The sequence below is a fragment of the Dermacentor variabilis genome, chromosome 4, assembly GCF_050947875.1.
Source record: "Dermacentor variabilis isolate Ectoservices chromosome 4, ASM5094787v1, whole genome shotgun sequence".
Taxonomy (NCBI): domain Eukaryota; kingdom Metazoa; phylum Arthropoda; class Arachnida; order Ixodida; family Ixodidae; genus Dermacentor; species Dermacentor variabilis.
This window is the reverse complement of record NC_134571.1, coordinates 78,438,427-78,726,784: the sequence shown is the minus strand read 5'-3', so window position 1 is coordinate 78,726,784 and position 288,358 is coordinate 78,438,427. Positions and strand designations below refer to the sequence as shown.

The 288,358-nt window shown below is 45.3% G+C and overlaps 1 protein-coding gene and 1 pseudogene across 1 annotated transcript; one reads left to right on the top strand and one right to left on the bottom strand.

Moving 5' to 3' along the window:
- Window positions 1-47,468: 47,468 nt before the first annotated feature.
- Window positions 47,469-47,644, bottom strand: LOC142580598 (U2 spliceosomal RNA; annotated as a pseudogene).
- A 10,280-nt stretch (window positions 47,645-57,924) lies between these two features.
- LOC142578247 (cell adhesion molecule Dscam1-like) lies at window positions 57,925-234,891 on the top strand. The gene is made up of 29 exons (XM_075687647.1): window positions 57,925-57,931; window positions 61,976-62,386; window positions 154,442-154,603; window positions 161,437-161,583; window positions 168,233-168,350; window positions 170,952-171,127; window positions 173,975-174,268; window positions 180,969-181,400; window positions 183,583-183,744; window positions 186,253-186,552; window positions 187,430-187,549; window positions 187,927-188,106; window positions 188,545-188,692; window positions 189,642-189,790; window positions 194,330-194,461; window positions 200,548-200,706; window positions 204,054-204,124; window positions 206,243-206,564; window positions 213,721-213,819; window positions 214,475-214,663; window positions 216,117-216,437; window positions 217,070-217,240; window positions 220,037-220,275; window positions 221,972-222,035; window positions 222,814-222,898; window positions 230,365-230,504; window positions 232,037-232,172; window positions 233,785-234,022; window positions 234,540-234,891. The coding sequence occupies exons 1-27, from the start codon at window positions 57,925-57,927 to the stop codon at window positions 232,069-232,071; spliced, it is 4,833 nt and encodes a 1,610-aa protein (XP_075543762.1). The 3' UTR covers window positions 232,072-232,172; window positions 233,785-234,022; window positions 234,540-234,891.
- The last annotated feature ends 53,467 nt before the right edge of the window (window positions 234,892-288,358 follow it).

The window sequence follows — 288,358 nt, the reverse complement described above, 5'->3', positions numbered from 1 at the left end:
TAAATTACCTGGTAAGCATGTGGGCTGGATGTACTGCCGTAGTTCAGAAAAAAACAATTCTAAATTTTAACTCCGCACATTAAAGGTGGCGAAAAATGGGACTGCGTTCTCGGTCCCACTTTCCACACTTTCGAAATCTAAACCTTTCTAAACCAGACTTCTGACAGTTCTTCAATGCAACTGGGGCGTTCGAGAGCGGAAGGTTTTAAGGAGGGCGCTATCCGCGTGACTGTGCTTGTTAGGCGTGTAAAATAAGGAGCGCCCACAAGAAAGAAATTCAGAGCCTGCTGAAAAGAAGAAAGAAAGTTGTTGTAATTCAATGTGTATATAAACTATCGCACAACCTCAGGAATGTAGCAGGCAGGTTTGATGTTAAGGTTCTTTTTTCGGCCGCTAACTAGATGAGTCACATTTGCGGTAAGATTGATAGGAACTTGCTGCAGGCTGCTTCCACGTTTAATAAGAAAGGCCGCACTGCTAAGCACGCGTCCACATTTGTGCCTTGTAGAATGGGTGTTGTTTACAAGCTTCCTTTTTTCCTGCAGCCACACCTATATCGGCCAAAAAGGTCGATGCCTGAACATTAGATTGTCAGCGCATAGGCGCTCACCAGTAGGTAATGCGTACTCTCATGGAGCGCGGCATTGCTCAGAACATGCGTGTGCTCCAATCTTTAGAGATACCATAGTTCTTTCAGCACGTAGCAATCAGATTGTGAAATATATTATTGAGGCTTACCATATCCGGACAAAAGGAACGCGCTGTGTAAGCATGCCTTCATTAATTTTGCATGGCAGTGAATGTGCATTTTTCATTCGTTTCATAGTATAGAATCAGATTACATGGTTTTGCAGTTCTGCTTGGGCACTGATAATGACGCCATCTATAGTAGAGCACGTGGGTATAGGTGGTAGTACTTAAACATATGTGAGAACTTTCTGATAAAGTTAGTTGCGAGTTCAGCGTGCTGTCCTGTATCTTACCAACTTTTTGTCTATGTCGTATTGCGCTGTTCCGTCAAAATGTCGTACCAGTACAAACTCGCCCAAATGTTGATTCTTCTACGTTGCGTTCTTGACTGCGCCTGTCATTCGTATAATTTAGTAGTTATCACAATTATGGACTTATCAAACGCGAGCTTGATGCGTGAAGTTGCGAAAACGACTATCCGCGTCAGGTGTGCTCATATTGGCGTTGGCATGGCCGAAAGCAGCAGGCACGGTCGACATCAAAAGTTTACGGACTGCTGAACACGAGAGAGCGTTCAATATTTTGGCGGCTCGCGCACAGGACCTTAGATTTGGGTTGCCATACTATACTAGCATATGCAAATTATGTGGTGTTGTAAGGTTGAGATTGCTACGGCCATAACTTGCGGGGAAATTTCACTTTTTCTACTGAACCAGCACCTCGTGAAATTTTCACTACGTCTTTATCCCGTCATTAGCGCAACCTACAGCCGCATAGCATGACGGTAATAAATTTTTTTTCAAGCTCCGTACCATGAAAGATCAAATTTTTCCTTGCACTTGCAACGCGCCAAAAGCTAGCTCTGCGGAAAATCGACTTTCAAAGCACGCGCCACCACACTTGCCTAATATATAGGTACAGAAAAATAAAAATACAATAAAAGGCCTGCAACTGCGTCAAGAGAGCAGCCACCCTTGAACGATGTCGCCGCGGCTACCGATAGGTATGCGAGCCTCGCTCATGCATTATGCATATCGCTGTGGTCATGCCCCCGGCTGCTAAAGCGAAAATTGTCGCTGACTAAAGTGATGGCGCTCCCAAATGCGATCCGGCTGCCCTGGTTTTGTTGACATTCAGCCGGCCACCTCGCTCGCCAGGTAACGTTGAGTGTCGTAAAGGTAGAGAAACATGCGCACCAGAATAACCATGTGAAGCTTTAAGTGGTGCTCTCAATGCAAATCACCTTTGTCATAACCCTCTATGATTCTAGGCGCCGTCTATATATCTATAGTGGATGTGCGCTCTCTTTCGTTGTCGTAGTACTATTTTCTCGTGCGCGAAGGTCAACAGTTATTGCGTGTTTAAGTGGTTCAATATTGTAGACCAGCACTCCTGTGCTAGTAGAACTACCAGTTTTTGCGTCTGTATTGTGAAACTTAATAGGTGCATGGTCTCACTGCAATTTAAAGAATTATAGCCTCCATGTTTGCCTATTGAAGCGTCAGTGCGACTGCTTTTGATGAGCATGTACTTTGCACGCATTCATGTGACGTTTTTATTAAAAGCTCTGAAGTGGAAACAACAGCATGTAAAGAAATGAATTTGTCATGCATGGTGAAGTTTGTCACAATGAATGAGTGAGTTTTAATGATTTCAAATTCCTTGAAACGCTATCCTAACTGCACTTCTTGACTGAGGAAGTGTGTCCCTCACTCAGTGAGTGATGAGTGAGTGAGCGAGCGAGTGATTAGGTGCGCGAGTGAGTGATAGGGTGGGCTGCTGAGCGAGAAAGCATAAAAAGATTTCTTTAGTGGATATTTGTCCAGCAGGCCGAGGATGCCGCTAGAGCTCAAGGGCTTCTAGCCGCCATCTAGGCGGGGTTGGCCCCCCCACGAATCTGCCGGCTATATAAATAAAAGTTATTTCTCTCTCTCTCTTAGTGGATATACGAGATTATCCTTGTATCTCATACCAATTTTAATATTTTCATATGTCATTGTGATGCGAAAACTGGTCATTGCTTCACTGCCTAAACGCCTGCAATATTCTTTTTTCCCAGAAAAGATCGTGCTGACCCCTCTGTCGCTTGAATACGAGTCATCATCATGAACCTACTTTAAGTCCACTGCAGAACCTAATGCATTGCATGACCGGCCCAGCTCCATTTCTTTCTCTTAATGTCGGTTAGTGTACAGGTTATGCCTGTTTGCTCTCTTATCCACACCGCTATCTTTCTGTCGCTTAACGTTACGCGTATCATTCTTCGTTCCATCTCTCTTTGTGCGGTCCTTAACTTGTTTTCGGGCTTCTTTGTCAGTCTCCAAGTTTCTGCCCCATATGTTAGCACCGGTAGAATGCATTGATTGTGCACCTTCTTTTAATGATAATGGTAAGCTTCCATTCAGGATCTGAGATTGCCTGCTGTATACGCTCTGACCGAATTTTATTCTTCTGTAAATTTCCTTCTCATGATCAGAATCCCCTTTGAGTAATTGACCTAGGTAAACGTACTCCTTCCTAGACTCTAGAGGCTGACTGGCGATTCTGAACTCTTGTTCCCTTGCCCGGCTATTGATCCTTATCTTTGTCTTCTGCATATTAAGCTTCAACCCCACACTTATACATTCTCTGTTAAGGTCCTCAATGATTTTAACTCGTCGGCAGTGTTGCTGAATAGGACAATGTCATCTGCAAACGGAAGGTTGCTGAGATATTCGCCGTTGATCCTTACCCCAAAGCCGTAACAATTTAATCGCTTGAATGCTTCTTCCAAGCACGCAGTGAATAACAGGGAAGAGATTGTGTCTCCTTGTCTGACTCCTTTCTTTATAGGTATCTTCCTACTGTTCTTGTGGTGAATTAGTGTAGCTGTGGACTCTTTGTAGATATTTTCCAAGATGTTTACGTAAGCCTCATTTACTCCTTGACTACGCAATGTCATGTGACTGCCGGTACCTCTACTGAATCAAACGCCTTTTCGTAATCTATGAAAGCCATGTAGAGAGGTTGATTGTACCCTGCAGAATACGAGTATTGTATACATAATAGACTCTTCAAAACTTTTAAATACAAATATATTCAGTGAGGAATTTGTGGAAAATCAATTTCAAAATCCGGATTATTGGTACTTTTTGCCAAGTTCGCGGCGTCCTTTCAAAGAAATCTCGCTGCGTCATAGGCTGGTATGCAAACTGCGGCAATATTGCATGCTACGTATTCTGAAGATGGCGGATTAACAGAACTAGCAGCTTTAAACGAAGTAATTAAGAATTTATGACTTCCGTAAACATTCGCCATGTCCAACGAAGATGACTGGGTTGTACCGTGACGGGATGGTAATCTCTCATAGCCGAGCAGCCATGCTGCATAATTAAGGGTAGACGGGCGACTTTGAACGAACTGAGATTACAAGCCACATTGAAAAGTTTTGGGGAAATCTCGATTGCAGGAGTTAGAAGCAGCCCTCCGCATTCCGCCTCTGTAGGTATTAATCAGCAGGAGGTTTGTCGGAGTCCTTACCTGAGCTTTGGAAAGCAGTACAAAGGAAGTCTAATTCCTGACTACGCAACATTTATTGAACAGCATGGCAAAAGGTGGTTGTTGCGAAATTGATTAGTTCTCCACTTAGATTCGCAAGGGCCGAGTAATTCTCAGTTTATGAGGAATGCTCGCTTCCATGTAAACTTACAATGAGGACTGCTAAACTTAAGCATGCAGAAATGTTAGAGAAATCACTGTTTTCCTTCATAATATCCTTAATTTTCAAGTGAGAAAAAAATTGGCAGAACCCATCCTACGATGACTGTCGACGGTAACACCTTTAGCACTGAGTCAATATAGCGACATAACTTATTGCCATCGTCGAAACAAGTTATGTATGAGGCGTGCACCGCAACAGGACTCCTCGTTCGCGCTTCCCTAAGTGTATCGGCGTCACCTGTTACCGGTCCACTTGCCAACCCTACTTTCAAAAGTGGGGAATCAAAGTATTTCATTTGCCCTCTCACTTTTGAAAGCGGGCACTTTCGGCTGCACGCCGGATAGTCCAAAAAAAGTGCAGCTGAACCTAAATTTTCTTCATGGGGTGACCGCAGAAGTAATGTGTGTGTTCACTACGTATCCCCTGCTTGGACAGCGAGGATTGTCTTTTGTGCCTTCATCGAGACGCCCTGCAGCGGAAGATGCGTGGGATTCACCTTACATGCTCGCGTTGCGGAGTATGCTATGGCGCTGGGCAGTTCCCACCCTAACAAATGTGAGCTTGCGCAACTTGCATAATACTCAGTTCATTTTGTGGGACTGCTATATCCGTATTCGAAATCACAATCAGCTTGGTACATTTAGTTAACCTGCAGGTGAGGCGGAGTTCCGATTAAAGTATTGTAACCAGCCGAACCCAGCGACTGGTGTGCCTTACGGCATAAAATGGTTAAATTATCAAATGCCGGATCTATTTAATCTCTGTCCAGAGATAGCCTACATTGCGTTGCAGTGTCAGTGTCTAATGACCATAAAAAATCTAATCGAAGCTCTTACAGCTATAATTGTCAAATTTCATTGTGTACTCGCGATTAACAGTAGATATGCTCGTGAAAATGACATTGGTTGAAGGTGCAGAGCAATTTCAATAGCAATATAGAACACTCAATTCTTTTTTTTTTTTCTAAAGGCATGTCTCACTTCTGACTGGCGATTTCATCTTCAGGCTGTTTCTAAATAAGAGCTACACTATTATTTGTTTCCCGGCAGGAGAAAAAAACAGCAGATATTTCGTATTTTGAAAAAGATGAGGGCCACTTTTTGTTGACGTGTACCGACAATTTGCACTCTGTAGGTTGCTTACGTGCTCTGAAAACAGCTGCTGATTAGTCCCTTTCTCCCATTTTTTTACGTTATACACCGAATTTAGTTGTTTTCCCACGGATAGCCTCGGCAAACTATGGGGGCGCGGTGTTTATATTTATTCGAAGTACGACGCAATCTTCTGAGTGACGAGCGATGTATGTTTATTCTGCGTAGCTTCATTACACCTTTCGTAAAAGGTTACTAAATGAAGCGTTCCAGGGTGACATACTGCCGCTAATTGAAATGCTTCCCAGACTACTAAAACAACAGCACGAGAGACGATTGAAATGCCATGGCAATAGAGACAATTTTAAACGCAATGCGTTGCGAAACTTTCACTTTTCTGAGTTAAATGCAATTGTTGCAGATAATTACTAAACCCCGTTTTACCATGTTTTTTCAAGCATCATACGAGAATCGCAGTCTGTTTCTCATGTGTTCCCGGTGAGCTAAACAAGGCTTGATGTTTATATCTTGGGAAAATCATGAGCATGGTATGGCCAATATGTAGACAATGTTCGGGTGAGTTAAATGCGCATTTTCCAGTAGAATACGTAAGCAAGCGGCCCATAGCGTTATTTGTGTGTTTTACGAGCAGTTCAAAACTTACACGGCTGCCATGGAATAACTACAATTACAACGGAGTCCAAATTTTGCGAACATAAGGGTAACAATGTGCACAGTTTAGGTGCGATGGTAAATGTGCGTTCATCAAACGCTGCGTTAAAATAATTGTAAGCAAGTGTTCGAAAGCACGATGCTGCTGCTATTAGATAGGTTTCCCAATTTCCAAAGAAGAATTTGATATTTCAGATTTCATATTTTTATATCTTCAGATTTCAGAATCTGAATTTCAGATATTTGATACTTTCTAGCATTTTAAGTGCTATGTGTTGCGTAGTTTTAACGTTTCTGGCTTATTTAGGAGCGTTATGAATAATTATTAAACCCTCATCTATTTTCTTTCTACTTTTTCATCCGTGATATATTAGTTTCACTTGGGATCTCTACTGAACTAATTGAGCGAGCTTCATTATGTTTGGTGACTGTAACGACAAGCTAATGGGTGATATGTAGGTACACTCCAATATATATGGATAATTGGTGCTTTCTCAATAAATTACGCATACATGCACTCTAGAGTATTATGAGCGTGTCTAACGAGCGGGTTAGAATTGAGGACGCTGCCCTGGCAGAACTATAGAAGCCACGAAGATTAAACTTAGTGAACGTTTGCGGTACGTTATAAAAACTCTCAGTACGAAGTTGAATGCGGTTGGATCAAACACAGCCTTGGTAAAAAAAAATCCTTATTCAAGTGTTAGAGCGTGTAATATGGCCGCTATCAGCTATGCATGCTTCCCAGCGTCCCGACATAGCTGTAGGTCACAACATGTTTATACATTGTTGAAAGAGGAGGGAGAACATGGTAACTGCACTGTGCGACAAAATTTTTGCATTTGATGTGCAGTTAGAAGGGTTGCAAATAATTACTGAGCCATCGTATTTCTTTCCCTATTTTCAGGGGTTCTAACACGTTCCTACTTGGTTTCAGCCATGACCTCGGTGAACTGAACCAGAGATTTTGTTTATACTTGGCGAAAATAAAGGGTGCGTTATCGGCAATATGCAGGTAAACTTCAAAGACAGGGGACTAGTTATGACATTTGCAGTAAATTATCCATGCAAGCAATCCGAGCCTTATGAATGTGTTTTGCGGAAAAAAATATTCCGTTGCCTTGGGAGAACTGTGAACTCAAGCGATATTAAATCTAACGTAAATTGAGTGAGGGGCAGGCCAGGGAGAGAGAGAGGGAGGGAGGGAGGGAGGGAGGATACCAGTGTTATGGCGAAGTAACATGTGTTGTGATGGATTACTGTTTTTTTTTTAAATTCCCAACAAGAAGTGCTCCAAAGCATTGCATGCGGGCAAGCTTAAAACGGAACAGTCATACACAGGGTGTTTCACGTAACTTGTGCCGAACTTAAATATACGCAAATGCCACATAGCTGGACCGAAGCACATTAACCTTGTTTGTCTCCGCTTGGAGATACTCAGAGTAGATTTTGCATTTGCGTACTTACATATTTCTTCGTAATTAACTAATGAACTTCTCAAGCATTATAATTAGATGAAAAGTGTCAACGAGAAAATTGTATAGCGACCTGAAAAACTCCCGATACGGCTTTCTGTGGCTCAATATGTGCTACATAAAAGTGTTTTTCCAAGTGTGAAAGAAGGCCGCAAGTGCACGCCATATTGCCGCGCGACTGGTCGCTCGATATTGCTCATATTGTTCGCCATGTATGATTGATAAATAGGTCTATGCCTATGTTTGTTAAATATAACTGACAGAAGCATCTACAGGCTCATTCAATTATTGTAATAGTAATTCGCGATATAATATATATCAACAGGTGGGTTAACCGAGGGGCCCGATTTTTATTAGTCATATCATAAGAAGCCAACACACACTGACACCAAGGACCACATAGGGGAAATTACTGGTGCTTATTAATGAAATAAACAAACGATAAGTTAATGGAAATTAAAGTGGATGAAAAAACAACTTGCCGTAGGTGGGAACCGAACTCACAAGCTTCGCATATCGCGTGCGATGCTCTACCAATTGAGCTACCGCGGCGTCGTTTTCCCATCCACTTTCTTGGGTCTTTGTGTCCTAGTAGAACCCTGGGAGTGTTAGCCAGCGCCACCACTCACAGATCTTATGATATATATATATATATATATATATATATATATATATATATATATATATATATATATATATATATATATATATATATATATATATATATATATATTGCCGCCACAACTTGGTCACATTTAAGTTGCGCGCCCATCGTATTGAACACTGTGCATGCCGTACCGTGGTGTTGTTCAGCAACAGGCAGCGGTCTTCGTGGCACGGGTAGCCGGTTGGACCCGGCTCGCATGCGCCACGCACACGAGGTGTCACGCGAGAATAAAAGAGGAAGACGGTTCGAGCCCAGTTTCAGAACGCGACTTCCACAAATTTCAACAATTTCCGGATTTCCACAAATCTTCTGTAGTGTGCGCATAAACCCCAAAAAACGTCGTACCTACTTTTTGTCTGTGGGTGCCGGGAACCTCGCAACAGCTGCTGTCTTTTTCGGGATCTGGTCAAACGCTTTCAGCACTGATGACGTGTCCGAGAAACCGAAGTTCATCGAAGCCGAATTGACATTTTTCCGGCTTAATTGTCAAGTCTGCTGCGCGGATAGCTCCTAGTACTAGTCGCAGGTGCTCTAGATCTTGGTCAAATGTGGTGGAAAATACGACCGCATCATCCAAATACACTAAGCACGACTGCTATTTAAATCGTGCGAGCACAGTGTCCATCATTCGCTGGAACGTTGCAGGCGCGGAACAGAGGCCGAATGGAAGCGCTTTGAATTCGTAGAGGCCATCAGGGGTTACGAATGCTGCCTTTTTCCCAGTCGCGCTCATCCACCTCTATTTATCCACTCCTGAGATCCCCCTCTATTATCCACTATTGAGATCCAGGGAGGAGAAAAACTTTGCACATCGGAGCCGATCTACCGTATCGTCGATACGCTGAAGGGGGTATACATCCTGCTTAGTTACGCTGTTTAATTTACGGTAGTCGACGCAGAATCGAAGTGTGTTATCTTTTTTCTTAACGAGCAATAGGGGAGACGCCCATGGACTGCTGGAAGGCTGAATAACGTCAGGTGAAAGCATCTCCTCTACTTGCTTCTTGATGAGAACGCGACTGCCGCGGATTTCTTCACGACCACAGTGACTTTTACTAGTGGGCACAAGTTCCCCTTTAATAAATATCTCCGATAAATACTTTTCGAATTCTCTTCAATAACCTGCACACTCCGTCAGCGCGAAGTGCAAAGCAAGTGCTTGGGATGCTCTCAATTCAGTACTTGCAAGTCATGAGTAAGCATCATGACTCACCCGCAGCATTCTATTCGCACTGAAGTCAAAAAGGCTGAGGTTTACCTTACCAATATACTGCGGCGTACTGCAACGTACTGCACACGACCACCGGCTTCTTGGACTTCACGGTGACTTCAATGTGCTTTAGCAGCTATGAGGAAGCACCAAGCCTTAGACAGCAGAATGACGGCAAGCCTAACGTATCGGCGGAGCACTTGCTTGGGCCGGGTGTGAAATTAATCATTAGCCTCAGGCATGTTCCAAGACACTTAATAAGCTAAAGAGATTGCTCAAATAAAAAAAAGAAGAGGTTTCCTTGATTCGTTTCTACTATATCTGCTCCTTTTGATTTATGCTGACTGCACAGAGTTAACATTTTCTTTTTCTGTTACATTTTTTCTCCTTCATCGCCTGAAAAACTTATGCTCACTAAGCAACCGAGCATATTCCAGAAGATAGTTCAAGAATTTGCGCATGGTATGTAGCACGTAAACAGCGAAAAGAAAGGCGTATTGCCAAACCTACAGGAAAAGGTAGAAGAAGCGAATGAACACTTTAAAAATATATATAAGGAATGAATATAGCTAGTGTTACACGCTGTCTTTAACTCGGCGTGGTAGCTAGATTACGCAAGAACAGCTTAATAGCAGTTAAGGTTCCGTTGGGTTAGTTAACGTACCTGCGAAATCTCTGCGCACATAAAAGAAAGGTTTCCGGGTTAGTGACTAACTTAAACACAAGCAAATGCGCAAGATTGGTTCTGTCCCTCGGGATATTTCTCGCAAAACGAATCTCAAACCCCGCATTAGACGTGTGTGTATTCCTGTGGCCTTTAAGGCTTACTCTGCCGCATACCGAGTGGTTCTTGAGGTGGAGCACGCTTGCCACGATAAGTGATCCCGCTTGTGGACTTCCGAAGTAAAAGTCGAGAACTGTCGTAAACTACGAGACACTATGAGAAGCGAAAACCCGACTGCTTGACATAGCTCTTGCTATGTCACCTCTATTCAGAGCAACAGCTTCTGCAAGTTTTAGGTGAAACGTAAACTAATAGTGAATCGCTTTTAAATATAATCACATGCCTATCCTTAAACGGCCCCAGGTATTCAAGTCAGGGTAACCCAGTCGTGATGTAAACGCGCGAAGCGCAACTAAAGGAGCCTGAGGCATTTCACACGCTCACGTTTACACAGCAGCACAACAAATTTGTACATGACAGAAAACAAATAAAGCGAAAAAAAAAGAAAACGACGAGGTTGAGCTCTTACATTGATCTGACGAAATTTAGTGCAACGTTTATAGCTGTCGCATGCCACACACCACGCACGGTTCACTAAAACGGAATAAAAAGACGAGCACTCTGATACCTACTCGCAGCAGAAACGGAACGTCACTATCTATGTCGGTATGTCATGGTTGATTCACGTAATAAGTTTCAATATATCCAACAAAAATACCTACACAGTTTCTCTTTGCATCGAGTACCGACGTCGGTACGAATGTTGCAATTCATATTTAAGAAAAAAAGAAAGAAAAGAGGCACGTACGCGTTTAACATCAATGCGCCTCACACAGCGCAAGGCTAGCAATGCGCGTTCCAACTTCAATAGCTCAGAGGAAAATAAACAACAAATGCCATACTCAAGGTACAGAGACGTAACTTGAAAAATTATTGCGGAAAGGAGTTAAACGTATGCCTCGGACAAAGGAGCAAGAAAAAGAAGGACGACTGTAGATTGAAGACAACAAAAAAATTTGGAGCAAAACGTATTGATGAAACCAAAGAATCGTACTGCAGAAAGGTACAAGTAAACATAGGCTGATATCTCCATGTGGGCGAGACTTGCGCGTCATAGATGAATGCGGCGAAACACGGACGCCATCATCCTTGTACAACGTTTCATTTAATGCGCACACACAGACAAGAGAAAGCAGACGGTCCCTTTAAATGGTGCACGTATTGCCTCGGAAAAACACGATATCGCACGCGCGCGCGCATCCGCGCCACTGCCAGACAGGTAGAAAAAACACGCAAAGTCGCTCATATCATAGCGTTACACTCGAAGAACCGCGCTCCTGCAACGTTCTGAGGTTACGGGGGAAAACGCACCTGTACCAATAATGCGGAGCACGGCGAAAGCTCTTGGGGCTGCGCGTTCGCCCGTCCCAATCACCATACGCGGCTCCCGTTTCATTCATGTATTATTCAAGGAAACCATCGGCGTGTTGGATACGGTCGGAGCGTGTACCCGTGGAAGATAAAGTTAGAAATCCGCGCTGCTTAGGAGACGGAAAGAGAGGGAGAGAGAGGTAGACATAGTCAGCGACGCGTGAGGCAGCTAAAGAAAGGGCTGGAAGGGTTCGAAAGCTGTTGCAGCGTTTGCAGCAACGTGTGCTCCCCATAGGAAAGCGCAGAACTAAGGGGGTTGTCTGGCGAGGGGAGCGAAGGGGCAGAGCGGAGAAAAGGGCGCGCCGATAACAGGCGCGCACCGGTGTCGAGAAAGGCACGTGCGGGAAGTCCCTCCCCCTCCCCCCCCCCTTCCCTCCGCCGGTAAGCTGCACTCAACGCAACGCCGAGCACGCACCTCGAACAAGCCACACCGCGGAGCGAATTCGCGGCGCTGATAGCCGGTATACGGCTGATAGGATGTCCGGCGTGTGGCCGCATTATGATGGTCATGCGAGGCAAGCTCAGCTTTGGCGCGCTGGTGGGTGGAGGAGGCGGCTCTTCGCGTCGAGCTGACGCGTGCTTACATCCCATCTTTCGTGTAGCACCACTCGGGCTTTTTGACCGGTTTTAAGGCTTTTCGCTTTATATGTTATTTTTTTTATCCACTTCACGTTCCGTCGGCAAATGGCGCGTCTCATCCGCGCTACGAGAAGGGGGCAAAATAATGGAAGTCATCACTGCCTGATGGTACAGACGGGAGGCTGGGAGGTGATCAGAGTGTGCCGAGTGCTCTCCGTGCGTGTCGTGAAAAGCTTTTGCTCCTTCGACATTAGCAGCGACACGCAAGCATGACGCAAGTCTGTCTGCAAGTACCGGCGCTTGTTTGACGCAAACAGTTGTGATTTTCTTGAGTGGCCGCTTTCTTTTTTTTTTTTTCACGAATAGCGCTGTGCTCTTAGAGAAATATGATCGAATGTGCCTGTAATGGCGGAAGCTGCGGCTCATTCAGCTCAGTTCTCTGATGGGAGGTGTTGAACAATATTTAGGCAGAGATTGGAAGCGGAGCAATACATTTCAAGGTTAGTAGGCAATAAAAACAGTAAAATGGTGTTCAGAACAACGAGGTTTACAAACATAATTTTGTTTCCGTTCGTACTGTCGCGTCTTGTGTTTATCGCACTTGTGGGCATTTCTTGGAACTGCCTCTACAGTTTCAAAGTTTCAACGGACAGTTGATAAACATTATGGCCTTAGCTCTATTTAGTATCGTAAAATATTAATAAGAAACCTAGATAAAATATTTTGTACTTTGTGGCAATGCTACATGATTATTTTTGAGTGTCATTATTGGCGCCATACGTTGGAAAAAAGGTTGATGTGTTCGTAAGGACTCAACGAAATTGGTTCTCTCCGGGAAGCGCTGGCCGTACAATCCTGTACGGAGTTTCGTCCATGGACGAAGACCCAGCAGGGCAGTGTAATGTTATGGGAAAAGTGGTGGCAAAAGAAATCGAAGTAATTCGGGAGAGACGGAGAGAAAGAAAAAGAAAAGATACGGCGAGCTTCTGGCATTGGCTGGTGCTTCTGGATGACGGCTTGTGTGAAGCGGAGGGTCGATTTCGTACCGATGTTCATAAAAGGAGCGCAATCTTCTCGCGATGAGTTGGCGCTCCCAGCAGCGACAGCTTCCCGTTCGTTGCAGCTGCATGCACTGTCTTGCCACTGGGTTGATCACTTTACTTTCCGTTAAAAAAAAAAAAAAAGCTCTCTACATTGACGTAGGTGCGCTCGCACTAGCCAGAGCATTCTCACTGCTGAACCCGCTCTCAGCACGACGTGTTATTTCCCTCAACGCTCGGCTCACACCTATCTCTCCGTTTTTTTTTCCCTTTATACGCGAGAGAAAGCGGCCGCCTCTTTCATAAAGCGAAGCACTCATAGGTGACCGTCTATCTGCAGCGCCAATTCTGCCGTAATCGAAACAGAAAAAAAAAGAAAGAAAAAGGTGGGAGAGTTAAGCTCAGCTAAAGAAAGACCCTAGGCGAAGCGAAGTGTCATAAAACTTTCCCGAAAGGTAGACCCCGGGCAAGCAACCTCAGACAGCCGTTTAGCGCCGTGTTTCAATCAACAACTGGTTTCGTGCTTCTATCTTCGTTTTCGTATAAGGTAGCTAGCTACGCTTATGGAGCTGCAGGCCAAGCAACGTACACAAAACGAAGGCGGTGACGACATCAAGAGAAACCGAAAAGCAAACCTCCGCATTTCTTGCTCCGATGCCCATTTATTGTCCTCCATTGTGTCGCGACGAATGCGTAGAAAGCAAAAAAATAAATAGGAACAAGAAAGCGCTGCAGAAAGAAAGGGGAAAAAAGGTAATACGCCTGGTGGTCAAGTGTTTATTATTATTGCATTCTTTTGTCGCTCGCGGCTCTGCGACTGCGGGCAGTAGGAATGGTAGGCGACTGCTGCCACGGCCGCCGTCGAGATATGGGGCTCCGGCATAGCGCTCACCCCAGAATTCACGAGAGGACCGTAAAGTCGGCCGCTTAATGTATCCGCTGCTTTTCTTTATTTTTCCGTTTTGGATATGAAGTTGCAAGCAGCGCTTCGCGAGGTAGTTTGCCCAGTGTAAAGATACCAGAGAGAATTCACCGAGATTGAGTTTTCGATATGTTCTTTTTGTAAGGAATTATGCGTCCTAATAAACACATGTCTCCAACTGTTCAGATAGCAAGTCCGTGTATGTGCGCTGCTTATTAGAGTTAAAGTATATATTCGTTTTAAAATGAAAACGGAGGGTGAATACTTAGTTCAGTGACCTCCAGCGATGGTGGGGATGCAGTGAAACATCCACAAGCAGGAACCCTGCTTTAACGTGTTTATTCGCATCGGCACATTTACCTGCTTTATTTAACCTAATCTCTGATCCTCGAGGGAGGAAGAAGAAGACGTGTCTTTCAGGCAGAACGCCGGGTCTTCCAGCTCTACTTATTTTGTGAATTTCTTAGACTTTGCCAGTGAACTGCTATTTCCTCCTTAACTGCGATGCAGATGGAGTCTCACGCACGTCCGCCGGAGTCGGCAGTGCCCGCGGCGGCTGCCTCCAGGAAGCGCAACGGCACCGAGAGCGACACTGACAGCGATGACACCATGCAGTACTATGTCAGCAGTGAAGATTCTTGTGACGACGCCTTCGAGCTGGTGCGGAGTCTTAAAGCAAAGCGAAGATTGCTCAGCGCATCATTGAATTCGAGTGAGTCCACCATGAGATCTTCGCGGGATACCGAGGAGCTCACCATCCTGTTCTCGCCAGTTCTCGCCACTGACAACCTGAGACGTCACAACAGGCAAGCCGTGTCTTCACATCTGGAGGCGCTGGTTCCAAACGAAATCAAAGACATCAGAGTGAACACCCGTAAGAACGTGCTAGCGATTGACGTAGAACACGCGGCTGCGTTGGATTCTTTGCGCAAGGTCACGGAACTTGGCGGGATGAAAGACCGCCCTCATATTCCGCTGGGCAAACAAGTCCGTACTGGCGTAATTTACGATGTTGACGAGACCATTGTCGACTCCGATCTGTCAATCTTAATCAAGCCAGCTACCGAAAACACCATCATCACAAACGCGTTTCGCCTCGGCACGTCGCGGTGTGTGAAGACCATATTTAAGAGCGAATCCCTCCCATCGCATGTAAAAGTGGGCCACTTCCGACGCGCAGTTCGCTCCTTTATACCAAAACCGCTGCAGTGCTGGAAGTGCATGAAGCTTGGCCATGTGTATAGTGTGTGCAATAACACTACCGTCTGTTCTCGCTGCACTGGGCCCCACACCACAAACACGTGCGAGGCCAGTGTGCTGAAGTGCACAAACTGCAGCGGCCCTCACGATGCATCTTCTAAGGAATGCCCTTTGATTCGAAAGGAAATGCAAATATTGAAGAAAATGGTTAGAGACCACTCGTCTCACCGAGAAACAGCAACATCTATTAAGCGACGATGATCCCGTCGCCGACGTCGATCACTCCAAAGCCTCTGCAGAACGCCACGCACGTATATTACCACCTACTCTTCCGCCCAGGCCAAACGCAGTCAGCTCAAAAGACAAAGGTGCATCGAACAGCACGGCTGCTGACGCATGGCCTGCACTCCCGAGGTTACATGCCCCTACTGAGCGAAATACTTCTACAGCAGGGGACACTTCGTCTGTTCCTGATAAATTGGTGAACCAAGATCAACAAATTGTGTTTATGATCAGCTCTCTGGTGAGTGCTATTGGTGTTCTTCTGGACAAGCTACAGACACCAACAGCTCGAAGTGCACTGCAAGTGCTGGATGCCATCCGTCCGGTGCTAGCCAGCCTTCAGAAGTCCAGTGCTTGAGAACTTCTATAGCAGAACCATGGCTCATCGACAACAACGATTGTTCCGGGATGATGTCAGAAGTGCCTCTATATTCCAATGGAATGCGAGAGGCCTGAGGTCACGTATTTCAGATTTTCGGCAGTTCGTATTTGAAAACCATTTTCCTATACTGGTCATCTGTGAACCGAAATTATCAGCCTCCATAAAACTATCAGGATATGAATCTTTTGTTTCAAACACGGATGTCCGTAGTAGTAAGGTTCTGGTTTACATTCTCAGGGACCTTACGTATGTTTCCCAACACGTAGCGCCACACGACGGTAACCAATACGTCTGTGTTACTGTAAAAAAGGAGCTGTCTTTTACTCTTATTGGCGTCTACCTTTCCCCAACAAGTCAGTTTGATAGAAAAAGACTGGAAGATATTATGGCTGCTACTCCCGGTCCTTGGATAATAACAGGGGACTTCAACGCTCACCACCATATATGGGGAAGCTCCAGGATGAATTCGAGGGGCAGGTCACTAATATCCTTTGCATCAGGCCACAACCTGTGTCTTCTAAATGACGGAAGCCCGACATTTCTGCGAGGAACTACGTACAGCAGCTGCCTTGACTTGACTTTGGTGTCACGTTGCCTGACTTTGAGCGTGCAGTGGTTCACTGATATTGAAACCCATGGAAGTGATCATATTTCGACCTATGTGAGAATCGATGGGCTAGATGCCGCATTACCGATTGTCTCTCGCCAAATCGACTGGTCAGTCTTTCAAGATCGTGTAGAAGACACATGCAAGACACATATCGCACGCAGATTAGAAGACATAATTGCAGACGCTATGCAAGATTGTACACGCTGCTTCACACATTCATCAAAGCGTACAGAGAATGACATTGAATTGCGAAGGCTTCGTGCACTACGTCACCGAGCTGAAAGGAGGTACAGGCGCACGAAGTCAATTCTTGACCTCAGAGAAGCTCGGCGCATGCAAAAGAAGATCAAACGCCGAATGGATTAGCTAGCGGATCAAAGATAGAAATGCTTTTGCCACTCACTGCACCCCTGCAAGCCATTGTCCCGTGTGTGGCGTAACCTACGGGGCCTTTGCTCAAGTCCCCAGCAACGAAACCCTTTCAACGCCCTTGCTCTCTATCAAAACCGCCGTGAGATAGACGTCGCAGAGGAATTTTGTGCGAAAGTCGCCGGCGGCACAGTTTTGGTCCCTGACATGACTTTAGGCAACATCCCCGGCCCACGAGATCCAAGTATGGACGCTCCATTCTCTATGGAAGAGTTAGAAGCTGCTATGGAGCTCTGCAGGTGTTCGTCTTCACCAGAGCCCGATGGCACAGCATATAATGTTTTGCGCCACCTAGGTCGAGAAGCACGAAGAGAACTTCTCAGCCTTTTTAATAGTTCATGGCAGAATGGTGTCGTCCCACAGGAATGGAAACGCAGCCGCCTGGTACCGCTTCTGAAAGCAGGAAAGTCGCCACTCGCACTGGCATCGTATCGGCCTATAGCTCTTACCAGCTGCGTCGGGAAGCTCATAGAACGTATGATCCTCATGCGTCTCGAATGGTACCTTGAACACCACAAAATTTACCCTGACTCTATGGCGGGATTTCGACGCGGTCGTTCATCGATTGACAGTGTCATCGATCTAGTATCATCTGTAGAACAACAAAAATCTCGGAAGCGATTATCAGTAGCACGCTTTCTTGACGTGAAAGGCGCCTACGACAACGTTTCCCATCAAACCATTCTAGACGCACTTTTGGGAATTGAACTAGGAGGGTGAGTAAATCAATGGATCAGAAACTACTTGACACAAAGGTCCTTGTTCGTAAGTACGGAAGATGGTCCGACTACCGACCACTACTCATGCCGAGGCGTTCCCCAAGGCGGTGTTCTGAGCCCAATTCTTTTCAACCTCGCGCTTCTTCGGCTGGCCGAATCCCTATTGGAAACAGTGAGTGTCTCAATCTATGCCGACGACATCTGCATCTGGACATCATCGGTCACTCGCCTGCAGGCTCGCGCAGGGCTACAGAAAGCAGCAACACAGGCATCTGACTACCTTCACACACAAGGCCTTGCTTTCTCAACAGAACAATGTGCCTTAGTAGCTTTTACGCGAAAAGCGATGACTGGTTATCCAGTATGCATCAATGATCAGCCTATCTCCTACAAGAGAAATCACCGGTTTGTGGGCGTCATTGTAGACCGGGACCTCACTTGGAGCCCTCAGGTTGCCCACTTAAAGAAGAAGCTCACATCTATTGTTCACGTCTTCAAGTTCATCGCCGGCAAAACATGGGGATCGTCAGTGGGCTCCATGCTTGTTATATCGAGCACTTTTAATCGGATTCCTACTCTATAGCTCTCCCATGCTTGCTAAAACATGCAAGTCAAATCTTCGAGAACTTCAGAGCGTGCAGGCGCAGGCACTACGTGTTTGCCTAGGTCTTCCGCGGAGCACTTCAACAGCAGGAACCATTATAATGACTCAAGACCATCCGATCACGACTTACATTAGCACCGAAACGCTTAGAGCTCATATTCGCCATGTTTCACGGATGCAGTCAAGCTCTCTTGCGTGCCTGCCAGAACGACGATCACAGGCGTCCTTCTCCAACAAGGTCAGCATCCATCGTGCCTCCTTACCATCGGGCTTCACACCCTCAGCACGTTCAACCTCAGTTTTGTGGTGTTTAAAACAACCTCAAGTGCGTCTTACGGTTCCAGGGATAAGAAAGAAGACCGACCTGCCTACCTTGCCTTGAAGCAAGCAGCTCTGGATTGTTTGCACACTTTCTACTTTGATCGGGTCCACATATATACGGATGGTTCTTCCACTCAGACCAGCTCCACCAGCGCAGTGGTTATACCATCACGATCACTAAGCATCTAATACAAGATTTCTCACTTGACAACATCGACCGGTTCGGAGCTTGTTACCCTCCGAGGTGCCGTTGATTATATTAGTAACCAACCGGCTAATCGGCCGGCAATATTCTGCGATTCAAAGGCGGCCTTACAATGTCTTTTGTCATCTCTTCTTCGCGGGTCATGTGAACAACACGTGTCGGAGATACGAGAAATGCACCATCACATGATCACGAAAGTACACGACGTCGTGTTTCAGTGGCTGCCTGGTCATTGCGGTATCTCCGGCAACGACCTCGCTGACGAAGCTGCTAGGAAAGCACACGAAGGAACGACCCTTGTTTCTATGTCTTTATTGCGGACCGACGCAGCCCAACACTTAGGCAAGCTAGCGCACTCTTTGACATTGGAGAAGTGGCACACACCTGAATTCACTCAACATCGATTGCATTCCTTCGATCCCTCTATGCAACTGCGGCGGTGTCCAGGTCATCCGCGAAATGAGGAAACAGTGCTGTGCCGCTTACGTTTGGGCGTCGCATTTACCAATGCATATGCATTTTTGATCGGAATGGCTGATAGCGCCGAGTGCAATGCCTGCTTTGTCGAGGAAACCATAGAACACCTACTGTACTACTGCCCATCTTTTGAAAATGAAAGGCAAGACCTCTGCACAGCTCTCAATCAGCTAGATGGAAAGCCGTTCACCTTGAACAAGATCTTGGGACCATGGCCTCGCATATCGCAGCTACAAAAGGCCACAAAAGCGCTGCTGCGATATTTGAAAGATACCGGATTGAGTCAGCGTCTGTGATCCGGACTGAGTGACCGACTGATATCCCCAGTGGACTTTCTCTTCTTTTAATCTTTCCGTCCCCCTTTCCCTTTCCCCAGTGTAGGGTAGCCAACCGGGCTCAGTCCTGGTTAACCTCCCTACCTTTCATTTATCATTTTCTCTCTCTTTCTCTGATCCTCAGTAATTGAGTTTCCCCATCTGAATCGAACGGAAGCTAATGCCATCAGGCCATTAAAATGATTTGTTGACTGATTTATTTATTTTGAATTCCTTTGTTTGCTTACTCAAAGTTTGCAAACAATGGCTGCAGCCATTATGAGTACGAAAGAAAACACCTAGGTTAGAGTTCAAAACAAGAAGCTGTAGCTCTAGATCCATCACCACAATTTTCAACCTTAAGTAATAGCCCCGCCTGACGCACAACCATATTTTGCGTGCATGGACCCGTTATTTAACGTTTCCTTTTCATTTCACAAGTTCGATAACTTATTGGAATGATCTAACTCAAGAAGAGAATCCGAGCGGAAGGCAATATCACATTGTGTGTGAAGCGATGCCAGACGATACTGCGGCCGGTAAATGCTCTATCTTGCCGATGAGGCGTGAGCGGCTCACGCCTACGAAATTAAGCTGGCTGTATACCCTCCCTGGTTGGTTGATGTTAGCTGTAGTTCCAAGGATATCTCACAATTTTCGAGACGTTGCTGGCGGCATGCCTGTTGGATGCTTTCCAGTGCCTCTGGTCGCCTTTCTCTGCAATCTAATATTTATGAGAGGTTTACAGCGCTTGTTCCAGGAATCCCTTGGTGAATCGGCTAACGTTTTGTGAGTTTATTTTTACATTTTGTTACCCGTGAGCCCGGTTTCTTTCTAAGAAAATGTCTGTGAAGGGCAATCACTAGAAATGAGTACATCAAAAGAGTACATCAAAAGGGAAGCATTTGGAAGAAATAATATTCTCTCAAGTTCCAATTTTTTTCTGTTATTACAAAGGCAAAGGTAAACAGTTATCTGATAGTATTACGACGGATTCTTCAATAAGATGTTCCAATTAGGGACCAAGAATCTCCGAGTTATGCAATAAGTTAATTTTCAGTATTTGATATTGCACATTCTCTTAGGTTTTCGTTCAGTAGGAGAGAAAAACGTGTTTGCGCAGATGTCGAAATTCCGCATATTTTTGAATATATTTTCTGAAGTAGTTGAGCACGTTGCGTAAGGAAGCAGGAAATAAATAAGATCGCGTGAATACAAATTATAAAATATCTCGTTCAACTACTTCCGTGACATATTGTGGCCCGTGTGGCTTTGGTGTGTTTTACAAGAAGCCTCAACTTTCAGTAGCAAAGATTGAGAAAAAGCTCGCGAAAGCGAGAGCTTAAGGTAAGAGTACTCCACAGTAATATAACATAAGGTGCTTGTTTCAAGACATATCATCGATGCTACGCGAATACTTTTCCACGAAGCAACAACAGAGACGTACGAAACGTAACAAAACTAAAATGCCCGGAAGAAACGAAACATGCCCATAGTATGAACAACGGAGGTGTAGAGATGCTCCATTCCAGAGGAAACTGAAGCAATGGAAACGGATGAGTGTAAGGTGAACAGTTTCATTCATTAATAGTAGTACCACTGGCGTGAAGACACATAGTGGGCAGCCAAAGTAAGATGAATCTTACATGACGGCTGACGAGAGCGCAGAGCAAGGAGTGCGGTCTTTTGTTCTTTCCCTTTCAGATGCATTATTTCTGGCACCTCGGAAGGAACAAAAATGATCGATAGGAATAGCTCTCACATTAAATGTTGTTCTTCGGCAACACGAAAAATAGAAGACCAATACCATATGTATAGAGTACGCTGCCTTAAGATCTTGCGCTCTATCGCAATTTTAACGCGACAGCGTCAAGGTCCCCGTGTAGGAAAAAATCCCGTGTCGCCGTCGATATTTAGGCATTTGTATGTGCTACGCCTTGCTGTATATGACATTCGGTATATGCGGGTTACGTTGCCACAGCATTCTTAATAAAGTTGCTCACACCTTATCTTACATTCTTGACAAAGTATTCCTCGGAATTTATGAGAATGACAGCCCACACAAAAAAAAATACCGTGAAAGAAAACACCCGCAGCGCATGCCTTTTATGCTAAAGCTTCTCAGACAGAAATATGAAGTGTGCAAAACAATAACAGAAACCTGGAAATGATGTAATTTTTTGGCGTGGCTGTGAAATACCTCCGGGATGGGCCCACGCAAGAGGCCGCGTTTCTACTAGAAAGCTCGCCTTCGTGCATAGTGTTCGCCGTCATCGTTTCCCGGTAAACTGCAGTGTCCGGGAAGTATGAGAAGCAGTTAGGGATCCTTAAATGCTAGCGCGTTCCACTCTTAAAGGCGAAGCTTCAGCGTCCTTCGAGTTACTGTACCGAAAATATAATAGAAAAGACCATGATACCCCCCCCCCCCCCCCACTAAAAAAAGGAAAGACAGACTTTCACATACAACCAACATACCTTCTCTTCGTGCCTTCCACATCCCCACTGCAAGCGTAATTTGCTTACGACATCTATTACTCGCTAGTGTATCCCCTCTCATGGCGTGCACTGATAAGAAGTACAATACCAACGGACACTTTCCCTCAATTTCGCGTTTTGTTTTCCAGAGAAAGTGAGTATTTCCTTATCGCGTACTTTTTCGACTGGTTATTTTTTCCCTTTTATAACGTTATGCTACATTTCACTACGCTACGCAAAGCGCAGGTATATAAAATAAAAAATAAAAAAACGAAAAAAATGACATTCAGACATATGTGTCTAAACTGTGTGATTCCGAGCTAATTGGTCACTTTTTTTGCCGAGAGACGTCAACCCCCTTCTGCAACACACAGGCGCGACAAATGTTTTTATTGCCGCAAATACTAAAACAAAATTCAACGTATGTTTTAGCATGCTCAACATTTCTCAAAGAGCGTTCAGTTTATTCTTCGCTTGAATATTGGCGCTTATTTTGAATGTTCTAAAATGTATACCATTGAAGTGTGTACTTCTGTGAATAGATATGCGTGTAAACATTTTTTTACAAAAGCTGCCTATGGTTGAAAGTTGCGGCACGCCAAACGCTGATAACGGTAGAGTTCATCTTCAAAACATTCTTAGAATGTACACATATAATGGCCGCAAAATTATCAGTTCAAAAAAACGAATGACATCGTCCATTAGTGCGACGTTGTTTTTGTAAGCTATTTGTTGCGTTTCATTTCATACCTACTCGTATAGGAAATTACATAGGGGCGCCCATAAGGACACGCAGCGATTTTTTGGGGACTCCTGAATAACCATTCTTAACACGTGTAGATGGACGAATGCCATGAACCAGTAAATATTCGAAGATGTGCTCCTTTTTGCATGCTCTCTACAGTAACAATTTCGGAGCTCTGTTGACATCACATACACCATGAGATCTATAACGCAAAACTATTCAAATATGTTTTCATTGTATTCTCCTGACGTCAAATTTTGCGTAGCCGTCGACGCAAGCACTGGGTGGTGACCCGCAGCGTCATCTGAACAGCGCACTGAAACGCTCTCCTCTTCTATAGGAGGACACTTTTGTTTACTTTGGAGGCGAAGTATCCTTTAAATGACACTGCTTTTATTTGACCTGTTCGTGTTGAAAAAAAGAAAAACTTTATCACATCAATTGGTGTGGGATTATTCCGGTGCGTGGTATATTTGCCCATTACGGTGAAGACACGCTCAAAGCTCTAGTAATGCAAACGGCAATGCCTGATTACTGGCCGAAGAACAAATAAACCTCCTGCGCACCTTTCTGCTGGAAACCAGCCTGAAAACCAGCGCACTACATGTCATTAGGAATATAGGATCTTTGCTTCAATTGTTTGCGCAGATAAGCTGAACGTTATAATCACGTAACACATCAGAAGACGTAGTTCTTGCTCGTCCGAAATTAAATTAAATGCAGAGTGCGATGAAATGCACACGGTCGTTTCGCGAGGCGGCCTCTCCGCTTATTAAGGGCGCCCTGAATAGAAACAAAAGTTCAAACAGTCCTGACAAGCGTTTTAACCGAAAGTGGCACATCGCAAAAAGTTGCAGCGTTGCGGAATGTTGAACACCTGCAGGTGATGAGTGCTAAACGCGCCACAGGCGCGTAAAAGCGAAGGCAGCGTGCAGACATTCGCATTTTCGCCTGGATTGCTCGAGAGCCGCACTGCAACGCAAATAAAGAGTAATACGAAAACAGATGCGCTAGGCTTAGGATACCGTGCGGGAAACTGCGTGCATTACGCGGCCGAGGTGGCTGCCATTTCTCACGAGCATTCTCTTTCAAACCAAACGGCAACGGGAGAATGTCGTTTTCTGCGCCTCTCCGCGCGCCACTCGAGCGCTCTAGGTAGAAATTTGGACGTCTCAGTTGGGAAGTGTGGCTAAGCGGGAATACGGTATCAAAGGGATCGCCCTCTCTAAGAGCCCACGTAAGATGCTCTGGATGTCCAAGAAACGTCCTCAATCTAGAGGAATGTTTATTCGAGAAAACCTATTTAAAGCACGGCTCCCTTCATTCGCAGGCGCGATTGTCGCGTCCGATCATGATGCGCATTTTGAGGAGAACAACCGTCAAGAGCTGGTAGAAATTATTGATTGCAATGCGCTCTAAAACTTAACCATGACGGTTCCAAAATTTAGATTCTGTTTTTTTCTCTCCTGAAAGCCATTCAGCAAAAGGAATCTTCCATTAGGTGCCCCGGGGATATTTTGTCTCGCCTAAAAAACGCACCTAAATGAGCACATTTGCCAAATTCAGTATTCTTTGGGAACACAAAGCACCGGCCCAGTCTACGAAAAATAAAAGCTGTGAAATATATATATATATATATATATATATATATATATATATATATGCGAAGGAAAAGAGGTATGCAGGCAGCCTTATTCAGAAGGGAAAATTCACTTTGCTACCCTACATTGGGGAATGGGGAAGAGAGAGCTAACATACCGGAAAATTTTAAATTGTACAAACGAGTGATGCAAAAAAACGAACTCATGCCAACTTAGTCTAAGCGGAACTAGCCGTCTTCAACTAGCTCACAAGAAAGTGAGCGCAAGGTTGTCTTGAGTCAATACTATTAGGAGATAGAGAGGACTGAGGTACCTGAAGGGAACACATCAGGTGTATGTGAGAATACTTAAATATCTAGAAGGGAACTCCATCAGTAAATTCTGCATACAAAAAAAGGACGACAACAACAACGACAACAACAACAACAACAACAACAACAACAACAACAACAACAACAACAACAACAACAACAACAACAACAACAACAACAACAACAACAACAACAACAACAACAACAACAACAACAACAACAACAACAACAACAGCAACAACAACAACAAGAATGAACTGGCGTAAATCACATAGATGATAGACAACGTGCCTTGCGTTATACACCGAAATGCTGTGCAGGTGGGTACCCAAGCACAGGCTCAGGGGACTTGAGGTTCAGTTCTGCTGCGCCGACGTGTTCACTTTCGTCAGAACAACACGGCGAAGCTAATCAAGTTTACGTGTTCTCTGCGTTTTGGGCGCAGTGTCGCTGTTCTTGAACCACAGCATAGCCGGCCCTGTATTGATTATCTCGAGGCGCTGTCCAACTGGGACTCACTAAAAGGCCGTACAGCATGCGTCGCACATGTATGGCTCGTGTACGAGGACAGCAAGTGAGTGAGTGAGTAACAGAGGGGCAGAGTCCGTGCTGTTTTGCGTGTCTGTAAGCCCTTGCTTGTACGAGTGCGTGCGTTCCTGCATGCTTGCTTCCGCGTGCCTTTGTCGTACACACGACTATTTTAAGCCGCCTGTACGATTTCAGAAATTTCGTTTATTTTACTTATTGCACTCAATCTACGATTCAGTGCATCGTCAAAATATTGTATTAAGGAGAGGTACATTGAAGACCATATTTATTAGGAGGCGTTTGTTAAAACTTGTGCAGTTATGAGCGTACGTTTGTGAAGTTTATGCTACTTTCTTATTATACAATTGACGATATATGAAAATATACTATGATTACAGAAATACTCGACAATGTGGGTCAAGCCTGTGGCGGGAAGGCTGCTTACTGGCTGTTCTAATTGCACACTTTGCTAAGAAGACAAATGTTGACAGCTAGACGGGGGTACGGAGTGATCAATAGAGGTCGAACAGGGAATCTCGCTGTAACCACCGTTTCGATGCTAGTCACTCCTACTTACTGTGTGGAACAAATATACTGCACTAGGAGGGAAACATGGGATAGTTGGAGGACACTCATAATTAACAAAACAGCGCTGAAGCCAATGAAGATGAAGAAACAAAAGCTCTGGTCTCGTTCTTGAAAATAAAAAAAATACTGGTAGGAGTATCTCTTCCTCTTTTCGCTCGCTATTACAAATACCACGTCCCCTCACCCCCTATTATTCAATACTCCAACTTCCTTCACCGTACATCATGCGCCTGCTTATCGTCCTCCCCCATTGGGGTTAGGAAAGAGTGAGCTACACGTATACAGACGCTGCGAACGAAAGTGGTTGCTGCCCTAACGAAGACATGCGTCCACCTGATGAAGCGCTGGTTCCCGCGACATCCCCGTTCTGTTAACCTCGTTCTGCTCATCTCTTCAGGCCTTCCTAAGCTATGGTGCTATGTGCTTCCTAAGCACAGTGCATAGTGGCATTACAGAAAGGAGGGATTGGGGGGGGGGGGGTGAGAGGCAAGGGAATAACAAGAGAAAAAGTCGGCATCACTGGCTCTGAACTAATCTACTGAAAAAGCAGCTTCTCATAAACAACTTCTTTGCGAATCATTCTCATCCGCTGCAGTATTCCCTGCATGCTGTGTTCTCCGAAACACATGCGCTACAGCGCCGAAACACACAAACACTTCGAAACACAGCACTTGTGTTGTGATCCTCTCTTCTTCGTCCTCGTCTGCTGAGCGGTGTTCCTTGTCAAACCTGCGGCGCCCCTCTCAGGGCCTGCGTATGTGCCCGAAACTCCGCACAAATTGCCAAGCTGCAAAATTGTGCGCAGTTTCGTGCACATACGTAGACTCTGAGCTCAACAAAGGCGCCTGTTCAATTCCTTGGGGTTGCGGTGGACAAAGCTTTCCTTTTCTTTTCTGTTTTCACCACATGATAAAGTCAACACTGAGAATGAGATGGGTAGCCTGACGACGATGACGTAAGAAAAGCATGAACGGTCAGTACAAACCCAGTTTGAAACTTTTAATTGTTGTCGCAGTAAAAGAGCAATACTCCCTCACATTGTACAGAGTGGTCAGAATATAGAAGTAGAAAAAAAAACGTAATTAAAAGAAAGCACGCGTGTTCCTTAGCAAGCGAGGTAATACATGCTAAACTAAATTCAAAGGGCAGCCACATAAACGCCGGTGTTCCTTAGGGCTTTAGGGCAACAAATGAACCAGGTACAGCTGGTAACACTCCGACATACCTTTGAATACTGATAATGTCATGTCTTTATACGTAAAATGCAAATCATATTAAATCGACAAATTACTGCATGCTGTGACCTATGGTCTATCTTGCATCCAGGTTGCTAGTTAGGTGCTTCTCACTCATTTTATTCAGTTGTATTCAACCAAAATGCTAAAGCCGATCTGTCACGCAGTAGCCATTCGGATGTGCAAAACAGGACACACAGATGCTGCAAAAAATTGCATGCTTATTTTCGAGTAGCTGCGGATAGTTGATAATATAAAAATAATGTTAAATCACAGAAAATTGCACACACACAGTAAAGTCATCGACTAATGAAACCCAAACAAGAGGTTACAACGTACAATCAATTTCGCAAGTAATAACTACAGAGTACAATCGCGCAAGGTCCGGTCTCCAAAGATGGTTTAAGCCTCGCACTAAGTATGCAGGACAAAATAATGCTGATATGTTAGCAGCATTGGAGAAGGCAAAATGGAGGAAGACATTATAGAGTTAGGCGTAACTTGCTCATGTTATATTTTTTATCATGACTGCACATCAAGGGGGCCACACAGACGAGGGCATGCATTTACACAAGCATGTAGCAACGCACGGAGAAGTACATAACACCAGTTGAAATTTTATTGCTTTTTATAAAACATTGCGCATACGCTTAATAATTGTATACTCAAGTATAAGACACAAACTCTTCGTGGCGCTAACGGCCTTACCGATGGTTACACTCAAAACGCGAACCGTTTCCTTGCAATTTTCCCTCTTCGGGGAGCCGTGTCAGAATGTCTTCAGTAAGTACGACATCTGTCCTTACTCTATCTCTTTCCCTAATTTTTTTCCGCTCACGCAATAATATTTCGATTAAGGAAAATAATTTTTTTTTGCTTTTCTCCTTTCGTGCACATATGAGAGATAGAAAGAACCCTTTAATGAAAGGCAGACATTTTAGCCTGTGTATAGATATCGCTGAGATGCTACTCTGCGTGAGGAAGGGAATCGGGGAGTTAAAGAGAGAAGGAGAGAGGCGCAAAAAAGTAATAAGTTAAAAAAATGCGCACTGAGTTTTTTTTCTCTTGGGCAACGGCGTGCAATGGTAGAGTCCTTCAGTGAATGCACCGTCCTACAATGAGGTGACAGAATTCGCCGCGTGAAACGTGCATGAGGCTGATTGAGTACAGCTATAAGGTTTGCCGAGTTGAGCAATGTTTTCTAAGCGTGTAAATGAAAAGTTTATTGTGCGCCTCTGTTGCGTGAGGCAGGCCCTAAGACACAGACAAATGACAAAGGTCTCTGCGTAAGCGAATGCATGCAATGTTCATAGACCACACCCTCGTCGGCATACGCTCGACACTAAAGCAGGATATGCTACACGGTTTCAATTGAGCCACAGTTGTTGCAATGTGGACATGTGTCTTAACGGAAGTGGTACCGTAAGCCTTTTTCATAGGCGGTGTTCAGGCGAATACGAGGATATACAGCTTCCAAATGGCGACGAATGCTAGATGGGAGTCTGGATCTTAGATCTGGGTAGATTGAATAAAGGAAAGGATAATGTTGGGTCGGCAAGCTCCAGAGCCGATCCTTTCCTTCAGAAGCAAATCTTTTAGCTAGCTGGGAAGCATCAGATCTAGTGAAATAAATCCGTTTATAGTTATGGTGTTGAAGACCTCTGCGTACCGCTTCATCTGCTTTTTCGTTGGCCAGAATACCACAGTGAGCCGGTATCCACTGAAATGTGATACAATGGCCTGATGCAATGGCCAAGCGATGTAAGTATGCAATGTCGAAAGTAACAGGCTGGTGGTTGTTTAACAGACTGAACAATGCTTGTAGTGCTCCTTTCAAGTGAGTGAAAATCGCCCATTGTTCAGGCGCTCAGCGCAGTATATAGAGGACAGTTTTTTGATGCCGTGAAGCTCTGCTGTCGTTGAGGATGTCCTCCGCTGCAGCCGATGAGAAAGCGTTTGTCTTGTTGAGGGCACATAAAGGCCACAGGAGGAAATCTCCCGAGTGGTTGAGGCATCAGTGCAGATGCGGGTGTGCTGAGTATACTTCTCGGATAAGTAGAGGAGAATGATCTGCAACAGCGCGGTCTGTGGCATGCGACTCCTTCTCCCATTTACACCGGATACAAACTGGTTTATATCTAGAGGCGAAAGTGTCCAGGAAGGAAAGGTCGCAGGCAGTCATTTCTGTGGCTGAATAGGCAGAGGAAGGTGGAAGATTTGCCCAGCTTGGCCAAAGCTAAGCTGTGGGTTACGTGGGTTACATGAACGGGGTACATGGAGTGCTTCTTCCCTTGGAGCACATGCTGAAGGTGGGTACGCATTGGTTCTTTGGAAGCGATAACATCTAATGATAGACATCCTGCTTCCACTACTGTTCATGAGGCTGAAGAGCCCTTCGGGAGGCCCGGGCAAATCCGCAGGCAGTTGTTCCGCGCGGCTTCCAGAGCCCTCTTGTTTTCTGGTGATAGGCAATAGCGCAATGTGCCTTCAGTATAGGCTTTTTCAAGTAGTACCATAGAGTGGCAGTTGCAGCCCCATCGTTTTCCCGCCATGAATTTGAAAACTTGCGATGCTGCAGCAGTCCTCGGACGTAGATTCTTTTTTTTTTTACCTGAGGTGACCAAGAGAGATTTCTGTCCATCACAATTCCAAGGAATCGCTGAGACCGTACATATGGCAGCGGTCGTCCAGCGAGTAGGAGCGGATATTTGGTCATATTATTTCTTGTGAAAGCCACGGCTGTGCTTTTTTCTGGCGAGAGGCGAAGACCTCGCGGAGCCAAATACATGGATAGCTTCAGTAATGCTTTTTGAAGTCGTTGTTGGGTGATATAGCGCGAACTTGATGCACGCCATATGCAGATATCATCGGCATGAATTGTGATGTGTACTCCTCGCAGCAGGTTTCTTGTTATGTCTATCAGGGTAAGATTGAATAGGAGCGCGCTGAGTACGGCACCCTGGGGTACGCCCTTCTCCACTGCGTAAGACTGTGTGGGACCGTTCTGAGTACTTATAAATATTTTCCGCCTTGTTAAATAGTTTTCTATCCACTTGTATAGCTTTCCTTCGAGGTCGAGACTAGCCAAAGCTGCGAGAATGGCGTGGTGAAAAACACAGTGAAAAGCTGTCTTGACGTCAAGGAAAACGGCTGTCGGGAGGCGCCCAGCGTGAATATCCTTTTAAGTGAAGATACGAGGGCGATGACATTACCAATAGCAGACCGGCTTTGGCGGAAGCCGTTCATTTCTTGGGGAAACTTATTGTGGCTTTCAAGGAACCATGTAATACGTTTGTAGATCATCCGCTCCATAAGCTTGCCTACACAGGTCAGCAGGGCGATGGGCTGGAAAGGCGCGTAGCTTGTTGGCTGCTTGAAATGCTTGAAAATCGGTACGATTTTCACAAGTTTCCATTCCGTTGGGACCTCACCAGGCATCCACGAAGAATTATAATATTGCAGGAGTCGTAGACGGGGGGTGTGGGACAGCTTTGCGATGGCTTCATAGCTTATTTTGTCGTGGCCCGGAGATGTGTGCCTGTTTGATTTGGCGATAGCGGTGGTGAGCTCTTCACTTGTGAAAGGCAGATCCAACGCTGGCACTGCCGCCTGTGGGATGCCAGACTGACTATCTGTGGAGGAAATCAAAGGCCTTGTACCCATCTATAGTAGTCTGTAGTATTCATCTCAGACTTCTTCGAGGGAATTTCGTTCATGCAGAGAGAGTGCAGCAAAGGTGTGAAGCTGTTAGGGCGGCGTACGCATACCTCTAAGGATACGCCAAATTTTGGCTACATTTTGACGCACATCCAACGTGGAATAGAAGTCGCGCCATTTTTGCCAACTACGTTTATCCAGGTATCGCCTGAGATGACGTTGTGTCCGTCGGCAGGCACGAAGGTCTTCAAGGCATTTCGTGCGTAAAACTTTCCTTTCAGCTCACCTGCGAATGGCACGCAGTCTTTCAAATTTCTCGTCATTTGGCGGTATGCTGTCCTTTTTAGTTGAAATTCATGTGCATTTTCTCAGACAATGATCCATTGTCGTGAGCAATTCCTCATGCTGAGTTGCAGCAGTAATTCCCCTGCCTGCAGCATCCTTGTATGCACCACATTCTGCAGATTTCCTGAGGAATTTCCTTGTTGGTATCTACATACACACAGCTGATATAAGAATTGAGCAATGGTCCCTCCCGCGTGTTTCCAAGTCGGTACACCAGGCAAAGTTTCGGGCAACTGAACTGGTTACGAAGGTCAGGTCGATGCTGCTGGTAGTCGTCGGGCTTCTGAGGTAGATTATACTGCCGTCATTTAGAGGTTGAATTGAAAGGGTTGAGAGAAGCTCTGCGAGCTTGGCTCTTCGTGCACATGTGTTTGAGCTGCCCCATATTTCATTATGAGCATCAAAGTTTCCTCAAATATGCGGAGAAGGTGTCATTGCAACCAAGTTTTCAAGTATCGAAGAGTCGAATGGCCTGCCTGGCTCCGGGTATCCTCCAATGAGAGTGTATTCTTGTTGGCCTATTAATGTTGTGGCACACACATATTCATTGTCCCTGTGAGGCAGGATATGCGAAAGCAGACTTGCCAAAGCCTATGAGTAATCTGCTGATGTCATCAGGGTGCTGTGAATGATGAAAATAGTACCCTTGCATTCGGAAATGTTCCTCGACGCACGATTCAGAGATGACTATGAAAGGGAAGTGGTACGCCCGCAGCAGCTGCCGGAAATCTGAAAGATTCGAGCGAAGAGCGCGAGCGTTCCACTGGAATATGGTGCACGTGCGAGAAATAATGCGGATGGTCAGCTCAGGTGAGGCTGTCGTTGCAGAAGCCATGATTATAACTGTGAGGTAGCACGCCTCTGTGGAGCGTAAGATGCCGACACCAACGGCTCCATTGTAGGGACGGTTTCTACCTCTGGGAGACATCTTGACGAGGGGTTGGCGCGGACAAGAGCTTTGAGGGTTGTAAACAACATCGGAATCAGTAAGCGTGTAATGTCTTGTTCGGTGCGTCCGTGTTGCTGTCTTTCGCAGGTGATCCTGTCGTGTTCTGGCGCCTGAGGTTGATGGCGGCAGTGGTCGTTCAGTGGGTCTTGTGCGACACCTTGCGGTAGCTTCGAAGGGGGGGGGGGGGTGATGAGGCCGCGGGCTTCCCATGTTTCTTTATGACCGCATCAGCGTGTGTGTTGCCAGATGTCTTTTGACGGTGTGGTGATTGTTCCTGGGAGTGCTCTGTCGTATTGATGAAAACTACGTCGGGGTGAGGTGGTGGTTAATGACGCTTGGGCGGTTTCCCTTCTACTTGTTCCGCCGCGCGAGCAAGTCTAGGCGCCTTCTTTTTAACGCCCCCTCCATATGAAGCAGGGTGTGGGCCGCCGGAGTTGGCGCATTTCGGTTGCGCTCTCGAGGTGCATTCCTCGTGCGAATGGGGGCCAGCACACCCTTTGCAGCGAACTGGGTTGGTTCAATGTCTCGATATGTGGCCATGCTTCTGGCATTTGTAACGCTGCGTTGCTGCCCCGATGTATTTGGTGACAGGGTTAACTGCAGAATCCAAGAGTAACTCATTGAGGTAAAGGCAAATCCTTAGCGAATTCCAATATCACAGACCAACGACGTATCTCTTTGACCTTGCCGCCATCTTCAAGGGTGAAAGTGGTGAGCCTCCTTGCTGTAACGACGCCTTGGTCGCTTAGATACCTTTGTGGATCTTCATTTGGGTAGCTGAGAGGTACATCGTGCATATTGGCGTAGCTGGCTTTGTATAAATATGGGACATGGGCTTCTACAGTCACACCAGCTAACTCAGTTACCGCGAGCGAACGGTTGGCGGCGGGCAGTGTTGACACTGTAACGCTCAGGCTGCCGTGCTTGTTAAGGCAATGGCTGAGAACTTTCTCTTGAGCCGTCGTTACAACCACCGATGCCACGATGTTAGGGTTAACATTCTACAGGTTTTCTCCTTCTAGGGTAGGGCTGAACATAGCAGGGACACCAGCACCTCTTCTTTTCTTGTAGAATACGTTCGTGAAAGATGCTTGATTCCTCTCCTCTGCATTTTCGCCCGAATGCTCTTCTTCGCGCAGTCTCTTGTTCGCAGGGCCCCGGTCTGTAGTGCAGGGGCTGCAGGACTAGTAGTTGCCACCGCTGCCATGGATGTAGCGTGGAGTGCATCTGGCGGTGGTATTCCGTGTCGTGGAGGATACAGCGCAGCGCGCATAGAGGGTCGCTTGATGTGCTTCTCCGGGTGGGCGGGGACCTCCAGGTCGTCCCACGGCGAGTACAGAGCACAAAAAAAAAGTATTAAAGGCTATCGGACGGAGAGAAAGACTGAAAAATTAAAAACTGGTCTCAGACAGCCAATTCTCTCAGACATCTCCGTCGTCGTCCGTGTACATATGCGTGTACGTTTACCCGGCCTATATCTGTCATGTGCCGTAATTTTCACTTACACGCTACACGTACGCGCGACAAAGACCAACGGCTTTTTAAATGCTAGGCTCCCGAGTAGACTCGGTAATGCGAAACGAACGATGTCGGCCAAAATGAAGTCAACTGGTGCACAGTCTCAGCTGTATAACGACTTTCAGGTTTCCATCACTCCCCCCCCCCCCTCTCCCCCCCCTTCCAGCGCGCGGCCAGTGCGTGCGGACCTGCAAAGTCGGCTCCATCGACGAGACCAGCAACGTCGAAGTTAGACCATCAGCTCGCGCGAGACGACTTTTTCACGCGCACCATTTGCCGCCAAATTAAATGGCCCGGCCTCCAAAGGCAGCGACCACGCAATTAGGAGGCGGCGCAACCTACGTACGAGGGCCGAAGAATCACGTTCCGTTACTCCCTTCCGCCGCGCACTGAGGACCGGGAGCACCATTGTACCACAGTTATCCGCACATAAGCCGGTCCCAATACCAGCAAACTGCAGAGCTCTCGCTCTACGGGCACAGGAAGGAAAGGAACATTCCAAATTCAACGAACCAAAGCCAACGCTCAGATGCGTGAAGCCGTGAATACAAAATTGACATGCGTAAACAACGAAAAGGTGTCTCGCAGGGGAACCAGCAGAGACAAAATGACGAGAAAAGCAACGTGGAGTGACATGCCTAATGCCAGCTATCAAGTGAAATATGCGCGAGAACGTTCGCTTTTGGGTGCCGCTTATAATCACACAAGAAAAAAATAATAACAACACATGACATGACCTGTGTAACTAGTTTGTCGTTCGAGAAGAACAACGTCAGAACAGGATTCTGCTTCAAAAAGCTGCTTAAGCTGAGAAGCATTCTTTGCTAGTTTGATTGGTCGTTCTACATGATAAGCTGAGAAGCATTCTTTGCTAGTTTGATTGGTCGTTCTACATGAATGACACGCTTGTTGAAAACCTGATTATGCTTGAGGAGAGGCACTTTGTCGTTTGGACGCAATCCGTCCTCACATGTTTGATCCACTCACTGTTATCCACGTTTCAACGCTCGACACGAAAAAAAAAAAAAAGAAAGAAAGCGCAGATTCGATTTTCAAGAATGTTCGGGTAAGAAACTCGAAAGTCAGCAGCTTGTGGCAAAAATAAGAAATAAAGAATGAAAATAAAATAAATGAGCATAGCAATCTAATTCAGGCTGCAAACGGGAACGCCACTTGTAAGGTATTGCTATTCCTTTTTGTCTCCTCCGCCATCTCACTTTGTCACTGCTCTGTGCTTTTTTTTTTTGTATGAAGCCATTATTTCCCTCCGATTAGTTTGACTACCAGTTAACATCCCATTTTTAGATTTCTTGCTCCGAAAAATGGAATCGCACTTTGTAAAAAAAAAAGCAGCGCGAACAACAGAAGACGCAGGAAGAGAAAAATAGTCACAAATGGTAGCATGCTGTCGGTAGTGTGGATGTGCGCCATTATTAGAAATCTCTGATACTGTAGATTGATACTCAGACTAGACAACGCGTGAAATCCCGGAAGCCTATAACGCGGACAAAAAAATGGTGCTACCCCTTCCGCTATAGCCAAGTATGCATGTTGCTAACGATACACTGGTTCGAGACGAGCAGTTTTAGATTTCCTCTCTTCAGCCCTTTGGAGCATGAGGGTGCGCACGATTGTTCTTGGTTAGCGTGGACGCGTGCCTGCGTCTACCATATTTCGTGTCCTTGAAATAAACCTCCTGCTGAGACCCAGCGCTCGTCCTACACCTCTTTTTCCTCTTCTTGCGTTTTCTTTGGCTCCCGCCGTTTTACACCATCCGTACCACATGCAACAACTTGCCCAGTTTTTCGCTTTCGCTGAAATAGAACTGAGTTGTGTACCGGCAAACGCGGTAAATTTAGGCGTAACATTGGGCCCCACGCCGCTATATCGCCTTCGCCTCTCTCCCGCAAGCGTCACCGACTACCGAATCCATATCGAAACAGTCGCGCTCCGAATCGCTCTAAATCATTCCTCCTCTCGCGTCGCCCCGTCGCCCGGGACTCGCAATTAGGGGTGCGCCGAAAGCTCGTCGAAGCGATGCCGATTCAATCAGCGCACAGCCGCCCCGCGGCGTACACCCCCCTCTCGATTCCGTCGTGTTCGCCTTTCTAGCCGGCAGCCATTAATGCGGCTCGGGCGGCCCTTCGCAGCTTGGGCGTGACAAAAACTCAATGCCGTCGTTGCATGTATGCCGCGCCGAATGTCGCCGGGATCTATGCAGCGACAAACATTTACGGGAGGCGAATTTAGCCAAGATATGGTCGACATTTCATACCCATATACGCGAGAGAGTTTTGCCCCTGTCTGATGGGTGACCGCTCTCTGGGTACTGGGCTCTGAGTAGGTATACAGTGTGTGCTTGCGTTAGTGTGTAACGCACTTGTCGACGTTTTTTTTCTTTCTTCTTTGTTGTTGCTTGTGCAGTGAATTTGGGATCTCGAGATAGGCAGCTCTAACGCAGCCTGTCTTGCCATTTTTCCACATCTTAAATTTTTTAAAAATATCCTATCGCCTAAAGCCTACCATAAAGAGGTTAGGTGCTGTAAAACTTTCTTTTCTTTTCGCTTACAGTAGCATGTCCTATAGGGATACGCTTGCATAAATTACAGAGGTAACAACGGAACGTGAAGCAGCACGGCCTCGTGTTTTCCTTTTCTTTTAAATAGACGAGGTTTCACTGATGCTAGAAATTACAAACCTACACATATATCAATAAAAATCAGTAGAGTTCGAAGATTAAATGTTAATTTGTAAGTTACGTTCAATTCAATATGCAATTTTAAAAACTTGTTCTGCAAACCAATTTTGTATTGAAATCTGGGGTTTTACGTGCTAAAACCACGATTCGATTATGACGCACGCTGTAGTAGGGGCCCCTCGATTAATATTGATCACCAGGGTATCTTTAACGTGCTCCCAATGTGCGGGACACGGGCGTTTTTGCGTTTCGCCCCCATCAAAATGCCGCCGCCATGGCCCCGATTTGATCCCGCGACCTCGTGCTTAGCAGAGCAACACCATAGCCGCTAAGCTACCGCAGCGGGGGCTAATTTCGCTCTCTTTGCTTAAGAATCGTTTCAGTGTTGCATTTTTTACGGAGCGATTAGTTCGTGCTGAAACAATATATCAGGTTTACTCGTCAGAAAACCTGCGAGTTAATCACCCTCAGGCCATTTCCTTTTTGTCGCAAGCAGTGCGGTTAAAACCTATCAGTTACCTGCTACAAACTAGTTATAATGGCACAAATATTCCGTCACCTTAAGGCGCAAGTAATAAGTAATACGAACGCCCTTTCGGCGATAGACAAAACGCTCCATTAATTTCTTTACAGACATACGCGCAAATCCAGAAAAAAATATGGTACACGTTCGAGAATTCGGCGTTAAATTATTATACATTGTTTCTTAGTGTTTGCTCGCAAAACAAGAAGAAAACGTGGCCGTACGCTGACGACAAAGAAAAAAAAAACAAACACGGAAATTGGGGTCGTCTATACCGCATTGCTCCCAAAAAGAGCAACGTTCCACGCTTGCCTTCTTGTCGAGCTGGGGCTCCTAACGACTTGGAGATAATCTACATCGCAAATAGCGTCACCGCGCATATTTAGAAGGATAAGAATGAGACAGGCGAGGCGGATGCGTCGCCGTGTTCAGGAAGCGTGACTGATGACCGCCACATTATTAGTTTCACTTCAACGCCGGCGAAATGAGAAGCCGCCCCGCAGAAACTGTTCTCGCAGTCGCGAAGCTGATATCCCTCGCCTCCCATCTTCTTGCGCCCTCTTGGTTTATTACGCATCTATTTTCATTCTGCGTGGTGCACGCCTTTTGTTCTAACTCTGCATAGCTCACCCAAAGTTTTTTTTTTTCATTCGTCAGCTCAAACGTTTGTATTTCCCGTGCCCGGCACGCTTCTTTATTGTCTCTTTCGTAAGCTCATCCCTGAAGAGGTAATCGTGAAGCACTTCCCAAAAGTAGGAGATAAAGTTGAGTAGAGTAAGCGCATCGGCATCTCAACTAACTAGACGCCTGGGAGACGGCGGAAAAGCTCGACGGTAGGTACGTCATCCTATTTCTTCACAACTGCAACAACTGCCGAGAATTGCCCTGCAGCGCGCACCACTGTCTTTATTACGGAGGAATGTAGGCGTCCAGACGAACACTGCACCGTCCAGGCAGCCAAAACGCGCCATTGCATTGCAATTATTGTAGTTGGTCACCGGCACTACAATTTTAGCGCGAACTTCCCTCTTTTGAGTGCAGGTATGAACGTATATGAACAGATGTGGACATGGATACTGCTTAGCGCCAATTAAGAATGCTTTATTTATGCGAAATATACACATTTTACGTTTGTGCCCCGGATGATTCTGAACGAGCAGCACTCTCATGTTGATTTCACTATTATATTTAAACGCATTTAGTTCGTGTATCACGTTCTTCTGCAGAGAGCTGGCTTAACCATTACCCCAGAACAGATTGAGACCAAGATAGTAGCAGTCGCTGCAAACGTATAACTATAGCCTCCAAGAGGAAGAATAAACTTTTTTTTTTACTACTAGGTATTGTGAGTGCCTGTATCCTCTGTATCTCTGTAACCTTTGTATCTTTTCGCACACCTGATAACAATAGGACCTTCCACAAATTCTTCTTCTTTCATGTTTTTTTGGTACAATTATTCTACATATCAAACAGCGACCTTGTATGTGTATGAACAATCCCAAATAAATACTATATAGCGTAAATATTTCCAACCTATATTGAAGCGGTGACAACTGAAGAAGGAGGGCTATTTGCCACCGTCCCCAAAGTCGTACGGCATCAAGTCAATACCATAAGGACACCTAGCGAGTCCGATTATGGATGAGTGTAATGTTATGTTCTATGCCATGTGCTGCTAGTAAATGGTCTAGAAAAGCCAAGCTGAAGGCGGGGTGCAGAGGGCCTATATGTATGTCTCAATTGCACAGCTGTGGACAACAGTGAAAACAGCGATGGCGCTAATATCTGGGCTGCTTTTTCAAGCGAGGATCACATCAAAGTATCAAATATGTTTCCATTGTTCGCTGGCTCGAGACTTATGGATATTTTACGTTCTCAGCAGCGTCGGTTCAAAGTGAAATGTTCATGCTCTTTGCAGAGTCGTGCAACGTTCAGTGGCTGGTTGCTTCAAGAAAGAGTGGAATTATAAGGTTAACAAAAAAAAATGACCGTCTTGGCGGGAATTAGGCTCTAGGAAATCCTACGGAATATTTTTAGCTGTATTAGCATAATTTACAGCGGTAATGATCTCGAAAAATTTTCATAAAGAACATTGTCACCGCTTGTCACCCGTTCGCCATCGACGCGAAGTCGTCGACGGAGTGTGCAAGCCGCCTGGTCGTTCTGTACTGAAGCGAACCCAGTGAAACAGTCAGAGTCGGGAGAAAGAGAAAAATATTTATAGACTGACAACAATACACAATTTAAGCGAAACACACACACACACACACACACACACACACACACACACACACACACACACACACACACACACACACACACACACACACACACACACACACACACACACACACACACACACACACACACACACACACACACACACACACACACACACACACACACACACACACACACACACACACACACACACACACACACACACACACACACACACACACACACACACACACACACACACACACACACACACACACACACACACACACACACACACACACACACACACACACACACACACACACACACACACACACACACACACACACACACACACACACACACACACACACACACACACACACACACACACACACACACACACACACACACACACACACACACACACACACACACACACACACACACACACACACACACACACACACACACACACACACACACACACACACACACACACACACACACACACACACACACACACACACACACACACACACACACACACACACACACACACACACACACACACACACACACACACACACACACACACACACACACACACACACACACACACACACACACACACACACACACACACACACACACACACACACACACACACACACACACACACACACACACACACACACACACACACACACACACACACACACACACACACACACACACACACACACACACACACACACACACACACACACACACACACACACACACACACACACACACACACACACACACACACACACACACACACACACACACACACACACACACACACACACACACACACACACACACACACACACACACACACACACACACACACACACACACACACACACACACACACACACACACACACACACACACACACACACACACACACACACACACACACACACACACACACACACACACACACACACACACACACACACACACACACACACACACACACACACACACACACACACACACAAGAAAACAACAACACAAGAACACTAACACACATGCACTTAACCTAGATCGGCGATGAATGCAAAAGAAGTACAACGAACAGTTAACAGTAAATATAGAAACTAACCCTACACAAAACACCCTGAACGGTGGTCAACTAAGCAGAGTTCAATAGAAAAGAACTAAAGGCATACGCATGGACGGGCAGCAGCAGCAAGTCCATAAAGCGTGCAGTCCACGGCAGAGCTTTCCCGAAGAACTGGCAAGCCGATCTCGTTGCGGTGAATGTGATTGCTGGGCTGGTTTTCCCAGGAGTGTAGGTCTGACGTGTTCCCTCAAGCAGGTTGAGCTAACTTGAGGAGAACTACCGTGAGCTTCGTTGCAGACGTTGGTTTGTTGTCTTCTCTTACAGCATCATCATCATCAGCCTGGTTACGCCCACTGCAGGGCAAAGGCCTCTCCCATACTTCTCCAACAACCCCGACATGGCCACTAATTGTGGCCATGTCGTCCCTGCAAACTTCTTAATCTCATCCGCCCACCTAAATTTCTGCCACTCCCTGCTACGCTTCCCTACTCTCGGAAAATGACCATCGGTTATCTTCCCTTCTCATTACATGCCCTGCCCATGCCCCATTGCTTTTTCTTGATTTCAACTAAGATGTCATTAACCCGCGTTTGTTCCCTTACCCAATCTGCTCTTTTCCTATCGCTTAACGTTACACCCATCATTCTTCTTTCCATAGCTCGTTGCATCGTCGTCAATTTAAGTAGAACCCTTTTCGTAAGCCTCCAGGTTTCTGCCCCGTAGGTGAGTACTGGTAACACACAGCTATTATACACTTTTCTCTTGAGGGATAATGGCAACCTGCTGTTCATGATCTGAGAATGCCTGCCAAACGTACCCCAGCCCATTCTTATTCTTCTGATTATTTCCATCTCATGATCCGGATCCGCCGTCACTACCTGCCCTGAGTAGATGTAATTCCTAACCACTTCCAGTGCCTCGCTACGTATCGTAAAGTGCTTTTCTCTTCCGAGACTGCTTAACATTACTTTAGTTTTCTGCAGATTAATTTTTAGACCCACCCTTCTGTTTTTCCTGTCCACTTCAGTGAGCATGCATCGCAATTGGTCCCCCGAGTTACTAAGGAAGGCAATATCATTAGCTAATCACAAGTTACTAAGGTATTCTCCAATAACTCTTATCCCCAATTCTTCCCAATCCAGGTCTCTGAATACCTCCTGTTATAAACACGCTGCGAATAGCATTGGAAAGATCGTATCTCCCCTTTCTTTATTGGGATTTTGTTGCTTTCTTTATGGAGGACTTCGGTGGCTGTGGAGCCGCTATAGATATCTTTCAGTATTTTTACATACGGCTCGTCTACACCCTGATTCCGTGATGCCAGCATGACTGCTGATGTTTCGACTGAATCAAACGGTTTCTCGCAATTAATGAAAGCTGTATATGAGTGTTGTTTATGTTTCGCATATTCCTCTATAACCTGATTGATAGTGTGAATACAGTCTATTGTTGCGTAGCCTTTACGAAATCCTGCCTGGTCCCTTGGTTGAGAGAAGTCTAAGGTCCTCCTGATTCTATTTGCAATTACCTTAGTAAATACTTTGTAGGCAACGGACAGTAAGCTGATCCGTCTATAATTTTTCAAGTCTTTGGCTTGAAAAATTATAGACCGATCCGCTTGCTGTTCTTACGCCAACTAGTAACTCGCAGTTCAGACGACGATAGGCGGCCCAGGCAATACTGGATGGCACTAGTTCCTTGACGATTCTCAGCAGATTGTAGGCTCAGCTTCTAGTGTGCTTAGCTCGGTCTAAAACCTGCGTACAAATGCCTTCTTCTTTCCCTAGTTCCCTGTGTTGGGGAACGGCAGTTATTGGTAACGATCCAATGAAGTTCACCCAAATGTATCCCGGCTCCTCGCAAGGTCTTGACCGCACCACTTTTAATTAGGGTCGAGGAAACGGGTGATCCCCCCCTGCTGTGAGAGGTCACGCACTCGTATTGCGCCACACACGCACACCCTTTTGTCCGCAGCGGGCCTACGTTGTTCGTTCACAAACCCAGGAGAAACGACGGCAGTCAGCCATATATACGGCGCTGTCGGCACACATACACTGTCAGCACTTCGTGGACACAGGATTGCACAGAGACACCACATACGTCGGATTATTCGTATCCCCTACTTTCTTAGTAAGCTTCTCAATGCACGCGCGGCGCAGAGTCTACACAGGGGTTCGTACAAAAAGCCGTCGGGGCGTCGCAGTTGCGCCGACGACAAGAAGACAATAATCTCTAAACCTGCCTTCGACGTCTTTCGGCCGCTTGCCCGAGTGGCTCGCGTTGCTAACAGGGACCGTCTTGCTCGCCGGTCCCTATTTCCACGACCTTTTGGCGTCCGTTGATCGGTGCTTCGCCGAATCGAATAATGCCGCACTGTGACAAACATTCATAACATCAATAGCACGAATGCCTCCCGATGTAGTGGCTTGAGAAAATATATCAATCCGTGATGTTTTTTTGCTCTTCTCTATTTGAATATACTACTTCCAAATGGAATGCGTGCAAAGACATGTCATAATTGGTTTCATGATTGCGTGTGTTGCATTTTTTTAAAAGATAATTTGCTGTATGAAGTACGTATATATGCGGTTTCCACCATGGGTCTATAGTGTTCCAGCAACGTCCCGAAGGCCTTGTATTATGAGCAATGATTTTATAAATCTTTCAATGTTTCCTCAAACGTCGTTCCCTGTAGGTAAGCAAAGTGAAGGACGTGCAACACTACTTACCATGAAAATCAAACCAAGCGCGCTTGGATGTCTAGACTTGCTCTCGAGTTATTAATATATGGTCTTATCAGTACCAGTGAATGCTTGGACAAAGTGCTGCTGGTGTAGCAGTGTGAGCTGCTCATCAGATCAAGGAGTCCGAATTACTATGACCGACTCTGTGGTGACGACTCACTTGTTGCTAAACATTGGAGACGAAATAAATATTGTTGTTAAAGAAGAGAAAGCGGATACTCTAGATGTAGGAGGAAAGCCGATAATCGAGTTTCACTATATCACCACAGTGGCAATAAACTCTCTATGTCGACGCAGTGTTTAAAGGGGCATTTTATACTTACACTTAGTTCCGAGTGCCAATAGACTGATAGCTTTAGGAAAAAGAAATACTTACATCTACTCTTCCATTAAAGGTTTGCATCCATCCATCCATCTACTCTTCAATTTTGGAAAGATGTTCAATTTTAGGGAGTATTATTAAGTTACCATGTGCACAGTTTGATGTATATAATTGTAGCCCGCATAATACGCAACACTGCTTTCCTGAAAACACCCACTCACGCGGAAACAAACGATATGGCCATGCAGTGCTTTTCTTAACGCGGCAGCGTTAAGGACCCCATGTTGCAGAAAATCCTGTGTCGGTGTCAGCGTCGGCGGAGTTGGACGTGAGCGAAAGTTGCCTTATGTATTTAGGTATGTGTAAATGTCACGCCTTGCTATATGACATATGGTATATGCAGGCTATATAGCCACACGATTCTATCCCCAAAGTTACGCATACCTTGCCTTACATTCTCGACAAAGTTATTCCTCGGAATTCGGAGAATGTCATGAAACAAAACAGCGACAGCGCATGACTCTTATGTTAAGTCGTACAAAAAGTGATTCGTGCTCTAGTGTACTACTTGAAGTGCACCCGATTAATAAACCGCTTATAGTGTCCCTGAGTATCCTCCCACGTGCACTAAGTGTTCTCTCTCTCTCTCTTTCTATTACCTTTTCCCTCACCCCAGTGTAGGGTAGCAAACCGGGCGCTCGTCTCGTTGACCTTGCCTTTCCTGTCCTTGCTCTCTATTTGTCTCTTCTCAGACTTAAACTTCGAAACAATAGTAGAAACTTGAAGATTATGAATTTTTTTTTGAGCGGCTGTGGACAACTTCCGGGATCGGCCCACACAAGAGGCTGCCTTTATATTAGAAAGCTGCATTCATGCATAGCGTTCGCTACCAACATTTCACGGTAAACATTACAGTTACATAAGCTGCAGTTATCGGGAACCGCGAGAAGCAGTCTGAGATTCTTGAATGCTATCGCGTTCCGCTCTTAAAGGCGAAGCTTAAGCATCCTCCAACTTTTTTACTATCCTCTCCCACTATGCATGTGTCTAAGAAACGCAAAGGAACAAGTCAGAGAAGGCATGTCTGTGTGTGTAACTGCAGCACTGTGTAATGCTAACAGTGGTCTTTCCCGACACCAGCGCAGGCTTTTCTATATGCGATTGTTGCTGTTGTATCTTGAGATCCTTGTTCGAAAGCCGCAGTTATCTGTTTTCCTCACATCACCACCGCGGTGGCAGCCCGCTTTATTTTTTTTTACAAGGAGAAGAATAAGAAAGAAAAAAGAAGAAAGAAAGAGACATCGACCATGCTTCGTGGACTTACACAAGTACGAGTGGGCGTTCTGTTGTTGTGTAGAATTATAACTTGAACAAAATATAGCTTTATTTTAGTGTTTTATTAGTTGTGGTGTTATCTACTGTACCGGCTCTCCCTGTTGCGCATGTGATAAGCTGTGCACATTTAATTTTGAAACGATGTTAACGCCGTAATATTCTTTCTTGGTTGCGGTGCTTACATCAGCAGCTACACGCATGATACTGAAAGCACCGACGGCTGTTGAATTGGCTTATTTCATCTGCACAGTCAGCGCGTGCAAAACAGCCGGAACAGTTGTGTTGAGCTAAGAAGCACCCGGAACGAATAATGTGGTCATTTAAATTCTATTCATGTCGCAATGATTAGGCTAGAGCTAAGCACTCGCACAACTCTCACAGCTTTACCGGTAAAACGCAGGCTGCACAATTGCGTCAACAACCATCGGCATCCATTATCAAAATAAATAACAGAATAACAAAATAAATAAATAAATAAATGTTATTTCAGAGTAAGAAACAAATAGTATTAAGCAAAGAGCGAACTCCCAACTCCTACCGATGCCTAGAGGTAAAACAAAACTAATAAACGTTTTGCATCAGTGGTCAAAAACAAGGAACCGAACCAAACACTGGAACTCAAGACTTATGTTCTCATTACTGGAATAATCTTCCGTTGGTGGTCATAGAAGAGTAGGAGGAGAAGGATGTTGGCCGTAGACTAGCCTATAGCTTTGCCAGACATGTGGGCAATTGCTCTGTCCAAGCACCTGTTTTCACGATACAGCTAAAAAAAAGAAAGGTAAAGTCAGAGGTGTGTAGTTAAGGTCGTCATCATTCGGAAACGGAGCGCAAGAGAAGCAAGCAAGACGACGCACACAACGAGGCAGTGTAACAAAACAACAGAGTTCTGTTTCAGGACTAAGTAAGATAGCAGAACGACTTGGCGGGGGAGCACAAGAGGACTATAAAACAAAAAGAAGAAAAGACACAATACAGCGCTTTCTCGCTTTTTATATTAGTCGTCTTGCGCTGCCCCTTCGAGATGTTTGGCCAATGCCAACTTGGCCAAATGTGGATTCTTCTATAGTAGAACGACCTTTCGGCGCTGTTATCCCTTTGAAACCCGCGTATTCTTGCAGCACAGCTGACTCGCACGACTGTCTTAGTTTTGTCTGAGCGCTCAGAAACGTTCAACTTACGATGCCATGAAGATCGTTATCGACGCCGGCGCTTTGATTAAAGAGATATAATTGCTTACAAAATAAACGCACGTTTGAAGACGTTTCGGAAGCGTTCGAACGAGTGAAACGTACGTGCAGGGAGGCGCCACCATTACATTTTTAAGCATTGTAATCGCGCCGCCAAATACACAGCGAAATGGTCTGCAGATGTTTCGGAAATGCCTGCAAACGTTGAAAGAAGCCTTTCATAGAATAAATAATTTTTATAGAATAATGACAAGGACAGGTTACAATATTTCCAACAGAGGGACCACTTTTCCTGCTTAAGTACGCCAGCGTAACACGCGCGCATTCGACGTTGCTAGTCCTCTGGATTTCTGCACTGCTCGGTTTCGCTATTTACGGTGAAATTTTATCGAACCTTTGCGTCAGGGTCTTTCTTGGTTTCGACTGCTCGCGTTTCACCCGTAATGCAGCGCAGTGAAGTTTTTTGCATCACAAACCGCAAAACGACAAACCAAAATAATGATAATCAAATCTCTCTCTCTCTGTCAGTCCTTACACCTTGAATGGAGTTTGATCTCGTCGCTATCCCTACATTGCGATGGTCGGCGGGGGCCTCGATTCATTTCGCCACCCCCCTCCCCTGGAAAGTCCAAATCGCACCAGACGGCTTCGCTCGGCCTTCAGACGTCATCCCACTCTCTCGTCGCTTCTACCCGCAACGCGTCCACGCGGTACCCATTCCGTTCCTTTGAAACCGCGCACGCAGGCGGTCGTCACGAACATGCCGCGCAGAGGAACCGGTGGTAGTGACAGCTTGCATCCACGACGCGTTCCCTGGGACCGTCTCCTACTACGAAGCGTATTCCCGTTGCAGAAGGGATACCAATGGCGAGATGTAATGTGGGTCGTTGAAAAGAGTGAAAAGCAAAGTTGAAGAGCGGCTCACAGTTTCGTGAAAACGAACGCATTTCGAAAGCGTTACTCTGCGATACGATGGCGTGAGTGGATGAGGACGTCGAAAGCGAAGTGTTTGCCACTGGATCAACTAGACAAGCAAAGAATAAAGACGACACAGCGAAGAGCGGGGTGCCACTTTCTTGTTTATTTTTGTGCGTGTGTGTGGCCAGAACGCCCTCTATACACACTCGGTGTTTGGCCAAGTTTTCGAGACCGACGAAGTATAAGAGTAAAGCATACAAACTTGAGGGGGAAGATTGAAAGTGAAAGTGGTATGGCCAAGTTTCTAGAAGAACGCGGGAAAAAGGCCAATCGAAAGTGTAAACAAACTCCTCCTCGTACCTCCTCCCCCCCCCCCCCCCCTTATCCCCTTTATGTCACATGTATTGCTGCGAAAACTACGACAGCACCTGCGATGTGTTGAGCAGTGAGGTAATAATGAGGCAGTGAGGTTTATCAGCGGTTCTTATTAAAAAGCACACTTTTAAAGAGAAAGCTTTAGCTCATGGGATCCTCTCTAAATTCACGAAAGCAGAAAAATCGTTCTTTCTTGACAAACACTCTACCAAATTTTGCCAGGTTTGTTTCATTTAAAAGAAATTAAAAAAAAGTCATAATGTAGTCACTGCGGAAGCAAGTTTAAGAACTATATGGCTAGTTTCCAGCGGATCGATGTCCCTAGACCAAATACCGTCGGCCGATCCCGAAGATAGTGCAATACCAGGTCGACCCGTGGTGGAGGTCAAGCAGGCGTTTAACCACTCCGCCGATTTTCAAAAATAAGTTTAATATCCTAGGTCCAAATACAAACCGTATCAGTTATTAAGCTGATAAGAACAGACCAGCGCCGGCCATGTCTACATTCACGCCGCCCTCTCTTTGTGGGCGTTCCAAGCGCTTTCGTGTCTCCTTTCCATTTCTTCCGCTCTCCCGTGGTGGCGCTTCCGTCGAAACGTCACGCGTGTCTAGTTTACTCCAGCTCGTTGGAGCGGCGGTCGCGTTGTCCACGTCAACGTATATAAAGATCACGGTAAATGAGTTCGTACTTATGCTCAAAATTCTGTGTCACCTCTGCGTCGTATGCTAAACAGCTCCACTGCAGGTTATCCACCTTCACAAAGGGGAATCGTCCATAGTTTTTTTTTTTTTTAATTACGCTACCAATATTTTTACAAAAAGGTTCTGCAATATCGAAATTTTCAAGAAAGCTAACTTTTAAGCTTGTAGCTCTGCAGCCCAGCAATGGAAAAGAACACCTCAGTTTTGTAAGCTGCAGCTAATAACACAACTTAAAGCGAATAAAAATGACGTGAAGTACACCACTCTCAAACATATCACTGATTTATGAGTAGGAATTTTTCAAAACCTTTGTAAACATTCCAACTACAATGAATTCTTACTTGCGTGAACTGCAAGGGACCCAAGAAAATAGTTTACTTAAATGAAAGTTCCCAAAATTGAATATTCATTAGAATATGGAACAGCACAGGGCACAGCAGACATCGTGTCAAAAGTGTGAAATTCAATTTAGGGAGTTATGTAACTCAATATATACGAAGAGCGTAACAGTTACGTTGCTGCTTATCTCATTTTGAAAAGAGAAAATCTAATTTTCATTTGCACTGGTGTCCTTAAAGCACCGGAAGCAACAAATCTGTCCAGACAGTCTGCTTTTGTGCACCAATTTCCAAGGCATCCTAAAGCCTCGGCTAGAATTACACGATTCGAATCTGCCTCCGCCATTGCATTCGCCTCGTCGCACTCTTCTTCTCTGGGACGAACACTGGAAACAGTTTCCAGATCTGATAGTTCAGCACAGGTAACGAGCTCACTGTCACGCTGCACATAGTCTTCAAACCAAGTGTTGCTGTCAGCATCCAGCTGGTGACAGACCTTCGTCCACATCCCGGGGTCGATCACATAATTGCGTTGTTTCTCTTTATCACCTTCACCACACAGGGGAGAAAGGCAGGATTTATGCCAGCAGTTTTCTAATCGTAGCCGGTGTTAGTGTGGTGTTAGTGTGGTGTTTCCGCCCCTAAATCGCCGCTGCAGCGGCGATTTAGGGGCGGAAAGCATCGGCTAAGCCAGCGCGGCAGAGCACAAAACTTTGTTGAACTGATTTTAAAAAATGAGCCCAGGTCCAATGATGAAGTTCGTTCAACTGAAATATTCGCTATTCAAAAATGCGTTTAGCTGAAAGAGTTTTGCAGAAGATACATATGAAAACCACTGGAAATTTTCTAAAAGTTTGTTATTCTGAAATATTCAATTAAACCGACATTCGCACAACTAAGAGTTTACGGCATTTCACTCAAGCTGTATAAATTTACATATCACATTTGTCCCCTTGAGATTCTCTAGCAGATCCAGTTTTCAGAGTTGCAATGCCTGTTTTTGGCGCATAGTTATGGATTTGTAAACTTCGTGCTCCTTTTTCTTTTTAAGCTTGCCAATTTTGGCAAGCTTTGTAAAAAAATTGAAATCCAAAATCAAAATACCGCATCCTAAGTTGATGGAATTAAATTTTTTCCCCTCAAGTGGAAGAAATTTTATGCCAGTGTTTCAGGTGGTTGTCTCAAAAAAGCATTTCTGCGTTTTACATATACTTGACTGGGGATGCCAGGGTTGGCGCCGACCTAAAGCTTCCTCTTAGACGCAGTTATTGTCACTGGGCCTACGCAACTGAATAGTTTGTTTTTTCTAAGAAGGCTGGCATGAAGGTCTGACTTGGTTTCGTTCACCATAATGTTTGGCAACCTAAATACCAATAAGCGAACACATCCTGCCCCACCCTCCTTTTCCTGCAAGCCATTTTTCAGCACTCGAAGTGTTTTCAAGATGGATGCCGTCTATGATGCCCACTACGCAAGAAACATGTGCGTTATTCCCGCGCAAGCTCTGGGAAAAGAGGGCGTATAAGAAGGACTACGACGCAAGGTTTAGGAGTACACGCCACTTAGTGTGCCAGAAGATCCATTCTCTGCATCTCTTGCGATTTGACTGATTTAAGATTCAGTATTGAGCTTTGTTATCAGGCTCATCGCTGTGGCTACAATACGGGCACTGTCCCAGTCTGACATGCTTCACGAGGGCATCTGTCAGTTTGTCGCCTTTCCCGTGTGAGCAACGAACCCGCACAGACCTCAAAAAGCCATTTTGTTTGGGCTATGTTCAGAGAACTGCTTTATTCCTAAGAATAGTTCTGCTTGCCCAGAAGGAATTTCATTGAACTCTCTTCTACTGTACACAATTATACAGTCATCACTGCTGCAAGTGAAAGTGGCTGTCTATACGATCGTCGCTTAGGTAAAGAGACGTTTTCGAGAAAGGCAACCCCTCCGCCCTTCCCCACTAGTTAACCTCCAACCACGCACACAAAAAAAGAGAAGAAGAAGAAAGAGAGAGAGAGAGAGAATAATCAAGCTCACATTGCAACAGCCTTGCATCTGCTCCTCAGTGCCGATTTCGTATTACTTCTTTCATTTTGCCACGAGAGCACTAAACTGCTGCAAACCTAAACTCCATTTTCTACATTAGCAGATTTAGTGCTGTATTTGCTGGAAAAATATATTTCGCGACTGCAGAAACGGTAAACAAGACGGGCTCCTGGTACGTAGGATGAGCGTTACACAGCTTGTCAAAGTAACAGGCTTGTGACCCGCGTATTCTACAACAGCCTTCGACTCGCCAATCTTCCTTTGCTCGAATTAGTTGAGCACAGCGCCGTCCGTCGGCCGAAGAAGACGCTACGCTTCTGAAGAATTGCCGTGGGGCATCAATGAAAAGCAATGACCACTTCTGTCGAGGGGCGACACTGCCATTTACTAGTTCGAATCGAGGACGATCGAGAGTTGAGTGAAGGAGAATTATGGAATACTAGGATAAGCTTTATTACCTGTCAACTTCCAGAGGAAATATTTCATCCCGTGCTTGGCAATTGACCACAAGAAACAAGAAAAAGTTTCATGACGAGCTCAAGAAGAGGGAAGGTACAACAATGCAGTAACGACAACGCAATCAACGAAAACGTAACTTATATATGTCTATACTCTACAGGTTGTTACACTTAACTTGAGCCAAGACTCTAAAATGAAAGGCACTTCGGACGCGAATTAAACCGAGCGCTTAATGTTAGCAATAGCCTAGAGTAACTCCGGCATTTTCTTATGTTCGCCATAACTAACTATTTATTTACATTTAACTACGCTACTTACGTTAACTAATTACGTCAATTATTTAAGACCGCAGGTCTGATACGCCACGCTGTAGGGCGCGTTCAGAAATTTCCTAATAAGTTGTTTCCTACGCCATATGTCTCACGTAGTTCTTTTTTCCGCGTACTAAAGAAAGCCCGCGAAATACAGAAAAAGAAAACGTGATGGGGCTCTTGCGCACCGCTATTGTGCTGCAACGTTTTTATCAGCTTGGGATTTTGTTATAGCAAGCTATAACGTAACCCACACCTTTACAACAACAACAACAACAACAACAACAACAACAACAACAACGACGACGACGACGACGACGACGACGACGACGATGACGACTGAGACGTGCGTTGATATTTTCTATTCGGGTATGTGCTCGGAGTGGTTTCACGGTCAAGTCGCAACGTGCGGACGCAACAACTCGTACCTCATTAATTATATGCGCAAAACTTTGGGGACGGCGTCTCGACATTTCGTTTATGATTTTGTGCACCATCATGCGAAGATGGTGACAAACAGAGGCATCAGATACAGTGTTTTGTATGCTCGTTTCTCTTTCTCTCTACTTCCCTCTTCGACTCTCTTTCTCTCTTCATCCCCCTTAACCCTTCCCGATGCATCATTTCTCTCTCTCTCTCTCGCTCACTCTCTCGCTCACTCTCTACTGTGTTTTGTAAAGTAAAGGAAGCCTATTTGTTCCTTCCAGACGTGTACAGTGTTTGAGCAGCCCGTCGTATACAGGCGGCCGCGTGAGGCGCTTCTCCGTTTCTTTCGCCGCTTCCGATGTTGGCGAAAACACGTGGCTTATTTCTCGTTTCCTTTCTTACATAGCGCGATCCGCGGCAAGTCGTCACGTCGCTCTCGCGAAAACAAAAATAATTAAGGAAGAGAGAGAGAGAAAAAAAAGAAGAAAGCACGCGTGAACGTTTCCCGGAAGCGGCAGAGAAATAAACGTCGACCAATAGCACCAGCAGCAAAAGAGGGAGCTGATATAACCTTAATAATAAAAGGGAACAAGACGAAAGACAACAGTCGTGGTGGGCGTATAATACACGAAAGATTCTCGCTCGCGTCCCGCAGATCAGTGTTCCCTTGAAACCTTCGTTATCCTCCCGCTGCCCCAATCCTCCTTTCACTATTTTTCGCATCAGCTCCTTTCCCCTTCTACGCCATGGGGCGCTGCCGGCCTTCTCCTTCGCGTGGCGAGCGCGGAGATCGCCATGCTCGGCCGCTGTTTGCTTTCGGTATCGCCGCCGTTTCCGCAGGCCCGCATCACGCTCCGTCGAGTCGCATAGCGCTCGGTCTCGGCGATCCCGATGACGAGCTGCGGCTCCTCTTTCTTGCTAGGACTGAGCCGTGCAATCGGACGAGATGGGACGAAAGACCGACCGAGCGGGCCAGGGAGCGGAACCGAGGAAGCAGAAATCGTCGTGAATGAATCGCCCGGCAGCTCCGGTCCCGGCTCTGCCGCCCAGAGCTCGCCTGCAATGCGGGGAGGGGGGACGAGACGATGAGAACGACGCGAACTGCGGGCGCGCGCGTCCTCTCTCCTTGTCCCGGATTTCGTGCCGAAAGCCGCGGGGGCTTGTGGAGCTTAGATTGCGGAATTGTGGGCAGACATGCACAGTACGTGGGGCCCTGGAAATCGGTGCTGTAATTTTTCTGCCTTTTAAAAGCACGCGCGGAACAAATAGATGGAGGGAAATGGCGAGGAACTACTGGAACCACTCAAAAAGTGGAAAGGAAAATTGCTAGCTCTCCCGCAATCGAGAGTACACGTAAGCATGAAATGGCAACTGGCCAAGCAGATTGGTTGGAGATGATACGAGCCACAATCTTTAAGTGGGTGTAGTGCACGTTGGCAACGGCACACTGCACCGCACCACACGGCACCACACCATACTGTGCACTGGTCCATATAGACGCTACCCAGCTAGAAAAACGGCTGAAGGCCGCACAACAGGCAGCGAAAGACGCCAGGAAACAGAGCGCACTGCCCAGCTAAAGGAAGAATGAATTACGTACCAAAACCACGATTTGGTTTTGGTACGTAATTCCAGAGGCACACCGTAGCGAGAAAGTCTGGATTAATTTTGACCAACAGGGGATCTTTAACAGACCCCAAATGCACGGGATGCGGGGGTTTTTGCATTTCGCCTCCACCAAAATGCGGCCGCCACAGCCGGGCAGCACCATCGCCGCTAAGCTACCGCGCCGGGCAGAAGCGCCCGAAGGAGGCGCCACGCAGCGTGGCGCCATCTCTCGAGGCGACGTAAAAAACGCGCCATGAAACTCACGGACCACTGGCGTTCATCTCTGACTGCCAAAAGATGAAAATGAAGTGTATGGTGCCCTGTATCATCTTATTGAACGTCGCTATTAGAAATGACAAATAAAACTTCAGCGTACTAGAAATTACAGATTGAGTGATATTGTGAACCGCCATTAGGAAGAATCCAGAAGTAATATCTTTGGAACTTGTTTGGGCAGTAACTAGCGTATGTAATGCGTTCTTGTACAAAGTGTTGGGGTCAAAAACCGCATTTTTTAATGTTCTGACTGGTTGCCCGGATGATCTCGTTTTGTTTTTGCAACTTGCACGGATGTTCTCGTTTTAGTGCCCGGATAACGGCTCTGGCTTTTGGTTCAAGGTCACTTGAAGGTCGCCGACAACGGAAGCTAAAAGCATTTCATCCTTAAATAGAAAGAATAAATTAGAGCACGAGAACACCACTGTGAACTTCAATAGTCACGGTCGTCTGCGGCATACATTGGTCTTTTTAAGGGCCACAAAACGTTTAACCATTCTACGTAGCGACGGAATATCGTAATAAACGGTGGCTGCGATTCGAATTCGATAGTGGGATTTGAACACGCTCCCACACCATGAAAGCTCAATGTCCTACCCATTAGGTTACAAACGTATATTGTACGTATGCTCATGATGACGACGACGACGATCATGAATTTTATTGGTATGACATTTGAAAGGGGCAGCGACAAATTATAACCTAGCCTGCTAGTGCTAATAACGCTTTACTACGTCTATCTCAGCTTAACATTTTGCCATATCCGTTCCTGGTGTTTCCTTTCTTCCTAAAACTTGTGTTTCTATATTGTACAGTTGGCTGTTCTTGTAACGAATCCGGTTCTCTAGAATTCATCCTGCTTTCTTTTTCACCACCTCAAGCGTACTTATTATGGATTTTTCTCAAGTTAATGTTGCCATCCGCTTTGACTACCAGCGCTTCTGGAACGTGCGCGTTCTCTATGGTGAGCAAAACGAGAACGAGGTAAAAACATGAGCCAACGTTTCGACAAGTGGACTTGCCTTCTTCAAAGCGACATATGCTTTCCTCGGTAAGGTAGACATATGCTTTCCTCAGAACAGTTTAGATAGTGTACTGTACCGGGGAAAGTGTATGTCGCATTGAAAAAGACAACTCCACTTGTATAAACGTTGGCTCCTGCTTTTACCTTGTTCTCATTTTGCTCATCCTCTTGAATTGCCTTCTCCCGCCTACCGCTTACTTTTCCTACTTTCCTAATGAGTCTTACCAGGTCTTGGCTTAACCTTGGCATTCCATTACAATGTGCTGAGTCATTTCTGGACTCTGGCTGCAGCAGATGCGTGCCTCATCCTGTGGCCCATGTTTGTTCCGGTATATGTTTCTCCCCAAGAAGCCCGTAGTGGCTCTGTGAGACCTACTTATGCCTCGCTCGTGCCAGCATAAACTGCAAGTTTGTGACGTTTGGCGCGTGAATAACATAGCAGTGCTTTTAATTTGCTTAAAATAGCGAGAACATGGGCCCGCTCTCCAATTTCTGTGAGGCCACAGACGCGCAAATTGAACATGCGAATAATTCTGCACTTTACCCTTGGCTTGAACGTGTGTCACGCCGCGTAGCAACAATTCTTATAACATTGACAGCCTGCCAATTTGCTTGATCTCTAGCACTTTCAGACACTGTGATACTACACCTCCGCCTTCAGTATCAGCCCACTTTCACTAGTCCTCGTGTGGTGGCAGATTGCGCTTTGAGACACTATGCGCCATTGTACCACCTGTGGGATCAACCCATGGCATAATCGGAAGGTTGCCACATAGTTTGATTAACATAACCTATCACAAGATAAACCTATGATAATGCTATCGTCTGTCGCCGTCGCACTAGCGTCGTCGCCGTTGTCACCTTACTGATGTCGGCACTTACACAACTGTTCGCATTACACAGACATGCTTGTACAGCTGTTAACGCTTTGGAGATCTCCGAAGGTTGCTGGATACCCAGATAGCTGGAAAATTCCTCGGATAACATTGATTCTCACAATGCGTGCAGCCTGCCGAATTTTTTTTTTAGCATAGCGCACTGCGCATGCTGATACTATGTATTTCAGCCCAAGTAAAATCAGAAATACCTTATCGTGCAGGCATCGCTTTTGGAACACCATAATTTTTTTTGTAATTTTGATTACGTCGCGATGTCTTGAACTGTACAATTTTACACACAGCGTCTGGATCTCATTGTAACCTTTAGTGCTTTCTCGCAGGTGCCAAAGCAGTGGCCGTTTGTTAGCGATATAAAGACCGGTTAATGGCAGTGTTTGTTTACACATTGTTGTTTATTAACATGTCTAGACAGCCGCATACTTGCTTTTGTTGCTGTAGGCCTCAAGTGAGCTGTGTTCACGGAACTACAAAAAGATGGAAGAGAAAATGAGGTCAACGTGAATAAATCTAATGTAAGCTAAGCTCCATTTCGGGAAACTCTAATGGAAAAGTTTGTCGGGTCACGCTTTTGAAAACTAATAGCGAGCCTACTTGATCTAGGCCAGATCGTTAGGCTTACTTGACATGGTGCAGAGCGAATTATGATTGTGGACGAGAGCGGCAAAATAGGAAAACGAGGCAAAGGAAGGACGTACTCTGGTGAATGGCGTTGACCATGCGAATTGAATGGTTCAGATTGTTCCACTCAGTATTCAGAATAATTTGGTAAAGACCGGCTATAACTCGTAAAGACAGCCAAGTAGACTAAAACAAAATACCACTGTTCTGTGGTGCTATCACAACGTAGACGCGGGTTGAATGCGGCGAGATTACTACCAATAATTCATGATTATAAGCGCAGCGCTCACCGGGATATCGGGCGTGCAGATTGGAAACGGCTGGCTCCGGCTACACCTGTTGGACGAACAGCCTCTGACGGAAGAATTTCGGAACATCAACGCGACTTAGCGTCGCATAGAGCTGAACGTCGTGCTTGTTGAGATCGACCGGCCTGTGTGAACGCTTGAGATTGGAACGCCTGTTCAGTTACCTGTTTCTCTTTTTAACGCGATAGCGTTAAGGAGCTCGTGTCGCAGAAAAGCCGGTGTCGTCGGTGTCGGCGTCGGCGTCCACGGCGTTGGCCGTGAGCGATAAATCACGGCAGGCACTTCATTAATAAAAAGCAACTTCCAAGATGGGCTGGGTGGGAATCGAACCAGGGTCTCCGGAGTGTGTGACGGAGACGTTACCACTGAGCCACGAGTTCGATGCTTCAAAGCGGTACAAAAGCGCCTCTAGTGAATGCGGTGTTGCCTTAAAATGCACTGCGATGCCAACTATGGGTGACACATGTCAGAGCTGCGGAATACAAGCACTGATGCTATAAAATGATTAAAAGTGGTTAGAAGTAATAGAAAGTATGAAAAAATTAAAACCACACTATTTGTGCTCCAAGTATTGACCGTTACTTTAAGTATTGAGCGTTACTTTCACCAGCGCAAAGTAGCTGGCTAGAGATATGTACCTCAGGCCGACTTCACTGCATTTCCCCCGTATTGTTAAACTCTTCTCTCTCTTTACAGCGAAAAAGGAGAGTTCTTGAAGCTTCTTCGAGCGGTATACTCAGAATCGAATATCAATTACTGGACAGACGGCAATGCGAACTGTGTCGTACTCCCAAAATATTTAGCTTTGAAACACAGTTACCAGTGAATATGAAATAAAAGTTACCTTGCACATACGTCACTCGAATGGACGAACACTTTCGTGAGCGTTTCATTTTTTAACCAGTAATTTGTAACTTTTGTTTCTCCCGTCACGTCCTACGGTCTCCACGTTAGGTGTCCGCTGAGAGTTTGTACAGCTGCTGGTGTGAAATCGGACGGTGTGGAGCAGCAAAGCAACCTGCGTCGGAGACCCGAAGCGGCCGTATAACCTGGGTTTCGGATACGAATCATCACCAAGAACAGCCAGCAAACAGACCCTTAGTGCATTCGAGATAGCGTGTGAAAACGGGATTATTCAGCTTCGCAGCGCTTGATGTATGAGCTGCTCAGATTGGCATACATATGCGAAAAACTGATTTTCATATGGTAAGGCTACAACTAATTTGCCTAAGCTCTAGGACAACGGTACGGACGTAGTACAATGTATAAGGCAACACAGAGTGCTTACGTCCAACATCTTTTGGGAACTCATTGTGTTGTCTCATGTGCCTTAATTCTATGTCCTTGATTGATTTGATCGATTCATCGAGTTTATCGTCCGAACGTACGTCTGCAGCTATGAGAGATGTCTTAGTGGATGGTGTTGTGCTAATTTCGACCACCTGCACCTACTATCATGCATTCACGTCTAATTACGCGAGCGTTTTTTTTTTCCTTTTTCATTTCGCCCTCGGTGAAAAGCTGCCCTCACCGCCGGGAATCGAAGATTTGTGCTCGATCTGTGCCGCATAGCTCCATGCCCACTGCGGTGCATTTCTACGCGTGCGCCGTTGTGTCTACGCTACAACAAATTACATTATTACCTTTCAATAAGCGCATATAAAAGTATCTCATTGCCTACAGTGAAGTTCCCATAGTGGATGAATCCAATGGCGCTATTCAGTGCAAAAAAAAAAGAAAAAAGAACAGGAACAAACAAACAAACGCACGCGCGATGGCTGGTTAGTGCCTTTCACGGGGTTGTCGCAGATTTTCATCCTAGCTCTCGCGCGAGTGCTCCTCTTTGGCCACGTGAAAGTTCAATAATGAAAAGGCATCCATGTTGCCTTATCCGCTTTCCTTCTTTAGCCTGCCTCAACGAAATCTCAAGTGGATTAGTTAGGCCGCCGGCAAAGAAACAGGACAAACTTGAAATAAAGGCGGAAAGCTAGGCCTGCTCATAAACGCGCTTATATTTAAGCGTGGACTTAGGTGAAACGACGTATAAATCTCCTCTTGTTGTGGAGGTAAAATTCACGCTCTTTTACGACCGCCTAGGTCTTTTTTTAAACGTAGAGCAATTAAATTCTACCCTATCGATCAAACTAAACTGGAATGGACTTGCCAAGGTTCAGAGCAATTGCGAGCGCTGGAAAATCTATAAAAAAAGCACTATACACTCATTTGCAGGTGTCGGAAAAGTGCGCACCGGATGTTTTCAATTTTCTCGTGTGGCTTCACAGAAACAAATATATTTGTCAACTTGTCCGGTCGGTTCAGTGATAAATGAAATTGCAGGTGAACTTAGCCTCATGACACCCCACGAACCGAAACAGGAAGCAACAAGCAGTTGGAAGTGGGTTGGAGTAAAGCAAAACAAACTAAAAATGCAAGTCCCTGCGTGTTGGCTTCCGGCTGTTGGATGTGAGTTTCCTAACAAGTGCGTTCTGTAGGAAGTGTCAAAAACTCTCAAACGGATGCACGGAAGTTCCTGTAAACTTTGCTGTCGTCGTTGAACAAGAGCCTTTGTTAGAAACGAAGAGACATCTGCTGCTGGCACCTGACTATGTCACGAAAACTTCACGAAATCACAATTTTAGTGGAGAAGGCGCGAGATGTGGAGCTGAACTCCCAAAGTTTGTTGGTCAGAAGTTCTTTCATTTGCCGGCTACTATCTATCTATCTATCTATCTATCTATCTATCTATCTATCTATCTATCTATCTATCTATCTATCTATCTATCTATCTATCTATCTATCTATCTATCTATCTATCTATCTATCTATCTATCTATCTATCTATCTATCTATCTATCTATCTATCTATCTATCTATCTATCTATCTATCTATCTATCTATCTATCTATCTATCTATCTATCTATCTATCTATCTATCTATCTATCGATGCCATCATGATCTAGCCAACGTCGTCACGCCTTCTATGGTGACCGATCACGTCGTGGTTGTTACATTGTCGTTCCAGTTTTGTTGTTCGACTGTCCTCATCCCGTCATTGGCAAGCCATTATCGTCACCCACTCGTCAGGCATTCGTTGTGAAACCATCGTGGTAATGCCGTTGGGGTCGTTCCGTCACCGTCATTCCATCTTCGTCATCTCACTCATGTCGAGTCACCGTCATCACACAATCGTCGTCATACAGATTTCGCGATACAGTAGTCGCCACGTCATCTTGGACGTACACTTCTTGTCATCTAATTTTTCTCATACTGATGTCATGCCAGAATTGTCCTTTATACATTGTTATGCAATCATCGTCCATCCACTGTCATATCGCCGCCTTCATGATGTCGTCGGGGTCGTTGCAACTTCATCATTCTAACTTCCACTGTTGTCGTGGCATCGTAGTGCCGCAGTCGTTGTCAGCAGTGTTGCATGAGCGGTTATATATATATATATATATATATATATCTATAGACCGTTTTTTCGTAGGCGCCGCCATAGTGTGAACGCAGTGGCGCCGCCTATGAGCAGCGCCATACTGGCTTGGGTGAAAGCGGTCTCTTGCACGGCAGGTATACGCTCAGCGGTAGGTTCTGGCGTTTGTTTTCGCGGTCGTGCGGTCTGTTTAGTATGACGTGCGTCTTCTACGTGGTAAACGGTTCTGTGAGACGCGCTGAATTGGTTTAATACGTCATAGCCGGAATTTCTGCTGGCGTTGAGGTGGACGGAACACGCAGCGCGATGTGGGCACGCATATTTGAGCCTACAATCAGCCTCGGAGATCAATTGTGTATTTCTGAATGTTCCAATCCCTAATGTGACCTTATTGCAGTATTATCCTCTATTTTTAAGCTGCGGTTTAGGAGCCATGAAACACACGCGACGATCGTAACAGCGTGGGTACCGTTCTGCTACGATAGGAGCTGTGATGTTATGCTTTGACAAGTGTTCAAACTGTTCTCTGCAGGTTAAATTGCGCGACGACTTGGTTCGATGGATGAGGTTCCCGCCCCTGAATAAAATAGTTTTGGCAAGCAATAGTAGCATACCTTACAGTCTGAATTATGCTTGTCCAGCCAAGGGACTCTTTACGAACTGCGCGAGCGTCCTAAGCCGTGGTAGGTACTGGATTACATATATATTTGTTCTGTTACCGCACAGTCCAAGCATACGGCATCAGGGTTATATATTTATAAACGTTGTGCGGCGTGACTATGCGAGGTAGTATTGCGGCGTTAGCCCGTTTTCTCTTGCTTTTTCTAAAAAAGAGGATGATAACCGAATGTTTTTTTTTTTTCAGTTGTGTTCGTTCCGTTCTCTACGACGCACTCACACGTATTACTAAAATTTTGTCCTCAGAAATAGGCATCGCATTCTTTCTGTGCGATCCCTCTCATATATTATGGCTGCATACAGGCCAAAAAGGCAATGCCGAAGCGCACAGCTTACATATGTATCGTGCTAGTTCACCAACCGCAGTGATCGCTGTGTTTGGCCTCATGCAGGAAGGCTAGCGTAGACATATGGTAATTTGAAGCCTACTAGACTTGAAATGCGCGAGAAAGATGCCGGTGCATCACAAATATTTGATAACGCCTGCCGCTTAGATGTTTCGGGGTTGCCTTAGGTTGGCCGTGCACGAGCATGCGCTCTTATGGTTCATGTTTTACTCCGTACGCCAAGCGATCAGATAGTGAGCAGATTTACCATTTCATGCTGCTAATACAGAGACACCGGTTTTCTTTGTTGCATTAAAACCGATATAAGCAAAATATTATTATTATTTGTTTTGAACACATATACACATATATACAGTTAACAGGAAAGGGAAGGCGAGGAGCAGGCTGGCAACTGCCACCGGAAGGGGCACAACGCCTGCCTACTCTTCTGAAGGGAGGTGACAGCAACACAGAAATGGAAGATAGGAAGGAAGGGAGGAAAGAGGAAAGGAAGAGCAACAGGACAAATCTAAAGACTAAAGTAGCAAATTAGTTCACAACACATGCACACACCGCGACTGCTAATCATGTGCGCACACCGCGGCTATAAAGCGCGTCACATTTTTGCGCCCCCAAGAGATATTTCCGACTACTGCAGTTACCTATGCGCCGAAAGGCTTCCCTGACGACCTCGTATTAAACGAACATGGCGTAAAGTTAACAAAGTAAGATCTAAAACACCTCGAAATCGTTCCGCTGCACGCGACAGCAATACTTTCAAGCAGCGCCGCGCCGCGCCGGATTGCCCAAGCCAGAGATGAGGAAAGGCTCTCCGCGCGCCCTATCCTCCTCGCCCGATGAAACGGTCTATATATATAACCGCTCAAGCAAGCTTTCTTAAGTGGTTTTTAGTTCAGACGAATTTCTAGTTAACATCCCTGCCTTCTCTCTTTATTTCCTCGTCATCCCCAAATTGGTTCCTTTGTGTAAGCAACATCAATAGCGGTTTCCAAAGAGCGAACCATAACAGACACACAGAAAATTTTACGAAACAACTACTACTACTACGACTACTACTACTACTAACATTATCAGGTTTAATGAAATATATTAAAATTAATAATAAACAGAAAGAAATCAAGCCCAAATATTAGATGGGTCAAAGAGTGTCTATAACTCCTAGCTGAGTCGCCTAAGTAAAGCTGCAGGGCCTTTTTGGCTTAGTTTGTGCCCCGATTTCAAGGGGGGAAAGGGAAAAGAAAAAGGAAGAAAATAGAAACGTAAAGGAGAGAAAAAGAAAAACAAAGGCACTTCAGTTGAGCAACTAGTAACAGTCGTCATTTATGACATTTCTCTTTTCTCCCTCTCTCTCTCCCATACGCAGCGCTCCTACACACGCTGTACCCCCGTCAAGGAATCTACTTCGCCAAGGCCACGTCGACGCACGGCGTTGGCTTCGGCAGCATTAGCAGTAACGGAGGAGGCGGCAACGTGCAGGGCCCGCAGCTCACGAGCGAGCTGCCGTCGCGGCTGCTCTACTCGAACTCGTCCGGCGGCAGCCTGCCGTGCTCGGCCACGGGGCAGCCGGCGCCGACGATTCGCTGGCTCACCGAGGACGGAGACGAGGCGGCCGACGTGCCCCGGCTGAGGCACGTGCGCCAAGGCGACGGCTCCCTGGTGTTCCTGCCCTTCCGCGCCGACCAGTTCCGCCGGGACGTGCACGAGGCCCGCTACCGGTGTTCGGCCAGCAACGCCATCGGCACGGTGGTCAGCCCGCAGGTCCACGTCACCGCTGGTGAGTGGAAACTTTGGGGCTCGCGCCGAGTCGGTTGGTGAGCTGTGCGGCCGAATCGGTCTTTGCTATTCGTGTGCGTCCGTAGCTCTTTACGAAAGGCAATGGTATATGTTCTTACAAGCACAAGGTGATTCTACCAGAGTAGGCAGCGTTGAGAAGACGTGCCGAAGGATAGCGCAATTAGAGATCAGGCAGTTTTAGTATAGCGTTTGACGCCTCACGTACGTTATATGCAAACACCTTTGCGGGACGTTACGGTGCGTGACGATTCAAGGCCTTTAGTTTAACGTACGGAAGCGCGAACGTAAGGAAGACGTTAGAAGACAGGGCACTGTCGGCTGCCTCGTGCCAAACGTATCCAAGCGGAGACAATCCATTAGCAACCTTCCTGTCGTTTCTGAGCTGACGGGACTAGTTAGGCCTACGGACGCCAGAATCGCCGAATGATCGCAGAAATGGGACACGCCATGCGCTCATAAGTAATGTTTCATATCAGTTTATAGAAAACGAAATCTCAATTCAGCGGTTACTGGCGATCAACGAGAGCGAGAGCGTAGCCATGACAAGAATTCACGCTGAAGTAGAGGCGTGGTTGGGCGCTATGTTCGACAATGTTATTTCTTAGCGTGCGTTTAACTACGTATATATATATACGTTAAACTCACCAAATGCCCCACGTAAAAAAAAAAAGAATCCCAATATGAAGGTTGTTATTTTCATATGCAAAGTTAGGGGACCCAAATCACTGGCCTACAAAATAACGCAGATAAAGGTACACGAAATTTCCGCATTCTGTTCAAAAGAACGCTAGCGAGACTGACAAAGGTACCTTTTGTGTACGCAAAGCCATTTGCGTACACGAGATCTAGAACTTTGTATGAACGTGGGGAACATGGGCAGCGAGGAGATCGTTATTCGTTTAAGTACGTAATCCAATTACGCATGGCTGGAAATGCTATTCCAAATCTCTGTATACACATTAGAAAGTTGAGATTGCGTGAAAGTAATACGGCGGGGGGGGGGGGGGAGGGGGAGGGTCGTAGAATGGGCTTCCAGATTCAACTGTTATACTACTGGTTACTTTTACGGAGAGAGGTTTCGTTTTGCGGTCCGTACTGGCAGTCAACGATAGGAGTAATTCGAGAGCTTATCGCGACTTTAGCGTGGTCCGCCATCATCTGCGCTACGCGAAACTTCTACAAGGAAAAAAAAAGAGCTGAATTCACTTGCTGTTCGCACGCGGTGATACACATGTCACTGCTGGTGAGGGAAGCAGTACGGTGCTTCACCTGGCTGCTAGTTAACCACCAGCGTCAATTGGCTGCCGTAAAAAGTGACTCCTTATAGATGGGCTCAAAGTATGGTATGAATGGCAATGACGTACGGCGAAGAGGGAGTGCTCGCTAAGGCTCCTACGAGTAATCATGCACGTCTACAAGAATACATAACAATGTGGACGGGAGCGTGGCCAACCGCGTTATCCTAACTGGTGCAGCGCAGCACTCGTTTAATGTGAAAAATAACTCGGTTCGGCTCCCACTTGCGGCAGGTCATCTTTTGGCCCCTTTTGATTTGGATTTTCATTGCCATTTCTACGTTTCTGATAAAACATAAAAATTTATTTCCCCGTGTGATTTATCTGGCTTTATTGTTCGATTTATTTTCGTATAGTTGTAGCTAACAGAAAATCGTGCTCCTTCTTATTCCTCTCTCTCAATGACGTATCTGTCTGTTACATTTTTGTTTAGAATTGCCAATTCGTGTGACTAGTGTTACTGCACAGGAAGAGAGCCAGATCAATCAATCAATCAATCAATCAATCAATCAATCAATCAATCAATCAATCAATCAATCAATCAATCAATCAATCAATCAATCAATCAATCAATCAATCAATCAATCAAGTTTTATTTTCGCCGCAGACAATACATTGTTACTGCGAAAATAGGGGGCCAGAGAAAAAAGCTGCATCTGTGCAGCTTGACAAAGCTCTAGCCACCCGTACAACAGCAGTGACACGACGATTTATTATCTTGATTCAGTTATATAAACATATCAGCAAATAAACGATCAGATGTGAAAGCGGGCCGCGATTTCATGCGCCGGTGCTTCGTGCTGAAAAACAAAAAGGAAAAATGTGAGTCTGACTCTCTTTAACGACGTGTTTTCTTCAGTAAATTTAAGGCAACGGAGAGACGTCCGGCTTATCTGATCTTCTGAGAATAAATTGCATTAAAAAAATGTGCGAATCTCTCCAGCTATATGTTTTTTTTCAGCTGCACGAAAGTGAGTCGATAAGCCATCATACCGAACTTGAGAAGCATACTTGTAGAGATTTCTTAAGATGTTGCTCAATTCTTAGCTGGAGCGGCAATAACGCGAGAAAAACCTTGGGGTACATCAAACTGCGACACTACTGAACAACTGAACTGCTCATTCGCCGATATGCACTTGGTCTGCTTAAATAATGAACACTAAACGCATAAAATTATTCTTTTTGTTATTTTTTGTAGGCTGTAAAGCAGTTTAGTTGTCCAAGAAGCCGGCAGAATATTAGCGTATAATCAAAGAGTGTCCCATTGGGTAAATAGCACGATACTACTGTTAAGAGATATTCAGCAAAAACACAAAACACGTTTTCCTGGCATAAGCTGTGCAGTCAGTAAATTTGGACGTTGGTGTGTCCGCTTGGTGAACAATAAAATAGAAATACGAATGTTCACTGAATAAAGAAAAGAAAGTATTCAATAAGAGCGAGTTTTCAAGATTTGCACACCTCTTACCAAGACGTACCCCCACATCAGGAAACAATTTCTTGCACGATCCGTGCGAGGCTATATACGTTCTACCCGCTCCACCATTGCACGTTGTTGCCCGTGGTGTCTAAATATGATCATAAACGCTGTACTGCAAAAAAAAACACTTTTACCCTTTATTTGTAGTACATAATAATATTTTTTTTCCTGTTTGGTGGCAGCTTTTATTTTGTTTGGCCGCAGTTATATTTTATTCTCTTGTAATTTGAAGTTATCATCCCGACAAGACGAAGTGTCGTCCAGTTATTGACCTAAGTGTATTTATTCTAATTTCTAGGGTTTCCACTGGACAGGTTCTAACATTGCCGATGCCTAAACTGAACCACAACAATACATTGTTCCGCAGACATTTCTATACTGGAAGGTTCCCTTACCTTCGATTCAGGGATGGAGCCATTGCACCATGACAGTCAGTTGACCATACATTTCCTGCATCTAGCATGAGCTCAGTAAAAACACCTCCCATTCTTGCACGAACGCAGTGCCCACCTACGTCTTCACCGGCCGCTTCATAAAGATAAACTTTAGCAACCATCAGGTATCTGCTTCATAACCTCGGTTATCCTAATCCGATGGCACCACTACTGCGAAAATAGACGCAGCTTAAAAGATGCAATGCGACACCCGCATGGCACTTCTACGTGCTTTGGAGAGAATCAATGTGTTTGGCGTCTGTACTCGCAGGTAACCACTCTCATAACTCTATATTAAGTGCCTACCATTTCTTTCTTGTTAGGTGGAAATTTTACTAATCGTGATACTGAAGAAATGTAAATGGGCTGTCAGGACAAAGGGCGGAAATGAACAATTTTTTTTTTTTTGCACTCAGGGCATCTTGACTCCAGGACAGGCAAACAGCTTCAAAAAGGATCGCGACGCGTATTGGTCGACACTCGCATCCCCAGAAGAGAAAACAGGAAACAAAAACAAGAATAAACACGTTTTAAAGTATGTCTCCAAGTATAGAAAAATCTTTTGAACGTGTCTTATATAGGTTGAGAAAATTAACTGTGGCCACATAACTTTATTTGTCGAGTAGGGGCAAGAATATTTTTTCTAACTCGGTATTATCAGCCAGTGAAAAGGGCTACCTGTGGCCAGAAAATGGCGACAACAACTCTTTTGTTTATTTTTATCTAAAAAAAACGTGGTAATGTGTGTTTTCACTCCCAAAGAACCTCGAATGATCAGCCCTTCTCGATAAAGAGACTAGAAGAGGCAAATAGAGGACGAAAAAAAAACAACAACCAGAAATCCTCAAATGAGGTTGCCATAATGGCCTCTGAAAAAAGTCTTAATAGAACTTTGGAAAGCATCGCATTCCTGCCGTTATACCGCGTTACTCCATTGCCATTTCGCCAACGTAATTTGAGCTTCCCTTTCTTTGAGCGGGAATTCCGCTTTCTGAAACTGAGCAGGCGGAGATAATGGCTGAAAGGGTTCGTGGATGAGACTCATAAGAAGAAGACAAGACTCGAGTGGCTCCAGCTTTGACAAGAAATTCAATCTGATAAACTCTGAAAGCATTTCGTCTGTTCTCGTATTTCACGCAGAGCACATAACGCAAGGCTCATTGAAAGCTAGCCGCGTGTCTCTCAGTGTTTTCTTTCTTTTTGTTTTCTCTCTCTCTCTCTCTCTCTCTCTCTCTCTCTCTTAGATTAGCCATTCTAAGGACTCGCAAGTGTTTGAAAACTCGAGTGACAAACCGGGAAGAAATATTGGTTGAGACGTTATTTGTAAAGTAACAAGGCTGTGGCTCTTCCGAGCTCGTGCACACAAATGATCGTCGTGAAGTAAATTCGGCTGTTTCTCTTATATAATAATAGTTTCTAAGTAAAGATGAAAGACATCCCAATGACAGAAGGGCCCACGAAGCGAAGAACGGAGCCAATGCAGAAAAATAAAGAGAAGAGCAAACTTTGGGTAGATTGAGCGAATCATGCCCCATTAAGGTAGCAAAATGCAGTTGCAGGGGAAAGAGAGATAAAGAAGAAATAATAAAGCAGGTAAACAGTCATATACAGGGTGTTTCACGTAACTTGAGCCGAACTTTAAATATATGTAAATGCCACGTAGCTATACCGAACCAAGGTAATCTTGTTTGCCGTCGCTTGAGATACTCAGAGTAGTTTTTGCATTCCACACACTTACATAATTCGTCTAAATAATTAATCAACTTCTAAATTATTATAATTAGATGAAAAGTATCAATTAGAATATTGTACAGCAACACGAAAAGCTCCCGGTACAGCTTTCTGTTACTCAATACATGTTACATAAAAGTGTTTTTCCTAGCGTGAAAGACGTCTGCGAATACACGCAAAGTTGCCGCGCGACTGGCCGATCGAGGCACTTAGCGTGTATTCGCAGGTTTCTTTCACGGTTGGAAAAACACTATTGTGTAGCACGTATTCAGCAACAGAAAGCTGGATCGGGAGTTTTTCATGTTGCTCTACAATTTTCTCATTGAAACTTTTCATCTAGTTATAATAGTTGAGACGTTGATTAATTATTAAATACTAATTGTCTAATTGTCGCCTTATCCATGTGGATCTGGGAAAATTAAGTTTTCATAGTCACTTGAGTGAATAGTCTGATTGCAGGTTCCGAACCTGTCAAGTGGCTAAGGAGCTTTTGATAAAAACTGCACAGAGATGAAAGCCTCGTTTTGGTTCGACACCATGGCGCGCAAGGAAACCGGAGTCTTGTTAAATGCGCAGTGTAGTATAGGTGGCTTCTGCACGTGGTCCATGCCTTACTTCTTCAAATTTCTTCGCAGTAGTTTCTAGTATTAGAACGACAGAAAGCTGAGCTTGTTAGTAAGGATTCATTATGCAAAAAAGAGGTGAGGCGTGCAGACAGGACACAAGAGTAGAGAAGTGGACAACACGAACGCCGACTATCAACTGAAGGGAGTACTGAGGCGAAAAAAAGAAAGAAGACACAAAACTCATCAGCGCAAGCTGAGGAATGGTATCACCACATGTACCCGACTGACACGTGGTGATACCACTCCTGAGCTTGCGCAGATGAGTTTTGTGCCTTCTTTCTTTTTTCGCCTCAGTGCTCCCTTCAGTTGATAGTCGGCGTTCGTGTTGCCCACTTCTCTACTCTTGTGTCCTGTCTGCATGCCTCACCTCTTTCTAGTATGTTTTCTAGTGTAGAAGTTTTCTACTCTTTTTTTTACGTACGTGGCACGCGCAGTCGCTATTCAGCGATCGCCCTGGTTCAGCCGCCACTTTTCTTACGAAGTATATATGAAGATTCGATAGTTTCTCTAAAGAAACTTTGTTGAAGGGTTACAGGAACTCGACAGAAAATTAGCTGAACGTGAACAATAATTTTTGTAAAGCAATGCTTTATTAGAGTAGGAATTTTTCCTTCACTCAGTTTAGGTGCGTATTGACGCATGTAGATAGCGCCGACAACTTTTATACAGTTACCTATTAACCACGCAAAGAGTTGCACATCACATGACCAAATAAACAAGAAGTTTAAACAGCCATATCAACTTCGGTTACGTTCTTTACGCAGCTAGCTGCGCGTCATGTTCCCATGATAATGTGTCACGGCCTCAGAGATCAGTTGGTGTCTCTTGTGTTGCTGTGCTCCTTTCTCTGTTCACAGCGCACAACACACCGTAGACAAAGCCCAGGACAAATCAATTTTCTTTTTCCTTATGGTTCATTCATGACAAGGGGCAACGCTTCATCAGGAAAGTGAAGCACTCAAAGTTGTGTCTACGTTCGAAACACCGTTGGTACGTTAGAACGCTCCGTAAGAACAGGTGCCGGCCAATCATGATAGCTGACATGTTAATGGCAATGGCAATCCACTAATGATGAACGTGCTTCACAAACCGGAAGCTTTAGGAATTAGGCGCCAGATGTTGCAGGGAAAATATTTCCTAGCACACAAAAAAAAAAAGGTACTAATGGCAGTATTTCCTTTTTGTCTCGTTGACTTGGGAATATGCATTTCGGACCTCGGGTTGCTACAATGTAAGGCTATTTCAATGAATTGCCATTCCATTACTGTCACTAGCCGTCCACGATCTTGCACACACTAATTACGCAAGTTTAGGCAGGAAAGGTAAACAGAAAGAATTCTATGCTTTTTTCACATTTAGCCCTCCGCTATTAGTCGAAATATTTCTCCTACTTCGTCTGTCTGTCACGCAACGTCGAAAAGCGCGAAAAATCGCTACGACAAAGCGACGTGACGCATTAAAGATGGATTATTTTGACCGACAAAAACAGATATTCTTTTTCGCAGTAGCCGTAGGTCTGCCCCGTTCCTAAAGGACATGACGATAGCTGACAGCCGATCACTCTGGCACTGGCTACTCGAAGCTGCTGCTGAGAATTGACGTCTTTACGTATAATAAAAAAAAAATGCATGGCTGGATAACGTTGTAGCGCTCTTTCTGCACGTATTCGGCATCGCTCTGCCAATTCTTGGCTGAGGACCCGTTTTAGTGGCATTCTTGGCCTTCCGTTGCACGTCGGTGCGATTTGCCACCGCAACCTATACGCAAAGCGAAACGGAGCGATCCCAGACGCTCGCATCACTACTTTCACCCGGTTGTGTATTTTCGTTGCGCTAACCCGACTATATTTATACTCGCTCCATTTCTTCGCGCTTCTCGCTTCTTGTCAGTCAATTCGATAAGGAAAACCTGTAAAGGTAGGCAATACTATTCGCTTCGAAATCAAATAAAAATGACCTCCTGTAAACGAGGAGATCGTTTGATCGGCCTGTGCTGCACTGGGATCAACGCGGCTTTTCACTGCCCGATGCTTGCGTCGGCGGTTGCGGAAATCTGATGTCAGGAGCTAAGAATAAAATAAAAATGGAATACTTTTAGGTTATGTGGCCTTTAGCGCCTTTAGTTCATGAAACTTGCCTGCATATCACAACATGACTCGGTAGCTGTGCCACGACACGGCTTAACCCACTTCTGTTCACCATGCAGGTCAGTAACCAGTGTCGCCTTTTCGCTAAAAAATCTAGCAATAGATGCCTTATTCTGCTACCGAGCCCTCAGTGCTGTGTTTGTATTATGTCTGATTGTATTAACAGCGTTTGTTCTTTGCTACTTATGTTATCCGGAGATATTGAAACTAACCCAGGACCCCCCACCCTAAATGAAATACTAAATGAACTAAAAGGCTTGTCTTCTGGTCAATCCCAGCTCATTGGAGACGTGCAGAGCCTAAAGAGCCAGCTCTCAAGCACCGATAAAACCATTTGCGAACTAGGCAAAAGAATCGACAGTTTAGAATCTCACTACCACCAGCTTCAAACGCTCCGAACGGAATTAGACACCGTTGCAACCACCACCTCTCAGACTACTCGACAGGTCTCGATATTGGAGACTCGGCTTGACGACATGGAAAACCGCTCCCGACGAAACAACTTGTTGTTTTACGGCATAGCGGACGAAACGCCATCCGAGACCAACGCTCAGTCTGAGGAGCTAATCACGGCGTTTTGCAGGGACCATTTCAACGTAGCCATCGAATCTAAGGAAATCGAGCGTGCCCACCGTCTTGGTCGCCACTTGCAAGACCGGTGCCGCCCCATAATAGTAAAATTTACCTCATTTAAAACCAAGGAAACTGTTCTCGCTAATGGCTCTAAACTCAAAAATACACATTTTAGCATTGGGGAAGATTTCTCGCCTCTCGTTCGGAACGCACGGAAGCACCTTCTCGCTTTTGCTAAAGAAAAATCTGGTCCTTTTCTTTTACGATATAAAACATTATTTATGGGCTCCAAACGCTACGTATTCGACAATGCAACCGAAACTATCGAAGAAAAATCATAGCAACCCCCTCCCCGCCCCAAATCATTAAATGGTTCCGTTTCTGGTCACAAAGCTAATCTCTCTATTTCGATTATTTTCACAAACATTCGCAGCTTTCTTTCTAAACGCCACCACGTGTCAAGCCTTGTATCTTCATCCAGTAGCAACTTACTTATTCTAACTGAAACGTGGTTGACCTCTGACGTCACCGATGGCGAAGTTTTATCCGACTTGCCCAACTTTAATCTTTTTAGAAAGGATCGTCTCGGCACACGTGGCGGTGGCGTCCTCATTGCTGCAAACAAACAGCTTTCGTGTTCTGTTATCAAAATATCCTCCGACCTTGAAATATTATGGTTAATCTGTCGTTCCGCACCACAGTCTGTGCTCTTGGGAGTTTGCTACAGGCCTCCTAGACACACTCCAGATTTTTCACGCGAACTTAATAATATTTTAACCAAACTTTCGACTAAATACCCTAATGCTCGCGTCGTTCTCTTTGGAGACTTTAACTTTCCGAATATCGACTGGATGACCCTAACCTCGTCAGCACCCAATGCGAAAGAAGCTAACGAATTTCTTGACGTTTGCCTAAACTTTAATCTTACTCAGCTAGTATCACAACCTACACGAGTCACTTCCGATACCGCCAATATTCTTGACATAATCTTAACAACAGATCCAGGGAGCCTATCTTCTATAACATTTCTAAAAGAAATAAGTGACCACAAAGTAATTCATGCTAATTTTGCCTTTGTCCCCGAAATACGCCACGCTTGCAGGAAAACAATTCGACTATATGACAAGGGGAACTATGGGGCCATCATTAGTGAACTTAATGCCTTTTTTCCCTCGTTTCAAGATGGTTTTTGGGAACGACCTATTAACGAAAACTGGTCACTCTTCAAGAACAAAATGAACCGATTAGCTGATGACTTCATCCCTAAGGTAACTTTCCGTCCTACCCGCCAAAAACCTTGGTTTACTAAATCATTAAAATCGCTTGAAAACAAGAAGAAACGTCTTTTTCGTATCGCCAAGACTAGAAACAGTGTTTGCGCATGGGACAAATACAACATTGCAGAAAAAGCATACTTAACAGAAGTGCGCAACGCTAAATACTCATTCTTTCACACTGAGCTATCAAAAATCCTTGCTGATTCACCCAAACGTTTCTGGCAAATTCTAAACCCACATGACACCCCTCCCGTTATCCTTACTAATCAATCTGGTCAAGAAGCAAGTTGTTCAGAAAGTGCCAATATATTTAATACAGCCTTTTCGTCTGTCTTTACAAATGAACCTAACCCTACTGAAACAGAACCGTTTTCCGCTAGTTTACCAGAAATGCCACCCATAAGCATTAGTTTCGCTGGTATCCTGTCCTTAATTGAAAAAATGAAATTGTCATCTTCTACTGGTACGGACGAAATAAATTCCAAGCTCTTGAAAAACACTAAACACATATCTGCCGAATTTTTACTGTTACTGTTTTCCCAGTCACTTTCCTCAGGAATTCTCCCTTACGACTGGAAGTGTGGGAAGGTCATTCCAGTTCACAAAGCAGGCAACAGAGACTGTCCGTTAAATTACCGCCCCATATCTCTAACCAGTGTGTGCTGCAAACTCATGGAACATATCATATACTCTCAGGTCATGCATTTCCTTGATTCTAACAGCTTTTTTAATCCCTCTCAACACGGATTTCGAAAAGGCCTCTCATGCGAATCCCAACTAGCCCTTTTTCTTCACGACCTGAATGCTAACCTCGACACTAACCTACAAACAGATGCCATTTTTCTTGACTTCACCAAGGCTTTTGATAAAGTACCACACAAGCGTCTGCTAATGAAGCTCTCTCAACTAAATCTGCCACACGACGTTCTAAACTGGATCGCCCAATTTCTGACTAACCGCTCTCAGTTTGTTTCCCTTAACAATGTCAAGTCTGACTCGCTCCCTGTAACGTCCGGCGTGCCGCAGGGATCTGTCCTCGGCCCACTTTTATTTCTAATATATATCAACGACTTGCCTAATAATTTATCATGTAACATCCGCATGTTCGCTGACGACTGTGTTATCTACCGCAAAATAACTAACATATCTGACCAAACAGCCCTACAAAATGATCTTAATAAAGTGTTAGACTGGTGTAACCGCTGGCTAATGACCCTTAATCCTAACAAATGTAAATTAGTTTCCTTCCACCGCCGCAAAAACCCACTCCAATTTCCTTATAAAATCGCTAACATACCAGTTGGAACAAGTGAATCCTATAAATACCTTGGTGTAACATTAACCCCTGATCTTTCCTGGCGCACCCATGTCACGAATATCATTTCATCGGCTAACCGATCATTAGGATTTCTAAAACGTCATCTGCGTCACTCACCCTACCACGTAAGACTTTTGGCTTACCAATCGTTAATTCGACCCAAACTTGAATACGCATCACCAATCTGGAGCCCTCACCAAGTTTATTTGATTAACGCTATCGAAGCAGTGCAAAATCGTGCTGCTCGCTTCATTCATTCTTCTTATTCATATGATATCAGTGTGTCATCCCTTAAGAATGACTCTGGTCTGCCCACTCTTTCGTCTCGCCGCAGGATCGCCACACTATCACTTTACCACAAGTTTTATCATAGTTCTTTCAGCCATCCACCTTACATCGCTCCCGCCGCTCGCACATCCCCCCGCACGGGCCATCCACTTCAAGTCACCCGACCCCGTTCTGGCACCACTACTTTTTCTGCATCATTTTTTTGCCGCGCAGCTTCAGAATGGAATGGCCTTCCCCACGACATTGTTTCAATCACCTGTCCATCACGTTTTATTCAAAGTGTATCCATATACCTGTCTTGTTAAATACCTGTGGCATTTGTCACATCTCTGTACAACCCACCCCTTATGTAACACCCCCTTGTGGGGTCTTTAAGGAAATAAAGTGAAGTGAAGTGAAGTGAAGGCGAAAGCCCGTGCTTTTTTTTTCGTTGCAATAATTCTGCCAAAAACGAAAATACGTTGGCGATAGAAATAATAGAAAAAGAAATCAGTTGTTTCTAGACTGTGATCGGCTAATATGCTAATAAAAATAAAGCTAATAACTACCCATGACATTAGCAAATCATTAAGAGATTGTGCTGGTCCTCGCTTCATTTAGATCCGCATTTGTTGCTCTTAAATTTTGATCCAGTACCGTCAGAAATAACATAATTGGTGTCTTATCGGTTGCGCCTTCTTTCGTTTTCTGATCGTGTGCTTTAACGACACAGATCTCTAAAACTTTGCCGCCCTTAACGCAGACGTCCAACCTGACCAGTAAACGACACTGCATGTCTCCGCACCTCCGGTAATCGTGAAACAGACTGCCAGAAATGCTCACTCGCGCCCCTAATCCACCGAGACCGACGGCCGTCTCAGGTCTTAGCTGCGTCAGTAGTGTTGAGCTGTCCTCGAGAGTACGAGTACAAGACAGCCGGCTGGAAACACGATAGCCGCCGACGCGCAGCGTGTCCCTCGCTCGCTCGTCTTGCCCACCCACGCGAACGCGCCCTTCCTAACTCGCCTTTCTGTTAGTCACGTACGCGAATTGGGAGAACGGGGCGTGGGAGAGAAGGGAACGACTCGGGCATCTGGTTGGCAGTCGGCGCTGGCGAAACGTAATGGCTGAATGCTACGTGCAGGCGCGACCCGGAGTTAGCTGCCCGCAGTCGAGCTCACTCTTCCGTGCCCGCAGCTCTTGGGAGCCGACGAGAAAAGCGGCTTATCGCCGTGCTTCCTTCTTTCTCTCGCGCACCTCCTCTGCGACCTGTTTTCTGCGTCGTGTACGCGACTCGCCACCCTGATCATCGGTGACGCGAGCCAAATTAGGTTTCGTCCGCCATTTTGTTTTTCCCTTTCTGTTCTCTGGCCGACCCATTGCCACCAGATGCGCCTGTCCTATTCATCCCTCAGCGAAGTGACGTCATTCCTGGCGACTCCCTGTCTCAGCAGTGCGTGTGGCCCAGCGGTTCCATTTTCACCTGTTTGTGGCTCCTTCGGGGGCTTGCATAGGGTCATTTCAATCCCCTTTATGAGCTCCGCTCTAAGTAGGACAGCCGAATTGCCCTTCTTCTCTTCCTTTTCATTTTTTTTTAGACGTGCAAGTCGAATTCTGCGCGCTGCTTTCTGTCTGCTTGTTCTTACTAGCCACACAAAGAACTGTCCTGATTAACTGGATGGGGTGTTCGGAAATCCCCAAGGCGCAGGCACATTCGTAAATATAGCTGCTGTTGCCATCGCGATGGCGACAAGCATAATGACACAAAGACGAGCCGCTCGGATTACCCGGAAGGAAGCTACGAAGCGGGAGAAAACAATCCCGCCGGTCCAGGAAATTGGCGGAAGGCTTATATTTCATTTCTCGTTGCGGTCGACGTGGTCTTTGCTTACCTGCACAACAGCAAGCGTAAATTAGAAATCTTGATTACCTCCTGTACAAAGCTACGTGTCGTTGTGCGACTGTCTAGCGGAGCACGAGCATATGTGGCGCTCTGAATGCTGTTCTCTCGCGCCGGTACACAGCAAGGCCATAAAAGCGTGATCGGTTGGCTAGTTGTGCCTTATTTGGGCAGCGTCAGCATCTTCGTTTGCCGTTTGCCTCTTGTGTCCTCCTTTGCAACTAGATTGTTCATACAGACCATTCTCCCCCAACGTACGCGCTTCTCGATCGCGGAGCTCTAAACCTACGCAGCCAGCCAGTGGTTAGGAACGAACATACTGCGGATTGTCCCTGCGCTGTACACATATAAAGGCTATATTTCTGCATATTTGAGCTTGGATTCTACAGCGAAGCTCCTGTTAATTACTTTTATAAGGAAAGAAGAACATAAGTGATAGCAGTCAATTGACTATGTACGTGTACATCAGCCGCGATCCGCAGAAAAATTCCACAAATCGTAGGAATTAGGTCAAGAAGGCCACCATTTCGTCAAGAAAGCATTGTCGTCATTGGAAGACTCACGCTGAAAGACGAATCAAATTGATTATTTTTAAGCATTACGGCAAAACCATCATTTTTCGTAAATCTTTGCAATGCTCCTTGTGACTTAGCTATGATCCTCGAGCTCTCTGACTTCTTCGACCACGGCCACTCCTTTAAGATGAACAACAGTTTGATACCTACGTCTGCATTGTCGAGTTAGCAAGCAAACCAGAACTAAGCAAACATAAGCGCATTTTAGAATCATGGTGAGTTTGGCTCACTTAAATCATCCTAAGCATTCTCGAAATTCAGAAGCCGCTTATAGTCGTTGACGTGCAATCACAGCCTCATGCGTTTGAGAATCAACTGCTCGCTGTGGCACATGACATTTACAAAGATGCTAAAGACGATGCACGCAAAGTATTCAAGTAGAAGCAATTTTATGTATCTGAAAACATATCTGAAGAACACAAGCAAATTGTTGAGGTCCGGACGCAGATGCTTCTCCAACGTTTCCTTCCAGATTTCCATAGTGGGGCTTTGGCGGCTCTTCTGATTGCAGCGCGTGTTTGGGGAAAAGGAGTGGCAGATGTTGCTCGGCCACTCACTAACGCTGCTTTGGTCCCGGCGTCAAAGATTCCTGAAGAAGCCGCGAAATCTTCCAGGCGCGTCTATCCTGTTTCCGTATCTCGGGTTTCTGTGTTGTGTTTTTCGAGGCAACTCAAGCGTATACAAGACGCTATAGTATATATTGACAGTTGCTCGTAGAAACATTGAAAATCATCGTATATTTGAAGAACTTTCATACTTTGTTTTTCGATTACGTTTTTTTTTATTTCTCTCCTGAAATACACTTCTTTACTGTCCTGAATTCGCACGATCGCACTTTTTTTTGGTGTCCCCGTTTTCCAACTCATACGCAAGGTAGCTAACTAGCCACTTTTCTGGTTAATATGTCCGCCTTCTTTCTTTCTTGCTCGCTGCGTTCCACTGCAAATGAACACTACGTGAAACAAGGACATCTATAATTGCCACAGGGCATGTGTAATCTTATCCTCGTTTATGTCCTTATTATATATGTCCTGGGTCACTGAGAACGCGGTATAGAGAAGAGAGAAAGAGGGAGAGGAATAAAACAGAAAAGGCAAAGAGTTGAAGTATGGTCACTCCCGGTTGTCAGCAATGCACGTGAGTAGTATGTCTAAGGCATCTAAAGCGCTAATGCGCTTCTTGAAGGCACCATGACCATAGTGAATGTCGCTATACGTGAGTGAACATTCACCGGCCAGTGTGCGCACGCAGACTGTCCTTCTTCCTTCTTGTCTTAGTTTCCTCCCCTTTTTATCGTTCCCCTCTAGCGAGAAGAAAATATGACCTATGTATTATCTACGCACTTGGCAAGCAGTCTCCCTATGATACTCTTATCATACCAACGTAGAAGCAGACGAATCAGCATATTTTTAAACAGAGAAAGTGTGAAAATAAGAAAAGCGTAGAAAAGTGACGAGGTGAATGAAGAGGAAAAATTCATCAAGGCTGCTAGATTTTAGGTAAATGCTCCTAAAAGAAGAAAACACAAAGGATGTGCAGAAACGTTTTTATGCAATAATTTAACGCGTGACGAATAGCTGCCGCTCATTTTTTTTATACACAGCACAGATTTGGCAACAGTTGTTGTGCTACGTGACTCTCCGGGATTGTAATGATTCTATTATATTGTATTTTTAATGAATGGCTTGCAATTAGCCTTTTATCTGGTTCATTATTCTCACGAACATGAAACTTAAAGGGACACTAAAGAGAAAAATAATGTCGTTTGTATCAGTAAATTACGCATCTACTGTATCGAAAACACCACTCTTGTCACGATAAGACGATTGGTAAGCCATAAAAAGCGCCATAACAAAAGACGGGAGCCTTCCCGCACAAGATCGCTAGCTGTGACGTCAGGGATTTTGACAGCGTCTTCTAGGCCTAGTTAATTCTTTAGCGGTAGAGATAGACTGCATTATGTTCTAAAGGGCGCCAAAGATTGAACATGGCGAGTATCGGGAACTTTCGCTGGTACCCCCCCCCCCAACGTGGCCTTAAAAATTAAAAAAAAAAATGCTTTGAAATTCGTGTCATCACAATGACGTACTGGCATTTGGGATTCAGCGGGAAATACAAAAAACTGAAACTCACCTCCATTTCCTCTTTAATAATGAATCTATTATTTCGTAATTAACGACAGCAGAGTTCTGAAAGAAAGATTTACGCCTCTAAACTGATTTAGTCTTTTTGCTTTTGTGTCTCTTAAAACAAAACAGGGGCACGACGGGGCATCGTCGTTCGGGGGGCGCGTTTGGTTGCTCCTCGCGCGACTGACCCAGGCTGTGTCGACTTCGTTAGCCGCGCGAAGTCTGGCCTAGGTGGATCGCGCACGGCGCAACCGAACACGCCCTCCGAACGACGAGTCCCGATCGCGTCCCCGATCAGCGGCATTTTTATGTCGATAACAAGGTTTGCTACTTTGGGGCATCACACGCATAACAAGAACTATAGCGCGCCAAAACAACACGTTTCTAAAAACAAGCAAACAAAATAAAACGCAACAGAAGGCAGCCACTATGTAGTTGAGGCTTCACCTTCTAAAAATTGATGCAACCACTATGCAAAAAGAAAAAATGGCACAGAGAATGCAAAAATTTTGAAGACAGATCAGTATGAATCCAAGAGACATACGGAACGCAGCAGATACTGTCAGACATATAAAAAAAGAAAGAAGAACAGTAAGAGAAAGTAGCAGTTTCTTTAAAGGCGGCCTGTAGGTGGAAATTCCGCTCACGATAGCTTCTCAAAGGCGGGAACAGTGATCAACAAAGGAACACCGACGAGCTGCTTGCCAGCTTGTAAACAGGCAAAGCCTGTGCAGCGACAGTGGCCGAATTCGGACGAAACACCAAATCCGCACGCTCCCATCCGCAAGCGCATAAGCGCGTTTTGTTCTCGTCTTCGTCCGCGAGCACTGCGCTTCACCGCGTCTTTGCGTGTTTTGTCCCAGCTCCGAGCGAGGACAAAGCAGCCGAGAGAAACCCGACGCTCGCACTGCTCCATCGCCCGAAGGAACGCCGCGCAAAGCGAACGCACAGGAACGGGACGCGGCGACGTGCAACTGTCTGCCTCACCAATACCGTGCACTGTTCCGAAATTTGTAGCCCACGTCGGCTAATCAGGGAATGCAGCGACAGCGCTCATCGCATATGGGCAAGGTTTTGGGACGGGTAGTCGCTGTGCTTGTTCACTGGTTTGCCGTCGCAATTGACCAAGCGGTTCTTTTGTTCGCAGAGGTTTACAAGCTAATTAGGATGGTAACTTGCGCGCTAGCTTCGTAACTGGGCTCTAAGGGAGCGCGTTTGGTTGCGCTTCCAGAGAAGAGTTAGCAGAGTTGACTCCTCAGCATCCCACATCATCTCACGCATTAAACCCTTCCTCAGACGTTCCTCAGTTAGTCTCATACGCATATGTAGTACCTTGCGTGTATGTTACACGTCCTTTCTTTGTTATCATTATTTGTTGTCTAATCGTACAGGCTTTCGTGCCAAGACTGCCGCATCCTCATGTAAGCGGGAACGCGTAAGGAATCGCAGGATACGCAGCACTCACTCCAACACTCTTCAGAATTGGCCACACTGAATGTTACTGCGTTGGTCATCGCGTCTGGTTTGTGAAACGCGTCGCTTGGCCATTGACCGCATGGCGCGAATTTGACGCCAACCGGAACGACTCGGCATTCGAGCGCTACAAGGTGTGCAGTGTTTGACCGGCTGGCAGCATCGCGTAGCCTCCTCAGTGCTGCACAGTTATAGCAGGACGAAGTTCAGTGCCGCGCATCTCGTGTTGCAGGGCAAACTGCTGGCCCTGAGGCTGCGCAGAAAAACAACAAACAACAGCGAAGAAAAAACGCGTGGTGGCGGCCCTTGCTCATTCGCGCAAGTGCACGAGGAGGGGCCAAGATGCACGCGCGCCGGGTTTCTTTGATATGGAATGCGTCCCGAACGAAAATTGGAAATGAAAGACTGGGAGAGAGGGTAAGTTTAATAGGATGACGGTGGGGCGGACGCGCGCGGAACGAAGAAGAAAAAGCAAGGACAACAACGGTATACAAGGACGGGCGAAAGAATGCCGTCGAAAGGCGGCATTGGGACTCGGCGCTGAGCCGAAGTCGACGGAGCAGACCGTCGGCGTGTGAGTCGGAGGAAAGAGGCGGCGGTGAAAGAGGAATTCTAATTCATTTATGATTACTGAAAGAACATTAAACAAAGCGAATCAGTGCGCGCTCGATAGCGCGATATGCTTCCGCGTTCTTTCCCGCCGTGATGGCTGCAGAGTCTCTTCTGCGGAGCGTGAGAAAACACACAAAAGAGCTTGGATGACAAAGCAGAGGCTGAGAGGGTGAAAAGGGGGCCACGGGACGGCCGTATAAGACGGGTGCTGCGTTGGCGTTTGGCGTAAGAGATAAGGGAGAGTTCAGAGCAGGCGCGACTGATATATCGATCCAAAGTTGTGATGATTCTTTGTGCGTTAGGATGTGTAACCTTTTCTGATATACCGACGCCCCGAAGGCGAGGCCGTAAGAAAAATACATTGCCGGTTTTCTTTTTCTCTTTATGCGGAAGCAGACTAAGCGTAATGTCAACATGCAGCGTTAGGCGTAGATTTTCCCGCCCATGAACAGCCGCGCTCACCCGTTTGGCGCTGCACTCGTCAGTGTCATCGCTCCCGAAAGTTTTTTTGTTCTCACCCTGCGGAGTATGTGAAAAGATTATTTCGAGCGAGGACGACCGAAACTAACTCTAATGAGATTTTCGTGAAAACTGCTTTGTTTACTTGATGGCAGCGATGACAATGCATGCATGCCACTAGATCAAGCGTTAAGCCAAGCACTCCCGAAGAAGGACGTCATCTACTGAAATGGGCAATGGCGGGCGTTAGAGTCTTTCCACTTACAGTTTAGGAGTTTATTTCGGTTTTTGTAGAAGGTACAAGTTCAGTAAACACAAGCGCGAACCTTTAGACAGATTTCTTGTATGTATGTAGATTTCTTGTATAGACCGTTTATAGTCTCCCTGCGCATAGTGTCCCGCCCACACGCACTCAGTGCTCACTTTCTACCCTTTTCCTCTTTCTATTCCCCTTTCCCCCACCCCCAGTGTAGGGTAGCAAACCGGATGCACTTCCGGTTGACCTCCCTGCCTTTCCTATCCTTGTTTTTTGCTCTCTCTCTCTTGTATGTCTAGTTTTGAAGGGTTCTCGGCTTTCGTCTTGTGCCCACGTTTATGATCTATCATTTTGCTATAGGGCACAGAATGAAGAAAGAAACAAACAGGAAACACAAGGAGCAATAAATGCTGCTATTATTTCTGAAGAATTATTAAGCTAGCAAAATGACCGTTTCGTATACAGGGGCGCGGTTTCGCATTGTAGAAGTGCTGAAGCATTCAAATCCTTGTGAATGTGACATATCTTCGTCGCTTTTGCGTATTTGTTCCGTTAAGTTATAGCGGAAACCGACGCTAACACTATGCATAGCATACAAAATAACGCCTGGCAGAAGCAGCTAATCATTTATGCGAAACTAGCTTTTACGTTTGTAAAAGAGCACCCTGGTATGCTGGATTTCAGAAATCGGTGTTGCTGAATTTCGTACCGTAAGTATCCGATGACCTGCTCTGCACCAGGGCCCCGGGTGCAGTGTAACTCGATTTTACCGTAAGGCAATGGTGAAAGAGAGAATGACAAATAAAAAGAAAAGTTATATATATATATATAAATATATATATATATATATATATATATATATATATATATATATATATATATATATATATATATATATATATATCACCCACGTACAATTCCAGCTCGATCCAGATACGCATATTGTACTGCACCACAGGAAAAACAGTACAGATACCTAAACCTAATGCGGTTATTTGTGGATAACCAAACATGGAACAGTTAAAAATTACGTAAATTAAACAAACATTGAAAGTTTGGATTTGTCAAGAACATATTTATATGGATATTTATATGGTTGGTTAATGCAAATAAGGATATGGGTTCTTTAAAAGCTTTACGTCTACAATGGCACATAAATAAGGCCAACTACGTCTAATGTGTGGCCGTGCTTTTTTATACCCCATCACTCTAGATACATTACTATTAGTAAGATTATTGCATGAAAACATGAAAAAAAGCATGGCACGGGAAAGAAGCAAAAGCAGATTACCAAATGATTCCTGATATTTACACCAGGCCTACTTCCTTGAGGAGGAGAGAAAAAAACGAAAGCAAGGAGAAGGGAGGAATGCACAACACGACCCAGAGTACCCCATATGGGCCGATGAAGAGCGTTATACAGATGTATATCACGGCTGTAAGGAATTCCCCACCAGTGTTGTGAAACTCGCATTAACTTGATGCTCGAGTATTTGGAAATTAGCGAGCTAACAGCTTGAAAGACTATAGTTGCCGAAGCTTGCTTAGCAGTCTTCCGCGACGAGTCCATCACGCAGGGCATTGTCAAAGCAGTTCTCAAGTGTTGCCATGCTGTTTCCAAAAAGCCGTACAAGACGGGTTATGTGCGCGCCCACTTGCCCGAACAATCTGCCGCATAATGTGCCGGATGTGTAACTTCAGCAGAAGGTCAGCTTCCCGGTGGGCGCAACAACACTCATACTCATGATACTCATAACACTCATAACACTCACTCAGACAATCTCGGTTGGAGGCAAATGCATTGCAAGTGGACGCTACAGTAATACTTGACAGACCCGCAGATGTGAAAGACGCCGTGCACCACACCCTAGGCACTCGCGACTCTCCGGAAGATCGACTGCTTTTCGTGGCATCGAGCTAGCGCTCATGCAACTGTGCGAAGAAAACGCCGTGACGTCATTCTTTCAGGAAAATATTGTCTTTGTTCTGTTCAATACCTATAAAACCTCTTTGAAATAGGAGTTTGAGTCATTTGGAAGGGACTCTTGGCTCTGCCATGTTACGGAGCGATAGCGCCATGCTCCTGTTATATTACTAACCACTGCAATCTCTAATGAGCTAGCCGTCCGTAATGGTTGTTCGCTCACCATTTCCAGGAACGCAGACGCCGGTTCACTCATGCGCGACCCGGGTATGTAGAGTAGCCGCTGAGAGAGCTTCCTGCCATTGTGGGGCAGACGAAGTGAGAGAGGGAGGGTAAGAATAAATAAAGAAAACATTTATTGAAGTGAGGTCGCGCACAAGTCGACAAAACAGATGTATATGTCATAGTTACACGGGAAGCATATCGCGCGAAAGGAGATCGACAAAGACTAGACAGCACATCAATCGTCCTTCCCGCGCTATCCTTCCCGTCTAACTATGTATTACCAAACAGCCGAAGCCTATAGTGTTTTGTATATGTCATGCAATGTCCTCCAATTGGCTTGCAGCTTAAGCGGTAGCTGTGTAGTTGTCCCAATTAGAGAATTTAAGTGTGCGGCACATTAAAAGCCTAGTGCCGCTTGAATATCTGCTCAATATTCTTTAATCAACTGAGCCATTAGTAAATTAGTAATGTAAATTTACTCCAGCTACGTCGGGTCCTTAATTATAATGTTTCTAGCTCAACGGATTCTCGTAGAGACCACTATTCCTTCGCGCTGCAGTATTTTCGGCTTTTCCCCGTGTTTTACTGGGAGACGCCGCTCCCATTGCCACGGCAATGGAAGTGGAGTCGGCAGAATGCCGACGCGACGTGACTGCTTCGGCAGCTACCGGCCCAAGGAAGAGAAATTGCCCAACGAGTCAAGCTAACAGCGAGGACACTGTGTTGTACTCTTGCTCAAGCGATGACGCCTCAGATGACGAAGGCTTCGAAAGAGTGGTACACCGGAAGGCCAAGAGAAGAAACATCAGCGGACGGTCTTCGTCAAGTAAGTCTACCGTCGTTCTACAGCGAAGGCCATCGGCGGACACAATTCTTTTTGTGCCGGACACACCTGCCGACAACCTCAACCGCCTTAATCGACAAGCGATTTCCGTTTCTCTGGAGGCTCTTGTCCCAGGAGAAATAAAAAATATCAGAATTAATACTCGAAAGAACGTCCTGGCTATTGACGTCCACAACCGAAGCGCAATCAATGCTTTGGTGGCAGTAAAGCTACTGGGCAACATCACTGTCCGCTACCTCATTCCGCAAGACAACGAAACCACGGCTGGTGTTGTTTATGACTTTGACACATCCATTAACGACAGCGACCGGCCAATTTTAATCAAACCTGCGACAGATGGTGTTGCCTTACTACAAGCTCGGCGCCTTGGCAAGTCGACCTGTGTAAGGCTCGTGTTTAAAGGTGACTGCCTACCATCACATGTAAAGGTCGGCCACTTTCGGCATGTGGTACGACCTTTCGCACCCAAACCACTTCAGTGCAGAAGGTGTCAAAGAATCGGACATGTGAGTGCTGTCTGCCGAAATACGATTTCCCATCCTCGTAATTTGCGAACCGAACGTGCAGAATGTTATACGCATTTCTGGCTATGAGGTATTCACGTTCTCTACCTGTGGTGATGTGAGCAAGGTAATTGTATATATTAGATGTGATCTGACTTACGTGTCGCACCCAGTCCCGTCTCACGACGACAACCAGTACGCTTGTTTAATCGTGAAAACGAATAAGCTTACGTTCACACTCGTCGCTGTGTACATTGCTCCTTCAAGTGGCTTCGACTATAAACGACTGCACGACGTGCTATGAGCGACACCCGGCCCTACGATTCTCACAGGAGATTTTAATGTTCACCATCCGCTTTGGGGGAGCTTGAAGATGGACTACAGGGGAAGGCGACTAGCATCCTTTGCCACACAGCACGACCTTTACTGCCTCAACGATGGTAGTCCGACTATGGCAAAGAAGTCCGACACGGCTGTGGACGACACGAAGGACGCGGACAAGAAGACGCAACAGCGTAGGCTTAGCCAGTACAAAACCAGGAACAGCGTCTAGACCGAGCCCCACTTCAGTAGCGCTTGCGATCCGGCTGTGGAGCTCGGCACGGCGCACTTCTTCTTCCTTACAACTTCCCCCCTCGCTGAAGACGGAGCCGCACAGGAGGCCTAAGGCGTGGTGAGGACGAAGGGCTCGTGATACGGCTTGAGCCGATTTACGTGCACAATTTCGCGGCCTCGGCGGCGCAGGTCCGTAGGGGTCGTCAGAGGTTCGATAGCGTAGTTCACAGGAGAAGTTTGGCGTAGAACCCGGTAAGGTCCATGGTATCGGGATAAAAACTTGGAGGAGACACCTTGTGTCGAAGTAGGAGGCACCCACAACCAAACAAGAGCGTCAGGCGAAAACTGGTGGTGGGGGCGCCCGCCGTCATGACGAACTTTCTGTAGCGCTTGTTCTTGCGTTGTAAGGGAGCGAGCGAGTTGCCGACATTCTTCTGCATACCGGGCGGCTTCGGAAGCCGGTGTACCCTCTGAGAAGTCGGGACGGTAAGGGAGAATAGTGTCGATGGGAAATGATGGTTCGCGGCCATATAGAAGAAAGAAGGGAGAAAAGCCCGTCGTTGACTGGGGTGTCGTGTTGTAGGCGTACGTGACATAGGGAAGGATGAGGTCCCAGTTGGTGTGGTTGGAGGCGACATACATTGAAAGCATGTCGCCAAGAGTTCGGTTAAAGCGCTCTGTCAATCCGTTTGTTTGCGGGTGATATGCAGTGGTACAGCGACAAAGTGACATTTCTTTAGATTTAGTTGGAGGCCAGCGTCACTGAGACAGCGTAAAACCTGCTCCAAGCGATGAAGGTGAGTAGGAAAATCTGGTGCGAACACTACTACATCATCCAAATAACACAAGCACGTGTTCCACTTGAGACCTCGAAGAATAGTGTCCATCATCCGCTCAAAAGTCGCGGGCGCGTTGCAAAGTCCGAAAGGCATCACACGAAATTCGTATAAGCCATCTGGTGTGATGAAAGCAGTTTTAGGCTTATCTTCTGCAGCCATAGGCACCTGCCAATAACCAGAGCGTAGATCGAGGGAGGAAAAGAACTCTGCACCTTGTAAGCTGTCGAGGGCGTCGTCGATCCGCGGCAATGGATAAACATCCTTTCGGGTTATTTTGTTTAGGCGACGGTAATCCACGCAAAAGCGGATCGAGCCATCCTTCTTTTTAACTAAAACAACTGGCGATGCCCATGGGCTGTCGGACGGTTCAATGACACCACACTTTAGCATGTCACCTACTTGCTCATCAATGACGCGTCGTTCTGTCGATGAGACGCGGTAGGGTCGCTGCCGTAGCGGTGAGTGAGAACCGGTGTCAATACGGTGACATACAGTTGTCGTTCGGCCCAGAGAAGTGCTATGGCTGTCAAAAGCAGGGCGAAATTTCTCGAGGAGACGGAGAAGGTCATGGCGTTGCGTGGGGCTTAAAGCGTTGTCGATGACGTGGCTGAAAACGTCTTCAGGCGATGTGGCAGGTACGGGACTACAGGAGAGGGTGTTGACCCCTGACGATCTAACAGGAAGTTCCGTCGTGGTAATGGTGTCGTAAGGCTGCACGGAGCCGAGAGAGAGAAGGAGATTCTTGAATATGGGAAGGAAAGGTTGGGGTAAAGTGCAGCGCAGTAACTGTCTCTCAGCAGAGGACACCTCAACCGCGCTGCATTCACCGCGAAGCAACGCAATCGGGAATGGGAAGTGGTTGTGTATAGGAAGGTGAGTAGCACCAGCTTGAAGGCTAAGTAACGCAGTTGGGAGTGGTGAGAGGTGGCGGTGAACGAAAGCAGTGGAAGGCGTGAAGAGTACGGTAGAGTCGGAGGCAACGGAACAGGATACAGGTGCCAGAACGGATGCGTGCGGAGGTATATAGATGTCGTCAGTGAGGGACAACTTGGTGCAGGAAAGCGAAACGTCATCAGATACGGCATTGCCAAGCGAATAGAAGGCGACTTCTGCACGGGAGCAATCAATAACAGCTTGGTGACGGGAGAGAAAGTCCCAACCTAAAATAATATCGTGGGAACAGTGGGGAAGAACGACGAACTCGACTGTGTAGAGCACTCCTTGAATTTCAAGTCTGGCGGTGCACGCAGCCACCGGCTGGACGTGCTGTGCTGTGGCCGTGCGGAGTAAAGGACCGAAGAAAGGCGTCGTGACTTTTCGTATTGAGCGGCATAGGTTTTCGGCAATGACAGATATGGCGGCACCTGTGTCAATGAGGGCAAGCGCAGAGACTCCGTCAACAGCGACATCAATAACGTTGGGCGGCGAAAGAAGAGGGCTTGAGCGTTTGGACGATGACGCAGTTCTTGCCTCGGGAACTGCGCCACTTAGTTTTCCGTGTCAGCGGTAGAGGGACGTCGACGCATCGGGGAGAGCGAGCGACGACGAGGTGAAGGAGAACGGCGGTCAGAAACCGGGCGAAGGCTTGGGCGGGGAAGGGGTAAATCGCGGTCTGGAGCGCAAGACGACGGATGGGCGTACGCGGCGGTGCGTGGGTCGTCACGGGGATGAAGTGGACGGCGGCGGCACAGGCGTGCGACGTGTCCGGGAATACCGCACGAATAGCAGATGGGCCGATTGTCCGGTGTGCGCCAGGGATTAATCACTCGATGGGCTGGAGGTCGTGGCGGCGTGGGGGTAAAAACAGGGCTAGGCATCGGAGGCGAAGCCCGGAAGGTTGGTGGTCGTGGTCGTGCGACGGCGTCGGCGTAAGTCAATGGGGCGGTGAGTTGAGGCGCCCGTTCCAGAGGAAGGACCTCGGACACTTGTTCTTCTATAACGTGTCGTAGGGTTGGGCTAAGGGACGAACTTGACTCCGGTGGGTTGGAGATCAGGGAGAGCTGGCGAGCAACTTCTTCTCGGACGAAAGCCTTGATTTGCGAGAGGAGGGTGACATCTGGAAAAGGAGAGGTCAAGCCGGACAATGAGTCCTGATGGGGAACAGGACGGCGGGTGAGGAGGCGTTGACGGCGGAGCTCGTCATAGCTTTGGCACAGTTCAATAACTTGTGCAACAGTAGAGGGGCTCTTGGAAATGAGCATCTGAAACGCGTCCTCGTCGATACCCTTCATGATATTCTTGATTTTATTGCCCTCAGTCATGGATGCATCGACGCGTTTACAGAGATCGATGACATCTTCGATGTAGCTCGTAAAGTTCTCACCAGGCTGCTGAGAGCGCGACTGCAGACGCTGTTCGGCACGAAGCTTTTGCACAGCAGGGCGGCCGAAGACCTCGCTGAACTTTGTCTTGAACACCGTCCAGCTTGGAACTGTTACGTTTCGCCTACGACGCGCGGTATAGCCGGCGCGGATGCAACGGACGCTGGGGCTTCGTTCAAAGCGGCAGACATTTTGGCCCGTTCGGCGCCGCCGCTACGCCTCCCCGCCAAGCGCGTCCAGGCATGTTCCAATGCCACGTGTCTTCGGGTGCGTGTGTGTGTGTATGTGCATGTTGGTGCCCACGCTTGTCGAAGCGCGGCAGCCGGGGAGAGGAGCTCCCCCAACTGTGAAGCGAGGAGGTCTGACCGGCGCCGGCCCGGCGGATGCGTCACCTACTCATCCCAACGTGCCCGAGCGGCGCCGGCCCGGCGGCTGCGCCACCTTCTCATCCCAACGTACCCGAGCGGCGCCGGCCCGACGGCTGCGCCACCTTCTCATCCCAACGTGTCCGAGCGGCGCCGGCCCGGCGGCTGCGCCACCTTCTCATCCCAACGTGCCCGAGCGGCACAGTCACGTGCGTGTCTTTAGGGGCGTTCCTTCTTGCCCTCAACTGCGAGAGTATAAAAGCAGCTGCCCCCGGACGCCAAGAGAGGCTCCGATTTCTTCTGTTGAGTAACGTGCACTCCCGTCTCTCTACTTCGTTCGACCTGACGGCCCGCTATTATGCTATGCTTGAATAAACAAGTTGTTCTGTTACCAGTCGACTCATGCTTTGCCGGGACCTTCGGATGCTTCCAGTTGTGCCCCAGGCCGCCAGGCCAACGCTACCCTTGGGGCTTGCGACCCAGGTGCAACAACGGGCGTCAGCGCTGAGTTCCCAACAGAACTTCGCTTTCGTGGTTCCGAAACCACAAGTGGGCAATTCCGGTGAGGTAGAAAGGGACGGTGGTCAATTTTGTGATGTCATCCCAGTTGTTGTTCCGACTGACGCGTTCGTATGATGAGAGCCAGTCATCAACGTCGTGGTCGTCAGAGCCGCTAAAGATAGGAGGGTCCCGCTGGCGGAACGTGCCGGGGCATACGGTAGACTGGGGAGCAGGTGGTGGTAAGCTCGTGGCGCTTTCGGTTGTCATGATGGCAGGGAGAGTCCGGCTGCGCAATTCCAGGATTGCAGGAGACCCAGCAAACCTCCACCAATTATGGCAAACAAGTCCGACACGGCTGTGGACGACACGAAGGACGCGGACAAGAAGACGCAACAGCGTAGGCTTAGCCAGTACAAAACCAGGAACAGCGTCTAGACCGAGCCCCACTTCAGTAGCGCTTGCGATCCGGCTGCGGAGCTCGGCACGGCGCACTTCTTCTTCCTTACACAACATATTTACGCGGGCCTACGTACAGCAGCTGCCTAGACTTGACCCTGGTTTCTCGGCGTCTTGAAAAAAACGTGCAATGGTTTACAGACATCGAATCACATGGAAGCGACCATATTCCGACGTACCTGAAGATCAAGGGACTATCGAAATGCTCCTCCATGACCCTCCGGCGAATTGACTGGTCGACGTTTCGGTCGCACGTGGAGGGAGTATGTCAGCAAGGGAACCATTCAAGTCTGGAACACGAGATTCAAAAAGCAATGCAAGAGGTTACGCGTAGTTTCCAGCCTTTCCCGCAATATGAAGAATTTGAAGCAGAACTGCAGCGACTACGAGCAATTCGCCGGCGGGCTCAAAGAAGATACAGAACTAAATCTATTGATGATCTCCGAGAGGCAAGGCGGATGCAAAAGAAGATTCAACGTCGCATCGATGCACTACAATCTCAAAGATGGAAACGTTTCTGGGAGTCGTTGGATCCACGTCAGCGATTATCTCAGATATGGACAACCGTGCGTGCGCTTCGCGTATCACCACAACAGCGTGTTCCTTTCAAATCCCTCGCTTTGCACCAAGGTCGCAGCGAAATTGACATTGCTGAAGAATTTTGCTCAAGACTTTCCAGCTTGCAGTTCCAACGCGCAATTACACCATGTGCCACCCCTGTGCCACGGTATTGCCGCATGGATGTAATTTTTTCGCTGGAGGAGCTTGAAGCAGCACTGGTGACTTGCAGGCGCTCTTCGTCACCTGGCCCGGACGGGGTTACCTATGCAGCGCTCGCCAATCTTGGGCAGAAAGCACGAATCATGCTGCTAAACCATTAAAACGAGTCTTGGCGCAACGGTTTGGTTCCACGTGAATGGAAATGCAGCCGCTTGGTTCCACTTCTCAAACCTGGTAAATCACAGTTAAACTTGTCATCGTACCGCCCCATTGCTCTGGCCAGCTGCATAGGGAAAATAATAGAAAGAATGATTTTGACGCGCCTGGAATGGTACCTGGAAAATTACAACGTGTACCCAGATGCTATGTCTGACTTCCGGCGTGGGCGCTCATCCATCAATAATGTCATCGATTTGGTTACGTTTGTTCAGCACCAAAAGCGTCAGAAACGACTCACTGCTGCATTATTCCTAGACATAAAAGGCGCCTATGATAATATAACACATTATGCCATTATAGATGCTCTGATTGAAGCCGGAATCGGTGGCCGCACTTTTCAGTGGCTGTACAGTTATTTGGCCGACAGGCATTTCTTCGTGATGACCGAGGATGGCGCCACGACTCAACAACAAACGCGCTGTGGAGTAGCGCGAGGCTGAGTGTTGAGCCCGACGCTATTCAACCTAGTGCTCATTGGCCTAGTCCGATGCTTGCCCAACACAGTTCAGGTATCAATATATGCCGACGATATCTGCATTTGGGCGTCTGCTGTAACACGACTGCAGGTACGAGCACGGCTACAAAAGGCAGCTACGCTAACATCACTGTACTTGCGAAAACAAAACTTAGAGCTGTCTTCAGAGATATGCTGCCTTGTTACATTCACTCGGAAGGAAATGGAGCGTTACACTGTAAAGATCAATGGGCAAGCAGTAGCAAATGCACGGAAACACCGCTTTTCAGGGGTAATTATTGACCGCGACCTATCATGGAGCCCGCATGTTTCATACCGGAAGAAGAGATTAATGACAATAATACATCTCCTCAAATTTCTCGGCGGAAAGTCATGGGGCACTTCGGTGCGGTCAATGCTGCAGCTTTATAACGCCCTAATTGTTCCTCGGTTTCGCAAGATACAGCTTCCCTGTGCTTGGGTTGGGAGCACTTGCAAAACAAGCCTGCGTGTACTCCAGGGACTACAAGCTCAAGCCCTAAGGACGTGTCTCGGTCTTCCGAGGTGTGCGTCTACAGCGGAAACAATTGTCATAGCTCGAGATCACCCAGTATCAACGTACTTGGCAACCGACGCTCTCAGGGCGTATATTCGGCACGTTGCCCGATTACCTTCTCACCATCTAGCCGCTCTACCCGTAGAAAGGCCACACACAACTTTCAGTCGTATAATTGATGCCAATCGTTCCTCATTGCCATCGAACTACATGCCTGCAGCAAGACCATCCTCACCTTTATGGTGCCTGCACAGACCTGACATACGCCTCACCATCCCAGCAATCATGAAGAAAGCCAACATGCCGTCGTTTGCCCTTAAGCAGGCCACATTAGAACTTTTACATGAGGTGCACAGTGGCCGCGTACACGTTTACATCGATGGTTCAGTCACATCTGCAAGCGCAGCTGCCGCTGTGGTGATACCAAGAAGGTCCGTCAAAATACAGCTAAAGACATCACATGTATCAACGACAGCTGCTGAACTGGTAGCCCTGCGTGCGGCTCTTCATTTAATTAAGGAGGAACCATCCCACGCAAGGTCAGTCTTCTGTGATTCCAAGGCAGCCCTACAGAGTGTACTCTCAGCTGTGCGCCATGGATCACATGAGCAGCTCGTCGCAGAGATTAGATAAGTCCACCATCGACTAGTTGACGAAGGACACGATATAATATTTCAGTGGTTGCCTAGTCACTGTGGCATATATGGCAATGATCTAGCAGACACGGCTGCCCGATCTGCCCATGATGGCGTCAACTGCGTTGCCATTCCTCTTTCGAGAGCCGACGCAGCGAAAAAACTTTCTGCACTTGCGCGTGACCTGACATTAGCCCAATGGAATTCATCCGATTTCACAAGTGCACGCCTCCATACCCTGGACCCTAATTTACAGCTCCATATTCCGCCCGAGCTTCCACGATGTGACTGCACCTTTCTTTTCCGTCTATGGCTTGGAGTAGCATTTTCAAATGCCTACTCTTTCCTTATCGGAATAGCCAACCGCCCACTGTGTTACTTCTGCGGGTGCAACAAAACGATCGAGCATCTTCTTTGTCAGTGCTCTCGTTTTAACCCACAAAGAGCAGTCCTCTCAGCCACCTTAGACAAACTGGACAAGCGCCCAATGACAGAAAAGATCCTTGGAACCTGGCCTACGCGAACATCAGCGCGATCCATTATGAAGGCGCTGCTGCAATACTTGAAAGACACGGGACTTTCTGACAAATTGTGACTGTACACTGTGTGACGTAGGACTGTACGGTGACACTGCGTAAGACTAGGAACGCCTTTGCGGGCTGCGTGACAGTGCCCACAGAAATAGTTCGTGTGTACGTGCGTGTGTGAGCTTAGGTTTTCTTTTCCTTTTTATCCTTCTTTCTTTCTCACCTATTGCATCCACTTGCCCCTCCCCCAGTACAGGGTAGCCAACCGGAGATAATCTCTGGTTAACCTGCCTGTCTTTCCTTTGCCTTTCTCTCTCTCTTCTAGCTCAACTACTTTCGCCTCATTTCTGTGTATATCACAGGGGAGCCGCCATGGGTTGTGGCACGGGTGCAACTTGACGTCCCCACGCATCTGGTGAGGATTGCGACTTCAGTGGTGACTGCGTCTAGGAAGCGCACTGGCCTCCAGAGCGACACCGAGCGGTGGACTGTACACCAGTGTCTACTCGCTCAGCAGTGAGAACTTCTCCGATGACGACTTTCAGCTTGTGAGGAGCCGCAAAGCGAAACGAACAAACACCAGGGCTTACCTGTCTTCAAGCACGTCGACTGTAGGACCAACTCGAAATACTCCAGTCAGTACGATTCTATTTGTACCGGAACTCGCTACCGGCAACCTGAGGGGACTCAACAGACTCTGTCTCGGTGCTCCCTGAATTAGTGGGGCCAAATCAAATCAAAGACGTCAGAGTCAACACACGAAAAAGTGTCTTGGCTATTTACGTTGTACATGAGACTGCGCTGCCAACTTTGAGCAAACCTACGGAACTTGGCGGCATGAAGGTCCGCTCGTATATTCCTCACGACAGTGACACCACTACTGGTGTCATCTACGACGTGGATGTCTTCATTCAGCGTTGACTTGCCTTTACTAGTGAAGCCAGCCGTTGATGGGTTTGCCATAACTCAAGTGTCTCGACTCGAAGCATTCCGCTGTGTGAAGGTAATTTTGAAGGGCAAATCTCTTCCCTCACACGTCAAGGTGGTCCTGTTTAGATACCTCGTACAGCCATTTATCCAAACGCCACTGCAATGCCGCAAATGCATGAGACAGGTAAGCGAGAGCACGACAGTATGCTCCTGCTGCGCAGAGCCCCACGCTGCAGATTCCTGTGTAGCCCCGGTTCTCAAATGCTCCAGTTGCATTGCGTCCCATAATGTTACCTCAAATGACTGTCCCACAATGAAGAAGGAAAGGGAGGTCTTGAAGCAGATGGCGAGAGACCGTTCCTCTTGTCGGGAAGCTGTTGCGGCGCTAAGAAAGCGACGCTCCCGACGCCATCGGACTTCAAAGAGTTCAGATGCCTCCATGAAGAGCGCGCCGCATCCGACAATTTTCCTCCTCCTCTGCCTCCTAGGCCTGGCGGAGTCGAGTCTAGGGTAGTGCTGCACAACAACAATATTGAAGCTTGGCCCGCGCTACCAAAGCGATAGCCCCCACCATAGCTGAAGCCACAGCCGAAGCCACAGGCAGACCCACGGTCACATCAAAGGATACAGCGCCCCACGGTAGAGTCCACAGCGCCGACTCCCGATCAGTTGACCGAAGACCGAAGACCGAAGACCAGCCTCCTATTCGCGCAGCGACCACTGGCTCTTTGGTCGTCCCAGATGTCATCAACGCAGATCACCAGCTATGGAACTCCACTTTGGTGTCACGGTGCTTTACTGCACACACAGTCATCACTTCCGTCTTCTTTTCTTTTTTTTGTATTCTCCCTTTACCTCACCCCCAGTGTAGGGTAGCAAACCGGACGCTCGTCTGGTTGACCTTCCTGCCTTTCCTCTCTTCACTATCTCTCTCTCTCTCTCTCTCTCTCTCTCTCTCTCTCTCTCTCTCTCTCTCTCTCACACACCATTCGAATAGTTGCGGATGAAGATATGGTGCTGTAACCCTTATGGCTGAGACACTCGGCGACAAAATAACGTGCGGCCCATTGAAAAAAAAACAATAGGTTGACAAATAAGGTGTAAGGGTAGTTGTTTCACGAAGTGTTACCTGGTATAAGTTTGGTTGAACACGTACGCCTCGCGAACGATCGTTCGTTCGGCTCATGTATGATAACCAAGTATTCTTGACGTCGAATGCTTTCGACTTGGTTTTGAACCCGCCGTGGTGGTGTAGTGGTTCTGGCGTTGCGCTTCAAAGCCCGAGGGTGCCAGATCAAATCCCGGCCTTGGCGGCCGCATTCCAATGGTGGCACAGTGCAAAAGAAAGCCTGTTTGCCACGCATTGGGTAAGTGTTAAAGAACCTCGGGTGGTCTAAATTAAGCCGCAGTACGGCGAGCCTTATAATCACATCGTTGTTATGTGCCTCATGAAATGACATTCTGAAGTATAACGCGTCTAGTCAACACTTATACAATAAAGGTTATAGAAAACAGCAATTGGTGGCTTTCAAATATGTTTTTTTTTTGGAAAATATAAATACTTTAGGCTCGCACCAAATATTTATATCTGAACCCGCTGTTACCATTCCTTAGATATCACAGGTCGTAAATGTGTAGCGCAGGTTTGAGGTTGTTATATAAAAACATGTACTCTGTGCTTTACAGCGAAGCTGTTAGTCTCTCGGTGGTGGGCATTTTTCGCGCCCACGTCGGTTAGCAAAACTGTGGGCCGATCCTGGCGGCGCGAGCAGTGACTCGTACACGCGTATAAGGCATATACACTTCAAGCACTCCGCGAAATTAGGGGAAAATGCATACATCAATTAGAATCACACACACATAATGCAGAACAGCATTCGTTTCAATAATGAACAAGCACAAAACAATCATCCGAACCATATAATTGATGATAAGGCACTCCTGAAAACAATGCGAAGCCCGTAGCGCTCTCCGCATACGTTTTCCGATAAAGATTAGTCTTGCGCAAGCTGCCGCGGCGACGGCAGCTTGCGACCTGTGAAGTGACGTCCCTAGCCTTTCGTGTATAAAAGAACCAGCCTAGCAACTAATTTTATTGTTGTTGTAGTACCGCTATGGGAGCGCAAACCACAGTTATAGGAGTCCGAAGGAGCAGCGGGAATACGAGGAGCGGCAAAGGGAAACCGAAACGGCAATATGACCAGTGGCAGCGTGCTGCCAAAATTACTATTACTCCCATTACTCTAAGTTACCATTAGTACCATTACTGTAAAGCATTCAATGGGGGCGAAGTGCAAAAGCGCCCGTGTCTTGTACGGGTTACCTGGGATAAGAATCAAACAAACGAGAAAGTATATAGGCGCGCTAGAAAAAAAAAAGAACTGCTGGTTTCGCCACGCTAATTCCTGCAGCAAATGAGCATTCATATTATTTGCAGTTTCCTCTCGCGAGATTATACATATACGTATAGTTCGTAACGCAGGCGTCGGACATTGTGTACCCTGCCCAATGAATGCGCGCTCGAACTGGTGCTACGAACGTGTTTTTTTTTTTCATTGCTGGAACTTGCTCGCGTGCTTAGAGCATCTGAACATGTAACTCGCGCGGAACACACATTCAAGCATTACGGACAAGAAAAGCGAATCGAAGCTTGCACAAAGGTATTGTATGGCCACGCTATAGCATCGAGCCGGGAGAGCGCACATAAGGCAAGCGTGCGATGCCGTAAATGTACTCTATTATCGCACACAACTAAAGGGGGGAACACTAACGCATCGATGCCCGATTAGTCATTCCCCCATGTGCGCGTTTCCGAGTAAGGTCGATGCGATATTTGCCTTGTCTTTTGTGTGCACCGTGCCGAACGTTTACAACTCCCGCACTTTTCTTGTGGAATAAAAAACCGGACGCTTGCTAACGTAGTTAAGCGAGCGGAAGATAATCTCAAGACTGTGCAGCAATTTTTAGGGAGCAATTAATCCTGGGTGCGCGTTCGTTTTAATTTGAGCTGCCGCATAAACAACTCGCTGGAACCGGAAGATGGCGTTCTCTTGCCTGGTCTCTTACGCGTCGCACTGTTGTGACTCGTTAACGAAGTGGTTTCTTGCATTAATCGGCGAGGGAAGTGATTAAATATTTAAAATTGCCAAGCACATCCTGCTGTAACGGCGCACTCAAACGCTTCTGCGTGAGAATTTGGTATGACATATGTTTAAAAAAAATGAGGAAAACGAAATAGAGAAAGAAAAAAAAGGAAAGAAATAAAGGAAGAAAGAAAGAAAGGTAATAGGCACGTTTAAGCGCATATAGCATTGTGAAATGAATGCCAGCGTCAGCAATCCGCGAGCGCACCAGCTTCGTTAACAAACGTGGACTTTTGTGGCACGAATGTTCCTGGACGCGGCGTGAGGGCCTCCAATGAATCGTAAAATGTGACAGGGTAACGCGGAACGCGTAACTCAGAGCAAACAGCATCTGCAGACATTCGCATGCCTCGATAATTGCAGTATAGCAAAAACTCGAAGCCCGCTTCGCTCAATGGTCACGCATTATTGAGTTTGGGCTCCTCATTAAGTGCGCGCCTGGAGATATATATAAAAAGTATGAATGATAATTACTAGCTCGGAGCACGTCTGCTGAAACAAGAACGGAAATACTTGAGACAATCGAACAAAGGAGTCCCACTTAAGGTGAATCGGTTGGGCCTCGCTAAGGGTCGAATTCTATATATATATATATATATATATATATATATATATATATATATATATATATATATATATATATATATATATATATATATATTGGCTTCATTGCGCGACAAAGGAGTCCCACTTAAGGTGAATCGGTTGGGCCTCGCTAAGGGTCGAATTCTATATATATATATATATATATATATATATATATATATATATATATATATATATATATATATATATATATATATATATATATATATATATTGGCTTCATTGCGCGTAGTACGAACATATATGGCAAGTGCTTTCCCTAATGTTGTATATGCGTTGATGCTCCTGTATATGGCATCAGCCTAACTCAGGTTTACAACCGGGAAAGGGGAAATGAACTCTATTGTTCTATTTGCAACTGTATTTTATCCGATGATGCCGAACACTGTAAACATAGTGAGTGGAGCGCTATAATAAGGAAAAACGCCACTTTGAAGCCTCTTAGCAGCGCTACGCGGCAGAGTTCGCGTGTGCTGCAAAGCACCGAGTTTGCACACAAGTCAACAACTTCAGTTGCACAATCCGAAGATGGCATGGTATACGCAGAAGCTTATTCAGGTTTTACTCATTTAGGCATTCTACTGCAGTGTCCTTTTATAGTTCTTGTTACTGAATACATCTTTGAAATGTTGAAGAACCTCTTATATTTGTTACACGCTTTTGATATTTCCTTTCCATTCCAATTTTATACCGCTATGTTAACTAGAAACGGTGACACGCACATGCAGGCCACCCACAACATCGAGCTACGCTTACAAATGAACAGCAAACGGGTTGTGTGCATCGCACCGATGAAAAATGGAACGGTCGGATTAAAAGTGGAAGACTTATGGTTCCTGCAAAATGCGCTGCCGAATCTCTGTGTGACCGACTTCAATGCGTTCCTGGAGCCCAAAGATTAGAGCTCGTAAACAAACCCGCGCGAATGTAAGGCACCGACTGCGGCTTGCATAAACGCGAACGCGCATTCCTGCTTGTCTTAACTGGTTGACGCATTAGTCTGGCTCTGTAGTATACACATATGGCAAATCTGTCTCCTGCGGGATCCCGCAAGGTGGAGGAAGGGTCATGAAACTAAAAATTGGCATCCACCTGAAAAGCTACAAAGGAAACTCATACGGGTTTCGCAGAAAGAAAGCGTCGCAATTGAGGAAAATTTCGGTCCTGGTCCGGGATTTGACCTCGGGGCCGACGTCTTTCCAGGGTAGTCAATTTAACATGTGAGCTAACCAGGAGGCTAGTAGCTCGCAGCATGAGGGCGAATTAATCCACAACTCTAAACACAGGGAACACAATTTTTTTGTTTTTGTTTCGTAGTATGCATACTGCCGCTATACTTGAATATCCTGCTGGCGCAAAGTAATATGACGCGTAGGGTGGCTGTTAACGCAGAACTAGGCAGGACATACAACCGAGGGACGGTTAGCAGCGGAAAGCATTTATTATCGCAAGCATTCCTCGTGGGTGTAATTACAACGGCACCGCTATAAAGTGTACAATTGGGGAGAAGTGTGCGCAACAAATTTATTTGCACAAGGCACTCAGGCAGTGCTGAGGACCGTCCCACTTGACTAACACCGAATAAAGCACGAAAAGCCAGCCAACATGCAACAAGGCTTGGGCAACTCCATTCAACAGAGACGTGCGATAAATAGATGGTTTACTGTCCCGTCTGTATTCGTTCGCCGTTTCACGCAAGACGAGCACGCAGGAGCTGCCGTATCCATACCTTTCTGATCACCTGCCCGGCACGGCTATTTTGCAACTTACGTGTTGTTGACACAAAAAAGCATGCAGTCAGGCGCATCCGCGATATAAAAATCAGCTATTTAATTTTTTTTTGTCGTTACGTCCATGCCAAAACCACGATCTATTATAGGAGACACGCCGTAGTGGGATCCAGCGCATAAATTTTGACCACACGGGTTTTTTTAATGGGCCAGGACGTCGCAATTCTTTGCACTTTTTTTTTCTTTGAAGTGTGGCCACCACGGCCGGGACCGAACCCACGACCTCGAATTCCATGACCACTCAGCTACCATGACGGGCGGGAGATGCCAGAGCAACCTCCGAGGTTGGCGCCCCGGCACAAACAAAGGAGAGATTCAGCGTGGCTCTGAACGAAAGCACAGGATACCTCCGGAGCTAAATTGCGCCCCTGTCGGCTGGGCAAATCGGATTCACGGGAGACACCCGAGGATTTAATTTCCTCTCGGCGCGCGCTGTCAAGGCGTTGTATGCACAGGTTTCACGCATACGCAGTAATTTCCACTTTCGTTCCTTTCCTTTCGTTTCTGTCATTTATGTGTTTTATTTGATTTTGACACTCTGTAAGTGCTCTTGTTGCTAATATTTAGTGTTCTAGAAGAAGCAGTTTGTCTTTGTATACACAGTGCGACCACACCTTGCAATTGTGCACTCGAAGGAATTCCTAAGTTTCGTTTTGCGAGGCACGGTGTGGGCTCGCGCAAACAAGCTACGTTTACATGAATCCAATGAAATCGCATATTGAGACGGAATGTCACGACAAAGATCAGTCGTCAGGCTTTTCTGCAAGCTAGAAGATAGGGGAGCGACCTCCGAAACGAATTGGTCGGATCGGCACGTTTAAGGTTAGCTGGCTCGCCCAACCCGATTGGCAAGATTCGTTAAGCACAGTCCCGTCGGGCTGGGTCAGCTGGACCAGTTCTCATCAAGCACATTTAAACGCAGCGACAGTAAGGCCTCGGTTGCCTTTCTTTAATTTATTGATATTTAAGAAAAATTCACCGACGATTACGATACTGCATAATGCGAAATTTTAGCGCAGCTCTATAGTGTTTTCATTTCGCGTTCTATTGGCTGGCGCGTGGGTGACACGTGGACGCTATTCACAGAAGCCGCCGCCAACAGACCGAGACGACGCGCGTTACTCTGGCGCCATCTCGTAGCCATCGCCGCAAAGCCCCTTGTGCGCGGCAGCACGCTTTTATTCTCACGCTTTCCCAATACCCTCCTCCGCTCTCCGCCTCATGGTTCCACTGCACCCTCTTCTCCGCTTTTTTCTCGCGCCCCCCATTCTCTCTCGCCGCTTTTTTCAACCGACCGCTGCGTGGCCCGTTCGCTCTCATCTTTCGCTGTGCTCGTTAACTCGGCTACACCGGGAACGCCGACGCTCGCCTTAGGAACGGGCGCATAGGTGCTGCGCTCTAAAATGTCCCTTGTGGTATAGCAACCAGGTCTTATGTTGACTTATCTTTTTGCACGGAGTAGTCTTGTTGTTGGTAGGAAACCCTGTCGTTGTGAAAGAACGTTGGCTCATTTGTTATGATTCGGGCGGAGTGTATGATTAAGTTACTGACACTATGTCAATCGTAAGTTTTTTTTATCCACCTGACAAGATCAGTTGCTCTTTTGATGGAGCTGATCTTGAGGTGATACATTTGTTGACTTTGGTATAGACATGTAATTTTTAGATGCGAAGTCCGTTTTAACCACACGTAAAAGGCAAAGTTCTTGGGGTAAAATTGGGGGCCTGGCTGAAAATTTTGAAAAGGTACCTCTATTTCACACGCGCCGCATGCTTGAACATGATCACGACAAAAGTCTTACACTGACAAACTAGGCTCATCAACCTACGCATCAAAAAACTGCGATGTGTTCAGCCATAATATGTCAGCCTGGTTCCGAAAGAAAGAAAGAAAGAAAGAAAGAAAGAAAGAAAGAAAGAAAGAAAGAAAGAAAGAAAGAAAGAAAGAAAGTAAACGCCCTCAGGCCGGGGGTGTATTGAAATACATAAAACAAATAATAAAAGATGTGCAGCACAGTGCTTTCAGAGCTCTAGTTCCAACATCGCTATAATCCAGGCTTCCAGGGCCTATTATTACTACAATAACAACAATATTATTACCTCCCCATTTTATGTTCTTGACCGATAACCCACCATGATAGCTAAATGAGCTTTGGTGCTCTGCTTCCGAACACGAAGTTGAAGGTTCAATGTGTAGCCAATGGTGACCGTTTTCATGACTTCTTTTATACATCAAAATGGCCGTGCAGAATACCGCGGAGTATCACAAGGGCGACAACATTAAACTAGGATCAAGAAATGCCAGGAAATGTTCGCACTACAGCGCAAGATGGCGGTGTCCGTGTTAGTAAACAGGTATTGCTCATAAGAAAACGTTACAGAAAGCGAATAGCCTTTAAATAGCTTTCAGTAATTCTTGAGGGTCGAAAATAAACGGGCCAAAACTCGGCATGCTCGCCATCTCCTGAGCAGTGTTCTACACAAACTTCTACCTGAAACAAGAAAAAAAAAAGATGAAGGAGATGTTGTCGACTACGCTGCCTTTTAAGAGAGACGTTGCCAAAAGGGCCCATAATTTTTTTTTGAGCCACTCTTTAAATTGTGGGCAAGGTTCTGAACTCCGCAAGAGGCAAACCTCATGGTTACCAGTAAAGGTTCATGGCTGTGGGAGCAGACAGCTCAGGCGATAGACCTGCGGCTGCGCGTTCTCCACCCAGGAGAAGACGCTGAAAAAAAAAAAAACAAGAATTTAGAACCACGACGACAACAGCGGAGTAAAACGTCGACACCACTGTAGCAACTTATTTCTTCAGAGCAGAATGATTGATGGAACTAACCGCAGCGTCTGGGAAAGGCAGAAAGAAAGTATACTATAGGAACGCTACAAATGACGACAATAAAAAAAAAAAGAAAGGCGAGGATGTTCAATGGAAGGGTCGCGTGGAAACTAGGGGCACGAACAAATAGCCCATAAAGAGCCCGGCGCAGTAAAAACGGGCAGATAATGGAATGCGCACAAACATAGAACTCAAAAGATTGACTGCGCGAGGATGTTTTTAGGGTTTCTCGTTTTGCTTCCTGCCTATTTGTGAGGGAAAATGAACGACGTGCGAGTAGTTCCGCGGCGCACTGCGGGTGTACGCTTCTACGACCCGAAAAAAAAAAAGCCGCGAATCATCTCCGCGAGAAAATGTTGCCCACTTCTTTCTTTTTTTCACCGCTATCTTTTTCCTTCTTTCGTTCGCGTGATACGGTTCTATTTAGAAAGCTTGAGGTTGACCGCGAGATTGCGGATAGAAAAGAAAAACGCAGAAAGGAAATCGTTTAGCAGTTGTTATTTTTTTTTAATGCAAGACGGGGGGCCCAGCTCACGATGCTACAAACTGGCTGTTGTCACGATGCGTAGTCGAACGCACTTTGTTATGATTGCAGACGCGCACGCGTTTGTCACCCTTTACTGCTCTCCAACGATGCAGTCTAATGGTTCTAGTGGCCTGACTCTATAAGTGCGTAGGAAAAAAAATGTAATCGCCGATTTCTACAGTGTCGAAGTTCGGGGTTATACGAGAGAGCACTAACCAGACGACGCGCCTTTGCTCAGTAGAAAACTGCGTGACCGTGAAGGGTGCTAGCGGATGCAAAAAAGGAATCGCAGCAGCGCGCTCTGCAGGTTCGGTGCCCCATTATAGATGGTTCTGATCATATGCTGTTATGCATGTGTTGCTGAATATACACTGTGCTTTCGGGGAACGCGTTTACCATTGCAGGTTGGGAGTATGCGGTGCCGTGCCACAAAGGAAAGTTGAACTGCAGTCTCCTATTTTCCTTTTCGTGTTTCTGGCGGCCACGACCTGCTAGCGGAAACACAGTTTACGCTAGGGCGGCTTGCACGGGCGTTTAATAGCAAAAATAATAACCAATTTAAGAGCGCGTTCTTAAATGTTCCCTATAGGCAACTTCCAGTCCGCACTAGAACGCGTTCTTAAATTCGTTATTATTTTCGTTAATAGATGTTCGTGCAAGCCGTCCCTGGTGTTACTGGCTGGTTGCGGTGGGCGAAACTAACAACCTGTTCTTAGGTTATATAGAAAGTTAAAAGTTTGTTTCCCACTCTAATACAGGGAAGAGGCGCTCAGAGCGAAATGTCGTTTCCGTGGGGGCTATACTTCTAAGATATTTGGTGCGATCCAATGTTCCACACACTGTAATGTGCCGGAAACATTACGACACAGGTGTACCAATGGTACGCTTCTTGTCAGTGAGGTAATAGAAGAAGGCCGGTGGCGGCAAGCGTCACCTACGACTATCACTCAAACGTGTGGGCTGTCAGACCTTGTGCGCGTGCGCAGATAGCTCCCCTTCAGTTCTCTTGCGCACGTTTAAGTCTCCACCATGCACGTTAGACGGCCGCCTTATCCGTGGGTCGGTCCTTTTTTCTTCTCTTTTGACTTATAACCACCACCACTACGAACTTCTTCATTGCCATTTAATAATAAAGTTCCACACGCAATTGTTTCAACATATCTTATTTCGCACACGGATTCTCGGTTGCAACAGGGTCCTTCTATACCTTTATTGCAACAAGCGTTACTGCTGAAGAAGCACTGCCACGAATTCTTTTACCTGACCCGTAAATGCTATAGTTGTTCGCCACGTTAAACTTGCGTAAATGAAGTGGTATATTTTTCGTTAGCAGCATCTGGCATATAAGAATGTACAGAAGAGCGCAAGAACAATCGCGCGCTGATAAAATGACGAACCAACCAGACAATGTTTAAGTTAATTAGTTTGGTCAAAATTGTGCCCCCGCAATAACATGTACACTATTAAGCCCTCTGCATTAAAAAAAAAAAACATCTGCACGCTCCATCGTCTCTCTAAATCATGGCTCAATCACATTTGGTGTGCAGGACGAGCTGTCAACATTGGCAGTAAGCATAAACTTTCGAGTTCTCCATATACATACATATAGAGAAATAAAAAACAGGAGCTTAATATAGGGATAAAACACGGCACCCTCGTCGATCACAAGATTATGGTTCGTACGGACACAACACAAAGTTCTCTTATTTCTTTCAGTTTCTCAGTATAGACTATCGCAAAAAAAAAAAAACCCATCGGAACAGCAATCTAAACAGTGAGCGGAACGATAGGGCGCCTTCAATTGCCCGAGATCTGCATAAGAACCGATCTGCACCCAGCACGATAAATAAGCCCTGTTGTATAAAAATGTATTTATTGGCGATGCGCACATGCAAAGCCTAAGCAGACATGTTTTTTGTTTTCTTTGCGTGAACCATTTTTAAGGCGTTTTATAGCATCTTCTCGTGTGCATACGCACAACAGCGCGCGGAACGTCGGCAACCGCAATAACAGATGAGCCGGTTTTCCAAAAGCTCTTTTTTTACGTAACGCTTTGTTCAATTGCTTTGAACAAAGTTCTTCAGACAGATAACTAAATGACGCGGTACAGAACGAAGCAAATGAAACAAAGAGATGGCGAAAACCAGTGAGTGTTCTCGTATGGAGAAACGTACATTGCTTCAACTGGACGTGTCCTTGCATCAACTAGACTTGCGTTGAGAGCGGATATGGTTTCTATAGTTTCAAAACTGTGATAGCTATAAAGCTTGAACTCCTTTTGCGTATATAAAGCGCTTTTTTTGTTGATGTCACATAATGTAATGATCTGCACGTCCGGATGACAAATATGGCGAGCATGGCAAATTCGTGAGTTGAGGCCTGCGCAGGCAAGCAGTAAAAGGATTATGGGATGAAAGAAAAGCGTTCAGAAGAAAGCAAGGCTTTGAGTTTGCGCAGAACTCAAGGCAAGACGATTGAACAGCAAGCGCACAATCAATCAATCAATCAATCAATCAATCAATCAATCAATCAATCAATCAATCAATCAATCAATCAATCAATCAATCAATCAATCAATCCCATCAATGAATCAAATCAATTTCATTTATCAATGAATAATGTCTATCAAGGAATAAAATCAATTCTATCCATCAATCTATCAAATCAATCACATCACATCACATCACATCCATCCGTCCATTCATTCATTCATTCATTCATTCATTCATTCATTCATTCATCCATACATACATACATACATACATACATACATACATACATACATACATACACACATACATACATACATACATACATACATACATACATACATACATACATACATACATACATACATACATACATACATACACCATGCGCACACACATACACACGCGCAGGGACAACCCATATCTGATGAAATCCACTTTGTTCAAAACAACAACTACTGAATGCATGAACAACTGCGGATAAATTAGCATAAAATTCAGCAGAACGTAAATCCTTTCAAACTCCTACATTCCCGCTTTGTATCTTTACGCTCTTATATGCGAGTGGAGTTTTTAATAAAGGCGTTCCACCATGCATCCTTGAAGATCATCAGGTATTGAAATATAAACTGGGTCAGTTCGATAACGAAGAAATGCTACCCTGGTGGAATCTCCAAGTCTATTTATTCTTGCTCTGCACTCAGCCAACCCAGCTTTTCGTATAACTTCCCTGAAGAACAGAGATTAGTGGCTTAAAATTTAGGACGCACTGATAAAGAGAAGAACACTGCCGATGTGTGAAATTGATCAAGCGCGCTTCTTCGGCTCTCAAGCTGTTCTGTCTGTCGTACATCTTCTCGATCAGCAAACTTATGGGTACAGATGCTGAGTTCTTGCGAAGCGAGGTGTTGACGCGCTGCGAATAACGACAAGAATTCGTTCCCCGGCGAGTTGGCACACGAAATGGTTTAATCAGACGGATGGTGTAATCGGCGAAATGATGTAATTGGAATTATGCAGGATTAGTTAATATTTTCTTCTACATTTTACTAAAGGCACGGAAGACGCAGAAGGAGACGTCATACACACGATACTCTGTGACATCTTACGAATTTTTCTGTAAGTCTTGAGGCAAGTTAACACTGGCGCAACGACATGCTCTCGAATTTACCATCTAGGCGGTCAAATTAGCCTTGCGCATGCTGAAATTAAAGAGAAGCTTTCGTCAGGGCTACGAAAGCTGTTATCGTTGTTCTTGCTGTATTCTTGCGTTATAAAATGCCCTACATCGTATAAAATAAAGTAATAGGTTGCCCTTATGTTTACTAAATATAGAGAAACGCTGCGCAAAATGCACGCTATGACTTATATTGCAAATATTTATACATGGATAGATGGGCACGGTACCGAAAGTACAAACTGACGTCGCTAATGCCACAGTCACTGCATTCTTCAGCGCCGCTATTTTTAAACTATGAGACGAGATAATTATCCCGCAAGAGTGCGATGTCTTCTTCCACTGCACATGCTACCCGACTGCACTGTTTCTCTTTTCAAATTCGTAATTTCTGATTGTATTGCTGCCCAACCAATTTGACGCATGCGAACTCTGTGACAATTTGGTTAGCAATATGCATATAAGAATGTTGCGAAAGAAAGTGAAATAAATAATGAAGTTCGCTAGTATAAAGAAGTTCATCGGAATGTTGCATAAATCCAACAAGGTGCAGTAAAGGGTTAAGTTCGCACGGTCGTTGAAAGTCAGTGTTACCCCGTCAAGCAAAAATATTCAAGATTCCTCACAATATCAGACGCTACGTAAGAGAATAAAAAGTGCGACAAATTTTTGGAAGTCAGTTCGCCTTTGGGTATGCGTATACCATGCGTCTCAGTTAATGTTAGTCAAGCTTGCTAGCAAAAAAAAAATAATAAGAGATTAAAGAACCGCGGTGCAAGATACAATTATATATCCTAAGGTGTTCGGTCTTCAGATGCCAGACGACCGAACACCGTCGTATCTATAGTTGAGACAACCTATATGCGTGTAAGCATATGGATAAATAATTAACAATATCTGTGCGCACAGCTGTGCGTAGGTGGTAGGAATGTATGGATAAAATCTTCAATTACAGCAGCATGACTGACCTTACATCCCCGGATTTTATAATGACAGCTTAAGGGGGCCAGAAATTAGCGTACTTCGCAACATGTAAGTTAGACAAAACACCAGGATAGCATTTTTTACTAAGGAATATTAATAATGGATCAAGTAACAAAAGCCGCACGTTCAATAAAACATGTTCAACAGAGTTATAAGAAAATATGCGTAGTGCGGAACATATTGAGTGCTTTTGGCAAATAGGCTAAAATTTGAAATCCATAGTTTCTTCGCGGCTGCGGAATATACCAGTGTTACGAGTGTAGAGCAGACACAGAAGCAGAAATCTGTTTTACATTAGCTACACATACACATATAAGTGCCTTAGCGCAAGCTCTTGGGCCAGCTGGTGCATGATGAACTTGAAAAAGGAAGTGCCAGCGAAACACAAAGGACGCGCACACAAGGAAAAGGTGTTAGGCACGGACGGACGCTGGACTTTCAACTGTACTTGATTGAAATTTACATTGCCGCACATAACCTCCAATGCATGTGCATCTTCAACTCCTCCCAAGACGTGCACAGATAACACCTCGAAGATACATTACCATGTGAAAAACAGCCAACGCATGCGCAACTTCTACTCCTCCCAAGACCTGTGAATGAATGTCAGTTTTTTATTAATCACATTTTACCTATTCGATAGGTAAGCACGTTCCTTGTTTGTTAAACACAAAGGTGTATCTCTGACACAATTTTCTTTTTTATTTCCAAATGTGAAAGGCTTCTAAGATTTCGCGTTCGTATCTGGTCTTGCCCTTCCCTAAAATATTCACACAACCGAACAATGGCGCACTTTTTTTGCACTTATTGCAGCCGCGGTAATGAGAGAGAGAGAGAGAGAGAGAGAGAGAGAGAGAGAGAGAGAGAGAGAGAGAGAGAGAGAGAGAGAGAAAGGCAAAGGAAAGACAGGGAGGTTAACAAACCTACCTGTCTGACCTATGTAGACTTTACCGCAAGCCAACGGAATGCGGTGAACAACCCCAGTGTTGCACTTGATGAAGGGTGTCACATGTTTAACTCTACAGGCCCTTCTCTTGTTCCCCTCGTGTTTAATCCTCCCGCACAAGCTAGCCAATTTGCAAAGTGCAGAAAACACAACGCTTACACCTTGCCTTCCCGCCACCTTCTTAATGCTGTGGGAGATTTTATGAATGTATGGTATTACTTCGAGTCGCTTTTTTTCGCTCTGATGTCTTTTCCGATGTTTTTTCGCTCTGACACATATAAGTGTCGTTTTTCACAGTTTCAAAATTGAAAGGATAGCAACAGTTGGTCACATATATAGAAGGTTAAACTCTAATACTTTAACTTTTATGAACAATTGAGAGGTATGATATTTGTAGAGGCAACCTGCAATCTACCAACAGCTATTTTTTTGTTTTGTTTTGCAAAACGAGTAAATTACTTGTCGACTGCTTACCTTGATTACCCCAGATCAGGTAACGACAATGCAAATGTGAAGCAAAAAGAGTAAATTTGTATGCTTAGGCACATCTCTATAGCATCTACTTCAGTGTGTGAGAGAGAGATGCAAATGAGAGAAGGGCAGGGAAGTTAACCAGAGTTAAAGCCTCCGATTTGGTACCCTGCCTAGGGGAAACGAAAGAGGAATTAAAGACGGAAAGAAGGAAACGCCTTGTTACATGGCACTCCCTACGCCATAGCTCTTCGAGTTTCATCTTTCAATTTGCTGCGCGCTATTAAACCGCATAGTGTTAGAAAACATGGGTCAATTCTTGAGCCCATAGCTCCTTACGATGTATAGGTTTAATATACATCGTTGTGTACAAAACTATATGCATACTAACGTCTGCGCATGGGCTACTTTCTTATGGTCCACATGGTCCCAAGGACGTCAAACAGAACGCACAAGTGAACGAACAGCGACGTTGCTCGCAACTTAGTCTACGATCAAGCTGTAAGCAACTATCCCAACTTTCTGTTCTTTCTATTTAGGGTCCGCTCAATTCTTCGCGCGGTGTCCCCGCTGTGGTGACGTTCCGGCGCGTACGCTCGCTTGACTTCGTCGAAATCACTTCTCCTGGTAGCAACTCTTCGAGCATGGTGTGTGCTTTTTAGGGTGGTCAGTATATTTTATCGCCTGCGATGCCTCCTACATGAGTCACATCTTGTCGTGCTCCACTGCTTGGACCTTGATGTTGGGGGGGTGGGGGAGTGGCAGAGGCGTGTTTGTTGTGTGCTGTGAAAACGCCGGTAGACCTTGTTTTTTTTTAAGCTGTGAGCTAGACACCGCAGCGCTTCGGCCTTGCCTTTTAAATTATATTTTTGACGATGCTTCTATCCTAGGGGTTATGGACTACTTTGCATGAGATGCACAGATAGCTACGCATGCACGCGCACTTTAGCACTAGACGACGTTGTACTACCCTTTATTTAGGGTGATTCTTGATCGTAACACCCTTTTGGAATAATAAAAAAAAGAAAAACATTTGCGCATGCATGTAAAGTAATGTTGACAACAGTTGTCGAAGCGACTGAAAGTGTATGATTAGGTCTTTCTGTAAGGAGAGGCGAAACTAACACATAGACATTTGTTCGCTTGCGGGACTCGAATTGCGGCAATCTTACCGCTTTGCCCGAACAGAATGAAACAAGTTTAGAAGGTTTTGACTAAACTTTAGAGGTACATTAGTGTGTGTGCGTGTGTGTCAATGAGAGAGAGAGAGAGAGAGAGGGACAGAGAGAGTGAGAGAAATCATAAGGGAAAGGCAGGGAGGTTAACCAGGCTACCCTGCTCTAGGGAAGCGGAAAAGAGGATTGAAAGAGGAGAAGGAAGAAAGAAGCTCACAGCCTCCACTGTTACGCCCACAAAGCTTGAAATGAGAGCTGTGCGCAGGGATTACTGGACAGTCAACTTTTTTTTTTCAGAGGCTGTTTGGTGAATAATTTATATCTAGTGTAATACCACTGACTTAATAAGGATCTGTTATACTATATGACTTTGAAGAAAAAAAAGTTACATTCATGTCCCAGTATTTATGTAGTGGGGATACGTCGAAAATAGCGCACATTAATGCAACATCAGCACTGATACGAAGTCATTTGAGGCAAAGTCACGCATGGAGCGAGCCATTTCTACTCCCAAAAGCAACTCGCCAATGCTACAGATGTCTGGCCCATAAAACTTGCGCACGAGATTACTTTTCACTAAGATATGAATGTTAGTGAGAAAAACAAACGACCGTGGATGAAAAATGACTCGGGATAGGGAAGCCGCAAAACTTTACTTCCTCTTCCACGCCACACCCGCAAGCGTGGCCTACTGCAGTATACTTACGTTTCGTTTCCTAGCTCAAAGTTCTTACGAGAAGCGATACTGCAATCTATGCAGCACGCATAGAGCTCCCTGCCGACGGAGATGCTACGCGGATGAGTTATGGGGAGAACGCACATATATAGCCTTCGGTACTACTTCGTTGCCACCGTTCCAGCACAAATAGGACGCGGGTACAAGCTGTAAGCATGGTTCAAAGTCGGCCAAAAGGCCAGATTTTATTCTCTATAATTCACGCATACGTGTTATTCCTTTCGGTTTTCCAGCGTGTAATTTTGTTCGCTTGCGAAAGACGCGTGTATTTTACTTGTTTTTGAGCACAGTATCGCGCGTGCCAAACAAAGGGGGTGGGGGGGGGAGAAGGAAAAAGGACGCTTGGCCGGAACGACAACGTACGCTGTATCCGCAGGCATAGCTTCTAATTACGTTTTTTTTTGGCATGCTGAGGATAGAATTTGTAAAAAAATTATAGGGGACCCTAATCTTTGACTGAGGTATGTATCAGTGGCACTCGCACCTCGGCGTTGATGTTGTTGAGGCTAACTTTAGGCGAACGCAACGCGCGAATCAAACTCGGAGGTAACTGTTTTCTAATAATTGGCGGGTTAAATATCATACCACCTTCTTGTGCGTGATGTCATAAGTGGCGTCATTACTTCCGCTTTCTACTTCCAGGTTTCGAGGAATGTCGCTAAAGCGGTGCTCATGTGGCGGGTCTCAAAATTTACGATTCTCTGCTTTCGTGTCCGGTAATCGGTATTGTCTAATGAATTATAATTATTCCAGACATCTCAGTAACTCAACTTGTAGCTCAACTTATGCTTTGATATCATATATATATATATATATATATATATATATATATATATATATATATAAGATGAAACTCGGGAATTTTGTACTGTACTGTTTCTTTCTAATTAATTTTCGGATTTATTCTGAATTTCGTTCCCGGTTGTTTCCGTGATCTTTAATTCATTTTAAATGTTCCAGACAATTCAGTAACACAACTTGTAACTAACCTTATGCTCTGATATTATATCTATAATGAAACCCATAAGTTTTGTACTGTACTATTGTATTTCTATTTATTTCTGATTTCTTTTGAGTTTCGTCGCCGGTCATCTCACGAGGCGAACCGGAAGCGCTGCGCAAGAAATAAAAGTGTCACTTGATGCTCGTGACACCCAAAAAAAAAAAGGTATTGCGCTCTTCTATTGCGACTTCAACTTTAAACAAATATATTGTTGTCTCTATATTTCTCAGTGCGCAATATGCCTAGAAATCTTCGGGCGTCTACAGCAGCCTAGAAGCTGAGTATCCGGTAATAGATGCTTGCAACGAGTATGCGCTTATTTCATTATGCAAAAAAGGTGTGGCGCGCAGACAGGACACAAGAGAAGAGAAGTGGACAACACGAACGCCGGAGCTAGTTGGTAACTTCACTTCTCTTCTCTTGTGTCCTGTCTGCACGCCTCACCTTTTCTGCATAATGAATCCTTACCAACTAGCTCAGCTTTCTGTCGTTCTAATGCGCATATTTGTTGGCCATGACTGGTAGCAGGCAGAGCACGATTCAGTGTCAGTTGGTGACACTCGTGAGGCGGTCGGTTAATTACATATTACAAGCGGCTCCTTCAGCAAAAAAGAAGGCGTAAGCTTGCGCATGCACTCAAACAGCAAATCTAAAAAAAAACGTATATGCAAATCGCTTACTTTCTTTTTATCAGTAAACCTGTTTACTCGGTCGTCGTACTTAAAAAAATGTATGCCGGTCTGTGGCAAACTGCCGTAGAAATTATCAACTTTTAAAAGAAAGCCGAAGGTACCACGTTGTGGGTTGGGTGCAGGTCTTTCTGTCGCGGCGAACAATGTATTTAGCAAGATCTTTCTTGCAACCGCCTGTATACTACTACTAATAGCCAACCCTACCTGATTAAACGCCACATTATTGCAATCCTGAAGCTCTCCAATTGGGTGCCAGGACGCATGCCAACCATTCATCTTCCAACACGTCTTGGAAGACGAGGCAGCTTATTGGAGGCAATGTTGGCGCTAACAAAGCCGCAGTCAGCATCGAAGCACCTTAATTGTAAGGTTCATTTCCCAGCAAAAAGAAGTAGCGTAAAATATCAGTATATTCGCTTTCATCTGTCTACTGCCTGATTACTGGTAACTAATCTTATTTGGCGAGACCGACGACATTCCATGCGAAGTAGATCTTACGATTTCGGCAATACTTTTGAGAGTCTCCAGAAAACTTCTCCCTGGCGCATCGTATAATCTACATGGCAGAATTGACTTGTTTATTCTACGAGAACTTTGCAACATCCGTATGCTTTACGACACGTTAGATCCTCAACTACATCTTGCGAGTGCATCGCTAAGACATTGCTATGGCCACTTAGAGGCATTGAATGGTTGAAAAAACAAAACATTAGGCAGATATCTTTATGAATAACAATTCTTTAGACGACCTAGTGTAGAGCCAATAATCGCGAAACTTGTGGCATTGGCCGTGTGTGCAGGGACCGATGGCTGGCTCGAAGATTCCTAGCGTTTCAACTGGGTTGGCATTGGGATGTTATAGAGACTTGCGCTCTTAGTTGAATAGGTTTGGCGTGAGCAACGAACTGTGCTTTGCACAAGATATTGTGATGGTCGTAAACGCAAATTGACTAAATCACTTACTGGAGTATAGACGAAAGCGCCATTGTAGGTGTCAGTTAGGATTTCGAGTGATGTAAAAATTACGCTACCACTCTAAAATCCCGTATTTTTTAGCCCACTGGTGGTGTTTGTGAGTTCCTGTCGATCGAAGTTCAGGCTTTCATTTTTTTCTGCCCTTCTATATACGCATGCCTGATGGGCCTCTCCCTAAAGCTTTGTTTGAGCATTCTTTTGACTTCGGTTGCTGAGCTTACGTTTGTTTGAAAATGAACAAAGGCGACGAGGACCAGAAACTTAGCGCGGTTTCTACCCGGAAATAAATCTCTTCGTTTCAAGCTTTCTCCTTTTGCAAAATGGAAGCGACCATGAAGACAAAGTAAAATAACTGCGAATCCTCGGCCCAGCCGGCATGATTAAACGATTTCATTTTGCTGAAGCCGCATCGAAGAAGCTTAATCAGACGAAGACCGCGGCTGTGAGGAACTCATGAATCTTAATGAGTTTCCCTTTATCCAGTTCGCATCTGGCGACATCCTTTTCCTTTTTGTACTTATCTCTTTCCGTGTAAGCGAAGCCAAGATAAATGACGGCCAGGCTTTTATCTTGCCGTGAATCAATTTCGGCATGCAAAGCAAAAAAAAAAGATTGCGATGTTTAATGATCTGCGGCCGATCTCAGGCGAATCTGCTTGCCTTGGCTTTATCGCCAAAAGCGCGTGATTAATACGCTATATCTGGTGATTACAATGTGCTTTCCATGTTAGGTTTATGCTACCGCCTGAACGGAAGTGGTCATGTGCCTACTATGAGTGCGACACTCATTCCAGTATACGTATTTATTCTCACTATTTGTTTACAGAATTAACTGAAAGCAATACGGTAAATAACCTGGCAGGACCATTCACAAGGCGGTCGTTAGTTTACGCTGGAGGCAAGCATTTTAGTAGCTCTCGTTGTCTTCTTAAAACCTAACATAATGGCCAAGTTTCGTGTTTATTATCTTCTTTCTCACCGTTTTTCTTTGCTCACCATTAGTAACGGTAGGAGAATGATTACGGTGCTGGTGGCATTGTCATCAGTCGTTTCGATCAAACAAACATTTTACGTGCGATGTTTCTCTCTCGTTTCGGTTTTTCGCTGAAATAAACAGTGCATAAACGAAGACAGCACATAATTTGGTAGCAACGGATGTGCCTGTTTCGGATGAAGGCAAACGTTAGCGATCCTGCATTCGGACATATCCAGGCAGCGTCAAGATATCACAGTTATACTGTGCATGTAGCAGGTTTCCGTATACCGTTAGTTTTCTCGCAACTCGTGTTTTCTGCGCAGTCGGAGGTCTCCTGCTTGCCGGGCAGAAGAAAAGATAAAGAAGCCGAGCTAGAACGTTTAATGCTAGCTTGAGGCGTCAGCCTAGCTACAGGTTCTTTATGCCGCTCAACGCAGGAGTAATGTCATGGTGGAAAAAGTGTCCAAACATACTAATCAGGTGGTCCAGCTCTTCACAAACGCTGCAATTGGGGCACAAGGGCGTTCTGTATACAGCTGTTTTTTGAATAGATAGCCGTTGGTCAAAGAAATAGTCGAATGAGCACAATGTAGGTACGTAGAATAGACGTCTATCGATACGACGTGGCATGTGAAAGTTGCAGTTGGGGTAAAAACGCTTGTGAGACTCGTATTGTCGCTCCGCGTCACACGGCAGACTACACTCTGATCAGCAGGAAAAAGCTGAGACAAGAGGAACTGCGCCAGGATCAGTTCGAACGAATCACTGCTCAAATGATATGGTCACCTTTTAACTTACCGATTTTTCCACACTGGGCAGTCAAGTACTGTAGCCCAGCACTGTTGTTGAACCTATCATATGCCTGGTATGTGAATTATGCGCTATTTCTGCAGACGTGATGATTTCGAAAATATCGAAAGATGTCTGCATGCGCATCGTTCATGGTAATCTGATGGCGAGTTGGTTGTGAAAGATGGGACATGTGTCTGGGATTTGACGAGATTGTGGTCTTCGTTGAAGAGATTCAGATTCCTATGAGCGATGATTGATCAGTGTAAACACGACAATATTTATGAGTTGAGCTGTCAATACTTGGAAGAGAAAAGAAAGAGCTGTGGCAAACGCAAGCTCAGTACTTGGATTACTCGTCAGTGTTCCACTCTTTATTCCAAAATAGCGTACAGACTGGATTTCTTTCGTTTCTTTTTCTTGTACTCTGCTTAGGCCAGTGAGCCGTTCTTGTTATTAAATTTCATTCTTCTTTTCTTTTCCTTTCCGACAACACCTTTCAGACCGCAGCGGCTCCCACACGATTTTGGACACGGATGTCCGCATGAATACAACACCAATGATATTATAAGGAGAAAAATTAAAGGACCCATATTTTATACCTTGCGCATGAACAAATAAACTACGCGGAATCCACTCCTCACCAACGTATGTGAAGAGCGCAGTCTGCTTGCAGAAACATCACAATACGAATTGGGGAACGATGAGACTGCGTTGCCTTTTGCTGCTTCTGCGATTCAGGAACAACCGTCAGCAGGATTTAACAGCGCCGAACCTAAAGGCTTTACTGCAATGCAAGAAAGACACGTGACTGGCGACCACGCCTGCTTAACTTTAGCCCACGAAAACAAATGCGGCAGTAAACAGCATACCATATAAACAAGATGCATACTCTGCCCCAACTCTAGTGGTGCATCTGATTCTTTCTAAATGAGTTTTTCGCAGGATGCTGCAGAAACAGCAGCTGGGGACATGAGGTTCAGTGCATGTATTGGGAATGTAAAAAATACTTAGAAACTAAAAAAAGAAAGATTAATTATGTCTGAGGGCTGCACAAAAGAGAGTTAGCCCTCAGTTGGCTGGAGAAGCAAAAGCATGCTGCAGGAACTTTCCTGGTGTTGCAGGGAAACTTGGCGGTAATTGCGCGGAAACCAGTTGTATAATGTGACCCCTCCCCCCTTGTAATAAAACATCACCGTATTCTTAAGAATAACAAGGTGTAATCGCGACACAATGCAGCGGAATTTCGAAAATTTCATATAAAATATCGCAAGGTGGGAGGTGTCTATTGCTCACGCGACAGTAAACTAGCAGCAAAAAATGCGAAACAGTGGAATTTTTATGCAGATCTCTGTGATGAATAAGTGCGTTTAAAAATCGTTAAAGCTAAACGATGCTTTACCGTGGTAAGACCTGAGAGAGACGCGTATAATTGCGAGGAATTTGGAACGGGACATTGCGCCATCCTTCCGCCTACGCGTTGAAAAAATAATTTTTGCAATCCTTCCGTATATGAGGATGAGTTTAAAAAAATCTGATTATAACGTCAATATTCTCTAATGCATCCTTTTTTTTTTCGGCATTGTATCATATGATGCGAGGAGACTACATGCTGGGTACTCAGTATTTAGGCGAAGACAGAAAGGAGGAGTTCATGAAGAGATAAATGTTCTCATTAAGTTTGTCTTTCGTTGCTGAGCCCTGTAGTTCTACATTCTCAATGTAATTTTCTTAAAAGTTGAAACAGTATGCATTCGGAGGAGTAGAAGACATTTTTTTACCGTTGTTTCGTCTTAGCAATGAAAAAATTGCCACTTATTATTGAAGCTCCACAAGACAAAAAGGGGGGAAAACGTGCAGGTAAGATTGTTTAAATATGTGTGAGTAAAATGACAATATAAAGAAAAGTTCTGAGCGTCGGCGGATCTAAGACGGTCTCGGCCGTATATTGCACACAGCTGCCTCGGGTCACGAGAAGGGAGACGACATTAAACAAGAGCTCTGTTAGAGCTCTGTGAGGCGAGCGTAATGCAGCTCTGTGATTAAAACATTATTTAACTATGTCATGGCAAGTTGAACAAGACTTAAAGGATGTAAAACAGGGGCTAAGCGTATTTTCTATGGAATTCTTACACTACGGCCACGGTACAACGGTGAGTCTAGAGTAGAATTGCGCCTCCTGGCGCACAATTTCTTCTTGAGTATATTCCGTGTCTGCAGTAAGGCCAGTTAAGTTGCAGATATTTGAGAGGATGCCACTGGAAACCCTGGCATATAAAACGCTTATTCTGAAGATGAGACAGGGGGAAAACCGTAACGCTCATAAGAACTTAATCTGGCCCTTACGATTTTTTTTTTTTACCGAGAGTCAACGTTTAAAACCTTTGTTTCGAACTCGAGAGGTATTGCCACACTCGCCTGACATCGGGGGCGGTCGTGCGTCACTCAGAGAGCCGGGATTACGATGGACGTGCTCGCAGTACCCGGCAGGGTGCAGTTAAGCAAGCATGATCCGGTGGAAATCCGCCGAACAAAAAAAAAGAAAAAATTATTTACCTCGTGAAATCAGTACGCGCGCGTTCCTTTCTCCTTTCTTGTGACTACACGTATTCTTGAGTCACGCCTTCTTGGTTAGTTCAACTTTCATCACGCCACGTGTGTTATCAGTAACTGTCATCTCCTGAGGAGAGTCCTATATGAGAAAGCGGCTTAAATAATGACTTTGAGTTACCTAATCAATTCTAATATGTTGACTTGCGTTCCTTTTCCTTAAGGCCAAGGCGTAGGTGATATGGTGTCTCCTTTATTAACTTCTGCAATGCTGATTTGTATTTCTTCGCTGCTTTTACCTTAGTTGCTAATTGTACGTTCTACATTTTGTACATGTACTAATAGGAGGTGCCCCCCGACAGTTTTTACTTTGGAACCTGCTTCCGTATTACGTTTACTTCGTAATTCTATTAATGTCTAATAATAAATTATTGATAAATATTTACTTCGGCCCCTTACTTCCGCCCCGACACATCATCCTGTAGTGGGCCGTAACCTTTCTTTTTCAATGATTAAATTTTTTCTCTAAGCTTCTATTACTCGACACCACCCGGCTCCCGACGAACTGTAAACATGACGAAGAACGAAGAAACGAAAGTGTCGGCTAATTTCTATACCGGACTTTCCCTTCCTACAGGGAACAGTGACACTGTTCCTATAGAGGCATTGCTCCCTGTAGGAATTCCTGTTACTACTATAGGAATAGGAATTCCTATAGTAGGAATAAGAATTCCCATTCCTACTAGAATGCGCATATTCTACTACAGTAGAATGTGCGCCGCCGACATGCAAGCGATTATGCGGCATGTCTTCGAGGGTGCCTGTGCAAGGTGCGGAGATGTGTCATCATCGGCACGTAGCTTCATAGTTGCCCTACTTTATCCAAGTAAATAAATAAATAAATAAATAAATAAATAAATATCACAATCAATCAATCGTTGGATTGATTTACGAATCAAAAGCCAATTGATCAAAGGAGTAGTAACGGCAAATTAACCTATTCCCACCCCACAACACTCGCTGAATGTGTATTGCTGATGACACGAAAATGGAAGATACCGCCCTCCGTCCTACACTCCGGGGGAAATTCTTCAATTTTTTGCCAAGGCATCCAGTGCCAGAATGTATAATTAAGCCCGCGCTCATACGAAATTCCGCACGTCACCGTTCTCTCATGTGAGTTTGTGAAGAGAGATTGAAGCAATATACTCAGTGCGGCCGTCAGAGGCTCAGTGAAGCGAACAATTCGCCCACGGAGCACGAAGTGAGCGCAATAATACAATAAAATTGTTTTAAACCGAAGTCACGGGGCTTGTAATTTATTCTGCTTGGCTTTGAATAACAATCACTCGACGGGCCGCACCGCCAGCACCGAGTATAATCTACCCTACTCGATGCGTGTCTGGGGGCTGTACTGCGCCAAAGCTTTCTTCAATCTCTGCTTCTCAAACGGGAATAAATTTAATGTGCTTTACGGTCCGTAGCCTCATTCGTATGCGCAGACGCAGAACTCTGATTCGCAGAATGCGTACGGCACTGAAAGCCGCACACACATACACACAAAGTATTTGTACTCCTGAGAAACGAAGAAAAAAATATTCTGGTATTAGAAACGCCACCACGCGACAAGCGATATTATTTAATCCTCTCGCCTGCATGCTTGGTTGAAATGTTTTGTTCAAGCCAGAATCACGGTGATGTCGATCGCTTAGTTAAAAAGCGCCGTTAGCTTTCGGCGCTTTAAGTAAACGAGTCAACTATACGCCAGTAACGATTACTATGGCTGACTTGTTCTGAACTAGCAATACAAACAGCGATAATAGTAAAGCGTAAATCACTTTTCAACGTACACACTACAGTAAAAGGCTAAGCGCACGTGGTGCAGGTATTGCTCGGCATTTCAAGACACCGCGAAAAGCCCGTTAAACCGGACCTAACGTGTCAGATTTGATTTATTCAGGCAATAAATAGCCTTAGATGACTCGTGCGGGTCAAAAAATCCGACCACCGCGGCCGTCCTTAGGCCACCAAAATTCAGCAGAGCCACCAGTAAACCAACAATTTCTTTATTGAGATAAGAGTACCATTATCTTCGTTCACGATGAACGGTGCGGCTACAAAGGTGTCTGCGCGTGGTTTTTTCCGGTTTTGTTCACATTCGCCGAGCAATGCACACGTGTCTTATGACGTCTTGAGGAGCATAAGTACGCCTGCGAGGACTGTAAACAAACGCGTCGCTGAAATTTAGTGCCATGTCTTTGTCTAGTTTGCCTTTCCGTGTGCCTCTCATTCTGCCTGCGCTACGAAAAAGTTGACGCCACCCTATATGCAAGCCCATGTAGCTACGCCCGTCGAATAAAAGTGTTAAATAAAAAAAAAGTCGTTCACTTAACCTGCGTATGTGTATTAATGGTCTTCACGGACTTGCAGCGACCGTGTTAACCTGCCATTAACCACGCAGAACCAGCGGTGATGTCTAGACGACCAAAATAAAGAACAAGTAAAGGGAAAAACAAGTAAAGAGCAAACAAGTAATAGGAATGAACAACGCAGTCGAATGAGAATGTCAAAGTAATTCACAGAATGTCGCGTGAGCAGGTAGGCTCTCGCCTTCCTCCTGTTTAGAGTATGCTAAACAGGATGTAAACATTTTTTTATTCCCATTAAAATTACATTTCAGTTCTATCGACTTCCATTTAGGTGCAACGGGTGCAGAGAGGAAGCGGCCATGCGTGTAATGGAAATAGAAAAATCGAGCGCCGGACGTGCCTCATACAGCACGCGGTCGAACAGTTCGATTATTCCACGCGTGTGGAAATTCAACTTCTCAATCGGGCACTCAAAGGTCAGTTATTTTCCGAGTTTTAGATGCCAAAACTATGACCTGGTTATGAGGCAAACCGCTGCGGCGCAAATGCGTCCGTTCCGTGGCGTGATGGTTACACTATCGGCCTCCTGTGCTAGAGGTCCTCCGTTCGAATGCGACCGTTGGCCAATTTTATTGATATATATATATATATATATATATATATATATATATATATATATATTTATATATATATATATATATATATATATATATATATATATATATATATATATATATATATATATATATATATATGTGCCGGAAATATTATCTTTCCTTTGTATTGCCAATGGTGTGACATAGGCGGTGGCCAAAGCGACGTTAAAGTTTACGCACTTCGCTAGCGTTTCCCACACCACCAACAAACACTCTGTGCTGTCGGATGGCAGCGACTTCTCCGGGACAACTGCGAAATGCGTCGCGGGCTGGTTCCTATAAGTTGTCTCGCCAGAAAGCCTAGCTCACGCTTCCAGTGACACAGACGCTCTTAAAGTCGACCGCGTATCGGCATTCCACGATCTCGACATGGGGAGGCTGCCTGGTCCGTTCTGAGCATCACGTGAGCACCTTCCATTAAGTGTTTGAGCGCGATCGGGAAGTGGTTGAACGCGTGTCGCTTCGAACGTCGCAATTTACCTCCACACTGGGCTGATTGAATTCGCTTTGGTTTGGTTTCCGCTTATTTCACGTACTTTGTCTCTTCTCCGTTCCCGACTTGTCCACGTCTTGCCTCTGTTGTCACCCGGCTGCACCCGAAACGAGTAGTGGGCACTGCGGTAGAAAGAAACGGGCCTCTATCCGCTCTTTTGGACGGCAGCCCAGTGCCGCCAAAGTTGTGGAGAAAGGCAAAGAAAGCTCAGCTGTAAAAATAGGAAGCACCATCCCAGAGAGAAAGAGCGAATGAAATGAAATGCCGACACAGCGTATACAGCGCATACCGAATGTAGGTTGGCAGCCGCTAAGCTTGAGTGAATTTTAAGCAAATTAACGAGAAATTAAACATGTTACACAACATTTTCACGAAGCGGTCAGGAGAAAAGAGTTATACTTGCGTTCCCTGACGAGCGCGCCAGTACTGCCCGTCTTGCAAATGGTTGATAAATTGACATTGCGCAGTTTACGGCTCGCCTACTGATGCCAAGGAAATGGACGACCGTTATCCCACAGCCCGTGGGCCGTAGCACGGTTTGACCGAAGAACCTTTTCTTGGTACACCGACCATCCCTGGCGAACAGGCATGACGAAAAATGCAAAACATCACTTTTTACTGCTGCCGCTTTTCCACGGAAAAGGAAATTGGATCGTAGGGAACTCGCTTCGCCCACAACCGTCGCCTTCCAATCTCATTGCTTTCTTTATATGTTTCTTTTCTTTTTCTGTTCTGATTCGGAGGTCAGTGGTTGACTTCTCTTGCCTATGATATATTTTTGTTTGTCATGGTGCGTAGATGACTTACGTTAAGGACTCCATGCTACTTAATCCACAAACTAAAATTTGTTTCTGTTCTGACAACATATCAAATGTCTTTCAGCGGCGGTAGGCCGAGTCTCCTGCAAAATTGCTTGCGACTATATTCCGCGATTCTCTTTTGCCTGCAAAGTTGCCTGACGGCTGGAAGACAATCCGAGTGGTGCCACTATCAAAGAATGGTGAGTGAATCCTATTAGAAAAGTACAGCATGATTTCTCCAACGTCTAAGTCTTGCTATATGAGACATGAAGCCACAGTTAAATTAGCAACGCCCCACATAACGCTGTGCAGCGCAGTAAAAAATGTTCACGAAATGTCGAAAACTTACGGGCTATTTGTTTTCGTCCATTTAACTTTCTCTCTAACACTCTGGTTCATTTCGGTGTTTTCTCTCTCCGTCTGTTAAGCTGCTGCTGTTAGCTTTCGTAAATGATACCGTATTTGTAAGCTACTCTATGGGGATCAGTTGCCCTCGTTGGGAATAAAAGCCACCGGCATGGTAATTTTCAGGCAGCACTGTACAGACATCACTTTTATTTTCGTCGCTTCGCCGGCCGATAAATGTAGACGTGCATACAGCAAGAGAACTGCAGATGAAGCGTACTCCGCTTCTAATAAGCAGCCTTAATGCCCATGAATAAAGAAAACGGGCCACTACAAACAGCGGGTCCTAATGGATTAGGGCGGCTGCACAAACAGCTCGACCACTGAAGCACCTGCATTTGTGTTCCGTAGGTTATGACCGTCGTATTTCAGGGTATACATACGAGAGAGTCTCGTCTTCGCTTAAGCAGCCCACGCGGGTATACCTCACGACGATGCCTGCCAAAGAGTCCGTGTCTTCGCAAACAAGGCGGCGCCGGCGAGCCTGCTCGCAATACAGCGTGCACGACTTCAGCCAAGAGTCTACGGAAATGTGTGCGCGGAAGCATTCTGCACCGACCGGGGAAAATGAGAGAGCTCCCGAGGTCCGCGGCGCGTAGCATGACGCCCCGTTATGCCGCGCCTCATCTGAAGAATGTCGGGCGCAGGCGGCCAGCGGCAGTCATTCGCCGGATGCGAAGGCTACAAGCGCAACATACGTCTTAGATGGGGGGCATTAAGAAAAGGTGCCAGTGAAGGGGGCGGGAGAGAAGTAAGGGACTCGGAGGGGGCAGCTCGCGGGGCATACGGCATCGCCGCCGGGGCTATCGCGGGTCATTTGCTTTGGCAATCGACGTCAGACGGCATCGGCGTGGCTCGTAAAGAAACGTATACAGGGGCCCGGACACGCACGTCTGGCTAGAAGAGTCATGGGCACGGGAGCCATCTCATACGCAATTGCACGTACAGACATGGGCTGGCAACGTTTCGTTCGCGGCCATTTATTTGGTGGCGGTTACAGAAGACGTGCCTCGCTTTTTATTTCATTCGGGGGCGATCTCTGCATGCACTCCTAGAAAGTTCATCAGGGCGAGGCTGGGCTATCGCTATCGGGGGTCGTTGGCGTGACGCCGTCTACGCTATTGATCACCGGACAAAGGTGCCGTGGCTATGAGATTCGGCTGCTGCTGACTCCTGTCTACCGAGTTCTGCTTCAAGCCATTCTCGGATTTGTATGTTCTATTTTAAGACGCCTGTTGTACGTGCTTAGTGGGAAATAAATTCGATTCGCGTACAGCCCCAATCGTTGTCGACAGTAGCTTTTGAGCGGTGCGCTTTTGAGCGCGCTTGAGTTGCCTAACAGACTAATTATTCCAAGGCATCCACATTTTAGCGGGTGCTCCACCCCTTGACCATATCAGTTCCGCTGTCGTCTCACTGTACAACAGGGACCACTTGAGGGGTAGTCAACGACACACAAGATGCACATGGCAGGTTCATAAAACCATCAGAACACTTTATTAATTGATGCGAACGCAGAATAATTGATGTGAAGAGAGAAAGTTTAGGGAAAAAAAATCACCGACGATTACGATACTGGCTAATGCGAAATTTGAGTTCCGCTGTTTAGGTGATTTAAATTGGTGATATATTGAGAAAAAGAATTTGAATGTGAACGTCACGGTCCTCTCCGCGGCAGCGCTGAGCCTGTGCTCGGACAGCTCGTTTAGCAGTAGCGGCTGACGAAGCGCTTCCGCCGGCTTTCCCGCTCATTGTTCAGAAACAAAGCATGAGCACGGGAACGCGTGGCTCGCGCGGGGCGCATTCTCTAGTGGTAGCGGCGCCGGCAAAAATGCGCATGCGCAGTGGGTCGGTAGCGCACGCCAGCGCTTTGTTTCCATATATGGTATCCGTGTACGCGCTCACCGCATGCCTTAGTAATGACGTCACCGGCGACCGGGTGACGACGTGCGCTACTATGGCACCATATCGTTGAAGGTCGCCGCCGTGGGGCATGTGACGTGTGGCGCTCCGATTTCCTCCTCACCCTTTCGACATAATCTCCTCCTCCGCTTTCCCCCTCGAGCTCGCTTCACTATAGCCGTCTTTCATCCTTTGCGGTGCTCCGCGTTCGCTCTTTCTTTTTATCCTGCGATGGGTTCCTTCGTTCTGCCTGTTATGCCGACGCCGAGACCGACACGGAACGCAAGAACGGGAGCCTAAGACCTGCGCTTTAAAAAAAGCAAAAACGAACAATCACTTCAGTTACTGCTGAGGTGATGCACCTGCAGAACACAGTTATACTTTGCCACGATGTTCCGGTTTCTCATTCAAGATTATCAGCAACATTTCAACTTTATCCAGCAAAGGATGTGGTGGGGCATTTAATGCCCATAGCTCATTTAGTGCAAGGATCTCTCGCACCGGTTTCCGCGTGTACGTGCTACTGAATATGAGAAAATGGTTCATGTTTACCGGGCCTAGTTGCATCAGGTGGCGAGCAGGTGTGCTCTTTCGCATGGAACAATGTGCAACTGTTCAAACTACTTTGCAAAACACAGTGAAATTATTACGCAGAAATAAAATTCTCCCTTTCGTGCAGTTGGAAGTTAAAATGCAATACTTTACAGGTTTTTTTTTATTTGTGCTCACAGAAATTGCCGTGTCCTTATTTACAATCGTGACAAACATGCATTACGAAATGAGCAGTGCTTCTCGTGATGCGGTGTTCTTTGTAAACTTTCCATGCACATTTATTTTTTTAACAATAACGCGCTACTTATTCAAGAGGCTCCACAATTCTCTTTTCATTCACTGCGAAACGCATTGCGAAAACGTTCGGTTACATCCGCCTAAGAGCTTGCGACGCCCGGCTATGTATTCAGCCTGACATGCATACCCACGTGGCGAGCTTTTTTTTTTTTTTTTATTCTGTAAGCCAATCAACGACTATTGCTCAACTCATTGAAGAAACGTGCCACTGGGGATTTTCATACTTTCTGACAAAGCAAAGGCAGAGGCCGTTATAGACGACAAAGACTGCGAAATAGTGAACCACAGGAAATATGGTATGAAGTTGCCGCATAGCTCCTCTGTTCTATTCAGTTTTAAATAAGCTCATTCAGTGCTTCTCATACAAAGTCCAATAAAAAGATAACGGCTATGCACAGGCACTTTGGATATATTGAAACAAAACCAATAGTGCTGTACAATAGAATGACGAAGGAATGGAATGAATATTTGTACAAAATATTATTTAATATTTAAATGCGTAGCTAAAGCTATTTAGAAGTTCGCGGGTAAATAAACTTGGTCAGGAAGCGATAGCATGCCGTCACTAAAAGAAAGCGTTGGCAGAAATTTTATGTGTGTATTGATACTTCTGGTGCTCAAACATACGCATAAAATAAAACGCTATTCCCAGGAGAAAAACTCTCGCGCAAGCTAACTGCTATTTCCTTCCTGGAATAGACGAGACAGCGAAAGACTCGGGAAAATGAGCATTGCTCGAAGTTCAGCGAAGTGGAGAATTCCCGGTTAGAGAAATGCCGACCACTAACCAAGGTAAACGATCTCGTTTAACACGGCGATAATTTAATAGCGCCAGAGTATGTGCAAGTGAGCGTTCCCAAGATCTCAATGCATTATTCATACTGATCATTCCGAGTACTCCCGAGCGCTCTCGCTCGGTTTCCTTTTTTTTTTCTTCGTGTTCGCTGGGGAAGTCTGGAGTTAGCAGACCCCGTTTAACTCGCGTAGCCAAAGTAAGCTGTCTTGCCCATTGGTTTAAACACATACATAAATGTTTTATGATGCTCCACTTGCGGTTTCTCTAGACTCTCGGAACACTTCTCCGAACAAGCGCTTGAGGCAAAGCTTTTGCTTAGGTAATGAATGTTTGCAGAGAGGCTGTTTTGGTAGCTCCTGTGCACGAGTGTCGTATTTATCACCCGTACCTATACATACATGTATAAAACTAGCCTTGAGTACAAATGTTCGCTTTCACTGTAGAATACAGGGATGTCTGCAAATCGGGTTTTCTTGAAGCTTCCTATGGATGAGATTTTTACGAGCAGTATAATGAGCAGACTCTTTCCGAAAGCAGCGCGCATGAAGTGCATTAACATCAGTGGCTTCCTTGCGGCATTTTCACAGGCAATACACTAAGTACACGACAAGTTAAACAGCAATTCCGTGAACTTCTTCATCACATCAACGAAACGGTTGTTTTAGGCTTTTTCTGCGTGCCTCATGTCTGCACACGAGATCGTTGCATTTGTATGAAAACGAAGAACAACGAACTTCCTAAGAAAGAACAGCGCATCGAGGCAGACACGTACCGGACTTGCGCAGTCAGAGGAGATGATTCTTGGGATGTTAGTTTGTACGCTCGAACAGCCATGCACCTGATAGGTTATTGAACACCTCGAGTGCTTCTGTTCCCGTTTCTGCGCCCGTCATTGGCGCAGGTAGCAACGACGTCGTTGCTGTCTGCGCACGTTGTTGTCGTTGTTACAACGTCATTGGATGTCATTGTAGCGTCGTTGTTACAATACCTCAAGTAAACAGGACACTGTCACTGTTTATAGTCTTGCTGCGTTCTTCCTTTCCCCTGCTTTTTCTCTGTTTCTGTCATATCCCCTTCCCCCATTGCAGCTTAGCAAACCGGGCATGCGCATGCTTAACCTCCCTAGTTTACCTTGCATCTCTCACTTGCCTTGTGTGTGTGCGCTTTAACGGCATTTTTTTTTGCCTTTCTTCTTTGCCGTAAGCAAGCTATCGCCGCGCCTAAACCGTGAAATAACCTCATCCAGTGTGGCTCCTCTGTAATGCGGAAAACTGGTAGTTACTTCTTTTTCTCCCTCACTGACTCACTTGGCCAATAATACTTGATACTAATAATACTTGATCCCGTAAATGCATATTTGCAGAAAGGTGCAGCTTTTGTACGGTTTTTGAAGTGATGTGCTATGAAGGAAACTTGTGGACGTACAAGAGCGACGTACAACCACCTTCAAAGCGAAAAAGCAAACAACAATAAACGGCATCACTCACGTTATTAATTTTTCGAATATTCGAATTTCGACATTACGAATATTGTATTCGTAGTTATATCCGTTTCATAAATATTGCTCAAACATAGTTCATTTTCTATTGCTCTTCCAACTTGATGTTATGGTAGCGCATCTCTCTCACAGGGCTGTCAAGTGCAATTAGCAGTGGCATTCTGTAAGCTCTGTCGCCTAATATTATTCTGTCCAGTCTCCCCAGCGGACTACAAGGCTTTCATGTCACGCTGCACAGCGTCTCTATCTTCATCAGCCACCATCGACAAATGGGTCGGGGCACTTGGGTTGCAACGGGAGGGTGTGTGTGTGTGTGTCGGCAACGCCGAAACGCACCTTTCTTCGCGCCGGCGTGAACACATCGGTAATGAGGGTGCCAGGAGGGGGGCAGGGCGGCAGTATCCCTTCGGCTGCCACTTTGTGGGCCTAGCCGCGAGTGAGAGCCAGCAATTTACTCGTCAGCGCAGTTTCGCATGAGCGTACACCTTGCTCAGGTGTGCGCGTCGTGTCCCAGGAGATGGCGTCTGTCGCCAGAGCGCTACTATAGTGAGCTTTTCCCTTCTAGCGAGACTAGCTTACTCTGGATACTCGTGCAAAAACAACGGCTTACTCCGAACTTCTGTGACCTACTCGTATATTCAGGGCCTTGTCGTGCACCACACCATGGACGCGCAAAAGCAGCGCGTGAAATGCCGCGCAGCAGGCCGTCGCACTTAATTAAAACTTGCTTGCGAGCGTCACTCCTCTGCATTCGCTCGCGGCATGTGGACAAAGGCGCAGCACCCACTCGTCTTGTTGCGGGTTGAAGTTTTGAAGGCTCGACGTCGCCTCTGCAAACTCTGAGTTGGCAGCCGAAACGCACCGCAGCTTTTCTTTGCCACTTTTCTTCAACGTCCCGTCCTTCTCTTGGTACGCCGTGAGAGTCTCGGCGTTTCTTCTACACGCTCATCTTCTACTTTTTCCTACCCGCGATGCCAATTTCCTGCCGCCCGTATTTCCCGGCACTGCACCTGCGTCATCTAAACGGTGCGTGACGTGCTGCCGGAAGATGTGCGCCACACTCGCGGCGCTGACGCCTCCTTTGTGTCTCCACTCGTAGCGTATATAGTATGTGTTGCCTGTGGTGGTCTTAGCCGTCTGTGCTTTTTTTTTTTTACATTAGCGTTCTTCGACGTGGCGAGAGCGAGTGAAGCAAAACTGTCACCGTCGGTACCCAGGACTTGTCGAATCTATAACGAGCTCTAGCCTTTATAGTACTTTTGTTCGCGACGATGCAGCGTTCGATGTTTGGTTGCCGTATGTGGTGAGAAAGCTGTCACACACTGCGGGGCGTGTCTGAACAAAGCCTCGAAATCTTGCTGTCTCTTTTTTCGAACTGTGAAGGAGGAAACAAGAACACACTCAGCCCCACATAGACACACACACACGCACACATATGCACACAGACGCCCACATATACGCACTCGCATACACGCGTACACATCCGCGCTGAAGATTGCGCGAAAAGCTGCCACACAAATGACACTTGGAACGACGTAAATGCGAGGAAATACAGGCACGAAGCGCACTTAACAGTAGTCACTGTTTTAGTGCTCCAGTAACAACGTTGAGTACGAGACTGAACACTTGCTAGGTGGTTAACGGGATAAGCACATCTGAGATGCGCATCTATTTGAGTCACAGACACTCACAAGTTCCTTTCCAGGCATAAAGTGCCTTACATGTAGTTACCCTGCTTAAGAACGCGTCGGCTGCTGTAGGCGGCACTGACTACTCGTCTTCTCTGACGTTGGGAGGCATAAAATTACGGCGAACCCTACAAGCCAAACCTATAAAAAGTGAAGCAAGAAAATGGAAAAAATACAGATGTTCCTTAGCGGATGCCAATGGCGTCCCTCACGAGAACATCACGAACACAGCACTCGAGAACAGGGAAACGCAATTAGATCGCTGCATACATTAAAGCAAGTCATAGCGTGAATATCTTCTGCATGTGCATGCTTAGTATGAAAAAAAAAACAATTCACGTTTTACATATAAAGGTTGAAAATTTTTGTCGTTGTAAACGGTACACGATACAAAACACAAGCGTTATGAAGCTTGTCGAATAATAATGTGTAAGTACATGAGGAGGTTATTGCGTTTGTCAGGCCATAGCGTGCGTCGTCTAGATATTGACGAAATGTTTCGTCAGACCAAGAATTCTTTTTTTGCGAAATGTCAGCGTGTTTAGGGAGTACAATGACTGCATAAAAGACGTGTGCTCTTTTTCATTCGATACAGACAAATTACAATTGATAATGTCTTGGGGTGGCTAGCTTGCGCCAACGTTTAATGTTGAAAATAATAACAGTTTCTTAAACGCATTATTAAACAGACCCTAGATCACCACGGCTTCGCACCTAGCCAAATGTTTTAAAAAATGCCGGTCAGAAAATTTCACTTGAAAAGATTGCTTCTCAATGCACAATGCAATATAAATATAAACATGCAAATTGTGCACGTTCTGCTCGACGCTGCAGTAAACGGTCGCCTACAGGCAACTAATACACTCAACCGCGGTATTGAAACGTATTCACTACGAACTACTACTAAGTACTAACTACTACTACTAAGTACTAACGACGAATGCGAACGAGTCAGCGGTCAGCCAGAAGAGGCATGTATACCTCGCGTTCCCCCTGTATATTGATCGAGATGTGGCACCACTCGTCTATGAAATGGCCGCTGAGCTAGGGACAGCTGCGTAAAATTGTGGGCACACGGTCCCTGTATAGCCTAAATAGGAAACTGAAGCATTGTAGGGAACGTTTAGTAACACGTTATTAAATTCGTTTGTATTTTCGTTATTAAATGTTCGTGGAAGCCCTCCCCCACCCATGGAAAAACTAACATAAGTTTGAAGTGTGAAATTCTCCAGCACAACGATTTAACTGCCTCATCATGAAACTCAGTGTGAATTGTCTGTACTCTGCACTAAACGCGTATGGCGCATCTTGCGGTGCTAGCACTCCTTTATTTTTTATAACTTTCTTTTGGGGTGGGTGGGCGCAATGCGCATGCAAATAAGCAGCCGTCGTGGTGCACAAGCAGCTGCCGTATACGCCTGCTGCCTGCAATTAATGTTGCGAGCAACCTTCCGGCACCTCGATTTTGGTCCGGAAGTCCGGAATGCAGCACAAGAACAATGCCTAAATTGTTACTCCTACGTCATAACACACTCTTTCGTTACCGCACTGCGCACAAGTGAAGGCATGATGGTTGCCACTCACACCTGACCTATTGCCGGGCCGCATTAGCGACGCGTCGACCACTGTTTCTTTTTTCTTATCATCCTAATTGTCCAACTTCTACAGTCAGGTACGAAAGAAACGCGAACGCTGTTATTAGTGCCACTAATAAGCGCTGCACAATGTCGCGGGCTCGCCCGCTTAGTTGTTACGCTCGACGAGCACGTTCGATGTACTTTTTCGCCTCCCGATTCGTAACGCTAATGGCAAGGGGCCAACGCGACAAGAATTGGATTAATGCAGACATAAAGGCGACACTTTCCGCTAACGAGCGCCTGCCGGTCAGCGATCACTGGCGCGAGACGCTCGGGGCAACGCGACGCCGTCGCGACGCGTGGGAACGCGCCCTAGCGTCTCTAATCTGGATCGAGAGCTCGTTCATTAGGGCAAATGATGTCGTCGCTGCGGAATTTTCCGGCAGCGGCTTCGCAAGCACATACCGTGGGTTCGAGCCTTCTTTTCTCATCAGCGCTCAGAAACAACAGTTTCTTTCTGTGAGTGGAACGTACAGGCTTCACACCCGAAAAAACACGATCACTGTAAAAAAATGTACTCACAGACGGACGTACGAGTACCAACTGGCGCTTTTCAGAGGAGGAGAGAGAGAAAATCATAGATGAAAGGCAGGGACCTTAACCAGAGCTGAGCCCGGTTGGCTTTACCCTACACTGGGGGAAGTAACGCCGTGACCAGCCGTGGTGTCTCAGTGGCTACGACATTGCGCTGCTAAACGGGAGGTTTCGGGTTCGATATACAACAGCGCCGGCCGCATTTTGACGAGTGCGAAATACGAAAATGCGTGCGTACTTAAATTTAAGTGCACGTTAACGAGTCCCAGACGATCCAAGTTAATCCGGAGTTAGCAACTATGTACAGCGTGTCTCCTAAAAATATCGTGGCTCTGGCACGTAAAATCCGAGAATATGCCTAAAATTTTTAAGCAACGTAGTAATGAAATACATAATGCTTATACATCAGATGATTCAGTGTATTGCTATTATACATTATCACATTCTCACTGTGCTCATACATAGTAACGAATGGTGCTCGGCTGCAAGATGTCGGCTCATAAGCGCACTTTTGTTGCAGTGCGTCAACGTTATAGCTACTCCAACCTATCGATGACGACTGTAACAAATAATAGAGAGAGAAAGAGAAGGGAAGGCGGAAAGGCAGGGAGGTTAACCAGACTGAGTCCAGTTTGCTACCCTACACATGGGGAGGGCAATGGGGAGTGAAAGAGAGAGAGAGAACTTAGGTGTAGGATGTCTATAGTCGGGCACTCAAGTCTGTTGCCCTCAGGTAGCGAAAAAGCGCTCGAACTGCTTTCTGGGCTAATGAACTGTGAGGCCAGGCTCCCAAGATCTTCGCTTCCGTAAATGGCCTGTCATCCAGTCTATTTAAGGCACACTGGAGAGTCTCACGTTGATTATCGAAGCGAAAACAGTGGCACAGAAGTTGACTGATGGTCTCTTCACACTTGCACTTAGCGCACATTGGTGAATTCGTCATTCCAATACGATAGCTGTAGGGGTTGGTGAATGCTACTCCTACCCACAGCCGACACAGCAGTGTTGCGTCACGTCGTGGAAGATTCGCTGGTAATTTAAGTTTCAGTGATGGGTCGAGGCTGTATAACCGACACTTAGAGTTCTGTGGTGTATGCCAGCAACCTAACGTGATAGTACGACCGAGACTAAGAAGCTCTCTTGCAGCGTCGACTCTCGATAAAGGTATAAGGAGTGTCGGTGAGCCAGCCTGGGCACGTCGGGCAGCGTCATCGGCGAGGCGATTACCAACGATGCCACAATGTCCCGGCAGCCACTGAAATATGATATCATGTCCTCGTTCAGAAGCGCAATGACAGGTTTCGTTGATTTGTGACACCAGCTGTTCATAATTGCCACGTCGTAAACTTCGCAAGCACTGGAGGGCTGCTTTCCGGTCACAAAATATTGCGCATTTGTTGGGCGGTTCTTTTTCAATGTATTCGACAGCAGCGCGAAGAGCGGCCAGTTCGGAACCTGCAGATGTCGTTACGTGTGAAGTGTTAAACTTGATGACGACCGATTGAGATGGTAGAACAACGGCGCCCGTAGAATTTTCCGAGACGGAACCATCCGTGTAAACATGAATTCGCTTAGCGTATGAACAATGCAGAAGTTCCAATGTTCATGGTTATATTGCGCTCAGTTTTACAAACACGATATTAAGGAAGGACAGGACGTGGACGGATGCAGCGCAAACTACCAACTGTTTAATACTGTTAAAGAACGCGCTTATATACAAGGAGATATGGTGCGGGGGGGGGTGCTCCCCCTCCCCCCGCATAGGGGCGCGCTCATGCCACGCACGCAACCAATCAGATCCGATTTGCTTCCGCCGAGGAGGGAAAGGGAAGCAAAGTGTTTCGTGCAAGCTGCGCCGAGTTCATTTCCATTGAGTTCAGTCTCGGAAAACGGATGGGAGGGCCACGCATCGTGCGCTCCTCCGAGGAAGGGGCAGCCCTCGACGAGCGTTGGCAAGAACTCGCCCGTGAAAGGGCTCGCCGCCGGCGCGCCGATCTAGTCGTTACAGCCGCCCACAGCAACGAGAAGGAGATCTCGAGCTGAGGGAGCGGGAGGCCGAAGCAATTCGGCACTGTAACCTGTGGGTTACTTAACTGCGACGAAGGTCAGGTGAACGCAGGACAAGCTTCTCTTACCCCCATTTGACGGCAGGGGAAAGGTCGGTCATTTTTTTCTTTTTCTCTTTGCCCTCTTTCCAACCCCTATCCCCAGCTCCAGTGCAGGGTCGCAAACTGGAAACTCGCCTCTGGTTAATCTTCCTTCGTGTTCTCTCTCTCTCTCTCTCTCTCTCTCTCTCTCTTTGCTGCGCTGGTTGCTGTGTTGGAAACGCTGCACCAGATAGGAAGAAGATCGTGGAAGTTACACACGTGAGGCAGCCCGGCGATACCCAAAGCCCGTTGTGACTGTGTGGTCTGCGCAAACAAATGACACAGCGCAAAGCTCCAGGAAGAGAACGCGTACGGCTTTTTAGTTGTTTGAAACTTGAAGTGCCATAGCAACCTTAAACTCCGCAGCATATATTGTTTGCATATATTTAAATTTTAACACCAAGAAGTAATACGAAGGTTTTTGTTTGTGTTGGGCTATGTATAAGCGCCGCAGATGAGGCGACGATGCACCTCAAAAGAATACAGGTATATTGAAATGGACGGATGGACAGACGTCTATTGTTGTGATTGTTGTTTTGATGGACGGACGTTCATCACAACAACAATATTGACAACGACAGCAACGGACATGGCAAGGACACCGCATAGGCAAACGCGTAAGTCTTGTGGAACGTACTTTGACAATCTGCGCGTAAGAGGAAGCGTTAGTTCGGGCCCAACTCCAACGTGGCCTATTCAAATACATGTAAAAAGCAAAAACGCATTTTTCTGAGATAACTTCTGCACCGATTCTAATAAAATTTGATGCATTTGCGAGGGCATGTTAAATTATAGAGACTGTTGCAGTGCAATTTTGATTTATGGCCTGAATTTCGTTATAGAAGCTTTCAGAAATTCGAAAATTTGAAAAAAAGAATACAAGCACGAAGTTTGCAAATTAATAGCTGTGCGTAAAGAACATATATCGCGGTTCTCTAAAAGGCATCCACTATATTGTTGAATTCGTTACGTTGTGTACAAGGGATCTGAAGAGCTCTATTTCCATATTGTTAAGTTTTTGAGGTTCATGTGTAACATATCAATTTCGTCCCCTATAGATGCATTATTAGATGCAATTCACATAATTATGATATCGTTTTTCATTTCTGAGTTGCAGAGTTGCAAACATCATAGTTTCGTTTTCTGAAAGTATTTTATTTTTGCCACTTTTTAATGAAAAATTGACGACCTAAATAAGAAATTCGAAAGCAATAGTCACTAGATCTTACGTTCTTGTTTTAAATTCAACAAACCTTCCCAAATTTGATGCAGTGGTTGCCGAGAAAAACGAAATCGCCTATTACATGTTTTTAGATAGGAACACCCGAGCGAAATATTCCTCTTAATATAGCAAGGTATTAAAATAAATTAATTACGAATATCTAAAACATCTGTTAAACACTTGGCGCTTTATTTATTTGTTCTGTATTTGCGACGCGTTGGCCCTTATAAGAAGCCCGAGATGTGCTTAGAAAGAAACCTAGAATTCCACAAGAGACGATCAATATTTTCACACTACAGATCTGTGCACTTTGCGACAGGCATTTTCTGGTACTCCAAGGGCAGATAACGAAGGTGTGGTCCAAGATGAGATTCGTGCTTGAGAGGCACGCTCGGACGTTTGCAGTGAGCTCGTTAGTAGTTCCAGTTATTTCTGCACGCTCTTCCACTAATTAGTGCTGGACGACGGCTTTGTGCGGCTAAATTCGGAATAATGACACCTTGATTTCATTTGTCCGCCGCAGACTTTTCTCGCTCGCTGAAGTTAGAAGCAAGGACGCCATTTAGAAGCACCGACACAAGGAAGGAAGGAAAAAGTGGAGAAGGAAGGCAGGGAGGTTAACCAGTGTAGCCTAACCGGTTTGCTACCCTACACATGGGAGCGGGATGGGGGGGGATGAACGATGGGAGGAGAGAGAGAGAGAGCACATAACACAGCAAACGCATCTCAACAGACGTTGCCTGCTGAAAATAGGAACGGGGCTTGCTAGTATTCTTGAAGTACTTTACAGAGTATGCTCAACAACAGATTCTTGAAATTTCTTTACTTAAGGGAGAGAGATGATATATAAGCAATGGATGCCTATGAAGCTAGGAACTAAGCATAGAAACATAAAAAAAAGGGGGGGGGGTAGTGTTGTGAACAACTGTATAAATGTCACTCTGTGAAGCCTGTGCCTACAACTTCGTGCTTAGAGGCGCCAGTCTTGGACCGACTATTTAGTTTCCTTTTTTTTTTGGCAAACACTCATGAATGCTTACATTGCGAGACGTTGCAAATGAGTTCACATTGCGGGCAGTATTGGGCCAAAAAAGAAAATAAATTCCTATTTTATTCTGCTGAACCTATTCTTAGGTTCAGCAGTACAACGAAATAAGTGACACCTTGAGGTAACCTCTCCTAGCTTTTCTTGCACATCATAGACGCAGAATTTCAGCAACCATCCTCAAATAAGAAGTGTATGCTGAGCATTTTCGTAGAGAAGACCGAGTAGAGAATGAGGGCATGGTTAATGGAAATCTTTTAAAGACACCTTCAATAAGACAAAGGAGTTGACGATGACGATGATGGTGGCAGTGGTGGTGGTGCAGATGGTGATGATGATAAAACAGAAGGCTTCTCGAAATTTACCAGTGTAAGTATCCAGAATGACGCAGATAGGATAGCAAGAAAGCAATGAAGAATGCACGTGCTGTACGCAAGCTTTCTCAGAATACTGCTATTCATATAAGTTTTGTCTGCATGAGACCGTACAAAAATATAACTATGAGGCACACACACACACAAGAAAAAAACCATGCTGCTAAACTACGTTCGATGCCGATTACATTCGTTCAATTTAACCGAGCCTTTTCGCATCAGCTAAGCGTAACACTACATGAAATTTGTTTCTAGCACGCATTCTACATGCCTTTACAAAGTGCCTAATTAGGGCAGCAATTAAGCTGCCGAGTGCGCCTTTTCAATGGCATCTGCTTGGGACAGCGGAAGACTGCTCGGGACTTTCTGCCGCTAAAAAATGATTAAAGCGGAAAGCCTTCGTCGATTCCAGCCCGGCCCCACGCAGATGTTGTTTCCGCTTAACGACTGTCGTGGTTTGGTTCCGGCGCATTCAAGAACCTTGTTCGTGTCGCACCCACCTTCGAAAAAAAAAAAAAGGTTTCGTTATTTCTTTTCTTTATTGTGTGTGTGTGTTTTTTTTTCATCGCTCCCTACGCTACCACGCGCGCGGAGACGCACTCGAGTATCGCGAACTGCGGAAGCAAGAACAGCAGCCTTGTCGTTCCACTTGGCAAGTATTCCGCTTGCTCCCGTATAAAGACCAGTCCCATGGCAGCTGCGCCGATTTCTTCTTTCCGAGGGCGACCAGCGCGCGCAAGGTTCGCGCGATTCGAGGCAGGGCCTGCGGCGGGCGTCAGGTTGCGGAAAGCGGCCCTCTCTGAGGCAGGAACACGCGCGAGTTAGGCCCACTGGAGACCCGAAGGAAGGATCGATCGTCGGCCAAGGGGAACGATTTAATGCGACAGCCGGCGCTGTTTCCCGCTGGGGCGACGGCGAGCCGCCAACTCGGTGAATTTAGATGACCGTCCCAAATGGTTATAACACACACACACACACACATACACACGCGCGAACGCACACACATGCACGCACGCACAATACAAGGGCACCAACCATACTGGCGGCTTTATGAGTGCGCGCCCTGTATATGACGAGTGCCTCTAGCAGGGTACCCGTGATAGCCTTGCGTTATTTTGCAAGTGTTGTGTCCGTCTCTTTGCGAGTTTGTTGCGATAACGGTGACTGCGGGACAACCAGTGCTTTGACAGCGTATTTTACCTTGTTTTTATCCAGTAATGGACAGCATATATATGTTCACGAAGCTGCGCAAGCACAAGCAGGCGCTCGCGTATACTGACACACGTACATGCGTCCATGCATACAGGCATGATGACGTGCATTCTCTTGCTTCCCCTTTTCATGTTCACATGTACACCACTTCAGGTTGATGGTGTAACTATTGGGAAGGTTAAATTCCAGTAGGTATGCAACACCAAGCAAAGATACGAGAGTTCTCAGTCTCAATTATATATATTTTGAGCAGTGCTTAGTTCAAGTGTGTTTTTTGCAGGCCTATGCCGCAAGTTCTAACACATGTCAGTTGGAGTCAAAGGAAAAAAAAAAGAAAGCCGAAACTTTAAACCTGGTACCTCGAAAGTAGAAGAATGCACATTGTCTTCAAGGAGCCCGCCACGACGGAGAAACGCAAGAGCGAAAGCAGTGACTTCGTTCACTAAAGGTTAACGGCTTTATCAGCAAACGAGACGTAATTTTTCCGGGTTCCCATGACATCTTACGCTATGCCCCGTCTACAGGAAGCAGCATGCTTATTCCTTTAGATCGCTTGTCCTTTCTTTCTTTTAATCAATGTGTTCCTCCTCCTCCTCCGAATAACTTGTGCCATACTTTCCTGCCCCTTAACGTTTCTCCGCTACATACCTCGCCACCAATAAACAGAACGAAGCAAATTAACCCAGAGATGCAGTGATGACTAAGCTTATGTAAGAAAATTTTCCAAGGTAACCACCTACACCTCAGCCTAAGAAAGGTGCCGTTTTATACCTATGATGGTTCTCAATGTGCACAGGACCTCCTGAAACTAGGTAGTAACGTTATGACAGAGCAGAATAGGTATCCCCTTTACGCGAATAGGGCAGATGACCCGTTCCTTGGCTTAATTATGAATGCTGAGGCATAGGGAAGGATGATTCAGGAGTCTCGTATCAGCTTCATGCAGGATCGACATTCACTTTTCGCTTTCTGTAGCACGGCTCTTTGAGGTTTCTTTAATTTCTCACTACTGAGATACGAGTAGCCTTAGCAGCGAAAGAACGTTACCTCGGACTTACTCTCGTCATAGCACCATGATATCCCGCCTTTAAACCAGCTTTCCCATTACACGAATATAAATAACGCCACCAATTTGCGAGAGAAGCATGTGGCCGCAAATAAGAATAAAATACCGCGCAAAACCTTTTTCACTATAAGCTGTTTTCATGTTCGTTGCAATGACTGAACGCAATAGGCAAACATAGCCCAGCATTGAAAAGTCGCGCATTTCTATACGCGTATGCTGCTTCGTTTTGTTCTTATGGGGCAGATAGCTTAAATCACCGCTTCTTTCGAAATGTACAAATAGGCAACCAGTCATAATTTTTTCAAGAGAGTACGTAGAATCGCAATTACATTATGGTATTCTGTAAAGATTCTACATTAATCCACGAATGTACGAATGCGCTTCAAAAAGTCACGAAAGGTATTTAGCCCATGCGTATCCTTAGCATAGCAATACACAGGTATAAAATATTTTCAAAGCAGCTGCCCCGTAGGCGCACATTTTTCGCTATACAATTGGTAAAAGACATAAAAGTTTGATGATTATGGAGTCATTGTGCATAAAATCGGCACATAAAGAAACAATGTGGTTGCCCGCTCAGGCTGTTATAGGAATCCTGAGCTTTCCTCGACCGAGGGGCTGAATATTTCGCCGCAGAATTCAGGAAGCTGCGTGTTTTATCATTTTGTAATCATTCGTGTTTCGAGCGATCCTGAACACTGTCGTATCACTATGGACATTTGGGTATTTCACGGGAGTTTATCAGATGGTCGATCTACTTAGTCTGCTGCCCTCTTGCCCTTCAAATATTCATGACGGCTCAAAAAGTAACAAGCATTGTAGCAAATACGTTTCCGACGTTAGTGAATTGCCCACTATACGTGCTGGAGAAAGATTAATATGCCACTAATTTTAGGTTCCCGCATGTCGCCTGATAATGTTGCATCTGTGCCGAAAATATTTGTAAATATTAAAAAAAGACGCAGTGTGTTCATTACCGGTTGACAGCGCACTTGTATTCAAAGCAAATAAATGTCTCCGAGCAGTTCATCTTCTAAGCCAAACATCGTATTTCGGAACTTGCGGCAGAAGAAAAAAAATACTGTAAATGAGGGGCAAGAACCGGAAGGAGCCGAGAGTGTCAGTTTGAACGTCAGAAAAAGCTATCCGAAGACAGAGGACGGCGATCTCGACGAACAGGCCACGTATTTGTTTTCTCACTCGGTTCGCCGTTTGCACGCTCTGCCAGGATTTCTGCCCGTCGCCTTTACTTTCCAATCAATACATGTCAGAATTTGGGCGCCATCCATGGGCTCCCCCCCTCTTCACTATCTCATTCTTTTTTTTTTCTCTTCCTGTAACCTGAAGGAGTCATTCTGTGTTTGCATTTGTACCGCCCATATCCCATTCGTCTTTCCACGGCCGAACTGGAGCCTTGTAGTAGCAATACATTCAGCTTGATAACAAACAACACCTTAAGACAGGCGTCGCGGCGCCGAAACCCGTCTCAGCGCTGAGCCTAAGGCCGTATGCGGATGGTATTGAACGAAAACTCGCTGCATATGTTTGCGTATCTCTCAGTCCCGAAGCGCACTGGTCGTAGAACGATACTGGCTTCCTTCCCCAGCTTTCACACGGTTCCGTACGTTGTTACGCGAGAAGGCCGTACAGAAAACACCACTGCCGAACGGTATTTCTCCCTTCTGGGGAACTCGTAGGAACGGTGTCGTCCAAAAATAACGCCAGGAGACAGGCGACAAAAAGAAAGCAAAGGTGTATGAAGATGGAAGGAAGTTTTCGTTGCCGCTCCATAAAGTATAGCGATATAGAAACAGCGGCTAGCGTATTTCACGCAGAAGGAACAAAGGCATTACGCTGTGAGCGACAGAAGCAGCTAAGAAAGAGTGGCCGCGCCGCGCATAGAGCAATTGGGTGGTCTATTGAGACGGACATAACAAAGGAAATGCCAAATTATAAGTAAAAGACAAACAAGGAAGGATCAATTATGCAGAATGCAGGCAAAACAATCGTACATCGCGCATCCTTTAAACCAACAACGCACGTAAGTACGGGCCGTATAACGTAAAACTATTTCAATATGTTTTTATTCCAATCTTCTGACGTCAAATTTGCGTAACCACCGACGCAAGCACCGGGTGGTCATCGCAGGGTTGTCTGAACAGACTAATCAAACGCTCTCCTCATTCATAGGAGGTCACTTTTGTTTGCTTGAAAAACGAATGACATTGCCTGCACTGAGCGGCTTGTCTTATCTAATTGGCTCACAAGAGGCGAGGAGCACTCTCAAGTGGAGAGGGACTCGATGGGGCCGAGCCACTGCACTGAATATCGATAACCGGATGAAGAGGGTGGTGCCGGCTTCTGTGATTGGTCCGCTTTTTCTTGCTTAGCTTGCGGTGGCTCGTCGAAAATCGCGGCGGCATGCAACGGAAGCTTAAGAATGACGCTAAAACGGATCCTCAGCAAAGAAGAGTAGGCAGAACGAGGTCGTAAACGTGCCGAAAGTTCTTGAACATGTTACACGGCCACGCAAAAAGTTTTATTACACGCAAATAAACTCATGCTCTCCGGCAGTGGCTACTCGCCCCTGCCGGAGCGATCGGCGGCAAGCCATCTTTTATTCCTTTCGGAACAAGGCAACCTGCGGCTATTCAGAAGAAAATTCAATTTTGTTCGGCATATTAATGCATCTTTAATGCGTACGCATCACTTTGATGCGGTAAGTTTTTGCGGTTTTGTGACGTCGCGTGAGAGGCAGGCGAAGTGGGTGCAACTCGAAAACAATAGCCGAGGGCTAATGGCAAAAAGGTGTCGAATCAGAAATAACTATTTTTGTTTTCTTCGGTCAAATGATGCATAATCAGTGTGTACACGACATATCAGGTGGGGAGCTATCGCGGTTTTCGTGACGTCGCGTGACAGGTGAAGTGGGGGTGGTTCAAAAAATTTTTGACCAATCGCGGTTGGCTGATTGCAGAATTAGAATAGCAAAGTTTGGAATAGTTTTACGTTATAGCGCCCTACAATGGCAGTTTATCTTCAAAGCCGTCACAAACCTACGATGAGCCAAAAAAAAAAACAGTTCATATACGCAAAGCTTTTCTTTCCTAAGATGATTTCCTGATGGGGGCAGCGTTCGAGTTCCCCGCGCTAATAATGATGATGATCATTAAAATGATATAGTTATATCGCAGCGACTGCTATTTGTTAGTCCAACTTAGCGTAAGAGAAGTTTTGGGAAGACGGTGTCAATTCTGCCGAGATTAACGTTCTGTAGGTATAGTTTAACGCAAGATCAATTCCAGCTGGGAAAAAAAGGAAATGAGCCATTCCACTCTATGAAGGTGGATGAGCAGCGAAGCTGTTAAGTGCACGACACAGAGGTGACCCATAATTTTAACAAAGGTACAAACATATTTATTGTCCTAATCTGTGGTCATCGTGATGGTATTGGTACGCACGAACATTCATGTATCACCTCTGTTAAGCTGCCCGTCACGTAGGACAATGAATGGCTCTTACCGCCTTAAGCAATGACTCATACTTGAATACGTACTCATACAGAATTAGAATTCTACGCTGGAATAATGAGCGGAAACGGAGCCAGCTGCGGAAGAAGACGACGATGACGAACGCTTGAGCCGTGGCACGAGAACGTTCGTGCGGTTGCACCGGGGGGGGGGGGGGGGGAGGGAACTGATGAGCGAGTTGTGGAAGAAGACGACGATGCTCGAGCCATTGTTGACAATGATAGTTTTTGGCACAACGGAACTAGCTGTGTAAGAAGATGACGACGAGGAACCCGCGAGCAGTGGCACGAGCGAGATCGCGCTACTTGTACCGAGAATTTAGAAGAGTCCTTCTTGAAAAAGTTGCACAAAGCTTTTTTTTTTTCAAGAACATCTGTTCTTACCCTTGTGCCTGGGATCTCTTTGGGTCCCAGGTGTGACAAGGGTAGTATAAGGGCGCGCTACAGGTCTTTGAGCCAACAGGTGTTTGTGCCAGTGAGCTTAGGCCCCTTCTGAACGATCAGCAGGATCGGCCCACATGAAGATAGTTTCTGCGCACAAACGCCACGAAACCCCGGATCTGAGCCATATACATCTTCACTGTAAGAATACTTATGCAGGGTTTATTGGTGCAGAGAGCTAAGCCGTTCAAACATAGCGAACGCAACGTTCCAAGTCTGGCCTCAGCAGTCCGCCGGCCTCCAGCCTATCTTCACTTCGTCCTCCTCAATGCGCCACGCTAACCCGATTTCACACACTACCCACGTTACTAAGAGTGAGTGAGTGTGTGAGTGAGTGGGTGAGTGAGTGAGTGAGTGAGTGAGTGAGTGAGTGAGTGAGTGAGTGAGTGAGTGAGTGAGTGAGTGAGTGAGTGAGTGAGTGAGTGAGTGAGTGAGTGAGTGAGTGAGTGAGTGAGTGAGTGAGTGAGTGAGTGAGTGAGTGAGTAAACTTTTATTGGGTCCAGCAAAACGCGATGAATCGCGCACCCGGCTAATCCCACGACAGGACTGACAGGTCTAGCCTGCCGGCCCGATCGCGGGCGCGCTGGACGGCCAGGATTCGGTCTTCAACGACGGGACTTCTCAGGAGCGCGTCTTGGTGAACCTGGGGTCCAACAACCCGCACTCCCAGAGCATGTGAGACAAAGTAGCAGCTTCACCACAGGCCATGAAAGAACAATTCGGGTAAATGTCAGGATATATGCTTTTAAGGGATGCCGGATTTGGGTACGAATTAGTGTGCAAGAGTCTGAGCGGGACCGCCTGCGGTCTGCTTAGCTTGGAATGAGGCGGCGGGAGAACTCCTCTCTCTAAGTAAAAGAATTTAGTGATTTCGTTGTGCGTGATAGGAGCGTCTCTGTGTCCGGTGAGAGGGTCGCCCGATCCTAAGGCAGCGCGGTCGGTAAGGGCACGCGCAGTCCCGTGGGCAGACTCGTTGAGGTTCAGTGTAACCCCCTCAATCGCCCCGACATGGGCAGGGAACCAAAGGATGGAGTGTGTGTAGCTGTCGCCGTGTTTGGCGCCCATCAGAATTTGTTACTTAAATGATATTGCGCGACACTAAAAAACGACATGGACGTGAGAGAAGACGACACACCAAGCGCAATGTGTCGTCTTCTCTCACGTCCCTGTCGTTATTTAGTGTCGCGCAAAATCTAAGTAATGGTATACCAACTTGCACGGAATGCTGCTCTCATCAGAATTTGAACTGCCGGCCGGGTTGCCCGGCCTTTTTGGAATGCCCTGACGGCCGTTTTGGAATCGCTATACACCCTGTCTCTCCGACCGTCTTGCATGGCGAATGCAATGGCCACTTGCTCGGCCACCTCGAGGTCCGCCGTCTAGATTGAAGCACAGTTGCTGACTTTGCCCAGCGTGTCTACGACGGAAACCGCAAAAGCCTGCCCGTCTCGGTACGCGGCGGCGTCTGCGAAGCTTGCTTCGATCTTGACCTTGTATATTTGCTTCAGTATATTCGATGTTCTTGCTTTGCGACGGCTTGCGTTGTGAACGGGATGAACATTGCGGGGCAACGGGGAGACGGCGATCTTCTCCCCTATTTAGCACTATACCATTACGGGTTAAAATTGTCTCAATGTGAAGCAAACGTTGTAGTTACTTATCAGCAAATTCTGGAGTATAACGCCGTGCCCTTGCCTAACCGCGTAGTCGCCCTACGAACTGAGCCAACCAGGAAGCTGTGAGACGAATAATAACGCGAACCAATTTATCACCTGGACTAACGTTTGACAACAGCAACGTGCACATTTACCATCATCGTCTCCAGTTCGGCTTCCAAATGAGGACGAATGTTAGCTTGCCAATGATGGGGGCGTTCACTTCTTGATTACAGAATCGAACGAGGTACACGCTTCATGGTTAGACATTGGTTTTCCAGTAACCTCGTCACCAACCATGTTCTGAGCAGCGCATATTGCGTAATCTATTGCATACTGGCGTCTGAAGCTGTGAAGAGAAAAAGATTGTTGATGCACTTTTCCCAAATTTCTAAAGCACTGAGGTCCTCGGCAGGAACCTCTTCTGTTAGAGCTAAAATTTTCATTGATAGGGCGCAGAAAGTTCACTGATCTTGTGACAAGGGAGGTATTGATATACAGCTTAGTTCTTTCCAGCTGGCGGAGTTGCCTTGGCGCTTTCTGCTGATGGTTCTTGGTTGAAATACCCGTTTTCTGTTTGCAATCGCTACTGTTTTCAATGAAACGTTTCGGCGTCTTCCTTTGAAAGTTCTGTGAATGGGATCGTGGTCCTCTTTAAACGTTTTATGGCTTCTCTTGGTCACTTTCGATTTGTCTCTTTTCAAAGCTGTTCTGTTCTGCACATAAGTGCCGCGACGTGTTCTCAGGTGCAACTTGAGCTTGACTTTCGATTTCGAATTCGCCCAAATCTCAGCGAATATGCCTCCGGCAGACTGTTGTTTGTGGGAGGTAAAATTTATTCAGCGAGAAAACAAAACAGTTCTGTTGTTTTTGTACTATCATAAATCGTGAGCTCGAAAGTCTGCAAACACATTTTCTTTTTTACAGGATCCAGAGAAGCTTGCCTTTTTGTGTCGAAATTATTACACGTGCCAATGTTTCCAGGCTCGTAAAAAGCCGCATTGCGAGACATAAGGAAAGGAATATTGTAGGTCGGGAGGGGGGGGGGGGGAGCAGGGTTAATCAGAACATCGACGGTTGGCTAGCCTAGAGTTTTTCTAAGAAACCGGAAACGAGTGTTGTGCGCTTTCCTGTTTGTCCACCGTACACGACTTAACCAATTTAAAGGGGCCCTGGATCACTTTTCGAACACAGTAAGAAAACGTTTACGGTCTTTCTATAAACGCTACTGTCAACATCCGAGCCAAATATTACTGCACTGCATGCTGCTGGGAATTTACAGCTTCGCGTCTAACACAGCAAGGAATGACTTGACGTCGCGTCCACAAAGGCGTCACATCGAAAGCAGCTAGTCGACCAACAGCTATTGACTGATTTCCTGAACGCGAGGTCATTTTCAGTAGCACATGGTTGCTAATTTTTAGTTATTAAAATGAAAAATATATATGTCTGTAGTCTTCAAGAGACAGAAAAATCATTTCATCTTTGCATTGCGCGTAACTGCGTCTGCTGCGTGTGACTTCTAAGATGGCAGCAGTGCGCTGCATAGCCTAATTCAAAGCAGCCGCCACGGATTGCGGGGACGAACCCTTTCGCCGCCTTGACACTCAACTTTTGGCCGGGGCTTTGCTGTCTTTGCTTCTCCGCTAGCAGATACGAAAGGCAAGGAAAGCCGGGTACCAGTGAGATAACTCCACTTCTAGTTGAAGGATTCGAAAAATTTGTACGGCATGAAGCTTCTGGGGACGGCGGCGTGCGGCGTGAGGCCAGTCTACGATTAGTTATAAAAGTGTTTCACGGCTTCTTTAACGCAATAATTTGCCATTTTGGGCATATACGGCTTGCTCTCTTTGGAAATCGTTGCATGCGTGACTTCCTGAATTTTTTTTGTTCGTTTCATCTTACCCGTGCGATATTTGTGGATTTCTTGATTGTTTGCGCATGTCGAAATATTTAAAATATGTATATTTGAATGTTCACAATTCGCGACTGCTACTTGAGTGGAGTAGCAGTGAAGTATGGTTAACTCCAGCTGCATACACTTCTTATGTTACTGTTTTAACTCATCACTGCGCTTTTGCTTCTATGTCATGTGTTTGTTTATTGTCGTCCTTAGCCACGTTCATTATACTGTTTTCTAGATTTGAGCCTGCAGTCGTTTCCTCTTAGTTACATGAAAAAACAATAATTAAGACAGCGATATGTACGGCAGATATCTCCCCTATACTGCACGGTGAACTCGAGCACGCAGGTATCGGCGGAAAGTCCTTATTTTTTTGGAGGGAGGGAGGAGGGCCGGACCAGCTTTCCGAGCCCCCCCCCCCACACACACACACACACACGCACGCACACGCACGCACACGCACACACGCACGCACACGCACACACGCACACACGCACGCACACGCACACACACGCGCGCACGCACGCACGCACGCACACACACACACACACACACACACACACACACACACACACACACACACACACACACACACACACACACACACACACACACACACACACACACACACACACACACACACACGCGCACACACACACACACACACACACACGCACACACACACACACACACACACACACACACACACACACACACACACACACACACACACACACACACACACACACACACGTACATACATACATACATACATACATACTTGTGTCTGCGCATGATGTTCACAGTAGAAGTTTTTAAAAATTATGAAGTGAAAATACATATGAGGTAGCCGCCACTGGTGCTTCTAATTCGTTTGCCATCCTGTCGTCCGCTTTTGCAGAAATAAAGCGAAAGTATGAATTAAACTCCGTGCACGTCCACGCCGATGATGATGAAGTAAGCTTGTAGCCACAATAATACTTTAAGTGGAAAAGTAGGGGCAACACAAAAGAAACCTCAAATCATGAGGGTAATAGAATTCTAGTACTGACAGTTTGGGAGGGGGGGAAGAGGCAATGGGCGTAGCCAGAAATTTCGTTGGGGGGGGGGATCGCATTGCAGCTCGGCCTCCTTCTTAAGAAGCTTAAGCTCGGGTACTCATCTAAATACATGTAGATACGTTTTTCTCGGCAACCACTACACCAAATTTGACCAGGTTTGTGGCACTTAAAAATAAAAACTTAAATTCTACTCACTTTTCGTTTCAATTTTTTCAGTTAGGTTGTAAGTTCTTTATTAAGATGGGAAGAAATCACAAATTTTGAGAAAACGAAGCTATCAAGTTTAGCACTCTGTACCTCAACAATGAAAAATAGCATCGCGATTCTGTGAATTGCATCTAATAGTATATCTACAGCGGACAAAATTGATATGTTACACATGAATCTCAAAAAATTTAGTATTATGGCAATACGGCTTTTGTAGAACTCTTGTACACAACGTAATTAATTCGCGTAAGATACAAATTGACATATCAAATTTGTCCGCTTTGATTATAGATTTGACTATATGATTGAATAATAGATGCCGTTTACAGAACCGCGATATCTGTTCTTGATGCAGAGCTATTAGCTTTAAACGTAGTGCTGCTATTTTTTTTCGAACTTCTGAATTTTTCAGGATATTTAAACAAAATTCAGACGCCAAATCGTAATTCCGCTTCCAACAGACACTATAATTTACCTTTCTCTTTCAAATGCAACAAATTTCAAGAAAAGCGATCGAGGAGTTATCTCAGCAAAGCGTTTCTGCGTTTTACATGTTTATTTGAATAGGCTGCGTCGGAGTTAGGCCCGAGCTAAAGCTTCCTCTTAAACAATTTGTCGAGGTTTCGAATACATGAATAATAACTGCATTGTCATTGCCAAAGATGCTGCAAACGAATTCTTGAACGCTGCACTCTGTCAAAACAAGTAAACTATGTATTTTTTCATAAAAGAATGTACTGGTATATGCCAAAAATTGTGCCCAGGATACCTGATGTCAACGCTTCCATGTTCTTTTGCCTATCTAATAAGTAAAGAAAATATCACACGAACTTTAGAACGATATCAGTTCGAAACCAGCGAAGCAGTGCATGGCGCTGATATGAAAAATGCAAAGGCCATGAAATGAACAAGTTGATGACAAATGTGTTAATGAAGCTTTGTCATTCAATAACCTTGTTCACATTCTTGTACATACGCAACGGCCAGTGAAAAATCTCAATGACGCTGCCATTTGTTCGAACGTATTACGCAGGAGCAGTCGTGTGTCTGGTCGTGTGCGGTGAGAAATTGCATTGAAATTATAGTCGCAACAGAGTGCACGTATAAAAAGCGGGAGTTCTGCAAAATATACGAGGGCGAGTCAAATGAAAATGAGCCAGTGGGAATACATGACAAATGGGGTACATTATTTAAAAGTAGTCTTCATGAGCATTTAGACATTTCTCCCATTGACTAGCGAGTCACGTGATTCCAGTTTAATAAAGCTCCTTGGGTTGGTGCTTGAAAAAGCCTGCAACTGACTCTTTCACGTCATAGTCCGACACGAATCTGGTTCCCTTGAGCTGTTTTTTCAGCTGCCCCAACATGTGGAAGCCGCAAGGCGACATGTGTGAGCTGTGTGGGGGATGTTGCAGCGTTTCCCACTTGAACTTTGCCAGTTTTATATTAACCACATCAGCGACATGGGGACGGGCATTGTCGTGGAACAAGATGACCCCATTCGCCAATTTTCCACGTCGTTTGCTGTTGATTGAAACTCGAAGCCGATCCGTCGTTTCACAATATCGGAAATAATTGATACTCTCTCAAGATTTAGCAAATTCTATCAGTAATGGCCCCTGACGATCAAAAAAGAAACTCAACGACGCCTTTCCGGCGGTACTGACGGCCTTTGTGTTCTCTGGAGGTGGTGAATTCGAATGTTACCACTGTAAGCTTTGCCGTCGTGTTTCAGGCTCGTAGTAGTGGCACCATGGTTTGTCGCCGATCACAGTTACAGACAAGAAGTCGTCACCCTCATTATGATACCGGATCAGATGAGTCAAGGCAGCGCCGAACTTCTCCGTCTTCTGGCGGTGGTTCAAAATCTTGGGCATCCATTGCGCACACAAGAGCCGATAACCGAGGTGTTCATGAATTATGCGGTGAACCGAACCATGACTGATGTCCACACGCTCTGCCAGTTCTTCGATGCTTATCCTCCGCTCTTGTCTGATCAGATCATCAAGCTTTGGAATTTTGTTGGGGCTGATTGCACGATGGGCTTTGGCCCGGTCTTGGATCGTCTCTGCAACTTTCACGTCTTTCTTTGAAGCGTTTACTCCAACTCTTCACCGTGGCCAATGAAATGAAATGTTCAACGAACACGGCAGCCATACGGCGACTAATTTCTTTTTGGGAAACACCTTCAGCTGTCAAAAACCTCACGGCACCACGCTGCTCAACTTCTGGAGCGTCCATTACGTCACTCAACCATGTTCAACCCAGTGTATGAGAGTATTAAAGAACATTTATCCTCCCACCTGCGTGCCACTTTTGTAAATGAGAGATGACTGTGTGCTACGCGCATGCCTCGCAGATAATGAACCGAATCACTATTTCGCGGGGTGGGTAGGCTAACTTTCATTTCACTCGCCCTCGTACATTATAAATGCGAAGATACAATTGGATATATATACAAATGCTAAGATACAGCTTGATAAAGGGCAAAAGAAGTGTCACTAGAAACAAAGTTCACTGCACGTATACACAAAACCTGGCTACAAGATATTTAAGTATACGCATAAGTATCCAATAAATCTACCTAAGAAAAAGTCACTGTATGTAATGCGTCAGACAAGGCAAATGAACATGTTGCGCAATCCCAGGTTCACAGAATCCTAGATCCCGCCCCCATTCCATCCACTCACCTCGATGTATCGCGCGCGACGGAAGGCGGCGCGCTTGCTCCGCGCTTTTCTCTTTTGCGCCCACAAGACTAAGCCACCATCGTCGGCTCACCTATTCCAACGCTCCCCCCCCCCTCAAAGTCAACGTAGAAAAAATAAATAGGAACGTAGTTATCTCGGCTGGTTTTAGTGTCTTGACATGGACGCTTAAATTTGGCGTAGGTGAAAAAAAAATGTCGATATTTGTTTTATTTCACATGACGGCCCCAATGAACCACCACAACGCTTCGTCTCATCGGACCTCGCTGATTGATTGATTTCGGGGGGGGGGGGGGGGGGGTCTGAAGCCCCATAAGCCCCCCGCCCCCCTGGCTACGCCCCTGGGAAGAGGGCAGGCTTCGGCATTGCCGGGGGAAGGGGTTAGGGTGGGGGCTCTGTGCATTCTACAAAACTTCGGTGGGGGCTCGGGCAGCGGAGCCCTCTCGTAGTCGGCGCCTATGCACGAGGCGTAAGAGTGGCGGAATAAGAAAGAAAGAAGAAATGCAGAGACGCCGGTTAATATGATTGTGATAGCCGGGCCCTTGACAAGGTTACAGTAAACAAGGTTGGGCAGTAAACTGCCTCTGTGTCATGCATGAAGCATCTTTGGCCTGAAGGCGATTTTTGGATGTACATACCTGAAGAACACTCACTGAGCTAACGTAAATAGTGAGCTACGCGGGATACACGTGAAACATCATCGCGTACCCATTATGCCTTCAGCGAAGTATGTTAGGCCCCTAAAGGCCCATAATTTCCAACTATGCTAAGTTGGTCAGTTGGTAAACTATGCTATGCAAAACGAAACAAGCAGCACGGACGCTGGACATGGCAAGAGCGTCGTTTCGATGGTATTTTGTTTCCCCACTTAGCGCACCGACCCCATGCAAATCATCACCAAGGAACACGTTCTGTATACTCTATGAACCATAAAGGCACTTTTAAGGGCGTTTTCACAAATTCAAGGAAGCTTTAGGAGTCAAGTTCTAACTACTCTGCCTTAATTGCCCTTGGCGCAAGGCCCGATCGAGTCGTCAGTTTTGCGGCCAAGTCAACGCGTTTGATCGATTTACTTTTTTTGTCGTGTCACCGGGGTGTCGTGCACACCCTTTTAGCGGCAACTTACTCGTCAGGTAAGACGACTGTTGTTGAAGCACGTGTCGTGACGCAGTCCCCCTTTTACGCGGCCAGACAAATACTTCCATTTCACGTTGTCCACTCGCCTATAGGCGCGTTGAGCCGCGCCTCTATAGCCCGTCTCGCATGCATGGCTCACCGTCTCACACACGCGGCCGGCTGTTGCGTGTGCCGAGCTGACGAGGCAATTAGGCAAAGCCGCCAGCCAAAGCAACGCCGACGGGGCGACGGACGCGGTGTTGAAGCACGCTCTCTGTGCCCGGTCACAATGACCCTCCATTAGTCAAGCTAACTCGATTATCGCCCGCATCGCGCAAAGGACAAGCCCTTCACCTCTGTTGTCTTCCTCTCCTTCCTCCCGTTTGCCATCTCTCTCCCACGCTCGGCCTCGCTGTTTCCCGTCCGTCTTTTCAGGCAGAACAGATGCCAGTCAGAGCCCGTTCTCGTACATCTTCCTGCGTGATGGGGCAAATGTATACCCCTGACTGGACGGATTTGCGGATCATGTTGAAGCTATACGTGGGGAAGAAAGTTATACCTATTGTGTGTGGCATTTTCGTGATAACGTGGTCTCCTTAAGAGGCTTTATTCTTCTTGTTAATATTGCTAGTGCTGGTAGTAGTAGCTCACCTCTATACTCATCTTGTATTTTCTATTTTTTCAGCTTTTCGTGCATCTCGACTGCTGTTGCACATCCTTTTTCTCCCCAGCACTGGCCTTCTTGACATTGTTTGTATTGCCATTTATTCGTGGTTCGTTACGTGCACCATTACAAAGACGTTAAAAATGTTCCTGACAGAATATAGTGGGCGATTTGTTCGTTTATTCTTTGTATTCTACATACTATTATTAATACCTCAATTTTCGTTGCTGTAAGTATGCGCCAACATCAGACCTTAGGGTCGTTCTGGGCTACGCGAAGCTATACTTTGGCTAACTGATCGATTGATTGTTCCTAGTACTCGTAACGAAGAGTTTTATCAGTTTTTAATCGTGTCGGCTTAGGTACGGCTTTAAGCTACTATACTGAATATATATGAAAGATTACACTATATCATATCGTTGTCTCTGTTAAAACTGTTCTATAGTTACGAAGCGCTACGATATTAGAAAAAAAGAAAAAGAAAAAAGAAGACACTGAAGGAGAAGAAGGCTTAAGGAGATCTAAAAGCAAACAATTATATGGCGTGCATCAAGAAGAATGTTAGCCGAGAGAGAAAACTCTAAGGCGCGAAATAATTTTCTATGGAAATTTTAACTGACGCTGCAGTTGTAACAGAGACCACTGAGGCGCGCAGAAGCTTAGACAAATATTAAGTAAGTTGGCAAGGTTCCCTACTGGAACGCAATGTTCCACAGATTCTGAATGGTACAATGAACGCTTCGCGCCACCGATTCGTGAATCTGTACAAAAGAAAGGAGACGACAGACGAGACAACGACGTAACAAGAACTGACCAGCAGCTGTAGATTTTCGTCAATACATTTGTTCACATTCATTGAAATGACAGGACGCACATTTCAAGAAGTCCTTGCGTTGCAAGCATCACAGTATTGAGCACTCGCCGGCAAGCTAAAGCGCTAGGATTGTTGTAGTGTCTGACTTAGACAATGCCTCCCATTTCTGCTTTATAACAACCGGCAATATTTTTTTCGCTTGGTGACGGGTTGGAGTATCAGGACGACAGCGCGATCTGTCCACACAGCCCTTGTCCAAAACCTTTAGGTCGCCTCAGCCATGAGTAGTGTTTGGCCATAGAAAAAAAGAAAAGTATTGGTGTACACACTTTCGCGTAATGTGAGAAAAGGAAATTATAAAAACTATAGGTTTTCCCAGTTATTTACGTCTATATACGTGTCTTCGGAACTTCCCTGCGTGCATGCGGTGGCCACACTGATGTTAAAATGCAGCCATCGTTTTTGCAGGTTATAGAACGCAGATGTTTTATGCACAAAGAGAATTTCAGGGCACGTGTAAGTCAAATTTCAGTCGAACTCCTTGATATCGAAAAAGCGTGTTTAGAATTCAGGCGACGATAAAGCAATGGAAATCGCTTTGTTGCGTGCACTCTGCTTCACGCGTTGCCAAGTTACTGGAGAATGTGCGGTGGGCGCACGTATTTTTCATTTTTCATTTTAATGGTTTCTTTTTTCAGTCAGCGGGATTTTATTATTGACGTAATTTAGACAAATCTGCGGTAGCCCATCTTGTCTGAATTAATAAATTTTGCAAACAATATTATTCCATTCTCCTACCTTTTATCGTAAACGTAAAAAAAATGAAATCACGCTTCTAAAGAAATAAAAACGCGTGCGTTATTATATCAATGCCTTCGCTCCAGTGAATGCTACGTCTGACCGTTCGTATTCATTTTAGAAATGCTCTCAACCGTTTTTACTCTAGCGACCAAAGTAAGCCTTTCGGGCGAATCTTTCAGACGCGCATTACAGTAAAAAGTATGTTTCCTTGGGAAGGACATCGCGGCGCGTTGTGTGCATGAAACTCGTGTACTATGGTCTTAGCTAACGTCGTTGGTTATGTCGAAATAGATCTGGCGCATTCAAGCTGTTCAGTGCGTCCTTAAAAAGTTGCGCGTGAGAAACTTTCGCGCTGCATCTACAGGCACAAAATGCATGTCTCGGTAGGAACGGCACCCTTCGCTGTGGCTTAGTGCATTTTCTGAAGGCTGCCGGGCATAAACCGTTTGCTTTAGAGCGAGGAGTATCTTCCAAAAGGTTAGCAAGAAAGGTGGTGCTGCGGGTGATTTTTTTTTCTCTATTTATTTATTATTTATTTATTGCGCGGTGTATTGCGAAGAGGGGTATGACTTGTCCAGATGCCACAAGCAGCGATGAAGTGGGCGCCTTTGTTTCCCCATTTGGCAGTAGCTCGCCTGAGGTTAGTGTACAGTCGCTGATAAGACGGATGCACGCAAGTTTCTTCGTAGCTAAAAAGGTCCCCTGATCTTTACAGCGCTTGGTTGCGCCACGCGATCCTTAAGCGGCAGCTGCTGTAGAAGGAGGAAGCGAGCTGATATGCTAATCATTCGCGAACACTACGCAGCTGCACGTACAGGGCAACACTTCCAACATCTTTTTGCTAAACTGAAATTTATTTTACATAATTATTGTAATTTGCTAGTACTAACTACGGGGCAAGAACAAAGAGGGGAAAAAGTAAGCTTTAATGCGGCTAAGGGACCGCGCAATGAACAATGAAAGAAAAAAAAAACGGTACGAGTACGAGTAAAAGATAGGAAGGCGGCAGTATGGAGTACAGAAAAAAGGCGGTTAGCTGATATTATATTCAAGATTAGGAAGAAGGTGTAATCTTGGGCAGGACGACTAATTAGTAGAACAGATAACCGATTGTCTATTATTGTAGCAGAAAGAGTGTCAAGAGAAAGTAATTGCAGTGGAGGACGTAGGAGGACCTTGTCATGTGGTTAGGTTCATACTATATCTGTAAATATTATGATTTTTGCTGACGCAAAATAGAGGTTTTAGTCCTGCAATGAACGTAAACACTTTGATGACGGTAGTGATGTGGTGGTGGTTGTGATGGTGTTGATAGTGACGATGGCAACGAGGAATACGAAAATAATTAACTCACTATAGTTCTGGAAGCACAAGGGTATAGGAGTGGTTACCGTACCCCGCTGGTGCCATGCTGTGCATATTTTGATGACAAGTTCTGCCTCTCTTTTGGACGCAGTGCTGGACACCAACTATGAGATACGCTTTTCGGACCGGCACGTTCTCTCCGGCAACTCCGTACTCCTGCAGTGTCCAATTCCCAGTCACCTAGCCGACCACGTGTTCGTGACGTCGTGGCAGAGGGTCGACGGCTACGTCATCACTAAGAACACTCAAGGAGGTACGTAACATTCATCGGCATACGAGTCGTCATTACTATAATTGGCGTGAATTACCACCATTAGCATAAAAAAACAAGTGCGAGCATACCTCTGATCTATCCATACGCTTGCACATAATCATTTATACGAAGCCAGTACAGATGTCAATATTTCTGCTTAAATATCGAGAACTGTAGCGGGCCAATTATTACTAACCAATTATTTTTCACCCTTATTTTTCAACATGTTCACTCAGCGTTTGCTTCATATGCATTGCTAGCCTGTGAACGTTCCGCGAAAAATTCCTTGTCGTGCCTAAACAAAGGTGCCCGCGAATCGCAGTCATACCTGACGGTGCCGTGCGACAGGCGCTTCACCTCATTTCCAAGAACAATTGATGGTGCCCATGTGCTTGATGCTGTTGCCTTTCGCTGAAGCCATTGTAAAATAGCGACCAGCAATGCGGCAAGAGTGCATATACGTAGAAAGGTAAGAACTATGATTCCCTCACCATAACCTAATATGATGACGTAACACGGCAACATCTTCTGTCTTTTGCATCAAGCGTAAACTTTGAACTTATTGGGCGTCGATATTCTTTTCTTTTTTCGGGCGGTCGTGGTGAACTTGTGGTTGCTTTCTTCGAATCTCTTGTGAAATTCTTAAGCCACCTGCTGTGACTTCCCTGACCTTGCTTGTATTCTCGCTCTTTAAAACAGAGAAGAGAAAAGCAACGAGGGCCAGTATCCACGAAACAACCCTTTACATAGCAGCAACTATACTCATCGCCTGGCTTTCGGGTACCCGGCTCTTAGGATAGCGGCCAGGATGAGCACGGCACGACTGGAACGACCATGGTCGATCGTTGATGGCCCTGATGTCAGAGAAAATTCGCAAATACGTCTACAAAAGAGAAAAGTTAGATCTCTTACTCCCATAGCTCAGTGCAAGTTAGCATAGAGGATTGTAATCGATTATGGCGACAAGTTTGAAACGTCTAAACGCGTCATATTTAGCAACAAGAGCTAACGCATAGATGGAAAGCAAGAAGAGGAAAAGAATGGAAATAACACTAAGGAGATGTGTGAAACGTGATATCCCTTTAGTTTACTATGTTATCTTGATAAAATATTTATTTCATTTTCGAACACCAAGCTTGAGAAAGTAGCGTCGCTTATTTTGGCTTATATTGAGAGGCATAACGGATTGCTGTTCATTTTGTGTGACTCATCGGCAAGGTGGCCATGCCGAACTTGGTTACATTCTCTCAGCTACAGTATATGCACTATGAATTTCAGTCTTGGTAAGTTGATCTCCCACGATGTCACACATCGCAGCACGTAGTTATTAAACGTACCGACGGTTCACCTTGCGGTAGCGAAAATACCAGAACTTTGGTAGAAATATGGGCACAAACACAGATTGCACAGATAGCACAACTATATCACAGATTTCGAAATAAACCATACAGTAACAAGAATAATGTGACAGGTACATTATCTAGATATGTTTTCCATCTACGAAAAAACACACACAGATGAAACACGAATGCTATCTTGAGGTCATATGCGAGGTTGCGGTATCGCCAATACAACCTAAAGGTGAACTTAAAATTTTGATTCCGTATAGTAAGCCTAGTTTAGGATAATGCAGATATACAGGCGTCTGCGCAGAAAATTTAACATTTGAAGCATGAGCGGAAGCGCCGCAAGAAGTTCGGAAAGATAGCTGTCTTCGATACCTAAACTGAAAAGAAAAACGCCGGCGATACCGCTCACCGGAAGTGACGCATGACCTCAAACTCGTGGCTACTCGCCACGATCTTCCTGATAATACGGCGCCCGCGGCTGCCCGTGGTGCGCTGAAATATCGCAGACGCTACGAGCTGCGGTCTTATGTCATGACCACTAGCCACGGGGTGCACGCGTTGTCTGCTTAGTTGCTGTTTAAAGACTGATAACAAAAAAATTGAGAAGCTCTGAAAGATTGCCAAAATTGCTTCAGCGGTGCACACTTACAGCCAACTTAGCCAAAGTGAAATTGCGTTGCAGCTGGTCTTAGACCACGGTTGCCAGGAGAAGCTCACAGCCCGATATATGACCGTACTGCTGTGATGTTCACTATTGTTCAAAAAGTTATTTATTTATTTATTTATTTATTTATTGGTACCTCAAATACCCCATTTGGGGTTTTACATGAGGGGTGGGCATATTTACATAATATTTTCAATAAATGCCTTGAACGATGAATGACTGGAGTGGTGCACCGCTTCAGGAGGTAGATGATTCCAGTCTTTCGCTGTTTGAATGAAGAAAGAGTTAAGATGAGCGGAGGTGCGAGCTGGAGGGGGATAAACAGCCTTTGAATGGCCATGACGGGATGAAGTGCGATGCGCAGGCGTGATGTCGGTCTGATGAAGTAGTGAGTGATAAAATTTGTAAAAGAGGCACAGTCTTGCTGTTTTGCGGCGCTGCTCGAGGGTTGGAAGTTTCAGAGATGATTTAAGTTTAGTAACGCTAGTGTGGTAAGAGTAGTCAGAATGAATGAACCTTGCTGCACGATTCTGTATGGATTCTAGTGCTGTTGCCAGGTTAGATTGGTGTGGGTCCCATACTGAGCATGCGTATTCTAGTTTGGGTCGAACGATTGTTAAGTATGCGAGTAGTTTTACTGAGTGCGGGACAAGACGTAGATTACGGCGCAGGTAGCTTAGTACACGATTGGCATCATTGCTAATGTTGCAAATGTGTGAGGACCAACTGAGGTTATTGGACAAGTTAACGCCTAGGTATTTATATGAAGTCACAGCACATATTTCCGAACCGGCGATAGTGTAATTAGCTGACATAAATGATTGGCGACGATGGAAAGTAAGTAGTGATGTTTTTTTGACGTTGAGGGACATTAGCCAATTGTTACACCAAGTTTCAATGACGTTAAGGTCGGACTGGAGGGCGCGTGTATGAAAGAGAGAGAGAGAGAGAGAGAGAAAGAAAAAAAAAGACAAGAAGCGAGACACGTGAGGGCTAACTTGCTCGTATGCAATGAACGACTTCAAAAATTCACTTCCTCGTAGTTTCTTTGTGCTCACTGTTTACCAGCAGCAGGCGCACTGTGAATAATTGAATGAAAAGAGTTGCCTCCGCATATGAAGCCAGAAGCAAAAAAAAAAAAAAAAACGAGTCGTTGAACGTTCGCGACTTAGCCACCACCGATAGGAAGCCACATGTAGCTATCTCACTCTGGGAGCAAAACCGCTCGGGAATTATGAAATTTTAACGTTTCGCTTTCTCTGCCCGCCTTCAAACTTCAACCAGTTACATCGGCCCAGCCTGTCGTTGCCGGGGCGCGGCAAAATTTACTCGGAGCAAAGCCGCGGCTTCGTCAAATATTCATTTCGAAAACATTCGTCGTGCAACTCCCGCGCCGGGCGGCTCGCGCTGCTCGGCGTTCCGGTGGAGGTTCGTCCAATCTCGTGTTTGGTTCCTTTGTTGTCTTAGTCTTCCGCCCGACGCTCTTCAGAATGCATAGGCGCGCTCACCGCGGCGGGAATCTGCTGTCGCCATCTGTCACCGCGACTGAGTCTGTGTTTTTGTGCCCGGGTTATTATTTCTGCACGACGGGAAATGAAAGTGGACGGCACGAAGGAAAGGAGAGGCTCACGCGACGAAAGGACAAGCTTCGAGCGTGTGCCAACCTGTTCGCCGCGAAGTCTGCCATTGTCCAACGTGTCGAGGCTCGCTCTCATTGAAATCAAATGTCGCGCACTGTCGCGGAACTTGCCTTTGTCTTCATTACATTCCAAATGCCGAACGTTCGTTTCTCTCAAGCGATAAATTGAGGAACTGTGCACTGTAGTTCCATCTTTTCACTTCTCGCGTCAATAAAGAAAGAGTGTTTAGAAGCTTGCGAGAAAAATGGAGTAGGCGCAATAGGCGTACTTAGCAGGCACGCGCAGCACCGCTACTGGGCGCGTTTTCCCTGCAATTTGTAGATATGCACATTACGTAACTCATGGCCAACGATAATAAAAGAGCTCTACGTCTTCGCTTGAATACGGTTGCGGGCCAAACTGTGCAACATATTGGCTAAAAATCAGTACGGCCTTTGTACAGTTATGTAGTTTATGTCCTATGCGGCGTGTTGAAGTGTAGGAGAAATATGAAACGAAGGAAATAAAAAATAAGGAGAAATACGGAATTTGACCGAGGTTGCTTTTAGTTCAATTACTGTATACCGGAGGTATGAGTGAAGGGGTATTAAAAAGAAATAAGAGACGGTAATAATACAGGAAGTGAGTGCTTGATCCTTAGAGAAAGTGAACACATGAAAAAAGAAAGAAAGAAAAGAAAGATCGTACGCGCGTGAGTAAGGCCTGATAGATATACGTTCCATAAAAAAGCGTTCTCTCGCATCGCGTTTCCTCTCCCGGCTGAAGCGCCATAAAGATAAGGATAAAGTACCTTTCCCTTTCTCCTGCCCTCATATCTTCGCATATTTATTCGTGCTCAGGCATCCGAGCGAAAGTCACGAAATACATGCATGGCCTAGGGAGGAAAGGCTGCAGCAGGAGCTTGTCGGAGTAGAGAATGAGGCGTTAAAGGTTCAGGAAAGACAGAAAACAAGAAAAAGAGAACAAAACAGAAACGAACATCCTCGCTGCAAGGAAACGTCACGTATGGCCACAGCCGTATAACCAATTTGGAGGTCTTGGATACAGCGAAGATGTAGATCATGGTGCCGCAGGTTGGGGATAACGCCCCGTGCAGGCATAAAGGAGTTTGAACAGGCGGGTTATTATGGCTTCGAATGGCACGGGGCTCTCTCAGAGTAATGCGCACGTGAGCGCCAACAAATCTCTCGGGGCACACGCGTCGCGCTTGCACAGCAGCGAGTGGATTCTCGCAGGCGTCGTTGGGGCGATGATTCATCCGGAATAGCTACGCTGTTGGGCTTTGAGCTAACGTCCGCCATTTCTGTTTCTTTTCTTTTTTTTTTTCTTCTTATGGTTTCGCTCAGCAACGCAGGTAGCGTGATAGCGTGTCCAGCGTGTGCGTGGAAGCGGTTATGCGCTTAGGAATGTAGGCCCGGGACGTAGGCGCTCTGAGACCTGTTAGGCGGCGAGGTCAGCGGGCTCGAGATGTGTGCCCATTTTGGGCGCTTGATAAAGGCATCGGCGCAGAGTAGCCATTTTTGTTATGACTATGTAGGAGCAGAACGTCTCCTGCAGCTTCGCGCTGGCCTTGTGAGCAAAAGCGTTGCGGCATGGGCTGTATATAGCTCGAATATTGCCGTAAGGAAGTTGGCCAAGTACAGCACTGCTGTTCCGCAGTTGAATCTAAGAAATAAATACACAGGAAACAGGTGAGTGCGTAGGCGGGCCTGCTGGCCAGTCTCTAACTTTAGCGCTAGGAGGATTAAAAAACTCTAATGCTATCAACGTGAGCGGCTGCAACGTTGCTGTTGACCTGAGTAGGCGCTCTGATGCACAATTAGTTACAGTCACTGCTGAAATTTGTCTAAATGTGGCATTAAAAATCAAATACGCACACTGTCGCGCTATAACAGCGCAGTAGAAAACAGTCATACTCCTGCGTTCAATTGGCAGTGAGCGGTTACAGCGGATGGAAAGGCGAGTGCGAACGCGCTGCCACGAAATTTCTGCCGCCGTTTCTGCTGGAGCTCGAAACGTCTAAAACGCGTTAACCTTTTTCGGCAAGAACTGTATTTTGGCTTTCTTGTGGAGCTTTTCTCGGACAGCTTCGCCATAAGTTAGCTCTACCGAGGCCTTCAAGCTTTGCGAGTGCCCTCATACGATTGCAAACCAGCTTCTCTGCTTAGACCACGAAATCCGATTCACGAAATGCAACGACCGGCGACATACTCGGACCTTTGACTTTCTCCTTGCGCAGCTTATGGGATAGTTGCGGCGCGCCATCTGGTTTTATAGTGCAAATACACCTGTGAGGTTATCATCTACGCTAATTCTCTAAGCTCTTCTGCAGTGGAACTTGCGTTACGGCTTGTTTTACACATTCCGAGAGGGGAACGCCTATTTGCAGTCCCCACCCAAAGGACATGAAATCCGTGCCTGCTTTGGCAAACATTAAACGGGCGTGAACCGCTCGAACCCCCAGCCCGGCAAAGCTTCCTGTCCTCATGCTCGCACGGGGACCACTGCCTACAGAGCCGGCAGATCAAATCTTGGACGAGCACGTGCAAACAACTTTGTCGACGTGAAGTGCTTCATCGGTTATTCCAAAATTATTGATCGACCAACCGCGGTGGCTTAGTGCTTGCGGAGTCGTGCTGTCGCATAGATTTAAACATGGCGGATGTCATTCGTACTTCCGTCGAGTGCATTTAGTATACAGAAATTCAAAAAAATATGCAAGAGTTTGGACAGGGCAAGCAGGTATTTGCTCCTTATTCTGCATTGTGCACAAAAGACGGGTTTGACACTAACTCTCATAGCAGCTCGTGCTCATTGTCTCACACCGGGGCATAACAACCGCTGTGGTTGTTCGCAAGGCGTAATGGATTGATGCGTCTCGGTGATGCGTTCGTGCGGTATTCACGCTCACAGTGTTCGCCTTATACTGTCTACTTTTCTTTTTGCATAACTGAAACCCCTCCCTCTACTTTCGTTTTCATCCCTTAAGCCCCTCTCCCCTGCGTAGGGTAGCAAACCGGACGCGCTCCTGGTTGGCCTCCCCATTTTTTTCCGCTCTTCCTGCCTTCCACTTTTTTTGTGACCAGAATGGTTGTGACGCATCACTAAATTGTTATCTAGTCTTTTAGAGCTTGACCTTATCACTCCCATGACGCGGTGATTTGCTTTTTTATGACACAGACGACTACTTGGTTACTAGTGATGGGCAGTTGTACATCCGCGAGGCCCGGGATGCCGAGGAGCTCCTGCGATACCGATGCCACACCGAAAACACGCTCACCCGCAGGAAGAAGACCAGCTTGAACTTCGTACGCCTGCTTCTCAGAGGTGAGTGTGATGGTTGGTATAGCGGCAGTTCGAGCCCACAGTATCACCCTTCCGAAGTGCATATTCACGGCGCATTATGTAGCTGCAAGGGTTTATAGTATGCGTGTTTTAAACGCGGAGACTGTTCCTTAAAGGGACACTAAAGGTTACTATGAAGTCAAGTTAAAGTGATAAAGCAATGCTCTAGAACGTCTAAGGCGTCAATTTAATCACGAACAGAGCTTTAGTAACCGAGAAATTGAGGTAAATGCATGACACCCCCTGGTACACCCCCAGGGTGTGCATGACACCCCCCCCCCCACCCCCCCAGTGACATTCCGGTACTAGCCCGATGACGAAAGCACTCCTCATCATAATTTGTCACTAGTACTCATCTACTCCTATTAAAAAGATCATTTCATTAGGTTATAAGACGGAAGAAAATGCTACTTGTCTACTACTCTTCGATTCTAAGAAAAAATAACATTTTGACGTTACCCTTGTAGGTGGTCGAAAGGTTTCGTTTTCGCTCGACTCTGCGCCGCGCGCGCTTTGGAGTTTCAGTTGTTTCGTTATCGCGTCGTGCTGCGCTGGTTCTGCTGGCTCGTGAAACTTGCATTTGGAACAAGCAGCGAGAATGCCACGTCCATGTGATGTCGTGGGATGCGCGAAGGGTCCGCGGAACTTGGCCAAGGGCAGTGGCAGCGGCGAATCCAACCTTATTTATCACTGTGTGCCAACGAGTGAACCTCTCCGTTCGAAGTGGTTAAGTGCCGAACCTCTGCCACAGCGCGTTGTCAAAGAGCCGAAAAATCGCCTAGTGTGGTCGCTGCACTTTCGTCTAGAGGATTACGAGTTCAACGCCAACTTACTGAAGTCGTATGGAGTGCCTTTCAAAGCAATGCTTTCCCGTAGCGCTGTTCCGTCGGTCTTGCCTGCATTCTCCGCAGCGCAACTGCAGGTCGAAGACGGGGCGGTGAGTGCGGCATTTGGTTTTCACGAAGGAAAAGCTACAAGTGTGCGAATATGCAAAGCCATGACAGGCAGTTGCCATCGTAGTAGTACGCAACGACGACGGCAGCGCGAGCCCTCAGCAGCAGGTCACGTTCATCAGTGCTTAAATCACTGAAGTCGAGCCCAGCATCGCGAGCCAATGTGTCGTTGTCAGGGTCGTCCATTGCACCGAGCGTCAAAGTTGGCGTCATAAAATAGAGACCCAGGTTATCGTCGCGCGCTTTCCTTTCCGCTAGCCACTATAGTTCCGCTTTAGCAATGCTGTCGGCTCTGTCTTGGCTGTTTCTGGCCGCGCGCTTGCATTTTGCGCAGGAAAGCCGTAGCGCCGTCTGCGGGCGCCGTTTTAGTCACCGACGGCGCAACGTCACTATGAGATCATGACGTCACCACTCCTCGATCGGAGGGCGCGCAATTTGAACTGCGCTAGAGGTACGCGGACGCTTCAGAACGCATTGTCTCTTAAAATAAGTCTCTTCTTCGCATGAAACAAGCGTTTCGATATTTCTGGGATGGTATTTTAACAGTCCACGTTTACTTGATATTAACCTTTAGTGTCCCTTTAACACAATCTGAGATGCCAAAAAAAAACATTTATAAGAGGGGTACATAATTGTAGCGGACATAAACTAGCGAGAGCTGCCGGCATTAATCCTCCCAAACGGCCTTTCATGAGTGTAATGAGTAGATCATCAATGAACAGTAAGTGTAATGGAACCTCAGATCCTCCTCTGAGTGAACAGACAATACTAGAACACCGTCCCCAACGATCATCTGCTCAGAAACATCGAACGCACTTTTGCGCTTTCTAAGAACGTGTGGCTTGTGCGAGCGCCTTTGACTCTGCACACTCGCTCTCTCTCACTCGCCCCAGCACCGAGTCGAACCGTTGCATTTATTTCAGTAGATTTTTATGTAGCATTAGGTTAACGTTACTTTTGGCAGCAATTTCTGCCACTCTGCCAATTTTTGCCATTGTGCCGTCTTCAGTTCCCACTGCAGGCGTTTAAGGGGTCAAGTGTGAAACACGAGGAGAACCACTAGCGCCTAGTAGTACTGCCTACAAGAACTTTTTAAGCACGATTAAGAATAAATGCGTTCTGCTTGCTGTTTTAGAAGCTACTGTGGCTGCCGAATGACACTATCTCTCCCCTTTCTAAATCTTGACCACACATACTCGCGTCACAGATTCGCGAATTATCGCACGTCGACGTGATCACCCGCCAGTTTCGGCACCGCTCACCCGCAGAAGCAAAGGCGCACAAAGAAACGATACAGGCAACAGTCAAATAAGCACGCTTAGTGGCCCCTCTTTTTGCCACTAATATCCCCGCCCTGGGTGTCCAGTCTGCAGGTCAAGTCACGCAATGCTGAAGCCGACATCCACCACCTGCTGTGGGTTTGCCCTGCGTAGAAATCGACGAGGCTCCGGTACCTCGCAGCAGGGAAACTTCCGCCGCATAATCCTAGCTATTACACTGCTTGGACGCAGGGACCACATTATCGATCCCTCCTGGACTTTATTAGGTCCGCAAATCTTTTTTTAATTCATTTAATCATCCTTATTCACCCGCATCCCCATACCCCCTGTGTGAGCTGAGGCATTAAACCTAGCATTAAAAATAATAGTAATAATAAACACGCTTCTTGTAAGGATATAGAGATTGGAGAACGTCTTCTTATTGTTGCGATTTTTACACATTGAGCACCAGGAGCTTCACTTAGTGAAGAACTAGACATTAAAGTAAGAAGTAAATCACATTTCTAGAGTTCCCTAGGCTTTGATGACGAAGTAGGTTCGGTGAGCACATTTGGCTAAACTGTTACTGCGAGTCTAAGCAGCTGCATTTGATTTTATTTATTGGCTGTTGTAATATTATGAATTAAAGAAATACAATTGAAAGGAAGGGAGATTAAACAGGACTGTGCCCGGCTGGCTACCTTGCACTGGGGAAGGGAGAAAAAGAGGAAAAAGAACGAAGAGAAAAATGCAAAGTTAACAGTTAATCTCGGCGAGATAGTAAACATTACCAGCACTGTCCTTCGGAAATGGCAGCCACCTTGTTAACCACTTGACCAAAGCTCACTACACTGTATGAAAGGCAGACAGGACACGTTAACACTCTCTGAGGCCATTTACAAGGAATCGGGTGAAGAAAACAGATTACATTTGTACATCTCCAACTGTAACGTAATGAAGTGGCGTTTTGAAAACTCGAACTTTTCCATCAGGTTATAGTAACAAATTCGCCGAGCAATCAAATACAGCCCTATTCAACTGTATTGGAGAAACTAGGGTGCACTTCCATGTTCTTTCGCACAATGGCTCTGCACAAAAGATTGTTCGCGCCATCCTCGGAGCCATGCATATCTTCGAGTGCATCTTGCTGTTTCTCCAACTTCCTATCTTGTACACTTCGTTCGTGCTGCGCACTGGGCGCGAACGAAACAGAAAAAAACAACCCGGGATAAAGGAAACTTTTGTTCCGCAGTAAGTGCAGTTTGTTCCGAGTTAATTACGAAGACTGCTGCGTTTGGTTAATCCCGCCGGGAGTGAACCTCGATGCTGCTCCGTAAATTACTAGGGAGGTGCAGAAAAGAATCGTGCTGGCTTAAGTTGTACGCAGGCGAAGGAAGATGCGGAAGTGAAAGAGCCACGCTCGAATAGTCTTAGGCGCGCCAGTCCTTGGAACGAACGACAGCCTGCCGAGACGGGAAAGGAGAGATGGCAAAAAAAAAAAAAAAACTGAGTGTCGACAAAGGGAATCGGAAGTTCCCTTCGTTTTTGGCGCCTTCCGTTGGTGGCTCTAAGCCTTTTCCCTTTATATTGCCGTAAACCTCCTATCTGTACAAGCCGTAATCTCGAACGCCTGAAGCTTAAGGTTTTTTTTTTTTTCGTGAAACAAGACAGAGACATATCTTAAAGAAAAAAAAATTCTCACGAGGTAATTTCGAGTCTCGTAGTGCTGAACGGAAATAAGCTTCGTTAGAACAGCGGCTGGAATAAGAAAGAAGACAAGCTGTGTAAACAGCAGACAATGAAAGGCTCGAACGAAAACATTGCCCTAACTAATTAGATATTAGCAAAGATTACTGAGCAGTCATACGACAGCCATACAATTTATTATCACACTATTCTCTGAAAGCGCCGTAAGCATGTTGCTGTCCCACCATCACGAGCTTCTGTTTGCAATTTAATGCTCTTTTTAATATATTATGGGGGGCAAGGAATATATTGTATGGATAGGAAATAAACAAATCAGGAAACGCAATCAAAAAGATATTTTTATGACACTGCTGCGTTAAAATGCCATGGGGAACTCTTGCTGTTTGAAGTAAAAGCTCCACATTGTTCTGTCCATATCGGGAGTAATCTGAACATTGAGTTCACTGGCCATGCTTGTATTAACGTTGAGCGACAAATATTGGGCCGTTTAGAAGAATAAGAAACAGACAAAAGAGGGAGTCAGGTTACACGGGTAGATTATTGTGCCAGAATTTAATCACCATCTGTTACGCAGACAAACAAAAGAAGTAGAAGAGAATGACTAAACATGGTATTTTTCTTTAGGCGCTTGATGGTAAATTAAAAAGAAAGGAAATATACGCACACGCGCCTTTCCATTTGTCTGCTCCACCTAGCGCCCAAAAACCCTGTTTAGCAAACCCCAGAAGCGTGCCCAAGAAGACGTTCTATTGCGTAGAAGAGGACAACATCAAATTTGCAGTGCAAAGTTCGATTTACGAATTTCTCGACCTGCTCCGAAAGTTTTCCTAAACGAAGTCATAGCATATCAACACACGAAGATAGCATCAAATTAGTTAAAAACTTACAAAACAATCGATTATTTATACTTTCACCAGGCGGTATTAAATGTGACAGACGCATATGGTAAAGTGCACACACGCCAAAAACAAACAGAAATGGCAAGTGAAAGGCGCTATTATCTGAGCTTGTACTCTCGACAGACACGAGGCTCGCGCTATCGTGGCGCCGGTGGTTTCGTTTCACCGACGACGAGACGCAGCAGGCAGCGCTTGAAACCTGGCCCAAGTAGCGAGTCTGGGCAGTGACGTATGGCAGTTCGTGCAATACGAACCATGCCACAAAGTGAACGTGACGCGCATGATCATTCTTTTGTAGATGTATAGACTCCGAAGACGTACGAATCGCGTAAGGGGAACGCTTTATTTTTTTTTTCGGCCGGCTTTACAAGAGATGCTCGGACCGTTAGAGGCGAAAAATGAACTAGAAAATGTTCAGGCCGCCGGCTCCCCGAGAGCGAAACTGCAACAAAGATAGATGTCGCCTTCTGTTCTCAGAGGCCCCAGAGAGCTGTGTACAATGCCTATTTGGAAAACAGAAGAGATGTGGGGAAAAACAAGGAGGAAAACAAGAAAAGCAAAGAAAGCTGTATGCCGAAAGGTCTCTGGGTGTTTGCTATTCGCGCTGCAAGCGACTCGGAAATCGGCGATTGCGTACTGCACCAAGTCAACGTGTTCCGAAGCCTCCGTACATATTTCTTAACGGTAAGAAGGCGAACTGTTTGCCGGCAGTGATATTTCATTCCGGATTGACTCCATGCTTGGGTCTGTACAAAGTCATCGTTGGTCGGCCAGTTAATACATAACGGGTCGATTTCCTAGACAACAAGCGTGCTCAGTAAATCAGTAAATCTCAGTAAATGAGGTTCTTGTCCTTCGTACTTACTCTTATTGTGAAACCTGCAAGAACTTCGATACCGTAAGAAAGTATAGATAAGGTATAAACACGTGTGCTGCACAAATAAATAAATATATAGATAAATAAATAAACAAATAAGTATAAAGAAAGAAAGAAAGAAAGAAAGAAAGAAAGAAAGAAAGAAAGAAAGAAAGAAAGAAAGAAAGAAAGAAAGAAAGGAAGATGACCGGTGAAATGTGCCATAAGTGCTCGGGCAACCATGCTGAGATTTGGTTTTCAAATGAAACATTACCTGCTATTATGCTCGTAATCATTCGAGCGATCGTATTCTTGCGTGCTCTGAAGCACAAACTTTGCGTCTCCAATCCCGACGAAACCGTCTACGGGCGAATGAACGGAATCGTCTGCACACTGCAGATAGTAGCGGTTTTCTTGGCCGACGATTTCGTAAGCGCCACACGCCAGCCTTCTTTTAGAAAGCAGCGAAAGATTTTATAACTGCTGGTTGAGTAACAAACAGCAGTGACATATGCGCAGTCAAAAAGGTTAAATATGTATAGGTTTATAACAGAGAAATGAAGATGAACTGCTGGTATACTATACGGCAAGGAAACATCCCTGAGTCACTCACACAGGGACAGTAATAAAAAAAAAATACAGACGGTACCGCGCAATGCGAGGAAAAAAAAAAAGTTCCGGGGGAGAAACAAATAAAGATAAAAATATCAATATAAAGAAAGAATAAATTGTGGTTGCATGCTGAGCGCAACCACAAGGAAAGTATGCTCATGGGTAGCTTAATCTTAGATAAATAGCTCGAGAGAATGCTTTGGCCTAGCAATAACACACGTTGCAGAGTAGTTTCACAAAATGAACGCTTTTTGTGCGCTCCGTGCCGGCTGAACAATGCCTGTCTATTGCAGAAACCCCCCGCAGCGACTGACGCTTGCTGGCTTTCTTTTTGTGCCACTGCAGAGCCAGTGGCAATGCAAATGCCATCCATCGTCCACCGCAGTAGCCGGGTGCTCAGTGATCCGGACCTCCCGGCGGAGTTGGTGTGCGCAGCCGAGGGATTCCCCGTGCCATCTTATAGGTTAGCGTATACGTCTACAACGTTGCCTTCCTTTCCTATTTTCAGCTGAGATGTTTCTTGCCTGACTCACAAGTGCAGCCTTGAGAAGGAAAGAAAGGTTGAGACAGATCACATTTGAGTCCTTACTTTGACGGCGAACGTTCCTTTAAGAAGAAAACGTTCTTACATCGCGACTTTCCTTTATTGGCTTTGCCCTACGTATACTTCATGTAATCCGTTATATTTGTGTGTAATGTATACAGCCATTCCCTTTAGAATTTTTTTTCTTTGGTACAGCAAAAATGTGTACGTTTTGTACACCCTGCGATAAGGCGCATTTTGTCTTTTTTTGAGTTTTCAAGCTCGAGTGATCACATCCATATACCTTCTTCAAGTTTCACAGAGAACTCCAGATGAAGCCTTATTTGATAAAGCAACTCAAATCAAGCAATTTGCTTGGAACAATTGTCTAACGGGAATTGCTCAACCATGAGACAGAAGATGCCCGCCGTATTTTTATCTTGTGCTCCTGTAGGGTTTTTGCGAAATGGTGCTCCGGTTTAGGAAGCCCTAAATTTCGTTTCCTCTGAGTGCACGAAGCCGCTGCATGCGTAAGGCAAAATATGCAGCAGATCTTGCTCGCGGTGCAATATCGGAGGCTTGAGTGATAAACGGGGTTATTTTCATGAAAGATCCGAAGCCCTTCTAAGATTTAGCGCGTACAAATATTGTCGAAAGCTCACTCGAGCACAGAGTACATTGAACATTAAAATTCTTGTATTGCGGCGATACCACCTAACTACCAAAGAATTAAAAAAAAAATAAAACCTCCGTTTTTTTGTCATCCGTAAGGAGTGCACGAAGAAGAAAACGAGTATTAAATTACCTTTAGTTGTTTTTTGGTCGAGTATAAAGCAACTGTTTGCATTATAAGACCTCCAGCAACGCATCGTGGAGGTATGCTCATCCACGAAAGATGAAACATATAAGAAAAATTTTAGCCATATTTGATGTATGAATCAAGGCACCCTACCGCAGAAGTCGCAAGCTGCATTGAATTATATGCTGTCGATGCAGCGATTTCTTTTGACGGAGGCATACAGGGTTGCCGTACTCGTCGCAGAAACATAAAGCGGAGTTTAGCGACCAGAAGCTCACGCATGTAGGGTGCCTTAAGGAGGCATGAAATAGTTATAAAACCAATTTCACGCGCCCAAGCACTCGTGCACGAGTGAAAAAAGCACAACAGAAGAGATCAAACAGTCGAACCCACAGCGTAGCGAAACTTCCACTCGACACGACGAACCCACTCCTCAAGGTGGGACGCGTCGCGCGGGAAAGAAAGAAAGAAAGGAGAAAAGAAAGAAAGAAAGAAAGAAAGAAAGATGGAAAGAAAGGAAGAAAGACAGAAAGAAAGAAAGAAAGAAAGAAAGAAAGAAAGAAAGAAAGAAAGAAAGAAAGAAAGAAACCCAGTGCAGGAATGACTTCAGCATAAGACGGGACACCAACATGCTAATGTGTGGTGTCCCATTACAAATTAGTTCCTACATTTGTTACGTGCAAAACAGTGCATTTATTCGAAGAAAAAACGTACAAACCAAACGCGACATTCGCAATACCTTAATAGCGATAGAGTTAATATAAGCAACTAACTCTATGATAACCCCTAGGTGCTAGAAATTTCTGGGTTCTCCCATTATGGCGTGCCTCAAAATCACATTCTCGTTTTGGCACGTAAAACTCAAGAATTTCATTAATTTTAATTCTGTGCCATCGCTGCAACTGTAAGCGAAGCCTGCAAGCTGCAGGCCAACATGAACGATGCAAGAACAATACGCCCAAACTTACAGCTAGCAGGCCAGGAAAGTGGTTATATACAGCGAATAAAGGAGTCACTGTTCTCGTACAAGGACTATATCTGGGTAACTGACACCTGAATTATGAGGTTCACTCGCCCTGTTGAATATGGTGTGGCTGCTTGCTGGAGTGGGATGGATGATATTCCAGGTCAATCTCATTTCGTGATGTGATTTACAGCGTGCTCTACAGCGAACGCTGTTGCGCTACAGTCACTGTAACGCTACAGCTTCGCTGTTGCGCCAACAGCGAACGTTGTTGGCGCCCAGCGAAGCGTTGACGGAACACGCGGAAGGATAACTTTTCCTGACCGAACTTCGTACATAGATCCCACAGCGTTGACTGCTGTGTGTGAAACGGAGTATAGCTGCAGAGAAATCGGAATCTGTTGAGCAATGTTGCAACGAATGATACGAGCTTGCAACGACCTTGGATTGGCGCAGATTCTGGCAACGTAGGCCAGCATATTAGACAGGCTTAGTATAGCGTTTGCAAACAAATGTAAACGCATTACGTATGTAAAGAAATACTGTTGTCATCGCTGCCCATGTTCTTTCTTTCTTTCTTTCTTTCTTTCTTTCTTTCTTTCTTTCTTTCTTTCTTTCTTTCTTTCTTTCTTTCTTTCTTTTTTTCTTTCTTAAGCAGAACCATGCGTTTATTCGAAATGACCAAATGGCCCTAATGGCAGCTTTACTGGCTACCATGTTCTCCTTCCTGTACATGTTTCCTGCGAACACTTCCTTGTGGTGGGACTGCCTTCATCAGCTGGTACAAGCGCGACGGCCAACGGATGATGCCGCTGGAATCCGGGCCCCGCGTCCGTCAGGTGGCCGGCGTTCTGCAGTTTCGCGAGGTGGAGTTCAGTGACGGCGGCAATTATGTCTGCGTCGTGTCCAACAGCGTCGGCGACGCACAGGCTGACCTCGAGCTCGTCGTCACTCGTGAGTATTGGCCGATCTTTTTGCGCCGCTAACGGGTTAAACGCGCGCTGACACGGTATAGTGCTCGAAACGGCAACTGATGAAGAGAGCTGCAGCCGCGCTTACATCAGTGCGACCGTAGCAAGTCACGTCGCTTTCGAAGCGCTTCGCATCGGTGTAAACGACATTATGGCGGCTGGAGGGGGTAGGTTGAAACGGGTGAGTCGACTCGGTGCATGCAAGCGCTGGCGTGTCGCATCGACTAAGAGAGAGAAAGCAGAATCCCGCTGGCATGCCGCTCTCTCTCTCTCATTCTCCGACGAAACACACGCGCCAGGCCAGAAACAGGTTCCATGTAGGTTCCGGCTAGTTTCGGACGAAGAGTGTGCACCATGCGTAAAAGCGGTTCGTGCAAATATAACAGGGATTCATGTAAATGCGGCTTCTGTGTTTCTACAGCTCTATTTTTAGCCCTCAGCATGGTGCCAATAAATGTTAACCCCGTGTCACTAAAAGGCCCATTTGGTGTAATCGGAGAGTATTTGGTAACACTTGGTTACGAGCTTATTCATTGTCGGGACAGATCACTTGAATAAAAATATTTGTCTGCTGAAGACTTCCAAATAGGTCATAGGCATGCCACTTTGATGTGAGACATTACGTTGAATAAGAGTAATTAAAGGAGGAGAATTTAGCAGTTGCGCCTGAAGTAATTCGAAGTTAGAACCAAATGCAACGTGTGAATAGTTTTTTTTTCTAGAACTGCAGGAAAGATCGATCGCAGTCACGAGGTCTCACGAAACGTATACGAAATATTATACAGACAAGAACGAAAATAAATTGTCGATCTTGGATCAATTTTTTTTAACACTATGAAACTCCTTTCAAATGGTTGTCGCTATGGCATTCATCAACGTAAAGCAAGAAATAAAAATGCATTGATAGCAGGGGAACGTGACAGCTGTTATGCCGAGGGGTTCAACGGAAAACGGGCATTTGTACTAAGTGCACGCGAACCTGGGGTCGATATCGAATATCGAAATCGTAACAATGTGCCACACATACATCCGGAAGCAGAGTGTTTCTCATAATAGTAAATATTGATTGCAGGAAGTATACAGGCATATATGTATACTTTGTTATTTAACACGTAGACCCCAAACATATAAAATATATCAAATAAACGCGGCGCAGAACATGTGCTCCTCACATAAAAAGGGAAAGGCAAGGAAAGATTATGCAGACCCCCCCGCATTGTGGCCATAGATGCTACGAGAAACATTTTGCGGGTACATGTTTATCCGGCATAGTTCAGGTTTCGGCAAAGTAGTATCTATTTATTTATTTATTTATTTATTTATTTATTTATTTATTTATTTATCTGTACCTTAGACACCGCGTCGTGGGGTATTACCCTGAGAATGGGCGGCTACTTCAGTGAGAGGTGGATATTGTGCCAGCCTAGAAACGATGTGGCTTGAAGTGGTGAACGGTCTCGGCAGAAACGTCATTCCAATCACGGACCGCTTTCACACACACAAAAAAAGAAACGAAATATACAAGCGCCGTAGTCAGCGCAGGGTGGAGATTTTTTTTCGTCGCCTATACGACGGGATGGACGGTGTGCTGAAACAGCTACTGAAAAACCAGTTGAAGAATGACAAAATTTGTGATGAACAAGCCGCCTAAAACCATGACGCCTTATATCTAGGTTACAAATTTCTACTTTCGATTTTAGTTGAGAGACACTGCTGCGATATTTATTATCGAAATGAATAACGTGAGCTGCGCGATTCCTAACCGTTCTTAGAGTGTTTTAAAGAGCAGATTGGGTGTGGGCCCTAAACACAGCGCGACTCTTGTGGAGGAAAGAAAAGTGACCGGAGGTGTATGCGCAGAGGCGGACGATACATATTTTATATGTTCAGTCATATTGTACACCATGTGCCACAGTGGCACATGCCCAGGGATCAACTAAACCTGTAGCCCGAATATAATGGAAAATTATGGAAAATGGATATAATGGAAAATGGATATAATTATGGAAAATGAAGGAAGGCGTTGAATAATCATGCGTTATTTTTAGGATGTCAGTGTACCTTAGAAATACCTATATATACAAACTGACGTTATACGCAGACGTTCTACTTTTCGTTTTTCATTGCTTTATTACGCAGAACGGGAGCTCCGTTCGCTGGCATGACTTAGTCGGTCGCAATCGAACGATACCGCATGGATCACCGTATGCAGAAACTCGATGACTGAATACCAGTTTTTTTTTTTACTTCGGAGAAGTCAAACAGACGAACGTGCAGCTTGCTAAGCTGTACTGCGCGAAGGTCGCATGTGTGCGTCTTCATCGGAGCATCGTATCTCGCGATAACTCCCTGGTACGTGTGCCACCCCTTGTACCTGCCCTCTCCTTTCACTGCGCGCGGCGAAATGTATAGACCAGGACGGTATTGCATTAAGATTCTTTAAAAAATATCGAATTCACCTGACACTGGAAACGTGCTGTAGTGGACAGAGAGAGAGAGACAGATACAGATAGAGAGAGAGGGAGAGAGAGAGAGAGGATGCATAGAAATGCAGGGAGGTCAACCAGAGGCAGTTCCGGTTGGCTACCCTGGACGGGGGGAAACGGTGAAGGGGTATAAAAAGAGAAAGTAAGCGGAAGGGGGAGACAGTGAGAAATAAAATTTGATACGATCTAGTTAAGAGTGTATGAGCCAGGACATCTGGAACGGTGGTGCATACGAAGGCAACCGCTCCGCCTCGTAGTAGGCACGGTTGGCGGAAACCTTGATTTCACTAGCCGCACGTGCAAACCGGGCTTAATCTTTCCTTCGTCTCTCGCGTGCGCTGCAGCCAAGCCGTGGGTGACGGTGACCCCCGCGAACGTGCGGGCCGAGGTGGGCCACGCGGCCGCGTTTCGCTGCAACGCCTCCGGCCTGGACTGGGGCGCGCTGGACGAGACGAGCCTCGAGTGGCGCCACGACGGACGCCGCGTGACGCCCGCAGCGCAGCAGGCGGTGGCGGTGGGCCGCTCGCGTGCGCTGCACCTGGCTTCGATCCGGCGCCAGGACCAAGGGATGTACCAGTGCTTCGTGCGGCTCTCGCCGAGGCGAACCATACAGGCGGCGGCCGAGCTCATTGTTGGCGGTGAGTCGCGTCATTTGGTGCGCCAGAAACACCAATAGCGAACCGTCATGGCGGAGTACTCGACGGACGAGTTGGCAACGCAGAAAATCGAAACGTGGACCACCGTTTAAGAGAAAAGGTAGACAGTGGGGAAAAAAAAAGTAATGCGGTGAATTCAATCTTTGCACCGCGGAAGTTTCAAACATTGACGAGCGAAAAAATAAAACGCTGAATTGAAACTTGTCTGTGCGAGCGCGACAATTAAAACGCAGAAAACACTAACGACCTGTAAACGAAGCTCGCATTAGTCTACACTCCCTCCCGCACCAACGAGATTTAGCACACGCACTCTCGTTCGCCCACACTGAATATCACTTATTTTCTTTCAGACTCGGATCTTGGTTTTGAATAGAGTCTCTGTGACGGAACTTGCGATCGAGTCTGCTGTCTCATGTCAACGAATGCCACTGGTTAAGTGTGCAATGAAAGAATTAACTGTAAAAGATGTGCTCAGAGCTCTGGCCTGTTACAAACAGGCCACGTGAATGATAAGTTCATCTGTGTGAACTACCAGTGTTTTGCCCTGCCTTTCATGCTGTTTCTGTAAGTAAGGCTTAAGACCAACACTTTTACTTATCCATTCCTACGCAGTAATTTGTTAGCGCTTGCGAATGGGGACACACTTAGCGGAAAATACGGGAAAGCACTGTACGACACTTCCCTGTAGCCAGAGAGCAAAGCTTGCGGGGAATGAGACCGTGAAAGAACGTTGCAATGACACAATATACTTGTGGACTTTAGGTATTCTGGTGCTTATATTTATTCTACTTGAGGAAATTGGCGCCTATTCACAAGTTTTTACACAGGTAACGACCTACCTTTATGTACTTATTTTTTTAGTACTAAATTATTTAGGTGTTACAGAAAACGCGGATGAAGCAGAGGAGCTGCGGCTGAAGGCACGCGTAATCCGACACTTCGTTCCTACTGAAGAATAGATCGTAATCCGAGGCGTACAGTGACGTATCCTTCTTCATGTCACAAGCAAAAATTTGCCAACAATATCAGCTACCTACTTGACCCTCAATAGCGAAGGACACAAGCTATACTCACGTACAACTTTCTTTCGCGCTGAAAGGAAAGCTACGGAGGCAAAGCGCGCACAAGAGAGAGCACTTCTAAAAAAAAGTCTCACATTTTCACCCGTGTTAACTTGAGCTGAAAAAAGAGAAGTGCTTGTCATCGCGCATCAATTTCTTTATTTCACAATCACTTGCTTCTAACCACAATGACATACACATGCATCCAGTCCTCTAAGTTTCATGAACCACCAGACGCCTTTAATTGAATCTAATTACGTCATTCCTAAATAGCATACTGACAGTTGCGATGTACACGTCAATACATTTCTCTAGGACACGTTACCAAGTTAGAACACAACCTGCTTTTCGATAAATTACACATAAACACACATTCATTTGTTTAAGTACAATGAACCACCCCAACACTCACATTGACTTGAGTCTAATTAGCCCATGTTTAATTACAGCATTCATAATTACCCCGAACGCAACAGTACATTTCTCTAGGACATTTTACTACGTCAAAGACCGCAAAGCATTCACTATGACCCCAACTAACACGCTTGAACCAAGAAATCATCGTGGTCGTCTCGCATTCCGAAGGTATTGGGTTCGATTTCTACCTAAACCGCAATTTTTAGCTCAATTACTTTCCTTTAGTTAGAGGAACCTCCCTGAGGAAATTGGCGTCATTCTTTAACCTGTTAACGAATATCAATAATTCTTTACTTTCACGAGAGTTTTTGCTCACGTCCAACAAATGGACAACGCGCGATCAACGCACGAACAATGCTGACGACGCCGGATAGTCTGCGTAACGGGGCCCTTAAAGCTTTTGCTTTAAAACGGCAGCAATTTGTTTAGAACAGGTAAACAGAACAAAACACTCCCGAGTGTCTCAAGTTGCGGCTTTTGCCTTCCGCGCATGGGCAAACGTGAAACCGTCGCACGTGGAAGCGCTGCGTCTCTCTTGAGAAACCAAAAGCGCTGGGAAACGCTGCCGGACTACTAGGCGCGGTAACACATGTGTAGACGCTGCGGCCCCGTAGCTTTCCCTTAATTGGCACAGAAGGTTGTCCGTGAGTATAGGACCCGTGCTCGATGAAACAATTCTAGCTGCCCGAGGAATGTGCGCAAGAGGGTTTGAGCAGGACACACTGAAAACTCACTATCTTGCACACATGTGCATAAACCTCAGAATGATACTCATGCGCTCAACACTTCACAAATTTCCTAACAAGTGAATGGAAGAAACTTTCTCGTGACCTAGTGAAAATTGTAGTCACAATACTAAAGTCGCGCACTTAGAATAAAAACTTCGTGGTTTAACGTGCCGAAACTACATAGTAGGCGTTGATGGACGCCGTAGAAGAGGTTTCCGGAGAAACCCTTTTTCTTTCTGACTTTTTTATACAACTTTTAACTCTCCCGTACTTGGAGAACCGGGATGTTTTCGCTTTCCGTTCCCATATAAATGCGTCTGCTGTGGCTGGGTATCGAGCCCGCGACCTTATGCTCTACAGCAAAGCGATACAGCCTCTGAGCAGGTCGCGGTGGTTGGCGCACTGCGGAAAAGGATAGGAATACGTAGATCGCTGCCTGCGTATGAAGGCAGCCACAATAGTCTATTATAGAGCATCGCGCGCGTAATGCGAAGACGTGGGATCATTCCTCCACCTGCGGCAAGTTGTTTTTTCATCCACTTCCATTGCCATTATTTTATCATTTCTTTAATTCAATTAGTAAGTACAAGTAATTTCCCCTATGTTTTCCTTGGTGTCCTTGTTTGCTGGCTTCTCATGTTATGATTAATAGTCCTTTTTGTGTCGCAAGTCGTGGTCTGCGATGTATCGATCACAGAGCTGCGTTCTGTAGACAAATTCGTGATTCAGATTGTGAATGATGAACGGGAGCAGGCGGAACGCTAATGGAAGTGCTATGCACGCAACCTCCAAGCTTATTTATGAAGCTCTGTCGAACGAGGACTGGAGAAAGCCGAGACGGAATAGTGGCGCAAGGGATCTAATTACCGGCGGCGCTTTCGCTTGCGCTGCGCTTCTAGGGATATTGCATTAGCCGCTGCAAAACAAACACTATATGCGGCACTGAGAATATAGGATGCCAATTATCTCGCCGGATCGCACTCCCTGAAAGACGCGCCGTGCCTGGTCGTTACAGTGGGCTGTCCACAGTGTCTTCGTTCTTGGCATGCTGAGTGCGCAGCGGAAAACAAAGAAAGGTGACGTTTATGCGCAAGCGCCAACATTACAGTTTTGGTTTATGTATATGTAAGCATGCAGGCTTATAGAAGCTGCATAAGCGAGTGAGAGAGGGACTTAATGCGTGCATTAAAAGCAAGAAACTCGAGTTCTTGCCCTGCTGGATGTTATTTGTAAATGACCATATATATATATATATATATATATATATATCGTGAAGAAATTCACGTTGCAAAACCGACCTGCTGGAGGCCCAGCTTTATCATGATAAAATCGAAATGTACAACATATTGTTTAATGTTTTTCAACGTGGATTTCTTCACATAACACTTGCCAGAAGGTCTCTTTTCTTAGGGCTTGAGTATTACTCGGCAACCTTATTAAAATCGGGAACATCGAGAAAGTTGAAGCATGACGTGAACGACAAACAGGGTGTCCCACATAACTTGAGCCAATAATTTAAAAATGAAAGGCGCGTCGGAAGCGAATTGTACTGAATGCATACTATTCGCAATAGCGTATAGTAACTTACACAGTTGTTTTTCTTTTCCTCACAACTCACTACCTAATTAGGCTAATTACTTAACTTTTTTAATATTGGCTGAGGACCCCAAGTATGAAGAAAACAGGAGGGCTGGAGAAGAAAGTATGTCATTTTATACACGCAGTGGTAAGCGCACACAGATCATTTAACGTGCTACTGCGCAATATTGCACGCACGCACGCAGGCAGGCACGCAAGTACATATAAACACGTACAGTCGCAACGGCACACGGACTCAAGAACGCAAGAGTTTGTAGTCAAGCCTGCCCTGTGGGCAATTCCTTGACACCCTTGGTTCTCATTGTCAAGACCGCTATTAAGACGTTGCCTCCAAGAAAAAGCTCGCGTCGTTACGAGAGCTTGGAATGTCTGGAACGTAATCGCCTCAGCGATTTCAAGACGCACCCACCGCAACTCCTTCACGAAAGTGCTCCTAGCAAGAAGACAATTTAGGCTTACAGCGGAGCCCACCAGTGTACCGGTATCCATTGATGGTTCAAGTACATTTAATGCGATTACCATTATTTGAGTACTTCACCCTGTTAGCGGTTGTCTGTCCGTATCTAACCTCTTTTAATCTAATTTCCATCACGGCGTAGTTCATGGTCTAATGGATCATCGGGCTGCTCTGCTGAAGGAAGCGAGTTTGAAACCAACCGTCGGACTAACTTGGGCATACTACACTGGGTGTGTGCCGCTCTTCAATGAACATCTTCCTCGCCAACCAGAGTAACGCGGTATGTGCAACTGGGCAAGTGCGGCTATTCAATGATAAGACAACTCTTTAAAATTTATCCGGAGGTAGGCGTAATCGAACCCGCGTCTTACATATTCAGACGCGCCATGCACGAACTTCACGGCGGCGTCGCTAGATGGCGCGACGTATCGTGAGGGAATCGAGTTATTGTATATGGCTCCCGCAGGGAGCCAGAGTTGTGCTTTTTTTTCCACGTGCCGCTCTGTTGGCATTCGTTTAAGTGCAGTCACGTGGAACTAAAATTGCTCCGGAGAAGCCGACCTACCGTGATGCCGTTGCTCCTTGTGGTCTCGTCAATTCCAGCGCCGCCGCAATCAGCGCGGCGCGTTTTGTTGTGTCCGACACACGCGGCAACTTTCGCGCGGATGCATTATTTCTCTGTGCGAATCGCGTAACGTCTTCCAATCCTGTGCCTGCTACTTGTGTTACCAGTATGACAGGTTGCAGCGCGCCCTACTGCAGGAATCGTAGTGAGCGTGGAAAGTCTTTTTTTTTGTTTTACATACGGTGCATGCTAGTAGCATAGTGTAATATAATGTAATTCTCTTACTCTGCGAGAACGCTAATTTCAAGCACATGCTTCATCTGTAAAGCAAAAATATATCGTTAATTACAACAGCGGATAAAATAAAACGCATTTCGCGCGAGGTTAACGATACTCCCTAATGCAAAGTTTGAGCGCAGTTCTAATGAGTTTTCATTTCGCAATATATTGAGTGGCATGGGGCAAACCATGGCAATAGAAACAAGCGCGAACGAGACCAAACCAAGCAAAGCAAACAAGCGCGAGCAAGAGCTGAAACGAGCAGTCGGTAGTACGAAACGAGCGGTCCGGCTGAGACCATATACGAGTACGCATCGAGTGGTCGGGCGGGTCTCCATGACACCAGTTTCCCGCGCGCGCGTCACTGAAGGGGCAGCTCTCAGTGATCTCCGGCGGTCGTGGCTCGCGTCTTTCATCTCCCGATCCGCGTTCACTCTTTCATGCTTCGCTGGGATCATTGGCTTATTTACGCCGACGCTTGACATAGGAACGGGCGCCTAAGAGCTGCTTTCTGAAAAGTAGCAATAAATAAGATTGGCGAGAAAGCGGCCTTGAACGTAGTCCCTGCGCGAGCGAAAGATGACTTCGCTGCCCAAAAGCGTATTGCAATATGGAGGACCAATGATTAGCTCTCTATACGGTAACTGTAGGAAGGGAGTGCCAGAGAGGAGCCGGGATGCAGTACACGCCTCATAGATGACGTGTTTCCTTGGCTTCAGTGCTTCGCAAGACGATGGCTTCAATGCTGTGTACTTGGGAGATTTACCGCAAGGCATATATGCAATGAAATTGAAAAAAAATTTCCCTTTCATGGAACTTCCGACTACTGCGGCGTTCCCCAGGAGTGATTTGCGACTGTCAGTTTTCCCACGCTCTGCGTTCTCGATCAGTTCTTCCTCTGCCTACGATCTTCTAGCCTCCTGGCTAGCGCAGAATCTGATGGGAGATCGTCCGGCCTGAATGACGTTGTTCCTGGTTTCAATCTCAGGAGAAAGACGTTGTTTTCTTCAATTACGGAACTTTCTGTCTGAGAAACCAATATGTCCTTCTTTGTAGTTTTTGTAGCATGGTGCTATTTATTGTCGGGTGGATGACAGTTCTATTTCAAGACACAAAATCCAATAATCAAAACCAGCTTATCTACGGAAATTTCTGTTATGTATGTTTATATGTTTCACAGATATACATAAACATTCCACAGTTTTATCGATAGGTACTGCCTGTATCTAGTGGCTTGAAAAAAAGGCTTATAGATGAAATCCGCTCATCTGTCGCCTTATGTCACTTGTTGGTCATTAGAGGCACAGGTGTCTTGTAGTGTGACCCTCGAGCAATACGCATAATATATCTAAACAATTGCTTGGTGCGTATCCTCTAAAATGCTTCAAAAAGGTGCAAAGACGCCTCTTGACACTCATGTGGTACTTGCATGGGGCGATGCAAACGCGACAAGAAGAAAAACGCAGTGCAGAGGCAATTATTAAACTCCTTGCTTTAAAAAAACCTAGCCTATGTAGTTATAACCGGTTAAATGGATCTTTTTCCCATTTCTGCTTTTCTTTCACGTCATCTTTAGATCAAGCTCCCAGGTTCAAATCAACTTTCGACGAGGTCACCGTGCGGCCGGGCAAGCCTGTCTCTCTGCGTTGTGTGGCGTTAGGCGACCCACCTCCACGCATCACTTGGTCGTTGGACGGTGTATGGCCCATCGACAGTCGCCACGGCCGCGTCCGAGTCCGAACTGCCGGTCCAGATGCCAGTTCCGGCGCAGTCGGAGCCGAGGTGTCCAGTACGCTGTCTATATCGTCGGCTGAAATCAAGGACGGCGGCTCTTACGTGTGCGAGGCGTCCAACTACGCAGGCGCGGCGTCGCACTCTGCACGAATCAACGTGTACGGGCCGATTTTCGTTCGAGCGCTGGGAAACCTCTCGGCGCTGGCCGGTGGCACATTCTCGGTGCAGTGCCCGTTCGGCGGATACCCGTACGGGAACATAGACTGGGACAAAGGTGAGTGCGATTTGTAGCACAGAAAGGACAAGGCCTTTGAAGGAAATATCGGAAAAGAGGGTCGAGGCGAGAGGCCACCACACGCATAGTGTGCTGCGAAAAACGGCCCCCGAATCAAACTAAATCTGACACGCGTCCTTCTTGAGGCCTGACATTACCACTGGTAAAAATAAACACAATATTAGAACTTGCATTGTACGCTTCCGCTGTTTCTTGAGCATGTTGCTTTGTGACTGCAAGAAAAACTGGTCACGTCAGTGTTATAAAAAAGGAGCTGATAGTGCTAATCGAGAAATGACTGATAGGAAACTTCAGGCGTTGTGCGTTAGCATGGTTTCAATAATTATTTGCTTTTTTCTGTCTAAGCAGTTTTGATACTAGGTGAGCTTTCTAAGATATCTGTGTTCTTTTTTGTATAAGTTACAGTACCTTCACTAAAAACTCCGGATGAGAGTTTAAGCTCGTGTCGTCCGTGCCTTCTCTTCCCGCCCGTGTGTCTAATGTGGAACCCAGAGTATATGACGTACTCACCAACTCAATTGTAGGCACAGCGTTCTCCTAGTGTATTTTACTAGCCTGTCAAGTCTTTTGCACTGTTCCTTTCAACGGTATCGCCTTACAACGAAATAGCTAGGATGCAGACATTACTACAGGAAGGTCAAGCTCGAAGGAACTTCACTGGTGAGATCGCGACCTGTTAGAAGACAGACGCTTACATGTCTGAGGTAGCGTGGACAGGACTGCAGGGAGAGAGCAAGGCGGAGGTAATGGGGTGAGCACGTTGGAAATGCCTAGATATTATTGTTAGTTGCTTTATATTAGGGGGGGGGGGGAAGGACTAAGTTCTGCGACACCCGTGAATGTTCCCGTTGCCCGCAGCGCTGATCTAGCAATATTAAATTATGGAGTTTTACGTGCCAAAACCACCACTTTCTGATGATGAGGTACGCCGTAGTGGAGGACTCCGCAAATTTCGACCACCAGGGGTTCTTTAACGTGCACCTAAATCTAGGTACACGGGTGTTTTCGCATTTCGCCCCCATCGGTATGCGGCCGCCGTGGCCGGGATTCGATCCCGTGACCTCGTGCTCAGCAGCCTAACACCATAGCCACTGAGCAACCACGGCGAGTGATCTAGCAGTATTAGACAACGTTTCGCAGGCTTCGACATGGGTAGCGCAGCGTGGCGCAAAACAAATTTCACATGCGGCATGGCCTCCGAGATTCATCGCGCGCCGAAGGCAAACAACCTGTTGACCGCAGCATTGCTGTAACGGCTATAATTAAGGGACTTTAGCATCGAACGAGTTTGACCGAGTGGTCATTTTTCGGTTTTTCTCTCCACTTCAGTGTTTACGCATGGTGCGAGCTTGCACTTATTTGCGCCCATTGGTTGTTTAGTTTAGCTTTTCTTTTTTTGTCAACATGGGGACTTGTATATGCAGTATCAGCAGCATCCTTCCGGCCAATATTATTTATCCATTAGCCATCTGTTCAGTAATGTGTACCGGTTTTAGATATTGATAACTCAAAGCTTATTTGATTTCGTTTGAGTACATCACTGCATTAGTTCAAGAGAAGCCAAAGAGAGGGATTGTGATTGTTTGACCAGCGGCTTCGCATCTCGAAGGACATGACAGATTCGACGTGTCTTCGTTCTCAGCTGTAATGAACCACGTGCGACTGATCTTGAAGACAAACTAGAGGTACGTTTTTGTCGCGTTCAAGAGGGGAGTCTGAAAACTGACCAAGTAACGCAAGAACTTTCCCTCTTGATCTCAAAGATTGGTTTGCTACCATTAGCGCTCTTGACGCTGCTGAGCTCGACGTCGGAAGTTCGTTCAGGCCGTGGCGGCAGCATTTCGATGGGGCCGAAGTGCGAAAACACCGATGTACTTAGAATTAGGTGCCCGTTATTGAACCCCAGGGGGTCAGAATTAATCCGCAGTCCCCCACTACGGTTTGCGTCATAATGAGACCCTGATTCTGGCATGGAAAACGCCAGGACGTTTTTTTTTTCGTTATTGATTACTCGCAGTTGTGTGTTAAGGCCCCGTAATTTAATCTCGAAAATCGAAGTGTTCCGTCCTACTTATTCAGCAAGCAATGTGCACATTGGAAACGTCTTTAACGAATACGAAGCGGCACCCACTGTCTTTTTTTACGTTACGAAATAACGCAGATGGCCGGCGGCTGCCGCTGAATCAGCGCCAGATGGTATTTCCTAACGGGACGCTACAAATCCAGAATATTGACCACGAGCACGACCAGGGCCAATACACGTGCACCGTGCATGGACCAGACTCCCAGGTCCTCCACCGGACAACGTTGCTGCTTGTGCGCAGTGAGTGAAAGTTTATTATTTCAATGAGTGAACCTCCTTGTTGAACCTCTTCACTGCTGCTTCCGGCATGGGAGCACTACAAGCTACTTGTTATAATATACGGCAATATACTGTAAAAAGATAGGAGTACCTACTACCTTTACCTGTCCGCACCTAGATAAGGAAATTAGCTGAAATGTGCTAGTCATATCATATTCACATTTCCGGAAGCTCACTGATGTTTTGCTTAAACGTAGAAAATAATATTTCTTAACGTGATTTACCTGCAAGGGTTCACGTGCTATGGTGTCCCTACTTTTCCCTAGTCCTTTAATTTTGTCATAAAGAGGCATGCGTGAGCATTCGGCAAAGTTCTATGCCAAATGAGCAAGCGTTCAATTTTTCATCGAAAAGATTGTGTTCAAGTGCCCTATCATTTATGCACCACCACACTTGCCCTTATTTACCTTTATATCTTGGTTTCGTAGCGGTAAAAACTGAGATAACTTAACAAAATGGATTCTAGTAAGCTCCTGCCTGGTATTTTTCTAGGCGTGATAGATAATTTGGCCACAAACGGTCTTCGACATTGACGTATTGGCTTTATCTGACGTTTCCATAGTAACACGTCAAGGCTGCTTTGTTCTTTTGAGAAGGCATAATTTTGTTCTACCTGTGTTCGCTCATCTCTTACTGCTTCCAATGTTTTAAAGCGGCGCTGCCTCTCGGGATTTTCTTGCTAATGTTCTTTTTATGTGCAAAAGAAGTTAGCGGCTAAGCCGGAAAAGTCTCCGGTTCAAGAAAAAAAGCACAATAGCAAATAGTAACCAAGGAATAGATTTAACAAACCTTAAGCGCTATAAATGAAACTAGCGTGGAAGACTTTCGTAGTGCGCTCGCGTGCAAGTCGCACATTTTATTCCTTTCACCATTTCATTTATAGAGACATCCAATACGCTTCACTTCCAGACTAGAAGATAACAAACGATATTGTGACTATGCTGACCGCTTCCGCGTACCTGCGATAGTGAGTCAATTGCCAGAATTAAAATGCGGGAACAATACCTCTGAGTTCACTAACGCCACTGACGTATATACTGACGAAATGCTTCGGAAAGTTGACAGGATAACGGAAGGTTGTTAACGTAGTTGGCACACCCCAACATTGTAATAAATGAGAGAGCTCTCTTTCTCAGTTTCTTTTTTTTTGTGTGCGTGGCTTCATAGCGTATAGGCTTTTGTTTCTAGCGTAGTTATGGTATAGAAGATTGAAAACCACTTTCATGAAGGACCATGGGCCGCAGACCAGTGAAGTAACGGCGTGCCTATAATTAAAATGCGTACGCGCCGAATTGAGCAAAGCACACACAAATGCAACACGGAGGAGGCTGGGCTCAATCATCGTAAGTGCTTCCATAATGACGCAGCTTTTTTAAAAGCACTGCCTCTCAATGAGCGGCCGCGTAATGGATTGCGCCGCATCCCTTCTGCTGGCGTGCAGCGTGGTCTACTGAACGGGGAAAGTTAATGTAAAACATAGCAAGGAATTATCCAAGCCTGCAGCGAGCTCGATAAGCGCAGCCTAGCAGTGAAGAAGGATCTAAAGTCCACACGATTTCGACACCTGAGTTTACACAGTAAACATGCTTTTGCTAACGAGTATGCCGCATAGCGGGCTCCTGGGACCTCGCCACGTAGTTCAGCGTTTAATTATCCCGAGTAAAATAAAAATAGAAAGCAGAAATAATCTGCATAAGACCATTCTCTGCGTTGCTGAGCTAGTAGCGGGGCGTTATAATGAGGTTGACGTTGCTTACCGCGGTGACGCAATAGCTTCGCTCTGCTGGAATTTGGTTACAGTGATACGCGTTGCAAGCATTCTAGATGAAAGCACCGTTGACGACAGCGGGGGGAAGTTTACTCCTGCTTTACCGCAGTTTGTTTAAGGCACCAGTGTACGGCAGCTGAGATCCGCAGTAACTGAATGGGGGCTTAGTCAGTCGTGGTTGTTGGCTCTGAAGTTATGGCACAACTATAATTGTGAGGATACATATGACCACAAGTCTGAGAAGACAACGAAACCTAGCATTTTTCATTTATGTTCTATGTCATACAGCTTGCCAGTGGTGGGTCACATATCGCAAGCTAAATGGAAAAGGTAAATGTCACTCACGAAAGAATAGAAAGCTATGCGAGTTGGTTACGTTTATGGTGGTGTGGCAGCGCTACACATGTGTATACAAAATGCAAGATGGAACCGGACATTGTGCTGACCCGCACCACGCGCACATACGCCCAGGGATGCAAACGCTTCACTATATTGGCGCTAGTTGAGTGCTTCAATGCTTCCATACATCTATACTCCAAACGTTTTGATCCCGTGGTTATATGCTAGACCCTTCATTTGCAAGTTACGTAAGCCTGCGCGCAAGCTCTGTTCATTACATGATTCAACTGTGCCCCTCCCCCATCCCCTCCCCCTCCTCCCTTCTCCACCTGTTGCCCCTCTTATTCCTCAACAATTCGCAGCCGGGCCACAGATAACGCCATTTGGCTTCCAGGCCAACCTGCACGAGGGGATGCGGGCGGGTCTCACGTGTCTAGTGCACGCCGGAGACCCTCCGATCCGCATCGAGTGGCTACGCGACGGGAAGCCGCTGGTACCGGGCGCCTACCCACTTCCCGACGTGGCCGTGCTCTCTCCCGAGGGCGGCTTCGTGTCCACGCTGACTCTGCCACGCGTCTCCTCGCGCCTCAACGGAAACTACACGTGCCGGGCCGCGAACGAGTACGCGTCAGCCGAGCACTCCGCCGAGCTACTCGTCAAAGGTGCGTTCTTGCACGCATGGTCATAGTTGCCTTAGCAATTTTATCATAATGATGGCCCAAAAAGAGCGCTATCGTGCGTTCCCTTCTTCACGTGGCACCTTTATTGCGCTCTTCCGAGAATGACGCAGCACCAACTCACCCAAGGTTCAACACTGTTGCTAATCATATTTTTGGCTTGCAAAAACATGCTGTCGGGCCCGCTGGTTCACTGTACTTGATAAGTTTACAAGAGCTCAGATAAAGCCCAGACAGGAAATCACCCGGCCACACCGGCACCCGGCGCTTATTTAGGCGTGCCGCTTTTATGTGTTCGGCGTTCTATTCATTTGTCTATTGACAAGTAGTGAATAAAGACACGTCAAAATCGCATGCGACCAGGAACTGACTAGATGAAAATCACTTAGCTTCTTGAATAAATCAACCATCAAAAACCATAAAGAAAGTAGGAAAGATGAATAGAGTACGCAGTCGAACTTATGGATTTGCACCAACTAGGTACTGATGTTCAATGTGCTTATTAAGGTCTCAGTTGAACCGTCTAAGTAATGAATAATAAATAATGAATGAAAGTGAAAATTCAAAACTTATCCGGAATTAAATAAGGCACCATAGTGCCGATAGTACGACACTGCGCCTGGACTTGATTTTCGCCCCTATAGATGAAACTTTAATCGTACAGCGCCGTCATCTCGTCCTTGTTAATTCATTCATTCATTCATTCCACGGCAACAAGTTGGAGAAAATAGAACAATTACATCCACGTTATGCGCTCGAGCGAAGACAGAGGTCCTCGCGAAGCAGAACACATGTCAGTGTCACACTCCCTCTGCAAGGGAACCAGTTAAAGGGTGTGCGTTCATTAATAATGCGCTCGCAGTGCCTCCTGCCTGGACTATGGAGCCAAATGACACGACTGCCGTGACAGGACGCTCGGTTTACGTCGACTGCCAGGCCAGTGGCGTGCCCCAGCCCCACATCCGGTGGAAAAGCGCTGCAGGTGATGACTAAACTACACAGCACGAAGCCTGCTCTGAATAAACTTTACAAGGCACCGAGCTCGTCGACGTGTTTTGACAGTTGTGGCCGTCGGAAGGGAGAATGAAATTCACAATAAAGCTAACGCAAGCTGCTATAAACAGGCAGATTCTGTCACTGCAGCAATTGATCTGCATCGCAAAAAGTAAAAAAAAATAAATAAAAATAAACGAAATGCTGATGTAAGTTAATGAAGCAGCAGACAGCCACTTCACTGGGCGGAGAACTTGAACTTTGAAAGCTACTTCTTATTGTGTTGTTGCTAATTCAGTAGCACTAATGCATTGGCTGCCGAACAAGTGCTGCAAGCGTGACTACACACGGGACACTCCTTCGCAGAGCCTGTAAGTCCAGCGTCGCAGTTCCGCACCATCATCAGCAACTCGCGCATCCACATACTGGTCAACGGGACACTCAGCATCCGCAGTGTGGAGCCCGGGGACGCGGGATTGTATCTCTGCGAGGCCTCGAACGGCGTGGGATCCGGGATCAGCCGCGTGCTGCATCTCACTGTGCGAAGTGAGTTACCGGCGACGCGCTTGCAACTACGTTACCGTGTAGCGCCACGCACATTTACCGTTGTGCCTTTAAAAGTTAGCCTGTTCGGTGCCCTATATTGCTCATTCATGCTATTCAATTACCAGAGCTGGATCTCACTAGCTTTCCTGTTATATAGATGGCGGTGAGGCGAAACATGTTTCAACCATGTAGCTGCTCTGAAAAAGACAATCAACCACAACTGTCGCCGTCTGTCCTAACTGGTAATGAAATTGGTTGATTCAAATAAACGTTAACACTATAATGAATAGTGGCTTGTTTCGTATCGGTACAGAAAAAAAATCATTCCAGTGTTTCTTAAAACATAACATTGATATAGTTCTCTAGTGCATTTGGTCGTTCTTTTCACTGCCTGTTTCCATGGTTTACCTGCCACTCTCAACCTTAATTGCTCGCCAGGTGCCCCACGCTTTGCGAGCAAGTTCACGACTGTCTCCGTGCGCCGAGGCGAAAGCACCGAGGTGACCTGTCCGGCTCAGGGAGACTCACCGATACGCTTCCACTGGCTCAAGAACAACCTCCCACTCAACGTGTTAAAAGAAAGGAGGTGATAAAATTGTTTATAAGTTTTGCAGAGCACCGAAACTAAGGGCTACGTAAATCATTCTTGGAGACGAAAATAGCGCAATAACAACAAGCAGACAGACAAATCTTTTACTTGTTTTGCGCCGTTACGGTCGAATGAGACGCGGGAAGTGCTGTTTAAATATGAAGCCCAGTTGAAAATGACGGTAAAAGGCGAAAAGTGAAGATGGCAAAATCCCAGCTGAAAGAGCCTCAATCTACGACAGCTTCCAATTCTCTTAAGCCTGTTTTTGTAAAAAGAACAAAACTTTCTGTCTTTACTACATAGACCTACACAAACCTATAGGCTTATAAGCCACGGTAAGACAAAAAATGTTCTTTGGATTCCGCGTAACTAACAAGGACGTTTCCAGTGGCGCGTTGTCTTCACGTTCTTTTACTGTCATCCTTGTGACAATTCGACCAGTCTCTGCTCATGAACACGAAAGCCTACGTAAATGTTTATTCGTAGTTTTTCATGCAATGGTTCATTATATGAAAATGGCACGTAGCAGTTTGATAGTCTGTGTCGGTAAACGGACTCAACCAAGAGCCTCGTTGACATTAGGAAATCAGAACTGAATTATAGAAAAAAAAGTAAACAGAGAAAAAAAAAGTAAAGCGAGAGAGACATTTGATTCAATCTCGTGTTTCTGGAGGAAAAAAACACCATACATAAATTTAAAAAAAAATAATTGCCTAAACAGCTGTGATGCTTACGAAAGTTCTGTCGAACTTAGATAACAATACGTGTAGCTTAGGACCGGAATCACTACGTCAAAATTAAGGAGGAACAATAAATCAAGACTAGTAATAGTAAATTACTGCTTTGGTTTAAGGAACTGGGAAATTTAGCAAAATCATAATCGATCACAGCGGAGGACGAAATGCCTCGAACACCATTACTCTTACCTTGCCTCTACGTATTGCAGGTACTCCCGGATGGAAGATAGAAATGGCGACGTCACCGTCTCAAAGATCAGCATCCATCAGGTGGAGAGGTCAGACAACGCTGTCTACACCTGCCAGGCGGCCAACGAGTTCGGCGAGGATTCGACCAATATTCAACTTACCGTTCAAGGTCCGGACGATCGCAGCGAATCATGCTTAGATTTGACGTTTTCGTTAACACTTTTCTTTTTGTACGTGATTAAAATAGGAAGCCTACACACAACCGCTTGCGTGTAGGCTGCCTTGACTAGAGTGACATATCAAAGGAACTTAGACTAGGACGAACAGCAGTGCTACACGTGCAGCACGTGCGGCTGTAAAGCGACTTTCACGTATTCTCTCTTTGTTCGTTCACTGTTACTCGGATTCACACACAAAGCAATTGGAACGCTGGAGGATAACAGATCAATATAGGAGCAGATGCCCCGAGTCATTTAAGAGAAATGACATTCGCGAGGCAGCCTGCGAAAGCGGTGCTTTAGTCGCTGCAGTCTACAGAACTACATCAGAGGCTCTCACAGTGCTACTCGCCAATAGACTACTGCTGCTCACCACTGCGTCATTCTTGTCCATACTTTCCTAGTCAACCAGAAATGCATATGAATAGCTTCGCTGTATTTTCAATACATTTTCTCTCCGTCTACTATAACTACTTTTAACATTTAGTGAAAGAAGTTGGACAATGAGACGCACGGCATTACACGAAAGCGAACTGTGAGAGAACCTGCGCTATCCATGCTAGTAAAATTGTATAGACCAATCTAGAATACAGGATTGTAGAGGGAAAGAAATCAGGATAAAACTCACCCAAGAGGCATTATCATCTGCGCGACTCTTGGCCAACCTCCCCGTGAGTTGGCATGTGCCCATAACTTTAAGTTCATCATCATCATCATTACGCAGCTAGACGCCTGAGGCATTAACCACTGAGCTATTGCGCAGTGGTGCAGTGCTTAGTTATTTGTGCACAGTGTTGTGCACGTAACTAGAAGTCCACAGCCGCAATGACACGGCGTTCTGCGCGTCGTAAATAAAAGGCCTTTAAAAGATACCACTGTCCGCTGCCAGAGGCTGTTGCTGCCGCAGTTAATGACATTACAGTTGGTGAAATTTGATATCTTTAAAGCAAAAGTTTTATCTATAAAGTCACACTAAACGTGAACAACGAACGTTTTCGTGGCGCACATAAGGGTATCCTTGATATTATTTATATTCGAAAGCAGAGAGTACGATTTAACTTTTTAGAAAGGAGGTTGATTTCTTTACGATTAATCTTTAAGTTGACGAGACCTGTTTTGCAATTCAATTCACAGCTTGCCGCAGTGCACCTTCATAGATTAATACAGCGGAGTCAATAAGGCTAAACTCGCTGTTATTGTTTATTTTACAGATCTAATGTTTGATCCATAAAATGTTCAAAAAGTGAGTTCGCCCTATAAAGTCTTCGTTATCGAAAAAAATTTTTGCAAGTGCCTCCAGCGATTTGATTTCGCAATTGTCACTAGGTTTTTTTCTTTTCTTTTCTGTAATTCTTTAGTTTTACACTACTATCTCTTGACAAGGTTAAGTGTCTAGGTTCGTGCGTTATTTCGTTCATATTTCTTTTTTGCCTCGTGCCCTGATTTAGAGTTTGCGCACACGATTGTCGAATTGAACATTTCTTTTCGCTCTGCAAACTCTCCTCGCGAGCGTCGCTGCTAACGACAAATCCAAAGCCTGATATTCGCCTCCTGCGCAATTGGGGGCTGTTTTGTCTATGGCCTTTTCTCGTTTCTGAGAACGAAAGCCGAGGCACACGGCCGTGCGCCTTCCCTTCACAGCTAATTAGAGGAACAGAGAGAGCAATTAATTTGGCTTTATCATTAGGAGCACTCGCACCAGCACTGCCATTCGGTTTTTCGCTCAAACGAGATCTTCGTCGGTACTGACCTAGCGGATATACAACGAGAGAGTGAGATGGAGAGACAAAAGAAGTACCTCAATCTACTAGAAATAAAAGAAAAAAAAATGAAAGCGAGCCTGTTTATGTGAGGCCTAAAACCTGCCAATGAAGGGGCCTGAAGCAGCAGCTCTCCCCGGGTGTACCGACTTGTTTACTTTTGCTCGAACTTCACTGTCTTGCTTTCGTAATGCAAAATAGATTCGTACAAATTGAAATAGTTGTGCGCGATAGATTTGTTTTTCTTTCTCAGTGCTTTCCAACGACTTTTCAACTGCGCACGCAGTCACACGTCGAGAAGTCGCTGAATGGCTCGACAAATTTTGTTTGCCAGGTGGTACAAAGAAAAGGCCTATAAGGTGCTGGAAGTGTACTCGCGAAGAGCTACTTCGATTCGCGTAAGCCTACGCTGTCGGCTAAAGGATTTGCAGCTTTTTTGGGGGACGACATGAGTAAGAATTTTTGCAGTGCCTTAGTAGGAACAGTGTGTGTGTGTGTGTGTGTGTGTGAGAGAGAGAGAGAGAGAGAGAGAGAGAGAGAAATCAATGCGATGGAAAGAGAGGGATGTTAACAAGAAAATATCTCCGGCTGGCTGCCCAAAGTGGCGAAAGAGAAAAGGGGTAAGAAGGGTGAGCAGAAAAATGAAGGGAAGAAGGAACAACAGAAAACTTTATGTGTGGGTGCCCTATCACGCAGTCTGTGAGCATGCCACACAGTCATGCACAGTGTTAATGCCTGTACAAGGTCGTCACACAGCGTACAGTGTCACACTGTCCAACTATGTCGTACAATCCGGTGTCTATTAGGTAACGCAGCAGTGCTTTTAGAGCGGCTCGCACGACCGTCTGCGTAGGCTGATGGACAATAATTTTGCTTTCTGTGGGCGGGCGCTTGTCCAGCTGGTCAAGCGCGGAGGAGAGTGGCTGCTCTTTGCCGGCGAAAATGAGGGCACTCCCAAAAAAAGCTGCGAGGTCATTTGGCTGCGGCCGCAAGAGGTCACAAATTTGGCTATTGGTCATTTTGATGGTAAAGTGGTACGCATCTGATTATTATATTCTGAGCCATAGACGGACTAGAAGGGGGATATCATGCCTTGAGAGAACGCACGAAATACGATGCCGTATGTTAACATCCAAGGATGTTTGTAAATTCGCCTGAATTCCACTGATGCCATGTTAGGTTACGCGCTAGTGCTATAGTTTCTATCGCGAAAACGTCGCTAAAACCATCTGGGGCTGAATTCCTCAAGGTTCTCTTGCGAAAACGCTGTTCGCCATTAGTTGGAAATTTTCACTAAAGGTATGTCCAGCATGATGATTGACTGGCACCCTCTATTTCGAACAGCTCTAGTTTAGGAACTTCATCACACGGGCCCTGTGTTCCTGAATTTCTGCGTAAAATCAGGTCCCTCAGGATTTAGTAGCTTGTGTCGACGTCATTTAACTCTGGGTTGCTGGAGAATGCCTAATAGTAATAAAACTTCAGTGTGTGATATTCTTGCGAAACTATGTCTTTCATCAACATCTTGATTAAAGGCAGATATCGCGATGCCACGTCTTCACAGGAGAGCAATTTCTTTTTGAATTCATGCACGCTTGCGTGTTCTTGGAGGCCTATATTTGTTTTCATAAATACTATAGTTGCACCTGAAGTGTCAGTTAGCTCCAAACAATTTAAGGAGCATTAAATAGTTATGGGCTCCGTTCTGCTTATATTGGAAACTAAACGAATTAAACCGTGTTCTTATTGGAGCCTCAACGCGCCTATACTTTCTAGCCAAAACACAGCATTGTTTCGTTAGTTAGTATTCGAGTTGATGAGTGGCCAGGGAATCGGTATACGGAGCTCCACAACTAAATATAGCGCTCACGTCATTTAGCTGCTGCGTTCCCTGAAGCACTTAGGCGTGGCCCCAACCGAATTTGTAGCGACACTGGGGCGCTAACTTTACACGCCCGCCGCTTTCCGTTTACTCGTGAATGAGGTCTATAGGGATAAAAAAGGTACAAGCTTATGATAACAGCGCAAGGATGTTTTGTTGAATAAGTGCTCTATACCCAATGGAGACATAAAGCAAATGTAATGCTCTTAGTTAAACAAACTAAAGTTTCCGCATGATATTTCACATTACTAAGATAAGTTTGGGAATAACTTGAAATGGCGACATGTGTATGAAAACTGCCGATGGTAATCGCAAAGTTGGGGATAAACAGAGGTAGGGAAATAAAGCAAAGGCAGCGAAGTTAACCATGGGCCCGCCCTGTTGGCTATCCTAGATTTGGGGAAAAGGAAAAGGGAAACGAAAATAAGAAGGAAAAAGAAAATAGAATTGTGCTCATATCCACAGGTACATAGTGTGTCATACCCACAAGTGGAGTCCAACGGCTCTAATTACAGAGCCTTTTTGAACTTTCAGAATGCCAGGATTGCATTCAAATTTAGAGTTTCTTTTTATTTTTTTTATGCGAGAAAGCAGCCCTCGTCGAAAGAAAATGTAAATATGCACAGTTGAATGTAGGGATTACTAATTATGTTAGTTTAAGTGCACAATAAACTTACGTTAGAAATAAGACATGCGTTTTCAAATATTCGGGAGGAAATACATATTCCTGAATATTTCACGTTTATCATTACTTGTCATGTTGCACCATCAGCCGCTAGTCGGGGTAGCAACTGGTTCGTCCATGCATATTTTTGCCTTCTGCCTACACTTGACTATATACTACGCAGACGTGCCGGACCCACCGGGAGATATTGACGTCCGAGAAGTGGGTAGCCGCACAGCCCGGATCACGTGGTCCACTCCATTCACGGGAAACTCGGCCATCACACAATACGTTCTCCACTGGAATACGATCGATGGTGAGCTGAGCACTTTGTTATATGCAGTGCGTACGGCTGTATTTCTAGTATACGACCACAAATGCATCTCTTGTTGTGCTTTTAGCCTAAATCATAGATCGTTGGATACTGGTAGGATAGCCTCTGGAGTTGTAGCTTATGTAAAGCTTGCCAAAGTGTGTCGCATAGTCATGTGATTTTTAAGTACTTGGGAATTATGCTTCATTATTGTGTTTGACATAGCAACACGTTTGATTCGCTACGACTCTTGAACACCGGGTATTCTCACTCGCTGATGAAATGGTCGTATAACCAAAAAAATTGAAGTTGCCTTGCTGTTTCTGTTTCCAAACATTGCCACAATATCTTGCTGCCCTCGAAGGTAGCCATGTGCATACGAGACAGATGACAGCGTTTATAAAGTAAAAAAAAAGTGTATTCAAACGTGTTTCAAAACTTCAGAGATATGGTCTAATAAGAGGGAGTGATATACGTTGGTGAGAACAGTTGTGTGCTCCAAATGTGTGAGCATTCCTTATAGTGCGCTACCAAATCGTTGCGCCATTTTCCCTATAGTAGTTTCCGCCATTGCTTCAGAAGCTTCCGCGACCTTTAGTGAGAGAACGGTGGGTGGGTTTCTCCTTTTACCGCTTCTGAATATAGGGCAATAAAAAGTGACGCGGCGATGTGGAAATGGTACTTTGATATTTCACCTAGACATTTGCTTCGATGCCTTGCCCAACTGGGAGAGTAAGTTCATATGAAATAAATCCCTAACAGCGCCATCAAAAGAGAAGCTCGACGAGAGCTGGCAAAGCGCCTTGTTTTTTTTTCTCTCTCTCTCGTTACGTTTCTTGCGTTACGTCAGGGCAGTTGAGCCATAAACTGTGTTACAGAAACGCGCCATCAACTCGTAATGCAGTCCCTCAGATGTCAAGTTGATAGTACCTAATGCGGCACAACACAGAATGCATTTTAGAAGATCAGTGAGGCTGTGATAAGCAAAACCTTGAGGGACATTAGTCGATCATGTAGAAAGGCATCGGCTAAGATAGACAGCAATGCAGATAACTTAAGGATGACGGAACTGCATTTCGAAATGGCGAAAGCTGTTCAGTCACAATATTGAGGCATCGAAAAAAGCGTCTCTGCCTCTCTTCTGGCGTCGGTATTCATAAAGGTTGTGCGGGAATGGCACCTAAATACGCGGCAAAAAGTGACATGCCCGACCACATTTTCTAACTGCGAGTGCTCTCGATATAAGGAGCGGCTGCTGTTCTTTACTTCAGTGGGTGGGGCGCAATATTGTTTTTTATCTTTGTGTAGATTTGAGAACTTAATACAAGAATATGACTTTTAAAAAACTCAAAAGTGAAGTGTTCAGAAGCATAATGTCTTAAGAAGGTGATATAAAACTCCGCTAAAAGACAACGAAATGTTGCCAGAAATAATTGCGGTGGCTCGTTTTCGAAATTTCTCTGAACAGTTTTTTTTTATTCGTTGAAATTATAAAAGAACCAATTGAGCCGCCCCATGACGGGGACAATTACTCCTTTCCAAATAACATTAATAATTATGGACGGTCGCTGCGAATCACCGAATCCGAGCAACCCGGTTCCGGAGTCGTTATGGATCCAAGTGGGAGATACCTTGCTCCAACCGAACAGCCGGCTGCTTTTCCGAGTAGTGAGATGGAATGAAGCGAAAGCTGAGAGGAACTTTGATAACGTATCCGGTGCCGACACCCATAATAATCATCGCCGATGATAACCGCCATCGCGGGGAACAAAGTGAAATGCCCTCTTCGCTAGCGCCACCTCGGGAAAGGGTGGGGTCACGTGACGCCAATGCAACCGCATTTCTCCGCTGCTGTGACGGGAATACTGGGAGCGCCTCTCGGCGGCTCTGACCTGCGGCCGTGTAACGTAAAAAAATGTTCAAATCTCTTTTTCTTCCACTCTCCTGACGTCAAATTTACGTAATCGCCGACGCAAGCACCCAAAGCGGGCTTTGAAAAACCCAAACAAACGCGCTCTTCGTTTATACGAAGTCACATGGGTTCGCATTCAAAACGGATAGCATCGCCTACCTTAAGATGTCTGTTCTTTTTTTGTCTAATTGGCTGAGAAGAGGCGGGGAGTGCGCCCAAGTTCAGAAGGCTTCGGTGGTGCTGAGCTGGCGCCGTGAGGGTAGGTAACCTGATGTGGAAGGTGGTGCCGGCGTATGATCGATATTAGCCCGCTTTCTCTTGCTTGGCTTGCGTGGCTGATCGAAAATCGCGGCGGCGTCCAGCGCAAGGTAAACAGGTCGCTATAACGGATCCTCAACAAAAAGAGTTGGCAGAGTGATGACATATACTTGCTTATGAAGGGCTCGTCAACGTTATACTGTCGCGCAAGAACTTTCATTATACGCAAATAAATCTTTTTTTCTCCTCGGAAGCTCCTCGCATCTAGTGTCGAAGCGACCGGTGGGCCACCACCTTCTGTTTCTTTCTGAACACAGCAGTCGCTGGCAATTCCAAAAAAAAAAAGAAAAAAACTTTTGTTGGATATATCATGCGTCTTGCTTCTTCGTGGCGTATACATGCCACGTTGACGTGACGTCGCGTGACGGACAGGCCACAGGTCACCGTCATAGGTCAAAATATTTCGGTCACCACCCGAATATTTTTACATAGGGCTAATGGCGAAAAGGGCATACGATTGGAAATATACTTTTCGCATTGTTCGTCGTAATTACACCCAATCATTGAGTACACGCGATATCGGATGGAGAGCTTTCGCGATTTTCATGATGTCGCGTGAGAGACAGGCGAAGTGGGTATGTCCCGAAAAAAAAATGATTGACCGATCGTGGAGGGCTAATGGAAAAAAAAAATCGAATAGAAAAACTTTGGAATAACTTTACGCTATAGCGCCCCTAGAAACAATCGATCGGAAACAACCATCCGCGTGCCGCGGAAGCCCTTCTTTAAGACCAACCGAAGAAGATCGGCTCGATTGCCCTAGAAGTTCGAAACCAGCCATCCACAGATGCTACTGCATGTGAGTAGAAGCTTTAGTTAAGCGGTCCTGTAAATGTATTCCAACTGACGGCGATGTTTACACAAATGTGTTTACTTTCATCGTATGGAACGTGTAATTTCACGCAATGTTTATGTTTATCCACCACGAAGGTCTCAACTGTTTTTCTCACGCACGTTTGGACGTTTATGCGCTAAACTGCTCAAAAGCGACCGCGCAATGCAAACTCCAGTTCTGCGGTTTCGCAGTATGAGACGTTTGCACAGCGATGTCACAGAAACGAAGGTTACATATGGTATTCGTCGAGGGAACAATCCTGATAGCAGGCATACGCACAGAGAATAAGCCTGTCTCGCTATATTTAAGTACTCTGAATCTCTTGGGTCAAAGTCGCTTTGCTATATATATAAGAAAAGAAATATCACAAGTACACGGAAAAAGAACGGAATCAGTTTAGGAGAGTAAAAGCGGTCTCGTGTAGCCTTGGACACACAAAAGAGTACTGAGGCAGAAGGCTAGGACAGTTGCACCACACACTATACTGATAGAGTATTGACGAGTGTGTGTGACCATTTGATTCTTAGTTAATTCCCGGTTTTAGTCAAACTTCGCTTTGCTCAGTCTCCGATTTGTGCCAAGAACTAGGAACATTTCAGTGTCAAATGTTCTGTGGAGAGAGTGGCTACCACCGATCGCAGTCTTTCCGATCGTCGAGTACTGTTTTTATTGAAATTGTAAATCAATTGCGCCCAACACTCTCGAGCAGACGTACTCAATGACAACAGCGGCTTGGTTCAGCGCCATTAAACTGCGGGCCGTTCGTCAGCCGAACGAATTTTAAGACTCGTCCAACATGAGTAAAAAAAAAAGAAGAAAGGTACTACATATTGCGCAGTGCGGTTCCACATCTAGCAAATGGTTATTGCTCCTAGTTGTGCCAGCATCTGTACTATTTCGAAACTTGCCTCTGGGGTACTTCTGACCAGAAGAGGACACGATCACTTCGTTCTCGTTACACTTGCGCTATCTTTTTCTCCTTTGCCCTGGAAGCTAGTCGCCGCCGCATGACAGCGGTTCTCGCGGAAAGATGATCCAACGGGGACGAGGAAGGGGAGGGGGAGGCTCGAAAGCACTCAGAGGGGCCGTCTCCAAAAGCGTTTCTTGACGAGCGAACAAGAAGAGAGGTCGCATTCCGTTGCGGCGATCCGTCGGCATCCCCATCATCGTTCCCCCAAGTCGTTGTCGTCATCGATGTCGCATCTGCTTCTCAGAGTGGTCAGGTTTGCTAAGCGCCGCCTCATTGAAAACGCGTCTGCTCGAACGAGCCAAATTCCAGGGCGCTGGCCGTTGCCGCAGACCAAGGGACAAGAGACGCTGCCTGTGTGTGAGGAAATGTAGGCTGCAGTGCAGCTGTTATCTTTCGTTTTCTTTAATACGGGCTCTATAGTTTATCGAAACATTTTTACGGGATATTTTCGCACGAACCTGCACATGTTCTGTATTGCGCAGCTTTACAGAACAGATTTCCAAGCTGCTGTAGGAAGGACATTAAAAAGAGAAGAAGAGCTACAAAGTAAATGTTATCGTGGTGGTCACTGACTTATTTCGCAAGCGAGAACTTGATGAAAGTGAAAAATGGAATATATAATCATTTTTCTTTTGACGAGTTTGCGGCATGTTTCATCATGATACCCGCCTATGGCTTGAAACACAATATGAAGCAGTCTCAGTGATATAGACTACATCATCGTGGTCGTCAGACGCGTGTCACGCCACTACTGCTGCTTATATTTTGTTATCGCTGTGCGGATATTGGATGTTTCAAATATGAGCCACATAGTCGGGCTGTCGAATTCGTATTCGATTCGAGAAATTATTAGAAGGTGTCGAATGTTCGTTTCTGTTCTAATATAAGGGATAACAACACTTATTGGAATTTATAGGGAGAAGGAACGATAAAAGTAGAGACTCTTGCGAATGATTCTGCTGCGTAGGGCGTGTTTGCTGTGAGAAGCCAGCAGTGGCTTAGCCATTGCATGGAGTAGGCGACTATTGCTCAATAAACATCGTACAATCAATGCAGATCTCTTGTGTTTAAGCATATTCAAATATACTTCCTCAGCACAGGTGAAGCGATTTACTATATGGACAATGTCACCACGTTTGCACCTATTTAAAAGTATGTTTAGTGCCGCAGTATTAAAATTTGCTGCTTCGGCAATCACCACGCTCCATGGGCAATGTTTACTGCACGTCATTATGATGGCGCACAAAATGCGATCATCTTCAACTTGCTTCTCCAAAGTTCTGGAATTGACAAGATTTCCATTTCTGAACGCCATTCTATGATTCAATTGATGTATATAAGCCGTCTTTTCGTTTACGAATCGGACTCCAGATAATTTTCATATTTCACTTTGTTCAGAAATAAATAAATAAAGAAAGAGAAATAAAGAAATCAAGAAGTAAAGCTATTTCAGTCGAAATTCGAGGGACGTTATTCTCGAACATTCACATTCGATTCGATTCGAAATTATCGCTAATAAAAAACCTCTTAATTTGAACTAGATTAGTATGCAAAAATGATTTACGAATATTTAACGATATTTAACGTTCTGCAATACAAAAAATACTTCTACACTACTGCAGAATACGCATATACAGAGAACAGCTACACAGGTAGAAAAATGGCACCCTACAGTACCATAACCACGTAAAGCCTGGGGGTTCACGAGCAGAAACCATGATCTGATTGTGAGGCATGACGTATTGGGAGACTACGGTATAAGTTGGACCACCTGGGGTTTTTTAACGTGTGCCCCAATACAAGTACATGAACGTTTCTGCATTTCGCCCCCGTCGAAACCCAGTCACCGTGGTCGTCGACCTCGAGCTGAGCAGCGCTACGCCATAGCCACTGAGCTACCGTAGCAGGTCGTTGTCACAGTTGGTCGTCATGTCCTATGTCGCCGCAGCCTGCAGAAAGCACGTTGATACCCTCCCAGTTTTCTCTTTGTAACCCCATTTCCCTCTTTTTCTTCTGACGATTGATGACGCCTCTCTTCTCAATGGGCTCGTCAGGCCTCTGGCAAGACACACTGTCGGTGTCCGGGCTGGAGACCAAGGCCACGGTGCGGGGTTTGCTGCCGACTACGGCCTACCAGCTGCGAGTTCGGGCTCACAACGCTCTTGGCATCGGCGAGTACAGCGCACCCGTCGACTTCACCACGTCTAAAGAGCGTAAGTGCTCGCCTAACGCTCACTTTATTCTAGTTTCCTCACCCCCCCGTCCTTGCGTATATGCAATTCAGTTGTATTTTTCAGGAGCAATTTATTTCTTGAATTACTGGGTAGCGTCTGTTATTGCTACGTGAGAGAACGCGCAAGAAAATATGGCACAGTTACGATTATGGGCTCTATTTATTAATAATGTTTTCACTGAGACAGAGTTTGAGTTCAGAAAAGGATCATGACCCAACGTGAATGCTTGCGTTTGCTTCGATGAGAAAGTTGAATGTTATACGCGGAGAACGTTCTGGAACCGCTTGCAATAGAATAGATGGGAAGGTCGCACGCTAAGCGAAAAGCATTCGACAATCCAGCACACGTTGACAAAGTGAACAGAGAGAAGAACAGAAAGAAGAATATGTTGGCAGCAAGAGAACCTAAAACCTTTCGATTTACCGTTCCAATCACGGCATGAAACTGATGACGTTGGAACTGCGTTGTAGAGAGGGACAAATTGATTCTCTGGTGGCATGTGTTGGTCCCGTCGGTTGAGCTCCCAGCTTCTGTGCAATTTATTGATGCACCTTAAGCACTGCGATGAACATAAAGGCGTGTCACTTTTTTAAGAAGGAGGAGAAGGAGGAGGAGGAGAAATAGACGGAAAGACAGGGAGGTTAGCCAGTTCTCAGGCCAGCAAGCAATCCTGTGCTGGGTGAAAGGCGCAAGGGAAATAAAAGATAATAGAAAAGAGATGTACAAAAAATCAAATAAGGAAGGAAGAGCAAAAATAAGAGAAACAGGAAAGGAGAATACGGCACTGCTTAAAGTCTGTCTCTAAGATCAGTTCTCCGCAAGGAGCGCAGCCACGCTTTCAAAGCTTTGTATGTTGAGGACAGTCTCGGCCAGTGTCCCAGGACGTTTTCGTGCGACAAAGGGCGTTTGTCAAGACTATATAGCACTCTTGAAAATTCTTTCCTGAGCGCACTGAAGCAGGGAAACTCTCAGAGAAGGTGGGCGATTGTTTCCTCGCAGCTAAAGTTACTGCAAGTAGGGCTGTTGGCCATTCCCATCAGAAATGAGTGCGCATTCGTGAAGGCTACGGCAAGCCACAAGCATCACATCACATCCGCTCTAGGTAGTCCTGACGGAAGGCGGAGCCGCAGATTCGGATCCAAGTTCTGGAGACAAGCGTTGGTAAATTCCGACGAGTTCCACTGTGCAAGTGTCCGTTCACATGCGAGCGAACGAAGCCCTGTAACTGAGTGTGTTCTGGAAAACTGTATAGCTACGCAGTGGGAACCATCATGATCAGATCGGGCTGCCTCATCTGCACGATCACTTCGTTAATATGCCTTAATTATGTGCACGTGGTCGCAAACTCATTGCCGGATGTACGAGCTCTGCTGAAATACACGGAACGCAAAATACCCAGATAAAAAATGTGAGCACTCTCCTCTGTATTGAAAGGAGGCGTAAATTTAATATAACTTCATACGCATACCCAAATTTCTTGTACGAGGCCGGGAAAGCGCAAAATAAGAAAGGACGCTTCCCGTTTCATTTTTGTGAGTGACGGGCAGTGTTATTACTATCGTGAATTTCTGTCGTTTAACCAGACCTTCCATCTCTAAGGCAAAAGCTATCACCCTCATGCGAATAAAGATGGCAAGCACTGTAAATCAGCAGAAAGAATGCCGCACCACATACCCTAAAGACAGAAGAAACATTAACTCGACTAGCAAAGCAAGTGACCATGGTGAACGTTGCAGTAATTAAACACCGGTCTTCAGTAAGCAATGCATCAGCGTGACGAAGACAACAGAATGAAAACGAAAGTGTGCGCGAACTTGCATAGCAGGCTCACATGTTTCGTTTAGCCTTGCTAAGAAAGCCGAGTAGGAACCGGAGGGCACTACGAAGAGGGTATTGGCAGTTGCTTGCAGTAGAGTAGTGCCATCGCACTGCCTGAAGACGAAGGGGTGGAAGAGACTGGGATGGTAAAACTTGAGAAAGTACTGCTTTTGTGCTTTTTAGTCGAGAACGGAGGGCCGATGATTTTGCGTATTGTCCACCGAAAAGTGAGGTTCTCGTTGTAGATGGTATATATTTCAATGCAGAAGTGGTCGGATCGTAGGCAAACCTGGGGGGGGGGGGGGTATTTTAATATCTTAGCCAGCACATGACCCTATATTTTGCATGTGTTTGTATATGGGGCGGAAGAACATTGTTTTAAGGTTTCCGGTCCAAAACATTCACATATCTTCAGAGACCATGACGCAGGCTCACGAGTCACTATAGCGGCATTGTCACCAATATTGGCAGCAACGCCTAAAGTAAGTCTATCACAAGCTGCCACATAGAAAGTGAATATTGAGCCCTCGATTTGAAGAGTATTTTTGGGTGAGCTTCCGCTTGAAGAATACAACTGATTGTTTGTATTTCACCCAATTGTAAATAATTTTTTTCGCTTATTTATGTAACAGTACGTGCAGTATTTCTAGTGATGTCATGCATAGGATTGGTCTCAAGCCGTCTAGGCTATCGGCTCAAATATTTCCCTATGAACTTTTTGAAAGATGTATGAAATTTGCACTGATTTATTGGCGAAACCGACCTAAGATAATTGTTGAATGCACTACATCCACGAAAACATTTTGAGACTCAGCACGCCACAAGAATAAAATTGGCGTAAATAAGTTAATGTTCCAGAATTGCCACTTACTGCACGGAAGTAACGGACGCGACGAAGCGTAAATTCTTGATTGCCCTGGCTCAGCCATAAGGTTGCTGAGCGGTGATCCTTGGAGACTCTTCAAACAGCCAGGCAGTCTTCACAGGGATCTCCTTGTGCCTCTGCAATAAAGTGTCGTTCCTGTTGGACTTACTTCCTTTCTTTCTCTCTGTTTAACTTGCACAACAGCAGAGAGTGTACTGAGTAGAGCAAACAGAGTTAATTGCGAGTCGCTAGAGACCATGCGCATGAAAGGCGATGAGGACAGCAAATATAAAGCAGTTCTAGGAGCAGTCGGTTAAAAGGAGTATAAGCAAGCAGATAAGTGCAGTTGTAATCAATCGAAGAAAAAATGCGCTCCTATGCACATGGAAAACTGACCGTCTTATCTGGCTTGCGCTGTGTGGCGTTCAGATAACCTTGCCCAGCTATTCTCTTAATTATGTGCATACCCAACGAATGATTCCGTGCGAAGTTAGGGCCCAGCACGGCGCGACAGCAAAACCATACTTCCTTCAAACAACGTGCGCACTTTGTTTCGTCGACATCTGAACGTATAAGGTTCGTGTACAAAATACCAGAAAAAAAGAAAACGCGCCAAAAGTTTCTTTCGTTAAAATTTTCGCAGCTCCCCGGTTTCCACCGAAGAATGTACAAGCCATGGCGACGAATACAAGGACAATATCTGTGTCATTTGACGTAAGTACGTCTTTTGTTTTTTAGACCCTCATACCTAGGTTACCCAGGGGTGGTTATAAAGAGATGTTTGAAATTTTTGCGGAATTGCATGCCTGCTAGCACCACTGTAGCAAAATTGTACGATCGAATACAAACAGAATGCGCAGCAGTAATCGCATCAGTAATCGCATTATACTACCTGCTTATCTCAATATCAGTTAAAATATCTTAAAATTTCTGCTTCAGCTGAAGAACCTTGTATCTGAGTGTTCGTGCTGAAATAAAAAAAAATCCACGCAGTGTTATGCATTTGCACTTCTTAATTTCTTGTACCCACGCGTACACAGTGGCCAAGAATTGCCTTTCTTTTACCTCGATCAAACTGGATTCGAATGAGTGGCCTGAGCACGACGTGGCGGGAGTGCTACCATTCGCGCCGATCTCGTCCTGCTCTTCTGTGCTGCTGAATTTGGCGGCACTGAGGCGCATTGTACTCTTCCACGAAAATGAGGCTGATCGTGTAAATCCAAAAGCAGTATTCTCGAGTGATCACTTTCGCGAATGCGATCACTGTCGCGAAATTTCGTGAAACCCGGGGCGCGTTGGTGTGTGCGGCCTACAGAATTTCTGGCGCTGTGCCAGGCTCACCATTTTTCGCACAGTGCCACAATCGCTGTCGGCGGTATAATTCGACGCGCCCTGCGTCGATTCACGCGAGATCTCGCGAATGTAACCGTATCCACGAAAGTAGTAGCTCGAAATTGCTGCCCCAGCTTTACTTTCATAGATCTTTTTGATGGGCATCAAATATAGGGGCCCTCGTAATATGTGTGAAGAAAAGGTATGTGGACTGTGTTACGACCTCCACATGGACTATATGCGAACCTTTAGCACTTACCGATCAACAGCAGCGTCAATGATGTTCGAACGTTCCATAACGCCGTTGTTCTTTTTTCTAAAGCGCCGCTTGCTACGACAAACCACTTCCTTACGCTCTGCGTGGCTCACACAGCTTTGCTGCTTGACGCTTTTATCGTTTTCTCTTCGCATTAATTTGCTAAGGCGATTGCTTCGATCGTTTTGCCAAGCCTGCCACTATTCTGCTCGGGTGTGTAAAACAGTAGTGCCATCCTATTCTCATTTCCACAGTAGAGCCATTCTGAAAACAGCGCGAGCACGTTTGATGCACCTGGTTTTACAAGAAGGCATGATGTTAGGTTTCCGTTTGACGCGAATCTCGCCATCTTTAAGACACGACATCGAAAGAACTTTGGCAAGTCCGGTATTCAACTTCCTCGTAAAGTAACTTAGCCGAAAGAAGTCACCATTTAAGCCATGTGGTTCATTGTATTGAACGACTTCTCAAGGTATGGCGAACATTGTTAACTGCACATTCCAATACTAAAGTACTCGCGCTCTACTCCTAAGTTTTATATTTGCATTTAATTAGCTCGTTGTGCAACGTTTCACCAGGTATAAGGCGAATCAGGCATCCAAGCGCTCAGCTCGCTTTGGAAACCTGTCTGCAGTCACCAATAAAGTTACACGCGGCGATGAAGCTGAGTGATTCTTGACGCTAAAGTATAACTCCACTGCAGTGATTGGTCTTGGAGAGATGGTGCAAAAATATGTTAAATCACTTTAGTACTGAAACCCGCCGTGGTTGCTCAGTGGCTATGGTGTTGGGCTGCTGAGCACGACGTCGCGGGATCGAATCCCGGCCACGGCGGCCGCATTTCGATGGGGGCGAAATGCGAAAACACCCGTGTGCTTAGATTTAGGTGCACGTTAAAGAACCCCAGGTGGTCAAAATTTCCGGAGTCCTCCACTACGGCGTGCCTCATAATCAGAAAGTGGTTTTGGCACGTAAAACCCCAAATATTATTATTATTATTATTACTTTAGTACTGACCGTGTTTTAGCGTTCCTTGAATATGTCATGCAACTTTGAAGTGCAGATGTACGTCGGACTTCTAATTAGGGATTTATAACAGATACCAGTGGTGCATAGGGAAAGTTTAACATGCGTGCATTCTCAATAGCTACTTGGACCAGTATTTAATGCCCCTGCCATTCGCTCCTACATGAAATCGTAGTCACACCTCTGCCTATTCTGTTGCTTGCCTTGCGGTTACGCAGAATCCCCGCCGTTCGAGCGTGGGTGACGAGATCGAAGGATTCTACGTGGGCTATCGTGAGCTGTCCAGCTCGGATGCGTTCACGTTCAAGACATTTGAGGCATCGCCAGCACTGCTGTCGGCTCCAGTGAGCCACGACGCCAGCAGAATACCGGCTGATGTGGGTGAAGCAGCTGGAGCAACGGAGCCTGTGCCGCATAGGTTGAGCTACGAACTTGGCGGCTTGCGCCGCTCCACGGAATATGTGGTAACGGCTCAGGCGTTCAACTCCAAGGGTGCCGGGCCGCAGTCGGAAGTGGTCAGGGTGCGAACACTTGACTTCGGTGAGTGAGCAATGTGGAGTGGCCACTATACCTTTGTTTCGCCTTTTGAGCGCAGATCCTAAGTGACAATTTTTGCGTTGAGCGTAGACCCCGGCGTCGGCATAACCGGCGGAACGAACCGAAAGATAAAAAAAAAAGAGCTAACGTAAATAGCAGCGGAGGTTGAAAGACGACGACAGTGAAGAGTTCGTGAGGGGGAAAGCGGAGGCGGAGGGTACAGCGAAAGCATGAGGAGGAAAGCGGAGAATGAGAGTATGGTGAGAGGGTGTGAAGGCAAGCGGAGTGCCGCACGAGCAGTGCTCCAGGGTGGCGAGACTCTACGAGATGGTGCTGTAGTAGCGTCCGCCGTCACGCAGTCACCGATGAGGTCATTAGTGAGGTATGTGGCAAGCGTGTCCACTGATACTATATATGGAGACAAATCACTGGCGCGGGTTTCAGACCCACTTAGCCTGCTACTTAGCCTGCGCCGCCACTGTCGATAGAGAATGCGCTGCGTGCGAGCCACGCGTTCCCGTGTTCACTATTTCTTTCTGAAGATTGAGCGACCCTACTGATGCAAGTGCTTCGTGTGCCACTGCTGCTAAAGAACTTTAAGAGCTGCGCCCAAATTTCATGTTAGCGAGTATTGTAATCGTCGGTGAACTTCTTTATTCTCCGATATTCCTTTGCAGGAGATTTGGCAACTGAGCAATACATCTCGCAACAGTCCGTTTCTCCATAGAAAGTTCGACTTACTCATGTGCAGTGCATTAGCTGATTTGGTTTAGTCATTATCAATGCACCTTTAGTAACATCTCCACTGCGATATGTGCCCGTCGCTACTCGTATTCACCACGCGAAACTAGTAAAATTTCGCGAAAGTAGACAGAAGCAGGGTGCATGATCACTTTGGACTGCTCCCGGAGCAATAATATTTCACTTGCGTAATTACTTGTCTTTATCTACGCATGGTCTTCTCATTAAAAGTGAATTCACACTGGATCAACGAAGCTTAAGACGGTACCTACAGAGGACGGAGAATGGAAAATGTCCACAAAGCCAACCGAAACAGAACAACACATGAAGTTATCCTGAATGAAATATACAACAATTGCTTTTTTGCGGCTCTTTATATAGTGGCACGCTGCGAGATTTCGGTGCAACATTATAGTTTGGAACACCGCAGTTTATTGCAGAGATATGTGCGTTCCATCGATATCGTGATGATTTCCACATGGCGGTTTTCACAGTCTCAAGCACTCCTGTCTCTCTTCCAAATTCGAATTTCGTGTGTTGCTTACCAGTGTCGCCTTTCGGAATGCGAGATAAAAAATTTGGAGGACGCTTAATCTTCGCCTTTGAGAGTGGAACGCGATAGCATTCAAAGATCCCTGACTGCTTATCATGCTTCCCGGCAACTGCAGCTTATGTAACCGTAATGTTTACCGAGAAACGCGAATGTCATGCACTAGGCGAACTTTCTGGCAGAAACGCGGCCTCTTGTCTGGGCCGCGCATGCGCGAGGGCGTGCGCCATCTGGATCGTGTTGCAAGAAACCGAACGTGGCGCGCCGCTCTATAGATGGTAGAAACGCTGGAAAAGGGGTCTGAGTTTGAGTTTCCGTTTAACAGAATCATTTTTTGCTCGTATATTCAAATTGTAATCTGACGCTATCGTCTCTGCAGGTTGTGTGTAAATCATAGTTTATGATTTTTCTAATGCATTTTACTTTGAGAAATCCAATTAGTTCAGAAACGCTTATGCGCTACATGGAGGGCATGCGTGGTTCGGTATGCGGGGTTCTGAATGATCTTTTGCTAACAAGGTGGTCGGCGCCGGACGCCGGACGCCAGCAGCAGATTTTCTGTGGCACTGTGCCCTTAACGCTATCACCTTCAAATCGCTACCATGGCCTCGTTTGCGTGCACGTGGTGACTGCCGTGCTTCATCCTTCGCTTATCATCACCATCGTCTGCCGTGCTACTGCATTATTCAATCGGAAATCAGTTATCTCACTTATTCTTTTCATTGTCGAACAAATTTCAGCTGTGCTGCGTCCGTTGCGTGTTCACGAGGCAGCGGTAGCTCACACGGACTTGAGCAGATGCTTGTCGTTTCATGATCGTAGGTCGGAGTGTATGCTCACAGATAGGCGATATTAGGGCATACACTCCATATCACCAACTCGGAAGGTTTAGTGGGAGCTATGGTCGCGTCAGCTTAATGAAATTCTATGGGGGCGAAATGCAAAAACATCCGTTTATTTTGATTTCGGTGCGCGTTAAGGAACCCCAGATGGTCCAAATTTCCGGAGACCCCCCTAGACGGCGTGCTTCATAATCAGGTGATGGTTTTGGCAAGTAAACCCTCATAATTGATTTTTTTACCTAATGGAAGCGTCACGAACGGTTTGGCAGCCAGACATCGAGTGAGCCTTGTTTCCTTCTCTAGAATGTGCAGGTCGCTCTCGCTGCTCATTGGTTGACACAAGTGCCAGCGTTCGCTGCTTTGTACGGATTTGCTGAGAGGGAGTATGTTCAGATTACTGACTGTCTCGGGAATGCAAGGCCAGTGTTTCGTTTACCAGCCTTAATTTTGTGTTGTGACGTGACGTGTGGTCAAGGGTGACATTTTGCTCTCCAGAATTAACCCTAGATTATTATTGATATTTTTTACACGATGAACAATAAAAGAACACTCTTAACACTCTATGTGACTGCCTGGAGCATGTTGAATCATGCGTATATAAAATTCCACCAAAGCAAAAGCTGCTAACACGAGCTCGTCAATAACATGAATGTCAGGCCCCGTTCACGCCTTCCATCATAGCGCGATACGCCCATGGGCTGCAACCTTCCTTGTGGTGACAAATGAAGAAAAAGTGTTGTTAAATGAACTACCATCTGCCATTCACAAGAAATGAAGTGCGCGTAATGGCACTGCGCCGCTTCCGCAACGGCACTTAAGTGGCTGTATGGCATTACTTGCTGCAACTCTTTGAGCGTCTAGTGCCTGCCTTCTGAAAGGGAGAGGGCTGTTCGGGACGCCCATGCTCGCCGAGCTGTCAATTGCAGGAACGGAAAAAAGATAAAGGATGTTCTTATCCCAGTTCATGGGACTACTTCCCTCTCCCCCCAAAAAAAACGATAACGAAAAACAATATTGAGACCGGCGCTCTTTTGCAGGCCGCATCCCGCAGAGCCTGAGAACTCGGAGAACGGCATCCGTGCTGGCGGCAGATTTTTTACGTTTATTGCCCACGCCAAGCTCCCTCAGCGATTACGTAATGCGAGTGTGACTTCTGGCTCCTTGGCAACAGTATTGTTATGAGGCTGGCGCTTTGGCGATTCCCATTTGGCCATCGACCCTACCATCGGTCATTCTCAGTCATTGGTTCAAATTTGGTCCTCTGGGCGTTCCTACCGTCCCGTCAAACGCAGAGAGTGCGCCTTTGATGCGCCAGTAAAGAATGTGCTTTGAAAGGTTGGTGACGGGTATATGAACTCTACGTTCCGAGATAGAGAAATAAGTATTTGGCACGAAGACTTATAGGCGATGCGGCGATCCAGGAGCATACACTGACGGGTTCTCCCACATAGAGAATGTCGCCTGCTCAAGTACGCGCACATGTTGGATAATCTGTGCATTTAAGTGATGGTGCTCAATAATAGTTATAGAAAAATGAACTACAGTTTAGCCCTCGAGGAAATTATTTTTTCGAAGTTTTCAGGAAACTGCTGTTGACCTAACACCTACAAGACAGCTTTATCGACATGAACGGCGAAGTGTTCGATGGACACAGAAGGGGGCGGCTTTTGTAGTAATAGTTAGTCCTTTGCTTTCGAGTCAAACGAGAGTGAGGTAACTATTCCGCCTTTCATGAAATGTGTTGAGCCTTGTATTTCTGTAACTTAGAAGGCGTCATTCGGTAGCGCGTCGGCTCTACCACGTGCTCTTTCTCGTGGGCTGACTAAATACATTGCGTCAATCGGCTCGCCAGCTCCGGAAAGAGGATATATGTATTTTGGCGGAGTATTAACTTCAAGACAATGAAAATTTAAGGTTTCTTTCGCAATAAAAGGAGCCAATAGCTTGTCGAAGATGCTCTTATAGCGAAGGACGGAACAGGCAAATGAGCGAACATTAGACAACAAACAGAGCATGAAGTGTAATCGAAAACAAGAATACTAAATAAATCGCGCAGTAATGATATTCAAATATTAAATATCATGCTTTGTCCCCAGATGTGTCGAAAACGCACGTGTTGTATAGCTGGAGTGCGAGACCTCTGAAGCGAGCACCAACATCGTTTTCCTGAAAAGGTGATGTTATGCGGGAGCCTTTCTATTACTGCCAGGCTGCTCAACACTTTATCCGCAGCTTTAGGATAATATATATATATATATATATATATATATATATATATATATATATATATATATATATATATATATATATATATATATATGATCTTTATTAGATCCAGTCATGTCATGGTTACAGATCCAGCCCGCATAAGCAACATTGCTTATGTGCGAGGCTGGGCAGTCAGCTGGTAGTACTGATGTGTGTACAAATAAATAAACTAATAAAAAGAATATAGGAAAAAATGATATTGCAAAAGTGAACAAAAGATAGTATTGCATCAACAGGGGGGAAAAATACACATTGACATTAGAGATGACTTCGCAATCAGGTTCGCATGCTTCAAATCGCGAAGAAAACTTCAAAGAATATGGGCATTACGTATCACCCATGACCTTAAACGTGATTTTATTTGTTTGAATGTTCCCGCGATATCATTCTCATTCAATTTATTGAAATTCACCGGCACGTAGAAAGCACGAGTTCTCTTGCCGTAGTTTGTGTACACACGAGGTACCACATATTTTTCTGTCTGACGTAAGCTGCGAGATTTCACGTTAAAGTTTTTGAATTTAGTAGAAAAATAACTTTTACACATGGCGTCGAACAAAACTTTTTGCTCGACAAACAACATGTCTGACTGGTTCATGCTCAGCAAGAGATCTTCCCCGTGACCAAGTGTGCCATACGAAAGGCTATAGGAAATTTTTTTTTAGGATGCGGTTAATTATCTTAAGTCTACTAGAAGAAGCAAAGCCATAAAACGTTATTCCGTACTTTATGATCGATTCCGCAAGTGCCTTGTAAACCATCTTACGAATATTTACATCACAGAAAGATTTTAGGGCCTACAAATGAGCGCACACAGCCCGTAAGCGCTTTGCGAGCTCTTCAATGTGGACATTCCATGACAATGTGTCGTCGAAGTGTAGCCCCAGGTATTTTGTGCTATTTACCAGAGCTACCGGAGGACATGAGCATGCAAGGCAGTCACTGGTGTAGAGATGAACAGGGGAAATATCCGCGACTGCTTTATATGGGCTGTGAAAACATATCATATTAGTTTTCGATTTATTAATGAACATTTTGTTATTAATGAACCAATCAAGTAGTTTACAGACATCATACTGTAACACTCTAGCGGCTTAGTTCGAAAGTTTGTTTGATACAACCAAAGCCGTGTCATCAGCGTATAAATAAATTTTTGATTTTAGTGGTAAGCAAGCAAGATCATTCATGTAAATGTTAGACAAAAGCGGTCCCAATACGGACCCTTGCGGTACCCCTGATTTAACACCCAACAAAGAACTATAGGACTCCGCCACACGGACACACTGTTGTCTGCCTGTTACATAATTTTTAAAAAATGAGTAATACGGCCTCTGAAACCACATCTGCTTAGTTTTGATAGTAACTGTTCATGATCTAATGTGTCAAATGCTCGTTGTAAATCAACCAAAAGAGTCAAAACAACATTGTTTTTATCGATTTCGTTACAGATATAGTCATTAAAATCTTCCAACAGACCCACAGTACTCTGTCCCGAGCGAAAGCCAAACTGCGCTGGGTTAATAGGGCTAAACTTTTCACAGAATGAGGCCATATTAACATAGACTATTTTTTCCAATATGCTTGCCAAAGACGAAAGAATTGAAATTGGTCGGTAATTCTCGTAAAGTTTTCGAGATCCTTTCTTATATAGAGGTCTCACAATGCTAACTTTCATGTTTTCATGTATCTGACCGGTTTTTAATGTTTAATTTAGGATGTAAAGTAGTGTTGATTTGAGCACATCGAAATTCGCAGCTATATCTCTTATCCTAATTTTATCAAAACCTGGAGATATTGTTAACCTCATGGATCGTATAATATCCCACGATTCTGCTTCATCAACAGTAGGCAGAAAATCAGAATGAATGTTAGAGAACGTAACATTGTTTCGGATATTTGCCGGTATGCAACCATTTGTAATGTTGTTTACTGAGTCGATAAAGTGTTTGTTAAAATCATTCGCTATCTGAACAGCAGGTGACTCGAGAAAGGCGTCCGCAAGAGTATTATCAATACTCTATTTTTCAGGTCTCCCTATTAGAGTGTTAACCAAGTTCCATGTTTTACCGGTATTACGACTGCAAGCTGCAAACTTGCCTGAGTGGTAGCGCTTCTTGGATAGTCTTATTTTAGCGTTTACTTTGTTTCTCATCTGCCTAAATTCTTGTCTTGCAAGAGCGTCCTCGGGTTTATCTTGGCATTTTCTTAGAAGCTTGCTTTTAACGCTGCAAAGCTCCATTATTTCGTTATCAATCCACGGGCTATCTTGATTTCTTTTTTTAAGCTTTATTTTCTTTTCTGAGCAAAGTTAAATCTCTCTAAAGGCCCCTACAAACAGTTCGTAAGCCTTTAGGTAGCTGTGCCGCGTTAAAGAATCCCAGATGAATGTTCTCACACGTTTATCTACTTCATTAGAATTCAAAACATATTTCTCTACAGTTTTTGTTTCAGTCAAAGCAGCAGCATCTCCTGTTGTTTGTTTTCTTGTTTTTTATCTTTCATGTGTTCTTCAGAGGCTGGTACGAAAGGGCGCCACTTGGTCTCAAAGCGAAAGATCTCACAAAAAAAAAAAAATGTTTCGACGCAAAAACTCTGGATGACAGCAAATTAAATTTTATTACTGTTACCTTGACGCTGTACCTGCGCTAATACGATTTCGACGTTCCTTATGTCAATGGCCTGCAGATTTGCTCGTTTAGAGCCGTTACACTCCATATTTATCTGTTCTACCTTCTCCACCTGATGCTGCCTGCCGCAGATCCACCGAGTGCCCCACACCTGCGGGTAGGCGGCACAACGGCGCGGTCCATATCCGTGAACTGGGAGAACGAGCATCATCAAGACATCCCCATAACAGGTAATGAACGCAGCAAATTACTGGCCTCCCTCTTTCATGCCCATCACAGTTCTCTTTCGAGATGTCGCGCATGCTCAATTTATTTGTAGACTGGCTCTTAACATTTATGTCAACAGTTTATGACTGTCAACATCCACTCTCACTACTGTTTATGGATAGGGGCCTGCGGCAGTTGATAAGGCAACTTAACTAGTGCGTCACGTGAGTTCACCGCTTTTTTCTCCTTGAATTTCAGCCATCGCTAACTAATTTCATTGCCAACCCGGAAAAAGCAAAGATAAGCGCAGAATAAATTAAAATTAAACGGGAACACTTGCTGGCAAAATTTTAAGTGTTATCGCTACTTCACAGAAGATGTTTTGAAGGCGGTGAAGTTTATGCTTATTCTGCTAGCTACTACGCACTCGCAATACTCTGCATTCGCCCAAGTACGTTTGCTACGATGCACGCTTCGGCTTGTTCGTGAAAGAAACCGGAAACCATTCGCATACGTGGTACCTAACTTAACCCACAGCAAAACGCTAACTCTGCACGCAACTGGAGTGGAAATAATCCCGCGATTCAGCTCGGAAGGTCGCGTATACCCGGCGCTCCTTCTAATGCAACATTAAGTACGCGAAGGACATTCGCATCCTTTTCCCTCCCGGTTGCGCAGGCTACTCACTCTACTACAGGACGGAGGCAGGTGGAGAGTGGCACGAGGTTTCGGTGCCGCCTGACCGACGGGCCTTCACCTTGTCAGACCTGCGTTGCGGCACCGAGTACCTGGTCTACGTCCGTGCCGCCAACCGGGCCGGGAAGGGGCCCCAGGGAGAGACGCTCAGCGTGCGGACAAATGGAGGGCGTGAGTACGCTGGATGGCTCGTGGGAACGACTCAAGTCTTTTATAACGATTAGGGAGGAGGATTCTGACTCGCAAAGCAACTAGAAGGTGGCGCTGCAGTATGGATCCGTTTTCATTCATTATGGACCAACAATAAGGCACATTATGTGGCACGAGGTGATTTCTCTGATATACAGCGCATGTGCTCTGGATTATCTTCTTTTAAAAGGCGAAGTGGCGTCGTAATGATGTATGAGTGCCTTTTGCGGCGGCGATGAATAACCTAAGATACCACTTAATTTTTCGTATGACATCCGAATGGTGTTCATGACATTGGTGGGCTAAAAATATGCGCACACCAGCTCATTGAAAACACAATAAGATTATTAGCGTCTCTGCACTTACCCAACTTAAAGGCCATGTCAGTTTAGCGGAACACACGCAAGGAAACGACAAAAATCTTTCATAAAGTGATCTGTTATAACCAGCATTGCGCGATTCAGGTCGGCTAGCATAGTTAAACTTTGAGGCTGCCTTTGATATTATCTTGAAAGCCTCTTATAGTGAGCCTTTTGCACTTTCTCTGGCAGCATTTGGAAATCGATTATAAAAATCATGTTCACTCACAAACTGTGCTCAAGCACATACGTTTTCATCGCTCTACCTTCGCTTGTCTCTTGCCACTCTGAGTTCTTGATCGATTAAAGTGTATGCTATACGGTTCACTTAACATGTCTAGTGTGTTCTGCAGAATTTCTTCAACCTAGAGTAATTGGATATTTCTCAACGACTACTTCTACAGTGTTAGCGCTTCGACGACTCGCAAGCGTTTTTCTGCAGGTATCTTCGCAACACCCAAACACTCTGGTCGAGTAGAGAGCTGATCAATCGATCAACCAAATATCAATCAATATCCTTCAACATCAATCAATCAATCAATCAATCAATCAATCAATCAATCAATCAATCAATCAATCAATCAATCAATCAATCAATCAATCAATCAATCAATCAATAATTGCTCGTTTTCGGCCTATTACCTTATACAGAAAGAAGGGTCTGGGAAAGAAAGCCGTACAACAAAAGAGGATAACTTCACAGCCTTTTATCCTATTACAGTGTATAAGGAACGGCAGAGAGCTGAAAAAAACATATTTTGGCGTCCTTGGCAAGTTACATAGCAGGTTCTGTGAAAGTAGAATCACATATATAAGAAGTAAGGCTGTTTCTTTGTAACTTATGCTTGCCCTTTGTTGCCATACAGACCCTCCTTTTTGTCTTCCCCGTGGCGGCTCATTTACACCTTTCTCCTTTCGCTGTAATTTTAGGAGTACCCTTACATGTCACACCAATTTTACATGGCTATATTTCCCAACTAGCGGCTAGGCACCGGAGCGATAAAGCGCACACATAACAGCTATTCAGCTTCTATACAAGGCCTCCTCTCAATCCTGAGAAACGTTCCTCTCCCCAGGTCCTGTGGAGCCCGATTCAAGCCGTCTGTTCGAAGTCAACTCGACGTTCGTTGTACTGCATCTTGACGCATGGGAGAGCGGAGGATGCCCAGTCTCCTACTTCGTGGTCCAGTATCGGCCAGACGTGCATACTTCTGCTCGCCCTTCTCCCCCCTCCTCTGACTGGACGCTGCACTCGAACAACGTAGTGCCGCAACAGCAACTCGTGCAGCTTGCAGACTTGGCCCCGGGCACGTGGTACACGCTGCTGATGTCGGCCCACAACGATGCTGGCTCGACGGAGGTGGAGCTCAGCTTCGCCACGCTGACGTTAGCAGGAGGTAAGTTAATTTACCGGAAGCACTCGACCTCTCTAAGATTCAGTTTAGGACACTCATTGTTTAGGTTTATGTTCTACAATATAGACGTGGTACTCACGGTATACAAAACCTATAAGTGCACTTCTATACACAACGCGTTTGCCCCAACCAAGATCGCGGATGTTGAGCTAGAATCGTAAATAAAGTACCAAAATGCCAGATGGTGGCACCATTCCTGCCGCTCTCTGTTCCCTATAATGTTCAAATGTTCCAACTTTCAAAAAGTGCGTCTCAGAAGCAGTTCTGACAGCAGTAACAAGGACGTCTTGGTTAGGACACGCTAGATGTATGGGAAAGCTAGCTTACGGAATCGCATGGACATTTCATACTGAGACAGCATTTAAAAGACCATCAAAGTTGGAGTAGGCAAAAGCCTAGACCCAGGTTTCGTGCACGGCAGGGTTGATCTCGGTTCACAGACTTTCCTCCGCCGGAGTTCCATACTTGTCCCGAGTCATGACTCCGACAAGTAGAACAAATGCTATTCTAGCTAAACTACTTAATTTTGCTTTTAGTGCAGCATTAACATGTTCAAAGTACTTGAAATAACCAATGCTGGTGTTTGTTTATTGTTGCTTCGGATGGCCGTGCAGACGTTCCTTCCCGACGGTACGAGCTCGTGGACCCCCAGGTTGCCTTCTACAGGCATTTGACGGTGACTGTGCCCATCGTGAGCGCCATCTTGGTGCTGGTGGTTGTTATCGGCATTGTCTTCTTCGTGCTGAGAAAACGGAACTACGATCCAAGGCAGCGCTTCAATGACGGTATTTCTTGACATTCATTAGAAGTGTCTATAGCTTTCAGCTGCTGAACACGAGGTCGGGGGTATGATTCGCGGCTGGCGGTTGCTGAATTTCGGTGGGGGCGAAATGCAAAAACGCTCGTGTATTTAGATATTCATGCAAGTTAAAGAACCGCAGTTGGACAGACCTAATCCGATCCTTATTACGGCTTTTTTTTTCACAGCTAGGCTGTCGCTTTGCGACATTAAGCCTCATGAGTGAACCAACCAATCAATCTTGACGTTCATCGCCGTTCTGACTACCGCTTGTTCTGATACGAAACAGTCTTGGTATCACAAGGCAGTAAACTCATGGCGAAATTTATGATGCCGTAAAGTAATTGCCTGCCAACGCTCCCCAATGTTTCGTAGAGTTTAAGAATTTGAGCTTTTTCTACGGTTTTACGAACGTTGCGTCAAGCTCTATCGAATATTAATTCTGTTCGCGAAAATAGCTTCGCTCATCGGTGTCGTAACTTGCCTTGTCATGTCTTTCGATGGCGAAAGGATGTCAGAGCAAGTTTATACAGACAATTTCCTGAAGAAGGCGAAATCCGTGACAGCAAATTCGCTGAAACAGTCGCCGTTACGATTATCTGTTTTGTTGCTGGTAAGTCCCTGTTTCTCCAAATTTACCGGTGCTTGTGTGCTGTGCCTAAAGGTTCCAGACCTTCAAGTGGTTGTTAATAAAGCGCGTATGTAACCATCAAAAAGTGTCTACTGAGTGCAAGCTTTAAAAATTTTAAAAATAAAATTTATGCAATTACTCTCTCCCCTTCTCTTTCTTTTTTGTTGATGTCGGGTCCGTGAGATTTTACGGGTATTAAATTTGGCAGATTGGCAGGTATGATGGCAGCTCACATGGCTGTAAATTCATGGTGTTACAGTGCTGTAAACTAATCGTGAATTGTAGGTTAAGTTCAGCTACTTGATGTCATACCAACAGTCACCAAGCGTGTCTCCGTTGTAGCTTGGGCGTTTCTGTTGTAACAAAACGTACTTATTCGAAATATTGTGCTGGCCAATCACCGACTAATTCTGCATATCTTCATTGCCATGAAGCCTGTGTCGACTCATAAATCTGCAAATCGTTGAGGCTACAATAGGTTCACGCCTGCCGCCAAATTTCTTGGCATATTACCATTTCCAACCCCCCTATTCAGAAATGCATCTTAACTTGAAGCCCATGCTTGACTTGATTTAAATGACGCCTCGCGTGAACGTGCCCAAGATGCTCATTGCGTTTTCTTTGGTGCGTTCACGACAGGCGTCGTTTAAATCAAGCCAAGCGTGGTCTTCCAAGTAAAGGTACATTTCTGAATACGGGGTAAGGACAGAGAAACACGTGCAAGTCCATAAAGTGCTTAGTACTGGCGATGACGGTTGTGTGCACGAAAAGAAAATTGGTATGGCATTAGTATATTCTGAGTCTGGTGCAAGAAAACAGAACAGAAAAAGAAAAAGACCCGCACTTTCGTATTTGCTTAGTATAAAGGCGACAAGGACATGCACAATTATGTGTTCGCATCCAAAATGACGTAGGTTTTTACGATTATCGTGTAGCTCAAGCGCTTCGCTTAAAGCAAGTGAGTAAAATGATCGCGAAAAGTTTGGCACTTCTCACCACAGCGCTTCATATCATGGGCTAGCTTGCTGCGACAATTATTTACTCTCTCGCCCACGTTTAGAGCCAGCTTACTGAATATCGCACTCCATCTTAATCTATCGGAACGGCGTGCACTAGGAATGCAGATTTTATGACGGGCCGGCTGGCGACGAATCCACGACCAGCGAGCACAGGCGGCAAGCGTATGATCGGAAAAGGCTGAGTGCTATATTGAAAGTTATTTCCGTTATTTCCCGTAACCACCGAAAAGACGATGGCAGCCACCTACAAGTGCTGAAGATTCTGAGATTCTAGTCTGTGTCTTCGTTTACGTGAACACAGAGCGCCTTAAACGTTACATAGATGAGGTTGCATTGCCCAAGTGCTTGTCGTCGCGTTGTCTTGATGCCATTCCTGCTGCCGGCACATAAGAACGCTGATACGCCGGAACGCGTCAGAGGTATGAACGCTTATTACCGGCGCTGGCTGGTCGGATCTATCTGCGCTTACATGCGCGCTGAAAGTGGGTTGAGGTGGGTGAACTCATCCCATGCAGTCAGGCTGGTTCAACTCAACTCGATATGCGCTCGAGAAAGTGCTCGTTTAACGCAAGGATGCTCGCTCCATGATTCGAAAGACTGATTTCAGCCCGACAAGCCGACTTCACCTGCACCTGTCGGGCTTATGGAAACGCCCTGTATATAGTGCTCTACAACACAACGCGTCGTGAGTACATGTACGGCTTCTGAGGTTTTTTATGGGAGTTTTGTGTTTGTATTGAACCTAGAAGGGAAGGAGGGGGTGGAGGGCGTTGTAGTAGTGCTAGTGCCCTTCAGGTAGACTGAATATTCCGGATCGCCACAGCATTATGACACCTTCAGGGATGCATGCACTATTCCTGCGCTTACGCAATGTCGCGGTGTTGCTACCACGCACTGGTACGTCGCATTGAGCTTATAAACATCTCAAGTTACGTCCATAGCGTGGCGTGAACTTTTGAACCATTATCTTGCTCAATTTTGAAAAGTTAAGGCTTTAATGGGCAAGGCTCAATAATGCCTAGCTTGGGCATTTCATTTTATACCACCCGGTCACTTCTGTACTCAGACCGTATTGTCTACTCGCGGCAGCAAAGTGAAATTTTTCAAGAATGCTTACATCTTTCTCGTGCAGGCATGGTGGTTGCCGAGTGTTGCGATGGCATCAAGGGCGACGTGATGCTGGCCGTGTCACGAGAATCCCAAGCGAGGCAGCCCGTCTACTACCCAGCGCCGTACGCGACGCACACTAGGGGCGGTGCGGTGGCAAACGCTGCCTCTGGCCACTGCAACCACGTGACTGGTTCCAGGGCAGGTGGCGGGACAGATGACCCCATGAGCCGGACATACGATGTGCCTTACCCCGTCAAGAGAGTAGGTCAATACACAGAGCTCCACTCATCGATTTTTTTTGTCTTCTCGAACGATATTAAATACCATGCGCATACAAACAGCTTTTTACCGGAGAAGGTGGGGATTATCGCTTTGTCTCTCGTAGCGTTCGGGTATCATGAAAGAAACCGCAACCACGCCATTAACACCATGGCTTTCATGCACATCGAGATAAATGAGGCCTCGTGAACAAAAATAAAAGAAAGGATACGCTTTGCCACATGCTTGATGCTGAGATTTGCAGTACGGTCATCCAGTGCGAAAGATTCATGCTTTACCGATCACGGCGACAACGCAGACGTGGAACGCTGAAACAACTGCCACTGTCACCGCACTCTTTTACTCGCAGTAGCTCGTTGATACTGAACAATAAACAAAGGTGTCAAAACGTTTATTTAAATCTTTCTCGACTCGTAGACAGAACCCCGACGACCAGCCCGGATCAGGGGAACGCTAATGTTTAAATCTATAATTTCTATGTCACAATGTGGTATATTGTGTAAAAAAAATTAATAGCCAACATTTTAATTTACAACCCATAAAACCCATATACACGGCAACCTTCGTGTCCGAACTTTAGTAGGCGGTAAAATGGCAGTACTGCAATTCGACATGGCTCCGTCCGGAGCAGACTCTTCATGGAAGTATTAGTACCTCTTGGCTGAGTGTTAGCTGCGTTTTACGGCAAGCCGATAAGGCTTCATCGTTAGAAAACGCTGCATCTACGCTAGCTCAATTAAGTGGGTTACGTTGCACCATCCGAGCAAGTGTCAAGCAGACCACTTCCTAGAGCCTTCGAAACGAGCAAAGGGAAAACTCATTGTTGCAAGCAAACGATACAACTCGAAGCCTTTCAAAAAACGAAAAAAAAAAGAAGAAAACGCTCTGCGTCCGCTAGTAATGATCATCCAATCCTCTGTATTATATGCAAAGACTTTATTCATATCTGCTCGGTGTCTGTCCGAGGAGGAACGAGCCATCTAACATTTCCTTCCTGCTGTCGATATACTAGTTCCTGAGACGCCCACCACGTGCTTTCTTAAGAGCAGCTTGCTCTGAGAAGCGAGACTAGTGCAAAACGATTCATAGGTGCTCGCCATGGGCCTTCTGTTGCTACTAGGCCTATTAGTTCCCACAACACCATCCATCGAGGCGAAGGATATGTTTAGATTCGATCCACAGAATAAGTGGTGAGGAAGAATTATTTTTTCCTTTTCACCTTTTACCACACCGCCGGTTGCCAGTCTTGTTAAGCAATGGCGCAAGAAAAACTGTGCTGCCAAAAGGCAATCATGGCGAAGACATGCTAGACCTCTCTCCTTTCTTAGCATTTGAGGGAGTGCCTGGAGCATGCAATCAAATGGCACTAATGTAAAAAAAGATGTTACCTGAATTTACATACCATAAATTTTGTGCGAATAGGAGCGTTTTAGATATGCAGGCCACAACCTGTGGCGAAGAGCACTCAGATGAAATCAGCAGCAGCTAAAGTTCTTTGAGACCTTCAGAGATAGTTCTTTGCTGCAAAAGTTAAGTATAGAGACATAGTATGAGGTTAAAACTGGGTGATTACGTTCTGATATGAAAATATATGAAGTATTGTCTCATTAAAATTGCTCTCACAGCATATAATATCAGGAATACGCTGTGTTTAGTTATTATTTTTTATGTATTACAGTTAGAAATGTGGGAACCAAGAACAGAGACTCTGGTGACGGGAATGGAAGTCTACGAAAAAGCAGGTACGCTTTGAACATGGTTACATTTACTTAATTCCAATTCTATCGAACGTAGTTTTGAGGTTCTGTGTCGCCTAGATATGTAAAGCATATGTGATAGTGGGAACATGCCAGTAAAATTGTTGACCTTTTCTGCCCATGCGTTTGTATACTTCAGCCTGCTACTCCAAATTTTCAAGGTAGTGTTCTGTTGGATTTCCAAAGTACTTAGCTTTCATTACGGGCTAACTTTTGGTATCTTAAAAGCCTCTATAAACGGCACATTGCGGGCCTTCTAGATCACCAATAACACAATAACGTGTACTTCAGTTGAGCGAGAGAAGCAGTCGTGGTGAAATATTCACAGCTGCCACACAGATTACTGGCAAACATTAATGCATAACCGTTTCGATGCATTGTCATTCTAAATAACATTTTCTTCCAACAGCGGGCTTGTGCGGAGAAGTTACGTTAGTTTAGTTTTATTTCACATTAGTTAAAACATCTAGAAATTGTTCTTATATTGTGCCTCAGAACTGCGTTTGCTTTGTCGTCTTTTGAATCGGCACATTGATACGCAAGATTTTATCATTGATCTGTTTATTCTCTCAGCTAACCTCTACGATAACCTCACGGCTTTGCCAAATTACACGTTTTATTTGCTCTATAATGTCGTGTTACCTGGCTACGAACGAGAATAGCAACAGATGACTCTCAGTAGCCTTGGAAATCACAAAATTACATTTTGTTGAAAACAGTGTGCATGAGCGAATTGAAATATGTTGTGCCTAAATGTTCGCAGGCCGAGAAGCGATCTACACAAGCTCGCCGTTTCACATATCAAAGAAGAAAGCCCAAAGGAAACCATGGAGGGAAGATGGTGACAGGTATGGCCGATAAAGTAAAAGCTCAATTGAAAACATAGAAATGGCACCATGCATTTCTTGTTGCTAATTAGTGTGAGTTTGGCTTGGTGAAAAGTTACTAATTCTAAAGTGTAAGCTGATATCTACGGGATAAGTCGCGTGTTTTTTAATTTGCCTGCCCACTGCGATGGCTGATTAGCTAAGGCTTTCTGCTCCAGAGCAGAGTGGCGGACTAGAATCTCGCGGCGATGGCAGTATGTCTACGAAGTGGTCCTAACTCTATAACGATATAGTGTAACTATATTTATGTGAAGATTAACCTCTTATAGCCTGGATTTCTCACTTGAAGAAAACATTTCGATTGCAACGGCACATGCTGATAAAATTGCACCTCTAAACGTGTTTATTTCCGCATGTATAAAGGTTCAATTGGCAAGCAGCCGTCTCGCATGTTTATTTATGTTTTATTTATACATACTGCAACCCTAAGAGGGTTATCTCAGGACAGGGCATCCTGTAAATAGATGACTGCGCTGCGATATTTGCACATGAAGGCTTACAGCCGTATTACTTTCTTGAAGCGTTCACCTTCATTAGAGAATACTGCTCTTGTAAGGGGTCTGATTGTCCGCAGTGTGCCATTGATTCGAAAACATGGGGACTGGTCAACTTAACGGAACTGGTGGTGGCCGAATGGCTGCCAAAGCGGAAGAATATGTTTTTTGACGGGGCGACCGGGCAGCGACGACTTGCGAGTCCCTTATAAAAATTTCTAGCAACATTTTTTAGACACTCTTTAGACTTTTGTTACTAGAACCTACCAACAGTCAATTGAAATCCTACCAGCTGTCTTTATACATCCTAACAACGCTCTAGTAACATGCTAGAAACAATTGGCCACCAACTTCCAATAGAAACATGTTCATAGGATGTCTTTAAACTTCCTACCAATTTCCTATGAACATTTGTCTTTATACACCCTAGTAACATACTTTCAAAAGAGAAATGTTCATATATATTCTGTTAACTTCCTACCAATCCCCTATTAACAAGCTTTCTTTATACACCATATTAACATTCTTTCAAAAGAAAAATTTTCATATATTTTCTGTTGACTTCCTACCAATCCCTATTAACAAGCTTTCTTTATACACCGTATTAACATTCTTCCAATTGAACAATGTTTGTAAACGTTCTGCCAACTTCCTACCAATCACCTATTAACATTTGTCTTTAAACACCCCAGTAACATCCTATCAAGAATTGGATGCCATCAAGAATTGGCTACCGTACTTCAATTGAAGCATGTTCATAGATGGTCTGTAAACATTCTACTAACCACCAACCAACACAAGTCCTTAGGCTCTTTAGTAACACTCTGGCAATATTTTACTTCCATGTACTTGTGTACTTGCTACTGACGTCTTATTATCCCCCTAGTAACATTTGTCCCACATACGACCTAGTAGCATGGCGTAAAAATTTGTCAGTATGCGTGAACATGTTGGTAAAAGGCAGTATGAAACCTAGAACATGGAAACATGAAACGTGAACATGGAGAAAAAATGCAAGTTTGCACTGAAAGAATTTTATTCACACAAAAATATTTACACAGAATTGTGAGAGAAGTAGTAGAGAAATTAATAAAAATAATAAATGAATAATGACTTAGTTGATTGCGGCATGGCAGCTGTCGCATAGTCTCTAGCAAGCATCGATTATAATGTATTTTTTAGATTCAGAACTGATGTCTGAGAATGTTTGCAGAATGAACCAACCCTGCACAGAAACAAGATGGTCAGTGTTAACATCATGTTCAGGTTAGCATATCACATACACAGAACAGCTTTTTAATAGGGTTCACATGAATCCTAAAATTGTAACAGTCATCCCTGCTTACTTGCAGAGGACATGTCAAGGATGAGGAACATTTCGAATGCATATCCTTTGCTGCGTTGTATTTACTACGTGTTATTAAAATTAGGAAAGTGTCCAAAATGTTTTCTCTACCAATTATCTGCATAATGAGTTACTCACTCAAAAAGTTAATTGCATGGTTTATTCGTGGTGAAATTTGTAGCGCGCACATCAGACACGGACGCAGAGACGGTGGACACGCGAGCGCTTACTCACAGCTGGTTATTTTTGAAGGGACTGAACGTAACAGCACCAGCTAGCTGCACCGAGCATGTGCAAAACGTGTCATCCATATTTATATAAGGAGATTACAGAGCCTGAAGCAGTATTCAAGAATACAAATGCTTTGTCAGTGATAGCAACCAATGGCTGACTGACGCATATTTAAGCACGCCTTATTATATGGAACGCTCCTGTAATTTGACGTGATCGTTTATTTTTACTCTAAAACAAAACATCAGTGTCAAAAAATACCGGTTCACAATGACATTGGTTGCAATGGTTAAACAAGTGCGAATGATTTTCTTTCACATTCGCACTTGTCTAACCAGTGCAACCTATGGCATTGTGAACCGGTTCGCTGAAACATGTAATTGTGAACCGTGAAACTATACGCTCAATATTTTACTATCTCTCACTAAGTGCAGCCAGAGTAGGAAAGAGCAAAGAATGATTTTATTATCAGACAATATTTAACACATTAAATCATTGCGAACGCTGTGAAAACGAAGTATTCGCACGCTTCTTGTTTATAGCAACTTCAAGCGAACCGCATGACGCGGGGCAGCTGGAAAATGTAAGACAATCGTTCTTAAAACATTTCACGTCGTTACAGTTCGCGCTATAATAACCTGCCAAAATGCGGCGTAAGAAACAGAAATAAAATAACATCAAAATAATATGCTTATGAAAAATGATGGAAAAGAACATACCTTTTATTAGAGTTTGGAGATAGAGAAAACTTCGGCGCATAGCAGTCTTGAGGAACAGCTGTTCGCTATTTGCGCAGTTTAAAGCACGGACAGTGCCAATATTAAATCACTTCACACGACACTGCATCGCAGCTGGCAGAGAAGTTCCAGAAACGCTCACATCACGGAACGAAGAAAGCACCGTGGGCTTCGCAAACACCTTGCTGGTTGGCTTGCATCGATCAATTAGCCACAACACAGCATAAGAATAAATAGAAGCAAAAACAGCTAGATTGCTGCTACAATACGCCACGAAACACCTACATCGCTCGACCGTACCATGCCGGCGTCGCAAAGAAACTGATGGCGATTGCGATGGTCTCCCTCATTGCCTCGACTCGGCCAACTGTCAAATTTCTGCGCATGCGCGGGAGACATTCTTTCCATCCACCTGCTTCGCCTTGACCACCGCGGAACTAAAGCCCCTCTTTAAGCCGAAACATGCCCCCCCCCCCTCCCCCACTACCTTGCGATGGTTGACTCACACCTAGACATTCTTCGCCTCTCGGTGAAAGCTGTGGCCGGCCTTTTTGTACGCACCCCTTTCTGGGAACTGCACCTAGAGGGAGGAATGTCCCTCGTGGCCGAGGTTGAAAAAAAAAAAAGAAAAAACTGACCGGACAGCCGGCTCGATTTTGTTGGGCATTTAGGGGCTGCATAGTTTTATCTTTCGAGACAATTATTGTTCTGAAAACCAACTTTTTTCTCGAAATGTAATAAACATAGTAAAATAAAATCATATTGGGTATATTATGTGTTTATTCTATTTTGCGCAAGAGCATCCTTTAGCACTTGCTGCTTTCGAAGACAAAACGTTGCTCTCTGGCGCCCAACGGTGAAGCACATTGTAGTACTATTTTTATAGTCAAATACATGTCCAAAGCGTGGCGGCTATGACGTTAGCAGTTTTCAGACGCCCGAAGCACGGCAAAAGCATGGCCTTTAATATCCTGGCTCTTGGCATAAGGAATGCCATTATTACAGATGTCATGATGAGCCCTTGTCGGAGCTCAAAATTTTGTCGCCGTGTTGTGAAGCAAGATCACTGATTAAGAGTGCATAATTATTTCTTTTCAATCTGTTTTCACACACAGCAAGCTACTATCGCCATAAAGCACATCAACTGACATAGTTACTTTGCCTTCACTTTGATCCAATGCCCTATTTCCTTTAATGTGCAGAGGCCGTCGGCAGGAGGCAGGGACGAAAGCGTGCGAATGGGAACGCGTAGAAAGCTACATTTTTTTTATACAGTAAGGGTAATTTAATTATTTTTTTCACAGAAAGGTGTTACTTGCACAAAGTTCAGCTTTTCTTTCTATTCGACCTGTGCGCTTCTCAGGTCAATACTCGCTCTCACTCAGCAGCAGCTGTATTTTGCAGCCTTTTGGACATTTGAGCGGCAACGTTCCAGCGCCTTGTTACCCTGAGTTTCGGCTCTTTTTCTTCTTTTTAACAAATATCGTGACGCTACTATGCTGACACGTTCCAGCTTAGGGCGTACTATTTATATCGCAGAATGCACTGACCTGATTATTTCGTTGCAAAGCTAATTGGTGGCATTGCAATAGCAGTGCGTGGTAAGGGCAAATTTACGCTCGAGCCCCACGCCACATCACCCGCCTGCCCGCACGCATGTGGTCGGGTGAAAATTTGCACATTTCGTAGACTGGTACACACAATTCGGTTTACACTGCATGTGCGAGCCCAGTGAATGCCAAAATTTGTGAACCAGTGGGCGAAATGTACAGTTTTTGGCACGGCAGCGCGCGTCACGGCTCAAGCATAAATCGGCCTTTAATTAACCAGCCCCAAGGTCGGGATAAAGCTCTGCAACTGGTGCGCGGCCTGCATAGTAGTCCGCTATCACACCGGTCAGGTGGTGTAGCGCAAGCATTTTTTCTCGGAGTGTGCTGACGTCACCGCACGCTCACGTAGTCCAGTAGAACCTTTAAAAATATTAGTTCTAACAGTTTACGAACATATTTCTTTAAACATTTTAGTAGCACTCCGTCAACAATTGGCTACCGACTTGGATTGGGACTATTATTTAAAACGAAGAGCTTGACTCCTGAGTATATCATATATCGGCATTAATGTGTGTTAGAAAAATTTATCAAAAACTTTCAAGTTACTTCCCATTCTAAATATTTTTCGGCAAACAGTACGAGCTGTGGACGTACTGGATACATGTCCTTCAAACAAAAAAAAATATAGTTCGGTGATGTATAGTAAAACATCCTTTACACAAAAGTAACGAGCCTTTTTTCGCAGTACTAAAGTGGTTATAGAGACAAAAGCTAGAAAAATACGAGTTGATGGGGACCTTAAAATATTCTGCCACTAAAGTAACAATGAAGTCTTTTACGGTGTATTAAAAATATTCTTTATACAAAAGTAAGAAGGAAGTCTATTAACGTGTATTTAAAACATTCTTTATACAAAAGTAAGAAGGAAGTCTGTTAACTGTGTATTGCAAATATTCTTTATACAAAAGTAAGAAGGAAGTCTTTTAACGGTGTATTTAAAACATTATTTATACAAAAGTAAGAAGAAAGTCTGTTAACAGTGTATTGAATATATTCTTTATACAAAAGTAAGAAGGAAGTCTTTTAACGGTGTATTTAAAATATTCTTTATACAAAAGTCAGAAGAAAGTCTTTTAACGGTGTATTTAAAACATTCTTTATACAAAAGTCAGAAGAAAGTCTTTTAACGGTGTATTGAAAATATTCTTTATACTAAAGTAAGAAGGAAGTCTTTTGACTGTGTATGAACAAAGGTTACTAGAATGTAAATGTAAATAGACTGTCAATAAAGTAAATAGAAAGTTGGTAGGAGTTCTAAAGAATGTTAACGTTCATTTTTATAAGGGGTACGGGAAGGGCACAGACTACAGAGGCGCTGTACGAGCGAAAGGCAAAGCGTCAGTGACCTCTTCATGCATCCCTTGTCGTATGAATGGGTAGATGTCGTAGATGTGCCTGTGCGGGCTCGGGCGTGCTCGGGCGTGCTCAATAAAATGGAGAGCTGTCGGGCGACCTCCTCAAGCACGAAGAGCTTGATCTGGACCAGCAGTGCATTCTGGTCGTCCGGAGTCAAGGCCGCAGTCGAGTCGTTCTGTTCCACAGGGCGTCAAGTTTGGGCGCGTTGCTTGCGCAATTCGTCGAAACTCTGGCACAAGCCGACAACATCTGCGATGGTATGTGGGTCTTCGGCTAATAACACTTGATATGCGTCATCGACTATTCCTTTGAGGATGTGCTTGATCTTATCCGACTTGTGCATCGACGGGTTTGAACGCTTACAAAAGTCGACAATGTCTTCAATATAACTGGTGAAGTTCTCATGGGGCTGTTGAGCGCCTTCACGAAGTCGCTGTTATGTGCGGAGCTTGCGTACCGCCGATCAGCCGAAGATTTTCCGAAAAAGTTGTCTTGAACGACGTCCAGTTATTGATCTCCGCTTCGTGATTTCGGAACTGCAGCGGCAGGCGACGCCGGCCACTTAAAATGTTAAATTGGTCAGCCTAGTCACATCGTCACATTTGTTGTCTGCGCTCACCATCTGGTATGTCGCTAATCAGTCCTCGACGTCTTGGTTGCCAGTCCCGTTGAATATTGGTAGGTGACGCTGGGGCAGCATGCGGGAACAGACGGTGGCATGAGTCTGGGAGCCTTGTGTGGTGGTTTTTTCGGCATCGCTGAGGCTGGAGGTAAGGTATGGTTTCATAGCTCCAGGTTGGGAGACTGGGAGATTACTCCGCACCTCCACTAAGCTGTAAGGGGGTTTATTTACAAGTAAGGGCTATGCAACAATAGCCTTGGCCCAAGAGCATCTGTTGTTATCTCACGCTATAAGGACTGTCGGACTTCGTCGTCTTCTCTCAATAGTTCCTTACTCTCTTGCCCACTACATTCTGTAGGCGGTGTTTCAAAGTCAGACCTGGTGATTACCAACGCGTTTTTTCTTGCCTAACTACACGTGACGTCTAAATCAGGATTTCACTCGCTTAGCGTCCCGTTAAGGTTTAGTAGATCAGGTTGCGTACGTCGCGAAATCACGACAGCCCGGCATCCGGGTAGGAGAGCCCAAATAAGCTATGGTTGTGAAAATTTCAGTGTGGTGTTCTGAAAGGCACATGCGTTCCTTTGCAATGTTAAACTTCACCAAGCAGTGAATCAATTAAAAATTTCAATCGTAATTGCCAGTGGTCATAGTGAGGGCTGAAATGTACCTCGAATCGTCTCGTCTGTTTTTCGTGTTTTTCGTACGTTCATTATACAGAAGGATGTACGCTTGCGGCAGGAGACTCGCCCGTTGAATCGGCTGTGACAAGATGGCGTTGTCATCGCCTTAAAGTTCATTACTAATTTAAATGTATTTGAATGCTAAAACGGATGTTTACAAATGCATTCAATAGCATGAACACAGAGAAACACGCAAGCACCTCTACGTTTAAAGTTATGTGCTACACCTCCTGTTCAACGGATGTGCGGTGAACTTTGATGATATGTAGTGTTTATTGGCGCAAGGGCCAAATGTGGCCAAAGAGCGCCAAGGCAGAACTTTGTCATCTGGCATCGCCTGTCCATGCAGGAGTTCTGGAAGTGACGCCGACGCCGAAGACTTGCCGGGAGACGCCTGCAATGGTGCTTTTCCCGAGGCGCTCATTGTACCTTCGGAAAAGCTTTCTTGTCGGGACAACCGCCTCTCAACGAAAGACACGACAACTTCTTGTGAGTTTACTGTATACTGCACTTTACCGAGTCACTGAAAGGTGACAAACTGAAAAGGATAGCTAAACTGCATTTTTATTATTTGGCGCCTTGAGAGCTGCTTTTGAAGCTACATACTCCGCTGGAGTTTAATTTTCCTTCGTTCTTTCTGTGTTATTGACGGTTGTGGTATTTTTGTGGGTGTGTGTATGTCGAATTATATTAAAAAGGGATTTTAAAGCGAGGCTTCTTTTGGCGCTAAGAGCCGTTTTTGGAGTTCTCAGTCCGGGCCCTATGTGACAGTATGCTGTAGAATCTGCTCAATAAATTTAACCAGGTGTATTTTTTCAAGCTAGCTGCCAGTGATAGTCAACCAACCGGGTCAAGATGCGGAGGTTGCTGGTAGTTTTGGAGGCGAACGGAGCGATGTACCAGATAAGGTCGAGAGTTCTGCGCTTGGAATTTTAGGTCGGTTTGTTAAGTGTGCACAACACCTGGTTGTTCACTAAATTGAAGATAAAAAAATTCTGGAGATTTTGGAACACAGAGATTGGCTTTACTTCAACGAGTGTTACATTGGAGAAGACGTCAATGTTGTACTAGCGGATTCATCCTGAGTACCTAGCTTACGCGAGTTGCGGAGGAACCCTTGTTACTGTTTAATTTTTGATGATAATTTGTTGACAATAGACACTGTTATAGATCACGGGTAATTGTGATTTGTTTTCGACCCAAAAAGAGCTTGGTTACCGTCATTACGTGGTGAAGCTTTACTTAGTTGAAGAAACTGCGGTCTGGATTCCGCTCTTACTTTTTTATATTATAGGTCTTGAAGTTGTAGCGCTGACGATCTTTTTCCTAAATGTCCAAATAGTTTGAGGTACAGGTGGTTATACTATAGTGGTTATAGTCTACTCGCATTTCCCGCGCCTACGGAAATACGGCTCGAGGGTTTGAGCGATGACGTGAGACAAATCTTTAAAACAGGTATAAGCGAAAAAAGAACGGTGATTCTGTAGGCAAGAGAGTGAAATAGAATGGCAGAAAGGCTTAGCGATGATTCTCACAGATATATAAGAACGGCTCTATTTTGGGTCAGTGGCAACATACCGGCCATATGCCTCATCTATAGCGCTCGGAAATTGCATTGGATTCTCATTGCGTATCTTGAACGGCCGTTAGTTGCTTGTTTGGGAAAAGGTGGGTATTCCGTTAAAGCACTGCCACTGCTTTTACTTCTGAATTTAGCGGTAAGCATTTAGCGCAAGAAAAAAAAAAGAACAAACTGCACGTTTTTATTCATCTCTCCGTGTGTCGTTTGGTTACACCAGAATGATGTAACAGACACCAAGGACAGGTGCAAGTCCTGTTTAGCATAGCATTGAATAAGATCATGTGTGCCAAAACAGAGAAATTCGTCAAAAGGGCTGTGTACGTATCTGATATTTTTGATAGATGCGGGCTAAGTAGTGTTGGCGACGCTGAGTTGCTTGTGCTATGAGGCATAAGTATGCGCAGCAGCTCATCTGCCTTGTCTTTTCCTCGGTTCTTAGTTCGCAGAAGTTTCGTGGGGACAGTACCCACGTGACCTTGGAGCTATTGGCCTGGCGGAAGCTGGCAGAGACTGGCAAACGGGGGTGATTCAAGAAGGACTCAAACGAACAAGACGTTGCACGTGCTGCGAAAGATGTGAGTCGGCGAGTGCGCTCACTGTGCCGGCAGCGATCACTACTCTCTGCCATCAGTTAAGGCCAAGAAATATAGTGGAATAGAAAAAAAAGAGGGAGTTTATCTTGTCAAGACATCTTTGCGCAATAACAGCAAGTGAACTAGTAATTAACTAAAATATTTACCGCAACGTTTCTTTCATCATCTTTAAAGCCCCTGCGGCAATTGAGAAATTGAAACAAGCAAATGGTGAAGCTTGTCACAACAGTGAGGTCAGAGGTTCCCATTCTGAAATGTTGGAGCTTGATATGTTGTTATTCTATGTACAAATTCCCTGAGGAACTTGCCTTACGAAAATGGTCAAAAACAGTACAGCAATTAGAGTGTATTTCGTCCGAATTTTCGCAGAAAGTACATAGCATAACTTGTGATACAATCAAAATTTGCACTGAATGGACACACCTCTAAGCACTGTCTTTATCAAACTCCACATTAGCGATATCCAGGGAAAACACAGGGAAGGCGGGAGATGGAAATTCAAAGCGATGAGCAAAACGAGAACAATGTGAAAGCAGGAGCTCCTGCTCAACCTCCTGAAGGCATTGTCTCCTGCTTTAACCTTGTTCTTGCTTTGCACACTAGCGATATATGGCCTGAAATTATTTGCGATTAGGTTCGGAGTTCTATGCTTTTCTGCAGTTTTCTTGTGACTACTGACGATTGCATCCCGAATAACGTGTCACCGGAGAAGCTATGGTCAAGGGAAGAAACTTGGGGGAGACGTTCTTGAAACAACCGGCTTGCACCGTGTGCTAAGCCAGTATGCTGGCCTTGCATGATGCTTCTTTGCAGCGGCACTTTTCAGAGTTGTTTGACTTTGCATGTATCTCATGTGCGCTCGTTTTCAAGAACGATTAATATAAACAGAAATCAAAGTAGTTCAGTAATGCGCCTGAACACGGTGCTGCACGCAGTTATGAAATTGAAACCCAATAAATTGTGCGAGCTAATGTCTTTCTTAAAGCAGTGAGAACCTTGAGGACAACAGTCAAATCTAGGCTGCCTGAGTTAAATAATCTACTAAGAAGCCTTGTTGGTGCCCCTAAATATTTTTAAGAACAGAAGTTGTCCACACTGGCTTCAAATAAGTTCAATGTTCTGAATGACCGATTCTCCTGGTCTCCGTATCCCACTATCTGGTAAAAAGAATTCTCGCACCCTTATGCGCTTCGCAATGTCCTTAAATTGTAAAATATTAAGTTGAACCTAATTAGACTGGGAAATGTGTCGATTTAATTTTGTAACTTTGCGGTGAATGCGAATTATCATTTTTATTATTATATGTGAACGTATAAAAACGTTATCAATAAAAATAAGCGGGCTATAGCAATTGCCTAGTGAAAAGGACACCACGTTCATCGTCGTTAAGGAGGCTAACAAAAAGGAAAAGAGACGATATAGGGAAATACAGAAAGACGAAATTATCGGGCGATCAGCGCGATTGTATAAGTTTTTCACCTAACTAATTTTAAATTTGTGTGCGCTGACTGAAACATGGTGCTTTGGAGAAATCATCCTTGTTTTTCATGTTTGAATCGGTGAGACGGAAAACAAAGTCATTTATGTAATGCAGGCTACCGGCCGGAGACGGAGCCTTTCTTCTTGGAAGAAATAGAACGAACCTGTCAACGTACCGGCATCTGGAAGCCTCGGCGTACTTCTTGAAACCGGGAATACGACAGAGCTTCACGCTGAAGTTAGCGTCGAATACCGAAACGAGACGTTTACAGCGAGACAGGCACAATGGTCGTCCTCGTGCTTGAAGGCCTGGCCTGGCACTCAGCGAGGACTACGACACCACATAATTTAGGGTAAGCCATGCGTCAAATTTTTACTCCGGGGTGGCGCATACGCTCCCGTATATTTGAAGATGTTGCTTTACCTTCTATATAACATGTGAAATGTGCAACCCAGATTGAAAGTAAGGCGTCATGGTTGTGCAACAGCAAGCATGAGGCTTATATGACAGCGCAATGCATACACGTGTCCTTGAACTGCTATGCTGTTGGCCCACATCAACACCGGCGACGCCCGCATTTACGCTTGTCCTTTAGTTCGGTCTAGTCAAATTTTAGTAGCCAAAATGGATTGCAAGACAATTTTTTTCATGACAAGCACATTTCACTCAGGCATTCGTAAATCTTTAAATAAATGCTATAGAGTATGCTTGCTTCCCTAGCTATAGCTAAATTACTCAAGTCGTAAAGCTTATTGCGTCGGATGAGTAAATCCCTAAGGCACCACTTTCTAGTACATTGTGCTTACTATTTCTAATCTTTGGTTTTGTGAAATGCAAGGACATTGTGCTAACGCAGCGCACTATTTCAGCTCATCTGCATTCAAGGCATCTCTTCTGCACAATATTTTCCAAGCAAGGCTCTTTGCGGTCCACGTACTCCAAGTCAAGTTACTATCGTTCGAAAACTGAAAAGTGCATCACACGGGAAAGAAAATTCAACCATGTGGAGTTTCTCAGTCCTTTGCCCCCCATGGGACGGGCAATGTAGTTTCTGCAAGCGACGCCGGGGAATGTGGCACAAGGCGGAACAAATGACTGCGACGCTGTGCTTCGATCTGTGAGACTTTCCAAGGCGAGCTCGTTGTGTAAGCATGTTCCGTGCCAGCAGTTGGTGCGATCAAGAAGATTATTTTCGTACGTGTAAACAATAAACCACTGCGACTGTTTTAAATGTGTGCGTCATTTTTGTATTCGTGAGAGGCCTACTCCAAACAAAACCTATAATGTGTAAAACCTGTGCCCGAAGGGAGAAAAATGTAGGCAGGTAGGTTTGCAACATAATTTTTCATCGAGTGCAGACTTTTGCCAATGGTGCTTGTAAAGCAGTGTACATCATCGACCATCACCGATCACCATTATCGAAACAATCGCACTTGCCGGCTGGAGCTAACCAGGCATATGATAACATAATGCAGACAGTACCGTATTTCATAATATATTACCGTTGAGTTTTGACGTGCACTTCCTTTTTAATGAAAATAAATGATCTTACGATATTCGGAGCAGGCTGCGATATCGGAATCCTTAGTATATGTTTTTTGTTGATGACAACCTCCATCCATATGATCAATCCTATATGCGAAGCTTTTGGAGCTGCCGTGATAGCCTAAACAAACCGGTAAAAAATTTTAAGTGGTTTGTTTAGAACATATTAAACTGAAAAAAAAGAAAAACAGCTTATATAGCAACAAGCTTTATTGTGACGGACAGAAATGTTTACTACATCATGGTAGTAAGACGCAATGCGCACAATCCTGTTCGACGCAGCTACGCAGTAAGTTAATATCAAATAAATATGTTTGTAACTTCGCAAGAACACAAGGATTGGGTTATCACTACTTATCCAAAGCAAATGTTTCCTTCCTGAAGCTTCATACATATTTCGCATTCTGTGTTTTCATGTCAGACCGCAGTTGCTGCTCCCCTTTGTTTCCATATTTGATTGTACGAGGGTGTGTCAGAATATTATTTTCGGCACCAAGTATAGATAATCGAATCGGGTGTGCAGTTCTTAAACAGACAACAAAAGTTAGGTGACAAGGCACATCGCAAGGCTCGTATTCCGTACGCTCTACGAGAGCGAATGACTGATGAAATACGAAGAACGCAATGCAACACGTTGTCAGTGAATTTTTTTCCGCTGTTGTTTGCGACCATCATTCCAGAGCACAATTTTTCGATAACACCTTCTCTGCGCTTGCGGGACGCGACTGTCTCTCTGCGTTGTCATCAAAGCTGGGTCTCATCCCGCGCTATAAAGATACGCTAATGTGTACTTCTAGATGATCACCGACGTCTGCCACTGAAGGCTCAAATGGTGAACGCAGGTGCTTGCATTATATGCAAACTAACCATGATAATTGAACTTCCTGGGCTCATTATTCTGTAATGTCTACTCGACGCTCTCAATTTTTCATGTCACTGAAGAAATATATACCCACCAGGTGAGCGAGAACATATTGCATTTGATAAATACACAGGATGTTCACGAGCGTCGGAAAATTACACAAACCTCGTTGTTTTCACTTCACCGCTTTGACGGAGTAGAGACACATCTGGTGAAGCTTAAAAGCTCTCATCCTCTCCTGAATCTGTCCCAACTCCCTACAGTTAAAGACGGTGCTTGTAGGTTCAATTGGCGTTAGTAATAACGCCAGTGTGCTCACCTGACGTTGCGCCATGAAGACTTTGCACATTACACCTTTCGTTACGGAGCATAAACTTCAGAACAAATGGACTACTTTGACTTGCACTTAGTTCAATATTTTTGCCACGGAGGATATAGTTGAGCATGACAGCAAGGAAAAATCCGGGGCAGCTAAAGGCAGAGCAGGATTCTGCGAACACAGTTTTTTCTTCTGCAAATACTTTTTGAAGCTACTTTATTTTTTTTTAATGCAGGGCATATTATTCTGCACTAGGTAGTCTGCGTGAAGCAAGGTAATATATGGTTGATTAGCTTGTACCAAGGACTCATTAGAAACAGCACTCTGCCGCATGGGCCGAAGACCGTATGGTGCACGGAGAAGTGAAGCTTAGCAAAGTGAAGAATAATGTGCTTCCTTGGTGCCGACGACCGGCAAAGCTTGATATGGCACATGACGCAGAGAGAAAGATAGCGAGAGAACGCAAGAAGGTGAAAGGCAGGACGGTCAATAAGACGAGCGCCCGGTTTGCTACCCTACATTGGGGTTAAGAGAAAGGCGAAGGAAGGAAGAGTGTGAGCTCCTATAGTGCGCGTGGGAGTACGCACAGGGCCACTGTGAGCGGTCTCTGAAACCGGTGTACTTCAAGTATTGTACCAGTTCACGAATCGCTTTTTGGTGTCCTTGACGGATGCGTCCACGGTACGAGTATATTGTACTCTCTCTCTCCGCACAGCTTTAAAACGAGTAGACTCAAGATCGCCATCTGAGTAAAATGTACGTGACGAAAATACAGTGGCGCAAATGTAATGGCATGCTCACATTGTATCATCGTGGTAGCTTACATATTATGGGGGAGGCGGGGACGTGCTCTATAATACTGAGCGTATTTCGAATACAGTCAACAAAAACGCATGCGTGTATATATATATACACACAGAGTAGGGTTGTTCTACGGGAAATACTAAATTTGCAAAGCTGGTTTTCCCAACTTCGCGGTAATCTCTGCTTTATTGCCGAACAGTTTCGGTCGGTAGACAGACCTTCTTCAGAAGTTGCAGGTATATATAATATACATATGTATGTGTGTATTACTGACAGGAAATGTATGCCTAAATCTCGTCCTCTCAGAATGCAGAGGGTAACTTTCACTAAGCAGTTTCTTCGAAAATATAATAGGGGCACAGGTGCTTCGTTTATATTTTTTTTTCTACGACAGCTGTTAGCTTCGTTTTGCAGTCCGCCCATCCACGTTGTCACGCGGGCGGCAACCATTTCCTCATCAACCTAAATTTATCGCCGTCTGGCTGTCTCGTCAGCGCCAGCTTCACCATCGTCAAAGTATTAAGGAAAATAAAGCTCTCCCAACCACCAACTACCACTATAGGAATTCGAACTCATGTCATCGCAACGATATGAATTTTGACAGTTGGGCGCGGTAACCACTCAGCTAGTGCGCGACAATGGCGCTGGTCAGTTGCTCCGAGAGTTTGTGTTCCACACAGATGCTGAGAGTGGTTGCGTCTGCATATGTATTTCGGAGGACAGACATACTGTTTGAGGACGATACAATGTGCATCTCATATAAATTGTTCTTGACAATAGGATGGTATGTTGGCGTGCAGTCTTTCATTGCCATGCTCGTGAAAACAACGTCGACGAAAAAAGAAGAGTGCATCACAATGATTATGATGATCAGCCACAAACATCGCACATATTCAAAATATAGGGTGGATGCGACCAAAATGAGGCGATTGAGGAAAACAACGAGGAAAGCAACGACGGCTTCGCTACCAACAATGACGTCAATACTATGGCGTCAGATTGTTTCTTTGTAGTTCAGAGGATTCAACTGTCTGTTGTATCGAAACTGCAAATGCACAAGAAAAAAGCAACACACACTTGCTTGAATCTCATAGAAGGCAGTGCGTTATTTTGCTCCTGACATTAGATGCTCAAAAGTTCTTGGCCTCAGAGAGGATTATCCCGTGCCGGTGACTCTAATACGACTCCTTAAGCCTTAAAAGCAGGAAGTCCTTGACACAACAACTACCTCACCACCTACGGTCATAACATTAATTGACATGAACACTAAATTCCAGCAATGGTGTAAGGATGCCTCATTTTTCCAGCTTACCTCATTGCCACGCTACCTACACCCGAGGTGTTGGCGACGTCAAAGCCACCTTTTGTTATGAAGCTCGTGAGTAGTAAATAACTCTGGAATAACTTTGACTTCCTGAGGTTATTTAACGTGCACCCAATGCACGGTACACCGGCGTTTTTGCACTTAACCCCCGTAGAAATGCGGCAGCCGCGGCCGGGATTCGATTCCGCAGCCTCGGGCTTTGTAGCGCAACTAAATAGTTACTACGCCAACACGGTGGGTCGAACATAACATCCCCTACTGCTACACACTTGCTCTAAATAGATCTTACGTACTTAGCTATGGCATGTCATAGAGCGTGTAAATCTGTCGATGTATGTAGATTTCCAAAACATGAATTGCTATGCCATACGGACAGGGAGTTGCGTACTTCGCAAGGATTGATTCACAACTTGTCTAAATAACACATTTTTAGACCGCAGCTCTTAGGTGCCCGTTGCTGGGTTGAGCGTCGGCGTCCCTCGGCGTAACCGCGTGAGCGCGCTCGTGCCACTGCTGACGCGTTCGTCATCGTCTTCTTCCACAGCTGGCTCCGACGCCGCTCGTCATGCTAGCGTTCCATTACTGTCCCTCGCTCTGCAAAGGTGCCAGCGGCACTGGCCAACTGCCAGTCGGTGCTGTAATTTCGGTGTCAAATTCTTTGCTCCAAGAAATCGCTTGCGCCTTCGTCGTCGTTGTCTTGTTCATCATGCTAGTGTTTCTTGCTAGCATGGTGCTTGCTTCTCCATCATGCTAGTGAGTCTTTTTCATCATGCTAGTTTTCTTCATCATGCCATTCATCATGCAAGTGTTCCCATAGTGTCTCTCCTTATGCGAAGTCATCGAGGGCTCTGGCCCACTTCCAGTCAGCGTGATGATTTCGGTCTCAATTTCTTTGACTCAATATTTCGCGAAATGAAAGCAAGTATACAAGTGCTCTCAAATTTCGGATTAGGGAGTATCGTAATAGTCGGACATTCTTTTGCTCTAACATGATAAAATTTGTAGTTATCAATCAAATAATATAATAAATATTACTGCGTTTAGTTCCTTATGTAAAATATTAGACTATCCTACGGCCGCATCCACACCACACCTTAATCGAGAACACTGAAACAGCCAGCTTCTCGTAGTGGCTGAGCGCGATCATTTGAGGAAAAAGCCGGCAAGCTAAAATAAGAAGGTGGTCTGGGAGAATGCTGTCCGAAACGAGTTCAGAGCTGAAGGAATCGTTCAAGTCTGGTGCCTGTTTTCTATTGGGCACGCGTCCAGTGCTTTGATAGCAACGCACAAATGCTCACTGATAGCGATACGAATTTGGCGACGCCGTCGCCCAGACGTACGCAGGGGTTCACGACCTGAGCTTGATTTATGGGGTCCTGGTTCTCAGCGCTCGCTTTCGAAGCGGTGCCATCGTTGTGCAACGGTCATGCCCCACAGGGTTTCCCGACAGAACGTTCGCCTTGAAATACTGCAGCTCTGCACGCTCCTGCACCCGTCATACGTAGCATAGGAAACTTGGCACGACCACACGTATACGTTACGACACGTGATATATAATCTCAAGGCAGTTATTCCGCAATTTTCGTTCGCCATATTACCCGTAACAAAGCAGTACCAATGGACAGTCGGTTCAACTCCATTTCTGAGCGCTGAATTACTCGCTTGGTATGAGATATTTTTTGTTTCATTATTTCTCATTATACATCATTCTCCCTGCCTTCGGGAACTGCTCTCGCATTGCACAGTTGCTTTTTTTTAATATAGATTCTGGAATTTTTCTCAAGGTCATATTCTCCATGTATGAAGAAATGGTACTTGTCTTACACTGTGCTTGTTAAAAGTAAATCTGTGTCAAACTGTCTTTCAAAATTCAGGTTGTGTTTGTGTCTCCGCTCAAATCTAAGCTTAGCGTGTGTGAGGTACGTAGCAGTCAGGTCCTGGAATCCTCTTGTGTTCTAATGACGACAACGTATGGCACGCAGTAATTAATGCTTCATCTGCACTACATGAGACAATGACTTCCATGTAGGCATCCAAAAATCATTGAGTGAAATCCTATCAACGAAGGCACGTCTTAGTTATTTTTTCGTGATAAAAAACAGCTTGCTATATTTCATAGAAACCAGCATTGTTTCATTAAAGGTGACACTGAAAATTTTTCCTCACGCGGACACCTGAAGAAAGCAATTTGACGTTATAATCTCTTTCTTACAAATTACAGTTCGTGAAATTTGCTCCCTCCATGCAGCCTGCAAGAACGCGAAAAAGAGTTGATTAAAATGCCAAGGCGGGATATTCAAGAGGATTCATCGAGCCTGAAGAGCAAGAAGCGTTTAAAACAGCAACTACCTCATCACATGCGGCTTGAAAATTGATTTACACAGATTTCAAAGAATGGCGTGAGGAAACTTCTTTTTTAAAGATCATCTCAAATGCCTCTCTGGCAATACGTCGGGCACGTAGGAGCATGTGTGTTGTTTTACTGAGCAATGGAAAAAGAAAATACGAGAGTTTCATGCAACTTCTTCGAATTTATTACAATAATCGAAAGTAACCTCATTATAACTAAACACGAGAAACGAAAATAAAAATTAAAATAAATTCGGGAGTTTTAAGTGCCAAAACAGCAATATTACAATGAGGCACGTCGTAGTACGGGACTCAGGAGTAATTTTGGCCACCCGGTGTTATTAAAAGTGCGCCCAAATCAAAGCACGTGACCGTTGTCGCATTTCGCACCCCCCCCCCCCCCCCCCCCCGGAATGCAGCCTCAGCGCCTGCGTTTGAATCGATGACTTGGAGCTGAGCACTCTAAAAACAGTTGCACCCTTTGGGGTGTATATTTGGCACACAACAATAATCGTTATCTCTCTCGCTTGCGTTTCCTTTCTTGAAAACGCTGCGCTCGTTACTTCCGCATCGAGGATTCTCTGTCATGCTGATAACGCGCATGCCGTTAGCGACTTGGAAGTACCGGGATCGTAGCGTTAAAGGAAGGAAATGGGGGCAAGACAAATGACAATTATCGTTGTGTGGCAAATATACCCCCAACTGTTTTCAGAGTGAGCAGCGTAACGCCATAGCCAGTAAGCTATCTCATAGGGTGCACTTAAACAGATGCAGACGACCAGAATGCAAGAGAAAAAAAAATATTTAGAGGCACGCACGCAAAGCAAAAATACTAATACGTAGCTTCGGAAAGTCCAAAAATACAAGCAACTAAATTAATGATAAAATAATAATAACTCTTTAAGGTAACGGGAAGTGAAAATCCAGTCCACGTACATTATAGGTGTAACGGTCGGCAAAGACAACTGAGATATGTAATGTCGTTGAGCGGAAATAAGGGCGAGAAGAAACAATGTGGCCAGGACAGACACTCACGTACAAGCGAAGTTTACTGAAAAAGCTTCCAAGGAACCTGAAGGGGCGCGGATGCGCAGTCAGAAGGCAGATACAAAGCTATATTCATATGCAAAATTTTCCAGAATAACAACGCCTACTGAGATAACTTATTTGTCTGTCAGAGCTACTGAGGGGACACTAACACGCGTGGCTGGTTGTGTGAAAATCTGGCCAGCCTTAATTTCCCTCGCCAGTCTGTCGTCCGACTTGTCATTAGACGACAGGCGAGTCGAATCTTCTGTCCTTGCATATATCTGCGCTGCAAGTCACCAATGTGTTGTCAACATGCCCAAACAACCACATAACTGAATTTCCAAACGGTCTCTCTCTGTCAAGTACTGACCAAGAACCGTGAACGAAGCTGCATTGCCTGGGTGATCTGTCGAGTTTCGGCGTACGTAGCACGAGGTGTATGGGCGTCAGCGTTGCGGCATGCACAAAATCATTTCCTGAGGCAGCCGGGGCTCGGAAGCGTTCCAAGAGTGGCCGTGCTCGCTAATTATCGCAATTTTTTCTCCTCTTTTTAAAAGCAAAGCTTCCTTGCCTCTTCCCTGCGCTTTGGCGCCACCGGTATTTGGTATATCGCCAGATATATTTACGGATATGTTTAGGGTGGTTGCATGCGCTCCGAATGCATTCGAGTAACCGGGTATATATATATATATATATATATATATATATATATATATATATATATATATATATATATATATATATATATATATATATATATATATGAATATATATAGTCTTTAGACTACCTGCCACAGTAGTGCGAGTAAGCACACGTTTGTTCCGAGTTTTACAAAAATAAATTCTTACATAAATCCTGAACACAGGCTGTCGGCTCATGAGCACCTCCTTAGATACAAATCTCTTAAGGGGTAGTGTTTGATATTCATGGGATTCCTTAATTTATATTAATTTCTAAGATTTAACCATTTATTATGTGTCGCTGGGTTCGTGCCTATTTTTGGGTAATCCTCGAGAATGGGTAAGTATACCACTGCGACACAATGCATGGTGCCCATGGCGATTGAAACCTAATACTCGTAGTGCATTGCTGCCGGCGCTGTTTTGCGTCCCCGCTTAGCGCTGGGCACACCGAGCTGAAACATTGTGGTACGCGATGAAAGAGAGAAGCTTTGGGACGCCTTGTGACCGCATTTCCAATAAAGGAGACTTGGGCAATACAGTGTGTCGGTACATTGATTCAATGGTAATCGCATTGCCGTCGGAAATGAAGAGGCTGATCGGCTCGCTTCAACTTGCGCTCATAACAACTGTGACTGCCCAGAAATATCGTGCAAGCTTGATGACGCTCGTCTGCTGATTCATCGCCACCTACTCAAGCATCATCCAGACCAGCGCGTCGCATATGGAACGTTCCCGCCCCATGTTCGTGGTCGAGGCTTGCCTCGATGCTCTCTCAACTACTCAAGCTGAGGGTGGGCTGTGTGAACGTACACGAACGTTTATACAGACAAGGACGTATGGCGAGTCCATCGTGTACATCTTATGGCCGCTGCGAGACACTTCAGCATCTTATATTTGAGTGTCCCGCTTTTAGAGCACAGCGCATGTCGCTAGTGCGAGACTATCATCTCCTTGGCCTGCGGTGTACGACACTCGACGAATGCTTGTACCCCAGTGGTTGTGCGTCTAAACGTGATCAAGCTCATCGCGCTCTACTTACTTTTCTAGAGTTAACTAACTCAGGTTCACGTTTGTAGCGTCGAAACTATCTTATTCAACATTGTGTAGTAGCGTCACGTTCAGTGACCGGCCCTACTGTGTGTGATCTGTACTGTATTCTTCTTTATTTTTTTAGATTTGTCCTGTGACTCTTCCTTTTCCTCTTTTCTTCCTTCCTTCCTATCTTGAATATCTGTTTTGCTGTCACCTCCCTTCTGAAGAGTAGGCAGGCGTTGTGCCCCTTCCGGTGGCAGTTGCCAACCTGCTGCTCGCTTTTACCTTTCCTGTTCATTGTATATATGTGTTCAAAACAAATAATAATAATAATAAAGATATCTTGTTTATTAGCAACTGTATTCGCACCGTTACTCGAGAGAGCAGTTATATGGTGCATACTCGGCTGCCGCATTTCGTCTTGCGTTTTGTTTTCTGCAAAGCATTCCTTTCGTGGTGGTGTGCTTGCCGAACTCAACGTTGCTAGTCCCCTCAGCCAAGATGGTTCCGGCACATGCACTTTCGTGTATACAAAGGTCAAAACAAAACGGCTGCCATGCTTTCCATCCCAGAAGTTGACGCGAGTCATTCGTCCGAGAAAAAGCCCACACGCTTAACGAAATCCTGGCGGACCCGGTAGCGGAAGAAAGAAGGATCGGGTCAATACAGAGCAGCGCCTCCTTAGGATGTTACTTGGTCATGCGCGCTGAAATCAATACTTACTCATGAAGGCGGGTCACGCCCGGAGGCCTCCCGTCTGCTGACAGCGACGGGAGACGGGAAACACGCTGATCCATCGATTTCCGACTCGTGGATCTGCTTTGCTAAGGCTAAACGGACGCTACGCCAATCAGAACGGGAAACACGACAATGGAAGTGGTGTATGTACAGGCTGTGTCGGAAAACTGCAGGTGGCAGAAAAGCCCAACTCTATGTACCGTCTCCATTTGGCAAGATTATGGCTGCAGTGACCAGATATTAGTAAATAACACGCAAGTTTTTTAGTCGGTGGTAATTGCTCTGGATTAGTTTTAGTAAACACCAGACTGTGCCCCGGTAATGCATTTTAGTGCGCTCGCGTGCGCGTTCGTCAGCGTTCGTACGTGTTGCGAGGAAACGGGGTTTCTTATGTTACGTTGCCTGTCGTACTATCCCTTCCTCTGCGTATCAACTGGAAGTTTGTTGCGCTTGCCTTACCAAAGTGACAGCGAGCAGCTGGTTTCATGAGCCGCCAAAATGATATGCCATGTTTGGTTACTCGCCACAAGAGGGGACCACATAAAAGTTACTTGCAAAGCGTAGACATGACTGCAAACGAAAATTACTGTTTCTTTCAATTCTCGCAACACGTGTAACGCACAGTTGCACTGTAGTAGGATCGAAGTTTGTGCCCGCACCTTTTGCTATGCGGTGTTTACATTGCCAACGTTTGCCCATATAGTGCAAGAGAACTTTTTAAGAAAAATAGGAGGCCTGTAAATTGAACTCCGAGTGTTTACTCTGGTTTGCTCAGCCAGCCCTTTTCTTTTGACGCCATATGGAATCGCAGCAGAGTGGGGCTGATATGCGCTGACTGGCAAATGTCGCAACTGTAAGAAAACAATAGAAATAGAATACGAATGAAGTGGACTTGGCTTTTGCGCTAATGCGCTATTTTCTCACGGTCGTAATAGCAGGCCAGATGTACCATTTCTTGGCCAATATGTTTTAATTTATTCTTAGTAAACTTACTTTTACCTCTCTCACGACGGTTTGAGACAAAGTATTTCCGCGGGTGGGTTGTATTTCTACAGTTCAGGATAACGCGCTATACCTCGCCAACGGTATTAAATATGGCCCAGTGTTCCGAAGCGTATGATTTCATACAGCCTTGAGCAATGAAGATTATCACAGAGCCACTGCTGGCCGATATAGTTTCTGAGCTGACGCAATCTTATCCTCAAGGATGTGTCCTCAAGTCACTTTAATTAAGAAATTTATGCTGCATTTTCCCATCTATAGTACCCTTAGGCTGGGACAAGCAAGCGTAGAAATTCCTTCGGAGTAGGTACTGAAGAGGAATGAGATTCCGTGCGTTATGTGATAGATTGTAAATTGCGAGCTCAAGAGAAAAAACATATGCGGGAGCCCTTTTGTGCAATATTAGCGAATAATTTTGCGTAACGCAAATTCTTACAAAAAAAAAGAAAAAAGAAACAGACAATAAAATTTCACAATTTTACCTTCACTTAACTTTATTCTCTACACTAAAACCATGCCCTAAACAGTTCACTGAATATAAATATTCGCTTTCGTAGTTTTTTTTAAATTCTGCGTTACGTGAGAACACTGTCGAAAAACACTCGCCGTGTTACTGGGCTCGTACGTTAGGTCCGGATCATCTCTCATAGAATATTTCGGTGAATAAGAATGTGAAAAGTTTGCAATATTTGTCGGCTTTAGGCTGCGATATGCACCGCTGTGCACACTGGCGCAAAATAAAAATGAATGAAAAGAAAAGATTAAGACTCTCAAGCAGAGCTACACAAGTATACCGTCGTCACTATTCCTCCTTTCGGCTGTTAAGCCATTGAACAAATTAAAGAAACAGAAGCCGGAGGCTTCACTTTTTCATCTTTGCACATCTCGATGTTCCATGCATGTATAACTGTAGGTAGCTGGAAATAAAGCGTGTTCCAAGCAGCTTGTATCGTCATCATTTTAGCCAACCAATGAGGAGCGGACAGATGAACGCAAATAATAAAAAAAAGTTGCCGCTTTCTAGGCTCCTTTGACTTGTGTTCCGTATACATTTTGCATCGCCTTAGCCTACAAGACAAGCACATAAACTTGTTTTTTTTAATTATAATTTGATATTCAAGAGATGTTGGTATCTTTAGCCAGCCCCGGTCACTTATTTTCGCATAGAACGAATATAGACTAAAATTAAACAACAATTCGGCACTGAACAAAAGAAAGGTAACAACCCAAAAGTCTGACATTAAGCCAGGTGACGCAAATGCCCTAAAGTTCGCTCATAGAAATCAAATAAAATGCACAGGGAGGTAAAGTGAGCTTACATAAATACAGAAAGTAACTTAGAAAAGAGGTCGCTAAAACTCGCAATAATTTAGCTTCAGCTCAAACACGTGTGGTCGATTTTTCAATCACCAGAATTCAGTCACCTGAATTCGTAGATTTGAAATCAAGCCCCGCTACACTGTTTCAGAACCTTTCCGTTTAGACTGCAGTAATATTAAATAAATTTAGTATAAGAATGCTTCAGTGTTCTCGTAAAAATAAGAGTGTTCATGGGGAAAACAATCAAGCAGTGTTGAATTCTTTTCTCGACTAGACCGTATCCATCTTCCCTTCTATGCGGGTTGCCGCAGAAGCTTTTTATCCTATCAGGCACTAGTGTTTGAGATCGACGCGGGCTGTGGTTTCGACCAGGTGATCAGATCTCCCAGACAATCATCGCATGTGTATTTTCCAGAGTGATCTGAACCATTTATACTACTGCACACCGATTCAGTTTAACGCGCTCTCTTTTATTGCCGAAACAAACCGCCGCACTTCTTTCTTTAAAGGCGCCCAGCCTTTGTAATTGGCCATATGGCATTCTGTCTGGTGTTATTATATTCCGGTCCTGAATCTTTTTGCGGAATAATTAATTTCCTCAGAGCAAAACTTAAAAAAAGAGATTGGTGGCGACCAGATTGCCTTTGCATGTGTTATCTTCTCCTGCCCTAATTTCTAATATAATAGCCAGGGCAGTCAGCGATCCTCCACATTTCTTCTGTGCCTGAAATCAATTCCTATCTAAATTCGTGGTAAGTAGATGTGCCGTAAGAGTACCTAAGTTGTTTTCTCAGAACAGAATTAGGCAGCAGCGACCACAATGGAGCACAAAAGAAGTCGTAGCCTTGCTGCCTTGCGCGTTAAAGCGATGCGTTTTGCCGAAGGTTCAGCTCCCGCTGCCTTGCCATGACAATCAGTGCGGTGTGCGCGCCAAGGTACGAAGGCGTGCCGGGTCAGTGCGGAGGAGCGGCTGCATCCAAATTGAAAATTAAGTCAGCACCGAAGGCGAAAACTAAAAGGACCCTCCTGATTAACGCAGTAGACAAACAGCAAAAGCAGCATGTCCTTTCTTTACGTCGCATGCGCTAGATGGTCTCCTTGATCCTAACAACCAAACTCTGCGTCCAGACCCGACACCAATGGTAGTACCGTGGATGGTACAAAGAAAGGAAAAATGGAACTGGCTGGACGACAGAAAAGTTCCAAGCTCCGTGCGTTCTCGTTGCTTGGTGAGAAGCGGCCTCATTGTTGCCGTTGGTGGAGAATTATTTCTTCGAACTACTTGTGCCCCATGTTCAGTTCGTCTTTGTTTAGGAAGTACTTCATTGTCTTATTTGAGGATAAGTCTTTCGAGTGGATTGTGTTTTATATTTTCTTCTGGCAAAAAGTTTGTTCATGACATCGAACATATATTTGCCTATACAGAACGATGACATGTAGAAGTCAGCGAGTGTGTCGAAAATCGAATCGCAGCGTATGTTGTCCCATTCACCAACACACCGTCAACGGCACTACAGTGTCATATTTGTACTATCTTACGTGGGGCCAAACTTAGCACAATGTATCATATATGACAAGCTGAGTTTGAGGCCTCAAAATGCTAATAATAACGCGGGAATCTTAATGAGATGACCATATCTAAGTTTTTGATATGCTGAATTAAAGTTTTAGCTGTAGATAGTTAACAAATCAATTACGAATTAGTTAGTTGATAAAGTAATTAGGTTATAGTTGAAAAATATTTTTTTCTGCAGATATTTTCTCGATGGCCAGAAATAAGTGTCAACACTTTGTTTGAGTGCTGCCTGATAAGGAACTGCGTTTGAGAATCTGAAGGCTGAGCAGTTAGCAATAGACAAATATAGTTTTAACAATATAAACTTTAAAGAAAGCTTGTCTCGCTTATATTTTTTCGCGCTCATTCACCACCCTTCGCCAACACAGACCTTCAGAAGCTTTGCAAAAGGCATCAACATTATGTAGCCTGGAGGCAAGCTTACGTTGTATAGCTTGACTGTCGGGGATTAGCGTCTTGGTCACGGGACCACAATCTATATAGTATGAAGGATTGAAGGTATGTTGCGTCCTATTGTCATATATTTATTATGAAGAACGTTGGCCCCGGTTAAACAGGATTAACCTACCTTTTGCTTACCCGAATTGCTTGACGGTCCTCAAATGTTACTGCACAAACGTTTCTAATTTACAGCCAAGTTGAAATGCAGCCTCCACGATTAGGAATTCTAGCCACGATCGCAAAATTATTCATCCGTGTTTCTGATCCCGCGTTATATATATTGACGGCAAGTCAAACATTAGGTACATTTACGTCAGTGCTTGTACGGCCACTATTATCTTTTATTGCGACAAGGAGTATCCTTCTTAACACGCTTTATGTCGTGAAGAAATGATTTGAGCAAAGTTTCTTACGAGATGAATTCATTTCGACAAAAATATTTTCACATAATAAGATATATATTGCTCTATAATAGAAGTTGAATACAGCGGTTGCACCTTCCCAAAAATCATTTCCTTTCCCCATACTCCAAAATTATCGCTGGGATAATGAGCGCATGCTGAAGAAAACGCTTTCGGTTATAGGTCGAAGTTTTCTTATGTTTCAATATAACGAGGATGCATGGCTGAATTATGTCAGTTGTTTCGTATGCATATTAACAGAGGTAAAAACAAAACAAAAACAAAACAACACAATCGGCAAAATCGTGCAGGGCTTTCAGGGAAAATTTTCAATTAAAACAACAGGAAGGCGAACGGGTTCAAAAAATGTGTGATGTAGGAAACAGGCGTAAGTTATCGCGCAGCTGCAAAAAAAAAGAAAGTAAACTACAATATACATAACTATATCTGCGCACGTTCTAGGGAGCATCAACCAACGTGGACACACCTGGGGCGCTATAACGTAAAACTGTTCCAAACTTTTCCATTCCAATTCTGCTATCAGCTTTCCACGATTGGTCAAAAACTTTTTTCGACCACGCCCACTTCACCTGTCTGTCACGCGACGTCACGAAAGCCGCGATACCTCCCCACCTGATATGATGTGTACACACTGATTATGCATGATTTGACGGAAAAAAGAAAAACAGTTATTTCTGATTCGACCCCTTTTCGCCATTAGCCCTCGGATATTGGTAAAAAGTTTTCGGGCTGCACCCTCTTCACTTGCCTGTCACGTGACGTCACAAAACCGCACAACCTCACCGCGTCAAAGTGACGTGTACGCGATAAGGATGCATTAATATGCCGAACAAAACTGAATTTTCTTCGGAATAGCCGCAGGCTTCCCCGTTCCGAAAGGAATAAAAGATGGCTGCCGCCGATCGCTGAGACTCTGGCTACTCGCACCTGCCGGAGAGTATAGGTGTATTTGCGTATAATAAAGCTTCTTGCGTGGCCGCGTAACGTTTTCGAGCACTTTCGGCACGTTTACCACCTAATTATGCCAACTCTTCTTTGCTGAGGGTCAGTTTTAGCGTCATTCTTAAGCTTCCGTTGCATGCCGCCGCGATTTTCGACCAGCCACCACAAGCTAAGTAAGGGAAAGCCGACCAATCGCAGACGCCGGCACCACCCTCTTCATCCCGTCATCAATTTTCAGTGCAGTGGCTCGGCCCCATCGAATCCCTCTCCACTTGAGCACGCTCATCGCCTCTTGTCAGCCAATTAGATACGACAAGCCGCTCAGTGTAGGCAATCTTATTCGTTTTTCAAGCGAACGAAAGTTACCTCCCATGAACGAGAAGAGCGTTTGATTGGTCTGTCCAGACAACCCTGCGGGTGACCGCCCGATGCTTGCGTCGGTGGTTACTCAAATTTGACGTCAGGAGATTGGAATAGAAACATATTGGAATAGTTTTACATTATAGCGCCCCTGTTCACTGTCGAAAAAAAGATTGGTTTAGAGATTTCTACATACATTTGTTGACGATAACTGAAAGTCAATTTAGGCACGCACTGCACATTAGTTGATATAGCGGGTCTCCGCTGCATGCAGCGCTTCATACATTTATTTAATACTTCCTCTCTATCTTCAAAGTTGCAATTACAACTTTATTTATGGCTATGAATCATTCGCTGGTGAATCAAGGGATAGTATATCATGTCTGCCAACTATCCAGATTTTTAAAAATCTTACAAATTTGTTCGCCTTTTGCGATGTTCCGAATGCATCGCATGTACGCACCTTCCATTGCAAGTCTTTCAGTGGTGAAAGGATCCGAGAGAGACAATCGCAAAGATCAAGTTTTTTCAAAAAGTTCTTGAAACTCGGGAGATTGTCAGCAGCTAAGTTCACTAAAATATAACTTGGATCAAGAAACAGTTTGTTGCTTCTGAGTTTCGTGCTGTTTCAAACTTGCTGCTGCTGGACGTGCCTCCTTACTCAAGTGCGTATGCATGGCAGAAAAGGCAAGCGCGTTCAAGGTAAGCTTTAAAAGAAATCCGTGCTATCTTGCGAGCTAACGAAGGCGTCGCAGGAGAGACAGCTTTAAGGAATATTAAAATACCTCATAGCATGGCATCGAAGACCCTATAGTAACACGAAAAAAAAAAAGTATAGACACCGCGAGTTTGACAGGAGTACTACTAAGGCCGATAGATATTCATCGGCGGCTGGTAGCAATACAAGGAAACCGGCCAGCACACCAGGCGTACGCGCAGCTCGCTGCTCAATGCCGTTTCTAACAACTGACGTTACGAGTAGCCTTCTATAGCGAGAATTCGAAAGCAGAATCCAATAAAGGAAGTTCAAAGAAAAGCGTGTCATTGAAGAGTTGTCCAGTCCCACGCATATGATGGAGCGGAACTCGTTAGGTGTGTACACATGCGTACCGGGTCAACTTCATTCGGAACATAAAATGTGTGGAAAAATAACCCGCTGATAGGTGTCCGTCTATTTCACTGTTCCTTCTGACAACAGCCCAAACTTATTCAGCACAGGATAATTGGCATGGTGGTACCGTTGTGAGCAACATTCCATAGTATATGCCTTCCTAATGTTATAACATTTAACTACATCACATCTTTAGAGCAGACATTGCCAGATCCTGACTGCAAGCTTACCACCATCATTGAAAAGAAAGGTGTACAATGAATGCATTCTACCCGTGCTAACATACGGAGCAGAAACTTAAACGTTGACAAAGAAGCCTGAGAACAAGTTTAGGACCGCGCAAAAAGCGATGGAATGAAGAAAATTAGGTGTAACGTTAAGAGACAGAAAGAGAGCCGTGGGGATAGGCAACATTTTAATTGACACTGAGAAAATAAATGGAGCGGGGCAGGCCATGTAATCTGTAGGATAGATAACTGGTGGACCATTGGAGCTACAGAATGGGTGCCAAGAGAGGTGAAGCACAGTCAAGGACGGCAGAAAACTAGGTGGGGTAATGAAATGAGGAAATTCGCAGGCGGACGTTGGAATCAGTTGGCGCATGTCAGGGGTAGTTGGAGATCGCAGGCCTTCATCGCGCAGTAGACATGGAATTCGCTGATGATGATGATGACAATTTCATCAATACCTTCATGCTGTTTCACTCAAATACCTCTTGGATGTTTCGTGCTACCCGCAGGCTACCGTATGGACGTTGTATGCCCTAGCTCCAACCCTTTTTGAGCATAACTCTTGGACGTCCTTTGCTGCGGTGAGCATCAGTTAAACCGAGCGAACGAGCACAGCGAAGGATCAAAAAGTGAACGTGAAGCGCAGCGGCGGATGAAAGACGGTGATACTAAGATAGCGCCAGGAGGAAAGCGGAGGAGGAGCGTATGGCGAAAGCGTAAGAAGAAAAGCGCAGTGCCGCGCAAGACGGACTTTGCGGTGACGACGGCTACGGGATGGCGCCAAGGTAGTGTGCGTCGTCTGATAGGTCTGTCAGTGGCGGCTGCTGTGAACAGCGTCACCGCGTCACTCACGCGCTGCCGCTTGCGATCTCCGGATTAGCGAGGCAGTCGCACCACATTTCGCTCCGTTTGCAACGTGCCGCACAAGACAGCTTGGCCGCGTCAGCCAATACACCGCAAAATGAAAACACGTATAGAGCTGCGCTCAAGTTTCGCATTAGGTAGTGTAGCAATCGTCAGTCAATTTCTTTCTCCTCACTCAACCCCAACGCGGAGGCGCACTCGGCTGCACGAGGTTTGACTGACCGTGCGCCGGGTAATGCGTCCTCTCCTGGGCGACCCGAGCCTCTCTGCTCGTACAGCGAGATTTACAAGCATAATTATCTATCAAGACGACTCCTGCCTTTGCCAGACTCCTCGCTGTGCAGGGACCAAGGCAGCCACTCTCAGACTTCTACAAACAAGCATTTACCCGAGCCCCGCGGCACTGCACACAATGTACCCCGAACACAAAGGAATAAATAAAGAGAAAACCAGAAATAAAACAACACTTGTCTTGCTACTGAGCAGCTTGGCAATAGCGCTTATGACACAACAAGGGCCAAGATCAATAGCGGGTGGTTTTGTTTTTTTGCTTGTTCATTGCAAGGCACACAAAGCAAACATATCGCTAAGATACGAAAGATTCCTTCGATCGTAACAGAACCGTAGTACGTGGTGTAGCAAATCTATGAAATGCCAGATGCCTGGTCAAGGGGGTGCACACGCACGCTGGAGTTCCACTTCGAACTACAGAACAGCGAGCAAGTAAGCAAGCAAGCGGAAAGGCCTCATTGCGTCGCCTGACGTAGTGCAGAACAATAACCGCAAACACAACACTGATAGACAAAAAGGATTCGGCTAAAAAACAACCTCTCGTAAACGACAACGAAGCCGAGGCAAAGTGAGGCTTATGCGGCCGTGTATACATAACCGTGAGAGGCATGGAACAAACCCGCTCGCGTGTTTCGAGCGAAATTGCATGCGCGTAGCTGGCCAGGCCATATTGCGTAAACGGCTTATTAAACAAGGCCTGCCAGATAAGCTTATGTTTGTTATGCGTTGCCCCAAACTTGTTTTCACAGCAGCTCTTGCATGCTTCTGCAAGATAGAAAAGAGGTTCCATTTTTCTTGCTCGCTTTGACCATATCCTGTGATCAGGATTTACATGCTTATAAATTCTCAGATACAAACATCGATTTCTTTTTCCTTGGGCTCCACTGTTATAACCTAGATAAGCGTTTATTTGATGCTCTAGATTCAACTTTAAACTGTAATTGTTACCACTCGCCAGATCTGCTCCTTCTTTTAGGGTATCACGCGCCGTACATGATACTTGTGGGTAACTACAACGACATTGTTTTCAACGGAGTAAGTTATTTTTGCATGCAGTACCGCTATTCTTGATCTCTTTATCACTCAGTGCAGCGCGATAAAAATGAAGAAGCCAGGATCAATATTCCTCCTGTTCTTTTTTATTGAAATGAAAATAAAAGAAAGAGACGTAGTTACCTTATATAGGTGACGGCTACTCCTTTTCTGATAGTGGAAACAACAATAAAAAATATAAATATACGTAAGGAAATGAGAAGAAATCAAGTCATACGGTCAGAAGTCGACAGCACACAGTCCCATATACCCATGAACATAACAGTATAAAAGTCAAATGCAAGTTGCATCACAATGAGTTTGTAAACAAAGTCACAAACATACACAGCTCCTGTTCTTTGTGGTTTATTTAGACATGGGTTTCTTCTTCATCTCAAAGTACACAGCGCAGTCATTACAAGTTAATATGTCATGTCAAGCCTGCTTCTTTTCAGCGTACGATATATTTTTGCGTTATGTCGGTGTAACCTCGTCTTCAATGACGGCGTTTGTTGAAATATACTGAGAATGAAGGAAAAAATAAGCTAAAGGAAAAGAAATGGCATATATGACATACACTAAAAATAACAAGTAACTCCAGAAATGTAATGCCTGCAGGAATTGCCTCTCACTATTGACATCACGATGAGTAAATGAAATACCATAAGAAGAAGAATAAGAACCAGGAGTGCTACAAAGTCCGAAGAAGTCGAGAATTTCGTAAACAACGCTACTTAAGTGTCTCACGTGTGTCTTGAGAGCCTTCGAACACCCACAAAAATTAGCAAGACTATCACCTTTACTTATTTATTGACGTACACCTTACTCACACATATTGGGTGCATTCAATTGTTAGACAACTGCGCTTCCAGTGCAGAATAATCGCAAACTAAGTGTCACTTCTGTGGAATAGCACGTACCAAAAGTGAATTGCTTCACGATTCCCATGTTTAGATTTTCCCTCTTTGCAGGCGTTCTTGTACTGTTCCCACGTAGTCCTAGTAGCGCTGTACTAGTAGCTGACCGTCACTTTCAAAGTTATTCTAAATGTTATATTTGGGGTTTATGGGCAAGGGACAAAGAAAGAGGCTTCAGGTTCTTTTCAAGCCCAATTGTAAAAAAAGTAACCAGTATTTAGTTGCGGAATTCGGCCCTACCTGTTTTCTTACACCAGTCATTTCGTAATACTGCTATTCACATCGCTACCACAATCTAGAAATGGATTTCAGGGTTCTGCTTCTGCAGTAGCCATCTGTTCTTAACAAAATAGCCTGCTTTCTATGATTGTCAGTGATCGTGTACTCTTGTTAGAGAGAAACCACGAATTAATTCCCTAGAAGAGCACTTTCTATTTTGAAAGGGAAGGATAACAAAGCGGCGCGACGTCCGCAAAACGGCAGCTGAGATGAAAGTGGTACTGGACAGGCAATCATTATTTATAGGGACCCTGGCCGATGCATAAACTTCTGTCCGTGTTTTTCCTAATTGAAAGGATGCTCTGGAACTTTACTGAAGAGTTCATGAATTTAAGAATAAGCAGGGGGCTTATGTCTGCGTCACTAATACGATTGATATCACTGAGGGTAAATGCTCATTCGTTTCGAAGCTTAGACCAGGCCAGTTGATCTAAAAGACCGCATCACGCACATTTGCACAAAATGAGCAGACAGTACTTTAAAGCAAGCTTGTGGAAAGTCACCTGGCTTTCTTTTCTTATATCGAGGCTTGCGTCTCAGGCTAAGAATGAAAAGAAATGCTGATTAGAATGGGCACCCAAAATTTTGCACATTCACTCTTTTTAACGGTATAATACGTATCTAGCTTGGAATATATCCAAGTGAAGTAAAGAAACCCCGAAAACAAAGAAATGTCTTATGTTGAAATGAAATTGGTGGCGTTGTGGATTGTTGAGAAAACAACTTGATAGAACATAGAATGAATAGAATGGAGGAGTTGGAGGAACATAAACGTGCAGAAATCGAAGGCGACGGGGTTTGACTGCAGATGGCAACATTCTATATAACAAGGCAAAGTCAGGAAAGAAGAAGCCTGCTTACTCGCATGATGATTTCAGCCTGCTGAAGCTTATGGCGAGCAGCCGTGTAAGCCACGGGTGTCAATTGTTCCTAACTCCGATCTTTATTTGAAGACATGAAGAACGCTGGACATTATTCCATAGCATGATCGGAATAATGGGTAATTAAAAGGGAGGTAAAGAATGGGAGAAAACGTGAACGGGCTTTCGCGTTAGTTCACGATGAAAGGTAACTTTTTTTCCCGAGCTAATATGAGTCTGCTTCTGGTGGAACACATTGACGACTTCTTACTGGCAATGAACCATTCACCCTGCGCTTATTGATAAGTTGTTCTCAAAAGGCTTTGTCATCTTTTACTCATCAACAATCCGTAATTAATTGCATGTAAATATTTACTTGTAGTCAATTACATAATTTTGGTGTTTTGTAATTGTTCCATTACTCCCTTACTCCGTAATGCTGACTTTAATTATTGACTTTTTGTAGTTACAGATTACGTCTAGCCACTTATTTATTCATGATACAAGCTATAAGAGGCGATGCAGCCTTCAGTACTTGAATTTGGTGGGAGCGACAGTAGACTGCGCAGACTTGTGCTACGAATTATGAAAATCTTGAAAAGCAATTTTCACTGAACATAAATGAAGTGCAAAGGACTGCAGATGACGCAATGAAAAAGCCAGGCCAGCTCGTTTTATATAATGTACTTGTGCGACGGTAATAAACCTTGGTAAATGATTGCTGTAAAGTGCTGCACAATATTGTAGTAGTTAATTACTTTCGTGAGACCATATTTGGACACTGTAATCAATTACAATTTTGAACGACGCAATTATTGTTGATATCGGTAATAATTATTCTTGAACATGTGCAAGTCTAACTTCTTTCGCCATTTTTCTGTTTCATTTCACTTCGTACTACTTTGCGCATTCCCGTTCCTCATCTGTAGAAGTATTTTCTCCCTTAGACAGCGCTAAAAACTTTGTTGTAGCCGCCTGCGTGAGTAGTGGTCGTCTCAATCGACTATGAATTTCTGCTTCCCTTGAAAGTCAGCTGCGAACTTGCAGGCTCGCTGTGAAGAAAAGGTGATTGCATTTTCTACCCTCCCCTAACACCATTGCTTTAAGCAGGGAGAATCCGTCGCTCCCCGAGGTGCCAACTTCAAACTAATTATTTCTCTTCTCCATTTACTCTTCATCTGTTCCAACCCAAACAATATTCTTCCCGCGGTCCTTGCTGCAAAGCAAATAAAAATTTTATATCACTGAGTCTGGGACTGGGCACAGCCGTCATCCAGCCTGCCTTCTATTCCTCTGTCATCAGCTGCATCCTGGGAGAAGACTGCGGTGAGTCGTAGTAACTAGCAGGTTCAGCGAGAGCTGATGCAGAAGGCGCTTGCAGTCGCGAAAGCTTTTTATTATTAATATTCTACGGTGCTTAGTTGATGTTGTCATTCTTAATCGGCACCGGCTACTTCCTTTCACATACAGATGCGCAAATAATGAAGTCCACAGAGGCATACAAGAAATACCTCATTGGGACCTAAGCCTAAGAGGGATACCACACCCTAATAGAAGTATATATTTCTCTTTCTCTGGGCCTTTAGCTCACTTTTAGGAGTATTGTCGAAAAGTAGGTTTCCAGAATCTTTCAGCGCTACAATCATAATACGGCGTATTCCTGCTTGTTAGTTACATCGGTTCATTTTTTATTCTTTGTTGAAAGAGTTCAGAAGTCCTTCGTTTCTATCTTTATCTCGCAACCTTTGAAAAATTTATTCAAGCTTTCATGTAGTTTTTGACTGTCTTTAAAATTTCTCTGCGCTACGTGTTAAGCCTGCATGTAGTGGCGAGTTGGAGGTGACCCAGGTTCCACTTTTTGTCCCTTCTCTGTATTCGCAGCTCACACTTATATTCGACAGCGTGCCTAATACGTTGCTGCACTATAGCCCGCCTGCGTCGACGTTTCAAGTTCGGGATGTCGCGACATCTGCTACTCAGAGGGAAAATGGTGTTGCCGTACAAAAAGAAAAAGGAAAAAAAACGCAAAGTGCTTTGCGTCCAATTCCTATGTGCGATGCTGCCGATGGTGTGCTCCAACAACATCAATTTCCATTACTGCATCCTGATGAATGTACTTCGTTGGTGTAGCATCATATTTTTACCCGCACACGATTCTTTCGCTTCGCTATCGGTTATGTCAGGGCTCCCCGCCGTGACACCGTCATTATACCATTATTTTGAATTTTGCACCGCCTCCCGCTAGCTCCCCTCTAGTTTATTCCTGTCTTTCCCCATTATGCCCTTTGTCGTTAGAGACCGAATCATGACCGAATATTAGTTTTTCCAGTCATACCCGTCCGCTTCCGCAATTTTTAAGATCACACTGTTCTGTTATGTACGCTCTAGTAATCTTTTCTGAAAAAACAAACGCTGCAGTTTTTCAGCGACTGTTGCGATGGTGACCAAACAAACAAAGGCTTCGAAGTTTTACTGAACACATTGGCGGCCACACTGATCTACATAACCACATTAATATTGATATCTTATCGAGGGATAGTCAAGAAAATTTATGAACGTAGGAATGAAAAACGCTCAGTATTTTTGCCAATATATCATTGTCAGTTCATGGCCTGGGGCTCCACAACGTAAGACTATTCCCTTCTAATTTTAATCCAATATCTTTAGGTCAAATTTATGTAACCAGTGACGCAAGCATTGGGTAGTACCCGCCGGTTTGATTGAACAGCTGAATCAAACGTTATACTTGTTTATAGGAGGTAATTTTTGTCTGCTGTCAAAACAAATAGCATTGACTCACTTGGCAGGCTTTTCTTTTCCAACTAGCTGACATGAGGCGTGAAGCGCGCAGAATGGGAGATGGTTTCTGTGGGTCCGAGCTAGATCAGCGAAATTAAATAACTTGAGGAGACTGGTGCCGGCATTTGCGATTCATTCGCTTCCCCTTGCTTAGCTTGTGTATGCTAGTCGAATAGCCTGGCGGCGTGTAACGGCGCGTTATAAATGCCCCTAAAATGAATCCTCAGCAAAGAAGCTCCGATCTATGCCTTCTTCACTCATTTTATTATCCCGCATAATCACGACACCTGCTCGTAAACCCTTCCCTAAAGAAACACCTTCCCGTTTATGTCACAGTTAACCGATGCCACAGCTCAAAAGTCAATCAATAGCGATGAACAGCTCATTCTTGCCTGTGGAATTCACTATCTGCTTACAATGCGTCCTGCAATAACCGCTGACAACCTCACCACACGCCTCGCCATGGAGTGAATAATTTTTTTCTTCTTCATTCCTATTATTACTTTTCCTTTTGCGTACCTAATGTACTACTAAGTTAGATCTGAAGTACCGACGTGTGCTAACACTAATTGTTTTCCGGCCAGGATTACCACTGCATTTTGATATATCCTAGAGTGTCGTATTACACGAAGCTGTGCATGGCTAGGGTACCATAGAATTTCGTGACCGCACCCAAAAAAATTTGGAGAACGCTTAAGCTTCGCCTTTCAGAGCAGAACGCGATAGAATTCAGAGATTCAAAGACTGCTTCTCAAGCTTCCCAGCAACCTCAGCTTATGTATCCGTAATGCTTACCGGGAAGCGCTGGCAGTGAAGACTATGCACGAAGGCGAGCTTTCTGGTAGAAACGAGGCCTCTTGCGTGGGCCACGGATGCACGGGGGCGAGCGCCATCTAGATGGCGTTGTAAGGAACCGGGCGCGCCGATCTATGAATGGTAGAAACGCTGGAAAACGGGAGTTGTGTTTGAGTTTCCACGTAACAGAATTAAGTTTTCTCGTATATTCAAATAAAAATCCGACGCTATCATGCCTGCAGGTTGTGTGTAAGTCCTACTTTAGGATTTTTCTGACGCATTGTACTTTGAGAAATTCAGTTAGTTTGGTAACGCCTCTGCGCTACACGGAGGGCATGCTTAGTTGGTTATGCGTGGTTCGGAATGACCTATCGCTCAAAAGACGGCCGACGCTGGGCGCGAGGCGCCGACGCAGGATTCTCTGCAACACGGAGCCTTTAACGCTGTCTCATTAAAGCGATAAGCTGTCATCATCAATAGCTCATGCTCCCTGAAGCAGGCATACCCCGTAAGCAAGAAAAAAATGCAATAACTCATAACATTGTAAGGCAGAGGCTACAAGCACTCAGCAAAGTGAAATGAGCAGTGCTTAGATTCTTTCTGATCACGTATGCAACATACAGAACAGCATGTTGTAAACTGTCATCGTCAATGCTTCATACCCCAGTAAGCGATGGCTCATGCCTTCGTAAGGAAGCAAAAAATGCAATGGCTCATAGTGGCATAAGGTTCATGGCTACTCACTTTGCGGAGGTTACTTGTGATGACATTGCCCCTGTGGCCGTTGTGTGTGATTTCAATGTAAATGTGTCGGGATCGAATAGGGAGTGGGCTATGCGTTTCGTGTTGTAGGCATTTCGCTTGCGATGCTGTACCGATCCGGTCCAACCAACCACCCAGCGGCGTACGCGCATCGATTTGTCATCATCAAAGAATGCGTTTGCAGTTGCGAGTATACCGATCAGCGCGTCTCATAGCGACCACAAAGGCATTGTGACCGTCGTTACTAAGTGACAATGAGGTATGTAATAAATTCTTTACCACAAATTTTCTCAACCACGATGTTTACAGCCCGGCTCGTCATCCACCTTCACGAGGAGAAATGGCCTTGAACTTTTTTTCTATTCATATTTTTTACTATTTACGTTCGTTCTTGCAGTAGTTATACTATCGATAACACACGCGTGTAAAGTGACAGGAAAGATTTACGGTGATTTTTTTATTCAAATAAAATAAAAAGAATTAAGTGGCAGTTTCGTTCCAGTTTCGCTGTTTCGATCCGATTGGGGCAGCAAATTAGTCGACAGTTATACGAAGTCAGGATTGTAGTTTATTGGCCATATAAACTTGGAAACATTCACTTGCCAACTGAATTAATAAGCATGGTGTCAGCGTGCACAAACATGAACACATCACACACGATTAGCGCGGACGCTCGCTGTCAAAACGCTGGTGCGAGCAAGAACGGCAGCAGCAGCGAGCGAAGTGACCTTCGGGCAGTCTATCACTTCAATGCAACAGCGGCGAAACACAGCGCGTACAAAGGTACGAGCCGTCTGCAGATCCCTTTCAGGATACGGCGAGCGCGACCGCGCGCGGCCGTGGAAAGTATGCATTTGTTAGCGGAGTCGAAGCCGCTCCCACTCCTTGCCGCGCTGCCTGCCCGCTTTCATCTATGTAGGGCGCGCGAGACGGAACCGCGATCGTCAGTGGTGCTCCTCGCGCCCGTTCGCGAAATGCGCAGCTGCTGCCGGAGCACAACGCCGGCCCCCTCCCTCCTTTCTTCCCGTCCCCCCCCCCAGGGCCCTTCGCGCGACGGAAGACGGCGCATTTGCCCTCCGCTTTCTTCCTTCGCGCGCGCCAGATCGCCAGATTGAGGCACGATCGTGGGCTTCCCTCGCGTGCTTTCACTCGTACATACAGTATAGGACGCGCGATGACGGTGTTATCGCCCTAAGGTATTATGCGGAACATCATGGCGACGGCGACACCGATGGCGAAAATGCGCCTGGAGTGCATATAATTGCTATCGCAATAATAGCAATAAAGAACAGGAAACTTAGTAATGCAAGTACGTCATGCATAAGTTCAGCGTCCTTGGAAAGTCATTCGTCGCTTTAACCTCAGCTCTGCAGTCTTTCTTTCTATTTCTATATGGAAAGCCTAGAAAAAGAGACAGTGGGCTTTTTGCTAAAGAAAGCTTCCCGACGCTTGCAACAGAGAGCGAACCCTCATGAAAAACTGTGCCGTATACGTCCAGATAGATGAGCTCGCTTACGTGCTACTCAGCAAAGCACAACATTTGCGTTCCATTAATAAAGTCATGTTATGCAGGCTTAGAACAAACTATGTAATTTCGCAAAAGATCACAAACAACAACAATAACACACACATAAATAAGCATGTGATAACGGAAAGAAATTTCTCTGAAAAACTTTACAGCAGTGTGTACCAAATCACATTTGTTATAAAACTTCCTCGCCGAAGAAAAGAAATGAATTCGCCCTTGAAAGGGCCCTTAACAGAGGCTTGCGGGTTTCGCAATACTGTTAGAATTTTTCAAAATTGATGCAGTTTCCTGATGCAGACGCAGAGAAAGTACCAGTGCCACCACATCGTATATTATGAACGTATAGCTTAAACGGGTGCTGTACGTTCTAAAGAGTTTTTTGTGCAACGTGTGCTCTAACAAGGTTCTTACGAAAGCGTTCTGCGTCAGCGAACAAGTCTGCGGAACTAAGTTGGTAAAGACCATTTCCATCGTCAGTGAAAGAGGTCCCTGCCAACTTCACGTGTAAGAGACGTAATTCGCCGCCTTTGCATAAATGCCAGCGAGTGTGACTTTGTAACATCCTCAGAGGTGTCCAAGAGCAAAAAAGGAGAGAAGTATAGACTGTGGGATAGAAATACACTTTCCGCCAGACAACCAGGGTTGCGCCTCAAATCGCATAATGCACGCAACGAAGCGGCAAGCTCGCATTTTTTTTCAGGGGGCGAGCCACTTTTCACGTCTTTGCTAGCGTCTTTAAGCGTTTCCTCAGAATATGCCCTTCGCCGGGCGCTGTTAGACACGCCCTTCTGTGAAAGTGGTGGCTATCGCTAAAAAAAAAAGAAAAAAAAAACTAAGAATGGACACAGAGCTACGGGTACGTGCTCTGGCAGCTTGGTGGCGTGCGAGATGGCGTGAAGTGGAAGGGACAATTATGGCGAATCCTGGGACCGTCTTTTTGCAAATATTGTTTTGCTACAATGTTGATCCATTTCTTTCGATTCGCGTAATGCTTAGTCGTGGCTTCCGGCACAACCGCGGTAGCGCGTGCTTAAAGTGCCAGTCAGGGACGATGACAAAAAAAAAGTATTAAAAAAAATGGAAAGAATCGTTTCAGAGCGCGGCAGTCGTTAAGGAACACGGAAAAGAACTAGCAAAAAGGCATTATGCTGCAAATTCCGGAAAAATAGAAGAAAGGAAGGCTCAGGATGTCCTTTCTAACGTTAATGACTACTTGGTAGACAGTGCGCTTAACTTCGCAAAAAATAGTGGATGATGATGACGACCTTAAAGGGATTGGCACCTATCACTCGCGTGTATTCAATAACACAAATAATTTCAATGTAAGCGCTAAATATAACACTTCAGCTGAGTGAAGTGTATATCTCTCTGCTCTATATCTGCAGTGCCTTACTTCAGATGTTGCTCTTCCTGAATAGAATGGAGAAAGCGTCAGTGTGGTGAACAGATTCTGAATTTTTCAGACGATCATCATAACATTAGACAGATGTACCGCTGGAAAGATATATACTTTTCGATAATCAGGAGAATTCACAAACTGCGCATTGCTTCGAGCAAACCGTTTTCTTTTCGAATCTGTGAAAAGGAGAGTGAAAAGCTTGTTCCAGTGTTCATGTGAAAAATTATGCTACTTTTAAAGTAGTAAGGCACTGGGTATTAAAAAGTATTCAGTGGGGACCTTACTCATCACAGAGCAAATACTTACACTTTTCCAAGGCTGTCATTTTTTCATCGCTTTTCAATCAGAAGCCTGTACATGAACTGATAGGGTTGTTTTCATTATTTTTTTGCCGCTTAGAGGAGACTGTTTTATGTCGTTCCTGGAATTTCAGTGCAATATATTTATTGCGACTTCATCGGATGCATGTGAGCTGCCTTGTAACAGGATGAGAGAATAACTTGCTTGCAACATTAACATGGGCATTATTATTTTTAAGTTTGTTCAACTCTCTTGAGGCATCTATTTGATGCTGTGTTTTTTTTAAATCACAGAACAGGTTGCAACAGACGAGCAAAAAAAAACAAGCCAAAAAGAAAATTACGCCATAAACTAGCGGAAGCCAAATTCCCTTGCAATTTTTACGTTTTTAGCAACAATGAGGAAATATAGGTTCTGCTTCAAAAGGATAGACTGAACAAGCTAGTTGGCATTGTATTACCTGATGTGTAGCCAAATGGGTTACGCAAGATGACACAGAAGACAAAGACTTTCTGAAATTTGTTTTCTTCAGCGCAGTGTGTACCTTTCTTTCATCGTTCAAATAATACCCATTGCATTATAAGCATTACGTGCAGTAACCGGTCACACGTTATACAAAGTCTATTCCAACGTAGTCGAAGCAGCAAACATTACAGGAGAAAAAGAGAAATTTTGAAGGAAATTCATTTCATAGGCGACTGCAAGATTACCAAAATAACCAGGCTGCCCAGATAAAAAAAAAAGAAAACAACTTAAAGTGGCCTTTCAATTATGTTTTCGCTCCTTCTCCCTACGCCTTGCTGTGGCAAATCCTTCTATTATAACTCACACCATGCATTTCTGCCTGTTTCCTACCAATAAAGCTTCACGCGTTTAACCGCATATAGTTTAATATGCGCTCTTCATAAGCAATAGCCTATACAAGCAAAAAAATCTGGCTATTCCATGCAAGTAGATCCTGCATTAGTGTGAAGGTGTAAAAGGAATACCTTTAGCTACACAGGGATACCAGTAGTAAGGAGTTAGCATGGATGAAGAAATTATGATTAATCTCCCCTCACCTCTTTCCGTTCCAGGATCACTGACTGTAAGCAGCTACTACAGTTCCCCCCCCCCCCTCCTTCCCCCCAGCTTACTCTTTCTTCTTCTGTAGCGACATCAGTTTCATTTTTCTGGGCGACATCCGAAAATGAAGGGCAGAGATTAGGATCGGATAGTGATCGGTACTTCGAGTCTCGAAATCTGTACGTCAGCCGAACATAGCGATAATTTTACTTGACACGAATGTGACATCAATGCAGCTAACAGTCCACGGGATCTTCCTGTATGTTATTCTGTCACCCTTCAAGGGCTCTACATTGTATCTTGCGAAAAGCTTCGCCAGCTAAGCACCACGAGCACATATATGTGAACTGCCCTAGACCTCGTTATGTGCGTTAAAATCGCCGCAAATAATGTTCGGAGATTTAGTGCTTGTCAACAAGTTTTCGAATCTAGACACGTCGAAGGGTGAGCCTGTTCCAAATAGATGTCAATCAGGGTAAACACTTCAGATGCAATCACTGTGGTTGGTCAGATATATTCATTCTAGTCTTGCGCTGCTATGTCAGTCACAGAGGCACGCTTTGTTCAAGACTTACAGTTCCACCAAAACTCTTCGTGCCTCCTTGACAGAAAGATACGCTTTAAAGTATATAGAAAAGGATCTTCTTTTAGTGCTAGTACTCGCTTCGGGCTCTAGTGTAGGATGCATCAACGAGCAGAAATTTGTAAGTTTCGAAACCTCCAACTATTTGGGACTGAGCTCCAAGTCGCCCAAAATTTAACAATATTTGTCAGTTCAAGGAACAGGTCTGACGCCCATCGAAATACGGCGCCGCCACCGGCACGATCCCAACTTGGGGGATTGAAAAAAAAAAAAAACAGAAAAAAAAACTGAAAAACAGAAAAGGTGATCGGCATAAAAACTACAGTAAACCACCGGGCGCGCAGTGAAGACGAATTCCCCTGCCGCAGCTGCGGAGACGATAGATGGAAGTGCATTTTAAAGGACTCGAACTTGTAAAACATCTGGGACGACATCTAGAGCATTGCCGCGAACATGAAAGTCTTCTCAAGCCAGCAGGTGCTCTTTCTTACCGTTTCGTCCCCCTTTTTTTTTTTTAACGCGAGACCTCTCCTGCAATAGATATAAATGAACAAATCTTCAGAGTGCTGGAGTGGGTGTAGAATCGAAGTTTAAGACATGTGCGTGTAAGGGTAGCGACATCGACAGAAAAAAAAAAGGTTATGGCAAGTGAGTGAAACAGAGAGAAAAAGAAAGAAGCATAAAAAGAAAGCGTAGTGACTTTTACAAATGGCGCCAAGCTCAGTTCGAGGACCAAGCGAGTGAGGAGAAGGATGGAGGAGTGTATAAACGACCATGTCTTCCGCGAGAGGCGGATTTTTGTGGCTTCTGCACCGCGCTACCAGATGTCAATTTTCGTGTGTTTTCATTCTTTTTACGTGCCAAGATTCGCACCAGCGAGACTTCTTGACGTCTGATCGGGTTCTTCGCTTACGGCTATGGGCCGCCTAAGTGAACGCTAAAGTACTGAGCCGTAACGATCGGCTGGCGGCTTCAAGTAAAAATAGAAACATTCTGACGAGTATTTTAAAAAGGACGCATTAGAGACGTCTCTCGGTTATCTTGAAAGAGAACGAGGCTGTAACGATATAAGCGCACTACAAGAAAGAAAAGCTGAGGGCTTCACGACAGCCCCTTTACAGCTGCTCATGGCTTAAGTTTGGTCGCAGGAGGCAGTTCGATCTATTCGCTGAGCATCGCGCCAGACAAGCCTTTAAGGCGGTCCTTTGTCTTTCATTCGACTCTGAGGGCTAACGTATCGTCTTAGCTACGTCCTTTCTATTATTTCTTTCTTATATTGAATCACTGTTCGAGCACTGACATTTATTGTTTAAAACCCGTCACTCCTGCACACATTGGACTTAACCTCTTGTGCCATGCGTTCGGTTGCAAACGGCCGCGTTACTTGTCTGTTCTTCTCTGAAAGTTGCTGAAGAGTTGCAATGGCTGGCGAAAACAAGGTTTCGAACAAACGTTTTCATACGTGCGCTCAGTTTTTATCAAGAGTAGCCCTTCCAAGGTGTTCGCGGCTTGCTCTACTACTCATTTCATTCTTTATGTTCCTGACACGAAGTCACGCCGTCATTACGAGATTTAAGATATTTACTTATGTCTGCCTTGTTGTTTTCGCTTGCTTTACCGTCATAAGCACTAATGACGTCATGAATATCCAAGAGGTAAACCGATGACAAAGGCCTGTAAATATATAGCTTTATTTTCTTTGAGTCCGTGCGTTTCCGAACAGGTGCGATATTGCTGTGTTGCAAGGGTACCTTATACTAGTCACGGGATATTCATGCACACTTCGTCACAAGCACTAGCTATGTTGTAACAACATACAACAGGCATATACGATCTATAGGTTTGTTGCGAGACTGGCTTCTCTGTGAGAAATTTGACGCTATACCATGGGAGAAGCCGGACCAATCATAAAACCCCGGGATGCAGTCAACATCACTGGAACGTATAATATAAGGAAGACGCTCAAGAGTCAGAGACCGGACATTTCGTAATTTACAAAAAGAAGAAAGAAAGAAAACATTGCACGCGCACCCTGAAATCTGCATAAAAAACAACGCACTAGCCAGGAAAGAAATATTGAGAGGCATGCGGAGCCTGCTATTTGACGTGGATCAAAATGTAATTACATTGCCAAGTTCTAAGCCCACTGAAAAAAAACTTCATATCTTTAAAAACCTCAATTCTGCGACGCTTGAAACCCAAACAAAAGTCCTTTATCAAACCACACCTCTCATCGCCTGTCTTTTTTTCTTGCCCGTGTTTTCTTACATGAGACAACCTGTGTCATGAGACGACAGCTGTGTCAAGAAGCGACACGTGGTGGGCGCACAATATGTTTTATTACCTCATCGAAGCAAGGCACCTGTCAAAAATTTGTCAGCATTATTTTCTTTTGGCGTAACCTCTTCAGGTTGTCATCAGAGGTCAGGCAGAAAAGTGACGCGCGCTTTCAAAATCTCGATGGCTCGTATACGTTAACCAGTTGCAGAAACCACCCGAACGATATTCCTGTACCCAAGGAAGCCAATTAAGAAAAGTATTTGCTACGAAGGGTGTCAGGTGACTGCGTTCATAACTGAGGCGCCGGTCCGTGAAATTGCTGTGTGGTTTATTTGTTAATGACGTTAGCCGGACCAGCTTTGATACTGGCGTAGAGCGCGCGCGCGCACGCACGCACGCACACACACACACACACGCACACGCACACGCACACGCACGCACACACACACACACACACAAACACACACACACACACACACACACACACACACACACACACGCACACGCATACACACGCACACACATACACACGCGCACCCACACGCACACACATACAGATACACACACACGCACACGCACACACGCACACGTACGCACGCGCGCGCGCGCACACACACACATACACACACACACACACACACACACACACACACACACACACACACACACACACACACACACACACACACGCGCGCGCGCACACGACGCACGCACGCACACAAAAAGAACAAAGCTCTTTAGGACATAAAAGTACATGTGCTCGGGCATGTGCTCGCATTTATTTGCTTTAGAGAATGGTAATGTCTTGTCGACGCGTTCACGCCACGAAAGTATCCTTTTGATCACTGGAGAAAAGCTCTTCCCAGGGGCGCTTTTTAACAGGCATATCTGTAATATTTGCGTCAAGCTCCTGATTTGCTTGCACTTTTTGCGGAGTCGTAGTCGACATCTACCGGGACACGTTCCACGCATATGAATTCAGACCGGTGTACTTAGCACATAGTGCAGAGCTACAGCTATTGGTGCGCGGTTCGCTTTACCGAAAACCCTACGCGTTGATAACAGCCTGTCAATCTGGATTCGGGAGAGTGTGCGCTTTAATAAATGTTTTTCGCACTTATCCTCGAATCAAAGACCATAATATCCGAGCGGGAAGAAGAATAACAACTAAGGGTTTTGTTATGAAATAATGGTAGATACTAATGTTGGTAGCGCTCTTGGTGCTGTGCCACCCGTTATTAAGATTTTATGTACTTAGATGAGGTTGTTCCTTTTCATCTCAATTCATCTTCATGACACCTTTTCCCTGTTAATTATTTTTTGTGCGTCTTGTCTTTAACTGAACTATTTATTATTACAAAAGACTAATCTTGCTTGTCTCAGGTCATATACAGGCTCTACGTAATGCATGATTTGTATAGACTTGCAACGTCTGTAGAGTTCGTGTGGTATTTCCTCGCTTTCGGGAATCGTTAAGGGTGTTGATTACTTCAAAAGATATATTTATATTGTTTCCTCGTCTTGCGTTTTATTATGCTTGTGTACTTCCCTGAAAAAATTTCGGATAGCGGGCTTTACAGAAGCCAAGCTTTTCACACTGTCGCAAGTATTAAAGAACAACCATGACGACCCAAGAGTCAAAAAACAACTGCGTGGGCAAATGCATGTCGCAGGACCCTCACCATGGGTAAGTACAGCGACACTCGACTGTGCAATGAAGAATATGCTCGGCTATAGCAAGTGAAACTAATGGATTTGGAGTATTGAAAGCCACGACAACACAGACCTTAGCCAGCGCCACACAAATATACCAATACATTCGTACGCAAAGGAACAGGTGCGTAAGCGTCTGGTGCGGGAAGTAACGGCGAAACGTTATTTCTGAGGATTGTGCCTTCATCCATGGTGTGGCACTGCTGGTGACTACTATTTTTTTTTTCTCTTTTACATGAAAAATCAAGGAAATACGAAATCTGCAGCAAATGAGACCATCCTGCATGTGCGGTTGAAATGCCAGTAACGCAAGTGTATGCTTTACCAGAAGTAACTTTCGCTACCTGTATACTACTGGTACCGGTACGAAATTGCTGTTGACCCACATCAAATGACAGCCCAAGCTTCATCAGACTTAAAGAAAGCTAGCCTTCCTATCAATCTCAGCGTTTCAATCTCTGGAGTCCTTATCGCTTCTATACAGCTTTTTTTTTCAGAAGCCGGGCCCTGTTATTAGATTCAACACGCTGCAAGAAACCTACGGTGATAATCTCCTTTAGAAATTCTGCAAGAAATCAAGTTAGATAAGGGACGAATGTTTATTTTCCCCTTGTTTTCTTCACTTCTTACTGATTTTGTTTAAACTCGATTTGGCGTGGTGTGTGCGAGTGCGTCATTTGGCATAATGTGCCATGCTGTGTCTAGTGTTCGCGTGGTCTGGCGGAAGCTTTTAATTAGTTCCGTGTGCTCATGCTATAGGCTCGTCTTTGCGGAGGGTAAATAAATAGGAGTGGGCGAAAGGGGTTCGACGTTTCGAATACAAACGGGATAATACACACTAACAATATGTATTAGTAGTCGAAAATTCGGTACCTTGGATTCCACAAAACTAGCCGAATATTTCGCAAAAACCGAACTTTAAAGTCCGGTTACGAAGTCCGTCTGGTAAACAAAGTACCGAAAGTTGTAAGAAGTGAAACAACGGCCACAGTTTTCGAAGCAATGCACAGGCAAAAATAGGTACTGCAAGCTATGTCTACGCTTTCGCGGCGGAAGCGTACATGCGAACCTATGATTTGTACTTCCGGTCCTTCATTTAGCGTTTTTGGCAGTCTGATCACATAGCAGTTACATAGCTTAAGTTGGAGCCAGTGATATTTTTCTCATGCCGAGCCCTCTTACATGTGTCATTGCTACGCAAGTCTTTGAGCGGTCTCTTTTTTTTTCTTTCTCCACAACTTGTGATCTTTTTTCGGCAAACATTTATTTAGCGTTTTTGGAAAGCTAGCCAAAGCGGCGATTCATTCTAAAGAAAAGAAAAGAAATTTGTTTGCAACCACGCTCTAAATGTACGGAGAGGCAATTCAAGTAGTGTTCCTTCTTTTTTTTTTTTACAGTTAGTGACCTCATGTAAAACTGATACTTTGTTCCTGATAGTTAGCTGCCATTTAGCATGAGCGGTTATAAGCATAGTAGCTAACTATACCGAAATAAATATTGCTGCTGTAAATATATGCGTCTTCGTTTGACATTTTCACATTTGACAGGATATTCGATACTTACTCTACGTATTCGTTTCGTATTGGAAAAAATTGATATCTGCCCACCTCTACAAATATGCAAATTATTACAGGATAAGGAAAAACAGGAAATGAGAAAGAAGGACACATAAGGCGCCGGTATTTATAAAACTGATGACCAACTAACTTTACTTAGCTCGGTTGTGGTGGAAAAGCTTCCTCCCCTAAATAATAATAGAATTAATCAAATAAAAGAACAAAGGTATGTTGACTAACCCGGCGGTCTGTGAAATATGAGTTATTGTGCCCGTTTAATGACCACCGAAACATGAACTTTAGCACTCATGACATCTTAAGAACTAGGTAATACAGCAAAACACGTGCATCATCGGCCCGGAGGTCACTATTATTTGGACAGTGCCAGTAATCACAACCTGCACACGGCATGTGTTGGAGCTGGAACGTAGGATGCGCTGAGACTTCACAATAGCCGCAACATTTTAAGGTAATATTTACTGATTAACTTATTGATTGAATGCTCCCCGTAATATATCATCTACCGATTCATTCATTCACTATGTCAGTGAATGAAGAAGGAGCAAATTCTTCAAAATAGTTTCTTTGAAGTGTAAATTGATGGGACGTCCTTTTCCTGTGGACACCCTTACACTACATCTCAGGGTAGGCAGAGTAGGAAGTGATCGTCTTTCCCTATTGGTCTGCTTCAAAGTACTGACCAATCACCGAGTTCGTGTTTCTGATGACGCAAAATAATAACATCGCATATCCGAAATGTCTGGTAATCTTAATTTGAATACAAAGTGAATTTAAATATGACTAAAAGAGCATATTATATTGGATTCGATTCTAAACTCTACTGATCGAATTTGTAGAATCTTCACTTTGGTTCCAATATAAGGGCAAAAACACATAGTGGAGTTTCCCAGGAGCGAGACCGACGCGAGAGAGAACTGTTCCGAATCGTTCTGTTGCATGAAAGCGACAGTTGTTGCACTGAAGTACCTGTTGCTGAGCAGAACCACTGGGCACTAAATAATTTGCAATTATTAGAAAAATGGAAAGTTCGTGCTGTAGCCCGGAGGATGAAGCACTGACAGCGACAGCTAGGTTCGGCGTTGCGCACGACACCTCTTTGAACGGCGTCGTAACCATACGTGTGTGCAACACGACGCAGCACGCAAGACATTCGTTGCTTGGCGCAAGGAACTGGCAGCTATACTGGCCTGGCCTATACTGGCCTAACTGGCCTGGCGGCTACAGGGAGTCTCGCAGCTCTGACTTGATGATGAGCGCCGCCAGGGGCGCTGGAAGTGCCGCAGCTCTGAGAGAGATTTACCTAGAAAATACCGCTTGCGTTGAATGGGAAGGGATGAGAAGCGAGGAGAAAGTTCATATCAACAAGGGGCTGAGACAGGGGTGCCCTTTATCCCCGCTGCTGTTTATGCTGTACACGGTGAGGACGGAGAGGGCGCTAGAAGGAAGTAATATCGGGTTTAATCTCTCATACAAACAGGCGGGTACAGTAGTAGAGCCGCAGCTCCCAGGTTTAACCTTTGCGGATGACATTGTGTTGCTAACTAACAAGCAAAGTGATTCGCAACGTCTGGCTAATACCTGTGGGCAGGAAGGCAACAATTTAGGTCTTAAATTTAGTGTTAGAAAATCAGGTCTTATGGTATTCAATGAAAACAGTGAACAGACAGGGGAGATACAGGGCCAGGAAATACCTCGGGTAACAGAATATAAATACCTTGGTATATGGATAAACGACGGCAATAGATATATGGAAACACAGGAAAAAGCAATAACAATGAAGGGGAAGAAAATGCAGCCATAATGAAGCACAGAGCGCTATGGGGATACAATAGGTTGGAGTTGGAGTTGGAGTTACGATGTCCGAGTTGTAGTTACGATAGGTACGAGGTCCTCCGAGGTATGTGGAAAGGTGTAATGGTTCCAGGACTTACTTTTGGAAACGCGGTTATTTGCTTTAAATAAGGGGTACAATCAGGGCTCGATGGGAACCAAAGGCCAGTGGGTCACCCCGCATTGGGCGCTCACGGGAAGACTACAAATGAAGCTGTGCAGGGTGATATGGGCTGGACTAGTTTTGAAGTGAGGGAAGCTCGTAGTAAAATTGAGTATGAAGAACGCCTGAGGAATATGGAAGAAAGTAAATGGGCTGGGAGAGTGTTCAGGTATTTGTACAGGAAAAACATTGATTCACAGTGGAGGAAAAGAACTAGGAAGCTTACCAGCAAGTATGTGGCCTGTAGGGTGGGCAACACAGCAACAAAGACGGTCAAGCGGAAAGTCAGAGAGGCTGAAATAATCTCATGGGTGACGGCAATGGAAAGGAAACCTGCCATGAGTAACTACACAAGAGCAAAGAACGAACTCAGGAAAAGAACAATTTATGATAACTCAAAGGGAAGCTCATTACTGTTAGGAGGGAGATCGGTATGCCTTAGAACACGCATTTATAAAGCGAGATATAAGAAGGAAGAAGAAGCATGTTCTTGCTGCAGTAAAGCTAGGGAAACTATAGAGCATGTTTTATTAGAATGTGAAGACGTCTACCCAGCGGGCGATTAGGCACCACTGGCCTCCTTGAAGCTCTTCGGTTCAGCGGGAGCAGTGGAAAAGTAAACATGTCCGCAATAGGCATTAGTAAGAGGCGATTGGAGGATTGGTGGACGAAAAGTAGGGAAACGGCAAAAAACGAAGGCGTACAAAAGCACAGTTAGCAATAGGGAATCAGAAAATTTGGGTGCGGGAGTTCATAGTGTTTATCTTTTTATTTTTTATTGTTTAGCTCAGGTAGGACATTAGGCAGTATAATAGCAAGAGCTTGGTGGCGCAACCCACCGCCCCGTTCCAAAGGGGACGCTCATAACATCCATTCATCCATCCATCCACTTTGTCTAGGGCACATTAGACTTGCCCGCACGATGCAAAGGACCCAGTTATATCATCATCATCGCGACCACCACCATTATCATAATCATCATCCTCCTCCTCATGATCAGCATCATTGATGATGCACTAGCAGATTATGTTCGCGAAACAAGCTGACTTTTAAGCGCGGTGTGTAAGCTCGATAGTTGTGTTAAGGGTCTATGATTGGGTCAGCCAGCAAAAAAGACACTTAAGTAATTACGACGCGAGTCTCCGTCGTCTTTTTCAGCGTGCCACGGAAAAACCCAGGAGTGCGTCTACTTCCCTAACCCTTACAGAAGTTTAGTAGGCTTTGCTCTGACGCACGTCGGCAGCCCACACTTCCGGTGGCTTGTAGCAATGCAAGTTCAAAGCTCGCGCCTATCTGCTCCCTCGAGGTGATTGGAGGCGCAAAGGCAGATGGCACACCAACATGGCTGCATTTCCGGCTTCCAAAACGTGACGTCAGGGCCTCTCCTATTTTGTTTCTTTCCTCCATGGTCCAAGGCGCTTCGTCGTTTTTTGCAGCCAAACGTACTCCGCGTAACCGGAGACCCACTAACACTCCGCACGCCCGCAGCGCATGCGCAGTCCAAAGTGGGACAACACGACAACGCCGTCGGCGAAAGCGTGAGCGCGCCTCTCACGTCCGTATAATTGCTATTGCACTAAGAATACCTCGCTTTTAGAGTCTAAAAACAGATTCGTTTACTTGATTTACATGAAGCAATTTATTTAACTAGTTGTACCGCCATGTCTGGATTGCTTTAATACAATGTGCCGTGCTCCATTAACAGCCGGCTCTCCTGCAACAAAAAGAACACCCTACAGGCATCTATCACGGGCAGTCTCTTTGTTTGCTTACTAGATATGCCGTGGCACAGGAGTTCACTGAAAGCAATTTTTTTTCACAGTTCCGAGGTCCCCAGTTGAGTGGGTGTCCAGTTGCCAACCATTTTAGATGCATGTTGAAACAATGTGCATAAGTTTAATTTTTTTGACCAAGAAGACTACACAGAAGCTTTGTATTTAGCTTTCCTTCAAGATACAAATGAAGATATTCGGTTTTTCATTTGATATTGGAACGCCATGTTTAATATTCGCATTTGATTCGATCCGAAAATTTTACTACTGATTAAGTACTAGCATCAATAAGTGCTAGCAACACTAGGGATTTTCGTTACCCACAATTATATTTGACCGACCACTGCACCGAGATAGAATCAGGGTGACTAGAACGGATAAAGGCTCACAATCGTAAATAGATCCAGGCTGGAATGATCGACGAGGAAGAACGATCGGAGGAGTCCTGACCAGTGGCGTTCTCAATAACAATGGCCGTCGCACACTGTGGAGTCGGAACGTACTACGGAAGGCAGGTCACGCCCGAGAGCTTCCCGTTTGTTGAAAGCAGCGAAAGACGGATAACCCGCTGATCCATCAATTCCCGACACCTCGCTCTGCCCAGCAAATACAGACTGGACCTCCGAGTAGAAAAGGCAGACAGCATTGCGACAACTCTTTTGTTACTTTTGTTACTGCGAAGCTAATCCGTTATTGTTAACAAATAGCCATCGTTCACTACTGCCCCCACGTGATGCAAGCACAGAATTCAAAGAAGAGGAACTGAGGAGGTTTTACACCCCGTTTTAGTTCTCGTGCGAAGTCATCTGCAAACAAATGTGTACAGTACATAAAGTTGCGTAGGAACACTGCAGTTTACAAGGCCCTTCTCCCTCTTTAGAAAAAGTTATAAAGGTAAATAAGTACCTCACGCAGGAACATGCAATGTTTTAGGCAAGTAGAAATAAAATTAGAATGTTTTTGTAATAGGCTTGCATTGGAATAAAAGAAAAAGATCTCCCAATGGCACAAATGGATCTTTTCTTTTTCAGTCTGCATGCCTTTAGAGCCCAACTCTTGTTGATTGAGGCGACGCAGATGAGCACGCTAAGTGAATTCCACCCACAATGCTCACCACATTACAGATAACTCATGTGTCATTTAACACTAAACACCTGAAAAGGAATTAACGTGCCCAACAAGATAAAGTGCGACGTCTTGGCAGTTTACCCAGCATAAGGTATCATGTAGGATTAGTCTCCTCTTGCATTTGTTTAGACATTTAACTAGTCGGACTGGAGACTACATTAGCATATATGTTGGTCCTAACGCAACTTATGTTCTACATCTTTCAATTCTATAATGGTTGCAGTGACCGTGGCATAATATTGTTATTTCACTGAAGTCATGATGCATCAATGTTTACAGCCTGGATCAACGACAACAAAACATATATAGTGCATGTGGTTGACAATAACGCGTGCTTATGTCGTCATTTAAGAATACCAATATCCATAGCCTTAGAGCAACCTACGTTTATAAAACTCCGAAAACAGGTAGCTTGCAAGCTAATGCATAAATGTTCTTTTAATTGGAATGAAAGTTATTCAGACTAAACCAGTACGAGCGAAGTCACGGAGCCCACGAAGTAAGCTAATCTATACATAAATACCACAAACGCTTATGCAATTTTGCGTCGCCCTTAAGCCAACGTTGTTTCCGGCAATTGCCTTACGCCGATCTCATCAGGAGAACGGCCACGAGAAGTCTCTTCATAAAAGCATAACCGCCTTTTACGAATGCACCGTGTCTACTACTGTGTATCGCAATACTGTACATTCCGAACAAATCACAGATTTCTCCAAAGCAGACAAGCAATGGCAATGTTTCGTGAGAGATTTGTTCAGTAATTTCCGAATATCCAATAACGGAAGAATCGCACCGGTATTAATGTCAGTCGTCGTGCGCTACATACGGCTGGTGCGCGCACGCTATATTGCCACTGGCTCGGCCGCGCGTAGTTGCGCAATTCGGTAATGGCGCTTTAAGGACTGGCTTCCCGCAATAATTCAAGAATCTTCGCTCTGTAATTCGACAGAAGGAGACCCGTCGTGCTTCGGAAATCAGCCGTGCATGCGGGGTATGTCCAAGCCATCCACTCAAACCGTGGGTGCTGTCAGCATTCTTTTGTGCAAAGGTTGCATCCTAAATTAGATTTCCCGGCTTGCCTGCACAAGCAGTATCGTTCGATGTGCACTGTTCGGCACACGTATGCACAATTTATGGAGAATTCGGTAGACGTGAGCCTATTTCTATCCCGATCAATAAAAAACTTGCGTGCGCTCCGATGAACTCGTGTCCTTCGATTGGTTTTAAGATTTCATGCTTCACGTCGCATAGTCTCGAAGGATAACACTACGGCAAGAATAGAGGCTAACAAATAAATATCTAGACAACTGTGATTCATCCAAGAATGTTTTGTACACTCACAGCGGCTAGAGCAAGATCAGTCGTTGTGTACGTACCCAAATTACAATTTGAACGCTTCCATGAGTTCTGACGTGTGCGATACATATAAGACCACAAGAAAAGAAAAAAACAACAACTGAGAGGAACCTTTTCTTTGGGACTGTTCTATACGAATAAGTGTAGACAAAGAAACATTCACTTTTGGCAGCCGTTGACGTGATCGTAGTTTCTCTTTTCTGTGTTTCGAAAAAAGGCATTACATCTCAGTCACTTTTTGTAGCTACCTTTTGGTTTAAGCCATCAGCTTGTCAACAAAACATAACAATAAATGGAATACTATAGATAAAAAAATACCTTTTTTGCAACACTACAATAAACCAGACACCGCACTTTCGTACGCTGTATGTTATATGACCGTTAAAGCTGACGAAATTAACTAAAACCACAGAGTTCCTAATCATACTAACAATTCGTGAGTACCGCACAAGCAGAACTCGTTCATTGAGAGTAACAATTTCGTATCATTTGTAAATTGCAATAGAGGGCGCCGTTTAAGGAAATTACCTTATATGTTTTCACTGTGAAGTTGAGATACAAATATGACGCATAACGTGTTTTACTATATGTACAAAGTCCCCGTTTTTTCTGTAAAATGATCAAGAACCTAAATCGGACATTACTTTGCACCACCACCAGGGCTTATTGTTTTATTTTAAATGCCCAGTAATTTTCATTCATTACAGTAATACATTTTTAATTAGAGCAAAGCTGAATTACGCATGTATTGGAATACAGGGTTAGAATGCAAGGCTGTGGGTTACTTTCGCTCCAGCTGGCATCTCATGTTTACTTTCAACCCCACTAACATCGTGTTCAGTGGAACTTATTGTAAGAAACAGCTCGCAAACCCAACTTCTAGAATTTTTTACAACCCAGCTTATTTCTACATTATTGTGAAAGTTTCATAACTTGACTTGCGGTACCACACTTCCGTAAGCATTGATGAAAGAGTTAGCAAAAGAAGTGGGGTGACACTAGTCTGAACATGGGGCCACTTGTCACCAGAAAGCTTTAATTTTGCCCCCGTTTCAGTGCTAGTCTGACAAATTCAAGAAGGAGAAGCGCAAAAGAAAGGAGATAGGGACATAGACGGAAAAGTAGGGACGACACAAGCACTGTGTATGTGCCTGTGTCCTTTTCTTTCTTCTCTGCTACATATTGAACGTACTCCAACTGGTGCAGTTTTCTACTTTTGATTTGTACGTTCCTAGGCTGTTGCAAGTCACTCAGGCTGTGCGTGCTATAAGCTTGTGTGTTAGACCTACAAACTAGGTTCGGCCAGCTAGTAACTCAAAAGACGAAATGACAGAGAGAATGAACCGGTTGAAAGATAAGAGGATGAACTGGCTCGAAGGAGCTTTAGATCAGGACAGAAATAGTGGCGATGCCCAGACGGCGATGGAGTGGAACGGCATGCAGGAGTGGTTGACAATATGATAAAGGAAGACGAAAAAGAATGACAGGGAAGGACGGCCATATGAACTCACGGTACTCCCATGACAAGCTTGCCTATCGTAGAAGACGTATATAGACAGATACGGGGTCACCGGACAGAGATGGAGCATTCGAGCGTGGTTCAATATAACACGGCGCGACTGGGTAGATGCACGCGGAGCCTGTTCCGTGGAGCACGTTTAATTGCGGTTTTATCTGACAGCAGTCGTCAAAGGCCTCAAAGCACGCTGTAGAGTCTGCAGTGGCGCAATTTTGTTGATGGTGATGAAGTAGCAGAAATGATTTGAATAGCACTGCTGACAGAAATTGCAGCTCCGTCACATATTATCGCGCGCCTAGAGAAAATATTGTTTTCCCTATTTTTGGGACCTGTTACGACACTTCGCATCACTGGCAATAATAGAAGGGTTGAGTTCGTACTATCGGTGTTTCGACGTAAACACGCTCCTGAAACTAATATTCCTCAATATTTGTCTGTCTTATCGTGCGTTGCTATTTGCCAAATTTTTGCTTTTATTGTAGAAAATAAGTATACTGGTCGGTTTCTACAACCATTACTGAACATGAACTTCAGAAGGAAGTACTAGCCATAAATAGGAGGTTTTAGAGACAAAGTCATTTTATGAAACACGCATCATGCGTCACAACTCAGGAGCGACATCGACATGTGGCGCAACGATTATTTACACTATATTAAAAATAATAATTTCATTGCGATATCACTTACATGCACACTCCAGGAGCATTTTGCCGTCGCGGTCGCCGTGACGTTCCTTATAAAGTCGAAGGGCGATAACACCGTATCCACGCACCGTATGCTGTATGTGCGAGTGAAAGCACGCGAGGTGAGCCAGCGATCGTGGCTCAAACTGACGCGTGCGAGGGAGAAAGGCGGAAAGCAAACGCGTCGTCTTCCCTCGCGCAAAAGGCCGTGGTGGGATTGTAGGTATGGACGGAGGACAGCGTTGGGCTCCGACAACAACTGCGTATTTCGCCACCGGGCGCAATGAATCTCACGATCGCGGCTCCATCTCGTGCGAGAAACAGAGGAAATCGGTAGGCAGCGCAGGAGGGTGTGGGGCGGGCGACTTCTACGTATGTCGCCAGCAACTGTGTACTTTGAGCGGCAACCCGTGGTCGCATCTTGGAAGAGATCTGCAGACGGTTTGTGCGTGCTCGCCGCTGTTTGCGTTGCAGCGATGACGGCACGAAGGTCACTTCGCTCGCGGCTGCTGCCGTGCTTGCCCACGGCAGCGACCCCGAGACAGTAATTGTGCCGCCTCCGGCTCGGAGTGGCATCTACAAATGCCTACTCCTTCCTAATTGGAATGGGGGATACGCCCATGTGCGACTCTTGTGGAACCACAGAAACGATTGAGCGCATCCTATGTATCTGTCCCCAATACGACGTCGAGCGTGAAGCTCTCTGGACGGCATTGAAACAGCTGGACTCTAGACCATTTTCGGTAATGAAGATCCTTGGACCATGGCCGTACGCGTCGATGGCACAGAAAGCGACGACAGCGCTGTTGAAATAGTTCAAATCTACAGGTCTTGGCGATCGTGTGCAGTCTCGGTGCGAACCTTCAAATGTCCGCGAAACTGTGCTCTATCTCTCTCTCTCTCTCCTCTCTCTCTCTTCATCCCCATTCCCCCTTCTCCCAGTGCAGGCTAGCAAACCGGACGGGCGTCTGGTTAACCTACCTGCCTTTCCTGTCTTCTATTTCTCTCTCTCTCTCTTGACAGCGAGTGTCCGCGGTCATAGAGCGTGCTCTGTTCATCTTTGTTTGTGCGCCTGATATCATGCTTGTTAGTTCTATTAGTAAGCGAATATATTCAAGTTTATAAGGCCTAGAAAACTACTATCCTTACTTTATACAACTGTCTAGTAAGTTTCTATCACAATCGATAATTAGCCTTTCGGGCGAAGCTCCGACTTTTCAGATGTATGCTGCAGAAAATGATTCTTTCTATGGGAGATGCTGTTCCCCAAAAGCTTCATAATTTCTGCTTTAAATCGGTTTTGAAATACCCAAGTTGCACCTTAAAAGACGAAACCTATAAAGACAATGAGCTTTGTCACCTAAAAGATCTGTCGCCAAGACTTTCCACTATATCTGCGATGAAATCATGCTCTGCGGAAGCATCCATGGCCAATAATTATGCAAGTAAAAAACCACTATGACCCAGTTTACGCACGCAATGGGCTAATGTTCTCATAATCGCAAATAATCCCTGGTAGGTATGACTTTACTTCTCTTTCGGCTCTATTACTGAACCTGCTGTATGTTTACCCCTGGAAAATTAATCTCCAAGAAGTTTATCGCAAACCGCGCCCGTAAAGGCCCGACAACTGGATGTGACAGAAAGGAAACATTCATTTCTCCACTGAGCGAGAAAATTCCAGAGACCATGCCTTCTTTAAAAACCACACCGTTTCTGGCAAACTTACTACTGAGCGCAAGGAATACGGTAAAAATGATAGCAGGACTGTTTTATGCGCCACCTTATCGTCTACCTATAGAAAGCTCCAACTGAAACGTTATATAAATAAAATGTTCTTTGAAACACTAGGCGAGTCATAGGTAAGTGCCCTTTTCAAATGTAGTGGTCTGGGTCTCCTTTTCGATTTTCTATTACAGAAAAACAAAAGAAAGAAAACTGCACCATTTGTTTCCTTGTTATTCTTGTTCACATGCTGTCCAATTGTAGTCCCTGTTGGCCTTATTGAACAGGCGCTACAATTGAACAGAAGTGCCACTACTTTGGTTTGTAGCCGTCAAGATATACATCAACTACCACTGTTTTTTCATCCGGTAGAATAACCATAAGTATAGTTTCAACACTGACCCACTGTTAGCCTTTCAGCGTTGTCGAAACTCTTGCGAACTGTCGCTTTACGTCAGTGGAACTGAGAGGCTTCTCACATGTTTAAACTTACTCATGAAGCCTTTCTATGGGTCCGTGCTATTGAGAGCAGCAATATAGTGGCACTCTGCGTTTTAGAGGCTCAGTCCGACTTCAAGAGTGCTTACGGATATCTAGACGCAATTGTTATTACAATGTCTGTTTTCTGTTTGTCCACGAGCCCCTTCATGCATGTGGCAAACTTCCCTGGCGTACTTTTTCCCGTACTCGATTACCTAGAAGTAAATTTACCGGTGTGTGAAGTTACCTTTAATTAAAGAGCCCGTAAGAAAAACACAACAAACACAAATGCATAACAAAAATGATTACAATTTTTAGTATATATAGTAGGGAAGAACAATAATGACGAGCGCTAATTAATAGTCTATGCTACCATTCCACGCGGCAGGCGTGTCACAGCAACTCGGAAATATTGGGTAGGCTAGTGAACGTCGAAGAACCGCAGGTTGGGCGAGTTGGTGGTTTTCCATAATTACTTAAAGAACAGCGCCAGCAACAAATACCGTGTGTGTCTACATTCTCGTCCTTTGTTTTGTGTCGGTAGCGCTGCTTTTAAGCAATTATAGTGTTGGACAATTCAAGTTACACGACGCGAAAAGTTTTGTTGCTCGGCCCTGAGTATTGCAACACCAAGAGAACCATGAATGTGTTTATAGAAAATGAACATAAAAATATGAAATACAAGTTATTACATTGCCGCGATGTAATGTGCCAGCATTATCATAAACGAATATAACAAATTAACTACAACTTCAGCGGTGAGGTCACAGTGGAAAGAGGGAAGGAACGCGGTTGCTTTTGGTCAGGACGACCGTCGACGTGGAGTTGCTCAGTGGAGACCGCTGCAATGCGTAGACGCTACATCAAGGACGTACTGGCATCGTACTGCCGCAAACTGATGCGGCGATGTTTCAAGAATAGACTTTTCTTGGGCCAAATAAGTAGCATAGTAGTCTCTCTGATTCTGGAGCAACTTCGAAAGAGCATCACGCATCCTTGTAATAATCTAGCGCATTATTCTTTTTTTGATCATTCACAGCCAGTATTGTGTTTTCCATTAACCAGATACATAAAACCGTAATTTTCTCTTTGCTCAACTTATGCATGAAAAATAATATCAGTGTCGTTGTAGCCGCGTGCAAACACCAATAGCCCAGTTTTTTTTTTTATTTGTATGCCTGTAGTTCACGGGAGGGCGGGGGTTCGTGAAGCGGGGCTGAAGGAAGAATTAATCGAAGGGACACACATTGAAGGATAAGGGCGTGACACTAGAACATCGTTAATTGTTCCTCAACAGCTGATCTTGTGCACTGGTACTTCGTTGTCTGCAGTAATGAGAAGAGAAATGAGAATGTACTTCGAAGAAGAGAACATTTCACTGAGAGAGAGAGAGAGAAAGGCGAAAGGCAGGGAGGTTAACCAGAGGGGAAGATCCGGTTTGCTACCCTACGCAGGGGAACAAGGGGAGCGGGAGGTAAAGTGATAACAAAGTAGAGATAAAGAAAGAAAGGAGCACAGGCATACAGACACAGTCGGTCACTGTCGCCGCATACTGTCACCGCACAGCACAGTAGCCCTTGCCACACTATGAACATTTGTTCATGCTACAGCCGCTTGTCCGATTCTGTTGCCCTTAAAAACTGCAACAGTGTCCTCGTCGCCCTCTGCTGCGATGGCTTGTGAAGGCGGCATTTTAAAATAAGTTACTCTGTTATAGGCCTTTGGTCAAAGCGCGTTATCGCGTTTGCGAGTGATCGTCTGTGTAAATTATAGCGAGGACAGCCACAGAGAAGGTGTTGAAGAGTCTCCTCGTTACCCCAGTTATCACACGACGCATCGTCGGCCCATCCGCTTCGGAAAGCAAAAGACTTGGTGAACGCCACCCCTAACCATATTCGACAAAGCAGGGTGGCTTCGCGATGGCAGATTCCAGCTGGAATGCAAATGCGTAGAGAAGAGTCTAGGTTGTGCAGCTGGTTGTATTGAAAACTTCTTGCATTCCACAAAGAGAACGTGATATCACGGCTGAGCATTCGAAGTTTTCTAGCGGCATCTGTCCTTGATAATGGTATCGGCTCCTCTTCGTCGCCTTGAAGAGCCGACCGAGCAGCGTTATCGCCGTGTTCGTTCCCTATGACGCCGCAGTAACTTGGAAGCCACTGAAATGTCACGCGGTGTCCTTTCTCAGCCAAGGTATGGATCAGTTCTCTAATCTCGAATACCAGTTGTTCGTGTGGTTCACACCGCAGGGCTGATAGCAAAGACTACAGTGCTGCCTTCGAGAGACTGAATATTGACCATCTTCGAGGTTGTTCTTGGATGAATTTCATTGAATACGTAAGAGGTCCTATATGGCCCGACCCATCTTTTGTGCTCGTCGGCATTGTAACCTCTGAAAACTGCTTAAAAATTTTCTAAAAAAAAACACGCTAAGAAGAACAGAAATCTTAGTCGGTTCGCTAATGTTCCGGGCGTTTCCTTACTTTGTGTACATTATCCTGTGTCCATCTATCACTAGCCGATCTCTTAAAGGCGGCCATGATCGGCTTACGCTTTAGCCGAGATGAGCAACTACAATTCCTTGTTTCACTCGCATTTTGTTTCAGACATTTCTATGCCATGCCGCCTCTTGTCGGGCAGAAGCGGACCATAAATGTAATACGGTAAATGTCATTGCAAAGGCCATACATAAACAGTGCGTTTAAATAGTGAGAATATCTCGCCTAGTTGTGGCTGGAACGGTAAAGGGCGTATGACCAAGATTATATTGCCCTTCAGAAGCGAAGTGAAGACGTCCTGTGACAGCAATACACGGAGAATGGGGTCAGGTTACAAGCCGTAGGCACAAGTCCTGACACAACGGAAACAAAATGCGACACCAGCTAAAGTAAAAAAAAAAACAGAGATAAACTCTGTGAAGAGGGTGAATGCAGTGACGCGGATATTTGCTGTCACGTCAAGCCGGCCAGAATGAGATTACCGTGGGCAAGGTTAGCAAGCCAGTCTTTAATTAAACGCGGTTCACCGGCCAAAACGGGCTATGTGGGAGTCGCGGAGCGATCGAAAATTAGCCGCAGTGCCAAGATAAAAAAAGACGGCATGCAGCCAGTGTAATTTCCCGCGTTTGAACATATCGACCCCTCAGGTAAACGAGCTCCTGTACGTGAAAGCGTTCGCCATACATAACCACCGGAGAAGAGCTTGTCGTATCATGGTGGGACAAGAAATTAGATACGGCTGCCCACCTGCACCGACGGACACATTTCCTAATTGCCTGAGCGGAATATCTTTAGAATCAGCAGAAGGTGCGTCGCCGTGTTTACGCCGTCTTTACCACATGCTGATATCGTTGCCCGTTGAAATGCTAGGCGTTCTGCGTCAAATTCAGTACGCTCAAGCGAATAATGGTTGATGTCACCAAGAGCGTGACAGTGCCCGCACGACGACAGCAAATGCACTGCCATGCTGCAATTCGAGCTGACTCTGTACGCAAATTTCACAATAGACATTTTGTTCCAGCGATGACACTCGATATATAAGAGCGAGATGCTTCGGCTACTCCTAAGATTTACCCGCGATACAGAACCAGTGTGTGAATGCTTATGCACGTTCATATGATCGCGGCTAGGTGAGGTTGCCTACACCACAGGAGAAAGACAACGGCAAATGTGGGAATGTAGAGCATAAAAAACGCTAAAGAAATATATCCACAACCGACTTATAAATTAGTCATTTCTTGGGTCTCTTTGAGCGTCCACGTGGCACAGGGGACCGTAGCGGTCTTGAAATACAGTGTTATGTGTGCGGCAGTGACCAATCAACGATCGACGTCCTCTGGGAGGGTCTTGAAGATGTATTCGTGGTCTATGATTGGCCCGGAGCCTTGATAACCGGCTCTTTCATGCAGGTTACTCTTTTCCTCTTGGTCACTGGTGCTTCCTTCCGTGTGGTGCAATGCCGGCAGAAAATAGTTGCTACTGATGCTTAGACTCGCCGCAACATTCTCGGCATGTGCGCGTCTAATCTCCCCAATCACTTTCTCTATCGTCAATTTTGAAGGAAAGTGTTGCGCTCAGGTCAAGGGGGCAGCTGTGCTGCACAAGAAAAGTGCAGGACTGGAATCGTACCATTAGTCGTATACGCGCCGTAAGCATTTCCGGTATACTGACTCACCGCCTTGTGAATGGAAGTGGTGTGACCGTCTCACGGCCAATTGTCGCGCACAAAACGAGTGGAAGGCATTGACGGTCCCGTGGATGGTTGCTAATCACAGCAAGCCATTCGGCACGATGACGCGCACCCTTTTGCACAGAAGTGCTGGGATCTGTCTCAAGCTTGGGTCGACTAACGTGCCGAAAAAAATCTTCAGGACAAACACTGGCTTGCCGCTGGTTGTATACGGTATCGACCCAGTATGCAAACTCGCCGCCACACGGAACGGAAGCGTTTGGACTATCTCACCGATGAAAGTAATTTAGTGGTCTGCGCAGACGAAACTCATCAGGCAGGCTGGTTTCAGGGAGCAATCTGGAAGCACTGCAAGCAGAGTTGGTAGGCTGATCATAAAAGGGACAACGCTGGAAGGATGGCACGCAGCCTGTTGCTTGCCGGTTCAAATAGATTCTCGCCATTGCTATTCCCTTGTGTTATCATATGTATTGTGACCGGTCACAGATCTTATGGCATTTGATAAGGGGCACTCAGGCGGAGCAATTGCTGCCAGCTTTTAAAAGCTAGGTTCTCTTGGTCCAAGCATTCTTCTGTGCAGGATTATCGACAAGTGTTTGACACGAGAATCGTGTGCTGTATTTTGAAGCTTTTGTATGCCAGCGCATCGACCTCGGAGCAGCCGAAATCCCTCGAGGGCGTAAGTTTTAATTACATTCAGCTCTGCATTGGGCCTTTAGTCGTCTATTATGAAGGAGCAAGAGCAGGAGGAGGAGGAGGAGCGTTGTTGGCGAAGTTCTTTCCAGTCCGCTTAATTCACTTATCCCAGTTGAAATACGAGGAAATATCCGCTTTCTTCGAGAACCGTGCGCTCTCAATTTCGAACCTTCGTCTTTCATAGAATGGCAGGCTCTTCTTTTCAATGAGGGAGCTTCTCATTGCTACGATATTATTTCGTTTAAATTTATTGGAATCATAACTTTCACTTGCGTGCGCCTGTGTTTACTGTGATTTTAGAGTTATCTCTTTAGAGCGAGGCTAGAGTCATAGAAACGTTTCTATAGGGGTTAAACGTCCTAACAAACGCGTTTTTACAACGAAGAGTGCATATCAGTATATAAGAGTAGGTCTGTGTGATTTTATATATCTTCGTGTTCCTGAGATAATAGTATTTGGCACTGAGAGAGTGCGCCAAATTGTCCTTTGGATCACGGCAAAAAAAAAAAAAAGAAGAATAAATTGGTGAAGGAAATGTTCACGGAGTAATCTCATTCAAAGACCTTAGTTTTCGCTTTCATCGAGCGGCCGTGCACATAGATACCGTTCTCTTCTCCCAACTATTGCGTGTTTCCTTATGATTAATTCTGTACGAAAACATCAGAGATGTCAAATACACATGCATATGAAGAGGAATCGGCAAGGTTACTCTTCAGGACAAGGACAAGGAAGCCAGTGCGTCCTCGTACGAGCGAATTCGCCTAGTTCTACAGGAATCAAGCAGCGCAGTATAGATAGTATAAAAAAAGAATAAATACAAAAAAAGAAAAAAATGAACATAAGTGTTTAAATCACTTTCTGTGGCGTAATCGAATAATTCAGTAGAATGTATTCAGAAGGTTCCACACTCCGTTCGTTAAATAAAAAAAAAAACAGCACATGTCCGAGGTTTCTTGAGATTTGAATAAATGTATTTATATCATTACTCCGAGAGCAACTATATGGACACTCGGGCGTGTTTATGTCATCATTGCCTCCGACAATGTCGTGTTGCCATGGTATCCGGCACATTCCCGGTCAGAGAGTGAACTGTGAGAACATTCCCAGGAGATGCGAGAGACGTCGTGCATTTGGTTTCACAAAGAAAAAAAAAAGTTATGGCTCTCCCGTAAGCGAGAGAAGATGTAAGCATGAAACGGCTACAGACAAATCAGATTGGTTGGAGATGATACTATCCACTATCTCAAAATGGGTATAGTGCATGTCCGCAGCGGCACACCCAACCAGACCACGCCACACCAAAGTACACGCACCTGTTTTCAACTGTACCTCACTGCAAGTGCCGTCTCGGCCAACCAGCCATCCGCGGCGCGCCAGGCGCTGCCCGATTGGTCACGCAGCATAGCGCCATCTTTCGAGCCAGCGCAAAATCCGCGCCATGGAACTTACGGACAGCTGGCGTTCAACAAGAGCACTGGTAGCGCCAAAAGATGACAATCAAGAGTACGGTGCCCTGTATCTGCCATTTGAGCGTCAAATTTGGAAATGACACATAAAACTTCAGCGTACTAGAAGTTACAGCTTGAGTGATATCATGAACAAACATTAGGAAGAACTCGGAAGTAATATTTCTGTCAATTGTCAAAGGCTGCGTATGTAATGCGGTCCTGTACGAAGGGTTGGGGGTCAGATACCGCACTTTCTTGTTTTGGCTGGTTGCCCGGATGATCTTCTTTTGTTCGCGCAACTTGCCCGGATGTTCTCGTTTGAGTGCCCGAGTAATGGCTCTGGCTTTTGGCGTAATGTAATTTGAAGGTCACCAACAGCGAGAGCTAAAAACATTTCTTGCTCTAAAAATGACGGAGCCAAGTGATCGCACCGTCACGCTCAACAGTATCGGTTCCACTGGAGCCGATAGCCAGATTAGCATTGTGCTTTTCAGTGCTGACACGAGCGTTGTGCGCATAAATACTCAACAGCCGTGTGCATAGGACATTGTGGGGCATCCAGTGGT

Bases quoted from the DNA above. Each gene is read 5' to 3' on its own strand.
- LOC142578247 (XM_075687647.1), top strand. The intron at 181,401-183,582 runs GTGAGTGCGATT...GAAATAACGCAG, and splicing joins GAACATAGACTGGGACAAAG to ATGGCCGGCGGCTGCCGCTG. The intron at 188,693-189,641 runs GTGATAAAATTG...TACGTATTGCAG, and splicing joins AACGTGTTAAAAGAAAGGAG to GTACTCCCGGATGGAAGATA.